General features: G+C 40.7%; 8 protein-coding genes and 1 long non-coding RNA gene across 16 annotated transcripts in view; 2 read left to right on the top strand and 7 right to left on the bottom strand.

Moving 5' to 3' along the window:
• LOC308405662 (interleukin-21 receptor-like) overlaps positions 1–9,777 on the bottom strand; it is an 11,946-nt gene extending 2,169 nt beyond the window's left edge. The window contains 9 exon segments of the mRNA XM_080896362.1: positions 2,149–2,242; positions 3,537–3,612; positions 3,786–3,972; positions 4,087–4,223; positions 4,647–4,822; positions 5,958–6,069; positions 6,325–6,406; positions 6,698–6,903; positions 9,665–9,777. Coding sequence (XP_080752488.1) covers positions 2,149–2,242; positions 3,537–3,612; positions 3,786–3,972; positions 4,087–4,223; positions 4,647–4,822; positions 5,958–6,069; positions 6,325–6,385 — 843 coding nt within the window. The 5' untranslated portion in view covers positions 6,386–6,406; positions 6,698–6,903; positions 9,665–9,777.
• Positions 9,778–54,105: 44,328 nt separating this feature from the next.
• Positions 54,106–77,839, bottom strand: nr2f5 (nuclear receptor subfamily 2, group F, member 5). The gene is made up of 4 exons (XM_080897591.1): positions 76,628–77,839; positions 61,944–62,224; positions 59,513–59,759; positions 54,106–55,896 (listed from the first exon to the last, which is right to left on the bottom strand). Exons 1-4 carry the CDS (start codon positions 76,992–76,994, stop codon positions 55,577–55,579), a joined length of 1,215 nt encoding a protein of 404 aa, XP_080753717.1. The 5' UTR covers positions 76,995–77,839; the 3' UTR covers positions 54,106–55,576.
• A 4,206-nt stretch (positions 77,840–82,045) lies between these two features.
• On the top strand, positions 82,046–130,474 carry LOC308405265. 4 transcript variants are annotated; one of them, XR_013973300.1, is made up of 7 exons: positions 114,323–117,952; positions 120,244–120,358; positions 120,996–121,404; positions 122,666–123,129; positions 127,439–127,522; positions 127,702–127,787; positions 129,405–130,474. It is a non-coding gene; the product is annotated as an uncharacterized lncRNA (long non-coding RNA). The 4 variants fall into 4 exon arrangements; XR_013973297.1 differs by lacking the exons at positions 114,323–117,952; positions 120,244–120,358 and adding an exon at positions 82,046–82,825; XR_013973298.1 differs by lacking the exons at positions 114,323–117,952; positions 120,244–120,358 and adding an exon at positions 114,103–114,298 and having other exon boundaries at positions 120,996–121,299.
• Positions 124,271–126,004, bottom strand: bola1 (bolA family member 1). Its single transcript, XM_080895767.1, has 2 exons — positions 125,908–126,004; positions 124,271–125,226 (listed from the first exon to the last, which is right to left on the bottom strand). The coding sequence occupies exon 2, from the start codon at positions 125,203–125,205 to the stop codon at positions 124,753–124,755; it is 453 nt and encodes a 150-aa protein (XP_080751893.1). The 5' UTR covers positions 125,206–125,226; positions 125,908–126,004; the 3' UTR covers positions 124,271–124,752.
• A 146-nt stretch (positions 130,475–130,620) lies between the features above and the next one.
• On the bottom strand, positions 130,621–175,824 carry sv2a (synaptic vesicle glycoprotein 2A). The gene is made up of 13 exons (XM_080895766.1): positions 175,373–175,824; positions 155,673–156,465; positions 142,820–143,000; positions 141,873–142,024; positions 141,545–141,678; positions 139,828–139,917; positions 139,215–139,322; positions 137,989–138,077; positions 136,421–136,585; positions 135,796–135,929; positions 133,622–133,828; positions 132,834–132,993; positions 130,621–132,412 (listed from the first exon to the last, which is right to left on the bottom strand). The coding sequence occupies exons 2-13, from the start codon at positions 156,280–156,282 to the stop codon at positions 132,229–132,231; spliced, it is 2,214 nt and encodes a 737-aa protein (XP_080751892.1). The 5' UTR covers positions 156,283–156,465; positions 175,373–175,824; the 3' UTR covers positions 130,621–132,228.
• A 5,303-nt stretch (positions 175,825–181,127) lies between these two features.
• On the top strand, positions 181,128–183,836 carry LOC308405313 (uncharacterized protein). Its single transcript, XM_080895855.1, has 2 exons — positions 181,128–181,496; positions 183,374–183,836. Exons 1-2 carry the CDS (start codon positions 181,414–181,416, stop codon positions 183,720–183,722), a joined length of 432 nt encoding a protein of 143 aa, XP_080751981.1. The 5' UTR covers positions 181,128–181,413; the 3' UTR covers positions 183,723–183,836.
• Positions 183,837–184,316: 480 nt separating this feature from the next.
• mtmr11 (myotubularin related protein 11) lies at positions 184,317–222,648 on the bottom strand. Of its 2 annotated transcripts, XR_013973308.1 has the most exons (18): positions 222,074–222,648; positions 211,539–211,608; positions 202,045–202,181; positions 201,815–201,884; positions 200,791–200,930; positions 200,578–200,662; positions 198,737–198,884; positions 198,336–198,423; positions 197,791–197,879; positions 196,330–196,457; positions 194,072–194,150; positions 193,674–193,744; positions 191,920–192,092; positions 191,528–191,698; positions 191,100–191,318; positions 190,166–190,492; positions 184,642–186,489; positions 184,317–184,551 (listed from the first exon to the last, which is right to left on the bottom strand). XR_013973308.1 is itself a non-coding variant. In XM_080895854.1 (17 exons), the coding sequence occupies exons 1-17, from the start codon at positions 222,128–222,130 to the stop codon at positions 186,037–186,039; spliced, it is 2,505 nt and encodes an 834-aa protein (XP_080751980.1). In that variant the 5' UTR covers positions 222,131–222,648; the 3' UTR covers positions 184,317–186,036. The 2 variants fall into 2 exon arrangements, 1 of the variants encoding a protein (XP_080751980.1); XM_080895854.1 differs by having other exon boundaries at positions 184,317–186,489.
• Positions 222,649–230,528: 7,880 nt separating this feature from the next.
• Positions 230,529–275,212, bottom strand: otud7b (OTU deubiquitinase 7B). 3 transcript variants are annotated; one of them, XM_080897625.1, is made up of 12 exons: positions 275,033–275,212; positions 247,937–248,196; positions 246,435–246,605; positions 245,391–245,618; positions 243,744–243,845; positions 243,189–243,316; positions 240,114–240,220; positions 239,657–239,784; positions 237,753–237,902; positions 236,591–236,708; positions 234,302–234,380; positions 230,529–232,841 (listed from the first exon to the last, which is right to left on the bottom strand). In XM_080897625.1, the coding sequence occupies exons 2-12, from the start codon at positions 248,019–248,021 to the stop codon at positions 231,372–231,374; spliced, it is 2,766 nt and encodes a 921-aa protein (XP_080753751.1). In that variant the 5' UTR covers positions 248,022–248,196; positions 275,033–275,212; the 3' UTR covers positions 230,529–231,371. The 3 variants fall into 3 exon arrangements, with proteins under 3 accessions (XP_080753751.1, XP_080753753.1, XP_080753752.1); XM_080897627.1 differs by having other exon boundaries at positions 236,591–236,705; XM_080897626.1 differs by lacking the exon at positions 275,033–275,212 and adding an exon at positions 265,974–266,026.
• A 3,722-nt stretch (positions 275,213–278,934) lies between these two features.
• On the bottom strand, positions 278,935–284,350 carry rbm8a (RNA binding motif protein 8A). 2 transcript variants are annotated; one of them, XM_080896040.1, is made up of 6 exons: positions 284,253–284,350; positions 283,678–283,737; positions 283,508–283,585; positions 282,158–282,294; positions 280,466–280,602; positions 278,935–279,247 (listed from the first exon to the last, which is right to left on the bottom strand). In XM_080896040.1, the coding sequence occupies exons 1-6, from the start codon at positions 284,311–284,313 to the stop codon at positions 279,199–279,201; spliced, it is 522 nt and encodes a 173-aa protein (XP_080752166.1). In that variant the 5' UTR covers positions 284,314–284,350; the 3' UTR covers positions 278,935–279,198. The 2 variants fall into 2 exon arrangements, with proteins under 2 accessions (XP_080752166.1, XP_080752165.1); XM_080896039.1 differs by having other exon boundaries at positions 284,247–284,346.
• Positions 284,351–288,358: the final 4,008 nt, after the last annotated feature.

Genomic DNA, 288,358 nt, shown 5'->3' with positions numbered 1-288,358 from the left:
CTTTAATGTTGAGAACCTTGTCCTTATCTTAGGTTCTTTTGCAAGTGTGGTTGAGACATCCGGACAAGTACCTAAGTGTCTGGGGCTTTCACAGGATCAAAAGATTTAACTGTTAGTGCCAGGACCAGAAATGTTAAAATGGTACAGGTCCTGAAATTTTTTGTTCCTACTAATACAAATACAGTTTGAAAATATCTGACATTTTAGCCATTAGAAATCATTATTTTTTTAGCAAACTAGACAAACAGGAATTAAGCTGTGACTAGTCGCATGTGGAAAGACTGCAGGAGTAGCTCAAAAGGAGCATATATGTCCTATCCTCTAAGAAAATATTAGTGATTCTTACTTTAATGCACTATTAAAGTATATCTCTTTCTTAAAATGCACATTCCTTTACAGCAACCCATATGTGGCAATGAGGTGTAAACTTTCTGCAATTACCACTGGCTTGCAGCAAGCTGATGGACAGATAAGCATGAATCAGTTTCTCAAAGCATAGGCCACCACATCCTGGAAAAAAAGCTCTTCAGCACAACAATCTTTTTAAAATCGCTGAGAGAAAGGAAGCACTCTGCACCACAAGGGTGAAAGACACTGCAAACAAACTACAACTATATCTGAGAGAAAGACATAATACAGAGTCAAAAAAAAGAAGGACGGAAAGAAAGGAAAAAGACTACACTGTCTTTAAAATCAAAGATTGTTTTTAAGAACTTAAAGTGGGTAAGTGGCGGTGGAGTGGGTTACCCAACAATTAGAAGGGAAGCAGTGCAAAGCCCCACTCCTCAAATGTTCCTTGAGCAAAATAATCAACTCTGTTTGGTGCTTAAAGCACCCTAGGCATTCTTTATGAAAGCGTGTGGGAATAGGTGAATGTGGTTTGCAGTAAAGTGTGTTTTAAGCCCCCCCGAAAAAGGTTCAATTACCAATAACAATACTGCCACCTTCTGATAAGAACTGGTGCCAAATAAAGAGTTACAGTGGGACAGTATGCAGTCAACATTGACTCTGTTTCCAAAACAAAAGTAACTGTAAAAATGGGTTTAAATCAGTAACTTAAAAGTTGTAATTTTAAACTACTATATCTTGTATGTTATCAGCTACATTCCTCAAAGTTAAATAAAAGAATTACTGTTTATCAAACCAAGTAAGAATAATCTCCTCTTGCCTGATGTTGTTTCTGACATTTGCTGCAGCAGCGCACTCTACTGAACAATGTGTGCAACTGCATTCATGGCCAAAGCTAATAAATTCAACTTGTTGCTCGTACTCGGGTGAAATTCATCAACTAGAGTGAGAACTGAGGCGGAGGTGTGGGTTTTTTTTGGTCTGTCACCAAGATTGCTGCGGGGCTAATTTTATACTTTCTGGGGATGTGGAACATTTGCAATGGAAGAACCGTTCTGCGGTAAAAGGTCTATTTTAAAGGTATGTTTAAATTATACTAGCAGGTTCTTTCAATGTGCTCTACACTCCTTTATAAGCGAGATGTGGTGAAGCTGCTGTACTGGATTGTTTTTATTCTAAAGAAGCAGCAAATGAGAAGCAAAAGCAGACATGATAAGGTGCTTTATGTAAGAGACATTTTAACCCAGCTATTTAGAAATACAGTGCAGACTCTATCCGCTTGGATTTGAAATGAGTTAACATAAAGAAAAGGGAGAAATAACGATCAACATTTCCCTAAGCTTAGAAAGAAAAATAGCATAAATCACATTAGGGTAAATACACAGGGTAATAGAAGATGAAGCGATTCATAAAGAAACAGCAAAACTATTTCAAAAGTGCAAACCACAACCTTTTCACTTGTGTGCCTTTTAGGTGAAGAGCAGGCTGTTTTTAGTCTAATACTATGTCAAATCAAAGATCAAAATAGATTCACCGGTGGTATTTTCCACTGGGGTGGAACAGGTTTGACTTTTATACACAAATATCAACCCACAAGATTTCATACTGATATCTGAAAAGGTTCTTGAAGCCCCTACACACTGACTCATTCACATCACGGAGTCCCTTAGTGTGAAGTCTGGGGAAAGTCCCACAAAACAGGGTCCAGATGTGCAGAAAGTCCCCCCTGTGGCAGCACCTGCTGGCTTAATTTGGAAATTACACAAAAACGCAATGAGTGGCCTTGTTTTGCTGTCTTACCTTGAAGTTCCCTTCGTAGTTGTGATACAGGGGTTTGAAAAACTCATCCGGCCTCGGGATGTACGTAATCACCTGAAGTTTTCTCTGCCAATACCTGAGACAAATGTGAAATGATTTTAAAACCAAACAACAGGCAGAGAAGGGAAAATGACATTTATAGCTCAGTGTCACGTCTTATGGAGGTGATTTTCGTTTTCAGTACGTGAGCTGAGCAGTTATGAAGCTGTGGTCAAAGGCAACAGCTACAAACTAGAAATGCTGATAACACAACAGATGTCATGTGAAAGACTGTACAGAGTTAAGCAGAATTCATTAGTCACATCTTGCTATTTGACTATTTGTTATCTATAAGACAAAATGATAAGTTTATTAGTAGTAGAGAAAATTTTCCTTTCTATGAAATGAACACTTGAAAGTTGTTAACCGCGCTGCGACTTGACCCGACTAATCCTTGTCTGGATTTAGATTTATTCTTTGAAAGGATTCTTTACCGCCGTAAGACGAGGAAAACTTTGACGCACGTTTCAGCGTTGTTTGTTGCCTAAACTGAGATGATTCTCTGGGCTGGAATGATAACAAAGGACTTTTTTTTATTATAGAGCTCTCTGCAATAATTATGACATGTGACACATGTCGTGTCACTTGGAGCATTTTTCGGTATAAAACAAGCCACAGGTTTAAAATAAACAAAGCTGAATCCAACAGTTTGTCCCTGAAACAGTTTCTACTAAAACTGATCGTTCAAGGTTTATCAGTGTAGAATCACTTTCAGCTGTGGCTAACACTGTGCCAGTGGCTAACACTGTGTTAGCCACTGGCACAGTGTTAGCCATTCATCTGTACCCGAGAGAGATGAGTTAGAATAATTTCAAAAACCCAATATCAAAAGGTGTGATCACTCCACTGAGAAGAACATTTCATCATCATTATTTGAAACAGGTAAGAAAGAGAAAGCAAAAAAAACAAACAGAACAAATGTAAGCACAGAGTTCATGTGCTTTTGTGAACTTGTGTAGGTTTCTTGTAACCGTGTGCACTTGATAAGCGAGGTGTTCTCGGTTCTCTGACACTGATGCTCTGCATAACTTCCTATGTCTGCTAGCCTTTTCAGTGCAAGAGCTGCACACGTACATGCTGCAGTGGTTTTTCTATATGTGGGAGGTGATGCCAGGAAAATGCAGATTAAAGCTTTGTTAATCATTTACTGGAAGCGTTACTGTTGACCTCCAGTATTAAATTGTTTCAACTCTGCTGAGTTATTTCTTTTTTGTGCAATTAATGAAGTTTCAGCGGAAATCTGACAATGCAAACGATTACGTTTTTAATCGTGATTGTTTGCTGGGGTTTAAAAAAGAAAAGACAAACAAAACAGTGTTTCAAATACTTACGTTTTCTGTGAATAACACAGACACAGGCAAAAAAAGAAGACCATAATGATGGGCAGGAAGATGTGCCACCAAGTACCTGGAAAGAAGGCATTTAAAATTTTTAGTCTTAGACAAACAAATGACACCCTTCCTGTTACTGAAGTGTATGCACGAAGACACATGCAGAACGTAAACGCATAAAACACTTTCAAATAAATTCAGATAAGTTTTCACCTTCAATATTGATGCTACTTTGAACATTAAGGCTACCTTTGACATTTAACGCCTCTGTTTTCCAGTTTGTAGTGGAACTCCATTCACTCCATGGACCCTGAAGGACATATGTAGGACAAAATGTGGCTTGAACATCCACAGTATAATTGGTATGTGGTTGTAGTTCATTGTGGTTTATCAGAATTTGCATTTCTGACACTCTTTCCTTGGAGAAAACTGGATCCTGTTAGGAACAAAATAAAAAAACATCAGAATTTTGTGAGAATTTTTGAGAAATTTCACAGTAATGTTTTTTTCAATCTCACGTCCAAGTTATTGGTTTTTATATTGCTATTACCTTCAACAAGTTTTCGCTCGTTCTTATGCGGACTCTGTATCTGAGGCAGTCGGCGGCAGCGCTGTCATGGCTCCAGGTTATGTTGTAGAATTCCGCTGCGTTTTCAACTTGAACGTTTAAAGGAGGCTTAAGTTTCACTGTGAAAACAAAGCCCCAGGGGAATATTATGAAAATGTGTGCATGCCCAGAAATGGCAGCTGAACATTATTTTTAGCTTTTGTTTTAATTTCGAGTATAAAACAGACAGGTGGGCATTCACCGGCAAACAACAATTCGGGTAAATTGGGAAAGTTGCCAGAATGATTCTTGTAACTTCTGGATTTTCTGAACTCTCAATCTGTGTTGAAAATTGTTTAATGTATGGAGGGTGATCAATAACCAAAATAGGGAACATATTTAACATGCCTTAATTTGTCTTTAACACACATTTTGATGCGACTGAAATGTCACTGGAGGACCAACAGGCTGTTTTCTGTAACAGTTTTGATGACTTTTTTATGTGTTCAGCAGAGATGACAAATAGTGAAATGTCAGACTGAGGAGTTATCAGTTTTACTTACCCACTTCACTCAGGTTCCAGCTGGATGACTCATTTATGAATGAGCTGCCTTCTTCACTGACTGTCGTGCTGCAGACTGTTCCAACTGATGCAACATCAATAAAGGGCTTATCAATTTGACACCAGGACTGAGGCGGTCGGATAACACAGCTGCCATCAACGTCTTCATCTTCACCCCTAAAAAAACAAAACTGACTGTTTTTAATGGTGTCCTGATGATTTGCAGGTGGTTCAGTCATGCGCTAATATTTCTATAAGCAAAATACACCTGAATAAAAACATAAATATTCATTAGCCCATTAACATTTTTTGAAGCCCACTGTTAAATATTTAAAGTGATTTTTAAAAACCCAAACATTTTTTATTTGTATTATCATATATGAAAAAGAAAAGCATCAACTGATCAACTGAGGAGCGCTAAATATTTAATAAATATAATGAATATGAACTAAAGCGATTAAAACTTCAGTGGTGTTGAAACAGTGTCGCCGCCAGGGAGTGCAGTTTGTCTCTCTGGTACATACACTGTATGCTACATACTGTCTCTTTAATGAGACATAAATCTAAAAATGTTTGTTCGTGCCACCTGTTTTCTGTGACATACAGATAACGATTAAAGGCTTACACTTGTTTTAAACCCATCTTGGGCAATCAGTTCACACGGAGACGGCTGTTCGTGCAAGTGTAAACAACCACCAATAGGCTAAGTAAGGGTTGCTTTGTAGACTAAAAGCTAATGTGTCCTGATGTGTCCCCAACGAGACCCCAACAACAAAATACGTCATCAGTGCAGGACGTGGTGGTCCTTCATTGGCATCTCCTGCACCCTATTGCAAGTCACAAATTGCGATGTCAGTGTCACCAGTTGGAGTGGCCTGTAGGGCTACACACACATTAGATGGGAAAACTTTTTTGCATAATTCTCCCTAAGCAAAGTGTGCAGGGGAGATCCTCAACCTTCTAGTTGAAATGACACCAAAAGTCAGGGAATTTTGGACCCAAATGATATAGACACAAGAAAGTTCTGATGTGTCCACTTGTGGTTGGATTGACCAAGAAATATAGTCTAAGATAGCCTATTATTGTTGTATTTAATTCACAAACACTGGTATAAATGCAACACTGGTCGATCAGCTCCTCATGCCAACTATGGCAAACAGATGAAAATCAGTTTATGCACTAAAACTGGACGATTTGACAACACATCTATACCATAAAAAAGTTACTGAAGCTGGTAATGCATAAACCAATCAATCATTTCAAACAAGCCTCCACAAAGTGTTTGCATAAATAGCCACACTGCAACTTTTACCTGCAAATGACACTGATGTTAAGGGGATTCATCGGCACAGAGGCTGCGCACGAACAGTTCAACAACTCATCGTAGTCTGTCCAGCAGGTGACATTGCAAAATGATGTAGATGCTAAAAAAAAACATTAACATTTATTAGTTTTCCAGTTTAACAATATTCTTCAAAATCAAAGCATTTCTTTTTTTGCAGTTTTACTCAGTTTTACTCAATTGAAGAAATTAATTTTAATAAAAAATGTAGCCACAAAAACCACGACAAGACAAACCCACAGCGTACAGTCAGCGCATCCGAAATACAATAAATGGATCAATAACTACAGAAATCAATGAAGTAAGAAAACAAAAAGATTACAAAGAGCTTGCTTACCTCCATGAAGGAAAAGAGCGAGGCACCACAGCAAGAAAAAGAACACATGTTGGGGAGCCATGGGGCCACCCGCTGCTAACAGCTGCATTAAACACAGAAGAATTTAGAAAAAGCTGTGGTTGTGTGGCAGAAAAAAAGTGTTTTAAAAAGATATAAATAAATAGCTTTTTTGTAACTGACTTCTAAACTTGGACAAAGTGAGTAAGTGGCTAAAAATGAATATCCGACGAGATGAGCGTCAGGTTTAGCAAGAACACTACACCGTATACTTTTCTTAACAAATTCTAAATCCAAAAATAATCAAATTAATACTGGATGATCATAATCTTGGCATTTTCAGTTTTTCACTGAGAAAAATAAATTATGATCTTACCGTATTCTAATTAAAACTCCAGCAACTTTACCGGTGAGCGAAGCGTCAGAGTCACAGATGCGCTGATGTCTGTGTGAGAACGCCAAGCGGAACAAAGCTGAGGCTGTCGGGCGTCATAGTCACAAGCGTGACTAAGGATGTGGTTTCAGACTCTTTGAGCAGAGTCAGTGTGGTGCTTCCCACCACTATGAATATGCAACAGACAACTAGAGAGAAAACGTCAACAGGAAACTGAAATTATCATCAAGACAATGCTGCCATATTTGTGTCACCTAATTTTAACAAAAAGCAGGACAAAAATAGATTTTTGAAGACCGAGGGGTGAATCCATTTTAGCATATTTAGAACCCCAGAACATTTTATTCTTTTACCGACTGTCGTAAAATGTTTTACTCTTAGAAGAATATCATATAATAATATAACTTTAATAATGCATCATTTGTTCAAAACATGTTTCATTCCTGTAATAATTTTGACACCTTCCAAAAGACCCCATCACACACCTACTTACCACCTAATAACACTTAATTGGGGCTTTTTTAGAAGATTCCAGCAAACTGCAATACGTCTAGCCATATGAGTCATAATGCTGATGCTGAGCCCCTCGGCACTCGCTTTCAGTAATCAAATTAGCTCTAAATATTTGCAGCTCACCCATTTAATAGCAGCTTTCTCGAGTCGCATTCCAGGTGTAAACAGTTTATTATCTTAAATATAAAAGAGCACAGTATCAAGCTTTATATCAGGGGGGTGTAATCAGATTGACATCACCGTGTGGGTGTGCAGACATGTCTATTTAATGTCATTGTATCAATATTAGTCAAATCCAAATGCCATTTTACCACACAATTACACAAAGCCAAGCATCTGCAGTGTCTTTAACTAGGTTAAAAGACAAAAGTGAAAAAAATAACAAAGAGTCAGTGGAACAGAGCAAAGCTTAAAATATCACTTCACCCCATGACTTCTTCTAAAGCCTTCAGACGATAATTCTGATTGCTCCAGTGCCGGACAGGACAGGCAAATAAAATAAAAAAAGAAACATGCAAAAGATGTGCAAGGGAAGTCGTGCATAATACAATAAACAATACGTTTGCACAGTCATATATCTTTCTTTATTACTCTGTCTGAAGAGTCTAAAGGTTAGTAAGGGCTAAAGCCAAATTATTAGCAAAATGGAGCTTTGACAAGCAAACCGAGCATTCACTGAAAGCAGCACTGCTCGTCTTCCTCTTCCTCAAGTGCAACTCTCAAACAAAACACTAACCACCATTTAGCGGTTAGACACCTAAATGTAAATAAGAAAAGAAGTGACGATGGCTCCTGTAATTCCTGTGTGGTTTGTCTGTCTGTCCTCATGTTTCTCAGCATGATTAGACAAAATCTACCAAGTTTAATCTTATGAAATCATGCAGCTGAGAAAATGGGAGTGAAAACACCGGGCACAAATTTCCAGCTGATGTGCAGCCCTCTTTGCTAACACACAACACGAATAGTATATTTAGACCTTTTACTTATAAAAATTCAGACACAGGACAATCCTGTTGTGTTTTGCACATAGATCGCTTTCTTTATAAATCTAAAAGACAGTTGATTTGTCTTTGCAGTGGGCCTGCTGGCCTTTTAGATTTCCCAGACCTCTGCATTATAGTGAGAAGTGCTTTACGTTTTTGATACAAGAGAAAATCATCAGTATATAGATGTGCCGGGTAGTATCACATTCATATAACAGCTGTGTTGATCTCTAGGCATCTCCACTTCGTTTGTTGTGTTCTGTGCTTTGTTTTGCAGCAGGTAACTGAGCAGCAATATAAAAGCGTCTTCCTTCCTGCAGTGACAGCCAGCCTTCAGATGTTCACCAGCTTAGCAACAGCACGATTCTGTGTTTTAGACACACTCTGCCATGTGTACGTGTACGCTTTACACCACTGACAAATATGTTTTTACAAAGTATCATTTTTGAAGTTACCACTTTATCTGGTCTCGCCTCTTCTTGGGCTGTGACCGAGTGTAACACGAGACACAAGGTTGTTCTTCCTATTTTTGCTCTGTCAGAAAATATACTTTAATTATTATATTTTACCTTGTTGTAAATTTCAAAACCTAAATCCAATAAACTGCTCCGCTGTTCTGTATTGAAAAATGATTGATCAGGAAATGTTTACACGCAGCTGCTGAGGCTTGCACAAACGCTCCATAGTCACTGGAGGGCGCTGTACATGAGCGTCACTTTAAACCCCCCTGCCCCCCCCAGGTTTTAATGTGAACTGCTGATTTGACCAACACATTAACTGAGTTCTGGTTCTTCTTCCCTTAGAAACTAGAGAGTATGTGCAAAAAAGCAAAGGCAGTGAATTCAGACTTGTACTGCTTATTTTTAAAATAATTCGACACTTGAAATCTGCTTCTGCTGCGTTTCCCAGCTTTTACGTGGACATTTGCGTTTTTATCGAACAAATATAAAAGGTTCAGCTTATAGCTTATAAAAGGCGTTCAGGAGTCACATTAAAAGAGCCACCATGTTAGTTATCAGAGATGTGAAAATAGTAGCACACAAACCACGGCTGTAAAAGCCAGCGGTTAAATTGCATTTAATCATATTATAACAGTTTAAATACAATAATAATACAATATGTAAAACTGTTTTTCTTTTTGTTTTGTTTTAATGCATGCGTGACTTTACTGGCGGGCCTTTTTTTCGCGCGACACACTCTTACAGTACGCGCAGACCTAATTTTGGATATGGTTCATGTACTCACCGGGGAAGCCCGCAACGATGTTTTCCTCGTTTCGTTTTCACTTTGTGGACTCATGTTGAGACTCGTTTTGTCCCAGCAGTTCTTTCTTTTCGTTGCTTTTTTAATTTTTAAAATTTTGCTCTATAATTTCTCTCTCTCTCCCCCCCATCCCGTCACCACCACCTGACATTCATGTAATTTCACGTAATTACCTGTTGAATGTACTCACCAATTTATTAGCAGCTTTTTTTTTTAAAGAGAACCTCTTGTTTTCAGACACGATATTTGTATCTACCGGGAGACTCTGGGACGTTTTTGACTCCAAACTTTTTTGGAGACTGAGAATCCAAAAAGTGGAAGAGAACCTTTGGTGCACGTACCAGCCCCTTCCTATCAGTTTATCAGTTTACAGACCCTATATGAAATACACAGCGCCCATGTGTGGTCCAGTCTCGTTATAGCAACGACATTCCTTAAAGTTACCAAATTCCACCGTAACAAACGGGCCAAAATAAGTCAGCAACAACTTGACAACCTTTGATTTTATTAGTGAGAGACATTCAGGAGGCTCTGGCATGTCTGGAGACGCATGTAAAATACTCTAGTAAAAGTTAATATTTAATGTCTATTAAACATTTAATTAATATGTCAGTTAAACTAAGTTAATGTGGTGCTGAAGCAAAAATTGATAATATTATACTATATATTAGTCATGATTTGTATTTTTTCTTGCACATGTATTTGGGAGGTAAAGAGGTTCTCAGACCTCACCTCTTGAGATCAGCTTCCTCCTTCTGCTGCACCTTTCCTTTCTAGCTTGCTTCTTACTTTGCAAGTTTTGCACCTCCACGGTGGAAGTGCAACACTCTTTGCTGTGTGTACCAATCAGCAATATACTTTTTGTCATTGTGTTATTTTTCCATTTCATGATTCTATCTATAGTAAAAACAAAACAAAACAAAAACACTTTGGTAAAGTGCTGAGCTCAGTCTTAGAGTTGCTGAAGAAAGAAAGTAAAAAAAGATTAAACTAGAAAACTAAGTATGGTTTGGGAATTTTCCCTGTATAAATAAAGATTGATGCCCAGTCATACAGGGAAACTCGTGACATGTCCTTTGTGGCGATGTTATTCCCCTTCTCTGTCCCTTTGTTTTTGGATAGCCCCAAACTTTCATGTGACAAAACTGTTAATAATACACGAGAAGAAGAAGAACATTGCATCTCGGTAGTAGATATGTCTTAAACAATTCACCATCCCATCTGTTAAAATGCTTTTGCTCTTTATGTTTATGTTTATGTTATGTGTGCTCATCATTTGTCCCTGAAAGTGATTACTTACAAATAACCGCATCTACCTTTGCTCGTCCCTTTAAATTTTACTTATGTAAACTTGCAGGTTTATGAAGTTCGTAAAAAATCTTGAAATATTTTTATTTGGAGGTGTTAAAAATATTTTCATGACGATAAATGCGGAACAGTAGTCAGAGAAACTCCTGGAAAGTCTAATCAACTTCATTGTTTCATTAATTTTTTTTCCTGAAGTCTGCAGAGTTCTTATTTTATACATGCACGCATATGCATATATAAATTATAATGTTAATAAGATAGATAATAAAAAAAAATAGACAGAATAGGTGTTTCAAACTCAAATGTTTCAGACTTTTCCTTTCAGAGCGACCATAAAGCAAAAGTTTCGTGTGACAAGATCTCCGCCTGGAGCAGTAGACAACCTTTTCCACTGGGTGGCAGTATAGACAGTTTTGTTTTATGGGAAGTAAAACCACAAGTAGTTTTACAGCTTTATTTCTTTTTGTGCATACACACAGATAGTAATTAAATTGTTTATTTTAATAGTTTGTGTTTGCTCCAGTGACTAATTACTCAGGTTTTATTCATTTTTCACACAGAATAGTGAAAAGGGATCCAAAACAGAGGAAAAGTGTCTTTTCAGTAACAGGATACTGAAAACAAGACTTACCATCCAACCATTCTCTTCCCCTTAACCTTAACAGGGTTGTAGGGGGGCTGGAGCCTATACCAGCTACCATAGGGCGAGAGGTGGGTACACCCTGAACAGGTCACCAGTCTGTCACAGGGGTAACACAAAGAGACACACAACCATTCACACCTATGTGCAATTTAGATTCACCAGTTAACCTAACCCCACTAATTGCATGTCTTTGGACTGTGGGAGGAAGCTGGAGTACACTGAGAGAACCCACGGAGGCATGGCGGGAACATGGAGACTCCACACAGAAAGACCCTGGCTAGGTGGGAGAGTCCAACTCAGAACCTTCTTGCTGTGAGGGAACAGTGCTAATCAGCACACCGCCGTGCTTATTTTAGTGAATAACAAGAAAAGTTCTTCATGTAGTATTTTTATGGGGGGTGTTTATTTTAATTCAAAACGTTTTAAAAATGAAAACAATCCACAAACTGCTGGTTCCTTCTTTAGTTTGACTTTGAATTGTAATGTTTGTTATTTGTTTCTTTGAGCCCATTGTGTCTTATTTACCACTGCTGCACAAGGTCAAACGTAACCTAACTAAGACACTGTAAATTAAAAGTAGTCTTCACAGTATTTTGAATAAACAAAAGAATACCAGAGACCAAAAAGTGTAAGCTAAGTTATGCCCGTCCACATTCTGTGGCACAAACTTCTCAATGGCAACAAGAAAACCAAAGAAATCATTTAAAAAAGAGTTCAAAAACAGTTACAACATGTATGTTTGTGACCTTTGTCAGTTTTGTCATATCTGAGAGGTGCTCCTGGGGGCACAGTGTGTGTGTGTTGGGGGGTGAGGTTGAGGGGGAGTTTGCTCTTTTTAGTCGAGGTGGCTGAAACAGCACTCCTCAGGTTGAGAAGGCTTTTTATCCCTCTCGAGGGCTGCAGGCTCTCGTTGAGTTGTTCTGTGAAGTGACCCGCACACTAAAGCAAAGTGGTGGAGGTGTCTTTACCGTGAGGGTGGCAAAGGCGGTGGTGCTGTTACATGCTCAGAGGTGGCGGTAATGGTGGGGTGAAGAAGTTGATTGTGTGTGTGTGTGCCGGGGGAGGGTGTTTGGGTTGTAGTGGGCAGAAACGCGGTGTTGCAGCTGTGCGTGTGCTTGTCCATGTCTGAGTGAATAAGGGGAGGAAGGGTCAGAAGTGTTGAAGCATAAAATCTCTCTCTCTCCCTCTCTCTCTCTCTTGCTGGGCCAGACGCAAAGCAACAGCAATTTGTGCGATTTCACAGCTCACCGAATCCCTAAAACTCTGACAGCCTTGTGCTGAGGTGGGGGGGGGGGGGGGGGGGGGGGGGGTAATGAAGGGGTGGGAGGGAGAGATGGAGGGAATGAGGAAAAATGCAGAGATGGACGGATGGAGCGGCAGACGCTACAAACACGCAAGTGACAGTGGAAAGTGAAGATGGACAGATTGGAAGAGAAACAAGCAGCTGACGACTGATCAGAAGGAGAAGAGACAGGCACTCAAGAGATCTGTATATTGCACTTCTAAATTATTCTAGAAGTGTTTCCAACTCCATCTGCTCCCACTTAAAATGACATGCTCACATGATTCAGCGTCACCTTGTTCATGAGCTGAGACACAAAAGCTTTTATTGATGTGAAACATGTTTAATAATAATAATGGATTGCATTTATATAGCGCTTTTCGGGACCCCTCAAAGTGCTTTACAATACCACTATTCATTCACTCTCCCACACTGGTGGAGGCAGCTACAGTTGTAGCCACAGCTGCCCTGGGGCAGACTGACAGAGGCGAGGCTGCCATATCGCGCCATCGGCCCCTCTGGCCATCACCAGTAGGCGGTAGGTGAAGTGTCTTGCCCAAGGACACAACGACCGAGACTGTCTGAGCCGGGGCTCGAACCGACAACCTTCCGATTACAAGACGAACACCCAACTCTTGAGCCACGATCGTTTAATGTGATGCATGAATGTGATCTCTCCCTGGGGGACATTAACAACATTTTTAAAAGGCAGACTGGTTATAGACTATATAACCAGACAGCGAATGATCAAAATGACTGAGTCAATTGTAACCTTGAGAAAAACACATGATTTTGTTCTGACATTGGACAAATGACAGAGAGACTAAAATTTAAAAAATCATTTGGATTCAGGGCAACACGATTTCTGAAGTGCACACTATGTTGTAACTTTATGCAGTGTTGCTCCAACTGCCCGTGTAGCGTGGGTTGTGGCCAATAATAACTTTAGACCAAGCACAGAGGACTGAGACGAGGCTATGGTGGAGGTCCGGACTTTTACTCCATAAGCTCAGAACACATACAATAACACTGCCCCACCTACAGGTGGGAGGTAGTAATAGCTGCTGCTAGTTACAGTATACCACACACTAAAAGCAAACATGTTATCTGACTCACCATCTTACTGCAGTTGACTAAGACGAGATGTTTGCATACCTTTTATTTAAAACCCACTTGTTACTTTTTAAACTGGCCAACTACAGCAGGAACTCGTGTTTCTTATGCTAATGCTTTCATCTTTTTTGTTAGAGATGGGGGCGAGTCACTGTTTTTGGACAGACTTTGTCTCATCCTTGCATTCACCGTCATGTCCACATTCTGCAGTGTCTTTTCTCTTCATTTGGGCTTTTTCTCCTGAGAAACCGTTGCTCATAAATAGACAAAGGTGCAAAGAGTTTTTTCTAAATATTTTTAATGTATTGTAGTCTACATCTAAAAACTATGACTATAGCGTTGTCTTTATTTTTATTTTTGTTTTCAATGTAAAGGTTTTAAACATACTAAGTAAATAATATTGACTTTACTGAGATGGTTTGAACGTGTGCAGAGGGACATTGAGTTATTAAGTGATTGAGTTGCCAGGAAGGAGGAAAACAGGAAACCACAGAAACTTTGTGGTTGTAGCAAAGGACATGCAGAGGGTTGGTGTGGCAGAGGAGGATGTCAGGGATAATGTGAGATGGAGATGCTTTAATTAATTTTTGATCTATAGCCACAAAATAGGAAACCAGGCCAGAGGTCACTACAAGAATCTTGGTCATGGCTGCCAGTCGTTAGCTAAACCCACAGACTATATACATAAAATGGGATGACCAATTTAAAGCCTCAGGCTATTTGTTTTTCTTAGAGCCAGAAACCACAATCACTCACAAAAACTGAAGTGTAAATTTCTCGGATGATCTGTACTTTATAGCAACCCATAATCTTTGTCATATAGTTATATAAAAAAAAATACTCCAAAGCACACAAACACACCACCACAGTGGTCAAATTAGCAGAAGTCAGCCTGTCAGTCATACTGGCCATGACCCTAACATTAAACCATTAAAAAAACGGGTCAGTTAAAAAGAAATCACCCAAATGGGATATAAAAGGATAATCTAGAGTTACAGTTTTTAAATACTAAATTGATGAATTGATAAATGACTGACAATTGGGCCAATTCTCAAGTGGCCATTAGAGGAACTACAGTTATGCCTGTCACTTGGATCAACCTTAGCACTGTTCTCAGTGACAAAGTCACTCACACTTCACAGCGATCAAAATCTAAACACAGCTTAACTAAAAACAATGACCAGACTTCACTAATATTTTTTTAACTTGAACGCTGGTGCTTACCAGTAGGGAACAGATCCAAATTCATAAAAAACAAAGCACAAATTATTAAATTAAACAAGTATAGATGCAAAAGTATAGATAGCTCAGTGTAAGCATAAAAACTAAAGACCTAAATTAAATTTAAAGTTCTACAAGTGGCAATTAAGTAATGACATGCGATTTGACTGCAGCATTTTTCAACTATAAGCATGATATGTCCCTCACTTTAACCACAGATCTCATGCACTACTAGACGGAAAGTGAACATTTTTTGCAGGTTTTTCACTGTTACCACAAAATTTGACATTTTGTATAATTATCGTGTATTGACATTTGCCAACTATCGAATCTTTGGGGGTAAAGTCAAATTCAAATCAAATTCAAATTCAAATTTTATTTGTCACGTACACAGTCATACACAGTACGATATGTAGTGAAATGCTTGGACAACTGCTCGTGACCTAAAGAAAACAAAAAAGGAAAAGGCTATGAATAAGATAGGAAATAAATATGAAAAATTAAAAAGGGTAAATTTAACTAGGAAGGAATAAAATATAAATTAAGGTTAAAAATGAAATAACTGTACAACACAAATTAGAATGAAGGGTAAATTTAACTGAGAGAATAAGATAAAATATATAAATTAAAGTTGAAAATAAAATAACTGTACAACAAAATACACAATATAGAACTATATAAGAATGTATGAAGAAATATAAATAAATATATACACAATAACAGCAGCATATACACAATAGCAGCAGCGTGATTTAAGTAATGAAGTGAAAACAATGTCCAGTGTGTGTAAGAACTGTATGTGTGGGTCAGTACTGTGTGGTGGTGTGATTGAGAGACCGTATCGCCTGCGGGAAGAAGCTCCTCCTCAGTCTCTCTGTGTTGGTCTTCAGGGAGCGGAATCGCTTTCCTGACCTCAACAGAGAGAACAGTCTGTTGTTGGGATGGCTGAGGTCCTTCACGATCTTCCTGGCCTTGGTCCAGCACCGCCTGCTGTAGATTGAGTGCAGGTCAGGGAGCTCGGAGCGGATGGTGCGCTCAGCTGACCGCACAACCCTCTGTAGAGCTCGTCTGTCCTGCATGGTGCTGTTCCCGAACCAGGTTAAGATGTTTCCCGTCAGGATGCTCTCTATGGTGCAGGAGTAAAAGTTCCTGAGCACCTTGGAGGGCAGTTGGAAGTCTCTCAAGCGTCTGAGGTGGTAGAGACGCTGACGGGCCTTTTTCACCACGGTGTTGATGTGACAGGACCATGACAGGTCCTGCGTGATGTGAACTCCGAGGTATTTGAAGCTGTCCACTCTCTCCACTGGGCACTCGTTGATGACAGGGGTCTGGTAGTTCCTCTCCTGCTTAGTGCTGAAGTCCACTATCAGCTCCTTTGTCTTACTGACGTTTAGAAGGAGGTTGTTCCTCTGGCACCAGTTCTCCAGATTCCTAATCTCCTTCAGGTAGGCCGTCTCGTTGTTATCAGAGATCAGGCCCACCACGACGGTGTCGTCAGCAAACTTGATGATGGTGGTGGAGCTGGTAGTGGCCACACAGTCATATGTGTACAAAGAGTACAGCAGGGGGCTCAGAACACACCCCTGGGGGGCTCCAGTGCTGAGAGTGGTGGAGGCTGAGACATGTCCGCCCATCCTTACTGCCTGTGGTCTGCCAGTTAGGAAGTTGGAGATCCACTGACACATAGATGAGCTGAGTCCCAGATGCTCCAGCTTGGTGGTGAGTGTGGAGGGAATTATGGTGTTAAATGCAGAGCTGTAGTCTATGAAGAGCATTTTAACATAATTCCCCCTTCTAGTGTCCAAGTGAGTGAGTGATGTGTGGAGGAGATGAGAGATGGCATCGTCTGTGGAACGATTTGGACGGTAAGCAAACTGTAGTGGGTCCAGTGTGTCTGGTAGTGAAGAAATGATGAAGTCTTTGACCAGGCGTTCAAAGCACTTCATCACTACTGAGGTGAGGGCTACAGGGCGATAGTCATTGAGAGAAGCAGGGTGGGGTTTCTTCGGGACAGGAACAATGATGGACTCTTTGAAGCATGTGGGGATCACCGACTGAGATAAAGAGATGTTGAATATCTCAGTGAACACAGGAGCTAGCTGGTATGCGCAGTCTCTTAGGATACGACCTGGGATGCCGTCTGGTCCTGCTGCTTTCCTGGTGTTCACTCTCTTGAAGGCTGTCCTTACTTCATGCTCGGAGATGACGAGCACGTTTCCGGTGCTGGCAGTATCTTCCTGTCTGCAGCCGTTAGCGCCGCTAACACTAGCATTGTTGGAGTCCTTAGCTGCAGCCTCGAAGCGAGCATAGAAAGTGTTCAGCTCGTCTGCCAGAGTCACGGCCGCTATTGTCCTTAGTCCCCGCCACAGGCTCCTAGAGTCACTCTGTTGGAGTTGTGACTCTAGTTTCCTCCCGTAGCGCTGCTTCGCCTCTTTCACCGCCCTCCGCACGTTATATGACGCGGCTTTGTACGGGTCCATGTCCCCCGTCGTGAGTCCCGTGTTGTAGGCAGCGGTGCGGGATCTCAGAGCGTCGCGGATGGTTTTATCCACCCACGGCTTCTGGTTGGGAAACGTTGTGATAGTCTTTGTCTCCACGGTATCATCCGCTAGTTTCCCGATGAATCCCACAACCGCTTCCGTAAACACGTTGACATCATCATCGGAGCTGTTTCTGAACATGCCCCAGTCTGCGTCATTGAGTGCGTCCTGTAACGCGGCCACCGATTGATCCGTCCAGCGCGCGACCTTCCTCTGAACCGGAACTTCCTGTTTCAGCCTTTGTTTGTATTTTGGGATGAGGAAGATGGCGGCGTGATCAGATTTGCCAAACGGGGGGCGGGATTGTGCCTTGTAGCCGTCCTTGACCGTAGTGTAGCAGTGGTCCAGTGTCCTTTCACCTCTGGTGGGGCAGGAGATGTGTTGATAAAAGTTCGGCGCTGCGCGTTTGAGGTTGGCGCTATTAAAGTCCCCCGTCACAATAAGCGCAGCGTCCCGGTGTTGTGTCTGGTGCTGTGTGAGTGCCTCATGCAGCTCGCATAAGGCGGTGACCGTGTCCGCTTGTGGTGGAATATAAACGGCACTTATAATGACCGATGTAAATTCCCGAGGTAGATAAAAAGGACGACACATGATGGACAGTAGTTCCAGATTTGGTGTGCAGGAGCGTGTGAGAGGAACAACGTTCGCACTGTTGCACCAGTTGTTGTTCACCATTAAACACACGCCGCCTCCCCTTGACTTCCCCGAGTCCCGTGTCCTGTCCATGCGGTGAACCGAGAAGAACTCGGCCGGCTGGATGGCGTGGTCCGGCACCGCTGGGTTCAGCCATGTCTCGGTGAAGCAGAGGAGATTGCAGTCCCGAATGTCTCTCTGGAACTTTACCCTGGCCCTGAGGTCGTCAAGCTTGTTCTCCAGTGACTGGACGTTGGCGAGCAGGATGCTAGGCAGAGGTGTGCGGTGTGCACGAGCTCTCAGCCTGTTCCTGACGCAGGCTCGCTTCCCTCTAGGCCGCCGCCGCTTCCCTTTGTTCTCCCTCAAGATCTCACTCGGCCAGCTCGGATCCGAAGTTAAAAACTTCGAATTGTGAGTACATTGTAAACCAATAGAAACAAGAGTGTCACTGTCATACCTAATGTACCCAATGGTGGTGATTTTGCCGATTTAGAAACGCTGAAAACTAACTTAAAAAACAAAGACAAAGAAAAAGTGGTCGGAGCAGTCGTGACGGCAGCCGACCTCACCGGCGCCATCTTTGAAGTCTCAGCCCATCGAGGCAGGGACTTAAACGAAATATAATTTTCTACATAACTAATCTCACATTTGGATTATTTTCAGATTCGTGAGAGTCTTTTGATTAAAGTAATCTGGGATTGTGCCCCCACGCCACCCAAAAGGGATTAAATCCATTCATTGTTCATTGTGTCCGTCTTAGTGTTAAATGGCGCTCCGATTGGGTGGTCATTATCTTGGTAAACATATGACCGTAGCCCCTGATCTCAGCGGGCCACTCAGCAACCTTCATAGAAAGTGTTTATTTCCTAGATGTGCCCTTCAGCATCACTCAGTGTTTCTGCCACTGCCTCTTGACCTTGGCTTCTTTTTTGAAAACACACTTAAACCAAAGGGCAGCAGTGTATTGAAAGTGACAGACTCATTTCCATGCTACAGTCATTGAGAAATCTGACCATGCTCAGTATTAAAGGACAGCTGAGGCCGGAAGGAACCTCTTTTGGGAAGAGAGGGACAAAAAGGGATCAAGAAAAAGAAAGTTTGTACTACTTTAACAAAACCTGATCCTTGGATTAAAGGATCATCAGTTTGGATATCACAAACTAGCTTATAACATTAGAGTATAGTCACAGAACCTGTTTCCATTTCCTTTATTTTTGGGGGCAAGGTCAGAGGCTCACAAGCTAATTTACAAAATACCTACAAGTTATACAGATTCAATTCCATTTTCAGTTCATTTCAGGTCAGTTTTGTTTATATAGCACCAGATCCAGACAACAGTCACCTCAAGGTGCTTTATACTGCAAGGTAAAGATCCTACAACAATACGAAGAAAACCCCAACAATCATACGACTCCCTATGAGTAAGCGCTTTGGTGACAGCAGGAAGGAAAAACTCCCTTTTAACAAGAAGAAACCACAGAACCAGGCTCAGGGAGGCACAGTGAAAGTGAAATGTGAGTGAAGAAGAAACACTCTGAGTGTCATAGGAAGCCCCCAGCCTATAGCAGCTGAACTAAGTGAGGATTCAGGGTCACCTGAGCCGATCCTAACAATAAACTTTATCAGTAATGAAAGTTTATACCCTAATCTTTAAGAGGGGCCAGAACACTGAAAGTTCTGACTCCCATTACATTTTTAAATACCCTTTTCAAAAGAGAGAATTAAAATTTAACTCACTGAAAAGAAAGGAATCGTCCTCCTGCAGAAAGACTCTTAAGAGCCTGTGATGGTTGTGTGTTTGTTGTCCTTTGCTGACATTAGCAAACCATTGTCTCAATGTTGTAGCTGTGTACTGCCACCGGGGGCAGTGTCCAAATATGTTTGTGCTTGGTCCTTTACCTTAGCCCCTGCTGCAGAGATAGCAAAAGTCAGAAGATAGAAGAACTTCTTCAGAGTGAAGTGAAACCATGTGTTACAAGGAAAACTACCCAATACTGCCACTGCTTGTGCTTATCATCTGTGTGTTTTTGATATTTGATTATTTTTTTCATGCTTCTTACATTCAGTCCAAATTCCTCACTCTCCTTGGATTTCTGTAGAGGTCTTAGTTTTTGTTTTCTTCTGTGTTTTTACTTCCTTTGTTCCGTTTTACTTCGAGTGCACCCATATCTTATTTTCCCACTCCCTGGTGTGTGTATTTAGTCAGCTGCTTCTTGTTCTTGAGTTCCTCTTATGGTTTTTGGCTGCTAGATCTATTTATTTATTTTCAATTCATTTGCTCTTAGGATTTTATTGTGTTTTGGATTACTCTGCTGTATCACACAGAACTTTGTTGTTACCTATAAGTAAAGTAAACTTCCAAAAAAAAACCCCAAAAAAACCTCCCAGCCCGTCCATCTTTGTTGTCTCCAACTTAATTACCCAATTGATATTGTGATAAGTTCCCAAACACAAGCTGTGACAGAAACAGGCAGAGAAAGCTCAGGGTAGGCCAACTGATAGGAAATGAAAATAAAAACTATTCAACAGTTTAACCCTGGAAATGTGCAGCCACTGTAAGAAGTGGAAATCAATCATGGCCATTCTTACTGTACACACAAAAATAACAACAAACAACAACCCTATCATTAAATATGTTTGTATACATAAAAAATTCCATATTTTCAGTGTTTATATTGTTTTTAATTATTTCTTTTCGCATCCTTTCAACTGCAAGTCTACATTTTTGGTTATATTTTACTTAATTGTATATAAAATATTATATGCTTAATTTAGTAATGTAATGTCTGCATCCCGGGCAAAAAAGCATCTTTGAATTAAATTGATATGAACTGATGAGCAAGATACATGTGGGAGCAGATGAGATATTAGATACACAAACACCGGGTGATAAGAGGTGTCACCTGAGTGCTTGTTTTGGTTGAGAAGTTGAGGGAAAGCTTAAAGAAGAGGGCTTTTTTGAGTGCGGTGTGGGTGTGTGTGGGGGGGGATCAAGACATCTGCACAGGCTTTGAAGAGGTCAGCCACGGGACAGGAACCATTCTTAATCTCCCCAGCTGGGCCTGCAAGAGAGGATTTGGACCTCTGCTCACTCTCCACCCCCACCCACAACAGTAGCTAATTGAGTGCCAGCACTCTGATCGCAGCATTTCCATGTAAAGCCGTGCGTGCTTTCTCAGGGCTTTGGAGTTATGACCAGGAAATCCCTCTTACTGTATACCTGCGATCATCAGCGATACCGGGCAGAGGATTATACACATCCTCGAACACATCCATTGTTTTGTCTGTGCTTACAATTGTGTGCCTATATAATGTGTTTTTGTTATGGTTATGTTTTGGTATTTTTTAGTTGGATGCAGCAGTTCCCCTATTTCAGTACAGTCTTCTGCAAATAGAAAAAATATTGTAGCTTTAACCGTAGCCTGCATCAGCCAGTTCTCATTTCCAGTGCCTCAGTAGACATCTCTGTATTTTGTGCAGTAGATTCTTGCTTTTTATGCAGATGCTGACATGTACATTAAGTTGTGGCAATAATGAAAGGTGTCTGCTACCCCCAGTTCATCATATGTGGAGGTTTGCAAGGGACCTCTGTGAAGGGGTGTATTTAAAACTTTTTTTTATTGTGAAAAAATGACTGAAAACAAACAGAAAGAGCAAATGAAAAAGAACAAAACAAATTGTAAAACAAAAAGGAAAACAAAAACTACATTAATGCATTTAATATCAGATGCATGGTGGGGATTTAGCTTTGAGGCTACATTTTGTAGGGCCAGTACAAATCAGGTGCAAGGGATGACTCTGGCCAGAGTCTCTGCTGAATCTGGAAACCATCAGCTAGTGTCTGACAACAATTTAGCCTTTTATTACATTTTATTTGCATTCTGAAAGTCTTGAAATGGATATTTACTCTTTGTTCTCCAGCCATTCTCCCAGAGGCTGAGTCAGCTGATTAGCTGATAAGTTTACAGATTGGTCATTAACTGCTGCTTGTGGCTGTACGTAAACTAGAAGCATGCTGGCATTTAAACAGGACTTTCCGCATGATGTCTGCAGCATGTCATATGGCAAAAATATCCAATCTTCTTTAACATTTGTTTTTAAATCACTAATATTAGTCTCATGTGTAATCATTTTATAGTTTTGCAGTTTTGCACTTTGCAATTCTTTTAATCATATTAATAAAAATGTGTTCTTTTCTCAGACATCATGTTACTTGGACATTCCCAAATTGAGTTATGCTACTGGGCTTCAGCTTCTGCTGCACTGACCCAGTTTGATCAGTGCCCCTCCCCCAAGTATACCATTTACCATGCAGGCTAAAGCGGGTCAAGTGAAGGTTGTCGGGGTGATCAGCCAACTGGAAAACTCACTGGTTCAGAGGTCATGGATAAGCCATGCTGTCGGGTGATTGGTCAGACAAATCAAATTAGCATTCACTGGTGATCCCGCCCCAAACCGCCACCCAGGAAGAATGAGGTGAGGTGGATTCATGCATGTAGATCTTGATCTGTAGCTCTACCGAGAATGGTACAATCATTCAGACATAACACTATTTGTAGTCTAGGGTTTTTACCAGCACAGGATAATGTATAAAGCTATAGGATTACTCGCTTTGTCATTCTGTCCCTGGAAGAGGATGATCTACTTTCACAAGTGTCAGAATAAGCTTACCACAGCACGCAAACCACAGCATGGGACTTCGAGAAAAAAAAAGTATTGCATAATAATTATGCAACCAGTTACTATCATGGGTAATGCTGTGCTTATGACAAGGAAACAATGTCTTTTTCAATTAGCATTGCTTCATAGCAGTCTTGTAAAGCTCACAATCAAGTATCAGTTCAAAAATTTCTAAAGAGAAGAAATGATGACAAGAAGAAAATGCTATGGAAAGAAGTCTAGATGATTATGGTAAATGGCCTGTATTTATATAGCGCTTTTCTAGTCCCTAAGGACCCCAAAGCGCTTTACACAACCTGTCATCCACACACACATTCACACACTGGTGATGGCAGCTACATTATAGCTGGGGCGCACTGACAGAGGCGAGGCTGCCGGACACTGGTGCCACCGGGCCCTCTGACCACCACCAGTAGGCAACGGGTGAAGTGTCTTGCCCAAGGACACAACAACCAAGACTGTCCAAGCCGGGGCTCAAACCAGCAACCTTCTGATTACAAGGCGAACTCCCAACTCTTGAGCCACGATCACTCCCATTATGTAGCTTGTGACTTGCTTTAAATACAGCGAGTACTTTAAGGTCCAATAAGCCAAAATGGAAGTGCCTTAAATGGCCAAACAGGGTGGGTGGGGGGCTTTGGTTACACAAATAAAAGAGATAGTCTATGGGGGAAAGACCCTACTGTCTACTTGATGTACGACAGTCGCTGGTTTAAAATGTTATTAAATAGAACACAGTGTTCATTTTGTAAATTGTGTAAACATTAAGAGTCAAATAAATAATAATGAGGTGTTTGCTTTGGGCCAGGCCCACCTTCTGTGAACAGCGTCTTAGATCAATCGCCTCACTTGTGAGAAAAACCTAAGAACAACAACTGAAAAACAGTGCAGTTTATACAGCAACTGTAATGTGTTAGATATCAAACTCTTAGTCACCTCCTCCCACAGTTCAGTCAGAGACGCTTTATAACAACCAACCATTTATTACAAACAATTATAGAGTACAGAGCTCCCTTGAAGGGCAGAAATTGCTTCATGACTGAGAAAGAAGTTGGGGTAGTTGAGTTACGGCAGGAAACAGCACTGGCATTAGAAAATCATCAGAGTACCAGAGTTATGGCAACCGAGAAAAATATTAATCAGTAAGACAGGTGATGGTAGAGAGCCAAGGTGAAAAATGCAAATAAGGCTGAAACTGGGAGTTTTCAAGAGCCAGCCCTAGCTGCAGCTGGAAATTATGTGTTATGTGCCTGATTACATATATATCTCCTGTAATTTCATTAATTAAAATATCTGGAGTTTTTTTTTTTTTTTTACATGTCTTTATATTACAACTATATATAGCTCTCATATGAAACAGACTAAAGAGTTACTGTTAGAGTCCATTGTTCAGTCACATTGACTGTTGGGCAGGAGAAAATTCAAAATGGGCCTGTGTCAGGAATTAATGTGTTAATTTTGCTTCGTGCAGTCAAATCAAGATCAATACGGTAGTCGTTTATTGTATGAAGCTCAGTTCTACAACAGGACACCGACCATGACCTGCTCGCTGTTAGCTTCATTTGTTTAAATCCATAGAAAAGAGTGGGAGGATCAAACCTCTTTCTAAACTGTTTATGAGCACCAACACATAGGACGTTGATATTGGCACTCAGCTTGACCTACTGTCTCTATAATTTCATTTTTATCCCCTTCCACAACTGTGACCTTGCACACAACCAGCATTGGGTAAGCAATGATTTATCTGCCAAATAAATGTGTTAGCTCCTTTGGAATGTGTTTAAGGTGTGGGGTCACTCACTAGGTCACGAATGGCACCTCATAAATTGAAGCTAAGCATGACTTTAAGAGGGAAGTGAGAAGATGGGGCTTTGGAGGAGAAAGCAGCTTCACAATGAAAAATTGGATGACGTTTCAAAAAAAAGTTAAACTATCTGGAACAGAATACTGTGCAGTTTTTGAGCTGAATAAAGGCAAGACACATAAGATGTCATCATTGGACACCTTACCTTGGGTGAGACCCAGAGCTAAGATGCCATATCAGTCATTTTGACAGTGTGAGGTTAGAGGGCTCATTTGAGAAGTGAAGGACAGTGTCCCCCTCAGTGATGTGAGATCATGAAGCTTTAGTTGCAGCTCACCTGCCTGGAAAATCTGCCTCCCATTCAAACTTATAAGTCTTGTTGAGGTAAGTGTGTGCTGTCAATTGTGACATTGACTGTCAGAGAGCAGAATGATAAGTGGCTGGCTCTTCTAAAACTACTGAGGGGTGTTTGTGAAACATGGTTTCATGGTTCCTGTTAAGCTCCTTAACAGAAGTAAAACAGAAATTAACATCTAATTCTAGATTATGTATTTAGCCTAGGTCAGATAACTGTTCTTCCACAGGACAGATAAAAAGTGTCTTTAACATGTAATACTGAGTTGAACACCGTTTGCTGAGCCATTAAAAAAAAAAAAAAGATTGCTTCTTTTACAATTAAGAAGTTCAGTGAGATCAATACATTATTTGATGATTCTCCAAGCTTGCATTTCACTCATTTTCAATTTTGCATGCGTTGCAGATCACATTTACTTCCACACCACTCCCCTCCAATGCCAATGAGCTGCTTTGCCAGTGTAAGCACAATAACTGCATGTGTGTGCACGCACATGCACATGGCACTGATGTAAGGTGACACGTATTTTATGCAAATTTTATCTCACACACCGTCCACTAATTTATAGCTTTGTATTTAATTTCAACCACACTAGCAGCAACAAATATTGGCTGGTTATTTGGTCCAGTATAAAATATCTCATGAACTGTTGCAAACACAGATGCAGTCATAGATGGTTGTCAAAGGACTTTGGATGTGATTTTACTCTATTATAGGGTTGTCAAGCGTAAGGCCTGCGGGCCAGAATCAGCCCGGCAAACTGGACACCTTTGGAAAAGGTGGAGGGCATACATTTTGGACTTTTAACTGTATTTTGATCAAATTAACAGCTTTTCCAACTCCACAGTGTAAAAGATAAACAATGACAGAAAAAATTATGTTTTTTCAACACAACTTTCAGTGTTTTATGATGTGTCCACAGTAAAATAAATAGATAAGATTTTTTTCTCTGGGCAGTAAATTACCAGAACATCAGAGCAGCATTTCGTTATCATGTAGTAAAACGGAGGCGTGCTGTTGAAATTGCACTTCTTTTGGTTACTGAGATTAAATGTGCAGCTAAACCTATTTACACTGACAGAAAGGGGAGTTTTACTGGTCCCACTGAGGATGACAGTGTGTCTCTGTGGCCCCCAATGTTAATGAGTTTCTTTTGTGACACTGCAATGCTGAGGTTGTAGTGGCAGCTAACTGAAACTTATTTTACATTTTACAAAAAGGATACTGTGGTTTGCAATAAGTGATTACAAACAAACACTTTTAAAATAGGCTGAACTGTAATATCAGATAATGCTATATCACTGTAAAACACCCGTGTGTTTGCAGCATTGTGTTACAATGATCTGTTAGGATTAGTGTGAACTTTGGAGCAGACATTCATGTTGCCCACATTGGTTTATGATCCACAAACACCTGCAAAATGAATGCCATCAACTGCAATCGCCCTCAGTTATACTGTGTTACGTGTTAGACAGCAGATGTTAGAAAACCATAAACCAAAATATGTAACACCTGCTAAAGATTAGCATGTTATCATTGTCATTGTTGTAACATCCAAGCATTGCCTTGGCGTTTAGGTCAGTGGTGTGCTTGAGTACAACCCCACAGACCCACTGGCACATCTGTAAACAAAATCAAATGCTCAGTATAATGCGAGCCTCGCTGACTTATTTGTTAAAGCATCAATGGCCTTTGCAACTGCTGTTAGCATACACGTACCACAGGGAGCTGTTTACCCGCCCAATAAAGACTGGACAAAAAATTCAAATAGCTGTTGGTGTTTTGTGCCTGTTTTGACATAGTCCCTGCTGAACAAAAATACAAAACACAATGTTTGAATCAGCTGGGAAACTGTTCAGAACTTGTATGCAACAGAAAAGGCAAAGCATTTATTGGGTTTTCGGCTGGAACGCAGCCTCAGTCTGTGGGCAATCTGCCCTTTGTTTGGTCTAATTTGCCACCTGCAGTTGGGCCACATCTGAGGTAGTTAATATCTGTGCTGGGGATTTATTCACACAGCTCGAGCCAGATTGCATCGTGAACTGAGAGTGAAGTGGTCAGTCCTTGAGGCAGATGTTGGGATCCAGACATTAACAATACCTAATTACTAATTAGGGTGGGGTTCTAATGAAACCCTGTTAACAAGGCCTCCAGTCAAGGTTTGGCAAAGAGTAGGGCGGACTAAAAAAATAACTGTAATCATGCAGTAATAATTAGTTGCACATAAATACATGCATGCATCCACGTTTACCATATGAGCTATTCTAACAAAACAACATACACAGGAAATCCAAGGAAAGAAAACAAAGCTAATCCTCTGTGTTGTTATCTTTGGGCTGAGTCACGGGTGCATCGACTGGTGGGGATGTGAACTGTACCTGACCCCAGGGTCAGTCTCAGTGTTTGTTTGTACTGGAATATGACTGACTTTGGTCTGATGATGCATTTGCCCTGTGGACCATTCACAGTGAGGAAATCAAAAGAGAGTGTGAGTGTGAGAGAAAGAGAGGACCAGATGGAAGACGGAGATGGATTGGCCAAACTAACAGGCAGATGTTTATGGGCCATTATTTACAAGCTCTTTAATCTGGGCGATTTCCTCGCCCTTGGCAATGGATAGGTCTGTGGGTCACGCTGCATGAACCCCTCCATCAGTGGTCATCCATCTCCTTTTTTAAAAGACAGGGAGTGAGAGGTATGGGAGGGAAGGAGGGACGAGTGTGTGGTTGAGAAAAATTTAAAGACAGCTGTGAAATGTTGTATAGAGAGCAGTTGACTGATACTCACAAAGCAATTTTGCAGAATGAACCGAAAACTAAAACACGTAAAAATGAGGGGGGTTTTAGATATTAATTAGTCTCAGATTTATTGCTAATCCTTTCTGAATTTTTGTGAAAAAGCAAAATTTCACCTAGAGAAAAAAAGAACAACTTGGATATCTCATAGAATCTCAACAGGAAAGCTGAAATACAAAATGAATGAGGCTGTAACAGCAGAGAAGAGGGAGAAACAAGGGGCGATGTAAGAAAAGTCATATGCATGATGAAAAGAAAGACAATTTAGGAGAAAAAGAAAATAACCCGATGAGATGCCACGTTAGTAAAAAGCATGTCACATCTTCTTCATGCTGTCATCCTTTCTAAACTTTTCTTTCGCTGCAGAAACATTCAGTTTGAGTATACTGAACGATGCAGTGACTGTTGGGTGGACAGCATGTCTCCTCTCCTGCAGGCAGACTTGCACCTAATTTTCCCATCTGCTCGATGAATATTAGACCAATTGCTGTCTATATCGATTTGCGCTAAGGTTAAAAGCTTGTGAGACCTTGGTTTAAATATGGGTTGCCTGGCAACTGCTCTGTGCGACCCCCCTAAACTCCATCCTGTTCCAGTGTGCATGGACATCTTTGTGTGGGACATGGGTGAGTGAGGGTGAGGCTTGAGGGGACGGGGGTGGCAGGTCAGGCTTACCCAGATAGCAGAAGCCCGGGTCTTGATTTGGAGCCCCATCAGTGATTAAAAGTTCCCCCTTCTGCCTGACATTGTGACCTTAACCCCCAGACCTCCATGCTCCAGGGTCACTTAACCTTGAACCCAATTACAAGATAAGGTTACTTAAGTGTGACCCTCACCGTGCAGCTCACTCAGTTAATAGGACGGGCTGTAGGAGAAAAGGGCCAGCGCAGCTGATACGCCTCTAGGTTAATTCGCTGGGCTGAAAAAGGTCGCGGGCAGCAGCCATAAAGAACAGGACAGCACTTCGATTTCTCATGCAAAGTGAGACTCAGCAATACGATATCACGGTGGGAGCCAAAGAGCAGAGGCAGCAGAGGTTGGGCTCTGATAAGATGGCTTCAACGCCATCGCCAGGTGCCAATGCTGAGCCCATAGTTTGATCCAACCCCACAAAATGCTGCCTGTGCATAGAGGTGGTCGAATTAATGACTTGGAATAATGTTTGCATGTTGTCTAAAATCTGCATGCCTAAAACTCTGAAATATTCATTCTGAACTAAAAATGTATGTTTAAAGAAATCTCCCTATAAAGTTTCCATGTCTGTCCGCACAATTATCATAAAATAATTTATCAATAATCTTTTTTTTCAATATTTTAAAAATCGTTTGCAGCACGAGCAAAGGATATACCAAACATCAATGATCCGTGGTGTAGCTGACATTAAGTCAGAACTAGCTTGTGGGTGTAGGTTGCAAAGCAGTTTGCAGATTAAAGCAACTTAAGTTGAACCAATGTCAAATGTTAGCATTTAGGTTGCTAAATGAATGTGTAGCTGAGCCGTCAGCTGATTTTGGCATGCACTGAAATCAGCTGGTTTGTGATGACTTTTCGCCCTGGCTGATGTAATGTTATGCTTCATTAAAATTCAAAATTGTCAACTCAAAATCATGCCAAAATGTATATTATATTTTGGTGGGCATTGTTATTGTTGTTGTTGTTTGTATATCTTACCTTTGAAAATAAACCAGTGTATTGAATATTTTGTATGATTCCCTCTTTGTTTTGCACACTAGTGCCACAGTGCGCTGCATTAAGAGTCCAGCATCTCATCTTAACTAAGCCAATAATGTGAGACTGGGTTTGTTTTGTCCATTGTCACATCTTGGCTGTATCATGTGGTAAACTCTTACCCTGCCTCTCACCCCCTCAATCTGGCATTATCCCTCTTGGATGAAAGCCAGTGAGCTGGTTTAACAAGCCAGGCCACATCAGGGCAGAAAAGCAGGAGGCAGGAGGGGTGGAGAGGTGAGGTGAAGGGTGAGCACAGCAAGCAAATATGCACTGTATGTAATGGCAAAGCCCGCTGTGATACTGGCTGTGATACTAGCTGTGATTTGCTGAAGCTGAAACAGCACTGGCCTTTCTCAAAAGGCAAAAACTGGGGGTGGCAGGGATAGGAATGAGTTTTGAATATAATGCACCTGAATTGCGCTCAAAGCATCAGTGAAACATTTCTAAAACATCTTGTCACAACCAGGGACCTCTTAACCTCTGGATTTTTGCAGGTGTAGTTCAATAGAAAGGAAATAGTTCCTATGCAAATTTGCTCACAACAAAAGTTTTGGATTTTTTTTTAGAAAACTTGTTAAGCACCAGAAGAGACCTCTAGTTCTCTTCTATTCAAGAGAAGGAAGGCATTTCTACTGACAAGAGAAACATAGACACATAAATTAGATTTTCCTTTTTGTTCTTCACTGAGTACTTTTTCAGCTGCAGGGGTGGTGATAAAATTCACCCAAGAGCAACATAGTGGAGCTCAATTTGTCCAAAAGAAAAGGCCAGATGACAGGTTAAATGTCAGGACATAATAGATAATCTCCAAAAGGCTTTGCATTCAAACGCACCTAGGTCGTCTGTCTTAAGTAATCTCTAAAACACCTGACCAATTAAAATGATTTAATTGGGTCCTGTTCTGTAAGTGCTCTCATGTTATATGCTTTGGAACAATAGTCTTGATTAAATCTTTATTCTGTGTTCGGGTCTGAGATAACGGCAATTGTCCGAACATTTCTGCTCAGACTGGAAACAGCTGCTGTGAAATAATGAACCTGGTTATTGCACATAGAGCGGTTGCATTTGGGCAGAAGCTGCGTTAACATCAAGAGGAGAAATAGGTGAAAACCAGTCTGTTTTACCGATAAAGTCAACAAGGGCAACACCTGTTCAGCTTCTGACACCAACAAAGCACACCCTGCAAAGTGAAAAACAGAATCAGTAGAGATAAGTAGAGAACACATAGTTGAATAGATTTTAATGTTTCGCAGTATTTTAAAGTGATTTGCTCCATTTGGCTTTAATCTTGTGAGCCAGCTCCGGTCAGCCACTTTACGTGGCTCAGCCCACAAATCGAGTCTCAACACTCTCAGCTGCACTTTGTTTGAGGTCAGCTCCTGTAATGAGAGACAAAGGGGTTTCTGATTAAATTTTGCAGACATAACGGTCATCGGGCTCACGGCACATGTTAGTGAAGCAGAAAAGGACTGTATGTCCTCATCAAAATTCCAATCATAAAACCAAAACAAAAGCTTTCAGGTCCATTTGTATGATGTGGATAAATGACCTGAAAAAAGGGATTAATGCTGAGTCAATTCAAGTCAACAAATCAAAACCTTTGGCTTTCGGTGAAAAGCACTTTGCTTTTATGCTTATGCTTTATGTACCGAAAAGGGCAAGTCAGAGTGAAAACATGTTAAGGCATGAACAAATACACTTAATTTACCAAATAACTTGGCAGTGAAGGACTTTGTGCATGAGACCCGCACATATTTGCTTTCTTAAAGAGCCATATTTGCTATATTAAGACGAGGCAAATCTGGACTATCGCCTTATGAAGCAAACTGGCAGCATTTAGGATCTCAGCTAAGAAGGTAGCCTAACAAAATGCATCATCTTGTTTTTGTTGAGCTAGTTTGCCCACTGATTGGCCCTCAACCTGGTTCAAACAGAAGGCAAATTATCGGATAAGAGAAACAGAGAGGGGAGGAATTTGAATAAAACAGAGAGCTGCATGTACAGAAAGGGAGAGAGAAAGTATGCAGTGGTGGTGGTGGTGGTGTTGGAGTTGGGGGGGGTGTTGGTATTAGGGAATCAAAGCAGAGAGAGAGAACAAGCTTTAACAGTGGCCCGCTGACCGGCAGTTGAACCTCTCTCTGAACTGAAGATGAACCCTAAACTTGAGCATCACAGATCTCCCTGGGAGCTACAAACTGCGGCAGCTAGCCCACAGAATGATGCTCACTCAGACACACACACAACACAACAGTCACACACATCCAGTACAAGCTGACAATAAGCGCACACACTTTACAGTGTTACCCAGCAATAATTCTATCCTCATCATCATTGTAGCGTAAACAAATCCACTTGAAACTATTCCAGTTCCACTTAATTTGCACACAGGCACAAAAACAACCCCAAACATCCACATATTGATCCTCACTGCACGCACGTTAGCCGTGACCTTCACCCTGCATGCCTTTTTTTTTAGCTGGTACATGTTATTCCATAGGGCTTTGTGAACTTGTAGAAAAGTAACACACTGAACGTAAAGACGTGTGATCCGCACGCACAAATATACGTGTAAACAAAAAAAAAGTACACACACACATTTTTGCACATATAACATAACACTCCACCAGACATCTCAGAGGTTGCGCTGGCTCTTTAACCACCACCCCCCGTGGCACACCCAGTAGGGCACAGCACTCCACTGTGGGGTCATGGACAGGCCACCACACCATATAATGATCCCACTTCTGTCTTCTGCCCAGCACACAGACAGACAGACAGAGACAGGGAGGAAGAGGAGTGATGAATATAGCTCAGGGTAGAAAAAAACCTTCTGTTTTCCTTGATTAAAACCTGTTGGTAGCGTTTTAACACTTATAAAAATTACATTCTGCATCAGATTATTGCTACTTAATTAAAACTGATATGTATAAATAATCTTCTTTCCCACTATTTTCAGATCTTTGACGTTTAATGCTGGCGCTACATTAGATAAGAAGTACAGGAGAAATATATAAATGATAAATAATTTTGGTTAGAATATTTTGAATTAAAATTACTCTGTGACATGTGCTCTGTGGTATGTTCTCTTTCTCTGTTTGACAGACAGCAAACTTTAAGAAAATGTGGCAATATATCAAAGGGTTCCTCTTACAGCATACAAGTGACTCACCTTACTCTCGGAAACAAGAAGTGACCTGACTTTTGTATTCAGCTGACTGGCAAAATAAGACTTTCCTCTAATGACAGATTTTATATCCCGGAGGTTCAACTCGAGGACGAAAGTGGAGGTATATATTCCAACAAATGGACCTTAAAAGAAAATGGTAATTCAAGTTCAACCCTTACCCGGAGAACAGCTTTCTCAAGCATGCATGCTCATTTTAAGGACCACTATACCTGGCAGTGGTACATTTACACAAATTCACTCCAGGGAGCTGCTCGGTACAACCACAGTGCACGACTGCAGGCTGGTGTCCAGCTCCAGTTGAGCAGCTGGCAGGTCAAGGGCATCCTGATGGTGGCTGTCGAAGGGCAGACTGGCATCTCAGTTATACAAACATTTCTTAGAGGCAGAGCTGTTCCAGAGACAGAAATAATGTCCTTGGTTATAGTGCAGAGGCAGTGCAAGTGTATTTGAATAGTAACACTCAGCAGCACAGCAAAGTGTTTCGAAAGGAGATAAAAAGGAAGAAAGGCAATCAGGACAAGATAGGTTTGGCAGATTAGTCTTAAAATTATTTTGTAAAGAAAAAAAAATTATTAGTTAGTTAATTTTATCGGAGTTAATATCCCTGTGGGCAAATAAAAACTGTCTGGAATTTAAACCTTAATAATCCAATGGCGATCGAGGCTTTATCCCATCTGTGTGCCATCACTCCAAGACTAACGAAACCGGGGGTAGGACTAACTAATGTTCATACCAGCTGCTTCAGATAAGGTCAGCTCTGCAGGAAAATCAAAAGACAATGATGGGCTTTCACGCTCAGTAAAATGTCTCAGAACTCTTTTATTTTTATAGCTTTTATGGCTGAGCGCTGAGCGTTTTCAGCTTTCTAGTATTTGCCATTTCAACATCTACCCATGAAACAGAGAAGTCTAACATGCACAAATACAGCACTCAGAGTGCAAGAGCTTAAAATAACTGCATTCCCAGCCACCTGTTTTTAAAATGTTGCTTTTTGTTCTGCTTTTGTTACAGATGAGTCTGAGTCAGCTGTTTTCCTGGTGTACTCACCTCTTCTGTCAGCCTGCAAGGTTGATTTTATGTTTTTTAAGGAAGTCAAAAATACATAAACATCCATTGAATTATGGCTTTCAATTACATTGTCTTACTTGTACATGTGAAGTAGTTGTACTTCGCTGCACACACCTGAACAGACACTGGATTAAACCTCGTTTTTTTCTAATTAAAACATTGACCTATCATTTAATCCCACATCTTTGTAATGTCAGTGTATCTTAATGCACCTAGGATCTATTTATTAATGAAAACACAAAATATATACTTTACAAAAAGCTAAATGTTGAAAATAATGTAAATAAAAGTTATTTTGTCATACGATTTACCAATAAAACACAAAAAACAAGATAATTAAGAACTTTAGAAAAGATATGTTAAAAAAAAATAAGAATAAATGTGAATAATTAAGTAGGATGGGCAATAAGAGTCCACCAGGAATGAGAAATTAATTTTTATGGCTTCATTTTTAAAATTGTGAAGTCTAACACTTTACTGTTAGAGTGTAGCATTTCAGATATCTATGGTACTAGACAAATAAATGGCACATATTTCTCTATAGTGGAGAAATAAATCTAAGATGTGCAATAACATTACTGCCATCGACACAATTATAGTAACAAAAATAAAAACCTAACAATTCAAAATGATTACTGTGGCTGCGTTCCTAAGATAGAAGCAGACACACATTTTTCAACAATATTCAAAGCTAATTAAACTGTAAGGGTTTGTGTGGTCTAGACAACCGTAGATTACATTATATTAGTTAGATCTAATGAGCATAAGGATATTATGCATTTCAGACTCGTGCACATGGTTATTAAGACAGTTGTTTCCCATTGATCTCTTGTCTTTTGCATTAACATTGGTCTCCTCTAAGGTCACAGAGTGTGTCAGCCAGAGATGCAGAGATGACAGTGACAGCATGTCTGTGTGTGTGTGTGTGTGTGTGTGTGTGTGTGTGTGTGTGTGTGTGTGTGTGTGTGTGTGTGTGTGTGTGTGTGTGTGTGTGTGTGTGTATGTGTGTGTGTGTGTGTCACACATGGACCTCATGCTGGTGTCCAGCCTAGGGGCCATCAGTTCTGCCAGAACAAGTTGTGTTACTTGTGCGACTACACACATTGTATGTGAAAAGGTCACCGAGCCATCCCTGGAGGTATGGCCGGGAGACCCTGTTGTTTATAGACTGACAGTGTGTGTCAGAGCCCTGGCATTTTCCGTCCAGGTGGCCCACCTTAAATGCTATATAGATAATGCAGACACATGTTAAGTATATATTTCATTTTGTTTGATTACACATATTGAAACAGGTTTTAATCAGGTTGGTACAGTTATCTGGTTCAGGTTATTTCTTAGTTGCACTGCGGCATGTGACAATAATTAAAAGCTAGACTTTTGCTATTAGCAGTGGCTCATTTTACCTGAATTCTTGACTCTCTCCCTTCCTGATTATGTCCCTTCATCTATTTTCGTACTGCATTAATTTCATCTCCCTCACTTCTCCACAGCTGGTGCCAGCAGCAGCAGCCTACAGTGACTGTGAGGTTACTAGTTGTTGTTGTTACTACAGCTAACATGTCTGTTAATCTGACACATTTTGCTGCATCTATTTTTAGTTTTTATTGTTTTTTCTCAGATTTTCAGCTCCACCTTCTTCCACATTAAACCTTTTCTGCAACCTGTGTTAGTGCACAGTGCAGGCAGGGTAGAGGCCGTTCGTATTAAGAGATCAGATTGGAGAATACAGTGTCACTAATAAAAATGAGCCAATGAGCTGCTGTCAGTGCTTGTACGGCCGGTGCACAGCGGGCCGGGCCAATGGCCCAAAAGTTTGTCAGCCCACCGGGAAAATGCCCGGTGGATCCACAGGCTACAATACTAATACCAAAGTGTTTTTAAATATGCACCATATCATGAATATTTTAACTGAATTAATCCCAGAATCCATGAAAAAAAAAACCAGAAACTATAAAAATGTATATTTTCAAGCTTTTTCCTTGTTTTGTGAACTGCACTAAGCTAAAATCCTCTGACTGCGCTACATTATGCCCTTTTCAAATTGCCAGTCATGCGTAATAGCCTTTGTGTAATGTATTATGTCCATTAACATGAGAGTGCTACATCAGTATCCCTCTTCCTTTCTGTCTTCGGTGTAATCACGATGGTTCTGCTGCAGAAAATTACCTTGTTTTTCTTTTGTTACTGTTTTCTGGCACCATGTTGTGAGTACCTCAGCCTTTATAAACACTGCTCTTAATCACCACATTTTAACATGATGCAGCTGTAATATTCAGATAGGTGTCAAAATAAAGGAAAAACATATACCAACATGTACTTGTAGCTCTGTGGGGAAATTAATTTCCCACTTCTATAGCACAGGGAAGGGTCACTGCAGATCAAAATTAAATAGTTTTGGCTGGTCAGATTTATCATGTGATGAAACCTTTCAAAAAGTGGTTCCTTTTTTTTGAGCATTTTTTCCATTATTACTTTACAGAGCACAGAGATTGCCTGTCAGTGGCAGTGACCTGGCAACTTTGTTGACAGCTCGAGGTAAACTGACCCATCCACGGGTCAATACCCCCTGTTAAACCCTGATCCCATAATGTAAAGTGGATTAGTCTATACCTAGAAAATCGTGTCTTTTTCTCAGTACAGGATTTTGAACAGATCTTTTTGAATCAAGTAAAATCAGATTTTTACTGTAAACATCTCTAGAGCAAAGCCTCACTCATATAGCGAGATGCTTGTTTATAGGCAAAATGTTGAAATTAAAAATAAAGCGGTATTTAGTTTTCCCCTAGGTCATGACAGGTGGTGGTGTCCCAAAGCCGTGCTAATGCAAGCAACTGCTGAGGAGATCAGGCAGTGAACACCCAGGCTACATGTAGACTGACAGGGGGGAGGCTGGTGTCAGCAGCAGCTATCCTGACCTGGGATGGGGTTTCACCTCCAGGGCCAAAGAGGGGTCAGTGCGTCCAGGTCCAAGAAGTTTCCATCGTCAAGCAACATTTTTGTGCTAACAGATGGCTTCAATTGCATGTGTATAATTTTTGTTGACAGCTTCTACTTGCCCTACTGTTGATTTGTGGTCTGTTTCCAGACCTACAGACCTTTAGCAATATCATCAGTGGTACACATGCACCTACAGAACCAGGGTGTCCCATGCTTTGGGGCCTGGAGAGAGGCTAGTTTGAGGTTGTCTCTGCCCACCCACCTCTCCACTGTGTTAAAACCATGCAGCTCTCATAGAAAACTTTTCACTAATCCATCTATACACTTTCTGATTTGTGTAGATTTAACACATAAACCACCATAATTATTAATTAATCTGTTCATCATTTGGAATATGTCTATGTATATTTCTTTTTTTGTTGTATGATGTTACTTTGGCCCCATTTTCTCTTTTACAGATGGCACACCAGTTCCTCAAACAGGGATTTTGGCCATCCATCTTATGCCAAACAGTTAGCTGGCTGCAGCGTCTTCATGGATCAATTTTCAAACTTTGCCAAAGTGTGGAAATGAAAGGTATTTAAAGGTATTCTATAACCCTTTTGACTCTTGGTAATGTCATCAAACGATGTTTTTGCTAGGACAATCTGTTTTCTTTGTATCAAACATAATGAGACCAGAGCACAACATGATCCCAATCCTGATGTTGGCCTTGTGCTGTTCCTCAGACTGACAGTTTGTGGCAGTAATGTGCCAAGAAATCTAATCATATATAATTATAAGGAGGTGAGGAAGCCAATAACTGGATGCAAACAATGCATGACTTTTAAAAAGTCAACTTTACAATGTGTCTCATGTATGTTAAAGCTGCTTACATGCAAATCATGGAGATTATTCACTTTTGTCTACTTATTTCAAACACGGGGGAGTTTTAATGACATCAGGTACCACATTAACAGCACCAAAGTCTGAACAATAGGAATAAGGGTGCTAATAGTATAACAGGGCCACTAGAGGTAACAAGCTGGGATTTTGATGACACTTGTGCATCACTAGTATGTCTTTTGTTGGACACAGTCAGAGAAAATGCCACTATTTCATAAAAAAGACTGCCAAACTAGTGTGAACAAATATCCAGCCAGTGCTGACAAGATCAAACAAGTGTAGGAAACTAAAATGTACAATAAGGAATTAAGGATGAGGTTAAGGAACAGTTTAAATTGTTTAAAAGTGCAGAACAACAACACATTTAACTGTACAGTGCAAGAAATTTAAAGAAACCCCAAATGTTGTTATCCTGCATTTAATCTACATGTATGAGCAGGAAAAAATGAATAACAATAAAGTCAAGGAGTCCGTGAATGTCTATAGTATACTGTTTCCTGCTCATGATGAATAGTAAGCGAGTGTGCCCCACAGTACCTGTTTATTTATACCCTTAACCTTAATCTGGAGTGTCCTTCACTGCTGCGAGTGTGACTTCATGCAGAGTAACACTCAGTAGCGCAGATGGAGAAGACACCGTTTGGAAAAGAGCCAGGCTCGGTTTTTGATTTTCCCCATAATTAAGAGTCTAATTTCTCATCATTCTGTTCACTTTTGAGTGGATAAAGAAGTGATTGTGTTGTACATCGCATCATATTTAGTGGAACAAATTTACTTCGCTGCTGGTTCTCCTTGAATTTAAAATGTAGCATGTCACATAAAGAGAATCAGCTCCCATCTTTGCAGATTAAAGACAGATGCAGCAAATCTGGGAAAAACTCAATCTAAAAAAAAGTCTGCATTGCTAATACTGTCCATACACACCCTGTGTAATGTAGAAAAAATAGTACACAGATGGAAGTATACACACACAAACACACATGTAGGGACAGATACACACAGCTGCATCACCCAACAACAATTACCACAGCTGTGACCTCACACTTCCGGGTCAGTAATTCCCACAAAATGGACAAAAAGGAACTTGTCCTGGAATCTCAGCTCCCAATTATTCTGCACTGAGCTCTCCGGGTGCACAATGCTGCAGGTGAGAAGTTGGACATGGTTCTGTCACAGCTTGGCAGAGGCACAATGGAGCCCTGTGGCATCGCCTGGAACGGCTGCAAGGCCATTCACAGAAGAACTGCTCAGCTAGAACTACTTTAGAAACAGGGCTTTTAAGAACAGACAGCTTCATTCGAGGTTTCTTGATATCAGTTTATTTCACTGCATTTGTAACAAATGGCCAAAGGAAGATATTTAAACTTTAAAATGAGGTAAGTCTATGTATCTAACAATCCCTGGAAGCCAAAAGCTTGACTGCTCTTAATGCTTGTTTCAGAGAGTTACTTTCTACTCTTAGATGTGCACGAACTCAGATAAGAGCGAATAAATATATTGCTAACATCGCTATCTCAGGTATCTCACAAATCTCTCTCTGAGTACAGCAGGAAACCTAACTGCTGTTCATCCTTCTGTTTTTAAAGCACAGCCAATGAGATGAAAGCTGGTGTAAAGGGAGGGTGACCTGAAAGCAGGAGGAACTCATTTCAGATTGTTAATGGTTAAGATGTACACCCAGGATTATTTCACCTTTGAATCATGCACAGTTAGTGTTATAAAGTCACAGTAACAAATTATGATGTAGACTTCAGGGATTACCTGTGCTGAGAATGCCAGAATAAATGTGGGACAAACAACCTTTTTCTGTTGCCCTTTAAAAACATATGTATGCTCATTTCTGCTAAAACATTTTTGCAAATATACAGTGTTGTCATACTTAACTCCATAGTGTTTTTAAAAGCCCTTAAATCAAGTCATTCTCCTGCATTTAAATTTGCTCCAAAGCATTTTTTCCTTTTTATTTATGTGTTTTCTTTCAGATTGTTCAGTAATAAAAAATACAATAGCAGAATCTAATTGTTAAGTAATATTCCAACACAATCAATACATTGTTCTGAACTTTAAGCCACAGAAACAATACTGTTTCCTTCACTGCAAATACACAAAAAACCCAACAAACCAAAAAAAAAACAATAGAATGAACAGAGATACAGTGGGGCAAAAAAGTATTTAGTCAGCCACCGATTGTGCAAGTTCCCCCACTTAAAATGATGACAGAGGTCAGTAATTTGCACCAGAGGTACACTTCAACTATGAGAGACAGAATGTGAAAAAAAAAATCCATGAATCCACATGGTAGGATTTGTAAAGAATTTATTCGTAAATCAGGGTGGAAAATAAGTATTTGGTCAATAACAAAAATACAACTCAATACTTTGTAACATAACCTTTGTTGGCAATAACAGAGGTCAAATGTTTACTATAGGTCTTTACCAGGTTTGCACACACAGTAGCTGGTATTTTGGCCCATTCCTCCATGCAGATCTTCTCGAGAGCAGTGATGTTTTGGGGCTGTCGCCGAGCAACACGGACTTTCAACTCCCGCCACAGATTTTCTATGGGGTTGAGGTCTGGAGACTGGCTAGGCCACTCCAGGACTTTCAAATGCTTCTTACGGAGCCACTCCTTTGTTGCCCGGGCGGTGTGTTGTGGATCATTGTCATGTTGGAAGACCCAGCCTCGTTTCATCTTCAAAGTTCTCACTGATGGAAGGAGGTTTTGGCTCAAAATCTCACGATACATGGCCCCATTCATTCTGTCCTTAACACGGATCAGTCGTCCTGTCCCCTTGGCAGAAAAACAGCCCCATAGCATGATGTTTCCACCCCCATGCTTCACAGTAGATATGGTGTTCTTGGGATGCAACTCAGTATTCTTCTTCCTCCAAACATGACGAGTTGAGTTTATACCAAAAAGTTCTACTTTGGTTTCATCTGACCACATGACATTCTCCCAATCCTCTGCTGTATCATCCATGTGCTCTCTGGCAAACTTCAGACGGGCCTGGACATGCACTGGCTTCAGCAGCGGAACACGTCTGGCACTGCGGGATTTGATTCCCTGCCGTTGTAGTGTGTTACTGATGGTGACCTTTGTTACTTTGGTCCCAGCTCTCTGCAGGTCATTCACCAGGTCCCCCCGTGTGGTTCTGGGATCTTTGCTCACCGTTCTCATGATCATTTTGACCCCACGGGATGAGATCTTGCGTGGAGCCCCAGATCGTGGGAGATTATCAGTGGTCTTGTATGTCTTCCATTTTCTGATGATTGCTCCCACAGTTGATTTTTTCACACCAAGCTGCTTGCCTATTGTAGATTCACTCTTCCCAGTCTGGTGCAGGTCTACAATACTTTTCCTGGTGTCCTTCCAAAGCTCTTTGGTCTTGGCCATGGCGGAGTTTGGAGTCTGACTGTTTGAGGCTGTGGACAGGTGTCTTTTATACAGATGATGAGTTCAAACAGGTGCCATTCATACAGGTAACGAGTGGGGGACAGAAAAGCTTCTTACAGAAGACGTTACAGGTCTGTGAGAGCCAGAGATTTTCCTTGTTTGAGGTGACCAAATACTTATTTTCCACCCTAATTTACGAATAAATTCTTTACAAATCCTACCATGTGAATTCATGGATTTTTTTTTCACATTCTGTCTCTCACAGTTGAAGTGTACCTCTGGTGCAAATTACTGACCTCTGTCATCATTTTAAGTGGGGGAACTTGCACAATCGGTGGCTGACTAAATACTTTTTTGCCCCACTGTAAGAGAGGTGTACTTCAGAGAGATACAAAACCTGATTTCCACAAAGTTTCAAGTGAGACAGATCAAAGGATCAAAGCAACTACAAACAAAGAAAGTCAGAGAAAGGTTAGCTGAAGAAGAGAAAAGAAAGGAGTAGGAGAGATACTGTAGGAGGGCTGTCTTTACAGAACATAGCAACGGTATTTGTTGCAGAGAACAGCAAAGGTCAACAACAGAGCCCTGCATTGATTCCACATACATGGTAGGGTCAGAAATTATCATGGGAGCTCTGCCTCTGGGCAGTTTCCAATCATTCTGTTTTTCATAATCTGTGGAAAACCCTCCCTGCTTTTTACAGTTCAATGACCACTCGTCTGTGCAGCAATTACAGTGCCCTCTTTGCACCGTGACAGTTCAATGCCATGTACAAGTGATCTACTGGGATTTGGTTTCCCCACTGCTTTAAGCACACTGGATATTTTATACCGAGGTGCGTTGTGATTGCACTAGTTTGGTGAAAGCAACAGAACAACAATAAATACAAGTAGCTTTGTACAGATCTATGTGATGTTTCAAGAGTTCTGTTACCCCACTGTACCCTATCAGAGGTGTTAACAGTTATTTGGCCACTAATTGTGATGGCCTGTTTCTGCATACAACACTCAATTGATAAACCCCAGGGGCACGTGAAGATGACTTACTGGGTCAAATGCAGCCTGCAGACAGAGCAAGAGATGCACCAACGCATACACACAAACACGCAAACATGCAGAGCATGCACAAAGTGGAAACAGATGGCGCTAAAAATAAACCATCTGAAATATTTAACTTACTGACCCAGAAAACAACCTCAGCATAATCTAATGTTTGCACAAACAGAGGACACAACATGGAGCCATGATATCATTGGGGCCAGTGGGCTATTTCTTATTATGAAAAGCACAGTATATTTAATAGTATGCATCACAGGTAAATGCACTGAAGTCACATGCAAACAAAGCATGTCTATCAATTATTTAAGTTTGATAAAATCATGCAGTGAATGATTAAATCAGGTATTTGCTGTAAAATGTTCTTCAGAGGGTCGTCTAGTGATTAACATTAAAGGATATTGCATCCCTACAAAGTCACATTCAACTATTCATAAAGCACTTTTTATATATACAACACACATGCACTGACACACGGAGTAAACTTTAGGAATTTCAGTATTTTGCCCGAAGACACATCGACACGAAGACTGAATGAGCTAGAAATAGAACTACCAAACTTCTGACTTGAGGATGACCGCTCTCCCAAGCCATAACTACTCCTACATTCTTGAAATAAAGGAGAATAGAATAAAGTACAAATTGCCAAAATCAGGGCATAGTGTTATGACTTTAGAGCCCTAGAACGGCTCAACCTGAAGAAAATGCACTCTACATTTATCATGATTCAGTCTGCATCTTCAAATGCTAAAAAAAAAAAGGATACAGCGGCATAAAATCCATAAACTCGCCCACTAGTTTCTGTATTGTGCATTTTAAAGTCTTAACATTAGTGTTCTGACTGAAGCTGTATTTGGAGCTAGACGCGTTAGACTGGAGTTGCAGTTCTAAGTTCGCTAATGTTAATAAGTTGGATTAGCAACCTGCACCTAGAGACTGTGCAGGTGCATGGTTATGTAGGTTAAGTATGTCTTCTAATTAGTGCTAGGTAACAGACTAATCAAATACTTGGGAGGAAGTTAAAGTACCCAGAGAGAACCCACGCAAACTCCACACAGAAAGGCCCTGCTGAGATGGTAAAGTCGAACTCAGGACCTTCTTGGTGTGAGGTAACAGTGGTAGTCACCACGCCACTGTGCTGCCCTTAGTCTTACTATTTGTCAAATAATTATGTAAAAACACCAAAGAGAGATTGGAGCAGTCCAGTTCAATGACTTCAGCCAGCATCTTGAGTCTTATGTCATTAGTAGTTATTAGCATTTTATTAGTATTAGTTCATTAGTAGTAGTTTTTGGGTTCAAATTTCTTTTATTTCTGAAAATGGACCAAACTTCAGACACGAGAACATCTGAAGTGATTCATCCTTAACATAAGGTTAGTCATTAATATGCTGCTGTGTGGTTTGAATGATTCATATGAAAAATTCCTGATCCTACCTGAGCTTCATGTACGCATTGAAATCACACTTAGCTTTTTTGAACTTTTCAAATATTTGGTGGCAAACTGTGAGTGTTCAAGCTGCAGTTGCATCATATGGTTTTAAAAACTGAGCTTAAAGACGTGCTGCACATGAAGTTCTAATAAAAAGCCAGGGAGGCCAACAGTGACCCCTGATTATTTTAGGGACAGCAGCTTTAATGAATGGAGTAACAGCTTGGAGCTGGAACTGGATTAGAAAAGGTACGACCTAGCGGACAGCCAGCGCATACAAGGATAACGGGTACAGTCTAGTGTAAAAAATAAAATGATATAAAAATGTAACTACTGTGCAGTTGTTATGAAGGATGAAACTATCCATAAAACCGAAAACCGTTTTTATACTAGGCTGATTTTAATGCTTTAAATCTAAATTTCCTGCACAGCTAGTCTGAAGCACCCACTGTTTTACTGTACATGTACAATGACAATATGAAGCTATTCTATCGTATGTTGGTCTCTGTGACACTTAATTCAGTTTTACACCCAGCCTCAACTGCCCATTAGTACCTTTGCACTGGTTTCCTTTTAAACACTCCATGTGCATAGTAACATGTGTGCTTTAGAAGCACTCCACAAGAGAAAAAAGGTAAATTAATCACTGACACAGTCAATGCCTGTGCCATAATGCAACACCTTAATTGAATCCCCCTTATGAAAAAACATCTGTAAGCCCACAGGGCCTGTCCACGATGTGAAAGTTCGCTGGAAGAATAAAATCAAATGAAGTAAAAGTCAAAGTTTGTCAGCAACCCCGACATAGCTTTCTTGGGTTGGTCAGGCTGACGAAGAGGACGCAGTGATTGGCATGGCCTCCTGTCCTGCTTGCAGCTAAACAGCTATGTCCATATTCAGCAACGATATTGGCCTCTAACCCTCGGTCCAGATGCCATTACCATTTTAGAGTCACACCGAGCGTCCGGGCTGGTGCACAACACTATCAATATTAATGTTCTGTGACTGAGGCGGCTTTGGAAGAACTTTCTCCCACATCAATATTGATGGTGTTGCCATACATTGGAGTCAGGGCCCTTTTTAAGGATTTATAAGACGAATGCTGAGTGGGGGGCTGCTGTCTGTGTGAGAAGGGGAGCGAAGCCGTTTTTGGTCGGCACCTCAATGATGTACATTTTCCTGCCGTTCAGAGCAATTTCCGTGGGAGAGGGGTGACTCCAACCCACGCTTGATTAGATCTGAGTGGAGAGGGGTTGTGCTGAGACAGATCCAATTCCCTCGCAATGCTTTGCCGGAGATGATGGTTGTGGGGAAAAAAATGAAAGTTTCATTTCAGGGGATCTGGGAATGCTAAATTGGGGTCTGTTGATTCTGGAAATGGAGGTATTGCTTTTGGGACATCTTCACAAACAGTCCACTGTTGGGCCACACACGTAGACACAGATCCAATTTATTACAATATTAGTTTTGGAGATGCATTGCTCTACACGGTATATCAAGTGTCCGGAGGGTGTGCTCAGTAAAGAGTTTCAGGCCTGGCCCTTTTCATGCATGCAGATATAAATCACAGAAAGACAGAACAAGTGAGGAAATTAATGAAAGTAAAAATGAACTTTGACTTTGTCTTGTTCTCATAAACCATTTACACAGCATACACTGGTGGTTGAGATTTTCAGCTGCATTTGTCGAGCTCCGTGAAAATACAGGTTACAAAAGTCAAAGCTTTTCTGTAGTGACATAGCAGCCGAACAAGTAAAAATGAACATGTAACTCATGATTAGATACAAGACAGCCCTACTGTATTACCGCCTTATTAGATCAAGTTATGTATAAAACAATGTTAGCTTTAATTTTGGTTGTTTTTATTTAACTTTTTTTTTTTTTTACAATTTTAGTCCAGTATATTTAATTATCATGTAGCTTAAAGTACCTCCTCAGGGAAATGTCTAGCTCTTTAGATGCTAACTGCTTTGATCGTCACTTATCCCTCGTGTTGTCATTTAGGTGTTTAGAGCTTTTAGCTACAGATGACGCCACAATGAGACTGATGCGACTGAACAAAATACTATAGTTGGGGGGACATAAAAGCAGACAATAAGAAAGTCATTAAAGGGCTTAACAGATTTTCTTTTTCCTCTTTCAGCTGGTCCCTTTAGGGAGTCTCTATCACAGCAGCCTTCTGCTTTTGCTGCTTCACTACATCAATGAAACCTTTCTTTCTCTTTTTTCCTCCTGCCTGACGGCTCCAAGTTCCACATCCTTCATCCAATATATCCACTGTCTCTCCTCTGCACATTTCCAAACCATCCCAGCTTCATCTTTCTAACTTTCTCTCCAAAATACTCAACAACTCTTTCGCACATCGTCATGGTACGGCTCATTAACTTTATCCCTGTATAGTTACTACAGCTCTGCACGTCACACTCATTCTTGAAAATCCAGTTCTCAATTATCCAATCCAATCACAATCCATGATTGTATTAACCAACCTGGTTAAAACATCCACCGCTCTCGCCTAGGCATCCCCATACCTGCACAGGTATGTCATAGCTGCTTCAGAGCCGTCCTCACTTCCTCCTTACTTATCGTCTGCATTTCCTTATTCAGTGAGTGTCCTCCACACGTCCTCCTTGTGCTGTCATTTTTTTTCATTGATGAGCTCCTCGAGGTATTCCTTCCCCATTCTCAGCACACTCTCCTCACTTGCTCGTACATTTCCATATCTATCCTTAATCACTCTAACATCCTTTCCAACTCAATCTCTCCGTCTGTCTAGCCAATTGATACATAGTGGCCAGTGTCACATATACCACCTTTCTCTTTTTTGCTATATGCCTGGTGTCCCAGTAATCCTGTCTACTTTCTTCTTCTCCCTGACTATACCACTTTTTAAATTTCTTACTTCTTCCTTTGAATACTTTCTTGTACTTCATCATTCCATCACCAAGTCACCTTGTCTTCTTTCCTTTGTCCAGAGGATGCACCAAATACCTTGTGGGCAGGTGTACTTTCTCAGTCATCTGGTAACACTTGCCTAACACCTAAAGCTTGTCTCAATTCCTCCCTGAAATTTGAACAACATTCATCTCTCTTCAACTTAAAAACATTGTATCCTTGCTTATTGCTTCATTCGCTTCCTCGTCTTTATTTCAAAAGCCATCCTACAGCCTACCATGTGATGGTGCATAGCTACACTCTCCCCTGACACCACCTTGCAATCTTTTTCAGATTGCACCTTCTGCATAGTAGGTAGTCCCAGCTGTGATTACCTTTCTTCACTCTTACACGTTACTCTATGTTCCTTCCTCTTCTTGAAATATGTGTTTACCACAGCCATTTCCATTCTTTTAGCAAACTCCACCACTGACTGTTCGTCCACATTTCCTTCCTTAACACCATACCTGCCCCACATTCCATTTTATTAGTCATCTCTCTCACTATGGCAGTCATGGTTCCTACATTTTAATTCCCTCCTCTAATCAACGCATTTCTTCCTTTTCTGCTTTCTCACTGCCTCCTCATATCCCTCCCCCTTTTTGGCCAACAGTAGCACAGTTTCCACCAGCACCCTGTTGGCGAACAACACCTGAGGCTGTTGTTGTTAACCTGAAACCCTGACCGATGGTATGAACTTTTGTGGTAATTCATATATTTGCTTTGGCAAACATTTTCTGCCAGATACCTTCCCAGATGCTATCTTCCCTTAACCACACCAGAACTACAAGGTACACAAGGATTACGTTCAGTGACCACAACAATCTGCTAGTAATCAAACAATCACAACAAGTTATTTAGTGCAGCACCCTATTTGCACCCAATTTCACTCACAAATATACAGAAACCTTTGCAACATCTCACCAAAGGTTGCCCAGGGTGTCACTGACTGGTCTCTAGGCCTGCGCAACTGAGAGTTTACTGATGAATTTGTGGGATCAGTTACCAGTTTAAAGTATTACTGAATATAACATGATTGAGCTAACAGGTCACATCCATATGAGTGTGTAGTGTCCTCTGGTTTCCCAGGAAGTGTCACTTCTCTTTCAACATGCCAGGTTTCCAATATTAGCATTCTTTACAAAGGGACTTCAGCATAAAATAGTTGGATTCATGGGGTCTATATTCAATTTTCTACACAGTTTAAGATAGTTCCAATGGATTTTCTTTTGTCTGACTGCTCGTTTTCTTCTGTTCTTTTCAGCTTTCCTAGTTTTTTTTTTTCTTTTAAAATCACCCTGAATGGCTTTGTTTGTCTGGTAAGAGTTGTAAATAAATCAAGTCGAAGATCATTTCTGCCTCCAAGTGTGTGTCCTCCACCACTCAGCCAGTCCTTACACTGATTTATACTGTCTGGGCAGTCATAAAAACCCATAGCTATTGTAGCAATGAGTAGCAGAAGAAAACAACAAACTTTTAGTATTTCAATTGTAGGCGTCTTAACATAACTAAAACACATATTAGAAATGGTTTCAGACAAACAAATGATTGCTCCACTGACTAATCAATAAAGCCCCAGACTGCAGTGACTCCATTTGCCTCACACCACCAGTCCACCACATTACTCAATCTAAAAATGTGCAAAATAAAAGAGTCAACATTTTAAGGTCGACTATGGTGGCGGGTCTAACTGAGGAACAGCAGTCTCACCACATCCATCAGGTTATTGATCCCTCAAAGAATAGACTCTCTCGGTGTCAAATGTTCACCTTCCCTCCAGACAACAGAGAATGAACATGTTGCAGCACAAAAAGCCTCACCACGCCGACAAGAGAGGGGTCACAGATATGAGTCGACCACTCCCACCGCCCCCCACACTCTTAACTTAATACCCGCTTTATTTTGCCAGTAAGTGGCACCTCTTTGGGGAGACAAAGAGTGACCTCAATTCAATCTGACATCCCACCTATCGATCTGCACTGCCGTATTCTCCAGAGATGGACGTCTGGCTTGCTCTTGTGCTGCTAACATTCACATTTAGCAACAAGACGAAATGTGCCTTTTTATTAAACAAAATCCCTCCAGATGTCTCACCTCATCTACCAAAGACTAAATTATACACGCACACACACACACACACACACACACACACTGCCCTATATTCATCGGCCTTTCTCCTCCCACGTAGGGCACTGTTCATCTTCAGTGGGGCCCTTTTGTTAAATTGAAAGTGTGTCATAACAAATGGCGAAGGTGTCTGGCTTAAATGTATGTGACTGGGGCCGATGTCATCTCTGTCAAAGGAGCATCCCTAGTATTTTTAACAAGGTGGAACCGTGACATGGACACAGGACAATTACTGTCAGAGCGCACAGGGTGATGAATCTGCTGCCTTATTGTGTTTGTCATGTCGACCTCTGGCTGGGACCTGATTGGTATGGCCACTTACCTACAGACAAGTCAGATGGATACATTGTTTCTGTGTATGTGTGAATGTAAATATAGTGTGGCACTACACTGACACTGAATTGACTCTCACTTGGTTTTAGGTGAAAAAAATCTTGAAGTGAAGTTAAAAGGTTATACAATTAAATAATTGGTTGATATAATAAAGATGTTTTGAAAAGAGAAACCACAGAAAATAAGTGAAACAAATACCAGATTAACGCTGAATAGTCCCCCTAAAAAACTGTTTAAATTAGTCAATTAGTGACTAGCCGTGTCTCAAAATGCATTCTTGCATCCATAGCCATGTGTGTGTTATAGACTGCACATGAAAGATGGATGTAAACACGATGAGATGACCCACTGGTTTATGTTTATCTTGCAAATTTAAACCAGTCACATTAAAAATAATGTTTTTACAGGACTCTTTAGAGCCAGCTTCAGCAGCAATAAGTTGAACTATTCATTTTCTGTATGCACTGCTCCAATGATGTGCCATCACAACATTTCAAGCAATTTGGTCTGGACCTTGACTGCATCAAAACAACACCTTGATTCTGTGCATTTTCAGCAATTCTGTTGTCTAAGCTGTTGCTTCTAATATTTGGGTCAACTTTAACTGTTGGACCTATGGCCTAACATTTGAATCCAGAAAACGTTGGTATACAGATGAATTTGTGGTTGACTCAATGGCTGTAAGGTGCCCAGGACTTGTGGCTGCAAAACAAGCCAAAATCAAAACCATTCCACCTCCGTGCTTGAAGGTTGTGTGAGGTGTTTGTGCTAGAGGTGCTGATGTGTTGTGATTGGTTTTCGCCAACAATGGCACTGTGCATTATGACCAAACATCACCACTTTTGTCTCATCTGTCCAAAAGACGTTACTCCACAGGTCTTGTGGTTAATTTACAAATCTTCACCATGCTGCCATGTTCAAGAGAAGGGGCGTCCTCCTGGTCAGCCTTCTTACTTACAAGGAGAATTCTTCTTGTTCCGTCCTTTCCTGATTGTGCAGTCATGAACTTTAAAATTGAACTCAAGTAGAGTCTGAGATATAGCTCTTAGGTTTTTGTGGTATTGTGTTAACACCCACGTAAATGCTCCAGACGAGTGCACTCACAAAATTCTATTCTTATAACTTGCTGATAATCAGTTGATCAAATGCTTTGATTGTCAGTGCCTGGCTGCTACTTACCCCCATTGTGGCAACAGTGAGGGTACTTAGCTTTTCACAGGGCTGCAGAACAGTTCTGTGAAAAACTTTTCACAACAGTCATTTGAAGGTGTTTTAATTCTACACGCAGAAACTTCATCAATTTTTAATGTAGTTTTTTTTCGTGCTGCCAACCAAGGCTACTGTACATAAAGTGCACTTTAAGTACCGGCATGTGCACTCATAGTATAACGTTGTTACCCTCACTGAGTTCCATCTGGGCTTTGCAGTGCAAAAGAAGGGACCACTAACCAATTTTAACCTAGTAGAAGTAGGGTATATCATCAGCACCAGTGATGATGTTAGCTAGAGTTTAGTACTACAAAGGCAAGTTGATAGAAGTTGCAAATGTTCAGCAGCTGCAATCTAACACTGCAACTGTCGTATCTGGTAGGATTAAAACTGAGCAACGCTTTCTTTCCAAAAATTCACACATTAGTCACTACTACACGTAGTGCACTACATGAATGTACTGTGCTAAAAGGGACACAAACTGTTTATAGAATATTTTCAGCTGTTCTGTTCAAAGGAAAAACTAAGTCTTTACATATTAGCCTATAAAGTAGACCAACTGTAGTATTCAGTAATTTCTAATATCCCAAGTAATTTAACTTCAGAGTAAAAAAAAAAAAAAAGGACTGTAATTGCTGCAGCTGGCTCTGGAGGTTGTGATATTTACTGGCTCTGATTTGTATCTTGAAGCAACGTATTTTGCTTTTATGGTTTATGCTGGGCCTAGTGTTTGCCATAAATGGCAGGTGTGCAAAATTGAAGTGCAAAAGTAATTCAGCTCCTGCCATTCAAAGGAGCTCTGTCAGTTTGATTTACCTGTGCACATAAACATTCACACATACACACACACCTTTTGGCCACATGTGTTTTTTATATTCATATGGTGAGGGAACGAAAAAAATGTGCAGCTCCAAAATGGAGGTTGAAGGGTCATGGTGTTTGGCCAGGAGTGACAGCTCTGAAATGAAGGCATAAGTCAATCGGCTACTCTCCATACACACACACAAACGCACACACACGGGTTGGGGTGGGAGGTGAGATGGCGGCGGGTGGTTAGGGTAGAGGGCGGAGATTGAAGGATTGAAGAGGGAGGTGGAGGAGGGGAGGTTGGGTGTAAAGGGCACAAGGTTACCATGTGGGGGAGTGTGTTTTGTGTGAGCCCTTGTGTTTTTGCGGTGGGAAGAAGAGAACTTGACATGTTAAAGTTACAAGCCGTTTTTGCTCTATTTTTCTTTTCTCTCCTCTTTGTCCGATGTGAACACTGAGAGCTGACCAGCAGCTATATGTGCTCAAACCTGAGCACATGTGCAGCCACACACGTGCATACACCTGGTGACACACCTTGAACCCAAAGGTCACAGAGCATGTGTGCTCTGGGTCACAGTTTTTGTTTACTTTCTGTCATGCATCAACCAGGCCTCTATCAACATTTGAGCTGCTTCCTAACGCGAGCACACAAAATCCCCTATTTATTTTAAAATCACTGATTGATCCACAGTATTGATTGGTGTCTCTTTCCCTCCTTGAATCAAAGTATTTTATGTATAATTGACCAGTTAATGGATTTACCCTAAATTCTTTGAGGTGACAGGTAATGTTTTATTTGTGTGTGTTGTCAAAACTTAAACGTCTGATCTTTTGCTATGGTAGGACATAATCCAAAGTCAGCATATGGATGTATTAGAATCAAAAGATTACCATTTGTGTCTGGATTGTACAAGACATGGGCCAAGCATTATAAATAAAATAAAGAACAGACCCCAAGCTTTTAAAGCATCAGTTCATCTGTTTATGAAAAAAATGAAACCACCTGGAAATTCCAAAACCTGAAGTTGACTCAAATGTCTGCTAGCAGATGGCTTAAAAAGAGGTTCTTTTCATGGACTCCCATGTTGAAATGCTCATTCTGTTACATCAGAAATAAATTTTCTTTCTAGTGTACTTTTCATAACAACTGGTGAATTCTATCTTTGCGTGCTTAAAATATTTTATGTTTTATAAAAGTTGCTTTACCAAAGGTTTGACTGATTTGACTGACAGGTGATTGAAGCTGGTAGCTCTCTGATGGCTTTACCTGTGCTAATTGATCCTGGACTTCTTAGCTGAGTTTTTAACAAATAATGACTCGCTGCACACTTACCTGTACAGCAACCCATCTAATAACCTCGCTCTTCTGCTTTGGTGAAATTCTAGGATTTTATTATTTTGTTCTTAGCACTAATTAGCAGGTAATTATGTCAGGCTTACTAGCATAATTGATTATTTGGTATTCATCTTGTTGCTTTTAGCGCCAAAAAATCAGTTAAGTAAGATCAAACATTAAAATGGTCAGTTTAGATACATCAGATGCATAAAACTGACAATTTCCCATCTTTGATATAAAGACAGTCTCTGTCAGCTCAGTTATATGAGGCAGATATATGATGGTCTTACAGCTTTGTAAAACAGGTGAAACCTAGTTGATTACATGCAAATAAAAGGCTTTCCCATGTTGCATTGTCTATGCATAGACAATGTGAACAATTAATTCTTTGTTTTTTTTCATAGGAGTGGTAATGTCCTGCTGCTTTGATGAGATATGGATAGATAAAAGCTATTTTCAGCCTCTATTTGGCAGGGGCATTGGAGAGCAGAGATGGATGCACAAGGCAGAATGACCTGCAGCTTTACAGCTCATGGGTCATCTGCTCAACCAAGTGACTTATTTTACCCTGAAACAATGAAGATGTAAGGTTTAGGCAAGAAATATCCAATCACTAATAAGCTAAGATTTATTTTCTGCAGGTCTCTACCTAAGAGCCACAGTGCCAAGATAATTATGATATATTCTAAAGCTTTTGTCTACTCACATTAAGATTTCTTTTCACTTGACAACTAGAAAATTACAAACAAACAAAATGTTCTGAATTATGACAGATTAAATCTGTGCCTCTGAGTCCATTTTTTGCATAGAAATGATATCTGAAGGGTCACCAAAGGACCCAAAGGAATTAAAAAAATGTTTAAAATATTTTAATATTTACTTCTTTGTAAGATTTTCTGTTAAATTGCATTATTAGGAGCTAGTGTTCCTCAAACTTAAAGAGCTCAGGGGACAAAAAAAGCTTAATGCGGAATGGCTTGCATTTTTTCTTATGCATTTACTTTAAGATGATAGTAAAAGACATTAGAAAAGTTAGTGTGAACAAAACAATTTTATTTTAATTAACGGATAATCCATATTTCCAAACAAAAGTAGAGGGGATAAAAACAATTCATAGAAACTTTCTGTCAATTTATTCACCAACAAACAGCTTTCTACAGTCCAAGGTGGCTTTTTCAGTATCAACACTGGTGGTTGACACTAGGGTGCCGTGCTGGACATGCAAGACAAGTTGTCAAACAATAAAAACCAACTTAAAATAGTCCTAAGCTAAGTCACAGTCATAAGTCCATTGGGGATAATATTGTAACATAGACTGAGGTTTTCAGAGGTTAGTGATACATTACTTTATGGTATCGGTACGATAAGCTCAAATGACATGAATCGAGGGGGTTTCCCTACACAACAATATCACCAGGATATCGAAAGAGCTTGCATGAGGTCTAAAAACAGAAAGTGCGAAAGATGTCAAAATGGTTCAGTTGTGCCTTCTCCCAGCAAAGGGAAATCAGAGCAATCTTTATTCATCTTATATTGGGCCTCAGTGCAGCCGCTCAGTTAATCCTTAGTCTTTTGATTGGCTGACCCTCATAAACAAAGGTTTGAACAGCAGGTGTGTAGGACTTGTGTTCTCACAGCCAGAGCTCTGTCTGAGATAACCATATTAGAAATTTACTGATTAAACAGAGTGAAGAGGAGGAAAAGACTTTCTGATTTGAACTGTCTGAAGCCCGGGCTTTTGGCTGACAGGAAGTACATATACAAATTCAAATTATATATATATATATATATATATATATATATATATATATATGTATATGTATATGTGTGTGTGTGTGTGTGTGTGTGTGTGTGTGTGTGTGTGTGTGTGTGTGTGTGTGTGTGTGTGTGTGTATAATAAGAAAAAGCAGAAGGGATTCTGCATTAACTCAATTAAAATATTTGGATTGTGCATGACTCTTCAATGACATGTTGCACATCACATTTTAACTTCATGCAAACTCATTTCCAATCCTGACAGGACATAATACCTGTTATAACAGGTAACGAGAGATTATGGCACAGTCATAAGATAAATGCTCAGTGACAGAATCTTTGTTCTAAGGCAAGTACAGCTACTTTTGTAAAAGCCCATACCACCCTCCCACTCCCCTGTCTAAAGGGTCCAATACTGACAAAAAAAAAAAAAGTAATGACAATAAGGAGGATGAGCTTTGCCACCCCGATGTTAACACCATGGGTCTTTAGAGTAAGAAAAAATATACTTCAGTCAAACAGGGTAAGGGTAGAAACAATCTACCAGTGCTGTGATTCTGCAGATTCAAACTGACTACTTTTCAATGCAAGTGCCTACGCTTTTATTTGTATTCATTACAAACTCCTTCTCGCCCCTCAGACCCCACAACAAGTCAAATTATAGACAAACCAAACTTTTCTTTTAATAGCCAACACTATCACAAAAATACTCCAAACCGTATGATTTGTCAGCTTTGGCACAGGCTGCTGATAAGTGTAAAATTTGCTGGGTTTGTCTTTTTTGTTCTGATATTGACATGCCCGTCTGCCCACCCTCTGAACCTGAGCTTCCCCAATTGAACCCTAATATGCCTTAGATGTCTATGAATCGATGATATACTGTACATATGGACACAATCATGGGTTTTCTCTCCATATAAACAGTGCTAATACAAACACACAATAAAACATCCTCTGCAAAAGTTCAAGACATTTTGGCATTTGTCTTTTTTTAATGGCTTCTGGTTTTCTCTTTTTAAAAATTGGTATATTTACAACAGGCTTTGTGCTCTTGGCTGTCCCATTGGTAAAGCCCTTGCTCAGTATTCTCCATGCTCGTACGCAGATGCTAGCACACAGTTTCCGTATGTGTAGGTGTATCACCGAAAATGAAGCAAATGCTCGCTGAAATTGTTTGCATGGTTTTTGAGAATGACATCTGAAGTGAGTCCAACAGACCTGCTGGTGAACTGCGCAATAACCCATTCTACCAACCTGTCCATCTCACGCCACATCTCAAATGTAGACTCGGCTGAGGAGCTGCAACGGGCCACAAAGTCTCTGTATTAGCGATAGTGAAAGCTAGCCTGGCTTGTGTAACTGGGATGATGGTGTATCAATGTCGGTGTTTAAAGCGGAATGGTGAGGGAGATACTTCTTCTTGGGAAGCTGAGAAGTTGAACGCAGACAATGAAGGGAAGGAGAGATGGATTGATGAGCAGTCAGGTCAGCCTTCAACCGTAATTTCCCCCGTAGCTTCTCCTTGGTCTGTCCTTCCACTTCAGGGCCCATTCTCATTGTAGTGGAGAGAGATCGGTCGCTCTCGCTGTACTGTGGGCATGTAGGGCCAGTTGTAGCTGGAGCCCGAGAGCAGCATGTCACGGAGGAGCGTCTCAATTGGAGTCTTGCCGACGAGGCGCACAAAAAACAGCTGTTCGATGACTGGAGAGGAGACAATGCGCAGGGACGGCAGGCGGAGGAGGAGGCGTCCAAAGCGGTTCGGCTGGCTGGGGTACTGGTTTCTTACATACTCCTCCAGAGCACACTGAGACTTCTCCTGGATGCTCTCCACGTGGGCGACGTCTGACAAGCCCATGGCGTCTAGTAGAAAGGAATACAAAGTGAAGATTTAGAACTGATATAAGCATTTATCCAACTTAAGCAGTAGTCTTTTTGTGAGAATGACTGTATGACATTAAGGTGAGTTTTGTGACACACTGACTTTCATTTAATTTTAGGCCAACCAGAGTAGTTGTGGGCTGCTTTGCATTTGCTAGGTTAGACTGATGGGTCAGAGGGGTTTGCGGCTACATTATAGCTTACTGTGTAGATTTTATGTTGAAGGATAAATCAGGTGTTAGCCATGGAATAATAACCAGTGTTCTGCGGGTTCCAGTATGTCATGTGTCAAAACGTAAGTCAGAATTGCAGGACGAGGAATAACTGCATAAGAAAAATGACTTCTCATACCATATTTTGGTTACTAATGTTCTGGATTAATGTTATGTTAGGCTAATACTGTTTGGCATATGATGAAATTTGTTCTTAGTGAAAGAAGCTTCAATTGTGCAAGATTTTAACAAAACCTTTTAGTATGTGGCAGAGTGGTGTCTTCACCTAATACTTATTCATTGCCAGAAAGAACCAGGATGTAACAGGGCATTTTCCTTTCAGAGAAATCTGGCTACAACTTGACAAAATCAAGGTTGTCACAGCGGAGATCTACTTCCACCCCTGTGGTCTGTGTTCACTTTCTCCTCAGCTGGGGAGACACTTTCTGCCTTCCAACTCCTTCTACCTCTCGTCTCACCGGCCCCCACCTTGGGCAAGAGTCTCGCACAACCAAGAGTGTGTAACGCAGCACGCGGTGCTTTTCACACCCTGTGTGTGGAGCGGAGATCACAGGGGATTTTGCAAAGCAGGTCAGAGATGTGTGAACTCAAAACAAAGACGCATTCTACTGTACTCTGCCACATACTGTACGAGAAGTGGGAGTGCTCTTTGACCCTGCCCCCTGCGTGAACCCACATATTGAAGGCAGGTATTCGATGAGGGTTATTTATTCTCAAGCTTAGTCTTTCGGTTAAAAGGCGTTGGCCCGTGAGTTTTAACCCGTCACCCTGCATCACAGGTCTCCTTTGTCTTCTCACACTTTGATCTGTCCCCTGTGTAAAACCCTGCCTCAGTTCCACAAAAAAATAATTAATTCACCTCATATTTTAATCAAGCATGTCAATCCCTCCCCACCCGCCCAGCAGCCGCTATTCTCATCATTCCGGGTGAATAATTGTTCCCACTTTGGTTGTATTTCCATCCACTCGGGAGGCAGATGGACTGCGTTTTTGTCAGCCCGACCATTTTGGAGTCCTTCGTGACAAGGCAGTCACTGCCCGGTCGGGATTAGCGAAGCTGTCTGTGTGACTGAAACCACTTCGTGTGCTGAAGCGACAGCTCTGTGGGTGCCCTTCTACGCCAAGTGCCGTGTTCTTTTGTCTGATCCTTGGGCACTCACCGGGTCATTGGGGGTGAAGGATCAGGGTGGCAGGACTGAGATGCCCGCTCTCTGATGTAGCTTGATCGGACTGGGCTTCACAGGGGGAGTGGTGGGAGGGGACTCAGAGGGAGGTGGGAGACAATTGGTGTTTGTCTGAGCTTGTTAGGTCATCCTACCAGGTCTGCAAGGGTCAGATTTATTAACAGGTCTATTTACGGTGTGTGCATGTTTACATCAAATTCAGGATTTGATCATTAAAGTGTGAATATTTCACAAAGACATACAATATCCTGTTCGAGGGTCTTGCCAAGATGTGCAGCTTTTTAATGTGTATACATGTGCTTCTGCGCATATAGGGAGGTCACATGGGATGCTTAGGGCTATAGGGGTTATGTAGGTCATGGCGAATCCTCCTTCTCACTGAAATGCACCATACATAATTCAACTCCTGTGGTGGGGGCAGGGGTCCTGGGGCTTGGGTTGTGCTGGTCTTGGAGTTTAGGGTTTGGGGAGCGTTGGGAGGAGGGGTGGATGACTGGTTTTAATAATAGATGGGATCATGAAGGCGAGATGGCTGATGAAAACAGGCAAAAGAAGGGAGAGGAGGATCCTTGGCTACCTACATACAGAGAGCTTGGTGAAGATGCTCAGTAGGCAGAGAGTGAATCTGACAAGCCATGCAAGATGGGAAAGGGGGGAAAAAGCAGTAAAATAACACAGACGATAGACATCTCAGTGTTGGCTTCTTCACCATCCATTTCCCCCTGGGTCACAAAGCATGATCTCTCTCTGAAATATCCCAGATGTGACAGTATTTTGGCTGACACTGGAGCCCAGTGACTGCTGGGATAAACCTCAACAGGCTTTGTGTATAAGCAGGATCAAAACAATGCAGATGCCAGGGGTTTTGCCAAGAAGTAAAACTATTATATTTTGATTTAATTCTCTCTGTCACTCAGTGGGGAGGACATATTGCCACATAATGTAAGGTTGTGAGGCTCAAGAGCCCTGTTTTTCTAAGCTTTGGATGCAAACCGACAAATCTATTCTAGCATAAAGGCATTTTCTTTGTTGTCGAGTACTGTACTGTGTATAATAAGGGGTTTATAACACTGGATTTTTGGGTCCAAATAGTAGGCATGCAACAATACAATATAATGAATCTGTTGTTTCTTGAACTTTATATAAACAGATTCTTTTTGCTACTGTAAATTAAGAAATAAATTGCTTTTCAAAGAGTCGTTCCCACAAATGGACAGAATTCAAAATACAAATGCAAAGTTTATAATGCGTAGTGAAAGCTTATTCTTCTATTTAGCAAAACAAAGAGGTTCAAGTGAGGCACGAGCAGCTCACAGGGGTCAAGAGCTGCCTTTTACAGTATGACAAAGTGATCAAATTACAGTCAAATTCATGGAGGGCAGAGACCATGACTGACTAACAGCAGCATTTACATATGGAGCCAATGAGACACAATCTACTGCAGCATTAGAGGTCACCTCTCAGTCAGCCATAGTACTGGTTTCCATTCAAATGCACCTCAGACAAGGTGTATGTCGTACAGGGGTTTGTGTTAACAAACCTTTTGTTTCTTTCTTAAAGCTTGTATTTGCAACTTTTAGGATGAATCTGAGCATTTTTTTTTATATCACCTATGGGTAGCAGGTATAGGTAGCACCTTTGCACAGCATTTTAATGATTTATAGTTGTCATTTAAATTAATCTACACCACTATTATGTTGTCATGACAAAAATATAATGGAATCCTTATGTGCTGTTTTATTCTTTTCACTGGTCGTTTTTCTCTCTGCTTAAGAACATCGTGATCAAATGTTTGCCTTGGCTGTGTTTAAATGTGTGTAATAACCCTGCTACTGGCCATCTAATTCAGGTTATGTTGTTAACATGATACTGTAAGCTTACATGTTCAGTAAACACAATGCTATCGTGCCAGTAGAAATCAGATTAGCAGGATGCTAATTCCTCCCTTCCTCCCTGAGCAAAACATACTCACAGGACACAGATGGCATCGGTCTTATACCCTCTCAGCTGATCTAAAGGACGATCAGAGGTGCTTTCAACGGTTCAAAGCTCACGCAATGATATGAAATAGTGGCAACTTGGTAATCCAGCTGTTTTTACATTTCTAGAGAATGTGCAAACCATTTCCATATATTACTTTACTTAAGTCTACTTATTTCCCATTTTTTCACTTAAACTCACCAGATGTAAAGAGCACAATGGACTTGAGACAAGAATATTCAGCTGTGTCGACCTGCAGGGCCTTCAGCTTCTCCACCTGCTCTTGGAAGACTCGGATGTGGTCCATGAAGGCCACAACACGCTCTGCTGACATAGGTGATGCGTGCAGGCCGGCCGCTGCCAACAGAGGAGCCACATGAAGCGGCATGGAGCACTGGGCAGCATTTAGAACAAAGAGTTCGCTCCATGACATTCGCAGCAGAGCCACCTAGAAACAAGCGGTATAGGATGATTATTACTTTTGTTCAGATTACCCATGTGGATGACTAATTTGGCTTTGGCCTTTCTGCTTTTAGTTGCAAATATAAAATGAATAAAGGCAAAATGTGTCTGAAGCCTAAAACTGTGACAGCCCTTTTGAGAATTGCTCAGAGTTTGAGCACTTTGAGTGCCCTCCAGTTAGAGTTCAGCAGGCTTCAGACAGCATTTACACCCATCACTGACATGTAACCAGAGAGCAACACATACACATTAATCCAGAGCGAAGAAGGACACAGGGTATATTTAACATTCGGTCATTTAAACCACCACATATCACCTGGAGATGATATGAATTTGGTAACATTATCCAATACTTAATGCAAATTACATACAAGAGCTTCATTCATTCAAACAGGTACCTATTCACTACAGAATAGGGAAGCACACAGAAACGGTGGAATGACAGAACATTCCTGACACGCCTACCCGTCAGAAATTAGACAGCTAGTCTGATGAGGTGTTTATTGTTACTTTTAAAAGATTGGAAAGGATACAAGAGGGTGAGAAAGCATGCACTGTGACAGGTAGAAGAGGATTAAACTTTTCTTATGTAACAGAAACATGTTTGGAGATGTGGTTAAACATTAAAAAAATAATTAGAATTTATTGAGGTGACCCAACAAGTTGTCATCCTAGGGCATCAAATACTGCTGCTCTATCAGATTTGGCCGGTATAACCGAGATAAGCACAGAGTGTCCTTTAGCATCTGTGCCCTCTGCACCAGCCGCAGTAACACTGAATGGCGAGTGTCAATAGTTCTCCTTGCAAAAGCTACAAAGTCCACAAAGTAGGAGGTTAAAGGGGCGATGGAGCAAGTCACAAGTTTGTCTGCCAGGAGAATACAGTTTGTGTCCCATTTGGGGATTTCTATTTTTACTTCTTTTTTACTGGTTAGGTTTAGACTTGAAGTTCTACTTTGCATGTTTCCCACCACTAACTTTGGATGCTGGAAAAGTTACACATATAGTTTTAAATGTGATCCAAAGGGGTCCTTTACACATGTGGAATTCCTTCTCTCACCCCAACCGGTCGCAGCAGATGGCCCCGCCCCCCCCCCTGAGCCTGGTTCTGCCAGAGGTTTCTTCCTGTTAAAAGGGAGTTTTTCCTTCCCACTGTCGCCAAAGTGCTTGCTCATAGGGGGTCATATGATTGTTGGGTTTTTCTCTGTATCTATGAAGCGCCTTGAGGCAACTTTTGTTGTGATTTGGCGCTATATAAATAAAATTGAATTGAATTGAATTGAATTGAATTGAATTGAATTGAATTGAATTGAACAGTGACAGACCTGCACACACAGATGCCAAAGGGCACCCGCTGTGTATCTCTGAGACAGTGTTTGACACAATATCAGCGCTTTGATATTGAAAAGAGAAAACCTACATGGATTTTGATAACATGTCTAAAAAGAGTGGGGTTTGCAGAAAACACCTGAGTGCATGCTGACATTACAGGTCAGAAATATTCAACATGTGAACTTGACATTAATGATATGTTAATGATTTGGTGCAGATACAGCGGACATATTTGTGATGACTATGTCTGTCAGAGGTGCATGTGAATATTTATAGGTCAGGGGATTACTCTGTGCCAAGACTTTATAGCTGATATAAATCTATATATGCATGATTGATGTCAGGTCGATCTGAACCAAATGTTGGGAGTTGAGGTTTGTGCCAAAACAGATGTGCTGCGACATGATGGTTAACAAAAGAGGAATAAAAATATTAATGTGTTTTTCAAATATTTATTAGCTTAGTTCTGTTCAAATTGTAAGTGGGGATGACATTTTATGAATTTTTAGCCAGTAGCTTGAAAATAGTGTTTTGAACTATGAGTTATTACTTTACTTTTTTTTGTTTTCTGGCATTTCTCTGTGCATGATCTATTAAGGAACAATTTACCATTGTAGAACTATATATATATATCTATATATCTATATAGATATATATATAGATATATAGATATAAAATTATTTTCTTATTGCGAGTTAGATGAAAATAAATACAGATACCGCTCTCATGTTTGTGTGACTTAATCCAATATAAAGACTGAAAACAGTAGAAAGCAGTTAGCCTGGCCTGGTCTCATTCTCATTAGGTTTGGTCTACTCTGGTCATTCTTCACACTCACCTGATCCATGAGCTGCAGATCAGGAAAGAAGGGGATGTTCTTGGCCCACTCCACAGCGCTGAACAGCAGCCTGGCCGCCAGCTCGCAGATGTTCTCGATACCCATGAGGTTGTTCCCCTGCATACACTGAGCCCCGTAGCGAGACGTTGGGTACGGCTCAGCGCGAAGCAGCAGAGAGATGAAGCCCGACAGGTAGGGTTGGCCGTTGTACGGGTCGGTGCCATTGGTCAGGTACTGCCCTGGACTGCTCTGGGAGTTTGATGTACGTCCTCGTTGTACTGCTGTTTGAAAACAAAGAAGAGGATGAGTTGAACTTTTATCTGGGTGAACCTGAGACTTTTTAACAGTGCTTCAGCATTTTTATTTAATTACACAAGTCATTAAGGACTAAATGGGACTGGAGCACACTAATATAAACTCATATCTGTGTTCCAGATCCACTGTTTCCTCTGGAAGCAGGCCGCTGGATGTTTCTGGAAGACAGGCCAAGAACTGTGTTTTTTGCAATCTTCCATCAGTTTGTTATGAAACTTTTATCATTTAGCAAGCTTGTTATAGTAGTTTACAGAATTACTACATCCAAAGGGGCGCTGCACGGTCAAGGTCCTAAAAACCTGCAGGAGTAACAGAAGGGAGACGCGATGAAGACAGAGAAGAAAGACGCAAATTGAGCATGTCAAATGTGCCGGGTGATCGGGGGGGCAGGATGGGGGTTAAGGGTTGAAAAGTGTAGCAACACAACATTTCTCGTACCCCTAAAAGTGTCAGCGCTTGTCTTTTCAGCGAAGGGATGGAAAGTGGCCAGGCCAAGGCTATTCTACAGTGCTGTTGTGCCTCAATGAGTAACGACAAGCAGCAGCTGGTAAAAATATAACACTTCTTCACACCTACATATGTTATGCACCCACACATGCATACACACTCATGGATACGTACGGTAACACCCCCTCCCTCAGTCCCTGCACTGGCAAATGGCCCAGCCTGAGGTGAAAGGGGCACGCAGAGGCCAAGCTCTTGCACACACACATACACACAAAGCCCTAACCTCCACCCCTACCCCCCTCTGGTGTGGAGCAATGATGATGCGGCGAGTGCTCAAAGGCCCATTTGGAAAACACCTGTTCAGTCATCCACTGTCTGACTAATAACTCCATCTTCAGTTACACAGAGCCAGCGAGAAAGGCAAGCGAGAGGAGAGACGCAATGAAAATGCAAAGAGGGGTTGAAAAAATGAGGCAAAAGGCTGAAATGGTGAGATAAGGAGGAGAAAGAGTGAGTGGAAGGTGATAAGTTGAGAAAAGGGAGATGGGGGCGATGCGAGGTCTGGGGAAGAGTGGAGCGATGGAAAGAGAGAGAAGGTGCAGAGTTCAATGTGCTTGAATATAGCCCGAGATGGGGCTTCAGATAGAAAGCTGTGGTTTACATAAAGAGACAGGTGGAGGGAGGGGGTGAAAGAAAAGGGAGGACGAAGGGCTTGGAAAATGCTTTTTAACTCTCCATCACCTGTCACCTCACACACAGCAGCTGTGCCAATTGAACGCACCATGGCACGTCTGAAAAACGAGAGGTCAAATCACTCATAAGTTATAAAAATGCCTTTAATTCTAGCCTGTCCTTTTAACAGAAAAAAATACCTCTGCACAAAAGGTGTTGACCTCAAAGTACTAGTTTTCCTTGTGAACTTGTGTCAACCCGTGTGCCCGAAAAAAGAACGTGATCTCTTCTGGCAAACAGCGCAGTCTCACTTTGCTGAGCTATGAAGAGGTTTTGCCTGTCTCAAAGACAATGTTGCACAACGGGACATTCCTCGTCGCTTGCACTCCAGCGGCTCCTGTCTCGCTTTGCAAAAGATGGCTGTCAGATTAGCCACATGCATCTGTCTTTGCAGGATTTCACAAACAAGGGAAAATAAAACTGCACTCTGAGCAGCAGGAGTGAAAGTGCTCCGAGAGCAAGTCGTTGCAATTTCCACAGAGATTACCTGGCCAAATATGGTTTTTTGTCACTCTGAGGTGCTTTAAGTGTGAAGTGAAAGACTGCTAAATCATACACTGCTGATCCTTTCAGTCAGACATTTTATTGTAATACAGGCTTGTGAATGATTTTCCAGATTAGAGAAAATGTTGCTTATAACTCCTTCTTACACAAAGATTTTTTTATTTGCCTTTTTAAAACCATTCAAAATCCCTTAATGAAAAATATATCTGTGTATATATGTATATATATAATCTGACAGTGAGGTTTTTGCACAGAGACATCTTAGAGACACACAGGAAACATTGGGGTTCAGGTTGGAATATGTACTTCTCAAAGATTATGAAATCTTTAACTTTGCGATTGAATCAATAACAACATGGTTAAAGGGTGACTCTGATGATGGTAAAGGAGAATGGATCTGAGAAATATGTTCATATTTGCAGTTTACTGGGAGGCTTTCCTGAACTTGTCTTTTGCAAACTTTTTCTCTGTGAAAACATCAGCTGACTTCCTAATTTGTTCACCAAGAACTGTGTTAAATTAAGGTGAATAAAGTTGCTTTCTCTAAAAGCCAAATACAGCTAAAAAGGCTAAAAAGAAATGCTAAAAACTGCACTTTCTCCAGTGACCACATGGGGTTAAGTGAGTCAACCCCACAGAATCCTATAATGAACTTCAGAGATGAAACTAACATGTGGCTAACTTCCTCCTTCATTCCAATGCACAGTAGGTGATTTTTTTAATGTACTGTATACATTTTCTAAAGGCTTAAATGTATGCATTAACTGACAGGCAGTTGCCAACACAGGCAGCTGCTGCTGGTAGCTAACCTTCACTACAGCTAATTCTAAGCACTGAATTTGGACCTCTTGATGGTTTTCGTGTCTTTTGCAGCATAAAAAATAGGATAAAATAAAATAAAACACAATGGCCTTTTACAAAACAGCAGGTGACATGCATCCTTTATTTAGCTTATAGTATAAAAATGCTGTAGCAGATCCCAAAAAGGGCACTTTTAAAAAGACTCTGTCTGGTAACTTCTTTAGGGAGACAGACTCAAAAGGCGCTTTGGTCCATATCTAAGTCAGAGCACTTCTGTGACCTGAATCTGTCACTCTGTCCTGGTTTCATGTAAAAAAAAATCTTCTACTGCGAACAACCTGGTTTTAACTACTTTTGACTTTCCCCTTTATGCACTGAGTAAATTGTAAAACAGTGCGCCTGAACTCCAAGAGGAATTTATTAAATTCATCACAATTTAAATTGAAAGAAACAGTTTTTTTTTTTAGACCCCGCTGCTCCTTATCAGGGGCGGATCTAGAAGGGTGGCATGGGGTGGCAAGTGCCACCCTAAAATGATCCCTTGCCACCCCAAGTGTCACCCCAGTTTTGCATATGACAGTGTTGTTTATTAAAATAAGATAGCATTAACAGTTTGAGTGTAGTTACAGTCAACAGTGAATATAAATGCTAAAACTGAATATATTGCATAGTGTTCCCCCCCTGCACCATTAACAAATGGTTCAGCCCATAGCAAGCCATGTTTATGAGACAGAGCGAGTGAGAGAGAGAGTTTTTAGATGTGGCAGATTTGTAACGTTTAGTGTGGAGTGTATACTTAGTGTGTTGTGTTATGTAGTTGTTGTGTTGTGTAGTCGTTGTTTTGTTTTGTGTGTCGGTGAGGGCACTAATGAATGTCACAAAGGCACATTTGCAATGTAAACACTGTCACTAGAAAACCAGCTGAGTGATACACCTCCTGTTGTCAGGGCTGCAGGTTTATCCCTGTGCTGTTCTCCTGTCTTTTGGTGGACAAACTTATTTTTTACTGGCACACATCATTTGTGGGGCATCTTATTGCGACACCTGATTGTTCTCTCCTTTTAGTTTTAGTAATATTTTACAAATTCCTATACAAAATGAAAAAACAACAGCAGGTGTATTGGCTGCATTTTTAGATAAATAGTTGTATATGTTTACAAAATGTACATTTTATATTTGCATTTCAAGTTATAAAAATTTACTCAACATGTCTGTGTGGGGTTTTTTTTTTTGCAGTAAAAAAATACTACTAGGATTTTAAGTTATTTGTGTGATTTCATTTCAGGTCAGTAATACTAATGCAGTATGTCAGTCAAAACAACTAAATTAAGTTGAGCTGAAAAGATACCAAACAAGGCAAGGGAAAAGAATAAAAAATAAACAATTTGAGGGTGAAATACAAACGTAAACTCAAAAGGAGTCAGAAATTGCCGGTTGTATTTCAGACCTCAGTGGATTAATCCAACAAATCATGAAAAAATTAGGTTTCAATTTTTGTTCATGACAGTGCAGATTTCTGACATTTTGTGTAATTTAAGCTGTAACAATGTGACTGTTTTCTGACAACAAACAGTGTAAACCTAAGTTAGACTTGCATTTGTAAATGAACCGCCCCATGTTGTGTAGCTCTCTGGATTTTATACTTATTGGGCTACATATTTATTCATCACACAGGCTGTACAGTACATAGCATCAAAACTCACATGTTTTATGTAGCTAAAGTGTTTAATTATGTGGGCTACAGACAATAATTAAGTTATAGACTTTATTTATATGAAAAACGTGTATGCTTACTGCATTTGGATTATTTTAACCATATATAACCACCTGCATAAGTGTATGAAAAAAAGGGCTTCGATTTTGCCACCCCATTTGATTTCTATGCCACCCTAAGAAAATTTCTCTAGATCCGCCCCTGCTCCTTATGTCCCTTATTTGTGAATTCACAGCTATTGATATGTTCTCATATTGATTAGTGGTTAATCCCGCAGATGTTGGTGAATCTACTTGATCCACTTGACTTTTCAAAAGCCTCATTGTGGGGGTCACTCGTGCCTGAGAGGCAGAGCACTTGAGTACGCCTGACTAAAACACATCGCTCTCTGTTTTTACTCGCCTACAGCTGCTGTACAAGACTCTGGAACAGATAAAAAGGAAAGGGCAGAAGGGTGATTGGAGTAAGGTCCAAAGAAATGGAGAGGTAGAAAGGCCAGTGCAGAGACAAAGAGATGTGATATATTTACACGGAGATGGGCCAAGGGAGAGCAAAAGAGACAGAAATGACATTAGATAGAAACAGATGCCCGGGGACAAAAAAAAGGAAACAGAGAATTAAAAGGGGGATGGGAGTATAAAGTCAGATTTGAGTTTGTGCCATAATCCGTTTCCGGCTTTTTAATTGGTGGACTGTGCTTGACCTTAATGCAATTGACTGAGCTTGTCAGATAGTAACTTTAAAAAGATAAACAGTTTTTGTTTTTTTCTCTTAAATAAAATTAATCTGAATCCAAATTGAGGGCAGAGAAAGCAGTTAAAAAGGCAAATACATCCCTAAAACCCCAAACAAAACAGCATCCTGTGTAGGTAGGCCATGAAATGAGGGCAAAAGAATGAGGGAGAGGAGGAAAGTGCATGCAAACAGAGGTACCATGGGACATTTCAGCTGCGACTTTCAAAATGCCACTTCAGCAAATGGCAGCTGGCAGAGAGCACAGTTCGCTGCCTGGCTGCCCTGGATTAGCCTCTGGGTCAGACTGTTAGTGGAATTACAGCAGCTAAATACAATTAAGGCCTATCAACATTTGGACTAAAAGGTCACAGTGCCGGGGCAACACAGACGCATTATAGATTTGTCTCAGTCTAATAGCTGCATTTAATAAGTAGCTTTTCCATTTCTAAAACTTCCACTGGCAAGCAAACAATAAACACGTTTCCCAAAATGAAACTGCGTCCCTGAGTCATGTCACAGAGAGAGGTCACGTGTGTGTTTGTGTCCGTGAGGCGTTCGAAACTCCTGCAATTAAAGCAAAGTTTAAAAAAAAGAAATAATTAAATGTTTAGCTGGGGTTTTTTTTTTCAACTTTCATTTGGAATTCATTCTCAGTTCTCGGTCTTGGAGCTTGTAAGCACTGCTATTAATCTTTTGGCTTTTTTTTTTTCATTCATATTTTTTAAGAAAAACTTGAGCCAGCTATTTCTATAATGATTACACTGTAGCTCGGGGTTTTGTGCTAATTCTTCCAAAGAATGACCTTTATGTGGTATCTACAAATATTGTGCTGTGTGGTCCATGGTTCACTCACCTAGCCCATGGAGTGGTATTGTTCAATAGCAGGCTCTTATTTTTTTATTCCTTCTGTTTATCTCACAGAAATATTTTAGCTACCACAAACACCATGAAGCACTTTATCCAGCACTTCAGGAAATCACAAAACAGTTCTTTATTAAAATGACCGTGACACAAAATTTTAGAACAACAGTGGATTTCACAGCTGTCAGTGAACCTATTTACATTTATTGGACCTAAAGAGCGGCTTCCCTCAGCTCCGATGAGCTGTGTGACTTTTACGGGTCGTTGTTTCAATGTGTCAGCCCACAGCTTTACTATTTTGGTTTGCTTGTACTCCTCTATCTTCCATTTTGTATACATAATGATGTTAACCTTTGATAACAGTGCATGCACCCTGTCAGGCATGAAAAAGTTAGCAGACAGCAAGGAAATACAGTGGAGCATTTGGTAGTTAAAGACAGATTTTACTCTCAGGAGCTGGTGAAGGGCAGAGTTAAAAGGAGAGACTTTTATTCATAAGAAACAAACATGAATGCTAATGTTGCTAAATTCCATAAGCTGGAAGTAACTTTATCTAAGGTTCAGGAGCAGGACCACGCCTCAAACGCAAGCCTTCCTGCCATGCGTCTATAAATGCCTACCTGTTGTACACACCTTTTTTTTTTTTTCATTTCCGTGCCCCCTCCCTCTCTCTCGGGGACGAGGCTTCCAAAATCGAAGAAACTGCAGCACGCATGTCACTGATCCTCACCAATCCAATATTCACTATCAAAATGTGTGAAGGCCTGTTCCTTCCTCGTGAAATAGATATGTTAGTCTTGTGATTGCAACACGTTTAAGCTGGCTCAGGTTGTAAAAATATCAGTTACTAATTGCCAGGGTAGTATGCAAACTAAATGCAGGTGTCTGTACCCTGCAGTGCAGTCATGGCTGACTGCAACACTTGAAAGCGATCTTAAGCCTCCTGCACTTCACTGTTTGGTTTTACAAAGCTCTATATAAATGAATGCAACACTTCAAAGAGAAATAAAATGTAGACAAATGAAAAGTTGGTCGATAATAGTATTTCTTCACTCAACTTCACTACCCTTTTTTTGGTTCCATCTTAAGAGAAATGTTTTGAGAACAAACCACCTGCACGCTGTAGGAGGACTGGCTGTGTCCCCAGTTGTCTGTCAAACATCATGAAGGAGCTGAGGTATGCAGCGAACGTGAGAGACACAACAGAACGGGAGCGCAGAAAAACCGGAGGCAGTGCAGGAGCGGCAGAGAAGTGAGGTGACACAGACAGAGAGAGACAAGAGACGTGGAGGGATGAGAGGAGCTTTGCGTGAGGAAGTTTGGTAGCTTTGCTGCATCGCCGAGGTTGCCTCTTTCTTTCTCTCAGACTTTGATGAGGCAGTTCCTAAATTAATTAGCAAAGTGAATTCAGCCCAGTGGGTCTGATTCATGTTACACTTATTTACACTTCCACACGCCCCTCCTCTTGACTTTATTTACCACACAGCGAGCCACAGCAGGACTAAGATGTCCCTCTTGAATTATTATCATGTAAAGGTGCATTTGTTTATGGCGCATTAGAGCTTCATCTCCAACTTTTATTGGTACGGCTATAAATACTTCTACTACACTTCTACCCAACGGGCATGAATAAGATCATCAGCTAAGCCCCTAAAATATAAATGTTCATGGCTTCCCAGTAGTGCTATGTTAGGGAACACATGTGTGGCAGATTAAAGGAGAAGGCTGTTGGGGTGTTCACATCGCACAGACTGACATATTTAATGACTCTTTCTCGACTGTGCATTAGTACAAGTGACCTGAGCGACACATGAAAACAGGTTGAGCTACTTCAGTTGCAAGCAAAACAGTTCAGAGTCAGTTTGCTGGAGTGACTGAGTGAATGGACCAGAAAGGTCACATTACGTTTGCTGTTGTTGCATTGGTGATTCTGTGGGATGAGCAAGAAATGGCATACGAATACCTTTCCATCAGTAGTACACAGCAATACAACGCCTTAGCACTGGAGATAATACTATAGGCACAATTGTAACACCTTAAAATATATTTTGCTCATAAACTGCCTATAAAAGATGAATGTAGTAGTGATGGGATTTCTGGCTCTTTTTAGAGAATCGGCTCTTTCGGTTCGGCTCACTAAAAATAGCCGGCTCTTTCGGCTCCGAACCAGCTCTTCAGGTTGTTTTGTTGCTTTAATTAATTTATTGTTAACAATAATATAAAATTATGCACAAAAGGAATTACTAATGTAAAAAAAAAAAGTTGTTATATTTATATATGTTTATATATAAATATATGACGTGGCCCCTAGAGACAAAACACGTACAAACTCCAAAACGCATTTCTAGCATTTCTAGCATAAGTGACCTAGGTAGCTCTGAACTTCCAAAACAGAGCTACCTAGATCACTTAAATTACACAATTGAAAGCATGAAAGCATATGTGTATCGTTTGTGTATTTATACACAAGCATTCATATATAGTCAAATTTTTAAAAAAAAGGTCATTTACCTGTTACTACCACACACCAAATCCGGTCGTTGGTACTTGCTGGCTTGTGTAGCCACTAGGTAACAAAAGTTCAACACTGCCGCTAGCATCCTGGAGCACTTCTGTTGTCTTTTCTACGTGTTTTGAGTTTTTATGTGCTTCTGAGTTTTTACGTGATTTGAAGTTTGTATGTGCTTTGTCTCTAGGGGCCACCGTAAATATACTTTTATTTATTCACTTCACATAAAATGTAATAAATAAATCATATAATACAAAAACCAACTATTCACATTTCAACTTTTAACTATTTAAGTTTTCAGCTTTTTCCTTTTACAAATTTAAAGTGAAACAACACAAAACACTGCAAACCACAACACAATTAAATGTAAATTATAATATGAAAACTAAAAGAACATGCATATTCTTTGTCATATGGACCTGCATGAATAAACTTTCTGAATCCTTTATCATCTGCAACTGAAAATAGTTGTGGATCATCACTATACCTTGTTGTCCCTGGCTCTCTTTCTCTCTCTCTCCCTCCCGCTCTGTTCCTGTGCAACTGAGTGTAACTACCGCCCCTCCCCCCTCTTCCCAGCGTAAAGCACAAGGCTCACCTGCGGAGTGAAGCGGAAATAAGTGCGAGAGAGAGGGTGAGAGAAAGAAAAAAAAAACCACAGCTTGCGATAAGGAGCCGGCTCGCGTCATTCACGTCAAAGACCCGGCTCTAAGAGCCATTTCGTTCGCGACCGACCCATCACTAGAATGTAGCCGCCGTGCATCACCCATTGGTTTATGAAGCTAACTTTTGAAGCCTTAACACTCAGATTTTGGTCAGGACCACATTCGATTTTAAAGAAAACCTTAGAATCCGTGTTCCACTCACCAAAAGTGGAACACGGATTTATCCTTAAGCTTTTAATATAATTACCACACAGCAGGTCATATGAATTCATTGCATTAAAAATGCTTCAAAAGGCACCAAGTAGAGAAGTGACTCACACACAGTAGAGAGGCGACTCAAATTAGCAGTCGAACCATGACAGGCATCTGCATATGTCGTCACTCACCCATCAGTCAAATCAGACGCACTCCTAATATTCAAACTTGACTGGAGTTTAAAAGGGTGAGCTATTAAAAAATATCCCCTTACAATATTTCTGAGAGGGGAAATTAGCTATAGTGCCGAAAAACAGCTGTAAACATCCTTTTTCTGCTTTGAAGTTGGACTTTATAACCTTCTATGCCATGGTGTTGCCCTCAGGCAGCAAACCAAATTTTTGGTGATCATACTATCCCCATGTATTTATTTATTTTGTGACACAAAACACTTCAGTGTTCAGTAAAATGATGAGTAGCAGACGGTTTGACCTTTGACATTGGGGTGGAGCAATTATTTCAGGAGTCAAATGTGCATGTGACAGAATGCTAGCGACTGCTAAGAACAAAATCTTTTTTTTGTATGTTTAACTTGAGCTAAGCATATTTTAAAAAACACATGCAAGTTCAAGAAAATGTGAAGAAGTATTTTTAGTTAGTTAGGACAGTTTTCTTTGGGCAATAATAGTAAAGCAGTGGTTCTATATTTTGGTCCTCGGGACAGCTTGTTTTAGGTTTTTAGGTGTTTCAGTACTGCAAAACACCGGATTTAGACAGCTGTAGCACATAATACCCAGTTGGTTATTTGAATCAGGTGTGTTGGAGCAGGGATTGGGACGTGATGGGATGTGTAAGCGATCAAATCATGCACTAAAATGAGCATGTAAAAAGTTGCAGGAAATGAGGGCAAGAACAGGAAAGAATTTGATTGGACAGTAAGGGTCACTCCCTCTGTGAGGACAGGAAACTGGATGAGAGTGACAGCAGGTACGAGAGGATCGCAGAATCAGAATCAAGATTTTATGAAGGGAGATGTAAGGTACCAGGATGTAACGGTACTCCAAATGTCAAATGACAGAAACGTGACATCCACCTCTGTTTCATAGAGTTCCAAACATTTTTTTAAACATATATAAACAAGGAGCACCAAGTTCCCCAAAAGTAGGGTGACGTGTTTTTTTTCCTCTGTAAAACTAAAATTCATGGCGTAGAATAGGAATCTATGGGAAATTACTTTCTTTTTGTTACCGGTCTCAACTGGCTAACTGAGGAACTGCAGTATTTGGCACTTTTGCATTTGCTTCATTTTTCAACCCTGGAGAAAACTGTGTGGTTTTGCCATTTGACTGGTAGTCATTTTCCTCTGAGAGCTCTCTGGTAATGACTTAGCTCATGAGTCTAGTTACAGGGGTTAAGTGTTTAAATTTGTCGATAGCCAAACAACTGGGATACGTAAAGATTTTTAGTGCCAAAATTAGGCCAAACTGCAGTGTTTTGGTGTTAAATTGCCTGCTCGCTGTGGAGGATGGATTAGTTAATACCGTGTTAGACTTTAGCACTCCAGCAGGGTATTTATTCACCGTAGAGGCCCCTGACGGTTCACACTTTTGGACTTTGACTTCAGCCTGTGTGTTATTAATGTTTTAGATTTGGTTGACCTATATTTTTCACTGCTGTTGGCATTTTGTGGGTCAGAGGAGGCAGCAGTCTCCCCACCGAGCATGTTCAGTTTGGGTATTACAGATTCTTGTGCTACAAATGGATGTTGAGACTATTTACTATCACTAGACTCCAAAAGCTGTGCGTGTGTCCACAAATGTTGCGTGCATACAGCTGATTCAAGACACATACAAGAGACAAGATGACCTTATCACTGTGTATGAATGAATTAATCAGAGCAGTAAACTCCCACGTGTCTTTTCCGTCCTCACTAAAGTCAGTGGCTCGTCCTTGCAGCATGTTTCAAAATTAAAACATTCACTCTGGTTCAAAGGAACTGTCAGGCTGATTCTTTTTGCCTCTCTGCTTAGTCATCCTAGAAACTGCACTGACAGAGGAACAAGTGGAGGTTCTATGTAGCTGCCTGGTGAGACAATGACACTAACGCTGCCAAGGTTTTAGGGGCTTGACTCCTACTGAAGCCAGCAGTGAAATGTTTGCTGTCATGCTGCTGAAAGGTGCCCTGGTTAAGAGTCTCCAACAAATGATATTATGTTCAACACAGCAGTCTACAGAAAGAGGTCAAATGTCCCCTTTGGGAAACAAATACCACTCACTTGAAAGCAAAGAATTTCAGAATCTGCCACAATCCACTCATAAAACTTTTAGCACGACTTCTCAGGCAGATCAATATTTATTTATTGTAGCAGAAATATCATGAAGCGCTGTCATTGATGAACTTGAAGCATGCGTTCTCTTGCTTCTACATGAGGCGGAATGACGAGAAGATGAAAACTAGGTTAATCACCAACTCTCCTCTGCTATCCAAAAACATAATCTTCCCATATCCTAATACTCCATCTATGAAGCCGGTGAACCATGTTATATAATAATTGCATAACATGTCCTAGCCAACTGCACCCACATATGACCTACATGCTATCACCGAGCACATTTGAAGGGAAGTGAAAAGGCTTCTAAATAATTAACAGAATGACAAATCAGCTCAACAAACTACATCTTCATGCACATCTGCTGCTTTATTTTAAAAGTATCGTCAAACTTTGGAATTTAGCAGATGTCTTGTGTAAATCATAATTTAAAAATGTGCATCTGTTTGAAAACTTTAGCCTGTTGAAAAAATATGAAGAAAACAATATTTATATATGCTCTCTACGGTGAGAGAGAACATATGATTTAAAAGTCGTTAAACTTTTTCTTTAACACCCATCATCTTTAACTTCTAGGCTGGTTAATGCGAGATTGAATAATAAAGTTAGACGTCAGGATTTATTTTTTATTTTTTAATGTTTATGAAAAATCGTGTTTACGCAGTTTAGCTGTTTTTAACGCCCCTGAAACGTCTAATTCACTTCTATTTCCTTCTGTATTTGGAAATCGTCCTGCCATTAAAATCACAGTAAAAAATTCCCCGACAATGAATATGCTTTAGCAAATATGGTCCTAACTAGACAAATGATCGCTGATAAACAGAAGTCTGTCGACAAAGAGGATTTAAAGACAGCGATTAATCCAACTGACCCCAAATGGACCAACAGATGAGCTCATCCAGTGTAAGTTGACCTACTCCACATTTAAGCCTTTTGCACACAACTAAAAACCAACACTGCAGAAATGGTCAATATAAACAAGTAAATGAGCGACTGCCTTCAAAATGAGACCTTTCGTGATTTTTTTCACACTCTTTCTTCAGTCGACTGATATTTTCAGGTTTTATTTAAATGAGAAACATTTTTTTAACTTTTGGTTTTTGCCCGACTGAATTAGAAGAATCTATTTGTGCCAAAAGACAAAAAAAACTGTGATTTCTACAGATGATGAGAAAATGCTTAATTTTAATGTCTCAGCCTCGCCAAGAAATATTCTTAAAAAATGGCTGTAAAACAGTTCATTTCCCATAAACGCCTTCTAAGATGTTACGCTTAAATTATTAATATTTTGCTTTCTTGTAACGTATTTATTTCACTATATTTTCGTGCAAACTGTGACCAAAACTCCCTTTCACTGATGTCTTTTCAGCTCTTTAACATTTTCCTTCTTACAGACCGAATCAGAAGGACTGGCTATTCTCCACGCAGCGGCGCGTCAGGAGATTTCCTCGGGTTCATTCAGTCGGAATGGAGCATGACTGAGTTGGTGTGGCTTGCGGGTACTTAACATGAGGTAATACTGTGTGTACAGTGAACACACACATACACTGCCAGAGGCACAGACTTCAATCACACTAACCCTTGAGGGATCATCTCCTCTCAGCTCGTCTCTAAGGAGAGCGGGTTATTTCCAACGTCTTTGTCTGCTATTTACATTTTGGCTGTGGCAAAAGGCGGCGGGGTCTGTCCTTCAACTTCCACTGCCTAGTGCCTTTGGAGGACTGCTCACGGTGACGCAGCTGCTGACCTTATTCTGTCCTCTGAGAGGGAAAATAAAAAACGGCGAAGTGTGACATCTTCATTAAAGTCTCTTGAGGACCGCTGAAGTCACGCCACTTTTTCACTCGGTATAATTAAAACCTAACTGCTCATATCTCACCTGTTCGCATATGGCTTATGTGCACAGTTTGTGTAACATCGTGCGTAATAGTAATATGACATTTCCATTATAGTGATCGGTCAAATTAAAAGTACCCCGTTCTTCTTTATTTTCTTTCCAAAATGCAGAAACTACTTTAATGAATCTATAACTCAACCAGAAGACATGCTGGTTCTTATTTTAAATATGCACAATCTCATGCTTCCTGATTCGATGCAGCGCTACCGAATGACAATACATAAGGGAAAGCTCTTCTCCAGCACGTTTGCTCCGCTCCTCTTTGGCACTAACTGACCCGTTGTTAATCCAACACAATGCAACAAATGTAGCGGCATCCTCTTATAGCGGCTCGGGGTGTCGGTGTGCAAACAGCATAATTAAAACTGCGTGACAAAGGGAGGATTTCACGGAACAGAGAGCGCTGGGATGAATGGTTCAGATTCAGTAAAAAAAAAGTGAAGTGTGAGAAGGTCTAAGCATGCTGATTATAATAATAACTAAAAAGTGAAGACGCGTAAACCAGTCAGGGTGCATGCAAAACAAAAGATGGCACGAGGTTTTCTTTTACACACATATCTTTTTGTGTGAGCGTCACATGAATTTAGGTTTGAATGCATTGTTTTCTTGCAGTCAGAGCAAATCTGTCAAAGTGAAGACTGCCTTCGGTTTGTCTATTGATTTCTTTCGCCTGCTTTTGATAGGGGTTCGTCTGCACTCGTGTTTTCTTGTTTCAAATGTGTTTTTAAGAAGTAATGAAACAAGTGAAACCAGAGAAACATTTACATCTTTTACGACTGAATTCCAGACTTAATGGCACTCTTGTTTTAAAAACTGAGAATACTGCGCACAGCTTTACGCACATAAATACGTTTTGTAAATAAATGTCTGCAGTGTTACAAATACAGTCTGACATCCGACACACACACACGCAGAGAGAGAGAGAGAGAGAGAGAGAGAGAGAGAGAGAGAGAGAGAGAGAGAGAGCAGCCAGCCTTACCTTCTCTCCTCATGCCGACTTTGAGGCACTTCTTCAGCCGGCAGTACTGACACTGGTTCCGGTGGTGCTGGTCGATGGGGCAGTCTCGGTTCCCCCGGCAGGTGTAAGTGAGGTTCCGCCTCACAGAACGCTTAAAGAAGCTTTTGCATCCCTCGCAGGTGAACTGACCGTAATGCTTCCCACTGGACTTGTCCCCACACACCATGCAGTCCACGTTGGGGATCTTGTCCCCGGAAAGTGCGTCGTTCCCTGGGGTAGAACCGTTTGGTGTTCCAGGTGCCCCGCCGGGCTCCTGGCCGCATATCTGGAGTTGAGACCCCGGATCTGCAGAAATGTTCTCTGGCCATTGATTTACTACCATTGCCATGCTATCCCAAAACACTTGGTCTTTGTTTAAACCACAGAAGCAGAGTCAGATTGCGTGATAGAGATCCGTCCTGACGTCTCGGGAGAAAAAAACGAGGGAGGGCGAAAAAGCGCGTCCCACTTTCCCCAGAGGTCAGTCTGAGCGTATCAGAACTGTGATTTCTTATTGTCGCCGAAATCTTCCTGTAAACATCTATCAAAGTTTACAGTAAAAGCAAGGTATCAACATGATCGACTCAGAAGTGCAAAGCCTACAACTCCCGATGTTCCTTGCTGCGCAGATATCCATAAACACGTTGTTCTTCAGAGCGTAACCTCTCGGGAAAGTCAGTCCAGTAAGTCAGAGTCTCTGCTGTCAAAATTAAAAGCCGTCTGATTATTTGCTTGCCTCTAGAATTTAAAGTTGGACAAATGAAACTGAATATAGAAGAAAACGTGTTGCCTCATGCGCCTTTCTTCAGCCACAAGCTCAACACTACGTCTAAATTGAATGAAAAGCAGAATTAACACTGACTACATGCTCATATCATTCGATGTATTTAGTCCCAGCAAGCTTCTGGATAACGCAGCCCATGGAGCGCAAGTCCCGGGGAGCACGCAATCCTTGTTCCTCTTTTTCTTGCGCGCCGAGGTGACGATTTGGAAAGCGACGTCAGTGGGCGCTCTGACATTTATTTACCAACTACACGGGCGAAATATCTCCAGTGTCTTCTGGATGATCGTCAGTGTGGAAGAGTCTAAATAGAAACACCTCGCTGAACAAGCTTTGCCGCTCGACTGTACTATCGCTTTACCCTTCGACTGTCTGAGAGTCAAAGCTACAATTTCGGCAAAGTGTCACTGGCAAGGCTGCCTCCTACGGCTGCCCTCCACTGGCGGCGCTCCATATAAGGTCATAAATCCCAAATAAGGTCGTATCCCCTCCCCTCAGCTGGAGAAGTGAGAGCTTGAGGGCCCGGCGTGATAGGCCCCAAAAGTGTGGTTAAAAAAAGAAAAAAGGAAAAAGGGGCAACCTGATTGGACATCGTATGACTGGATGGGATTGACAGACAGTGGCGCTTGTTGCGATACAAGTACTTTTAAGTGGGCTCCATCAATGTCCAATAGAAATTATAAGCTTACTGTGCATTTTGTGCATTATAACCAATGACCAATAAGCAATTTTAAGAAGTTAATAAAATAGAAGCTGCTGAACACGTGTGGTAGCTTTGTAGATTTCTCTAATAATTTCAAATAGTTTTGTTCTTTAAAAAGATTTTACGTCTTTTAAAGGTTAAACCTTAATGATGGGAGTGAGAGACATTTTAAGTGGCTTACCCGCATAAAAGCCCATTAGTTGTCATTATTTAGATGCTTGAAGGCGAGAGGGCAGTTTTCACATTCCACTCCGGCGGGGCTCAAAGCCCCGTGTTCAACTTAACTCCCAGTTTAAGAAGTGCACAAATGAGCAGACGTCTATGGCATTGCATCTACTTTGGAAACTAATCTTAATGCATATGAGTCTTACAAAGGTTTGAATCCCACAGCGCAAATGCACAACGATGTAGTTTACGGAGGCGGAAGAAATATCGCCTACTAAATTTTTGGAATGAACAATATTTCAGTATTTACAGTTGCCTACGACTTAAAACTAAAGTGAAGTTTCGATTTTTTTTATTAAAATGAAAGTTTTGGATTTAAAAAACTATTCGACTCGTTAAAGCTTTTTGCCATATTAAAGGAGCATCTTTAAGAATCAGGAAATTGTGTGTTTCTTGAAATCATAAGTTATTTCTTATTATAAGTTAGAACATATTTCTGGTATTTTTCTGGAAATGTTTTTCCCACTAATGAACGACTAGAGGTCATGGTTTGCCAACTGTTTTATCTATACGCCACAGCCTTGTGACCAATCTCAGACCAACTGTCGGCGTGGACGAAACACTCCAGATGGTTCCTGATAAACTGGTCATCACTGAAATCGTGCAGTTTCCTATCCACCAATTAAATACTGTAAAAACAGCGCCGCGGGCAAACTTGCAGAATAATAACTGAATATCTTAAATGCTGGCGGTGTTTGCAAACAGCCCCCGTGTCCTCCACAAAGTCAACAAGAGCAAAAGGTGCCAAAGGTCTCACCAAGCTAAATCGGCCAGCAATGGAGAAAGTGTTGATTTTTCGGGTTTGTTGTGTTGTAGTTATAGTCTCTGCCAGCGAACAAAAGCCCATTTCGGTAATTAACAGTGGCAGTGTTGTTCCCTAATGGGAGTTTTCACGCAGCGGGGACCCGATTATTTTCCCAGATATGGTCTTGATTTGTCATGTGTAGGTAATTCCAGCAACACCGCTGCCAGGGGGTCGAGTGTCCCACCGCCCCGTGCTGCATGAGACCGAGGTTTGAAAAGTGATAATGCGTTTAGACACGCTCTCGCACTTCCCCTCTGGACAACACGCAGGCTGTTTTTTGGTTTTGGCTTTTGTTTTTTCTTTCAATAACTACAGTCTCTGGTTTTCTTACTGTCAGTTTACATGATAGTTGTCTCTGATTTCTGGGAAAATAATTGTTTATCTAATGGAAACGATGAAATTGAATAAACCAGGTTTCTTGTTACATATAAGTCTTTAAATAAACGTCGTAACATGTGTGCGTTAAATAAAATTATATATATATATATATATATATATATATATATATATATATATATATATATATATATATATATATATATATATATACATAAAATAAAATGGAAAAGTGAACTAAAAACAAAGTAAAACGCAAACGTTTTAGCAATTTATATGTCCAGAGTAGCTGAAAACGATATGGGATTTAGGCTCTCTACATAATCTGATCTCTGCTATAGACTAAAGGGGGGAAACTTCTCAGCTTTGCTTCTCCCAAAAAAGAAAAAAGCGCTAAAAAGACAAAAACAGCACTCAGGGATCGCGAGTGCTGCGCCGGGATCGCCGGAGGCCACACAGTTGGCCCTTTGCTCGGCTTAATTGCTGTCACATGTAACCTTACCTGTGTCCCAATTAGCCCCGCGACTCTCCATTAGGAGATCCCATGAGCTGTAGAGCCAGTGACCAAGGGCACCTCAGGGTTTGGGGCCTAATAATTAGAGTGTAACTCGACTCGACCCGGCTTACGATCAATTTGACCAGGATTTCACGAAAAGAGTCTAATTAAACGAGGATCAGCATATGGTTTGGTAATGTACGTAATATCCATTCATTAATCCCTCAATTAAGACCACATCAGTGCAGAGACTCTTCTTTAAGTCTTTCATTAAGACGAGAAAAGGCCATTGTTACATGCCTTCTTTGAGTAATAACATTGTACCAAATGAAAACAAAGACGTGTTTTGTGAACCGTGGTTTAATTCTTATGTTGACCAAGGGTGTCAAACATAGGGCCCAGGGGCCAGAACTGGCCCACTGCATGGTCCGTCCACTTGTGTGGAGAGTGTTAAAAATTATAGTGACGTCATTAATTCCTTAGGTGATTTTCAGTTCAATGTGCTACAATTTCCGGTGTGGTGAAAATATGTGTATACAAGTGTTTTTAGACTGATGTGAAACAAAAGACACAAACTACGACTCTACATGTCTATTTTTCTTTTAAAAAAATCTTAGGATCTTTTCTTAAACTGATGGTTTATGAACTGTGAAAATGTCACAGTTTACCAAATGTACATTTACTTTTTTATATGTTTTTTTGTTTTTTCCACACAGGTTATTATAATCAGATTGTGATCCATGAACTATAACAAGTTGGACACTCCTGATTTAGACCTTCACAAACAGATTAATGTCTATAGGGAAAGTTTAAAAATCAAGAAAATGAGATAAAATTATGACTTGTAATTATATTTGCACATTTTATATCTGGGCTGTAATATCAAAGGATTATAGACCAGAGGATGTATATATCTGTCTAAACTGTTTTTAGCATGAATTGCCCAGTTTGTTGGATATAAGACGTAGAGATCGCTAACTTTTATTGATAAACTGATATAACTGATATTATATATGATATCTGGGTGCTCAAAGCTCCAAAAGAATATATTAGAAAAGAACTGTGATCAGTTTATTCAAAATACAGTAAATAAGTAAAATCAATAATTTTTGAATCAGTTTAATTTAGGACCTATTTTTTCAACCTTCTGTTGGTCCTAACCAAATGAACTTGGAGCTAGCTAACACTGCAGCTCAGCTGAGCAGAGTGTTGTTGATCTTTACATCCTGTGATGCTTTCACAAGCAGAAGCCGGTCATCACGGGTAGTTACTGTAAATTCATGGGCGTAGGTTTTGTTTCTGCATTGGGCTTGGGCATTAATTGAAAGTAGTTCCTTCCCCAGGAAATCTTAAACTTCATTTCCTGCACTCTGATTAATGTTTCTGGGTCAGTACGTAGCTTTTCTGCATCCATTTATGGCAGAACTATCTGGAATATAATAATGCAGCTGATGACTGAGATCACAGTTCTGTGTGTATGTGCATGCGTTTGTCAAAGATAATTATAATTTACTCCCAAAGATTTAGTGGTGGTATGAACTCTGTAAATTAAAGAAAAGGCCCATTGTTGATGAATAAAGTCCCGTCCCTGTCAGAGTTATTGTACTGAGCACTGAGTAATGTTTTTTTCTTAGTGATTTCTCAGTTTGGAGGAGACAAATACACGTGTCCTGCTTTTCACAAAGCAGATGTTGTATTTGAGTATTCAAACTTATATGATAAAATCATATCCATCTGGGTGATCCAGAAAGGTGAAAATTCAATATAAGAGGGTGTTAACCAAATCCTACCCCTAACATTAATCCTAAGTGGGTCACCAGTTATATATTGGATGTAAAGAGGTGACAAAAATATCTGAAGAAACAAGGACATAGCAAAAATTTAAAAGCACTGTTTCCATCTTGGCATGTTATAATGCAACACTCACATATCCACAAAATTTCCCAGGTTAGTCATTTGGGTCATAGTATCATCTTTGTGCTGAAATGACAGTAAAAGTGTCACAGGTCAAAAATTAATAATAAGAACATCAAGATTTTGGCTTTCTGAGCTACCATACAAACTTGATCTGAACATACTTTTAAAGATTCTTAATTTTGTCTCCATTCAGTTGAAGTAGATTAGAAAAAAATGTCTCTTTCTTACGCGCTTGTACAAAAGAAGCCATGTGTGATCAAACTCTGTCTTAGTGATTGGCTTGAAAATGTTTGTTTTCGTCCTGTTACATGTCTTTGATTCATCCTGTTTCAGAACTGTAGAAGAAGCTACTTTCAGCTGTTCTCTTATTCACAAGGGGTCATTTTGCATGTTTGATTTGGCACATTTTTACACTGGATGCCCTTCATGACACAACTCCATAACCGGAGATCTCTCACTTGTTAGGTGAATGAGTAAAGCACACCACTACAGAGCCACTAGTTGAAAGTTTGTAGTGGTGCAAAAGGCCATATAGCAGGGTCATGGTGTTCAAACACCATAAAAAAGTAGTGTTTAATAAATTAAGTATCAGGATATCTGCCCTCATCAGGGTAACCTTTCCCCTTTCATACCCAGATATATCTCAAAACCAGCACATATGACAGTTTGCCTCTTCTGTTTGATGCTCATGAAGGACTGCTGGACCAACTGGTTCAGGAGGCTTTGACACATGAGGGTGTCAGGCTGAGGGCAAGGGGTGGTAAACATGACCACACCGGATGGCCTAGGAAATGCAAGGGCCACTGGTTTAGTTGTTAATTTATGGACAACCTGACAACACCCGTGCCAACAATGCAACTGCACTTCAGCTGATGCTAAATGCGTCCCGTTGAGGAAAGAAGCCATCAAGTGAGCAGGTATGCAACCTGAGCACATGACTGAAATAGAAATTCAAAGGCAAGAATGACATGTTTGTTATGACGTCTTGTGCCTTGCATGACCCTCGAAAAGATAGTATCTGAGTGTTTTGTGCTCAGAGGCACAATTTATTAATTGCTTGTGTGGTGCTTCAGAAAAGAGTATTGACAGACAGACAAGGAAGAAGTGAAATTTAGATTCACTGGGAAATGAGTGTGTTTGCCTGAACATGTATTTCTGTGCATGAAAAAACGATCACGTTGACTAAAAAGGTATGTGCAATCTAAATTTCCTTCAGATGCTGGAAATGAACTCCACAGAACTTCCCCTTTTCTACAGCTCTTTATGATTAAATTGTCATCAAACTGAAGCGAATGATTCCTTATTTCTATACATTTATTAGGGAACACAAATACACAAGTGTGTTTACTCACTGCAAAGACACTGGGCTGAGTTTTTGAAAGTCACTGCTGTTTCCTTTGGGCGATTGGGGTTGATTAAGAGGTTAACTGTGGAGAGTCATGGCGTCTTTAAGGGAGATTTATCTGTTCCTGCTCTGACCCCTCGGGGGTAGCTTCCCTCACCCCCAGTGTCCCCAGGATTTATTTAGTTATTTGTTTATCTGTTGGAAGGGGTCACCCTTTTCTGCACTACATCTCTGCCCTGTTTGTGCATCTCAAACCCATTTTTCATCTTGTTTCTTGTGGGATTCAACGTTGGTTCCATTTGCTGACTAAGCGAAGAGGACACGAGTGAAGGCCCCACCGAGTCTCGTGACCTTTAACATTTGGCAGCGATACGCTCCCAAAATTGGTTATTTTCATTTAACACATTTTGCTATCTGTTCAACTTTGGCCCCATTTAGAGGAATTATGGTGTTTTCCTAATTGCTTCCTGACAGTTCTAATTCAGCTGGGCTTTAATTTATTACCCTTTATTTCCTATTTTTGTATTATTTCATTAAAGTGCTTGCGTCTTTTCACAGACACGGTGAAAGAGAGTTTAAAATTCTGGCAGATGAAGCATTAGCTTATCATTTCAGGAAAGGATTTGTTTTAAGCACATTTATTCACATCACCAATTTGTTTTGTGACATGACATCTTCTGTTTATTTACTTTGGTTTTTACATTTATCATATTATCGGGGGCAAACAAAATTCTATAGAGGGATGTTTCCCTTTCTACTCACAGTAGGTCAGATCTAAAGTAGAATTTCCCTGCTTCGTTAATACATTTTTACCGACTTGCCTAACTAGACAGCTTTTTGTCTTGAAACGCGTCATATTTGAAAGCTTAAAACGTTATCACACGACATCCCAAACTCATCTTCACCAATGTAAAATCCACAAGTGATCCCATGTACTCACTATCTGTAGTACTCGGCATCTCTCAAAATGTCACGCGTGCACTTACTCAGTCAAACATAGTGTCACACCTCTTGTGTAAGCGTGTTAGTCAGTGTTAAGAGGCATCAGGCCTTTTTGCTGAGGTGAAGGGAAGGCAGGGTGGTGTGGTGGGCTGGTGTGTGGGGGGGGGGGGAACTATACAGGGAATGCTATGTGGCTTGCATGACCTGGCATGTCTCTGAAGCTGGAGGGGGTCTTGACCTCTGACCCAGGGCTCCAAAACTAGGAAGATGAAAAAGGGGGTTAGGGTGGGAGGGATTCGCCTCTAAACAAGGGCTTCTGTTTCGATCACTCCAGGAATGTCAGTTCCATAAAAAGATGCCCACAGAGAGAAAGAGGGAAAGAAAGAAAAGGAAGAGAGAGAAAAAAGGAGAGATAGATCGATCTATCTATCTATCTATCTATCTATCTATCTATCTATCTATCTATCTATCTATCTATCTATCTATCTATCTATCTATTCCACCTTCCTCATGCAGTGTTTGTGGCCATTTTGGCTCTCAAACAGTGGTCTTGCAGTCAGGCCATAAATTAATCTCTGGACCCTGGCTGAAGCCGGAGCCCTTGTGACTCCCTGATCGAGGTGAGCTGCAACAGAACAGTGTTGACACTGCAGAGGTTGAGTCAGGAGACAACCTCCTGATCATGCACTAGAGCCAGGATGCAGGCCCAACTAGACCATGGAAAAAGCATCTAATCTGCCCCCTCCACAGAAAGAGGCTCACTGAGGACTTGTGTCTTTGGACAGATGTCATATTTGTGTTCAGCTCAGGAGGTGATAGGGGGAGCAGTAAAAATTAGGCAATATGTCTGCTCACAGCAAAGAGGCTGGAGATAGTGAGGGTAGTTTGGAGTCATCTTGTGGCTCCTAGAGTGGGGAAATCTGTCTGCAGTTTCATGAATGAATGTATCTGGAACCAAAAAAGTGCTTTGATCATAAAAAAAAGTGATTTTCTTTTTGTAGATAGAATTATAAATACCAATTTATTTTAATGACTGAATATTTGTCTATGTTGAGCAAAAAAAGCCACGTTGGTTTAACCTTTCCACTATTTTTATCCTAAATTAAAGATCAACTTCAGACGTGTTTAGAAGAATACAATGTCATGACTTAATTGAACTCACCACTCCACAAATAAAGATAAAAACATATTGCCTTACACCATTCAGAGGTTTTTGGAGAGCCAATATGAATTTAGAGGCAAGGACAAGGTATAATAAGATGATGTATAACAGGTTTAACCGTTTATAGGGCACTTACTGAGTGAATGGAAATTCAACATTTCAAGTATTATTAAATTATATCACAGCACTTTTTTATTTGATTGATTTTTTTCAACATTTTTTATTTTTCTGTTGCAAATCAAGGTCAGTGAAGTGAGCAAACATGGTTCCTCGCCCAAGAAAGGGTTAACCTAGTGGAGTATAAATGTGTAGGTTACAATTTAACTTGCTAACATAAGAAGTTGTTAAACAAATAGAAAACTGAGATATAGTTGTCACTGAGACCCTGTTCAAATAAACATTTTAAGGCCAGAAACACCTTCCAATGGAAGAAGAGCTGTAAGCATGTATAGCATAGAGAAGACATAGGAAGATGTAGAAGGTCAGCTTTAAGGGGGATGAGAATCTGTGTCCAAAAGTGGAAGAACGTCAGGAAGTCCAGTGATTCCTAGCACTGTTGTTGTTACTGTAATAGTGTCAATGCTTTATTTGCTCGTATATACGTTTTTCTTTTGCTTTGTTTTGTGTAACGCTTTGCAAATTTCCAGGATTTTTCTGCTTACTGTAGTTTACTGCACTGCATGACCACTGGAGGAAAATATCTCCCCCCTCACAATGCATACAAAGATGTAAGTGATCATGTAAGCAGAGGCAGTTGTGACAGAATATCTAAGCATTTTGACCACCATTCTTTATGCAATGTCAAGACTTGTGACAGCAGACTGTCTACAAACAGGCCTTAAGTGTTTCCATACTGTACAGTAAATGGCTCACAACATAAGCTGTCCAGTTACTAAAAGTATAAAGTAAAAGTATACCCATTCTGAAAGGTTAAAATTCTACATTAGTACACATTATTCTGAAAATGTTGCCAGTCAAACAAGTAATACTACAATCAAAAAAAATATTCCTGAGCAGAGGGGAGATTGTGTTTTGTTTCTTTGGGAAATGAAGTAACTTGGTCACCTTAAAATCTATGAAATGTTCAGATAAAATAATTTGCCTCTAAGTTACAAGTTTAAGAGTTCAAAATGTATTTTTGCTTATAAATGTGCAGCAGCTGGTTAGAATACAAGTAAGACAAACAGCAAGTTAGCAACTTGATGGAACTTTTGTGAAAGGTCAGAGGAGCTAACTTGTTCCTACAGGTTCTATTTGTGGATCATCACTCCCTGTTGACTCTGCCAGTAACTAATCAGGGGCTCATTTAGGGTTTCCTGTCTCAGCTCGGACTGATCATAACTTTTGATTGGATAAGTTTAAATCCTCCAGTATGATGTCTCTTTGATGGAATTTCCACCGGCCTACTAGACCCTTTATAATTACTTGACCCAGGAGATCTTGGATAACTCTTAATAAGCAATGGAAATGGTGTGAGGACATCCTCTGTGCTGGTACTGAAGTTTTCTGTCTGGCTGCTGTACAGTACCAGTCAAGATGCAGGATATCCCAAAAGTTGAAAGCTGAAAGCGACCCAGCAGTGTCCAGAGGTGCACCCAACTTCTGCATACTTAACCATTAGGCCACTTGCACACAGATCTACTGAGAGGCCATCATCTAACAGTTAAACGTGTGTAGGGGTGGAAAAAGGCCAAATTCCCCTCCCTGTTGTTAAAATCTCAGACGGTGGTCTTTAACACATTCTCCCACTCCCTCCCTCTTGCAATCCCAATAAAAACCTCTGACCAACAGTTGACCTTTTCCATAGGCCCATCTTTCTGTTCCCCGTCTATCTCTCCACTCCCTTCTTTCCTTCCATCTCTCCTTCTCTTCTTCCCGCTGCCACGGCAGTCTATGGCACTCCAATGGGATCCAGCAGCTGCAATCAGAGGGGGTGGGGTTTGGGGTGTACACGGGGTGGGGAGGGGGCAGGGTCAAGGGGGGTCACAGTAGTGGTAAAGTCATCGCCATGCCTCCGATGCAGGGGCATCGCTTCTGCCTTCAAAGGCTGCGCAGTGACGTCCATACACCCCTTGCACCCCTTCTCCTCTTCCACCCCTTGCCTCTTACTCCCTTGTGGCCCCCTTTGGCCCTGCAGTTTCTTGGCTCATAGGGGTCAAGGCAGCCAAGGGTTAATAAAGTGATACCAGGTGTTGGCCAGAGAGAAACATTTCCCCCTTCTTCTCTCTGAACTCCCACCAGCAACAAACTTTGGGCCCCCCATTTCACACCACGAAATCCTGCTGGGACATCAAGCCTGAGAGTGAGCCTGTTAGAAGGGGTGGCCGTGCATGTCAAAGTAAAAACACCCCTCAAGTAGAGTTTGGGACATGCCCTCTGTGTGTGTGTGTGTGTGTGTGTGTGTGTGTGTGTGTGTGTGTGTGTGTGTGTGTGTGTGTGTGTGTGTGTGTGTGTGTGCATATGAGAGGGTCACCCATATCCTGAATGTATGTAGATGTGTTTGCACATGCATATGATGCACAACAGTCCACTACTGGCAACCTCAATGGCTCCAAAGGGCCTCTGGAACAATAAAGGGTTAACTGACCAAACAAAGTGGTCAATTATGTGTCAGTAGCAGGACATTGGAAGCAGAAAAGATTCCAAATCCAACCACTGTCTTTCTCTTGGATCACTGGGCACACAAACATACAGAGGGGGGAGGGGATATGGTAAGATTTTAGGCTGTGCAAAGAGTAGAGATGAAATGGTGGAGTCTTATCTTGACCACTAGAAAAGAGGAGGTTGAATAGCTGTGAAGATCAAACCCAGTAAAAGGGAGTCATTGTGCCGAAAGCAAATGGCCTCTGACAACTAGGAAAGAACAAACAGAAGAAAGCCGTCAGTGTACAAGTGCTAGCGCTGACGGGATGCTGAAATTAACAAGAAGGGGCTCTGGCTTGTGTGCAAGTGTGAAAATGTGTGTACGAGGATTTGACCATACGTGCATAAAAATGTGCCAGGACATTTGCAAAAACACCAAAAGTTTGCCCTGGACTTTCAGTCCCACCTGCTAAATGAAGAGAGTCCTAATTAACACTAATTAACATCAACGACAAGTTGGGGCCATTAGTCCAGCTAATCCCCAGTTTACATTTTCCCCTCTCTCTGGAACCCTGCTGGAGAGTTCTAACTCAGTGAAAGAAAGGATGCATTGTTAACCAGCTCCGCATCAAAGATACAAGCCCTCTTGAAATGAGTTGCCTCCATTAGGGCCCGAGAGTCGGCCCTGATCCGAACACTCTGCTCAAACAGCCCGGGGAGTGGAAAAAGAGAGGGGCAGGGAGATCAACCCCACATTTAGACTGCTCTATCCAATTCATCATTGACTCATTTGCACTCTTTCATGAACCCCGGGCATGTCAAAAAGGAAAAATAAACCACAGCAAAGCATGAAAACAGTGGCAAAATATCTGTAAAAGATACAAAAAGTGCTCAGACTAATTGTCCAAATTGACAGAGTAGCTACTAAATCTGCATTAGGGGCAGCAGGTAGTGGCTGTGGTGTAATACTCTTGTCAAACTCTAGAGTTTGAAACCAGCTTTTTGGGGGGTTTTTTGGTTGTTTTTTTACAAAATCTTACAAAATTACAGCCTCAGATGAACAACCAAACAAATCTGTGTAATTTTTATTTAACACAAGCTCAGCCAAAAGGCAGAAGCAATGTGTGAAAGATTAAATGCAGCAGTATATGAAAGATTACTGTTTCCATGGGGGGTAAATAACATTCAGAGGTTGCTAATCAAATGTACCTGATAACTTAGTCACCAGCAAGTATGAGCAACTCTATGAAAGTGCAAATTTTGGCAGGTCTATTTCTGAAGCAAACTGCCAAAACTCAACTGTGCCTTAACGCTGTCTCAAAGGGGAAAGATATTAACACTGCCCATCAACCTAGGAAGGGTTATAAGGTCAATTTAAAGTCCATCATTCAACTATGAGAAAGAATCTTCACATCGAAGACAGATGCAAATCTTTCCAGGAGTGAACATCCCAGCAAATTCACTCCGAGGTTAAACTAACTGTGGAATGCTTACAGAAATCAGTAGCTTCATCTAAGACTCTGCTGGCCTCAGTTAGCATGCTTAATATTAAATGTTGTGATAATACATTTAAAAGAGATTAAGCAGGTCTGGCTTGTTTGCAAGGGTTGCAAGGGGATACCATCTTCAGAGTATGTGGCAGCACAGCTTAGATTTGCAGAGGTCCATCTGAAGAAATCAGCAGACGTCTGGAACAATGTTCTTTGGATAGGGGCGACCAAATAGAAATGTTTGGCCAATATGCACAGTGCCAGGTTTGACAAAAAAAACCAAATATAGCATATTAGCACAAACATCTCATACCAACTCAAATTCAAGTACAGCAGTTAAGGGGATGATGATTTAACTTTAATGACTTGAGCACTTTGTAGTCACTATGAACTCCTCTGAATACCAAAGTATTCTAGTGTCAAATATGAGACCATCCATCTGACAGCTAAAGCTTGTCTGAAACATCATGGTCAAATCATGGTCATCAAATGAAATGGTTTAAGTAGGAGCTTAAAAGAGTTGTGCACAAACAAATGCTAGCAAACCTCAATGAACTGAAGTAATACTGTAAAGAAGAGCAGGCTAAAATTTCTCCACAACTCTGTGAGAGACTGATGAAGAAAAATTATGACTTTAAGTTAATGCATGTGGACTTGGACAATGAAGATCAGTGTTAGCTATAAGCTAAAATCCAGGCCTGGAACTGGATTGGAAATAGGAATAAGCAGCTAACGAGTCCTTGTTCAGCTAAATCTACCTACTCACTCATTATTATATATTAAATGAAAGAATAATAATAATAAAATAATGTTTTAATAAATTATTTTTTTAATTTCTCATCATCTGTTAAAATAAAAATTAGAATTATTTAAAATCACCTGACTGGGTTGTGGTGAGTAATAAAAGAAGATTCATTATTAATCATTGTTCAGTAATTTAATGATAATTTTTTATGGTTAATCTCAGCAAAAATAATCGCACAATCACCATTAGTATTCCTTGGCTGTTACAGTCAAACAAATATAAACTCTTTGGAAAGTTTAACAGAAATTTTAAATAATGTTTTCCATTTCCGGGGTAAAACCGCAAAGAATTGTAGGTACGAGTGGCAAGCGGTACTAGCGCACACAGGCTTTCACATGAAAACAGTCACACAGCGATAAAAAGAAACACAAAGAATGGCAAGAAGCTGTTGTATTATTAACTGCAATTGCCGGTTGCATGACAGCCACGGGAAGCCGACGCCTAATTTTTTTTATCGGATTCCGTGGAAGAGAAATTGTTCAAGCCATGTTTCCGAAGTAACAAAGAGCCGAGGGATGGCCTGGATTGCAGCCATTCGAAGACCAAATGTAACGTCCCAGAACACTCCAGCTCACATGTTAGTCTGCTCCAAGCATTTCCACAAAGGTCAGTCTTCTGTTGTAGTTATTACGTAATTTATCATAACATAATAGTTGATGTAGGTTACAAATAAGTCTTATATTGATTTGAATTGAATTCGTTGCGCTATACTGCGTTGTTCACTGTGGCTTTGCGAGCTAATGTTTGTTGTGTTTTGTAGGAAAACCAGCCTACAAAATGCTGGAATGCGATCCAGACTGTGCCCCCTCTATCAACCTGGGTCAGACCGAGTTTAAAGCTGCTACCACAGCCAGATTTGATCGGGTAAGAGAAAGAGCGAGATCAAAACAGCCACGAAAAGTCACACATATACGTGCCCAAGTGTTGTATTGAAGCAAGCAAGTGATGAATAACTGTTTTCCAGTATGTTGTTCTGAAATGTTTTTTTGTTTTGGTTTTTTGCATTGTTGATTTGTTTTTCACCAAAGCAGCTAATAAAGCACAATGGAATACAAATTTGCCTCTATCTTGTAAGATTCTATAATAGAATGAAACAATAATGCCAGTTATAAATAAAGACAATAAATTGAGTGAATTATGAAACACTTATTATATTTCTATTAGATCTGAAAATGTTGTGTAACACTACAACCTGAAACAACAAATAGATGTGTTTGCCTGTACAGGAGATAAAGGAAAAAATTAACAACAGCTGTGAAATGGAATAGTCCAAATCACCAAAGTAAACTGGACCTGGGCTTGTTGCAGGGATCTGACGTTACTAAACATTTTGTGAGTGTATGCACTCACACTTAGGATCATATAATAATAAATATGTGCGTGATGAAAGTCGGGCAGCACGCTAACGTCCTTACTCCACTCTGTATGCTCGTATGGGTCTCACCCTTTCACTCCTTTGATGTTTTTCTCCTACTTTTTTTTGCCTTTTCATCACGTCTGTCTTTGTGTGGACCTGCCGTGTTCTCCGTTGTTTTCTACATAACTGTTTTGGGGCAAATAAAATGCAAGTAGTGATTAAAACCGCAGAATTAATGATTACCTGTGCTGGAAATGCTAGCGCTTGATGCAGTGTTTTGATTTTGTTGCCACTGGTACCCACAATGCAACGCGCGAAAGTCACGTGGTCTGTCAATCTCTATAAACCGGTGTCCAAACCAGCGAGGGGTTAAACGAATTTGCATACAGTACTGTCGTACAATATCTGTTTTTTGTGACTGAGCTGATCCTTTGGCCCCGGTGTCTTGCGTGGAAACCACAGAGAGAGGCCCTTTTGTTCAGAATTCACTGGTGAAAAAAAACTTCTTGTGTCCACCACAACAACAGCCAAAGGCACAGCTCTGCAAATGTAGTGAAGCAAAATCGAATATAAAGTAAAATAAGTGTGCTGCAATATGGTCTTAAAATTTATATTGTATCATAACAATGAATAACTGATAGAAGATGGAGCTCCACATCTTTTGCTTCCCAACTTAGATACCAGTATCCAGGTTTTTTTTAAATACTTTCAAGTCTTGAGTCTTGAGCAAGACCTCATTTTCTTATCTTTCTTTCTTTTTTGAGGTGTGTAAAAACAGACATGGAAATACAGAATATAAGACAAAAACAGAGTTTGTACAATTTTAATGAGCATTAATGTCAACATTTGGTATGACGACCTTTATTCTTTAACATAGCTTTAACTCTCTTAGGCAAGCTCACTTGTAATTTCTTAGGTAGTCTTCAGGAATAGTTCTCCAGGCTTCATGAATGACATTCAAAGTCCTTCTTTAGATGCTTTTTGCTTTTTGTTCTGTTTTCTGTCGAGATGATCTGCACCCCTTGAGGTCTTGGGTCCAATCCAGGTATGCTTTTACTGCACTGACAGTGTGTTTGGGATCCATGTCATGCTGTAAAATATAGCTAGTGTCAGCCAGATGCTGGCAGTGATTTCATTTTGGGATACTTTTGTTCATTCATATTTGTATCAGTTGTGATAAGATCCCCAAGACCACTGACTGAAATCATGACAGAGCCTCCACTCTGCTTTACAGATCACTATAGACACTTGCTGCTGTAACTGTCTTCTGACCTCCTCTATATATATTAATGATGGTTTGAATCAAAATTTCTAATCCAGCTCTAAGGTCTTGGTCAGGTTGTTGCCTTTTACTAAGATGGCTGTTAGATACTTTTCATTTGCTCACTTATCTAGTGTCCTCAAATATTTTAAGGGCACACTGCAAACCCTGCCAAAATATGCCTAGTTTTTGGCAAATACACTGAACAAAAATATAAACGCAACACCTTTGTTACTGCTCCCATTCCCCATGGGATGGACGTAGAGACCTAAAATTCATTCCAGATACACAATATAACCATCCCTCCCAAACAGTGGTCACAAATCAGTCCAAATGTGTGGTAGTGGGCACATCTGCCATATTGAGATAATCCATCCCACCTCACAGGTGTGCCACATCAGGATGCTGATCTGACATCATGAGTAGTGCACAGGTGTACCTCAGACTGCCCACAACAAAAGGCCACCCTGGAATGTGCAGTTTTGTCTAACAGCAAAATGCCACAGATGCCACAAGCAATGAGGGAGCGTGCAATTGGCATGCTGACAGCAGGAATGTCAACCAGATCTGTCGCCCGTGCATTGAATGTTCATTTCTCAACCATAAGCCGTCTCCACAGGCGTTTCAGAGAATATGGCAGCACATCCAACCGGCCTCACAACCGCAGACCTCGTGTAACCACACCAGCCCAGGACCTCCACATCCAGCAGGTTCACCTCCAAGATCGTCTGAGACCAGCCACCCAGACAGCTGCTGGAACAATTGGTTTGCACAACCAAACAATTTCTGCACAAACTGTCAGAAACCGTCTCAGGGACGCTCAACTGCATGCCCGTCGTCCTCATCGGGGTCTTGACCTGACTCCAGCTCGTCGCCGTAACAGACTTGTGTGGGCAAATGCTCACATTCGATGGCGTCTGGCACGTTGGAGAGGTGTGCGCTTCACGGATGAATCATGGTTCACATTGTTCAGGGCAGATGGCAGCTGAGAATGTCCCAGTTCTTGCATGGCCAGCATACTCACCGGACATGTCACCCATTGAGCATGTTCGGGATGTGCTTGACCGGCGTATACGACAGCGTGTACCAGTTCCCACGAATATCCAACAACCTCGCACAGCCATTGAAGTGGAGTGGACCAACATTCCACAGGCCACAATTGACAATCTGATAGACTCCATGCGACGATGTGTTGCACTGCATGAGGCAAATGGTGGTCACACCAGATACTGACCGGTTCTGGGTCCCCAGACCCCCAATAGCGCAAAAAACTGCACATTCCAGGGTGGCCTTTTGTTGTGGGCAGTCTGAGGTACACCTGTGCACTACTCATGATGTCAGATCAGCATCCTGATGTGGCACACCTGTGAGGTGGGATGGATTATCTCAATATGGCAGATGTGCCCACTACCACACATTTGGACTGATTTGTGACCACTGTTTGGGAGGGATGGTTATATTGTGTATCTGGAATGAATTTTAGGTCTCTACGTCCATCCCATGGGGAATGGGAGCAAAAACAAAAGTGTTGCGTTTATATTTTTGTTCAGTGTAGTTATTTGAGTTTCCTTGGAAACAACAAAACTGGCACCGTATATTTTTTTAATTTTCCTTTTTTTCTCATTTTGCTGGTGTTTATGTCATTAGCTACACAGTTTGTGATTTTAACCTTGTTTGACATATTTTGACGTTTTCTAAAAAGTTAGACAGACAGTTGCGAATGCACACTGAAAGTGAAAAGCAAACCACATTCATGAAACTCAAAAGCATAAAAGTCTCATTCAATTTAAGAAATCTGTCTGTTTTGTAAAAAACCTGCAGCACTGCTTTAATCCTTCATATATGTAAACAAATTGGTAGTATTATAAAGTGAACACGTTTAGGAAGCACAGCAACTCAGCCATGAAGTGGCAAAATTACAGAACGAGATCACTGAGTACTGAGGTGAAAGTTGCCAATGCTCGGCTGACTCAGTGACTGAAGACTTCCAAACTTCCTTTGGTGCTACCATCAGCACAGAAACTGCCAGGAGCTTCATGGCATGGATTTCTATGGCTGAGCAGCTGCTGCAAGTGTTATGCGTAGGTGTCAGTGTCCCAGAACTAGGGATGGAAATTGATATGAATTAAGCAATTCTGATTCCATTATCAGTATCACTTATTGATTTGATTCCTTATCAGTTCTCATCGGGTTCTCATTGGCTCCTCTTTGACAGTCACCATCATCGTTAAGCAGCATGTCAAAGACATCACATCTGTGCAAACTGACTGCATGCTGTCTGGTCAAATGTTCATGCATATTGCAGGTATTTCGCCTCTTAGTTCTGATCAATGTTTGGATCATTACTCAAAAAGTAATTATTACACATATAACACAAAACACTTTTCTTAAAAGTAATGCAGCTAATTAGCTACTTCCAGGAGAAAGTAATTTGTTACACAACTTGTTACATTACTTTCATGTTTCTCAGAAAAATGTCACATAATTACCATTTTACAAAATAAAGGTACGAACACAAAGCCGGCAACACAAGGCAAAGATAAAACCACCACAAAGAAACTTTAAAACAATGATTCTTCTTTAGAAACACGAACAGGAAGAAACGGAGGCTGGAGCCTAACTGCTCATCACCTTGTTACCTGTTAACTGTTCACTCAGCTTTAAATCACTCTGGATTGTTGGCTACCTTAGCATTAGCATGCTGTCTGTGTGGATGCTTGTAAAGAGCCAAAGTTACATCATGATCTCATCCTTTTGTGCAACAAAATCTAAATAAAATGTCCATATCACGCTGGAGACTGTGCCCCCATTTCCTCCTCTGACACATCAACTGAAATCAGGTGACTGAAGCACGAGTGCAAGTGGAAACAATAAGTGGGATCGATAGGCAGGAGGACTAACAATTCTAAGGAACGACTACTGGGAACCAGTTCTCTACAAGATTGTGCTGGGATGGGACACATGCAGTGCAGTAAGTGGTTTGAACACTTTTTTTTTCATTCTAATTGAAAATTCCTGGCTGTTTGCATGGATGGTGAATGCTATCCTTTTTCTAGCACGTCTGATCAGTTCCTCGAGGACAGATATCTATTATTCATTCAACACAGCAATTCAATTCTGAAGTCACAATTTTTTGAAAGGACATACATTTACATCCTTGTGTACTTTTGGTAACACAGCACACATGCACACATAGCAAAGGGCATGTGCAGGAAGTATGCAATAACCACTGAATTGTTTATATGGTGCAATTTCTCTTTAGTTTACTCCAGACAGTTTCACCATTTTGGGCGATTTTATTCTGAGTGAGGTGTTCACACAGGATGTTTATTCCACTCAGGCTTTTAAACCTAGCTACTGAAACATTACAAGAACTAGAGAGCTTACACCCCACTTTTCTTTACACCTCCTTGTCAGTATTTCATGTAAGATAATCTTTCCCCAGCACACACCAGCATAAATCACTCCGTCATTCGGTTTCATAAAATTGCTCCCATTATCCGTCTTAATGTTTCCTGAGTGCTGGGCCACTGCAGGGTTGTTTTCAACCTTTGCTTCTTTTACGCCTTGGAAAGTAAATACAATAAATTCCAGCACATAGCCAGAGCTGCGGTGTTGTGTTATTTTTCAGCATGGCGGGTAAGCACAATAGAAACACAGCTGTGGTGATCAGTCCGGGCTCCCCAGGAGCCAGCGAATACCCAGAGCACATGTTCGTTAATGATCACATACAAAGGCCACAGTTGGAGCTGCTAGTTGCTGAGGTCTGTACTCCCTTTACATATCAAACCATTTCAATGACTCCACCTTCTGCTAAATGTTTAAACCCAAGACACGTCCCTAAGGATTGATGGAGGTTGAGTCGACAGTTCTAGTCTTACTCAGACTAACTCGTGTTAGTCGTAAAGCCACTTGAGAATCACAACAATCAATGATTTCTTTAAAGCTTTTTTTATATTAACTTTAACATAAACTATTATTTAACACAATTTTATTTTTATGTTCTATGAAGCAGAACCATAAGACCAAAATCAACAGCAGGATGTGACTACAATATTTCTAGTGTTTAGGCCTTAAATCTTTGATTCAAGTCAATTAAAAATGGATTTACCCAAAACAGCCACAAATCAGTTCTGTCTGAGCAGGGAAAGTGCCTTATGATAACAATAAGGACCTATTACTTTAAACAAATATTACTAAATGATTATTGAAATTTAACTAATAGCAGTTCTGCTTCCACCAATCAGAACAGGTTTCAGATTTTTTCCTGGGTGACAAACAAATGAACAAATACACCAAAATGGATCTAAAGCATATTTTCAATAGATGTTTTAAAACTGACTTCTGAGTTTAGGTGTTGTCTTGTGATGGGTGAGTCTCCTCCAGTGACTCCTGCAAAGCAACGAACATCAAGAGCAACTTCCGGATTCTCTGAGCATTAAAGCTCTGGTGAGATGTCTTTTTAAAAAGTGCTGCCTGAACAAGCCCTGTCATAAATACGTACATGTGCACCCTCACAACAGATACATGCATATATGAACACATGCAAACGCGCTCACAAATGCTCGCACACAAGCACCTATCCCTCCAGGCTGATCCGTGACCCTCCCCCACCCCTGAAACCCGATCTGTCGGCATGCAGCGCGGAATTCTCCAATCGCCCTGACTTTTGACCTCTGCCCTTTTTGGCAGTGCACAGAAGAGAAGATGAAGTGCCCAAGCCTCTCTCTTCCCCAGCACAAAAAATCTCCTGTTCTAGCAGCCCTCCCACGCATGAACGGGCACACACACACAAACAGTAAACGCGCACACACACGGATTCCCATTTGGGATGCCTTGAGGCTAAACACTCTCTCTGGTTCCCGTGAGGCACATGATCAAAATGATTCTTGATACGTAGGTAGCAAATACGTGTGTGTGTGTGTGTGTGTGTGTGTGTGTGTGTGTGTGTGTGTGTCATGAAACAAACAGAAAGAACAGGTCAGTGAGAGAAACTTTGACTTTTAAACCCCTTCAGTGCATGTTTCACATTGCAAAGACACCACTGAGCTATTAAAGCTGTTAAAGCTTTGAGGGTTTTGTAAAGGAGCTCAAAGCAAACAGACAGTTGTTGTTATTACTACCATCATCTTCATCATACTTTTTTTTATCATTGTTCTCAGCTGAGAACAAGAGACTGAAAGAGAGAGTGGCACAGCCATATGTTTCTGTTATTTGGCTCCTGTCTCTCTGAGTGTGTGTTTTGCATATCTGCAAATAACATTTATGCGGTCTGTACTATGGGGTAGGATTTGGGGCTTAGCAAGGTAACATAACCTGCTCTGCAGCAAGATAAGAGATCAACAAGTACAAAACTGCTGCCTATTCATCAGTCAATTCCTTGAAACATCACGTCACCGTTCCTGGAAGATCCCGTGGACTTGAGTGTGCAGATAAGATCAATGGTTTATAGATACTGTCTTTGATTTTTTTTTTTAAGCAACTAGCCGTAAAAAGGCAGTGTCATCCTTAAACAGGGATCCTAACCCTTCATACTTGTTGAAATTTTCAAAAAGGATTCAAGGAAACAATTCAAAAGAGGGCCTTTTGAATTGTTTCCTTGAATCCTTTTGAAAATTTTGCATTGAATGCTGTTTGTTTGTTTTCATCTATGTGTTTTTTACTATTGAAACAAAATAAGGCTAAAAACGTCTTACAGGTGTAGTCATTGTGCTGTTAAGTCAATTAATTGATTTAATTGCCATCTTGACTCTAACACACTCCGCTCACACACTGCTGCGCTGGACGCAGATCAGATTATATGTTTGACCATTTCATATTTTCTCCAAGTTATACTTTTCTGCTGTAAGACTCACAAATGTTTGCATTTGATCAAACGCTGCCAACAGCCTGTTTTACGTAAATGCATTCATAGTTAGAGTGGGAAACCCTGGGTTTACTTAACAAGCTTATAACCGCTTTTGTGTGACTGCTCTCTGGGATAATATATCAGAAGGAAACTGTAGAGCCTTCCTTTGCACAAACTGTGGTCTCAATTAAAGACACAGCTTGCTGGAATTCTCTACCTGCCAGTTTAAAGCAGATTCTCTGTAAAACAGTTTAGTCCAGACATACAATCCTAACATTAACTAGTTACATAAAGTCATGCTATAAATGTAGTTTTGATTCGTTTTGATTTATTTCAGTTGTTTTATATATTCATTTTACTTGGTATTACACAACATTCCTATTAACAGTTCAGTCAATTAATGGCAATAAGTGGGCAAGTGTAGGAAATTAGCATTGGCTATATACAAATATACACGTGTAAGTACTCAATGATTAAATTGGCAATGTTAGCGTAAGTCAGATAAGGAAACGGTATGTTGTGTGTCTTGTTGTACAGGCTCCCTCTGGCTTTAAATATGATTCACACTTACATCTCTATAAAGAAACAGTATCACTGCCTCCAGGTGTGTTGAGCAAAGGTGACACAATTGGATTAGTTAAAAAGTTTTACAGCCCTGCTGCTCACTCACAGTGACAGAAATCACATGGTTTTCAGCTAACCCATCGACTTTGGCTACATCTGATTTTGAGAGTTTTAAAAATTGCACAAGGAGCATAAGGCAGTGTGATTTATGGGTAATCAGAATATTTGATTAGAAGTATTTACATTTTGTAAAAAGGAATAGAAAACATGAATTTTGTGTACTCAATAACTGTTTTCCAAAGTGGTGAAGTAAATATTTAGAATATTTAAGTCCTAATCCTACAGTACAAATGTTTTAGCATCAGAATATACTTAAGACACTTTCAATGACTTATATGCTACTTAGTAGCTTTATCCATAAAAATAATTATTTACTGGTAGATTTAAATAAAAAAAAAACTTTAAAGTAGTTGAGCACTAAAGCTGCGTGTTCAAACTTGCATCCAAAATATAGTGGAGAAAAAAAAGAAAGTGGAATAACAAAGAAATACTTAAATAAAGTGCAGCTGCATTAGTCTTATCTTATCTCTTATCTTAGTTCCGTAGAGGAATGTACTATCAAAGCTCTCTTCCATTTGCACCGGACACTGTAACGTTCACAAGTGTTCCACACAAATCAATATGAACACAGCCGATTGATTTGCACAAAGATTCCTTCCGTGAAACAAAATGCAATATGCACCGAGCTGTAACTGTATCCGGCGGCCTCATAATGCTGACGCAGTAACCAATAATCTGCCACTGTGGCATCGCTTGTTTGCAGCTCTGGCAGTCTGTCCATAAACTCAGTTGGTTCTAGTTTGCTGTCTTTTATTACATCGCATTTAACGTTTAGTTAATGTTCGGATTAACGATCACCAACAAGGTGAAGTTGATATGGTAAAATATGATGAAATGGTCAATGTGAGTGTGCTACAAGGTGCCCGAGTGTTTAAAGAAGCACTTGATAGCAGATGAGATTAAAACACGTTGCTGTCGAATAATTAAGCAAGTAGTTATAATAAATTAATGTCTTTATTGCAATGCTTGTATGAAATATTGCAAAGGTACTTTCTTTCTTGTAATTTTACTGAACTTTCCACTTAAAATGGAGACATAATTGTTACTGACATACATACAACTGACAAAAACAAGTAAACACAAATCACAGAACAAAGAAAGAACTGACACTGCTCGGATGGGTTTGATGTTATTTTGTTACCTTTAGTGATGAACTGATTACTGAGCTGGACTGATCACACATGAACATGAAGAATGGTTAAAACATTTACTTCCACTTGTTGAATTAGTCTAACTCAGATATTATGAAGTTGTTTATACTGCATGTTGGCTGTGAGAGACTTTTCAATATTCCTGGCCTTGTATCCCAAAATCCGCCTTTAAAATCTCTGGAGCACCACCTCTCTCCTCCACCATCTGACCGCTGCCATTTGTGCATTGTGTGTGTCCGGCGTGACTGCTCTCGTCATTTTCCCCTTTGATTGGCCTTCACACAATGTAATCAGTGTTGCAGCTGTCTGAAAAGGGCTCTTGTGCAGTATCTGAGCAATGCCGATCACCCCGATGCGTCCACAACTTTGCTTTTAGTTCCATTCAGGCACTGTGACAAATGGCAAACTGTCTGGTGAGCATGTGTCAAGCCACTTGATTTACTGCTTTGTTTGACTGCACTGGCCCTTTTCTGAATGTCGCCTCCGTCTTGTATGGCCTTACTGTATTGGTAAGAATTGCCATGGCCGTAAGCTTGAAATTCTAATGTACAGACAGACCGAAAGAATTGACCCACTATATGAGCGACTCAGCTTGATGTACTTCCAGCACACAAAAGCTGGTTTATTCTTTCATTTTTTGTTTTTTGAACATTGATGGAATAATTGAATGAACAATCAATCAAAAATCATCTTTGGAGTTAAACTGCACAAATTCACTTGGCCCTTGAATGTCAAATAACAAAGAAAAATATTAAAACCATACTTTTTTTTTCTATATCATTCTGAATGCGAGAATCTTGCAGGGACACATCATGTGATATGAATTATATTGTTAGAAAGTGATGTGCTTTTAACTAGGTATAACTCAGTCTCCCGGACCCCTAAACTGTAGCCAATCCATTAAGACAAAGCTCTCTTGATCCCTTTCTTTAAATTCTCCACCGTGGCTGATTAAATGTAGCCGATTTTCACGCCTGGACTGAGGAAGCCTGAAAGATCTGAATGGATCCTCACAGACTGACCACACTGCTGGTTTGTGGAGCAAAGAGCCGATAAGTAGCATGCTGCTTAGTGCTCAGCACTGGGGAGGTAAATGTCTAAAAAAAAATCATAGCCCTGGCAACTTCTGTCCAAAATGTGCATGGGATTGAGGCATGTCACCTGGGGTTATTTAATTTTCCCCTTCTTGTCAAGATAAGATGAAATATCATTAAAAGAATGTACGAAAAGTTCCTCTTTGTAGTTTTAAATTATAAACTGGGCAAGCCATACTAAGAATTTGCACCACAAACACAGTGGCCCAAACAACTAATGGATGGAGTGACATGAAATCAAGCTGAGCATTAGATGAAACCTCCTAACTTTGGCAAACCTTTTTCTTTTTAGAAAAATTATTATTATCAGGCCAGATTTGCAATTGTAGCATCACAGAGTGGGTTGTACGTCCTACCAGGGCTGTATCCGTGATGTAGTCAGACTGGGCAGCTCAGTGGTCAACACTGTCAGATTGCTGCTAAACAGATACTTTGATCAGCAGATGGACGCCCCTCCCTGAGTCTGGTTCTACCGGAGACTTCTTCCTATTAAAAAGGAGTTTTTCCTTCCCACTGTCGCCAAAGTGCTTGCTCATAAAGGGTCATATGATTGTTCGGGGGGGGGGTTTGCTGTATGTGTTACCGTAGGGTCTACCTTACAATATAAAGGGTCTTGAGGCAACTGTTATTGTGACTGTGTGTGTTTAAATTAAATTGAATTGAATTGTAGTTGATAATAAAAAAAAAATGGATAAGAGGATGGATGGATATTGCCCTGAAATGATGTAGAAATAACACCACATAGATATTTGTTTTCCTCTTTATGACTTACAAGTGTGGGAGTTTTGCAGAATTTCACAGTTTTGAGCTGGTTGAGTAATTGTAATGAAAAATGATGTTTTTGACACCGTTCAGAGTTTGGTGAACCTTCAGAGCCTTTTCACCTCCCCAGTCTTTGTTTCAAAAGGCATTTCAAAGAAAAATAACCAAATTAAAACTAAATTAAGAAAATTCCTTCCCCATGATCAGTCCAAACAAAGCATTACTTATGCATCACTTGACTCCCACTACATGACCCTTTGAACAACAAACTGCCCTGGCGTCTTGCCTTTCCCCCCTCCCTTCACCAGAAGGGTGTTAAGACCTGTCCCTACTCTCCCCAGGGAATGCTGGGAAAAGAAGGCCTCTACATCTGTCCCCAGCACCAGGACGACAGAAGGAATATGATGGACAGGGAAACATTCCTTCATACATAGGAAGGATGGATGGATTAAAGAAAGAAAAAAAGAAAAAGAAACTGGACCTGATGAAAAAAAAGTGAGGACTGTTATCACTGACCACGCAGAGTAACTGCAAGGAGACGGAGTGATGAACGGAAAATGAAAAAGTCTTTCTAAGAAGGAGAAGGCTTGTGAATGAAAGATGGATCTAGTCTCCTTATGAAGCCATCCATCACTCCCTTCAATAGCCCAGTGGGCAGAGGGAGCGAAGCAGGCACCCCAGGCCTTCCTTCAAAAGGCCGGGAGGAGCGGAGGGAGGAGAGGAGGACGGCTGCAATGTGCTCGTAGAGCTGTGATCTTTACCTCCCTCCATCATGTGAAGTCAGCAGGGAAAGTGATTAGCTTTGCCTCTCTCCTCCTCCTCCACCTCTCCTCCATTTCCCCTGAAAAAACAGGTTGTAACAGTTTTAGTGGGGCCTGCTGCTAACTTCTTCACTTCCCTAATGTACGACTGAAGCAAATTTTCTTAAAGCTGGTAAATGAAACACCGTGAACAAACTCAATTTAAAAGGTAAATTTCGCCACTACTTAAACAGCAATTATTACCATTAACAGAGCATTGTTTCTTTTCTCAAAACATTCAAGGTCTTGGTAAAATAATTACAGGAGCAAAATAAAATTAAAAATTAAAAAAACAGTCTAATTAAATATTTTTGTTTTACTCCAGAAATCCAAACAGCTTAACAAATGTATTTATATATTAATCTTATTAATTAACAAACATATCCTGTTATTTATGTTGCTTCCTGCAGAGTAAATCTTTAAAACTCTTTTGATTCCAAGAACAAATTAATCTAAATGAATTAATATAAAAATAAAACTGAGTCTTTCCATTAACTTTTCTTCCTTTTGACCAATTAGCCTCTCTTTTTAAAAAAAAAAGTGAGCAAAGCTCATACAAAAGTGAGATGTAAACACACTTTCACACCAGGGTGTGACAAGTGTGAGATGTTGTTGACCCCCATCTGTCCCCTCTCGTTCTGTTTAGGTCCCTTAACGTTAAGGTCACAACCTAGCAAATTTATTGGCCCTCTAAAGTCATCAGTGCTTTGTGATTGGATGAAAGCCCACTAATGAAGTTGGTAATTGGTCCAGTTTATCGGTTTATTAGGTACTCTGGCTGTGGAAACAGCTTTGACATATAAAGTAAAGTATACATCATTAGCAAAGAAGTGGCCCCATGGGTTAAAGTGCAAAAAGTTCACCTTGTTCAGAAAAAAAATCTTAAAAGAAATATTTTCAGGTTTGTTGCCACTATAAAAACTAATGCATGTATATAGTTTCCTGTCTTTTCAAAAGCAATGTCAGCTAAGACTGCCGGCTTCTGTAAATTGTCTATATTGGATTCCTTAGTTTAACAGTTAGAAATAAATCAGCCAAAAATAAACAGTTTGAGTTTTTTTCTCACCTCCACAAACATCTGCTTATTTTATTGGCTAATTTATTTGTCTCTCTGATGATTCCACGCTAATATAATCTTTATAACTCTTTCCAAACGTGAAAGAGAATTGCCGGCAAATGAATTCACAACTTAAGCTGTCATCTAGATATATTGTGTCCTATTTGTTGTCTGGTGTGCAGAGGAGTGACAGGCTGTCCACGACCTCCAGTAAAGAGGAAAGCTTTGGTCTTTTTCTCGGGTTCACCATTATCTGTGTGACCCATCCCCTTAAAACACTCTGAAAGAGTGAAAGGTCCTGACTCTGCACTGAGCTCTAGCATAGATGTCAACCTTTGCTATTCAGCAGGCACGCTGATGCACCCTCACTGCAGGAAGAGGAAGCACAAACACGTGCATGCAGAAATAAACAGAAATACACGTGAAATCTAAAAATCTGATAAATAAGAAAAGAGGAAACTGCACATGCAAGTTATTGTTTTATACACTGATATTTGACTCTGTAGTGCACACACTTGATGAATCTCCTGCAGCTAGAGACAACCACAGGAACCTTGTTCTGGATGAGCTGTCAACAAAGAAGAGGAAAACAACTGTATAAAAGCCCCCGACCCCCACTTGCTCCCCACCCCTCTCCGCCACCTCACCCACGGAGTCCTTTCTCCCACTGACCAGTGTTGAGAATAGCCCCCTCACCCCTGTGACCCCCCCCATTGGGCCCTTTCACTTAGTAACAATGGCTGCCAGGGGCCGTGTTATTTGAGGCACTAAAGAGCCGTCCCACCAGCCCGCCCCCAGGACAATGCCCTCCCTGCTGAGAGCTTTCTTCCCCACACCTCCCTAATGACAGGTTTCATCCTCTTTTGCTCTGACCCGTGGGAGGGGCTGTGGCTCCCGGCTCAGCCCACTGCCTTTCTACCTGCTGACCCAATCCGCCAACAGGCCCGCCTCCTACTCAGTAATACACACATACAAACTTTCACTCTTATGCATTCACTGTTTGCATGCATGGAGCAGTATTACAGTAACCATATTTCAGAGGGGAAATGATTTTGACTAGATTTATTTAACACTTTTAGTTACTTTGTCCAAAGGTTCGCTCCATCTCAAATCAGCCAGTTTTTTAGAACATTTTCAGCTCGACCATCTCTGACTTGAATAAAAAGTTTATGGTAAAAGGCTTGAAAATATAGAATGAGTCCTGTGAAATTTTAACTTCACACGTCAAATATATTCCAAAATGCATCTTTTTGAAAAATGATGAAAGACTGGAGTTTAAAATATGCAAATTCTTGCAGCAGTCATTCAGACAGTTAGCATACTCACTGCCTGATCCCTGCTTGGCTCTGGTTGTGTTAGGGGGTTAGGTGTTAGGATTAGGGGTTTAAGGTTAGCATCTTCAGTTGCACCATGTGGACACAGCAGTCAGGTTATGCAAAACTACTCACATTAGATGATCCTTTTTTTATTCCCCTTAATTGATTTGCCATATTATTATTATTTTTTCATAGCATTTTCTTAATTTTCTTGAGAATTTCACGTAAAAACGTATTCTGGGGTTTTTTTGTTTTGGTTTTCTACTTTTGTGAACTGTAACTATATAACATTCAGACATTGTTGCCAATTTTCTTTTGTAAAGTTTTTCTTTAGCACGAGCTAAAATATTTGAATTCAAAGGACAGGTTTTTTTTCATATTTTACCAAGCCAGTATTCAGACATGTTTTGATGTATCTGTCCCAAATTAAAGATCCTGATTCATTTTGATGTTGAAGATCAGTGAAAATTTCAGGATTCAAATGTTTGAGAAATTCATGTTTAAATACTTTCTAGGATTTCAATGTAGCAAAAAAGTTACCTTAAAAGTGGGTAGATGAACCATTTTTCAAAAATATATATATATCTTTAAAAGTATTTGATATATGAAGATAAAATTTCACAGCAATTATGTCCAAACTTTTCACCGTAAAATTGTTATGTCCATAGATAACCTTGTGCTGGCACTCAGAAGAAAAGCTGAGATGCCCTCACTGCGTGCATCTTTTGGGAAGCTTTGTAAACTGGACATTATAAGAATGGTGGAGATGTAATTTGAATTTATTTAGTTTAACATAGTTCAAGTACAAAACATGAAACTGATGTAACGCACATAGGTTTATAGCTATTGCTAATTTTCAACAATTGTCCTTTGTTGGGCTTACAATCAACTTGATCTATCTGAGAGTACTGGGTTGTGCCACATGAAAAAGAGAGCTGATGCTGCTATGGTGCAAACCCGAACCTGCACAGCAATGATCCTCCTAAGAGTGAGGAAAACTCTACCTGCTGATGTGTGGAATGTTCAGCTGAAAATGTATTTGAAAAAGGTGATGCCTTTTGTCCTGAAAGATAGACAAACAGCTGTTTGCTTCTCCTGTCATATGCAAGCATGCCCTGGACATAGCATGCAGCAAACTGAGTGCTATAACTGCCTCTAGTGTGTGTTCAAATTTGTTGTTTTTGGTCCATGTACAACCACAGTTAGCGGTGGTTCACATTGCCAGCAATAAGTCAGATTTGCTGCAGAATTTCTAGTCAGAGCCAATTAGTGGAGGGTTCAGTGATATCAGGATCTCATCTCAGCTTGTTGCAGATGATGTGGTATTGTTAGCTTCATCAGGTCACGATCTCCAGCATGTGCTGGGACTGTCTGCAGTTGAGTGTGAAGCAGCTGGGACGAGAATTAGCACCTTCAAGTCTGAGACCACAGTTCTTAACCCAAAAAGGGTGGAGTGCTTTTTCTGGGTCAGGAACACGTTGCTGCCTCAAGTGATGAAGTTTAAGTGTCTGTAGGTTTGTTCATGAGTGAGGTGAGAGTGGAGCAGGAAGCTGACAGACAGATTGGTGCAGTCAAACTCTGTGCTGGCCTGTAGTGAAGAGAGAGCTGAGTGTGAAAGTGAAGCTGTCGATTTACCAGCTGAGCTACATTCCTATGCTAAGCCTTAGGGAGAGGGTAAAGAGCTTAATCATGTGTGAGGGTCTTAGAGTAAAGTCACTATAGCTCCACATCGAAAGGAGCCGTAGTTGGAGCACCTGAGCAGGATGTACCTGTTTGATAAGCTGAGGTGTTTCTAGCATGTAATGGAGGCCCTGGGGCAGGCCTGGGACCTGCTGGAGAAGTTATGTCTTTGGCTGGTGGTCTGCTTGTCTTTATTTCATTTACTTTTATACTGGGGTCAAAATGACCCAGATTGATTTTTTCATATAAATACAGCACACACCGTTTTGCTGAAAGTAAGTGATACAAAAATCAAAGGATGGTAAATAACCTTTTAAGAAATCATATGTATTGTACTTGGGATTAAAGTTGTAGTTTTAGTAAAGAAAAGTGAAGATTTTTAATTTTACAATACATGGAAATTAACTGTAATGTAATACAGTTATATTTGCTTCTTGCAATAAGTTATTCTTGGGGTCCGCAGGGACCTAACGTATGTAAAATTTATCAATCATTCTTCACACACAATCACATTCACGTCTGCATGAAACATGCACCAGAGATTATAACAACTGTAATGCTGATGTGCTAGGGAGCACTTGGGAGTGCACTTCATTCCCTCTCACCTCACACATGGTGCTGAGGGCTGCTGACAGATGAAACAAACCTCACCACCTTTACCTGTTTTGGAAAGGACTCCGTGCCTAAGGGGTCATGAAAAGTACTCAACATAATAACAGTCTTCCAACCTAAAATTCAGGCAAACGAAAACACCAGCGTTCAGCTGGACATTCTTCTGTGGCAGCTGCATTATTCTCTGTGACAGCATGTTAAAGGAAACCTTTAAGTCATCACTTGCCAATAGTCACTCAGCCTCAGTTAAGTTACTTGCCATTCATTATCTAAGCCTGATGCATTGCACATCTTTCCTCACAAGGGAAATCAGGCTTTCTGCTGTCATTGTGATGATGATGTATTGCTGCCATAGAAACAAAAGCATATTGGTTAGTTTACCAATTAAGTTTTTAAATTCTCAATTACTTAAAGCCAGTGAAAGGAGCTTTTCCAAGTTAATTAATGGTAGAGAAAGTTGTTTTGTTTTTTTGACGCAGTTACTTTAGAGGTCTCAAGAGGGAAACTTCCCCTCCTTCCTTCCCAGTCCCGGTGTATACTTCCTGGGAAGCCTGGTCTCAGGGCTTTAAGTCATGTTTCCATTTTAATCCTGAGTAATTATTTCCTTTCCTGAGTATTGTAGAGATTTGAAGAGACTGGTGAGCTCTACATGTGTAAATGTTTGCATTATATTCTTTAGACAAATGACACCTATAGTCTTTTAATCTGAAACTGAAAAATCGGTCAGGCTGTCTTTATGCCTTAATGTCCTTAATGAATTTGTACTTTATCTCAACAGAGATTTCTCAGAGTAAGGTGGTTTGGTTTGTAATGGTCAAAACCTCTGTAAGCTTCCATCCTCTTCCACTCATCATTAACAGGGTTGCAGAGGGGCTGGAGCCTATCTCAGCTATCATACAGTGAGACGCAGGGTAAACCCTGGACAGGTCACCGATCTTCGCAGGGCTACCACATAGACACAGACAACCATTCGCACCCACGTTCACACCTATGGGCAATTAAGAATCGCCAGCTAACCTAACCCCACTAAATGCATGTCTTTGGACTGTGGGAGGAACCTGGAACCGACCAATCACCGAGCTGCCCTCTGTAAACAGCTATGGCAAAGGACAGGGTTGTGATAGTGGGAGTTTTCTACCTTCTGTTTCTATCCCACTTGTGGAGTGATTTTCGTGGAGTAATCTGATATTAATTACACTTTGTAAAATGCATCTGTAATTAACAACCAGCCCATGGAACATAAAAAGAAGAAAAATAACAGCCGTTACCTGTTATCCAGACAACATGCTGACACCAGGAGCCCAGAAAAGTTGGTCGTTCCACCTAGAGGCTTGTCTACACTGTCATGGAAATTCATATTTAGTTCACATAAACACATATTTAATTATCAAAGCTAGCAGTAGTTCTTCAGTTTATACTCATTTAATTTAATAATGTTTACCACAGAGCCTCATCTCATAAGAATCTAAAAGCCTTTCTGTTTTATGGATCCATTTAAAGTTCAACAGTTACATCACAAAGCAACAACTCTGCTTCATTAATGGAAACTGCAGCATGTAATCATATTTTATCATTCCAATGTTAAGTGAAATGTAAAAGTTGTGCACACTTAATCTAAACAACTCATTAAGAAGTTATTTTATTTTTCAGTCTTCAGACAAATAGAAGTCTGAAGACTGGGGGGTGGGGGGGTCTCTCTGCTGCTGGTCGTTGAGGTGGAGAGAGAGTGAGAAAAGCAGGCACCGTGCAGGAGTGACATGAAGGCAACAGGGTGTGACAGGATAAGCAACCCGACTGCAGGGCACACAAGAAGGAATCTTCCTCACACAATGACACACCTACACACATATACTCAACATGTACATCAAAGGCACCACTTTGTAATAAGATAACCTAATTTACTCATTCTTTACAGATCAGGTATCAACCATAAAACACTGTGGGAAAATTATTTAGTATTTATTGTTTCTAGTATAGTTATGAACGTATGTAATCCATTAATCAATCATGCTTTCAGTGTGTACTTGTCCAGCTCGTCAGCCACTCCAAGGAGCCTGTAGGGTTGGATAATATAACCTCCAAATTATATAACAATATAACAATTTCAAGGAAATTTGCTGTATTTGATATTGCAGCTTGGAGGCAACAGCTTTTATTAGTGAAAACAAAATGAAAGGGACTTTCTATCCTTCTTTTCCAATGAGCTTCTGTCATTGTTGACAGACTAACTATTTCAGATTGTGGCCTCACTTGCCACAAAGTGCAGTAGCATTGTGGTGCAATCATAGTGACACAGCAGAAGCCAAATCTTTGTAGTGTTTTCCTTGTAAATTTCAAGTAAAAGTACAAAATAACTGCTTAAGCCTTCAGTCTAACATAAAAGTGACTTAACCATGCAATTCTTCAGGACCCTGCACAATATTGTCACATAAATAATAAAACTATAATTAATAATAATAAAATAATAATACTGAAAATGGGATTTTTTTTCTAGGGCTCTGCTTGTCGAGCACAAATATCACAGGCTCCACCAAAAGCTTCCTCCTCGGGTGAGTCATTTGTTTGCTTTCAGACCATCACCAGCTGCTCATATCTCCCACTGCATGCATGAAACAAGTATGTTGTCTCCACGTTTAGCGGAGACAGTTTTCTTGCATAATTTGAAAACATTCAAGATTCAAGATTCTTTATTCGTCACATGCATAGTTATACAAGTATAACACGCAGTGAAATGTAACCTGACACGCTCCTCGACTTGTGCAAAAGGGGGGAGAGAGGAAAAACATTATATATTATATACATTAGGTGAATGTGCAGTAGTAGCATTGTGCTGGTTTGGAAGTTGTTGAAGCTGCTCCCATTTTTTGTTACCATCCGGACCTGATACAGCTCTCGCTGTCGGACATGCCTGGGTTTCTTGCTTTTGTCTTGGTATTAGGGATCATCAAGACATGGTACCCCTATGTAACTGACATCCTGATAAGGCACTTTAATGTTACTGCAGACAATATGACATTGCAAAGCCTTAACAGTGTTAATTACAACACAATGAGCCCAGTGTTTGCAACTTTAGTGACTCTTTGAAGGATAAATAAATTCTTAATTAATGCCAGTAAACTCACAGTTTCACCTGTAAAACATTTATGGGTTGCACTACCTCTGTAGCACTCTGTTGTGGCATCCAAGAGTCAGTTATCTATTGTTCTACAACTTATCCAACAAGGGTCACAAGGCCAGGGTCTCTAACACAGCTGATAATGGACAGGTCACCAACCCATCACAGGCAAACAACACAGAGACAGACAAGCATTCGAGGCAACAAAATATGGACAAAAATGGAGGCGGCAGTGCATGCTAACACAATCTGGCTGGAGGAAGATGAGCCCCTAGATGAAGCCTGCATGCATGAGTATCTTATATATACAGATATATGAAAAAGAAGCTACATATATTTGAACAAGAAGCAGTTGTCTTGCCAGATAAAGAAAACTGAATACAACCAAAAGGAACATGATCTTATCAGTAATTTATTAAATGAAAATCAAATTTGTAAAACTCTTTCTGATTGCATATGGATGCACCAGTAGCTGCAAAGATGCTGTGATGAGACTGTTGGGGTTCTTGAACATTTTATTTACTCTAAGGTTGAAATTGCTGGTCATGTTGAACTGACACGTTGCTTGAAATCTCTGCCACTTGTATTTTAGCTCTATAACAGTGGAATTATTTATTAAAATAAATAATTGGAAATCTTTTTAAATACCCTGTCAGGCTCATTTGAATTTTTCTGAGGCTTTGGCCTTTAGATCACTGTCCAATAACTAAGATGAGGCCAGACTAAACATGTCACAGGTTTAAATAAAACAGATACCACCTGTCAATCACAAAGAATATCCGAGTCATTGGCACTTGAGTTGAAACGGTTGATTCTAATTAAATAGATTTAAAGCTGTGATAAATGTAGAGTTGTGACTGTCTTTTTATTAGTTGAAATATAAGTATATCAATATATCACCTTTATTAACAGACAGTAAGTAAATTCAACATTTGCTTCTTCAAACACTTTCTTCAACTTCACACATAACCACGGGGCCAACACCCACATACTTGTATAAAGCTGATTTTTTCACTTTACTTTAGACTACATTCCAGGACTGCCTACCTGGAGTATCTGTGCTCCAATAGATGCACCTGCTACACTTAAAGGCATTTCTGCATTAAAGGTCAGCTGGACAGCCTTCTCATGAGATACTCCTTTGTTCTATGTCCTGAAAATAGCTGCTGCTGATACAGCAAAGCACTTTAAACTGTGAAAGAAGGAAAGGACTTTATTAAAAACAACCTTGCCAAGGTTGTTTTGTACCACTAAATAGGTCCTTCAGGTAGTTTAACTTATGTAACATGGATTTTTCAGGACTCTGCTTGACTGGCACTACTGCCACATCAGTACAGCTACAAACGCACAAACCTCACTGCTTGTCCACAGATCCTCCCTGGGGGGTCACAGCGGCAAGGAGGGAGGGATTTCACGCTTGACCTTCCCCTCACAGCTTTGTGAGCCCCTTCACTCCCGCCTTGATTCTCTTGACCTACTTGGTCATCCTGGAGCAAGCCACTTATAATACCTACATCTCACCGAGCAGCACGCTCATCATCCCATCTGCAGGGCTCTTTGGCAGCGACATCTGACTGTGACTGATGCAAAAGTTTAGAGATAAAGGTTTAATCCCTTTGTGCCGAATATTGTACCGCTTACAGAATTCCGGGAAATGCATTGTTTCCTTTTTAATCCAAATCTCTAGGGATTTGTCATATGATTTCACATGTGGGGACAAGCTATAAAGCTCACATAAAATTAGATACAGAATGCTTCCTTTAAAAACACACCACCACTGGCAAAAAGCATAAAGATTGATATACCAATATCTATATGTATATATAGATATATATATACATATATAAAAATCATACAGATCCATTTCTTACCTTAGAAATGTTTAGACTGTTTCATCTGTGAAACAGTGGCAAGAAGCCATGGTTTGAAAAACAAACAAAGTTTTGCAATATATTCATCATGTTCTTTGTCTGCCTCTGATGATATGGTGTTAAGACTTCACTGATCACAGTGCAGGCTCTCTTTGTGCCAAGCTCTGGGGATTCCCCTCCTCTGCATCATCCTTTCTCACCCTCCCTCACCCCCTGCACACCCTTGGAGGAGGTGGATGGAGTGTCTTAGCACTCAGCAGCATCCAGAGCCCCCGATTTCCCCCCTGGCGAGCACCACTTAAGGCCTTCTGTCTCACACTGCAGCCGCACCAATAGTTGGAAAGCATTTTCTACTCAGATGAGCGCAAACAAAGACATGCATGTGCAGGAGCAAGGGAAGAGGGAGGAGGAGGCCGTTGGTATGTTTGGTAAACAGCGAGAAAGCCGAAGGGAGCGGCCACTCGGGAGGAGAGGAAGAGGGGAAGGGGAAATGGAGGAGAGGGAACGCGAGAAGGGGGACAGAAGGGGATCGTACGCTCAGGGAGTCGGAAGCCGGTAAAGAGTTGAGTAAAGGAAATTGCAGGGGTTTCCATGTCACAATCCACAGATGGGCTGATCACAAAGGAAGGGGACGGCACACCTGGTACTGAACAAACACATATGTATACACAGACACACAGCTGAAACTGTACATACTGCTTTATGTGGTGAGCAGCCATCCTTTTGTAGGAACAATGTAAATCCTCAGAGAGTAGAAAGTGTGCAACACCTTGAACTCCTTCATTCACATTCTCACTTTGGATTCGTAAAAGAATTGCCCGTGGCCTTGCTAACACTTCAGAGAAAGTGTGCCCCTATCTTAAGACACTCTTCAGGTCTTCAGTGTTGCCCTTCCTTTTTCTGTGGATATGGGGGTCAAACCCAAAGATGACAAAGTCCTCATATCAACACCCACACACTCCTATTTGACCCAACACTTCCCCCTGACCCTGTTGTTTTATTTGAACCCTAACAACTCTCCTAATTAAACCTCTTTCCTATTATTTTTCCGTCCTTTCCCCTGTAAAAGGCCCGGGTTTCAAAGTGCTAATAAAATAAACTGAAGGGGGCCCCATTTCTTTATTTGTATGTGTGTGAAGAGTCTGTGGGAGAAAAGGGCATGGAATAGAGGCGGGGGGAGAGAACTGGAAGGACAGAGGTTTTAGGTTCAGAGGGGGGTAAAAGAAACATAGGTCAAAGGAAACAAAGAAGCGCGAGACCCTGAGGTCAAGCTGCCTGGTGTCCACAGTCACCGGGCTGCCGTTGTTGCAGGGCAAATGGCCTCACTTGTATAATCGCTCAGATATGTTTTGTCCACGAGAGTAGGATAGAATATATCACGGAGCAGCTGACAGACGAACAATAGATCACGTTCTGTGGAAGTCCAACCAGAGCGTTCGCAGGTCCTTTGAGTTGGTGAGTACATCTGGAAGAGCCAAGATTAACCCTGTGCTTGCTGGCCTTGCATATGGCTGACCCCTTTGACCTGAGCTGCAGCCTTAACAATATTGCTTATGGGATATTATAGAAGTTAAAGATACCCCATAGAGGGGGCATCCTTTTTAGACGTGATTGAAAAACTACAAAAGTGTTGCATGTTTTTAGGAGATTACAACAGCTGGCTGTTTTCAGTTGGAATCAAAATGGAAGCGTGAAAGGCACACCACTGGTTTTCTGAGGCTGCACTTAATCTGTACAGATCCTACTGCAAAACAGATTGTCAGAGGATGAAACAGCTTTGGAAATCTATTTCCAATGCAGTGGCATTAAATTTAGGGGGTTGTGTCCAATGCAATTTACTTTAGACCACAACCGACAACCTGAGTGAAGCAGATACCTTTTTTTATTTGTTTGTTTACTGCACAACTCCTTCTGAAAAACTTTTCAGGATAATTTACAATCACAAAGAGTGTCTAGGGAACATGCAGCAGAAGCTCAGGATGCATTCCCACCAGTGGAAAAACTTTGCCATGCCTGTTGTGGTCCTCTGGTCCTTGATGCTAACCTGCCGTTTCTGTCCTTCGACTTTGTTTTTTCTCTCCCTCTCTCTCCTGTCGGTATGCATTATGGGTTTATGCTGCCTTTCAGACACAGGATTTCCCTGCACTCCCTGCACAACTGACACACCTGAAAGCTGTTTGCAATCAAGTAACCTGTGTACAATTGGTCATTAACCTACCTGCTACTCAAGTCTAAAGAAATGCCTCGTTGTTGCTACTGTGATGGTGTTGTTTGACTTCTATGGTCGGTATGGGCTATGTTACTGGGTTTGCTTACCTTGATCTAACCTGGCTTACCTCTGTGAAGCCATGAGAACAAGAATCTGAAAGCAGGGTGCCAGTTTAGCTCATGGACTGAGCAGATAGCTATCTCCTTAGGCTGAAATGCAACAGTTTTAGTCCGGCCTGGAGCCCTTAGTTGTATGTCTTCCCCCATTCTCTATTCTTGCTCTCCACTACCACACCATCCAAAGATAAACTGAGAGTGTTTCAGTTGACCATCTGCTCCAAAATTACTGCCTTGCAATACCTGTTTATTCTCCATGCCTGCAATAAATCTGTTAAACTTTTATTTCAGTGTCTTGTGTCTGAGTCTAGATCTGAGCCTTGACAACTGCGCTGTCTGGGTAGAGTGTGCAGAAGGCAGGCAGGAAACATTAGACCCACTATCTATTTACTTAACAGTTACTTTGGCTATTCTCAAATGTGTGTCATTTTACATTACATGATTTTATACAGTGAAGATTCCAGTTAAAGATCATTTAATGTTGAGTCCAAAACTCTTGCTCTGATACACAACTCTGTCTGTCTAATGATAAAGTCTGCATTGCATGTGCATGTGTCCCCCTCCCAAGGCCAGAGTGAGAACCCCTGTAAAAATGAACATTTAATCATGATAGTACTGGCCAAAACAAGAATAAGCACCTGCTGGTTTATCTGGGATATCCAAATTGTGGATATCAGGTTTAAGACGTCCTGCTCCGCCTGCTGGCTATTATTTATGAATCTTACTCAGACTGTAGCTGATGGAGCCGAGATTGGATTTCAGCAAATGGGTTTCTTCTTTCACTGTCCACACAGACTTTTACCTGCAAGGCACGCTCAAAAAGAGCTTATTATGTGAGAAAACTGGCTTTTTGTTGAGTGAACCAGAGTGATGTTAACATAGGTTGCACTACCTCTGTAGCACTCTGTTGTGGCATCCAAGAGTCAGTTATCTATTGTTCTAAAACTTATCCAACAAGGGTCACAAGGCCAGGGTCTCTAACACAGCTGATAATGGACAGGTCACCAACCCATCACAGGCAAACAACACAGAGACAGACAAGCATTCGAGGCAACTTCCGTGCCAGTAATCCGCATATTTCTCTCATATTGGTTTCTCTTCATTTTCTCACAGTTAAATCCAGAATCAAATCTAATCGGACTGTTGGGGCTTCTCTGTATATAAAGTGCCTTGAGGTGACTGTTGCTTTGATTTGGCATTTTATAAATACAATTGAATCACATTGAATTAATTTACAGTGACCAACTAAGCCAGGGGTGGGCAACTCCAGGCAACTGCAGGTTTTAGATGTGTCCTTAAACCAACACAGCTGATTTAAATGGCTAAATTAGCTCCTCAACATGTCCTGAAGTTCTCCAGAGGCCTGGTAACGAACTAATCATGTGATTCAGGTGTGTTGACCCAAGGTGAGATCTAAAACCTGCAGGACACCGGCCCTCGGGGCCTGGAATTGCCCACCTCTGAACTAAGCTAACGTCCATGTCTTTGGATTGTGGAGGAAACACAGCTACCACTGTGCCAACCACTCAGTCAGTACTTACAGATATTGTCAACCAAAGCATTAGACTGACTGTCCAACAGACATCCCTACATACTCCTAACACTGCTAATGCATACGTCCATCATCGAAAACTAATGTGCAGCAGGTGCAGAGTGACACCAATGACCACAAGAGAAAACTCGATGCTGATCAGTTCCGTTTATGATATTTGGAGCTGAGCCATAAATGTGACCAGTGTCTGTTAACTCTCACTCTGATTTTATGATGATAAACTTATTGGAGTGGAGCTTTATGAGCACAGGTTTATGTGTCTTTCTGCAGCAAATATAAAAGCAGCTGTGTGAATATCATGAGCTTTGTTGGTCAGCTGAACGTTCTTACACACCGGCTGTCACTCAAATCCCACAAAATATTCTAAACACTGGTGTTTGAATAACTTACAACCTCTTGACTAAAAACATAAGCACCGAGTAATACCCAAAGGGAGAGGTGATAATATAATATGGTGATATGATATGATAATATGATAATAGCTTCAGGCTGTGCATGAGATATAAACATGATCATATAGAGTGTAGAGTACTCCAGGGGGTTAAGTGAATGCAACCCTCCTTGAGACATAGTGCTAAAAAATGGGGTGGGAAATAGAGGCAAAGAAAGTCTTGTGTCAGGGTTCAGTCATGAATACCTGGGAACCCCAGAGAGGCTGAGTGAAGAGGGAACACGGAGCATGTTCAGCTCAGCATTAAGGAGCACTCTTTAAAATGCTGAATGAAAGCTGATAAAGAGAGGTCAAAATAAGTTTATGAGGAGAATGCCACTTAAGGCAAGGAGCAGCTAGCCCAAGTGTGCAAACTGGGTCATGACTTGCACTGAGAATGATGTGATTGACAGCAAGTGAGGTGCAACAGGAATGAGACACAGGTTTGAAGTCTGTGAGCAGGAGTAGGAAGATCACAGATGTCGAGCAAAAAGGTTGAGGGAGAGCTGGGAGAGGGTAATGAGTGAGTCGCAAGAGAAGGCCTTGAAAGAGTCTTATCTGTGACCCATCTGTCTTGACATGCACACTCCTCTGGTTAGTGCCCTGGAGGGGAGGGAAGGGGAGCTGCATGCGTGTCAGTTACTGAGTGCACAAGGCTTAGGGCTAAGGCATTGGCCTGTGCACTCTGGCCCAAAAACTAGCCTAACCAGCCCCATGCTTTAACACCCCCAGGAAAAACTCCCGTGACTTACTGCTGTGATCATGTGATTGACTGAGCTCTACACTGGGAACTAAAAACAGAGTAAGGAAAAAGGGTGTCACACGTCAGTGAAGATAAAGATGTTACTTTCTTTCTCTTCTTCTCTCGCTTTTCTCTTCACCATAGCTGTCAGCTGATTTGTCACACATTTTGTTAGTCAAGCCCAGATGAATGACGAACCTTTTAATGCATTCTCAATCATCCAGGAAAGTAAATCTCCAAAAGTTGAATCCGTTCATCTGGACGTAGCGTTTTGTGGGAGAAACGTTTCGTCACTCATCCAAGTGACTTCTTCAGTCTCAGCTGACTGCAGGTTTCCCCAATCTTATAAACAGTACATTTGCATAATGACTGAAACCAGCCCACTGTTTATAAGATTGGGGAAACCTGCAGTCAGCTGAGACTGAAGAAGTCATTTGGATGAGTGACGAAACATTTCTCCCACAAAACGCTACGTCCAAATGAACGAATTCAACTTTTGGAGATGAACCTTTTAATTCATGGAAAAGCGTGATTTTTGAAATGAGTTCAACCAAAGACTTTATATAAATGTTATTTAATCTTAAGGCGCTTTAAACCTACATTCTTCTCAGTTAGCAACATTAATGGGTTTGTGAGACAAGTTAGTCTCCATGGTAACTTTTTTTTAATAAACAGGAGCGGATTATGTTCAGTTTTGTTTTAAAATCAGCCGGGTCAACCATGACTTCATTTTTTTTTCCCAATATGTACATATACAACCTCCTGCTGGGGGAAAATGTTTTATATGTTCAAGTTGAGCCATACCTCACAAATGTCACAAATTAAGTGTTTTTTATTGATTTCCTTTTTTAAATAAATGTAAAGTTACAAAGCAATTTCCATGTTTCCCTTATTAGGTTGTGAAACAATAACCTTTAATATTTAAATGTAACCAGTTTAAAGTTTCAGAGTTGTAACGAGCAGCTGTCACCACTTAGAGCACACTCAATGTTAAAATAGTTAACTGCAATTAAAGTGTTTGGAGGTTTTTTTACCGTTCTGTGCGCTAAAACACCAGATTAGTAATTTTCTGCTGCGTTGATCTCTTCTCATATTTGCAACAGTGTTGCATTTTATTGTTACATTCTCTGTGGTCTTCGTATATTTCATCATAATTGCAGATAATGTCACTGATCAGAGTAGGCAAAACTCACACACGCCCCTTTTTATGTGAACACGCACACAGCCTGAAATAGAAAGCCTGGGTTCAAAGACAAAGTCAATAACCACCAACATGAAACTTGTGACTTGGGTTTTAGGTTTTGTCAACCACGATAGACTAAAGGAGAGTCTGCTTTGTTGAACTTTGTTGGTAGTACATCCCTCCTTCTATGACTTCAGTAAACATTTTTCTGATGAGTTTATGGTCTCAATCATTATTTTGAAGTCGTACTGAATAGACCACATAATGTTTATTTTGTACATTACTGCTCCCATTAAAGTAAAAAAGAGTATTAAACAGGCTTTAATTTAGGGTGGGTTATCTTGTGAAGTGAAGAGTGTGCAGTGTGCTCAGTTTCTCAGTCAGATTCACATCTGTAGTTTCCAAGCCACCAGCAAAGCAACGGAAAACCGCTCAGCTCTCAAATGCAAGACAGGACATTGTTAATCCATGGGTAATGTCACAATTGCTACATGCATCTCTTATATACAGTCTGTGATTAAATAGCAATTATCGAAAATCATTGAAAACTGGGACTTTTAACTCATGAAAGTGGAATGAGCATCTATGAGGTGACGTTCTAAAATATAAATAAAAGTTTAATTTCTTCTCATTATTAAGTTTAAGAGTTACAATCACCAACCTATTTCCTGAGACACTAAAGATTATTTTACACTGAAAATTTTCTTCAGGAAACTAAATTTCATCTGTTACTTTCAGTTATTTATTCTTTTTTGATTGGATTATTTTATACTTATTTATATTAGATAACTAATATTTTTAGTTATCTAATATAAATAATCGCCATCTGTAGCCAACTAGTAACACTTCTCTCTATTGTAACATAAAATGTGGTTTTGCTTATGTACATGAGCGCTTTAATGACTTTATCTCATTCATCTAGTAAATTACATGTAACTTTTGGCACAGTCTTAAACATTTGGCAATAATGAAGGTGCACAAATGGCAGTGAGTGCTTGTACAATAAAAGGATGGGGGGGGGGGGGAGCGGGTTGTTTCTTGAAATCACATTTAACACTTCAGCTGTGATTAGGAAGCAGTTCATTCAGCAAACCTTGTACCTATCAGCACAAGTTGTTTTGCATCTAGTCCAACCTCCTAAGTTGTTTGCTTTTACTTGCATGTACAGCACACCTGGGAGATTTACCATAATGAATACCTGATGTGGTGAAGCAGTTAATTCCGCCTATAAAATAACTCCCTTCCTCCTTCCTGTGGGCCCCGGCTGTTGTTTATCAAACGAGGTAATGTGCTGTCATGTGACCCCTCCTCCCTCCCAGCAACCCACCTGTGTAGACTTTTCTCTTAATCCTCCTCCACCCCCCAAATCTTTTTTTTTCTGCGCTTTGAATACTTAGACTACCGAGTGTAACTAATTCTCCCACACAAGGATATTGTTTTCTCCCTATCTCTGCTTTTGTCCTTTCCTTTCAAGGCAGCTATTCACTGATTTCATTAGTCAGCGGTGTGGTGTGAGAGAGTTGGTGAGGGTGGGGGCTTTCCAATTAAAAAGCCTTAATAGCCTATTACCATCACCTTTAGTTCAACTCTTTTTTTTCTTTTTTACAACATGAAACAAGCTAAAGATTAATCACCAGCAGAGGAGCGCGGGAGCTCATAAAAGTAATTCGGTAATTATTAAATTGTAAGTAGGACTGATCATTTTGAGACCTTTTTGCTAATATTGAGTCTGTGATATAGAATTGTTCCAATTAACACCAAAGACTAAAGGACCAAACTGGGTGCTTTTGTTGAGCTATTGGTACTGTGCAGTACACCAGGTTTGGCATTAAAGGCAGTAAATGTAATGAGTGTTGTTCTTAGAGGGGTTTAAATGAAATGTGTTTAACAGGCGACTCTTCCTCCACACATGCTGCACAGATCCTGCAGCTGCCCAGGGGGCCAAAAGAAGACGCCAGTCCCTCGAGACAGACAAACCACCCTTTCTCAGACACCCATTTGTCGTACCCACCCCACCTCCCCCCTCTCTGTCCCTACCGATGGATGACCCTGCGGCCAGCCAGGGTCAGCTGCGCAAAGGGAGCCCCCTGCACTCCGGCCCTCGGTCCGGAGCCGCAGCGTAAATCAGGGACTGTTCATCGCGGGAACCCTGCCCTGCCCGGGGTCCCAGCCCAGGCTGGCACCATCTGTCCCAGGCCTCTGACGCAGAAACAGAACTGCCAAGGTGGGTTCCCACTGACCTGGTGCACCCCCCAGGCCATGCAGGCCAGATCTGAGACCGGAGACAGATCCATCACTGCTGGAGTCTGGAGATGATGGAAGAGGCATGGTATACATCTAGTGAACAGTAGTTCTGTGTGAGAATGAGCTGATACAAGGGAAGAATGAACCCCATTTTCAACAATAACAGAAATTCCTTATGGTAAACTATAGTCAGTTACATCATAAAAACCATAGCTTTACAGTGAATTTCTGATAGACGAGTACCTGCAGAAATTAATACATAAAATACACCTTGCATATATTTAGCGAAGTTGGTGTTTAACTGGCGTTTTATAACTAATAGAATAAAACACTGCTCATAAAAGTACGTCTTTACATTAACTTGGCACATCCAAACATCAATCAAGCCCTTTCATAAACTCTAGCCACTCAGCAGCCACCCTGAAACATCTCTTATTACTTATTTTGAAGCATTTAATAATTAACTTTAATTTTAAAGGCGAAAGGGACATAAAAAGAACAGCTGTGGAATAACTGGCTAAAAATAAAAACTGTTTTAATTGTTTTATTTGGATCAAAAGAAAAAAAGACATTTCTCAGTTGGAAGTTACAGGATCCTTTGAGTTACATGTCTCTTTCTTTTGATGTCTCTACTTCAGCATTTTTAAAAATGTGGGAAAAATACTAGACTATCCTAATAAGTCTTTAGACCAAATGTGCCAAGCTGACTGTAAAGATTAAATACAGTAAGAAAGAAAAAACAAACAAAAATAAGAACATGTAAAAAGAAAAAACTTTTTAAACTGAAGTAATGAACGTTCACTCTCACCGAACTGTCACCTTCCAAACAACCATGAGTGGAGTCTCCATCTGACTGGACGCTAATTGTACTGCTACAGGCAACTCTTAAATTTTATTTTCCTAGCTGAGCTAGTTGACCCAATTATTTAATGAACAGCCATTTCAGTGAAAGCTAAATTACTGATCTCTGGATACACTTAGAACTGCACCTCTGGCCAAAACAGTGACCGAGCAACCCTATTATTTTCCCGTATAACTGCCACGGCTGAATAGGTGATGTACTAGAAGCGCATGTAAAACAGTCCAACCTTTTAAGTGCAAAACAAGTCCCTGCACTCCACCTCATCATCCTTGATGTCTTTTCCCTCTCCATCCATAACAGCACCTGGAATTGTGACCAATAAATTACGTCAGCAGAGACAGTCTGCAGGTCCCGGGGCCTTGCAGCCCAACGTACGGCTTTCTCTCACAGCCCCAGCTTCATTTCTTGCACCCTTAGGTCTGACTCTAATGGGCAAGCAGGGGTCATAAAGTGGTTGTTTCTGTTTTTCCTTTTTCCAAACCAGTGACACCAGTTGTTCACCTTCCTCACCGAAGCCTTTTGTGCGGCCTGACAGGCTGTCAATTCCAGGCAGGGGATGATTGTAGAAGATGACACGCATTACCTTGAGGTGACATCACATTCCACCAAAGGCCTGAGTTCAGCAACTTGTCTTGAGCTAACAATAACTTTGAACAGTTTTGCAGCACAGCGTTTAACGCTTGCTTTGGCTCGGTGATATCTGCTTGGCATTGCTGCTTTTGTCCTACACGTAATCTGAACAAAACTCAAATGAATCTTTCAGTTGAATGAAACCTTATGTTGAGTCAGACTCCCTCCAGTTATTTTTCTTGTCTTATCTCCTTCGCAGGCGTGAGAGGTGATTTTTGGCCATCATCAGGGTTGAGGACAGGACAGGAAGACCTTTACAGTGACACGACTCAAAAATAGACGCCCACCCACATACAGCGCACGCAAACTGACTGTAAAGTATGCATCATCCTGAGAACAAGCAGAAACTCCATTTTGTACTTTTTGTGTAAAAGTTCAATGTGAAACTCTGAGAACAAAAATACATGAATTATAATTCAAAATACATCTAATTTACAAATTAGCAATAAAATACTTCTATTTAAATAAACACATTTTTGTCTTAAAGTGTATTTTGTTGATAAGCTTCTCTTAGCTTAGTCCTGGGATTTGAGCATTATACCAGTTTGTGTTTTTAATATCACTACATGCATAATCATAAGGAGAAAATTAAAAAGCAGCACAATAACTGATATCCAACACTAGGTCAACGTTTTTGTTTTGTTTTTTGATTTAGCCATTCAAATAATCCGATTTGTTCACACATACTGCCCTCTAGTGTTGAAACTGCAACACTGCCGTCATCTCCCTGAACACCAGCAGCATCTCATGAGTTCGTTTTATGTCCACAGCATTTAGACAATAACTTTTTTTCTTCTGTAACTGAACTGCAGACTTTCAGGTTTAATTAAAGCGCTTTAACAAAAGTATTGAACTAACTACTTTAGAATTGCAGACAGTTTTACACACAGGCCCCATTTTCAGAGGCTAAAATGAACATATGTTTGAAACACTTGGTTGCATTTAATACTTGGACGAACAACCTTCCTGCATTCAGTTTTGCATTTAATAACTGAAAACATGTTCTGGTGGGCAGAGATCCCATCTTTGCTTTAAGTAATTCTTGGTTTGCTTTTGCAGTTCGCTTCATTATACAGTTGCACGGTGAAGCTCTATCCAACTGGTTTTGCAGCATTTTGCTGAATCTGAGCAGAGTAAAGCCCCAAACTCTTCACAGTTCATCCTGCCAGAACTGCTGCTAAGAAGCACCTGATATATCTACCGTTTGCTTGAAGGTGCACAACCCTGACTTCACCCCATCTCTTACTGGGGTTTCAGATGTTGAGCCTTCCAACACAAAGAAAATCTGCCTTTTTGTACCCACTTTGTAGTATACCACTGTGGAAAACTGTAACTTAATGGTTGAGCAAACACAGAAGACCTGTTTCTTCAGACTTAATAGTAAGAAACACTAAACTGCACTCACGTATTATCCCCAATACTCAATACCCAATACCTACTCGAATAACTTCATTCAAACTTTTAATTATCAAGTCTCACAAATGGAACTTTTTATTGCCACTCACAGCAATGCAAGCATTGCTTTATTCTAAGAGGTGACTAAGTAAATGCAAGTATACAGGCAAATAGGGGCTTTCCTGAAATTTAGATTTCAGGAAAATCACTAAATGCTATGAGCACAAATCAAACAAAAATAAAACCATACAGTAGCTTAAAGAAGAAGAGTGCATCCCTGTATTGTATTCATGCAGCACCTGGATGATAAAAACACCTGTGACCATCTAAAATCATATAATTTATATGCAGTTTTATAACAACAGAACCATTCAAACCAAATTTTGCATTATTAATGAATTTAAAAAAAGATTTAGAAATAAGACCACAACAAAATGATCTCCAAATAAAAGAGGAAATGCTGCTCTTTATACTTGTCAAGTATTTTCCTGTAGTCTTCACATTTCAGTCCCTCAGCACAGTGAAACTACTTCACAGTCCAACACTTCATTCTCGCCCAGCCTTTAACTTCTCCTCCACTGTGTGATCACCTTTCGAACCTCCCATGCAGGGCGGACTCTTAGCCACGGTAGGGTTACTTTGCCACTGCTCAGGAGTCTTTGCTTGGATCGCCAGTGCATGAACACAGCTACTTAACTCCTCCTTCAAAGCTTCGTTAACCAGACGGTGACGCTGAATCAGCGGCAGGCCCTCAAATTTGGAGCTGACAACAAGGACATGGAAATGGGATTCCGAACCGGGGGGCACAGCGTGCATGTGGCTTTCATTTTGGACTTCTAAGTGGTCTGGCTTCAGCGCGTCGGTCAGTTTGGTTGTGATAGCCCTTTGAACGGGCCGGCTGGGGTCTGGGTCCATATGTGGTCTGAAGTGGGCAAAGGGACGGGTTAAAGCAGGATGGGAGGATACGGGCCGAGCACAGCGGAGGACGCTGGGAAGCATCAAGCTGTAGCAGTTGACCAACTAGGAAGGCATAAAAACATGTGACATGTAAGGTAATGTGACATACTTGTGTTCAGGACAACATCTGGAGAATCAAGTAAAGACATGTTCAGGGCTTCAGCTGGGGTGAAAAAGCAGTTTTAGTCGATGCCCATTACATGATAAAAGCAATAAACAGATAACTTCTTCTGTTGGGGCACAAATTATCTCTGAAAAAGAATTAGGGTATTGTGTCTTTATCATGTCTGGGTTAGGATGCTTTTGATTCACCATATAACAGGAAAATATCTGTTAGCTTGGTGAGGAGGCTCTTATTTAGCCACTGTGCTGCCGTGAGAGCAGCTTCAGCGCCAAAACCGACTTCATGCAGTCAGTCATTCATGCATGGATTAAAATGACACATGCGCATTTAATTTTTACAGACTGCATTACCCTGGCAACTTAATAAAGACCTCACAGCTCTCCCATTGTCCCTTTTACAAAGGTACACCGACCGAAAGGACGGTTGTGTAACTGTTTGCTTGGTGGCATGAAGTCGTTGCTTGCTAGCTTGAGATTTCCAGCTTTCATAGTAAAAACTGAGAGAAGGAAGCTGTGTTTACACCGAACATTTTCACACAAGACACGCACACTCTGTCTTTAATATTATAACTATAATAATTGACAAGATAATAATTAACCAAAGTAAATTTGGCTACTAACCTTCCAGCAAAGTATGCTCAGTGCTGCTGCTGTCTCGTTGTTCTACTTGGCTTTGGATGTTGACAACCAGCGTGTTACTGCCACCTGCTGGGCTGGAGTAAATACACAACACCCCCAAATGCAAATCTGCGGCAGGAAATGGGAAGTTCCTGTTTCACGAAGGTTTTCTACACACAGCAAACTACTTCATTTTATATTTCATCTCTAGACTCTCTTAAAAAGTCTGTCTCTCTTAAAAAGAAAAATGTTGTCATTCCATAATTGATAAGACTTTTCAATAAAATAACTAAAATTACCTTCTGCCTACCATTGATTTCATATTTCTAAAATAAATAAGCTTTTACCAATATTTTTCTGTATACTGAATAAGGGTGTATCATCTCCCGCTTCGCCCCCCTCTGCTGTTACATTGTCGCCGTTTTCTTCTTCTTTGAATGGTATTATTACCTTTATTTCCAATTTCATTTGTTCTGCTTCTTCTTGAGTTTGAGCATACTGGATGCATCGCTAGTATATTGTTGCCATTTATTGTTTGCACACCCACTCCATTTTTAATGCATTTATATTTATAGTTTATTAAACAGCCCACAGTCATGTAGACGTTCCATAAGTTTCTGTAATCAAATTTGTCCAGGTTAAGCATGGTGTGAAGAGTAGCATCAGGGCTCCAGCTGCCAGGCATTTTTAAAAAGCACTCTGAGGAGAGTCATTTTCACGATTGAGTCTCTCTGAGTCGTCTCACTCACACTTATTATCAGGATTTTGCCAGTAAGATGAACCCACCCCTAAGCCCATATTAACAAAGTCTTAGCCTATCTTGGATAAATAAGTCTTCTTGTGCAGGAAAAGCCGTTTCTGGCTGTATTCTTCGTCTTTGGATTTCTTGTATGCTGGCAAACATATAAACAAACATACAAGAAATCAAACTAGTATGTTTGCACATGCATTGGACACCAGGTGGTTCAAGGATTATGATGATTATGTGAATCATCTAAACCTAAGTAAATGTGTAGGGTTGCTTAAGCAACCAGTGTAACCAACCATGTTGTCCATTACCTTCATCAAAACACCCAATAAGAGAATATCTTCTGGAATACTCTTTCCCTCAAATAACACATCACCCTGCATTATGTTTTCCTGTTTCAGGCAGTGCATTTGACTGAGTACACCCTTGCTAATGCAGATTTCCACCCTGTTTTGTCATCAGAACTGCCTTAATTCTTTGTGGCACAGGTTCAACAATGTGTGGAAACATTCCTCCAAGATTCAGATGTATATTGACCTGACAGTATCACACAGTTGCTGCAGAGTTGTCACTCTCTTCATCCATGATTTGAATCTCCTGTCCTACCACATGGAACAGGGTGAATCAATGCTTTTATATTGTTTACTCTAAATTCTGACACACGCTGGAGGAAATATAAGGTGAAATCATCAGTCCATAATGCCATCCGAAATGTTGCAGAAGAAACTGAGGCTCATCAGACCAAGCAATGTTTTTGAGGTTTTTTTGTTTGTTTTTTCAACATAGTCTCAGGTTCCTGGTCTTAGCTGGTTTAGCAGGAATGAAACCCAGTGTCGTCTTCTGCTGCTGCTGTAGCACATCTGCTTCCAGGTACAATGTATTGTGTGTTTAGAGATGCTCTTCTGCATAGTTTGCTTTTAACAAGTAGTAATCTGAGTTATTCTGCCCTTCTTATCACCTCACAGCATTCCGACCATTCCTGTCTGACCAAAGAACTGCTGCTCACTGGGTATTTTTCTCTTCTTTTGACCTTTGTCTGTAAATCCTAGAGATGGCTGTGACGGGGAAAATCCCAGTAGACAATCAGTTTCTGAGACACTCAGACAGCCTGTCTGACAACCAACAGCTGTATTAAGTAAGTGTCACTTACCTTTCTTCCCCATTCTGATGTTCAGCCTGAAATTCAGCAGGTAATCTTGTCTACATACTTTCAGTCGCTGCCATCTGATTGGTCTATTAGATATTTGTGGCAATGAGTGGATGAACAATAGTACCTAGGGCGAGTGAATATCCCATTATACTTAATGGTAATATAAAAAACAAAATAATTCTTTTAATTTGTTTATTCATCATGATTCTTTGTTATCCATTGTGATTCCAAAGGGTCACAGAAAAATGTAAACCCAAAAATCAACAATGAGAAAATATAAGAAAAAAAAATCTCACACACCTTTAAACAGAAATGATGCCGCCATATTTACTCTAATTATGATTTATAACTGGTATTTAACATTGATGTATTTACTTGTGTTTCATTCTCATTTACAAAATACATAAAATCAAAGACAACATACAGTATTGTTCATTTACACTGCTTTTTTTTTTTTTACAGCTTTTTGTTTTTTAATATTTATGATACCACAGTTTCTAAACTTACAATCAACTACAGTTTCTACAGCACAGTACAGTGACAAGGGTGATAAATTCTTCCTTACATTTAATTAATGGCAATGCAATTTTATTGACAAAGGCGTCAAGACTTAGGGTAGCTTCAGAGAGTACACACAAATGTCAGCTGTTTATTTCTGTGTCATTATTGAGCCAACAACCAGCATTTCCGTGGACAAGGCCAGCGTATAGCTAATGTGCTCCGATTCCCAATAACTTCAAAGGAGAGAATAAAAGACAAATATCCAAACACTTATTGCTTTGATAACTTTTTGCACTCACAATTGACTGTTGCTCAGGCCACACGTTAATTATAGAAAAAACCCTGTAACATAAGCTAGGATATGTATCTACAAGAGACAATCTTGACGTGAACCGAGTCACCGAGACATGTTAGCGTCTTGACAGTGTACCATGCTAAACAAATACAACGATTATCTTGACATCCTTGCTCTTAATTTCATGGGTGATACAGGACGATATACAGAGAATTGAACTGCTAACGCTTGGCATTTATATTTATGCTGTGAATGTGCGTTTGTGTATCAGTGTGCTCTTAAGGGAGGATCTGGCTAATTTTATTTTCAGGCTCGCTGGCCGTTTGGGCTTCTAAAGATGTTATTTGTTGCAGATTTCCAACAAGAACATCTGAACCCTTAAAGTCAGATTTGTTAAGAGTCGTGAAAAGATGAAAAGTCCAGATGTTCTTGTTTCATGTGACGAGTGGCAAAGACTGACTGCAACATTGGTTTGAAAGGCTTATCTTATTAGTTACATTAGTTATTTTTATTTACATATCTTCATATGTATAACAGAGAATTAATGGTATCATATGTAAACTCAGGGCATAGGAAATATTTGGCAATAATTAATGAGAGGTGGTCTCATGGCACACTCATAGATGAGGGGTCCGATGTCAGATTTGGATCAGAGTGAGACGGGAAAATGTATAAAGGGCAGGTCACTGTCCTGGTGGAGGGGGGGGGTTGCGTGAGCACCTCATGTTCACAATTACAAAATTGTCATTTGGTAGATTTTGGTCATTGTGCTCTTGCTAAACCTTGTCTTTCACTTCACTTTCTAGCAAGGCCGCATCCAGATGTGTCGAGAAGGAATCGAGGGATTCTCCACTGTGCCTTTATGACAGTGTTCATTTAGTGCAATGGTTTGTCTGTTGTTTTCGACTGTCTCGAGTCTACGTATGGCTGCTATCCTAAGAAAATGGCAGTCTGGAGAAAAGGATTGTATTCTTGTTAATCTGGCATGTCGATGATTGTTTTTCTTAAACATTGCAAATGTGAACACATCATAATCATTTTGCGGATCAGGGGAATGTGGCAATATTTTCTGTGCTGTTGTATGTGTGGAATTTATGACAGTCAGCCCTTGGCAGTGAGTTCTCTATGATGAATTTCATGTTATATCTGGATACCTTTCAACCATACAGCAGACTTAAACACAATGTCCAAAATTCACACTCTCATCAGCATAACAATCCCCTTGAAATGCAGTAAATCCTGTAACAGGCCTAAAGAACATACAAGCCCCAAAATAAGAACAATTAAGATGAATAACTCTCGTGCGATCACATGTCCTTTACTTTGCCTGAAGTACTTTACAACAGCTCAAATATTTACTCTCCAACTGTTGAACTGTATTTTTTCTTGTTTCAAGAGCAAAAGACAGATTAAGGGACAGTTTTTTTGTTCTCTGACTTAAAGTGCTATTGTTCCACCTTGCTTCGGTGTAAGCTGTGGAAAGCATCGTTCCCTCTCCTGAATCTAAGAGAATCAGATGACACTTGCGTTGGCGTGCACCAAGTGCCCAAAAATCAACAATAGCATCTTTACAGAAATCATGACCTAGCTACTCAGTATTTTCAGGTGGCAGCACAGTGGCTCAGTGGTTAGTGTTTCTGCCTCACACCTGTAGGCTCTCAAACCTACAGAGGACTGTGCTGGAACCCTGGGCGTGTCCAGGTTAAAGCTGCTGACTGTGGTCCACGACAGGCTTACAAATGAGATGTTGCAATATTTTCCTGTTTCTTTTGTTTGGTTTGGTTTTTCTATTGAACTACACCAGCCAGTGGTATTACTCAGCATCGCTCTTCATCTACACATGACGAGAAGCTCATGATGTGCAAATGACAGAGTGACAGGATATAAATACTGCTGCCATGTTAGCTCGCTGCAAACTTCTTTTGGTGGGGAGGTGGAGACAATGGAGAGAAAATTATTTATGTGTAACATTATTCAAATCGAGGTTTGTGGAGTTTGGGTGAAAAAAACATGCAAATCTGATTTGGTTTGAACTGTCCTTTAATCATGTCCAGTACTGTATGTTATCGTGCCTTGTTAGTTATCTACTGTATATTAGATAGGTTACTCCACATCCATCCACAAATCAAAGTTGCATTTGTGAAATGATAGAAGACAAAATAAATAAATAAAAACAAAATATTCAATATTGCACAGAGGTTCAATATTGCACCAAGAAGCACACTCACATTAATGAAAACATTCAGCTCAAACAGATAAAGGTATTTAGGTCAGCTTACACATCTAACACAATCTATGGCTGCATCTAAAACATTAGCTTGTGGGGTAACATTTAAAAAACTTTCTATTATCTTCTTCTTTTTTTTTCATGTGTAATAACCAGATTAAATCTGTGGCATGTGCTTTAAGAACAGTTCAGAAGTATTGGATCCCTACATCAGAATAAAAGCACTGTGCTGTCTTTTATGGATAAAAAATATCAAAATACAACTTAATTCAGAGTAATTGATGGGCAGATGCAACATGTGCTGCTTACATGTTGTACTCTCAGTTTTCATAACGTTACATACATACGTTGTGACATGCAGAACACCCTCCAAAGCATACAAGAGACAAACATACTGTAAGTCTGGGAGAAAGAGTACTAAAAAGGCATTTCTCACAAAGGGATATACAGAGTGGCTGGAAACGATGATTGAGTGTGAGATTCTAAACATTTTCTTCAAGTCAGGAAAATGTTAGGGGCACTCACACTGACAAGTGGTTGTGCTTTACATGTACATTTCAACAGATATCTTCACCTTTGTGATTTAAATGGGTTTCATGGTAGAATGCAGTTTTCCCTTTGAGTGGGAAATGTGTATGTATGATCTTATGGCTGCTTGGAGGTGAGCGGTGTTTCACTATAGCAATGCAATAAAGGGAGAGAGGAGCTCAATGGAGCTCCTTATCGCAACAAAAGCAAACCTGGAATGTTCTATTATCTAAAAAAATGGCAGTTAGTCTGTACACCAACACAAGACCTCAGGAGATAAAGAATGACGACAGATCTTTGTTAAGGAGGAAGCCAAGAGAAGAGTGTCTTGGTTTTACCTCGCAAAGTCAAAAATGCTTCAAATCAAGGCAGAAAATGTTGCATTTTTGAGTCAGTGTCCAACAATGGTAAAGCACTCAAGACTGGAAAGGTGAGTTGGATTTGCTCGGAAGAATGGAGGTGACTACAGAGAATTCTGCAACAATGGCTAGTGGTCATTTCTATGAGTCTATTTGCATGGCTCATCATCAAGAGTCCCCATCCCTGACCTCCAACCCCAGAGGAATGTATTTACAGTGTGGGAGACAGACTCTAATAACTAAATATGTCATTAACTATGTTTCTGGTGTTTTCATCTTTTCCAATTTAGAGTAACAATGAGGCACAGGCAGCAGATTTTACTTTAGCTTTTTCTTTTTTACAGCTCTTTGTGGAATGGAGTTGTACCAATCAAATAATTACTAATATTTACCTGCATTACAATTTACTCTTGTAGATGGGGAGAGGTTAGAGTGCAGGATTTGGAGGGCTCTTGAGCTATTCGTTCACAGTGTGGCAAAAACTCTTCTGCCCTCTGGAAAGTTGTTGGTGCCACATTATTGCAGCACCTGGCCCCGCGTCTCAGGTAGTTTGAGGGCCAGAAAACTGCCTGCTGCCAGTGCACCTGAGGCAAACAGGATGGGTACAGCCTTGGTTATGCCAACGAACGAAGTGAAGATGCTTATGCCTAACACCGCCGCTAATTTACAGAGGGCGTTGAGGAAGCCAAATGCTGTGGTTCTGAGAAAAGAAAGATAAGAAGCACAGAGTCACTTCGGTGCCTGAGCATGTTTAAAGTAAACCAGCAGAGAAAACAGTTGCTTGAGTTACCACAGGGTGGTGCTAGAGCTCCTAAAAATCAACAGCGTTTGGCACGCTACTAAAGGTAGTGCTCCTCTTTGATGAGTCTGACAACACAGGTGCTCTTACTTTATATTACTTTCAATATATATATATTATACTACAAGTTATAAATATAAAGTGGAACCCAGAGAAGCTCCTTTTAAAACCATTATTTGGAATCAAGAAAACCCAGAATCCCACAATGTCATCCATCCCTGCAAGCCAACCAATCATAAAGGGGCATCTGTTATGACATAACTTAACACGTCACAGCCTTTATGGTGTCAGGGAGATTTCTGGGCTTGCCTGGATTACCTACCTCTTGTCAGAGGGATAGAGCTCGACGGTCAGCACGTCCAGGGAATTCCAGGAGGCGATGCTAATTCCTCCAAACAGGCAGAGCAGGGCAATCATAGCTGATTCGCTGTTGCCAAAAGAAAGGAAGAAACAGCTGATGCAAGATATCACGCTTGAGCCCGCTGTGGATAAAGAGGGGGAAAGAATGATGTCAGAAGAACTGATGGGATTCCTGCATAACTCAGCTGAAAATGACTGAGGATCAAATCATTTTGCACCTTTGCACATAAATCTCTATTCCACAGAACACTTATTAAACAGATAAAATAAAATGATCTCTCTTTATCTCCCTCTATTTTTCTTTTTCTTATCTAAATCTATAGCTATAATTTCTCATTCTGACCAATAGGATACGTTTCCAGACCAAACAAAATTGTTCCATTGTTCCATCTATATTGCTTTTGGATGAGTTGCCCTTGAACAGAACTAGATGGCATCCAGAAATCTTATCATGAGCAGGTTAATGTAGGAAAACTACACATAATAAGGTTTGTGGATTTCTTTTTTCACAATCTGGACAGTGCTGCTTGTTGGCTCTTTTAGCACCACACGGCAAAAGAAGTAATCTTCCACAGGAAAGTTGTCTTTTCATGCCCTCAGGCAGCAGCTGATAAAAGTTCTTTAAAACAAGTGATTTACAGTGCAGAGGGAGTTATATTTAAACGTGTGCTGTATTTATATTTAAAAATGAATTGGATCAAAGCAGGCCTAACTTCTGATTCAAGCACCACTGAGTAACATGGCCCATACCAAGCATCCTCAACCGTCCGATCTTGTCCATGAGCAGCGCAGAGACGATGTTGCCTGGCAACACAGCCAAGGTACCCAGGAAACTGACAAAGTAGACCATGTAGGCATTATTTTCATCGCTTATGTCACTGAGCAGGCAGCCCTCTTTGTTGTGCAGGAAAGTGCTGTTGATGAGCTTACAGTTGATCAACCTGTACTTGAAAAGATCTGTGAGGAGAAAGAAGGGATAAGGAGCGATGTTCAGGATAGCAGGAGAGGAGACAGAAAGAGTAAGAGGTTCAAAGAACTGGTCAGTAAACTGCTGTCAGGTGGACAAAGCAAGACACTTTATTAACACTCAGTGAATGATACTAAGAGGACAACATTTGCAAGATCAAATATTACTCTTGGACCACAGAGGGGTCACAGAAAATCTGTCGATCAGAAAATTCACACAAGTTGTATTCACTAAGCAGCATAAAAAAGCTGCTTTGGTGCTGAATTTACGAAATAAAGAACACAAGATTACAATGAGCAGGTCCTGTCAAAATTAAGCTCTCTAGTAATGAACCTATAGGATGAGCAGCAATTCCAAAATATTTCCCAGAAGAGAAAATCATCTATCATTCACTGCCAAGTGGAGAATAATGGAAGCAACCGAAGGATGAATGTGAGGAAATGAAAAGGAGAGAGAAAATTAAACTACAGTAGCTCAAATCCACATTCTGGGGGTATTTTGCTACCCTGGAGCTGGACACATGCAGCCATACTGAAGCATGACGCTTAGCCCAAATAAACCTAAAAGAAGAAAACTGAGAGCTGATTGTTATGGACTTTTCTCCATTTAATGTCGACCCCACTTAATTTTTATGGGCACAGTCAAACACTGTGAAAGTTAAACATTCATGACATTTTTACTCAGGATTAGATGATTTTTTTTATTACCAGACCTGTGGTGCCTTTTCCAATTCTTCAGTCTGTATTTAGAGGTGAATCAAACAAACTTCTGTTGCGTATCCAAATTTTGATGATAGGCAACGTACATTGAACATGACATGCGACACAAATGCAAATGGAGAATGTAAGATGAATATGAAACACCTGGGTGCAAAAGAACTGGGATTGTATTAGATGTTTTTTAAAATATAAAGATGTTAATCATCTCTGAAAATGTGACGATATTTATGCTAAGCTTCATTCAGATTGACTCACGCAGATACGGTACATGCAGCCATATGTTACAATTATTATTCTAAAAAGATTTCCTGATATGTCAGACCTTAGAAAATGAAAGTGTGCAAAGTTGAGCCTTTTTTAAACCTGTAGATCTGTACATTCAAAGACTAAAATGAGGTACAGCCCAGCTGCATTTTTCATGTGTTATTTCCTCGTCATTCTGCAGTGTAAAAATAAGGTGCACCATGGCAACTAGCACTAAAGTCTCAAGTTCTGCATAGAAAACCCAAAGAGACCTTAATCCTTAATAAGCAAACAAGTTTCTAATTTCCATTATAACAAGGAACTCCTGGCCAGCAGTGATAGCACAGCTGAGTGATCGCTTGACTTGTGTAAAGACTGCAAATAACCAACAAAGCGAGACCAGGGCGGTGTTTGCATGTGTGGACACAGCTGCTGAATCTGAAACTGTGTGATATAGATTTCCACATGTGGTATCATTTGTCTTTTTCAGTGAAGAAAGAATAACATTAATATAACAATCCCCCGGTGTGTAAGGGGATTTTGCAGCTCCAGAATACTCAGTTCAGTATAGATCCAGTCATTCTGTGAAGGTGAATAAGGAAGCAATTTAGCAGTCTGACAAACAGCCAAACTGCTCAGAGAACACACAGAGCGCACAGAACTCACCGGTAACAATGTATTTACTAGACAGTAGCAACAAACTGTCACTTTTCAACAGAAAACACAGGAGTGAAACTGAGCCAGTAGAACTACTTGCAAGGAAGTTATTTATAAAGAGACCTCTGAAAGGTCTATAAATAGCAAAGAAAGAACAGGGGCACAGAGCAACAGCAACATTACATTTTTACCATAAATGTCCATATATAATTTATTCTGCATTTTTTCAGGGCCTGCTGAAACACACATAAAAGCTTCTAATTTAAAGGTTTTACTTATACAAGACCATATTTTCCTATTATAAAACACCTGCGAGTGTTTGTATGTGTGTTCCCTACCAGTGTTGTAGAAAAGGGTGGCAATGAAGGTGCAGTTCTTGAAGAAGGTGTTGGTGGAGGTGATGTCCTCAAAGTAACACTCCTCAAAGAGGGAATCCTCAAAAACCATAGACTTCATTTTCAGGTTCATAAACCTGCAAGCGAACACATGGAGGAACAGTGGAATTAAGGAATGGAGGCATGGAGAAAATGAACAGGTGCAGCACGGAGGTGGAGAGCAGACAGAGACAAAGGAAGATGCAAAGAGACAGAGAAACAAGTGATTTATCACAAGAGTGTCAGATATGGCATTAGCATAATGCTGTAAATTTGTAACATCTGAAATCACATGCAGAGTTCAGGCTGAAAAGGCAAGGTCAAAGGAAACATCAAAGACAGGCTAGTTGAACATGAAAAAGTCCCCAGGGCTTTCATGCAATCAAACCAGTGTTTAGAATAAAACATTTCGGAGCCTCATTTATATTTGCATCTCATTTGTTGCCGTCCACCACAAGCTAGTTCTGTCTGAATGAATTCATTCATTAAGCGTTGGACCAAAAGGCATCTGACTGACATGAAGCCCAATTCCAAAGGATTCGCTGTCATTCAAAACGCAAACACTAATGAGGAGTAAAAGACAACTCACTTGTCGTTAAAGTACTCTCCTTGACGGTGAACCTGGTTTTCCAGGGTGAAGTTAAAGGTGACGTGTTCTACCTTCTCCTTGACAAAAACCTTGGTGCGCGAGGAGTACTCCTGCTTCTGCAGGTATTTGATCATGTCGGGGAACCACACCGTCAAACCATAGTAGCTGGAAGACAAAGAAAAATTCTCTCACAGAAAAGATCAATTTACCTCTAAGAGAAAAGGGAAAAAAGAGCCAGTGACGCTTTATGGTTATACATAAGTGTCATTTCTTTTTTACCATCTACATAATATGAATTTGCAAGCCGTTTGTTCAGCGCTCTGTTGGAGAGAGCTCAAGGTAATTAAGCCTTCGATTAAGCCTTTAATTAAACATAATGTTGTGTACTTTTGCTCAGGAACAATAGAATATAACGTCCAGGGAAATTTGATTAGTGACTGGCTTCTAGAAGGATGTTGGAAGACGAGCGTTACTGAGTAAATTAATATTTCAGTGCACTACGGCTTTATGGATTTATATTCGTTATTAGTTATATACATAATATATTGGCACTAACTGAAATAAATGTTAGATAAATCCAAGTAATGTTATGTTTTGCTTTAGCAAACTACTGTATCAAACTGAACCTGTTTACCAGGCTTAGTAAAGGTTCACTGGTGAAAATTTATTGTCTTACATGCCCTTGAACGTTAAAATAAATTCACATCAATTTATTAATTTTGTGGATCGTTATAAAGATTGCAGCACATGATTCACATTATTTTAAATAAGGCATAATATTTTATTGCACCTTCCGCAACGTGGTAAGTGGTGCCTGAGGACAATCACATTTTTAGGATATGTGTTAAAGATTATTTAATACATGAATATTTCTGTGAAATAGGGCAAGCTGTGCTTTGGTATAGTGGCCAGGCTGCAATGGCATCACAGCCGCATGATTCTTCAGATGTAACGATGACTGTGGAGCAACAGTAACATGATGAACACCAAGATGGCCATGAGAGAGACACCATGAATAACTCTTTGGACCCTGCAGAAAGCAGTGCTGTCATCCTGGAACAGATCCCATCAGGATAGAAATGATGATCACAGAATAAACGTGATCGCCCAAGACTTTGTTCGTATTGATTTGTAGTGCTCATGCCAACAAAACAGCATAACCCTGTGGGAGGGGTCATGGGTTCAGGGTGAATCTCTATTTGATTCTGCTTTTTCATTCTCAGCTACAAAAAGAGCCATTTGAGTGATTCAGCAGCACTGCTGACACTAAATGACATGAAAGTGATCGCATCCATTCGCAGATCCTGCTTCAAGCCCCTTTTTGTTTTATACTCACTGATAAATTCCTGCTTTCACCAACTATTATAATTATGAACCTGCCGTGGCCAGCTAGACCAGGAGATAATGTTGGCCTTTACATTTAAATCACCAACAGCCAACTGACTCCTGATAAACAAACACAAAGCCGCTGTGATCAACAGCCATCTGCTCTTTTTAGTTTAGACAAATAAACAGATTTCACTATGCAACACAGAAAATCCTGCATTAGTTAATACACCTGATCCTACCTGAAGGACATAGAGAACCACACAGCCATCATCATGTAGGTGGTGCGCCGGTACTCGGGAGAGAAAATGGTCTGGAAATTACTCCAAACCTGAAGAAACACACAGACAGACACAAGAGATGTGCAAAGAGAAAGTAATAAATGTAAAGTACACTCAGCTAAAAAGTCAATAGACTTCAGACATTTCTGAAAACAGGGTTCTTTTCACCAACTGTGAGAAATAAAAAGCATCTCCCAGAATCCCTTTCCAGTTTTAGTGTAAACAAAGACCGAAAAGGGAGAACACAAACACACAGAATCACTAAACACACAATAAGATCTAACAAGATAAACAGAGCCTTGGTGAGATTTTTAATATACCTTCTTTTTAGTTACAATTCCTTCAGATCAAGACCAGGTCCATTTTAACAAGTGAAGCCAACTCAAAGCCTGTCAGTGGAGTTCTGATCGTCACAGAAAACAAGATGCTGCCATTTGATTCTGTGGCTCTTGGCTTCTCAGACACAACCTTCAGTCGTCCCAGTTTTAAAAGATCAAAGCAACAATGGCAAAAAATGTTCCGTTTGAGCCTCCAGACCAGGACAACACAAACCAGTGGGAGACTAGATCCATCTTTAACCTCCTAAGACCCGAACTCTTCCACGGCATGCATTTTAATTTCTCTTTGATATTTGGACATATTGGGGCCCGATGAATGTAAAAAATGTGATGTCCACATATGTGAACGGCAGGTCCTAGGAGGTTAATACACAGTCTATGTTTCCACAGACGTAGGACTAAGTAAAGCAACAAAAAGTGTTATCAAAAGACTGTATAAATTTTTCAAATCCACTGATTGTTTTCAAGTTAAAGTAGCTGTATGTAAATGTATCGCTGATATCACAAATTTGCTGTGCACATTTTCTTGTCCATTTGCAGCAACAAGGTTAATGAATTGTGTTTTGCTTTTCTAGTGTTGTTGACTGCTCAGAACACTTTACACTACAAACCACATGAGACCATTTACAGAAACATTCAGTTATTTATTCTATTCATTTCAGGCACTTTATCCATTACACCTGGTTCTGGAGTAGCCACGGATCACAACAGACCTTCTAATTAATGGACAACCTCCTGAGCCACAAGTAGTTTGAATCCTTTCTCCTTTTCATTCTCGTTCTTTTTCATTTAAATATGTATCAAGTAAGAAATTGATTTTAAAAAAGAATAATCAGGGTTTTTTCTTACCTGATGGAAGAGCGTGGTGAGCTTTATCCTCCATTTCTCGTGCCAGGCAGCACCATCGCCCAGGTTTACCAGCTCATCCATCTGCTTCACTGTTTTGATGGTGGTCACCTGGGAGGTATGATTTAATTGTTCTGTTTAACGATTGTTAATCGTGCTCCTCTTGAGAGTGCTTTACAAATCTCTTTGTTAAAAAAGTTTCATAGAATAATCACACAACTTCATATAAAATGATGTATTTTTCCATTAAAGTTCAGTTAGTATTACAATGTATCCATGTTATGAGGCTAACAGCTGACCAGTAACACCACAATCTGTAAAACAGAAAGTTGTTTTAATAATTTTACTCAAAGAAAAGATTATAAAACATCTTTGAATCACCATTTTTCATTTAAATTATTAATATGAACTGTACAGCCTGAGGCATAAAGAGATTACAGAAGTTTAAAGAGCATCTGTTTTAACTCATTAATATGCAAAAATATGCAGCACAGAGCTCTAAACCTGCTGCACTCTATAAGCCCACAAACTGCAAACTATTATGATGATGTTATTTTCTGCATTAATGCAAAAGTGTTAGCATGAAAGAAGCTTAACATTCTTGAGTGTTACTTACAGAGAAGACCCTCTCGGGGTAACCCTTGGCCCTCATGTTGGTGTCGTGAACTTGCTTCAGAATCATCCACGCCTCGTCATGTTTGCCATTCTTTTAGGAGGGGCACAAAAAAAGATGTTTAGCAGATCTTTCATTTCCATTTTCAGTTAAATTAACGCAGCTTATATTTTATTATTTATTTATTATATTAGTTTTCATTTGGTGTTGTTGTCTTTCCATCATGGATGATTATTTGTTTTGGGTTTTTTGTTTTGTTTGTTTTTAGTTCATTGTTTGTTTTATTATGAATAGATTTTTAATTTTAATGTGACACTCGTTTTCAAGTTATCTTAACTTAGTTTATTCCTAACCATTTGAACTGAAGGCAACTGGACGTCTTTTTGGTTTCTTCAGTACTTAAAATCCTAGATAAAGACAAGATCTTTCATTTACCGTTTGTAAACTAGGTCTGGGCATATAGGAAATCTTGTGCAGTACTTAGAGTCACATTCAGATAAATCCATATTTATACAACTATTAAACAATGTGCACACTTAGATAAATTACGTTTTTGTTTTTCTTAAACAGATAAAGATGTAACCTTCGTGCCCTTGGAGGTGGTTCTGAGATTCACGCGAGCCAGGGGTGTGGCTACTTTCTGAAACACAGCCATACTTCAACATCCTTTGAGCTATTAAAGTTACGCTGGTCACAATTGGCTCGCAAAGAATCTCGAGACTGCGTTATGGGCAGCTGATAGCTGGTGTCGTGAGCCACCACCTCTGTTCAGTGATGATCTTTCACAGTGGACATAGATGGCCTCTTGGATTAGAAACTGAATATTTTCATGAATCAAAAAGAAATCCACTTGCTTTTATTTCTAGCCTTCAGAATACCATGACCTGGATGATTAAGAACGTGCAGGTTATATATAGTGCAGAGTCTTCAGTTGTCAGTTCATGTTCCTCACCCAGCGTCTTGTTTTGTATTTTATGACCTTTTCATTTTGCTTTGGATTTTACCTCAGTCTGCTGCCTCTGCATTTATTTCTCTGCCTGTAATCTTGCCCTCCATTTGATTCTTATTCTTCATTAAATTTCAGTAAGTGCTGCAGTTATGTTTATGTGAAAGCCTGACTACATTTCAGTCCAAATCGAGACTAAACCACACACAGTACACGTGGAAATGTTTCAAAATGCCAAATGAGAGGTTGTTGATTCTACAGTGTTTTATCTTTGTCTGCCACCAGCTGCAGCTTCATTTACTAAACTGAGATATTCTGATGTGAATGAAAGTGCGTGGGACGTGAGTGCAGGTGTAAAATAAAATAAATAAGTAAATATGTAGAAACAAGGAGATACAAGAAGTGAGAACATCTGGTGGTATAAACCAGCAGCTAACATGATTAGCTAAAAGTGGTTTAGTACTAAAATACTGACAACATGCCTGATTTTTTTTTATATATTGGGCATTTTTAAATAAAAATCAGTTTTTTTTCTGTGTCAGTGTTTAAAACATACTGAACTGAATTCAGAATCTATGATGTATATTTCAGAATCTCCAATGTTCAGATTTCTCCTGGACGATAAATATGTACATATTAAGTTATTCAAAATGTTTTGGAAAAGTGCATAAGCAGCACTTTGTCTTTAAGGCTGTTTATGCTTTCAAGCATTCAAAATGTATTCAAAAATATATTTCCACAAGGTCTAAGTGGGGTATGAGCTGTCAGGCTGACCTCAAGGTAAAAGCGGGGGCTCTCAGGCATGGTGGTGAGGGCAGAGATGGCCGCCACAGAGGGGAAGGCACACACCAACACAAAGACACGCCAGCTATGGAACTGGTAGGCTGAGCCCATCTGGAAACTCCAGCCTACATGAGGAAAGGAAGCAAGAAGAGACGTGAGACAGAACTGCAGCATTTGTCATTTGCAATAAAAACTGTAGAGAAATGTAAAGACAAAATTAGCATTTACATAGCTTAGAATGGATACTGGCCTACTGGTGCATGAGGAAACAATCTCGAAGCTTAGAATGTTCATATTTAAATACTGTACAGTTTCTTACCATAGTGTGGGATGATGGCCCAAGCCATAGCAGATGCGTAGATGCCACCAATCATCCAGAACATGCAGAGCCAGGACAGATGCTCTCCTCGCTTCTCTTGGGCGAGGAACTCAGAGTAATAAGAAAACACAATTGGGATGGAGCCACCAATGCTGTGGAGTTAAAACGGAAGGTAACCGAATTAGAAAAGGTAGCATCTGTTCCCATAACAAAAGATTCAGTCATTTGTGATTTTTTTTATTTATCAGTGAATGACTGAGAATTCATTGAACTGTCCATCTTGGTATTATATACATACTTTCTTGCATGTGTGCTAATATTAAATGAAATATTTCTAAAGATTTGTAATATAGATATTAATTCTGTTTGTGTCTTTTAACTATAGCATGTACAGCAAATCATTTTAATGGATTTCACCAAAAATGAAAACAGAAAAATATTTATGAATTATTTCTTACAACCAGCTGAAAGGGCATGATTTCATGCAGGCTGTCATTCTGCTGGCATTCTGCTATAACCACCAGCAATGAGCACAAAATGCTTTGACTAAAATCCTTTTACAACAGCCTTAAGATGCTGCATGCAAGTAAAACTACAGACAGGTTGGCTTGTTGCAGTAGGTCAGTGTTCACATTGTTAGTCAATGACTTTGGACCATGTTATGGAAGCTGTTGACGTTTCTAAGCCCAAACCTGAGGAAATGGGAGGCCCAAAAGTACCTTTCAACACTTCACCTGAGATACAGCAAACACCAAATACAACCAGTATCTAAGGGCACACTATTTTTTTTTTTTCTTTTAATGAAATATAGCCACTTCATATTTAATCTGCTCTGTGCCACGTGACATTGCTCTGCTTATCAGTTTGACTGATGTACTACAGTGGGTCGTGACTGCCTCATCTCCAACTCTGGCAGCTGTGTCTGAGTGACTCATCTATCCCCTTACCCCACACCAGAGATCAGGCGGCACAACAGGAAGGAGCTGTAGCCCTGGACGAAGGACGAGAAGAAGGCAAACACACTGTTGATGGAGAGGGAGATGAGGAGGGTCTGCCGTCGCCCGATTCGGTCGGCCAGGCCGCCCCACAAAAACGCCCCAACCATCATCCCCAGGTACACAATCAGACCTGGAGGGAGGGGGGATTAAGAGGGAAGAGTAATGGAAGAGAACGTCATGGGAAGAGATAATGAGACGGAGAGAGACAAAGGGCAAGATAATGAGTTATTATTCATCAGTAAACTCATTGATATTACTTCCAGCCTCCACTTGCACTTTCATTAAACTTCCACTGCCCAGTAAATTAGCTCATCTGACTGCCTCACTGGACTCAAGCATTTTGCATTAAGCATGAAACAGCAAGTTAATGCAATATAATCATCCAAACCATATATTTCATAGCAGAGAGGGTCGTGGCGTACATCTTATTCACAACAGATTTTGTGAAATATGCAAAATATCATCCTTCACTATGTGTATAATAAAAAAGAAACACTGATCTATCCCTAAATTGTATAAATGTATTTTTCTTTTAAAAAGCAGCAAAGTAAAGGAACCAGAGAGACTGATTACTGGACAATACTAGTTTGAGTAACAGTAAGTGACCGAGAAGAGACAGGAGACTTAAACAGGGAGGTGGTTTCAAGGGGTTCTCAAATTTAATCAAGACCATGTGTATTATAGTACAATACACACGTATTATAGTATTATAGTATAATCAGGTTGTAACTGAGAGCTGGGTTTCACACAAAAGACAGTTAAGCATTTTTTTCCTTGTTTCCTTGTTGCAATATTTCAGATGTGTATTTCAGAAAGTGTGAGCAGGCAAAAGATGAATCTCTAAAACTGGAGCATGGAGCAAAATGCAGGTGGCAATTAGCTGATGTTAGCACAAACCTAGGAAATGGGCCATGCTGAGCTTATATTCAAGCTCAAATATGGTATAATCTGTAATCAGATCAAATAAATGAACTTTAGAGGTGTTGGTAAATGATTATTAGCTTTAACTAGAGCTTTATTACATTCATAATATGAAATATTAGTGTTTTGGAAACTATAAGGTTTATATAATTACACTGAATAGTTTTAGTGACATACATGGATATATACTCATCTGAGACACTGGCTAAGTTGAATGAGCTAGCATGCATTAAAGACCTGGGCTTAATAATGAGGTCACCAAAAAGGTGACAATCTTCCAAAACATGAAAGTGCTGATAAAAAAAATCTTAGACAAAGGCTGGAACCAGAGAACAGGAACAAACTGCTGCAGCCTTAAAATAAGTATACATGTTGTGTTGCTTTCCTATAAATGACACCTCTGTTTGAATCTGAAGAAACCTTTTCATCACTCGCTGCCCCTAAAGATTTTATTCTTTTACAACTTCAATACAATCCCTTTAGTGGCTGCTTCCTGGTGTTTCTACCCAAATGAAATTCTCTATACAGCCAAACAGTATAAACTGAAACCCGTGGATAAAACTGCTTTATTCTCTTCTGCATCAGGAAGTTGCCACCAGGGAGGAGATGCCGTTAACAGAAACAAGCAGCACCTTTGTCAACCCGACTTGTGATTTAAGGTGCCAACATGACTCATATCCCACACTCTGTCTGTCAAACCTTTTCTCTCTCTGCAAAACTGATGATGCTCCCACACCACACATACACCAGTTGTTCTCCTGCAATCAGCACCTTATTGACATCCTGTCAACAGTGTTCGCACTCTGAGGGTGTTCAGTGAGACAAGTTATTGGTGAGATCACTCTGAATATTTAAGGAGAAACTTTTCACCATACTGTGTCTGATTGTGACATCTATATTTAAATTCTCATTATCACTTTTTTGTATGTGAAAAGGTAGTAATCATGCATTTGTATACTATTTTTTGGCAAGAATTAACCCCAAAGCTCTCAAAATATTCAATTGGATTGGAGAATAAGCAGAATGTATTTTTTCTAGTGCATTAGAGTCAAATTTCTCAGTCAATTTTATTGATTAAGGATTAATTTAAGTGGCAAAGACAGTTGATAAAACAGTCAAAGTGCTAAAAAGTAAAAAGAACATCGAACCAGATCCAAAATCATTTTAAATCACCCTTTTGTGAAATACTACCCCCTGGAGGTGAAAGATTTAGTTAAATTTTGTGGAGTATTTTTAAGGCTCATTACTCTAAGAGCACAGGGTCACAGTTCTGTTCTGACTGTTTTATCTGACATTTCAAAAGATCGAGTAGAAAATGTCTCAATTAACTGTGATGCTGAAATTTTGAAAAAGTGTTAAAATGCATAGAATAATGCAATGCCTAGAGCTCCACAGGTTGCTGATTACTGACTATTGCAAAAACCCATTAGACTGAGTCACGTTTTTGGGGACCCTTTATGCTTTCCACAGTATCTGCACATTAGTGGTGCAACGGATCACGGTTGATCCGTAATCCGAACCGATCCCACTCCACGGTTCGGTACACACGTGATCTGAAGATTCGAAAAAGAAGGAAAAAAAGTATGTGTATGGTGCGCGTGGTGGGTCTGTCAAGCAATAGTTATGGCCAGCGCTAGCGGTCTGCGGCATTTAAGCAGCCCAGTCCGACCGGGCTGAAGCTATTACAGAAGCTATTGGGGTGTTTAGCTGCAGACAGGAGGCCGTATTCCGTTGTGCAAAACAAGGGGTTTAAACTATGATGAACGTGCTTGATGATATCCCGTTGCGCGTCCGCTTTAGTGGCAAGATTGTTCCAAGCATGTATGAGCAGGAAAAGTTTAAAGTTATGGCTGAACTGTCCCAGGCATCTTCTGTTGCTCTAACTACTACAAACGGGTGGACCTCCAGGGCAACGGAAAGCTACGTGACCGTGACAGCTCATTATATCACAGCGGAGTGCGATATAATGAGCGGTATGTATTATTGTAGGGTCTACCTTACAATATAAAGCGCCTTGAGGTGACTGTTGTTGTGATTTGGCGCTTTACAAATAAAATTGAATTGAATTGAGTGGTAGATACAAAGCCCTACACTGCCCTATATTGTATCATTTTTTTTTTTAAATAATTGCGTGGAATGAGTCTTGAGTTGAATGTTTTTAACAGGCAAAAAATACTTCATTAAGTAAATGTTACATTTTTGTCTTTTTTCTTTTTTTTGCTGATCCGAAAATTGATCCGACCCGTAACTTAAAACCGTGATCTGATCCGATCCGTGAGATTTTTGATCAGTTGCTGCACCACTACTGCACATGCACATGAAATGAGTGTCATTGTTATGGCAGATAAATGATAATGACAATGTTAATCCCTAAAAACTCCATTCACTGTGAAAATTCCCAACTTCAGAGGTTGAATATGCATTTATATCCCAGTCCGCTTTGACCTTTGTTGCTGAGTTTGCTCTTCATAACAACAGTACTTCTGGATTTTGTTAATGATAGGGGCGTGGTCTCTCTTCAAATAACAGTGTTAGCGTCACCTTATTGAAATGAAGTTCTCAAACATAATTTTTGATGTTGTTGTGTACTGGGGTAATTATAATGGAATGACCTGATAAATAATACAACCAGGAAGCTACAGAATGCAAACCACTGGGTGATGTCATAGTGGCTGTATCCATCTTTTATGTACAGTCTATGACTAGAACCAGCAAAGTGATGAAGGACAGATCCGGTCTCACTGAGATATTTTGTCCCAGAGGAACAGTAGCACCATTTTGTCCAGGTTTGACTTAAACTCTGAGACATCAACCAGACAGGTGACAATTACTTCTTCTACTGAATTGTGAACTTCTAACTGAATTCAACACCACAGTGGTACAAGAAGCAGAGTGTATGTGTAAGACAGAACAAGGCCCAAGACGTAGTCTTGTCGAATTCCCGCTGTGAAGCAGCATGGCTCAGACACTGATCCTTTAATGTCACCCTGTGAGCTTTATCCTTCAGGTAAGGTGCAAACAGTAAAGGTGAAGAGCCAGAGACACACCATCCATTCAGCAGAGTGGTTTACTGAGAAACATTCAGCACACAGTTCATGAACATGAGCTGTGCATGTAGTGTCAATGCCAAGGAACAGATTCATTAAGGACTGCTGGGCTATAATAGATTTATTGCTACACAGGTCCTGGTATAAGTGTATCAGTGAACCTTGAGATGACATTGTTTTATCATGACAAGATTTTTCAGTTTCTGACCGAAAAGGCTGACTGCTATTTCAAGGTAGAATTCATGGGGAAAATCTGAAACGGTCATTAACCTGAGGACAAGTACCAGTAATCAAGGCACAAACTATACTCAATGCCATGGGAATCACATTGTTACATTTAATATTGTTTCTTGCATAACAAAAACAACACAGTCCTGCCAACTGCTAGTGGTGTAAGACAGCGGTCCCCAACCCCCGGGCCTCGGACCGGTACCGGTCCGTGAGTCGTTTGGTACCGGGCCGCGAGAGTTGAGGCTCAGATGTGAAATGTATAGTTTTCAGGGTTTTTAACAGTTTTCAGCGTTGTTTTGTTATCGTTTTTATCGTTTACTCGGTTTTCACGTGTGTTATGAATAAATTTTCTTTTTTTCGGTACCAGTACTAGTTTTATTTTGTTGTATTTATCCGCGACACCTTAAAGGCCGGTCCGTGAAAATATTGTCGGGCATAAACCGGTCCGTGGCGCAAAAGAGGTTGGGGACCGCTGGTGTAAGACATCCAGAAAAAATACTGAATTAGGCAGGAAAAAATAATTCTACACAGGTTTTAAACGCATCTGGTAATACGATCCGTTATTAAACAGTCTGACAGAGGTGCAAAGTGCTGGGATGATGAAGCTGGTTGAAAAGTCAGGTTAACACAGAGGATGGATGTCCTGAACTAGAATAATGTGACGGTGGGCGTCCTTTTTCTTTTTAAATGAAAAGACCTTTAAATGAAATTATTGAAGTGTGTATTTGTTTCTGGCTGCACATGTTTCATTCCTGCTGTCTGTCCTTTGGTTGTATATTTCAGTGTAAACTTTTGCAGCTGTGAAATGAGGAGCAAGGTGACTTTCATTCCCTTCATTGAACAAGTGTGTGTGTTATTAATGGTCACCCAATCATATCTGGTGACTTGTTTTATGCTTTATTTCCTTTTCACTCACTGCTAACATCCTATAGAATTAGGTTAAATCTTCAGGAGATTAAGAAGTACAGCAGAAAGTCCGCTGAAGATAAGGAATCATAAAGCTGTGTGTGTTCCAAAGCAGCGGTACCGCTGTGAGCTACTTCTCCTGGAAATATCCTTCATAGCAGCAGCAACAACTAGCAAGTGATGGTGATGATAAATGTCGCCGCATTGCAGCAGCATCAAAGTAAACAAACAGACAGACAGCCATAGTGAGTAGGATGGATCAAATGGTAAATATTTCTTTCTAAACCACCATATCCAGCTGGGAGCTGGAAGCCTGATTGCTGTCGTGACCAGTAACCACGTCATTATCATTTCCCCTGTCATCACATTTGCTTGTCTATGTGGCTAGAATGCATTAGCAGCTGCTTTTGGCTTGAGGATGAATTGTGTCCCAATTTATCGCTCTTCTATATCTGAGGGGTAAAATAATTAATTAAGAGGCTAACAAAGCTCGCCTTAAAGCTAAACCACAATGTCATCAATATTTAGTTTGACTAATAAAATAACATCATCTTAGGGAAGAGTTTGATTTAAGCCCAAGTTGTTGCTTTTATGTACTTTTAAATGGACAAATACGGCAGAAACCAACTAAAATATTAAAGGTAAAATACATTCTGGCAGTAAAAACAATATTTTTCACCAAATTCCTAAAGATGCACATAACAGTCGAAAGACCAATCAATACTACTATATTCCCAGTGGATGAACAGGTGGCTTCTTTCAGGTATTTCTTTTTTTTTTACAGCCTGTGGACTTTTACACTCGTGGAGCTGGTTTTGGCCACAGCAGGGAGCTCTTTACAGGGAAAAGCTGCAAACCAATCAGCAGAAAACAGAAATGTTTCCAAAAAGCTAATGAAAAAAGTTTATTATTTAATGGCCAAAGAGACAACACTGTGCTTTTGTTTTAAACTGTTAAATAAGGAAGCATCATAGTGCAAAAAAAAAAAAAAAAAAAACATAACCACTGCAATGACCCAGTTCTTAGCAGTAGTGGTGCCTGATGGGATGCTGTGATTGATGCTTGTGCAGGTTGTTCTGGCTACACCCTTATGGGATTAAATGGGGTCACCACCAACAGGGACTACAGCAGAACATGAACCATATGATGTAAACTGTATGGAAATGGGGTAGAAATGGCAAAAAGGCAGCATATGGATTTTATAGTGAACAAATGATGTTTTAAGGGCAAAACTGACCTGCAAAGAAGTTCATTCACAGAGAATTCTATGAGGAAATGACCTTACCTGATTAGGTTAATAGCCTGAAGCACTAGTTCAATATAGCATGCCATTTCTTTTGTAAACTATAGTATGATTCAGTGAAAAGAAACCAGAAAATAAAGCAATATATGATTTAATTCCTCTGTTTCATCATGCCTGGGTTCACAACACCAAGCTGGAGAAGATGCTACATTCATGGCTGCATTCACTCTGCACAGTCTACAGCTTGAGCCTCATTCCAGTTAAATAAAAGGAGAAGGAGACAGAAAAGCCATTACAGCCTACAGTGTGGAGGTGAAGCATCCTATCAAAAACAGTTCTGCTGCCAACAGCTTTTGTATTTGAAATCCTTCAGCAGTAATGAGATCCCGACTATTTCTTTGTGATTTTTTTTTATTTGACAGTTTTCCCAACAAACTCTTGAATCTAGAATTGCATTCAATTAAATAATGTTCCTATTGGTGACGTTTTCATGATTTTCAAACCACTAGTAACACACTTCATTGAATTCCAGTGAATCTGATGCTGCAGTAAGCTGCAGATGCTCAGTAACATCAAAACAACCACTGCTTTCTATTCGTCTACATTTTAATCATTCATGAGACGCGTTTTGCGTTTTGTTTTTCAGAGAAAGCTGAAACAAAATGTGGTGAAGACAGAAAGAGAGACGGAAGGAGAGAGGTGAGCAGGACGAGGTGCAAAATGAAGAGAAAGGAGAGAAGCAGAAATCTCCAGACAGCTGAGCACCTTTGCACTCTGAATGAGGGGGAGGGGAGGAGGGGGGGGGGGGGGGGTGAGAAAGGGGGGAGGACAATGGCCAGTCAGCGCTGTGACAGAACTCCCAAGGGCTCCAGGGTAGTGTATATGCATGTGTGTGGAAATGGACAAAAGTGTGCGAGACTGTGTGTCTATGTGCATGAAGAGGGGGCAGGGCAGGAGGCTTCTATTAATAGCAGGTTTTCCCCAACTAGCAGAGTACACGGGGCTTGTTTAAGGATCCAGTGAGGGAGACATGTTAGCAGCTCTTGTAGAGCAGAACTGATCATTTATAGATGGCTTACACTGCAGTGTTCTTCTCTCATGAACTTACAAGTCTCAGAAACAGGGTACAGTAAAGCCAAATTGTATTCCTACAGGTACAATCTACACAAATGTGCCCCTCAGGGTTCATTATTAGGGTTCAAGGTAATTATGGGTTCCTTTAAGGACACAATATGTTCACAGGAAGCAAAAGGTACATGTACATGTCTTCTAGATATTAAGGTCCAATATCAGTAGACAGTCAGTGTTCAACTGTTGAGCAAACGATTATCTTTTCACTTAGGTTTTAAGATTTATATAAGTTAAATGAAAAGCATTTAAAATGTCTCAAAAGGAGTTCATTTAAGGTCAGTCTTTCAGTAAAAAGCATATGCATCCTCTATACCCTACTTATTATATATTAGTCTATTTATTTCATTTTCCTGTGTGATTTAAATAATTCACTTTTCATCCAGTGGTTTGTTGTTTGTGGATTTTATGACTTTTCGATTTGCTTGTGAAGCACAGTGAGCTGAGATGTCTTCTGTAAACTTCTAGTTTTCCTTCATATCACCTGCAAAAATTAGCATGGTTCTCCTTTGTGGTGCTTCCCCTGCTTTGTTTTTATTGAACAACTAAATAAAAAGTAGCGCAGGAGGAGAATACAGCTGCAGTTTCTTGTGGTGACTGAAAGTCAGCCAGCAAATATCCACTGCTACCACTGAAAGCTGAAGTAATAAATGCTATAAGTGCTTTGCAGTGGTCTCACTTTGTGATGGTAGTGTGAATAAGGGTGTTTGGTCCAAACAAACACTGCAGCAGCTGATTAAAATGCCTTCAAAAAGAGGGGAAATATCTCCTGAATAAGCTGTTTGCTCGGTTACCTGCAGCTCTGTTTGGCAGCACTCATCAAATCCTCCGCACTGTTTACGCTGCTTCCAATTTTGTAAACAAAGTCAGGTGTTTTTTCTGGTATTCTTAATCATTTGTTATAAGGCTTATTTGTGTGTTGCGTGTAGTAAAGATAATTTACGACTGCTGTTTCTGTACTGACTGGAAATATTACTTTTAGTGGTTTATAAAAATACAAATGAAATTTAAGAAAAAGATCATTTTGATAACAAAGCTCAGTGTTTTTCAAATGAATATGTAACCCAGGAGCTTCAATATTAATTTTCTAGTATTGGAGAAGTACTGATATGCAAACTTAACATCTTTCTGATGCTCATACATGTACAGCAGGCTACAATATCCAAATCTTTTTGCCTACAGTTTTCTCTGACAGATCATCCCCAGGACCGATTGACTGTTTTCACCCATTTTATCCCTTCATCCTTGATTTCAGTTACTTATTCCATGTCCATGAAAAGGCTGAGGATACATTATATTACACAAAGGTTCCTTTTAGCCTGAGGAGAACTGTGCAGTCGCTGTCTCAAAATGCAGCCATGCAACTGCAATAATTAGAGGAGGCAGTGAACATATTGTAGCAAAGGTTACAGATTTAAAAAACCTTCTCAAGACTATATTTAACAGAACTGTGGCTGGAAATACACTGAATGCTGAGCAGTGAGAAAACTTCTTAACACCAAAAGGCTGAGGATGCGCTGATCCTGCACATATCCTGCATGGAACAAACTCCCGTCTCCTATATGACAAAAAAGCTACAGTCCACTGCAGCTTCACAACAAGGGCAAATCAATGACAACCACTTCACTGTTTCACTGCTGTGTCGATGTGTTTCGTCGAGCTCGTCGAGCAGAAACGCTGCACCAGGGTTTTATTTAGACCGCTCGATCTGTCATCATTTCCTGTGTTTGATCCTTATTTAATTCTAGTTTTTGTGTTGCTGAAATGTCAAACGACGGATCCGTGATCATGTCGACATTGTTGCAGTCACCCATTACATGCACATACTAATGCACACACAAAACAGATGATCCAGAACACTGCGTGGGGTAAGAGCAGCTAGCAGGATAGGCTGAGATGGAGCCTGAGGATGGGGGTCGGAAGAGGAGACTGCATGCAGAGAGGTACGAGCACAAGAGGCTCTCTCGCATGAGTCAGGAATGTTGCGTAACAGGAAGAGGGGAGGGAATGGAGGCCAGTCGTGTCTCCCTGCCCCTCCCCCAGCATGACACAAACCCAGAGGGAGAAAGAAGGGGAAAGGAGGTATAGATGGCAGCCAGACTAGGCAGCAATTCAAGTCGCAAGTTTTCTAATTTTGCTCCACTTCCTTTTAGAATGATCCATCATATGCACTGGCTAATGTGTTTGTCTGAGAGCTGGAGGGAAAACGTTTTGAAAAATGTAATAATTTTTAATATTTTGAAAAATTATATACAAGTAGTTATTTCATTGGCTTTCTTTAATAATTTGCCCTTCCGCCTCTTTCCTGTTTCTTCCATCTTTCCTTTTCGTCGTCATCACTGAGTTGGACCTCTCTGTCTTATCAGTGGTAAGAACTTGCTGTTGTTAACTGAGAAGTATGATTATTTGTGGCAACAAAGTCCAGAACCAATGGGTGATGTCACTGTGACCATTTCCATCTTTTATATACAGGCTACATTCATGAATACCATTGGCTGTCGTAAGCATACATCTTGATGAACGTTTCTGGTAAGGTCTTCCCAGATGAACAAAAGTGAGATCACTTTTGTTCATCTGGGAAGACCTTGTGGACCTCTGTATCTGGACAATTGAGCATGTATTTTCATGTATTACACATATACAGTAACTCATGCTCTGGGTGTTACCATACTGAGTGATAATCTTGCATAAATGTGGCACTAATCATTTATAATAAACTGCAGCAGACTCTGTACAGACCAGCTTTAGCTGTATGTTCATAATTTCTTTTGTACATTGACTTTTCTGACATGGATTCCTGGATCAGAAAGCAAAAATGTAAAATGATGAATTTGCTTAATTTGGCAGAAGATCGACTCAATAACAAGGTTTCACACAGCTCTCCATGAGCGATATAGAATTTCATGTTGAATAATTTAATATGACCAACATGAAATCAGAACAAAGATGTTTACTAGATTTGAAAAAGACATTTTGTTGAAGCCAAAACTACAAAAAAATATTGAAATGAAGCTTAACTGTGATTCTGAACCTTATACTGCAAAATCACTGAGGAATCAAAGACATTACGGGGAACCCTTCCTCTTGTCCTTGAAGCTGGCAGATTTAAAAACATCCAGGAGGATAACGGACTGTGTGAGTTATGTAAATTAGAAGACGTTCTGTCCTGATTAAGATGCAAGAATATCCAAATCTTTAAAATTCAATGTTTTGGTGCACTGAGGGCGACAGAATGAAATGTTCTTTTGGGGATATGGGTAAATTAGCCCTTCTCAGGTGGCATCATGCTTTTTGTCTTATTTTCACTTCATGGCCCTGATTTCTTTTTATTTAATTGTGTCTCATAAGCCTGTTTGGGCTGTTTCCATTGATTTATGCATAGCCCAGTTAATCAATCATATAATACTGTTGATAAAAACATCCTGCACTTAATCAGAATGTCTATCATCACCAAAAGTTCAAATTAATCTGAAATGAAAGTTTCATGCTGAAACAAACTTTGAGCACTTGAACTGTCAATCAGAATTAACAGGTAATGTTTGTACAGAGGACACTTTTATGAACCCATGATGTTCACTTTAAACACCACAGATATTCAACATCCACATCTGCTGCGACGATGTGCATCGAGCAGCATACAGTTGAACAGTCAACACCCCTCTGAGAGGAAATTATGTAATCAGAACGCATCCAACTCATCAACATTACAGTAAATAAAACCAACAACACAGAGTCCAGGCAGAGCTCTAACAGGGATCTGTTAGTGGATTCAGCAGTGCTTCAATCAAAATCATGCGTCGCTTTCACTGAAGTGTATTTACTTCTCCTTTTTCTTCTTCTTCTTCTTCTTCCTGCCTTTCGGGGCGACCATAGCACATCATCTGCCTGTATCTCACCCTATCCCTAATATCCTTCCCTGTCACACCACCACTCTGCAGGTCCTCCTTCACTACAGCTATGAATCGTCCCTGAGGTCTTCCTGTTTTCCTCCTACCTGATCTACTATCCTTCTTCTGCACATCTTTCTCAATTTGTCTCCAAACTGCTCATCATGAGATTAAAAATGTAATGATTTCTAGTCATGTCCATCCTGGTCACTCCCAATTAAAACTCCACCATCTTCACACCATACTTCTACTGATTTTCATTCTTCTTCTCTCCAGAACAAACCTACACCTCTCCAGGTTCTCACCACAGATCACAATATCGTCTGCAAACATTGTGGTCCACAAACATTCCTGCCTGATCTCATCTGTCAGCCACTGAAAACAATACGGGCATCAGAGCTGATGTAATCCTAACCCCACCTTGAACCCATCTGTTACTGCTACCACACACCTCCTCACTGTGTTGAGGTACCCATACACGTCCAGCACCACCCTCAGATACTCACCCTCACTTACTCAGGCCTTTGGTGTACAGCCAATGACAGATGGCGTGGTAGGATTCGGAGCCTGACCAGATATTCTGGGTTTACAAAGGTAAATATTTAAACTATCTACTCTAAATTTAAAGGTGCAAAGAAAAAAAACAAAGAAAATGTGCATTAGAATATACATTAAAATATACATTTTACAGGAAGTTCAAGACTGGTGTGCCCTGTCCATGGTACTACATCATTACTTTAGAGCAGGGGTCCCCAATCCCAGTCCACGAGGGCCGGTGTCCCTGCAGGTTTTAGATCTCACCCTGGGTCAACACACCTGAATCACATGATTAGTTCATTACCAGGCCTCTGGAGAACTTCAAGACATGCTGAGAAGGTAATTTATCCATTTAAATCAGCTGTGATGGATCAAGGACACATCTGAAACCTGCAGGGACACCGGCCCTCGTGGACTGGGATTGGGGACCCCTGCTTTAGAGGGTACCAGCACAGAAACAAGCGGTTGGACTCCAAGAAGGTGCCTCATTTTCTGAGTGTGAACACACACACACACACACACATGCATACACATAAATACACACATTGTATCCAGCTAAAAACAGCTGAAGTGAAGCAGAGAACACTATGTTTGGACTGGCTGAGCGTTCGATTTTAAATTCTGCTGCTGTTCAGGAGCTGCATGGGCAGTTGAATCTTAAATAGCTGTAGTTCCACTGCCAACGAGGCCGTCGAAAACCAATTACCAGGGAATAAGCTGCAAAGGTAATGGCTAAGATGAGGCAGAGATAAAATGTGAAGTGGTGGCCTACGCTGCCAAAGGAGGCACACAGATAAAAAATAAAGAGAGAGAGACAATACAGAGTAGACTAGTTGAAAGAAAAGTTGCACATTGACAAGCGAGCTCAGGGCAAGCAAGAGAGTGAAATCTGGATGTCTTACCCAGCATGCCTTTGTTGGGCTCGGAGAGACACATGTCTATTTGAGCACTGGGCAACACGAAGCCAACAACAAAGATCTCCACACCATCTGCCATTAGTGCCAGGCCCAGGACAAAGTAGAGCGTCCACTGGAACTTCCCGTGGCCACACTCCTGCAGGATGGCCTCATACTGCTGTGCCAACTCCTCCTGATCTTTTCTCCTCTCGCCCTCATAGGCCGAAAGATCCCTGAACTGCTGTGCCTGTGCGGCTGTCACGCCATCCATGCTGCCAGCCTTCCCCGATTCAGCTCTTGGGATGCCCTGGTACTCGCCCTCATAGATCTCGTCATCCTCATCGTGTCCTTCAGTGGAGTCGCTGTGGCCTTCTTCATCATTGGCACGGCTGTCGTTGCGATAATATCCGCCATCATTGCTCGGCACGCCAGCATAATCGTCGTCGTCATCTTCCTCTTCAAATCGTTTATAAGAGCGTTTGGTGTACTCATCTGTCATTTTGTCCATGCCACGCCCCACCTTCTTACCGACCTGCTTCTTAGCAACTTTGGCAATGTCCTTGGCGCCACGGACGAAGTCTGAGCGGCTGTCTCTGTAGCGACCGTCATCGTCCATCTTGGATATGTAGAGGTGGTGTTGGTCAGTTGCTGCAAGGAATAGGAAGTATCAGGAGCAGCCCAGGCACATGAGTGTGCAATGGGTATTTATGTGAGCTGATAAATTCAGCACTGAGGACAGCTCCCAGCTCCACTGCACTGCTGCTGCTGCTGGACAGAGTCGGCTCAGACACAATAAATCCTGTGGAAAAGCAAAGAAAAGAGTAGAGTTAGCATGAGTCATACAATACCTGTCAGGCAGAGACACATTTTTAAACAGTCTAGGTTCAAGGTAATTAATACTGAAATGCACAGGACCACAGGCATTCACATCGCATTGACATTTGCAGGACATATTATCTGGCTCAGCACTAATGGTTGGAGAAAAAAAAAGGACATGACAGCTTTAAGAAGCTGACAACTGAGTCTAGAGCTCAGTGGCCTATATTAATAGTTATCTCACAGCTCTCTCTACAGCCCAAATCACTCTGTGGCATTTACAGCGGTGCACCACAGAGCTACCGAACATATAATGGTCCATGCTGTGACACAGGTCTGTGCAATTAACAAGCAAAGAGCTGCAGCAAAGGTCAGCATATACAGAAAGTACCGCCGTGGTGGGGGTTAAATTCAAGTTTACCCCAAGAACACTTGTGATTATAATCCATGTACTGTTTTTAAATCCAGACACTGAATACTTGAAACAGTCAGGCAATCCCATGATATCACAGTCAGAATATAATACTACTTCAAAATGGTCTGAAGAGTCATTCCCACATAGAGGATTCCCTTTTCAAGACATCATTAGGTATTTATAAAATATTTAGTTTGTACAGAAAAGAACTTGTCTTTCCTCATTGAGTCATAATTAGCAATCCTGATTGTATCAGCAGGACTGCCTGCTCTTTTTCATGGCACCTCTGTCTCTGTGAAGCTGCTCTGTTTTGTCTTACTGACAGGAGCATGCTGTGCCAAAGGAAAAGGCTGTAAGCTCAACAAATAGACATAATAAACTGAGCATTTACTGTATGATCAATTTGGCATCCTACGAACAGTTCCCGACTGGAAGGATTAATGTGATGATTCACCACATTAAGAAGGAGATAAAATGTGTCTCAATTTATATTGTGTTAAATACTGGACACATTCGCCTCTTTGAGTCCTTAGAAATCCTCAAATGGGATCTATTTCACTGTTTCTTATTTTCTATCACACATCCATTCTTATAATGGTGGATGCTCACATGAACTATAGCAAGTCTTTTGTTTATGAGGGGCAGTCAAGAAGTTTGCTTAAATATTGATAAAAAGCTTGTTTTAGAGGGGCTGTACTGAGGCCTAGCGTAAGACAAACAAGTATTGTTATGAACTATTCATGTAAATCATGCAAAGCTACTCTAGTATAGTCTAAGAATAATAATATGTATTTAGTGAGCAGGTTATTAACCCTGTAAATTATTTAGTGTCCAGTGGATTTAACTAGTCATCTTACTGAAGTGAGGTCATTTATTCCAATTTCCTGTGGTGTCAGTCTTTGCCGTGGTTACTAATTAAAAGGCTGCACCCAATGACACCCATTAGTGATGGTGTAAAGTTTAACAGGGTTGTAAATCAAATAATTCTGAGACACAAAATCTCTCCATCCCATTGCTTCATCTTAAGAAATCACAAGCAAACATGGAAGCTAATAAAGCCGTGACATCTGCCCGCCATGCAGAATTTCTCCAAGATTGTTTACTGTTTGCCTGCAGTGATGACAAATCTTCGACATGTATGTGCTCAGGAGAACAGGCAGAGATGACGTGTCCTTGGAGAGAAAGTCTCTGAGGGTCGACTGCAGCTGTAGCAGGCACTGAAGTAATTTTAGTAGCTTTCCACAGTCTCTTTAAAGAGAACTGCAGCAGCAGCAGCAGCAGCTCAGTGGGAGAGAGAAAGACAACGTTCAGCCTGAGGGATCAAGCAGCTCCGAGCGTCACGGCTACAAACGCTGGCTGAATGTTCTGCAGCAGGTCAAAAGAACAGCGCTATCTGCCTGCTTAGAGTGAATATGATCAGTACAAGCACACCATGATGTAAATATTCAGTAGTGTGAAATATTCAGGTCACAAAGGTAAAAATGATCAACAGTTGAAATTCTTACAATCTTGTTTTACTGAATTGTAATAGTTACTCACTAATTATGAACACTAACCTGAAGTGTTCTCAAAAAAGTATAAAGTATTCTCTTCCTCGCTTAGTCCCCTGTTATTGTCTTTCACAAAAAAATATTTAAAAATATTATTGGTACAAAATAAAAAGAAATTATGTGTGTAATTATTTTACGATCTATTTCATGGCTCTAACACGAAAGTTACTCTTAGTAGTCAAGAAGCTGGCACCAGTAATAACAAAATAAAAAGGTTCAAATGATTCTTTAAAGTTGTCATTTTGTGACATTAAAAGGCCCTGGAAAACCTTCTCTCCTGTTGGGGGGAAATATTGGACTTCATAAAAAGTGTACTATGTTGCCCGAATGTTCAGGGAGTGATCAGATGTGCAGAGAGAGCTCGGATCAATAAATCAGTGGACAGTGTAATTAGAGAAACATGTCAGGCACTACAGATGGGCAGTATTAAACAACACTGGGTAAGTGCCAAGCTAACCTCATTATCATTGTTCCTGCTCATTATAAATAACACTGGCCCATTTGTAAAAGTGTTAACAAGTGCACAATGATATTATTATAGCAAGAAAATTACAGATGCAAAACAGGGGGCAGGATGTTAAATACTGGGAAGGTAGGAGGGAGGGAATCCCTGAAAACTTCCTGTGTAGCCTCGGGGGTGATGAACAGACAGACTGCCGAGCCAACATCACACGACCCAGAGGTCTGCTGGGACAACTGAGTGTCTAAGAACAAGCTCAGTGAGAGCCAGCTGAAAGCAAAACCCAAGGAGACGAGAGAAAACTGCATCAGTGAGATCCTCTTTCACTCTGGCTGTCAGGATTAGAAGAGAACAGCAAAATAAATGCAGAGGTTACAGAATACAAATCTACTTAAATGGCACCTGTATCACCTGCATGTAAATCCACCTTCTCCCTGCTTTCCTGTCTATGCTCTGTACCTCTCAGAATGAAAGGTGAAAAATGTCAAAAATAAAGTTAAACCAAGATCTTCCCACAAGGACGCAACAGTGAGACAGAGCAGTGCTCTGAGCTACATGCTAACATGAAAAGGCCCTATGCATCCAACAGTGTAGACACATCACACAAAAAAGAACAAATGCCGATATTATGCCAGCGCTAAAGGAAAAGTCAAAGGATCCTTAAAGCTGTCTAAGGAGCTTGGAAAGAAAAGCATCTGGACTTCTTTAAGTTGCTTGAAGATGTTTCACCTCTCATTCAAGAAGCTTCTTTAGTTTTAGGGTCAAATGGTGGAGAGTCCCAGATTTAAGCCCAGTGGGAGTGTCCCCCCGGATGGACCAGGATGTGAGTGGGCATTAAGGCGTGTGGGAAGGGATCTCAGAACTGGATTATAGATGGCAGACCACCAAATGTCTACCTTCGCCTCTTCACCTCTGTTCAAAGATGGTCGCTCACAGTGGATATAGATGGCTTCTTTCACCCCTTTTTCAAACTGTCTTCTCCGTCCAAAATGTGAACACTGGCATCTTCGAAAGAGTGACCTTTGTCCTTTAGATGCAGGTGGACACCCGTGGAGGTGGCTCTTCTATGTTGTGCCATGCGTTTGTGAAGTGGCTGTTTGGTCTCTCCAATGTAGAGGTCTGAGCATTCCTTGCTACACTGTATAGCATACTCTAATTGTTAAGCTTATGTTTAGGAGTTTTGTCTTTGGGATGAACCAGTGTTTGTCTGAGTGTGCGGCTGGGCCTGAAGTACACTGGGATGTCGTGCTTGGAGAAGACTCTCCTGAGTTTTTCCGATACAGAGGGGATGACAGTGTTGTTGCGTTTGTCTTTCTGATCCTCCCTAGTTGGTGTCTGATCTTCTTTTCTGTGCTGATGAAAGCCCAATTAGGATGACTTCTTTGTACTAATCTATAGCTTGAGCTATCTTTTCTAAGGAGCTTGAATTCAGGTATCTGTTCTAGTTCAGCTTCTTCCAGTGTGAAGAAGCTGATTCTTCCAGTATTTTTCCCACCACTGTACTTTATACAGGCAGAGAACTAAGGATTAATGACTGCTGAACTGCATCAGTCACAAACACACAGGGGTCAAAAACACAAACACTTCAGATTGAACTGCAGCGACAAGCAGTCGAGGTTACATCGATTTCTTGTGTACATAAGTTAGTTGGGCCTCAGAGGTACGGTGCAGGGTCACTAAATTTCTCACTTAACAGTTCTGCTCAAATCAAGTGAGAGAAAAGCAAATATTTGGAGCTGAGTTATTGCTTTGGATTTTTTGGCTTACAGTGAGTCCCTCAGGTCGCAGACTCTGGATGGATTTTGACAGAAACTATTCAGGTTGCTGCACAGATTTAATTATTCTTATAGTTCATCCAACATCACTTATTGGTCCACCTATCCATCATCATTCGCACTGAGGTTATCTTAAACAGACTGGAGATCTTTGTTTTCCACACATTCACACTGTGAAGCGCAGCATCACAGCACGAGCAAATGCTGTGAAAGGCATTTGGTGCTTGGTCATCAGCCTGGATCTCATCCTGCTCATTGCTCATTATTAGTCTTCACTTGCATGTTTGTGTTAAGTGAATGACCAATTCATGGAGCTCCAGCCAGGAGATTCAAACATGTGTTATTAACAAGCAAAACAAGCATCAATGTCGTTTCTATAGAGATACAGCAGGCAGATAGAAAATCAGAAACATACGGAGGATAAAGGCAGTACAGACATATTAACAAACTGCTTTGTTTTGGTTGCTCAGCTTGGACTCACATGTTCACCTGCTGCTAATCAATCTGTTGCCTGGTCAGCAGTCCCACGAATAAGAAGGTTAGAAATGTTGAAGCAGAAGAAACTGAGAAACTCAGAAGTTAGTCCACACAAATGTGTAATGGGAGGAAATAATGCCATGATAACATTTTACATTTAAAGGGTCAAAGATTGGCTTTACTGTGACATAATATTCAATAATCCTTTTAGCCATTATTCCACCCCAGAACGCAGCACCGGACGCCAGGGTGGAGATCATATTTTACACTGACACTTTAAAACGGGGGTCTTCTCTGTCACTGGGTTGAAGATGTGTGTGAAGAATCTACACATCTTTGCAGATTCGTATTTGAAAGCAGTGACTGCTTATCAGATTTAACAACCAAGCATAAAACAGTTAAACAGACCTTTTATTAAATTCTACAGACTCTTTTGTATATAACAATCTGACAAATATGGATATGACCTGCATCTTAACTGGCTAGTTGAGTCAACCAAAAGTCAGTTTTGAAGGTAAAAGTGGGTCTAAACCAGTACTAGCAAGGTTTGGCTATAGTAAATTGGCTGATTAGTGTATAATTTTTAATATGATTGGAACTTACAATATGCAAAAGATTAAAAAAGTAAATAATGCCATTTGGTCTCATATTGTCCGACATCAATATCAGAACCTGTTTGTAAGTGTTACCTAATTAACACACGTTATTAATAAAATTTAGAATTTAGCACCAACCTGATGGTGTTGGATGAATTCATATAATGAAGATAACTGCCAGAGATGGGCGTATAAAGTGTATATGGTTTTCCCCCTTTGAGTCTAAAGCTTTAACTTCCTCTGATCTGTGTTTTAGAAGCAATTTTGAGAGCAATTCTACCAAGAACACATTAAGAAACACGTCAGCCGTGATGGCTGTGCTTGCTGCTGCAGAAAAAGATGAATTTCACGGCTGCAAAGAGAGAAGTGATAAACCTGAGACTCCAGCTTTTATCCACCATCCTGTCTGAATCACTGTGCGACAGAGCAGGAAGACACTTTGTCTGTGTTCTGTAGCGTAAAGACTGCAGCACAAATTAGAAAGGATCAAAGAGATGATCTGAAAGGGAAAATATACACTCTTAAATGGACTGGAGTACAGTGCATTCAAGTGTTTAAATGCTGACTCATCCTAATGAAGTGAGCTGCCTAAACACTGAAAATGCTTTGCAGTAGAAGAAGTCATTTGAAATGACAGCAGCCAGTCAAAACAACCAGTCCACTCTCTACCTTTATGACTTGTGACAAAAAAGGACATGGAGGCGGGTCTTACCACTGTGTTAGGCTGTTACTATCACTGTTGGTAACATTAACTCTTAACTTATTTCTGACCTTTTGATCCTGCATCACCTTAGCTACGTCACATGTCAGATGACAAATTTGTTTGTCTGTTTCTCTATTTTTAGCCATTATAGAGCCACAATGTTCTACATCCATGTTTGCATATGGCTCAATCTATTATCAACCACTCTTTAAGAAGCCAACCGAATAACTGATCCTCTTTCATCACCATGGTCACAACCTTTGTACCAGGGGACTCTTGAGGCCCATCTGAATATAACGAAGTATCCCATCACCTTATGATAAGCCTTTCACAAGCCGGAGACGCTGAGATGAGAGTGTGTTCTGCTTGACTCGCTGCCTATGAATAACAAACAGTTTGGTGGAGTGCATTTGTAGGGTTAGTGTGCAGCTGTGGCTGCTTCCTCAGCACTGAAAATATCTCCCTGTTCACAGATTTTCAATAAATATACACTTTTGCTGGCCTTTGGGAGTTTTACAGAAATGGCTGGCTGAGTTGTGCCGTGCAAAGAATTATTGTGAAACAAAGCATTTTCCCAAACTGCTCTGTCATCTCCGAAGACGTGTAAAATGATAATAAATTAACAGTCAAATGGGGAACCGAGCAAATACTCCGCCTGTCGTTGGCTGCTGATGAAAGACTTAATTATGTAATCCTATTTTCTTCCAGTGAGCAGAGACAATGCCAGAGGGTTGGGAAGCACTGCCTTACACACAGCCACACATGCAACATAAAATGCGGCAGCCTAAAAGCATGCTAACAAAACAAAAAATATGGGAGTTAAATAAATGATGCTGTCTTGGAGCTACACTGCAGTCTAGACTGCACAAGTCACACAGTTACAAGTCACACACTCGGGTGGAGGAACTGCTTCAGAAAATAGAAAAATATCTGCTTAAACAACTTAACACATGAGGATCTTAGTTCTAATAAATGAATATGCCAGTAGGCTACTTATGGTGAAAGCCATATTTGCATTCAAGGCCAATACATTTTCACCATTAACAGCTCATTCTTTTACCACCAGCTGCAGAACTGGTAAATGAGTACGTAATTCAGGAGCTGGTGGAGACAAAGAGAGCTAAAAGGAGCTGTGATATTGGACGTACGGTTGGCATGTGGTCAAAAACATGAATCCATAAATACTGTTGTTACTTGTGGTTCCTAAATGTGTATGAATCACAGAAAGAATACAATAGATGGATGTAGCCTTACATCGCACATGGTTTGTGTATTTATGGACAGGTCCCCACATTTTGACACAAACATCGATACCTCAGTGGACCCGAGGCTCATAATCACAGACAAATTTGAAGAAATGGCGAGACGAGCAGAGTCATCGATGCAAACCTGCAGCAAACTTGACCTTTTCCAAAGGCATCAAACACAGCATGCAGCAGGTTGATAACTGTCTTACCTCAAATTAAGCTATCTAGACACATTTTTGGCTGCCATAGTCTCTCACACAGTCTTGCTACTCTCACTCTTTGACCAAGCAGTGAGGTGTGGTCTCTCATTTCCCGCAACAGCACAACTACATCGCGCACATTACCAACCAGGCCGCCTGCCTAAAAGGTCTCTGCTGGTAAACTTGTCCAAACAGTTACAACACCACAAAGTCAAGAGTTCAGTGACTGAAATAAACTAAGGTGGAAGAGTGCAGACAGCTAGCGGAAATACACGTCAGTCAAGGCAGAGTGTTATAATGATGCATACCTTTAAACCTTAAATCTGCATTTTATGAAAATTCACCTTCTTTTGTTGTTATGTAGGAGAAAATCAGCATTGTTTATCTTTGTTCTAAAGTCAGGCATTTTCTGACAACTTGTCACATAGCGTAATATGTTACGCTTTGGGACCAAGAATGTGTTGGCATTTTACAAACAAGCCTATGCAGCTTGACATCCATTTGAAGTAAGCCCCAAGTGGCCATTTGAGGAACTGCAATCTTTGTGACTTTATTTGCTTCACTTAACAGATTCGCAGGTTAGAATAAAGTGTTCATGTGTTAATATATTGTGACCAAAAATTACTTAAGTAATGAATCTCAGACAAAGTACATCAGCCCTTAAATTCTGAGCGCACCTTTGAACCTGCTCCAAATAAAAACCACTACAGGGATAATGGAAGAAGCATAATGTTGTTTGTATCTGTGAGAATTGACCTTTTAAAACCAGACTTTGGGTTTTCCCCTCGTTATGACAAGATAATGTGATCATTAATCTGTTTTGTTGCAGCTATCCATATAACCGGTGGTATTTTAAACTGTAAGCCTCACTGATATTCCTTTCAAAGAGCACTGGAGATTCCCATCTGCCACTAAATTAGTCTAAATGATGAGGCACTTCTATCGACAGCAGCGTATAACCACCATTCATAACGCTCGCTGATGGCCCTGAGCTTTCAACAGTTACTCTTTCATACAGAGAAAAAAAATCCAAAGCATCTGTTAAACTGAGCTAATAAAATGGATGTTGTCATTGACACCAGGCTGTGGCACGCACTGATAAGAATGAGACATTTTATTTTGTGGAAATCCAAGACCCACTTAGCAGCAGACAGGTTTCGGCCCAGAAAAAGATAAGCAGTGGTGTGCTGAGAGGAGATGGATGAGGTAGAAGAAACCAATGCAGAGTTCATCGCGCAGCAGCATCACCCTTAAACCACTTTATAAAACAACACTGAAAACATCATCTGAACAGACTGGCTTCGATCAGATCCCATCACACTTGACACACATGTTACACAAGTGAAAAAGAATATTGAGCACACAGATCACTGCTATTAAGCGTTGATCTCAGAACCACCCAGATAGAGGCTGAAAATTGGCCATTATAAACCAAAGACTGGTGTGGGACAAAGTTCAGACCATGTCAGAAAGTTATTGATGTCCATCTCACAATGTGATCGCAGCTGCAGCCTACTGCAGTGAGTTGCCCTCGGCTCTTTGGAGAGCATCTTTGCAACAGTTTGTTTTGGTTTCCTGAACCACAGCTTCACTGGTTGGTTTGTTCTCATCAATCAGCAGCTGTTTATGACAAGTGTTGTCATACTCTTCAACCTGATACAATAAACCACCTGATCGTCCTCTCCACCCAGACAGGACTGGGCTTTTTAGGCTCTGCACTGTGTTCGTTAGTGACCTGAGAAGGATTCATATATCAAGCCCCCAATTAGGTTGTGCACTGCCAATGCAAACTGATTATTGGCACCAGAATTTACATGAATAAGTGAGTTTATAGGATAAAGTGAAAGACAACAAGAGGTCATAAAACTCAGTGGGACAAGTGCAGTGCAATTTAGACAATGAAGCACATGCAACACTCACTGCAAAGCCGTGTGTTTTCCAGAGTCACATAACGTAACACCCCCCACCCTTCACTGCACATTGTTAATTACCTGTCGTCATCAACACGTAAACCTTCACCTGCACTCACCACACCTCTCTGTCCTGCTTCTAAAACACGACAATCCTATGACCTGAAAGGTTAGCTGTCCCATCATCTCTCCACTTGAGTGGTGAAATGATTGCAGAGTCATTACTGAAGACCAAAACTTCTTTAAAAAAAAAAAAACTACCCTCACCAGCATTTATGTTACTTGTTGCACAGCTTGCACAATGCACAATATGGCAATCCATGCAAAATATAACAGTCATTACATTAAAAGATAACTTGCAACGATTTTTGCAACTTATTATAAAAAGCTAACCAACATGAACCCAGTAAATATTCATAATTATTACCCAAGCTCTTATTGACACACTGAATTTTGTTGCGCATTTGACAGCACAGACGCAGTAATTAGCAAGCGTGACAGAGACGAGCCTGAGTGATGAGAGCTTCTCTGTGAATCGCTGCAAATGTTTGTACGTAGAGGTGAGCCTTAGAGAGCTGAAAGCCTTTTCCACACCTGACCTTAAGTGAGTGATCCAGGTGGGATCAGATCGCCCCCCACATCCAAGTTAATGTCAGTTACGAGCAGAGTCAGAGTGATTAAAAAAAAGCAGTGTGAAAAAGCCAAAGACGGCCCAGTGGTAATTCCTGCAAGCTGCAGATGGCTGGTAATGTCATGCACTGAATTCATTCCTCCTGACATCTTTGATTTCATGCTGTGACGCACGTAGTGAATATTCTCCTCTGATTGTCCCTGTGGCTCAGCACATCTTGATCAAGATGACATGCTGATAGATAGAAAAAGATTCATTCCAGAATCAAAAAGACATTAAATCGGCTTAAAATTAATATAATTTTCAGTGTATTTCACAATATTGTGTACCTTTCACGGGCTGGCCTTCAAATTACACATCACATTCTCAATCCGTGGTGTTAATAGACTGAGGGGGTGTCTGAGGTTGTGGTGTCAAATTCATTGGTACCAAGGTATTTTAGGACAAACCTTTCAGTTTCTTGGCAACAACAAGCACTGCAATCATCATGATGCCAGGTAAGTTGCTGTCACAATCCCCTCTGAAGTCAACACAAGTAGAACTAAAGCCAAGGCCTTTCATCAAGGCGACTCAGGCGTTATAACTGCTTTTCAGTGGTGCTTTCTCACACCCAGCTTTCAGTCCAGTTTCCTGTGCCCTTCCATCATTTGCTGGACACTTTTTCTTTATAATCAACACTGGAAAATAAGGGGAAACAGGTCTAATCTAACTAATTATTCACAGCCCATTAAGATGCACATAAAATCCTCCCGAGCACACAGACATCTGTGTGTTCATTCTCAGCCTACTGATATCTCAGATACATACAGTCTTTTCTGCTCTCTTGAGTGCATCGGGAGCATTGCATTCTGGGTGGGGTCAGTAAGGTCCACCCACCCCCTCCCAAATACTCAGTCAACAACCACCAATGCTCATAATAAAGCACGGTCTCCGCTGCCATTATGAGCTCAGACCACAGGAGGAGATTACATTCAGCCACGGGTTCATTTCATATCAGCTCACTAAAGTGGAAAAGCGAGACGTGCCAGCTGACTGTCTATAGTATATAGATGTGTTTCACTGGCTGTGGGAGGCTGTACAAACAGAGCAGTTATGAAAATCTAAAGACAGTTTATGGGAAAAATAAGTGGGGATGGCGCTGATAGTCTAATGTTGCCTTTTTATCCAAGTTATTTTGTTTTTATTGTGTTTCCCCATTGTTCACCTTGTCCATGTCGCTTGTGTTTCTTTGTCTGTGTCTCTGATATTCACCATACTTCCTGTTTCCGTTTTGGCACCAGCTCTCTTTCTGTGTCTCTGTTTGCTTTGCTTTGGAGGTTTTCCCTCCTTGTAATCACCTGCCCCGCACTTACGAGTTTCCCCTGTTTGAATGTGTCTCACCTGAGTCCAATTAGCCAATCAACCTGCAAACTGGCACACTTTTGATGAGCTGCCATTTTTAAGAGCTGTCACTTTTTTTTCAGCATCAAAGGTTGCTGCTTAATCTGAATCTTCTAGATTTAAATAAAGAAGCTTGCCTTAAAGGTAAAACACTTTTCCCAGAACAATAATGTGTTAAATCTGTAAGCTGTATTGGTACAGTTACCCAGAGATAATGACAACTGTAACTGCCCTGACCCACCAACTCCATTTAATCATCACTCATAAATAAGATCTTACTACAAATGATATAAAGCTCCTCATTAAACTGACTCGTTTTTTGTTTAAAGTGATTTATATTGGCTAATTTTTTATTCATTCTACGGGTCTGATATCATCAACATTAATATCTGCCACTAATAATAATCCTCATGTATGTGTTTTTGTCCCCTGCTTGTAAAAGTCACTGAAATGCCCTGTAGTCTTAAGCAGGGTGAGCTGGAACAATCTGCATTGTTTTGAAGGTGTTGCACACAAACACACTGGCTTTTACTCATCAGCCTGCTCCAGCCAATCTTCCTCAGGCAGCTTCACCCGGCATTTTTCATCCTTCCTCATTCATCATTTTTCTATCAGCTAGCCTAGTCTAAGCATCCAGGGAACTCCAGCTGAGACCATGTGAATATTCCATCAATTATTCATGTCTTGTTTTCTGGCCACAAGGACAGAGGTGCCTGATTCGGCTCGTCCCTCAGGAGTGATGTATTGGTGCGATAAACCACTTCTCACCATCTCTGTCCAGTTCCTGCTTTTTCATCCGCACCAGCCACACTGAGACATCTGCACAGGGTCACACAGGAAGTGACAGCTATTCAGCTGCACCACGTTCCTGCATGGCCTCGGGCCCATCCAGGGTAAAGCCATAAGAGGAGGGTGCGATGTTTGGTTGGTATAGACTGACTAGATTGCACCCCCATCCCAAAGCTAGGTTGTGCATGCACAATTCCCCTCTGGGAGAATCTGCAGCCCAACTAACATGACTCACATCACTGCTCCCTGCTCAGTGTGCACCGTCACCCTGGTGGCACCAAAGTGGCTAGCAACACCGTGTCAAACACTGTGACGTCAGCTCTCTGCATCCATTTTGGCTTTCCACGCTGCAAAATGGACTGAAGAGGAGTCAGACCCAGGGCAGCTGCAGAGGTTCAGCTCAATTCCTGAAAAAGCTGTGTGGACAACATGAACATATTACAGCAGCTCACTTTAATGTCATTTTAGTTCATTAGTATTCAGCACTGGTGCACCGTCTCCACAAGTCCACTGCAGTTTCAGTGCAGTTGAATGTGTGTTTGTTAGAAACTGACAAATATGTACAAATATGTGTCAGTTACAGCGAATTAAGCATTAATGACACGATAAGCTAGAAGTCTACAACCATAACGACAGCTCGGTGGGGGGTTACAAAGACACACTGCAGTATTATACTGCCAGAGTCAAAAGCAGATTTCCATCTGCAGTATATCTGTCAGCATGTGTCTGCTTTCAAACTTCAACGACTTTCCATATGTGGAAACTCTGATGCAGGGAAAGCAGCACAGAACAGAACAGAGCCGCTATTATCACAATAAACACAAGCGGGATTCAGACACAAACTGCATGGAAGTGCGAGCTGGGGTGAGCGCGGGTTACAGATGTACTCTATATAAGATCTTCCAGTTGAATGAGTAGAGGAGTATCAGCACCCCTGATTTGGGGGGATAAAGTGAAATGTGGTAGGGTTTAACTTGATGGCCTTGAAGAACGAATGATATGTTCACTTATTGGACTTATTTATAAAGTGCTGGGTGGAAAGTTGTGAGATTTATCCTCTGTGGGTAATAACTGAGATATTTAATCCTGGATATACAGCTGGTGCAACTCAGTCAGACACATCACAATCACATCCAGCTACACAGAGCAGATGAAAAGGACAGGAAACAGAATAAAGAACCTGCTCGGTTTTCAAAATAAGAGACCTACTGCACATTAAATGCCCCACTTGCCAGCGTGATTGTAAGCGGTGCAAGGAGGGATGAAAACTGCACTGGAGGTGCAAATATCACAGTCATTGATTTGATGCAGTGGTGTGAAAAAGTGTTTGCCTCCTTCCTGATTTCCCAGCATTTTACATATTTGTCACACTCACATGTTTCAAACTAATTTTAATATTAGACAAAGATAACCTGAGTAACCAAACCTACCTGGTCCTGTGTGAAAAAGTAATTGCACCTCTTGTTAAATGGTGAATTAACTGTGATTGACCACATTTTTTTGTTCAGTTTCCATAAATACACTCGGGCCTGATTACTGGCAGACCTGTTGGAATCACTTGAGAAATCACTTAACTAGAACCTGTCTGATAAAGTAAAGCGGGCTAAAATATCTCAAACAGCAACACATCGAGCCACAATCTAAAGAAACACTTGAGAAACAAAGCCGCTGAAATCTATCAGTCTGGGAAGGGTAACAGAGCCATTTCTGAGGCTTTGGGACTCCACTTAACCAGGGTGAGAGCCACAAGCTGAGAAAACTTAGAACAGTGGTGAAGCTTCTGAGGAGTGACCGAGGACTGCAGCGACGACTCATCCAAGAGGTCAAAAAAGAACCACAGACTTCACATGTCTCAGTTAAGGTCAGAGCTCATTATTCAACATAAGAAAGAGACCGGGCAAAAATGACCTCCATGGAAGAGTTCAAGAAGAAAACCACTACTGACCAAAAAAAACACAAAGGCTTGTCTCACATTTGCCAAAAAACATCTTGGAAAATATCCAAAGATGAGGTTTTGGAAGGTTTGAGTCCCACTGCATCATACCAAGAGGAACTGGAAGAGCCACTGTCCGTAGGGTGAGGTGGGGTGGGGGGTTTGTTTCACAATATGACCATGATGAGCCTCTGAGCAGGCAGTCTTGAAGAAATTGAAATGATAAAATATGATAAGATGGAATTCTTTTCGAGAAGGATGAAAACATCCTTGGAACAGGTGAATGAAAACTAAGTGCACTCAACGTTACACCATCACTTAGGAAGCTCTGCAAGGGGGTGGTAAAAAGTTGGGGTTCCTAAGGTTTCATTTACCCAATGCTATTTAAATAAGGGTCATAATATCCAGCCCTATAGCTGGGGAACATGTGGCTGTGCTGAAGATAATTTAGGCTGGAAGGCAGTGTGAGAACAAGCAGTTATAAAGAAGTAAGTATGAAGGTATAATCAGAGGTCACAGAAAAGTAAATATTTGGGAACAGGATGCAACCATGACAACCAAAAGCACATGTCGTAATAGCAAGTGACCTTCAAAAGAGAATATTTGTTAGATGATCATTACATCAGTGATGATCTTAGAAAGAAGAAAAATGACACCTCTGGAGTCCGTGGCCCCTGGGGTCTAGACGTTTGCATGCTTACGCTTTAGAATCCAGTGACAAGAACTCTGCATCATCCTTGTGAAGGTGTGCATTGTGGAGTTCTGCTCCAGCAGGATGCCGTACCGTGGCTGGAGCTAAAGTCTTCCCAACACCCAAGAATATGCTGCAGGGATTACACAAGGAGGCTATAAAGCTGCTGTAGGCCAAACTCAGCATGTAGATATCATTAGCAGTGCACTTTGCAGATACTCTGCTGTAGCTCTTCTCTCCCAGTGAACAATGGGTGCAATGTTTTTTCATGCTTGTGTGAATTAGATTGTTGCCACTACAAGCTTTGCTCTTGGGTCCCTGCACATGAAAGGTATTTGTGTAAAACTGGAGCAGCAAACAGTTTCATCTCATAACAGAGCATGTTTTATTCTACTGGACACAGTATTTATAGTAGCAAGAGGAAAGAAGAAGAGGTGCTAAATTACAGCGTCCATGGTTTCTTCATAATCTGCTTCATAATCCTTCCATGTATTCCAATAAGTCAAATATTACAGTGGAGAAGATCTGAACTAACACTTTCAGTGATACAAAGGCAAATAAATCAAAACTAAATGAAGAAACACAAAATATTCATATCAATATTTTGTGAGGAACCAAAAGTTATTTTTTTAATTATTACAGTTATGGTCAGTACTGGTACATAACAATAACTATATATTTACCTGGAGGCAGAAGATGATTAGTTAGCTGAGAATTTCCTCCAGGATTATTTTTATTGCTTCAAAATATACGCAGCACCGGTAAAGCTTGCTAATTCTCAGTATATCTGCTTAATCCACACTCACAAGGTAATAATACCAGGCTGTGTTTATGAGGATCAGCACTGTTGCCTCAAAGGACACGATCCTGGGATCAAACCAGAGACCGTTTATAACAGACGCATGTAGTCACCACGACGTCTCTTATTGGTTGGTGAAGCCCTGTGAATCCTCGAGCTGATGGCTTTCCCCATTGCCATGTTGCTGTTTTGAAACTAGACTTGAAACTGAAAAGTCATTAGCTAATGAGGATTCCCTCTCTTATCCTCTAATCTTTCTGGTCTTTCTTTATTATTTTGCAGATCCCTTACTGTATGTGGAGGTCAGAACATAAGGGAACTGAGACCCATTTTCCTGTAAATTTCCATACAACATGATGACTTGCCCCCCTGCTGGGATTATAAAGAACACAGGTTTATCTCCACTACTCGCTGTGCTTTTGTGTGTTTCCTCCAGCACTTCTGGTTTCTGCCACAATGAAAACATGCTCAGTCATTGTGACCTTGACCAAGTCACTGGCGTCCCTGGGTACTGTACACTGGCTTCCCACAGCCTCTAATGATTGTAATGGATTAAATTCCCACAAAGACCAATAAAGTATATCATATTTCTACTCTGTGCTTCCCTTTCTGTCTGAGAACAAAACACAGGAATGACTAAAAGAGCGCTTCTTTTAAAAATTGTTTTTTTTATCCGAAATTTATAGAAATAAACCAGCAGGTTTGAGGTAATAGAAAAAGCTAGTAGAATTTCAGTGACAGAAATATTTCATTCTAAAATATGCAGTCACGTCTGTAAAATCATGTAATAATTAGTCTGATTTATTACTATTGAGTCGCTCAGTCTTTCCAGAGACAGGTATGAATAAATTCAACCTGTGAAATAATTTTTATGATGGAAGGTTTGGAACTTTTACTCTAAGATTTATTACCACCAATCATTTATTACATAACTCCATACTGTATATCAAAAATGAAAAAATAAAAGAGCTTCTGAAGGCTAATTAAAAGCAGAAGAGACAATATTGGTTCTGGCCGATAACAAACAAATGCACTTTCAGTTGTTAATGGAGAGTTATGTGCTTGACATTAATTGCTGCTTGAACTCCCCCCACCACCATGTGGAGATGAGGGAAAAGGCCATCGATTATCTTTCACCCTTGCAGTAAATCTTCAGCAGGGAGTAGTGTCTCAGCAGCAGCAGCATCACGAGCCAAGAGCTGATCTGTCTGGAGAAGCCATGAAGCGTTTCACTGAAGTGGTGGAACAGCTGTGCTAATTGCTGAACTTTACAACACCCGGATGGAGAAGTTGACAGGTGTGTAGTTGTGTTCCACACTGCCGCAGACAGTCATACCTACTTATTTAATGCTTTTTTTCAGCCATTATGCAAATATATCCGGCACCACCACCCCCAGCTGCAGGGAGAGGCGAGTTGTAACTTGTGACGAGGCTAATCTCAGCGGACACACCGGAGCACGGCCCAATCAGCAGGGGTAGCAGGCACAAAATGAGAACACCAAACAGAGCAGCTCCCTTTGCTCCTTTGGATCAAGCTTAGCAAACACCTTCACCTGCACCTCAGCCTGTTTTTATAGAGCCTTGAGTGATGCTTCGGTGTATAAACTATACAAAATCTTGATAGGCTTTTATAAATTCTGTCAAATCTTTTGAAAAATTCAGAAAACAGCCAAATTACCCATTTAGAGATTAAGATTGTTTACATTCTGACATTTTTTTAATCAGTCTTTTGTTTGGAAAATGTCAGAATGTAATCTTACACCATAAATAAAGGAAGCAAGTGTTATCTTATGTATTTGATTCCTGGTGCCTACCAAAATCATCTAATAATGTTTGAAGCAATCATTTTCTGTTGCATATCTGCAACAACAGCCAGGTTGTTTGAGGGAGTATATATTATTCTAGGTCTTAAAATTACAATATAAAGCACCTCGAGGTGACTGTTTTTGTGATTTGGTGCTATATAATTAAAACTGAATTGAATTTGACTTTGGATTTGACTGCAGTAGTTGGATTGGGCCTCTCTGCCTAGAAATGTAAGCATGGTTCATCCCCTCCTGGTGCTTCAGTGGAAACACCCATACCTGCAGGTCCAAAGCATCTGCATGCAGAACAAGCTGCACTGGATGAAAACTGCACACAGAAGACACATTTCCTGAAGAATAAACTGGTCGTCATTGGATGTCAGATACATGAAAGCCAAATTATAGATCCTGTAACAAGCGCTGTGTTTCGAGCCTAAATAGGGGGATAAATATTTACATTTTTTAAGTGCTGTCAGTAATCCTGTATGTTTGAAACAGTATCTGCAACCCCTCCTGTTGGCTGGATGCATAAATAGCTCAGAGGCTGACTGAGCTGCAGTGATGGCTGCCGCAGGGACAAGACATCACACATGCAAAGTTGTAAAATGCATCATCTACGATAAACAAATCACTAATTTGTTTTCCCGCATCCATTAACTGCAATATTCCGCCTTCAAAACGCAGTTTACAGCATTTTGTGGCCATGAACACCAAACAGCATCCTCTCAGAGAAGAGTCCTCTCAGCACCGCTGACACAAACCACCGCAAAGCAAAACCACAGAGGAAAGCAGAAAAAAAATGCCCATCACTCTTTCTCCGTCACGTTCTTCCCGCTGGGTTTCTACAAGGTCATTCTGGTGCACGACGCAGCGCACGAAACCCCGGCCACACGGGCACCTTTGAGCTGATCGCACAAATTAAACGTAACTCAAGCTCGGAAACTTTCTAAATAGTGAGAGAAGAGTGCAGCTGGTTTAAGGTGGCACATTTGTGACCGTGTAGTGGTAGCGGAAGGCGGAACAGGAGAGGCAGGAAGGGCAAGGGCATTGGTGCCAACAACACCGCTAATTAGACTGGAGCAGTGATTTGAAGCTGGTCTTCTTTACTGTTCAAAGGTAATAAAATATAACCTCATATCTGCTCCTATCCTTCTCTTCATGTCTGAAATCTGTGCGCCGGGACGGATGAAGACGAGAATGGCTCTTAGCGCACAAGACCTGCCCGCAGGAACAAGAGCGGACGGCGCCTTTTACTCCCAAATTAGCCTTAATTTCTCTCCAGCTGTAATGTTTCTTATTAATTCTCTGCGTAATATTGACTGTCTTTGGATGCATGTGTAGGGGTCAACGCATTGCGCAGCGCAGGCCTATAAACTCGTGTTTTAGTGGAAAATAGATCTCGATTTGTGTCAGAAATACACGGATATTCCCGAATGTCATTCGCCTTTGGGAACAACGCAGTTATGAAAATTAAAGAAGTGACGCAAAGACAAAATGATCTGATCAGAGCAGATTATTCATTTTCTTACCTTACTGGGAGGTTTTAGGGTGACCGGGATTTTCAGCGCAAGGAAGTCACCCCGACTATTGGAAGCAAAAAAAGGTCCTGTGCGATCCTGTGATGTACGCTGACGTAGTAGCAAAGAGCTGCACTCTCCTCCTCCCCTCCTCCAGCCCCTTCACTTACTACACAGCATCCTTCTTAGATGGAGACACCGCCCCCTCTGCTTCCTCCCCCTCCTGCTCCCTGTGCTCCCATCTCTCTTACAGCAGGCACCATTCCTCTGACGAACCAGAGGGGGGTCGCTGGTTTGTACATGAGGAAGTGAAGTGAAGGTGATTCATTTTTCTGCCCTGTGATTCAACCGTTGGTGAGTTTGAATACTGTGAAGTCACTCTGGACGCGCACATTCAGGTAGAAAACGCGCTCTTGTCGCTCGTGATCAGTGGAGCTCGCTCAGACTGTCATTTGGTCCATATGCCCCAAATGGTTGGTGCAATGAAGTGTGCAAGACGAGCCTCTCCTTGCACGTGTTCGGGCTCGTGCCTGTAATTGGCTGTGTTAAAAAAGTGTGGGTGATGACAAGGATGCGTCAATAGGAAACCTTTTGGTTTTAATATTGTGAGGATGTGATACATTTTTACAAGGAATCTCAAAGGAATTCAGAATCCCAGTTTTGGAAACTGCAGACCGTTCAATGCAGGAATATACTGCACATTTGTAGCTGTAAAAAAATCAGGTTATTACTGGAGATAGTATATTTTTATATTAGTGTTTTTATGTTATTTATTGGCAGCCGGGTCCTTACTGTGTGGAGTTTAAATATTCTCAGTGTGCCTGGCTGTGGGTTCTCTCCGGACACTCCAGCAGTCCAAAGCCATGTTACTGTAGGTTAACTGGTGATTCTAAATCGGCCACAGTTGTGAATGGTTGTCTCTCTTGTCGTGTGTGTGGTCTTCTGCTGCTGTAGTTCTTCTGCTTCAAGGTGCTAGATGCTCTTCTGCATACCCTGATTTGGCCGTTCTTCTCTGACATCTGGCATTTACACCCAGAGGACTGACACGCTGTAAACTAGAGATGTATGTGTGGGAAAATCCACGCACACCAGACCAATAAACATGCTACCTTAAAAGTCACTGAAATCACTTTTCTTTCTCATTCTGATGCTCAGCTTGAACTTTAATGTGTCATCTTAACCATTCTACGTGAATGCATCTATTGCATTACAACCATGTGATTGGCTGATCATATATTTGCATTAATGAGCCGTTGAACAGGTGTAACTAATGAAGCACACCTAATGAATTATGGTCCGTTTGATATGGTGTTTATTTTTGATAGAATTTCCCATGACCCCCCTCCCGACTGGTTCTTGGAATGTTCTTGTACCACCCCATTTTTAAAAAATCCTGGAAACACCCCAGCTTAGGATACTATCACCTTGACTCTGATTGGTCTAAAATCATGCCTGCTCTCTCTGTGCGTAACACCCCCACTGTGCCTTCAGTGCTTCTGACTTCCTGTCAGATTTTCACTGACGCTGCAGCTGTGGTCTGATTGTCATCAGGAGCATTCAGATCAGATGTGGCCTTTCATTTGGCTTCAGGCTTTCAGCTGCTGTTGTCTGTTTGGGTCATCTATTGATCAGATTGGAATAAAGAGCTGCTATCTGCCAGCACCAGTCCCTCCTCCTCCTGCTAATGCTGATAGTAGAGGGTGATGAAACTGTGCGAAGCCTTACAATATTAGAAAAAGAATCCCATCTTATTATCACTTATGAACAGCACTTTGTACAAGGAGAGCTCCCTCAAAAAAAAAAAACCTCTGGCAGAATTAGGCTCAGGGAGGAGCAGCCATCTGCCACGACAGGCTGGGTAATGAGGAAGAAGAGAGAGAGGAAAAGAGGAGCAGAGAGACCATCAACAGCAAACAGGACAAACTAGCAACTGCAGGAGAGAGAAGGCAAAAGTTAATGACACACGGTACTGGCCTCTGAACACATGCAGTGTGAACGAATGGGAGTGGACGAGAAGTGCTAAGTGCATCATGGGAAGTCCCCTAGCTGTCTGAGAGCCTGTAGCAGCTCACCTGACTTTATTCTTCAGTGCTTCCTTTTATACCTTCTTTAGCAGAGGATACACTGGGATCGTCCTTTATGAGGAGCAAATGCCATCCCATAATTCATAGTGACGGCCCATCCAACCATTTGTGAAAACAGTGAACGCTGACAAAGTGGCGCTCATCACCTAAATGTTAATTATAATTGAATTTTTTTTTGCTCAATAAAAAAAAAAAATTAATAAATAAATAATTGAATTTTTAATTTCATCCCTAAAGCTGCTAAAATATTTGTAAATTTCAAGAACAAACTCTGAATGTGGCTGAATGAACAATGTAGATTTATATCAGCTCTCTAAATCTAGTGAACTATTAACTGATATCAAAGTGAATTCAAGGTTTTGTATAATTTGGTTTGAATTATTAAGGTCCCTTGTTGTACGGCAACTTTTAAGGTTACCTGGGATAAGAGATGGATGGTGGGTTAGATGGCATTTTGGACAGAAATCCCAAACAATGAGAAGGAAAAGTTGCACTGGCTTACTATCCAGCAGATATGGGACAGATTTACCAAGCAGTGTAAATTATTGTGATGCTGCAGTCGCAGGGTGATCTAGTAACAGTGCACTACTACTTGATATACAAAGACCCCGCAAGTCCACTTCAGTAATAACCAGCATTCTGCTAAAAGCAGAACAAATTAGAGGCTCAAACACCATCAGACCTGATGAGGAAGAGACTGATGTAGGCCTACTAAACAAAATAATCCAGTGTAAGCTCAGGTTTTAGGAATGTTTTTCTCTCTAAAAACAGCAAAGCAGCCCAGATCAATGAGAGGAAGGATTAGAGAGAAAGCAAAAGTACAACAGAGGAACAGAACTCAGTGGTGCTTGGCTGTAAACCCTCAGCATGAGAACTGAGAGAGGAAGAGTTTTAGGACAGTGCCAAAGTTTTAACACTGCACTCAAATCCATGAATCACCCATCCAAAAGTGACAATTACACACTCATTACTCATAAGATGTTCTCACCTTGGCAAATGATAAACAACCCTAGAAGTCATTATCACAACAACGTCAGGCTTCAGATGTGTTTCTTGTGGTGCAAACAAAAATTTGCACCACAAGAAGATTCGTTTAAATATTCTCCTCTTTCATAGGACATAAGACCGGCCACAGAAATACGTCTGTGCTCAACTTTCAGTGACACTGTGCGCTTTTACAAAATACAGCAGCTTTTTAGGTTAAAAGATGTATTTTCATATCTTAAGAGGACATTGCAGTGAGTAAAATGGGCATTTTGTAGCCCATTTTCTGCACAGTGTAGTTTCAAAACAGTACACATCTGGCATCATGGTGTTAGGGAGCGTAGCATAATGTTGTCCGGTTTCTCAGTGCACCGTTTTATGTCTTTCCTAAATCCTTATGAATTCTCCTACCTGCCTTCCCTTGAGGTCAGTGAGATTTTAAGGAGCTAGGAGGTACTTAATCTCCTGGTCTTAGAGAGGGTTTCTCTCTCTCTCCTGAATCCAGACTGGAAGCTGGTTTCTCAGCAACCTGGTGGCTGAAGGCTCTGCCTACCATTCAGCTGTGGGAAACTCTAGAAGTCACAGTTAAGCCTGCAGACTGCACTTCTGAATATAATACGAAGGCAATGAAGAGAAGTGCATCTATGAGAAAATGGAGCTCTCAGGGAGCCTTTAGGAAATTTACCAGGTTCTCCTAATAATTGTGTTGGACAGAAATGATTACGGACTGACAAAATAAAAGACGAGCTTTATTAACAAAGTCGATCATCACAGTCCAAACAAAGTAACAAAAAAAGCCAAGAAGGTGGCGCAGGCGATGAAATGTGGGACACAGACAACAGATGGAAGGAGGACACACAGAGGGAAAGACAGGACTACATATACACAGAGGGGCAGACAATCGGAAGGAGAGAAAAGGTAGAAAAAAGAAACAGAATTGGACATATATTAGAAAAACTAGCACGCAGTCAGAGACAGGGAACACAAACATCAGGGAACATGACCATACTGTCACAATGGTGGATACTCAAACATGAAGGCCAGCCTTTGAACCAAAGCTCAAATTGCTCTTTTGTCTTCTCCCCCATTTTTTGCAATGAATCCATCACTTATACAGAACAAACCAGTCAAGGCAGATGGCTGCAGCTCTAGAGCATGTGCATGTCCGTGTCTGTCTGCAGCTGATGAATCTAACTGTGTTCAGTTCCATCTTCTTTGCCTGCTGTAACAAAATGCCAGTTCATGTGCGATTTAATTACTGAACAGGATCAAATTTCCTGCACACAGTAACTCAGTCAGGGCCAGTTTAATGTTGTGCTTCTGGCAGCACTTATCTGCAATTCATTACACTAAAAGCTGTATGAATCACTCCAGGAGGAAACACAGACTATGCAAGCTTGCACTGGGACTTATGATGAGCGGCCTGGGTAAGACTGCAGCCCTCATCTGTGTGAATATATTGGACCTTGTGTCTATTTTTGAAACCCTTCATTAACCACAGAATGACTCAAACTGTCACAAAGAATTTAAGGGTTTTCTTTCTTTCAGTAGAACTAGAGAACAAGTGTGGTGCTCTAGTTAAAAGTAAGCAGGACAATTGTTATTGGATTATTTTATATTGTTGCCTGAAAACTGATACATTTAAAACTATGAGCAAAATTATTTGGTGGCTCTGAGAAGGAAATGTTAATCACCAGACTCTTAATTTTCTGAGCCTGCACCAACTTGCAACTCTGCATCAGTTTCTGAGGGAGATGTTTTTATTTGTGTAAAGACAAAATAAATTCAGGCACCTGTTTTCTTAAATAATTCCTTTTTATTTCAGAATCTGCAACCAGCAAACGTTTCAAGTGAAACCACAGTTCAGTCGTGATTTTATTTTAATGCATGTGTTGTAATATTGAAAAGGAATTATATAGGTTTTTATAGACCTCCGCTTCATGTTCTGTCTTTGTCGCATCCTGGAGAGGTTCTCCCCCCAAGCCTGCCTCAAATATGAAATATGAAACAACCAGTAACTAAAGTATGACTCATATAGGTTAAGAATAAATATTTGTCGCCATCTGGTGGCCAAATCCTGCAAAACATTACAGTTAAAATGTAGTTTTGTTTAAGTGAAAGAACTGCTGGAGTATTTCTGGAAAAGGGAGATGGTATTCATTGTTAAGAAATCTGAAAAAATGCAAAAACCTGCTGAAAATGTCTAAAAGAACCCAAACAATGAATACCTACATGAACTAAACCGGCAGTGTCATTGCACCACTAAATAAAATGCTAAATTCAAAGAAAAACCTATTTTTAATTAAAAAACTACAGATGTGATCTTTTGTTTAAGATAAATGGATAAAATATCTGAGTTAACAGATAAAAATTATTTGAAGCTTTCAAATACACTGTTCCTGTGAATGTGCACATTTTTAATGTACTGCACAACAAGCTCAATACGGACAAAAATTTATAAACATTTTTATAATGCATAATAAACATAATAAACGCAGCACTTGCAGGCACGTGGGGCTGTTTGCAGATTTGATCTGAGAATGTGTTTTGTTCAGATTTAGCAGCAAGTGCCAGATTACCCGTTTGTTTTATAGCCCGAGGTATTTTGAGGCCATTTCAGTGTCCTGCTCCACTTTGAGCTCATTGGTGAGATCGGGTCAGGCGCGCGTGTGTGTGCCTCTGATTGATGCAAATGAAGCACCTCTTTCTGCGGAGGAGGAAAAGCGAGAGCAGAAAGCAGCGCGCACAGCAGCTTGGAATGAAAGCTGCGCGTTGTTTACGTCCTTTCAGACGCCCGCGGATGGCCATGATGATGATAATGGTGATGAGGACGAACGCGCCTCGTTTTCATTCGTCTGTGTAAAATCGCGTGGAGGGAGAAGGGGGTGGCGCAAGACTGTTTCTATCTCAATTTAAAGAGACTCCGCTTTTAAGGAAAAACATGAAGCTGGGCAGAAAGCAGGTCGATGAAATTTGGATTTTACCATGAGAGGAACCGGCATGGATCTGCTCTGGAGGATCCTTGCAGCCTTCAGCTTCGACTGCTTCAAAGATTCAGCGTCGTCAAGGTGAGCGGTGATTGATCAGCCTGAATTTCATCAGGTTTACAGGACACAGCCTCAAATCCACAGAATGCCGCACTCGCTGTTCGTGTTTCGGGGTTTTATGACGTGCTTTTGCAACACAGCCCGATGTTTGAGTCGAATCTGTCCGCTTATTCAATCTGAATTTCAGCACTCTGTCTAATCCTTAATCGTGTACTACTCCCCACACAGGGTCACTGGTGCACAATGTTTTCTCGTAGAGGGCGTTTTAAAATCAGGCTGTGATGATAAATCACATCAGAGTGGGGTTTTTATATACCGTCCTTCACAGTTGTTATGACAACAGGTTTCCAGAATCGCTCCAGCTTTGCCTCCTGAAAGCCAGTTCATGTTACACAACTCGGAAATCCTGCCAGCGACATTTCAAATGAAACCCTGTTTTTCTGCTTGCATTTCCACACTCTGCAGTGAGAAGAAGTCCTAATCTGAGAACCTGAGGTTAACAGGTAGCTGTCCACTCAGGCTGGGAATGAGGCTCAGACGCATTTGTATCAGCACACACTGAAGTTCTTGCACAATCCTCTTAACTCCACCCTAACTGTGACCAAGTCTTGTTTTACCAGTTATTGGTTTTTTCCAAGGAACAAATGTGTGCACAGCAACACCATCTGTGTTCAGCATGCACCAGAAAAACCTGATCCCATCACACCTGCCGTGTCCTGTTTTCATGGCTTTGACTAGTAATAGTTGTCACCCCCAGACTGTCTTGGTTTAAATAAACCAGCAGCCAAAATATCTACTTATTTGTCCTGTTTTTGTTTTGCCAAGTCCCAAAGAAATTAGGTTTGTCATCAAAGCACCATTTACTTATATCTACAGCTCTTATCTTTCATAAAAACTTGATTGGTTGTCGTGTTTGTTATTTTAACATGAATCCTTCTATTAAGATGGTCAACGAGATGATGTTGTGTGTGAGGCCACAGCTGGGACGCTTGGAATCAAAGGAAAACAACCTGGCTTTACATTATATATATTTCATTAAAATGTTTTTTTGTCGTAGTTTTTCAGTATTTCTGGTATGTGTAGTCTAATATATATGCTTGTTTTATTTGGTTTGTTCTGTATAAGAGATGGATTCATTGCAAATTTGGAAAAAAAATTCTGAGTTGGAGATTTTTACTAGTAAAGAGCCATTGAAGAACCATGAAAATGACACATTGCTTTGTGAATTTACATGCATTTATTGTATTAGGGTTGCATTGTATTTAATGATTTATTATTTCTATAAAATGAATTAACATGACTCAGAAACCAGCGCAATCCTGAGTCACTTCTTCAAATGTTTCATTCTACCCTGCAAACAAAGCTAATATTAGAAATGGGAATCATAAAACGGGAACATTTTTTGCATTTATGATGGAAATGTCTTTATTTATCTCAAGAAAAACACATAATTAGACAGGCTCCATTTGAGAAGCTGGAACCAGCAAATATTAGTTCTTTGGCTTGAAAAAGTACAGAATTTAAGCCACTTTGTTGTTGAGTATAATAGTATCAAATATAATAGATGGGATGTCCTCCCCCAGGAGAATCAAAGCTTACTTTTCTTAATTTAAAACAAATTTTGTAACTTTATTTTTTTACCAGTACATGGGGGAATTGTTGTGCAAAGAAAAGCACCAAATCAAGCACCAGTTAGGAAACCTCCATATTTGGGGAATTTCTAAGTAAGGTCTTTGCAGCCTTTGTGTTTTTTATTCTGAGGGGACAAACGTGGGGTCTAAATCTCATCCCTCTGAAATCTACACCTGCGATTTAAACAATCATATTTTATTTTGAACAGCTTGATGCAATGTGTAGTTTTCAGGCTGTCTTCACGTCCTGTTCCCTCTCCCTCTCAGGTCTCCCACTAAGTTGAGCTCCAGCCAAGCCGGCAGCCTGGAGAGCAGCTCCCTGACCAGCTCCCTGTCGCTGGGCCCCGACCTGCCGCACTGCCAGTGTTGCATCTCCTACGAGGCCCGCCTCAAGCGCCTCTCCTGCGGGCATCTTTACTGCGATCCCTGCTGCGATCAGATCGTCAACCTGGCCTTCGAGGACATCGAGGGTCTGTCGGACTACCCCTGCCCCATGTGCAAGTCCATCCGGCAGCTGGGAGGCCTGGGTCCATCTTTCTCCGGGTACTTCAATGGACCCTACAGCATCCTGCAGGAGCAATACACAGGGAAGGAGCACGGCAGCCAGTGGGGGTAAATGTGAAGCCGCTTCACGGGGGTGATGCCGACTCTCTGGACTTCTTAAGCTGTGACCTGATTGACTTTTAAATTCACTGCCATGAAAGCCACCTGTTGACTTTGGAGTCGTGGTCATCCTACTTTATTTCATCTTGCTCTGTTGTTTGTGCTAATCAGGTGAAACGTCTGAGAATGCATGACATTAACATGCATAGATTTAAGTGCCCAAATGCATCTCCATAGACTTCACGACATCATGGAGAGGTTTCCTATCCTATCAGGTTTTCTACTGAGCTCTGAAAAACAGAAATAACCCAAACCCGAGATGAACACAAGCGAACCGGAGTAGATATTTTGTATATTTAACATTTCCTGTCAGAAGATGCTGTTACTCTGAACATTTCCTGTGAAAGTACTGATCATTTTGCACATGATTCTCAAGCCGTTTCACACTGACTGTATGTTTGATGCAGCTGGGTTTGAAATCTCGACTTCACTGTACAGTGCCGTGCTACTTTTAGGTGTTCCAGATCATATTGTAAATATTTATTTTGTTAAAAAATAAAAAGGTTGTGTGAACAGTGTACGAGCACGCCGTGTCATTACAATCAGAGCTGGTAACACTTCTCTTTTTATTTATCAGGGATCAAAACATGCGAGTACAAAAAAAGAAAAATATGTACATCTGGCAAATGTAAGTACCAAAAACATGAAATGATACAAAGACACAGCAGCAGGTGTGAGCTGAAGATCAAATTAGATCTTCCATGCAACGGGACAACGATGACTTTTTTTCCCCTTTTTCCGCAGAAGACCAGCAAATCCATTGGCATCACACCTGGAAAGCTCTGAAACTGTAGCTGAAGTCAATGCCTTAATATTGACATAATGAATATTTACAGCAATTGAATAATTCATAGTGCTATCAAGTGAGGTACCTTTTGACATGAGAGAAGGCCGGTATCAGACGGACATCTGACAACTGTTATCCTGCGTTTAAAAAGAAAGAAAAACATCCCTTTTAGCAATGGTGCAAATTCATTCATCCGTGGGAATGACGCCAGTGCATCCACTCGACACCCACATCATGCAAACTGTTTGGATTTAAAGGTGCAGGACCAAATACTTCCCTCTGTGCTTTTCAGACAAATCCTTGACCTAAATGCTGACTGCATACTAATACGGCAGCAGGCAGGACGTGAGGAGATCAAATAGAAGGTAAACACAGGAGGAACGGAGCCTCCCTTTACTTCAAACACTGCTACCTTCTCAAGGTACAGAAGTCCAAAAGAGCACAATTATGTTTGTTTTTTTTCACCACCATAAAAATGATGGAAACATTTTCAAATAATACCAACTTTGGTTGAAAATAATCACACGTATCCACATGTCCATTAGCGATCAATACAAACACATATCATACTAAAGCCCTGAAATGATCTTCATCATGCAGGAACTGCAGAAACATCCAGAAAACTCCAGGCTGACATAACACCATAAACTGAATATAGGCCTCTCGCTGCTCCCGAGCAGCGTGCATGTGAGCGGAGAGATATGAGAGCACAGCGGTACCAAAATAGCGCTCATGCCCTAAATTCAACTGGTCGCAGCGCCTGGAGTTAGAAAATGACGGTTTTTGGAAATTATTATTTTCCAAACAATAATTTAATCTTCTATTTGACGTTGACAAACAGCAACAAAGAAAAAATCATTAAGAGTTACCAACTTAAAAAAAAAAAAAAAGTCTTCTGGAGGCATGGAGCCTTAAGGGCACACAGGTCAGAGGTTAAATCCATTGAAACGCTCAAGTGTGTCCATTCTAGATCACGTCCTGAAAAGTGCCTGTAGGACCCATCGCTTAACACATTTATCTCCACTCCGCCCTGTCAGTGCAACCCCCCCGTGGATAAGAAGGTAAAAATAGAAACGACAAGCTTTCTGTCTCTTTCTTAAAGGGTGACATCAGGAAGTTTACAAAGAAATAGTCTCGGCGACGGTTTCTGCATACTGTGAGGTGTACTTCCAGCATTCAGCACCTTCAGGCATGACTTTTTTTCTTTGCAATTTAATTAAAGGAATATTTATTCAAATATACAAAAGACTTGTCACATTATTTGATACAGTACACGTGATAAGTAGCAGAGGAAAGAGCTCTTGCACTGATCATTTCATACAGCTTCAGTTCAATGTGGTCCGTCACAATGTCTCTGTTTCTAATCGCCTTATGGACACGTTATTACACGTCTGCTCCTCTCAGTTCGTGGCACCACTGAGGGACATGTCTGTGTCATTTGGTTAGAGTACCCGGTCACGGGGTGGAAAACGGTCAGATCTCAGGAAGCTAGCGAGGGTCCGTTACTCTTAGGCAGCTTGGCGTTACTGGACGCCGAGTAGTATCGCTGGTCAGGATGTGCATCAATCACAGACGAGTGCCCAAACAGGAATGTGTGCTTGCTGCTGCCACCCGTGTCTTTGTGAGCAGGCCTGGATTGTGGAGCAGAGGCGGCGGGAGCGCCCCTGGAGGTGTGTTGGTTGGCCGAGGTAGGGAGGGGTGCTGCTCTGAGAGCGCCTGCGCTCTGAGGCCTCGACGCCGGGAAGAGGAAGGTGCCGTTGTTGGTGTTCTGGTTCAGGTTGGTGTCGGCTCTCCGGGGCTCGGCTGTCACGGCGGGCGGGGTAGGATCCGTGCTGGTGGAGACTTGTTCTAGCTTGTCTTTGAGCTGCTGCACCTCCTGCGCTAGCCTCTCCACAGGGTGGAGGTGGTTGGCAGAGAGGGGGTGAGAGAACGCCTGAGAATAGAAAGCAGAAGAAAGTTTTACTTACGGGACTGCTCAGCAACTTTAATCCAACCTCATCTCAATCTGAAGGTTTCTCATCCTGCATTTTTCTGGGACCAAAACTACAAACTAAAAAGCATGAAAGCAATGATAAGGTATTAAAAACTGCTTTTTAAAAGTGACCTTCATTGTTGCTTTCCATTAATGACACTAACTTGTCCAGAGGAAACTCTTACTGAAAAGATGAGTGGAGAAAATATTTATGTATCAGTATTTCAAGCTGCAGTTGTAAGACATCAGAACATTGTGACCACATCATAGTGCTGTGAAAAAGTAGTCGTCCCCTTTCTAACATCTTATTTTTTGCATATTTGTCATACAGTTTCAGATCAAAACCCCATTTAAAATCATGACATAACCGATTAATCACATTTCTTTGGAAAGCTGAGTTCAGTTTTACAACCTAAAGAAACAACATCAGTGCAGAAAAAAAGTCCCTGATATCTGTCAGTCTGGAAAGGGTCAAAAAGCCATTTCTAAGGCTTTGGGACTCCATTGAATCCCGTTGTCATACACAAATAGAAAACTTGGAACAGTGGTGAACCTTCCCAGGAGTAACCAGCCTACCATAAGTACACCAAGAGCGCATTCAAACTCATCCACGAGGACACAGAAGAACCCAGAATGAAATCTAAAAAACTGTAGGCCTCACTTGCCTCAGTTAAAGTCAGAGGTTATGATTCAACAATAAGAGAGAGACTGGGTGAAAATGGCCTCCAGGGGAGGGTTCAAGGAGAAAACCACCGCTGTCCAAAAAACCTCAAAAAAAGGCTAAAAAACATGTTGATGAAGGACATTGTCCAGGTATCAGTTCATGCTCTGAAGCACAAAAGTACTCGGGTTGTGCAGCAGGACAATGATCCAAAACACACCAGCAAGTCTAATCTGAATGGAAAAAAATAAATAAAATGAAGGTTTTGAAGTGGCCTTGTTAAAGTCAGGACATAAATGTGACTGAGATAGTTCGTAAACAGGATGTTCGTGCTGAAAAACCCTCCAATGTGGCTGAAACAATTCTGCAAAGAAGACTGAGCCACCGTTGATCCACAGCGAAAAGACTCGCTGTCAGTTTTTAGAAACACTTGATTGTAGTTGTTGCTGTTAAGGTTTGTTCAACCAGTTAAGTTTAGGGGGCAACTACTTTTTTCCACACATGCCCAGTAGGTTTGAAAAACCTCATTTTTTACAATCATCATTTAAAAAGTGCATTTTGTATTTACTCCGTTTATCTTTGTGTGACTTTGCGTATCTTTGTTCGATGAACTGAAACATATAAATGTGACAAATATGCAAAAACAAGAAATTGGGACGGTATGTATGAACACACTACTAGTAGGAGTGAAAACATACCAGCATTAGCAGCTGGTTCCAAATAAAATCCAGAATAAACTTGTTCAACATCTGCATCCTACTGTAGGAAAAACCTGCCACAGAGCTGCTACCTGCTGTTGTACAATAACTATGCTGCTAAACTGGGAGGAGCGGAGTGTTGCCTGTTCTTCCTGTCTAGCGAGGTCAGGGTCCAGGCCTCAGGACAAAGGTGTGTCCAGCGTAAAGGCCTCTAAAGATGCCGCAAAGTTTCGAGTGACGGATGCGTTGTTGGTTTTGTATGTTTTTGTCACAAAAACACGTAAAGTATATCAGCAGTACTTTGCATTGAATATGCAGTCTATGGTGAGGGAACGCTTCAAGGTAAGACCTCATGAGCCCTAAAGCCTAGGAACGAATGCTTCCCCCTACCTATAGATACTGACCCAGTTAGAGTGGTTTTCTAGTCAGTCTGAATTTTGTAGTAAGTGTTTTTTTAATTATCCTGAAGTGTGTGTTCTTCAGATAAAAACAGTCCTTGGGTGCTTTGAAAGGTGCTATTTTTTTAAATAAAATGCATTATCATTATTATTATTATTAAAAAACACAGAGACTAACAGGTGTTTGTTTAATACGTGAACTATGCAGACCACAAACACTGAGTAATGCCTGAATGAATCCATGCTTCTAACAAAAGAAAGAAGAGGAACTCGTGTTCCTGAAGGGAACATTCAGCAGTGTGTGAAACAAAACTGTCTCTGAAACCTGAAATGGTTTTTCAGCAGCCTGACAGAATTTCTCCACAGTGCTTTTAAAATAGCTGCAGGCACCCACCCACCCACACGGTGCTCAACTATTCTTAACATCACCATGGGGACGCTGATAGACGCGCTGATGTACAGACATCACAAAGGCTGAACCATGTCCATATTTGGAGCTGCTCATAACTGCTCTGACTAATCTTCGCATCAAAGAGGACGTCATCTACTGAAGGAGCGGAATGGAAGTGAGAGGATGTAACACGGGACACAGGAGTGCAGCGCTCGCGACGGGGGCTTCAGGAAGGTTCACGGGTACCCACGTCCGGGTTTACACACTTAACTTTGATACAGTATAATAATGTACAGAGGACTGAAACTACTGGCATCAAAAAGTTATGCATATATGCCCTAAAATATGCCAAGATTTCAATAATAATAATAGTACAGTAATAGAAAATAAATCATATAATTAGATAAATATTTAAATAATAAAATTAGGAGTTATAAAAAAGATGGTAAGATCATTTTATTTTATTTTATTTTTTTAATTTCCTTTTACCATTATTAACTTTCATTTAATATTTATGTGTGTATTTATATTTGTATTTGGTTTACATTATTTATTTTTGTTTGACAAATTTACTCCTATTCTTTCTGTTTTTTTCCAAAATTTCTGCTTCATTATGCAAATGAGCGAGGCTGTCATGGAGTAAGCTTTTCACCTACTGGTTGACTGAGCTGGTAATTTATTTCATTTAGTTATTTCATTTTATAAATCAGTTATTTTTGTGTATACGTAGATTACAACTTTTTAAATGTCACCAGCGCTTGAAAAGAAAAACAACAGCCACACCTGACTGGCTGCATTTATTCAGCTGATCACCTTCAGATGTGTTCCAGTTGTTTTGAGTTTGGCATCAATGAACAAACAAGTGCAAAGTTTACCTCATGAGATCATTTGAATGAACGCTCATCAACTGCATGAAGCATAAATAAATAAATAAATAAATAAATATACAAGCAAGATGCAAACAATGTAAAAAATAATAAAATAATTTATTAAAGTAAAAATGACTAAAAGGTAAAAATAACAGAAACAATATATTATTTAAAAAATAAATAGACTGTAAATAAAGAAAATGGATAAGTCAATGCATAAACATATAGAAACAGAATTAATTATTTATTTATTAATTCCAATAATCATTTTATATTTATATTTTGTAAGATATTAACATGTAATTGAGTCACTCTGAGATGCATTTAAAATTTGGCAGTTTCAGTCCTCTATATTTGAACTAGAATAGTGCAGCTCAAACTGAGTGTTTTATACATTTTCTTTCCTAAACTGACCTTTTAGTTTATATTTACATTATTAATAATATTCTGTTTAATATAGCTGGAAACTTTAAGTGTTAAGCAGAAGACATCATCACATTCAGGACTCTTTGTGGTCTTCATTCGAATGCACAGAGAAACTGCATATGAAGCTTCACTAACAATACCCGCTCATTCTTAATGAATAATTTCTATATGCCTGCATCAGACTGTTGACATACCTGCGCATGGAGCGCCCCGCGCAGGTAGCACTCCCTCCACAGGCCCATGCAGGGGCCCATAAGAAGGGGCAGTAAGGGCTCATAGGGGTCAAGTGGTCCTTGAGGTCCAGACGTAGATGTGAGGGCCTGGGGAAACTCAACTAGAGCCCAAGCTTTCAGCAGTCTCTCCAGGCCAGGCACATTCTCAGAGGACAGCGCCCTCCGGTGGCTCTTTTTGTAAACACCTGAACTGCTGCTGCTGCTGTTGCGCCACGGAAGCAGGTTAGTTGGACAGGAGAAGGTGCCCCGCGAGAGCAGAAACACTGAGCCCGGGACGGCGTCGGTCAGCTGGTGGGCAGATGTCAGAGGTCAGAATCAGGCAAACTGTAACACACCTACAACAGTAATCGTACATTTGAACTGAAAACATTTGGCGGTTTAACTTCCAGTCGCAAGACATTTTCTCTGGGAGCCTGCAGGTTCTACTTTTCCTGGTTAATTCCACTGATTTGCATTTATCTAGATAAAAGTAAAATAATACATCTGTAAACTGAGAAGATAGTTTAAAGGCCATTATGGACAATCAAGACAAGTGAGTTTGAAGTGGCTGCATCTTTAACGAGTACCATAAGCAGGAGCAGTGGTATGACGCAAACATCCAAGTTCTTAAGATATCAGTCTACTAAAAATATGCATGCGAAAACCTCTGCAACAGCTCTTCTTGCACCCTCACACTGGTGGTCTGCTCTTCTTCTCTTCTGCCCTGAAGTTAAACTTGTGTGTTTACAAATTGCTGCTTAGGTAGAATCCAATCTGAAGTCTTAAGTGTCGCTGTCCAACCAAAAGCAAAAATATCCCACACCTATTTCTGCTGATATACTTTAACACAGACTAGACTCTAAACACGGCCACTAGGGGGACGTGTTGCACCATGCAGTAGACGAGCCAGCCTCACCCTGTGTTTGTCGGGGTTGGTGTTGAGGTTGCCGTTGAGCAGCGGTTGGAGCGGAGGAGTCGGGGGCACGGGCTGCGTGAAACGGCTTTGTCTCGGCTTGCTGTACTGCAGGGACCAGTCCCACACCGGGGGCAGTGGAGGGTCAGACGGATCTGTGGAAGAATCTGGATGCAGCACATCTCTCCAGCCGTTGACGGGCGTGTAGCACTGCCCGAGATTCTGAGTATAGCGGAGGTAGGAGGTGTCATTTATTATGAAAATGTCTGTTTTCTGCAGTCTACATCTTCCTACTCATCATCATCATCATTACAATCATCTGGAGAATCAGAGTCAGCATTTGCTGTTCTAACTAATGAGGAGCAACTGCATGTTAATCAATTACTTCACCACTATTTGAACTAATCATTATATAGGGGGGCGTTCAGTACCTGGGAGCGTTTGCATCTCTCTCGCTGGCAGTTTGACAGGAAGGTGGAGAAGAGTGGCAGGTGGACGCTGTCATGCAGTGCCAACAGGAAGTCTTCTGTCAGCTGGAAGCGAGAGGGATACTGGGACCACAGCTGCCAAACGCAGTCCAGGAAGAGCAGGAAGACTGGAGCCTTGAAGGAAAGATCAAGTGAGAGAGCATAGTAAATAAAGTTAGAGCACAAACAGGAAGAGATGAATGAATGATGGAAGTGAGAGACAGAAGGTGAAGGAGGAGGAAACAGAAGCAAAATAAGGGTGAGGGTGGGACTAGGGTTAGAAACCAAGAGCTTTGGAAACTTGTGGCTGTGTTTGTTAGGAGGAAAAATAAATGGGTTCAAAAATGGCCGCTCACCTCCTCCTTGTCGTTGTCACGGTGGTAGTTAATGCGGCTGTAGAAGCGGTGCGCGCCCATCACCCACTCCTTCTGCACCAGACCCTGGAAACCATACATTGTCCGACAGTGGGGGTCACACATCACCTGCACCAGGCTGGAGACCACGCAACTCATGTCCCGGTCCTCCACCTCTGTGACGTCAGAACAGGAAGAGCACATGCTGAATGCCGCGCCTTCTATTCGAGTAGCTCACTCAGTCACTGAGCAACAGCAAAAACCAAACAATCCAGCAAGTGATTCATCAATTCTGCTCTTAATGCTCAACTCAGAGTGCAGGAAAACGTTAGCAGACCCAAACTGAGCATGGCTCTGTCGTCCTTTCAGCCTAGCTGGTAGAGAAAGTGAAAGATCAGCAGCAAGCAGTAAACATCCTCAGCTGAAAACGGCCATTGTCTGAGCAATGTAGTGTTACACTGAGCGTGCAACAGGAAGCCAGACCAGATGGTCAGAAATCCGCCAAATGTCTGTAAAATGAGTCAAAATGAAATCTAAAGGAATATTACAAATGATCATCTTCTGACATGCCCCTTTGTTTGATTTGTTTACTTCACGTTCATGCACAGCGTGGCCACAGGCCAACAAAAGTTTAACGTCAGTGGGAGACTAAACAATGAGAACGTCAGGAGTCAGAACAACAACAACACAATCATCCAGTGATTTTCCATCCCACTCAAAGTGGGCCTTTTAGGCAGTTAATGTGCAAGTAAACATGACTGGTCTGGATAAAGTATGCGAGACTGGTCTGTGTTACCTTATTTGACAGAAATAGTTTAGATTTCATGTTTTTCTAAGCATCTGATAAACAAAAACATCTGTTACATTTAAGTAAATAATAACCCTACAACTGCTTTGCTGGGCACTGAAAATTCCTCTGTGGAAGAAAACCATGTCATCTGTTGGCCAGAGCCTGTCTCTGTGAAGCAGCGTCCCAGTCAGGCACGCTGAGGTCACCCTCGCAGCATGCTTGGGTTTACCCGGCCTGCCTAGTAGCGTTTCCTCGTCACCTGAAACGCCTCGCTGCTGAGCGGTGATCAGTTGACAGCTCGGGTCCAAACAAACAAAAGTCAGCACGTTCCTCTTTGCAACACAGAGACGCAACACAGAGACGCACCCCCTCTGCACCTCCTGCCACATAAAGCAACATTAGCCCAGCATCCATCCAGGAGCTTGGTGTGCAGAGGTCTTCTTTCCCACCACAGCAGGGCCCGATTGCACATGCCTGTAAGATTGATCGATCCACGCACACTAAAGACAATGAGTCTTTCAGCTTATTTAACAGAATGTCCTTCAGCTGCAAGCCAAACCATGATTGTGTAACAGTGGAAGGGGGAACGGCATTATCCTTGGTGGGGTGACAAAAACCTCAAACGTTTCTTTACGCAGGGAAAACCTTGCAGAGTCATCTGGCACCTGAATAGAACAAAGTGTCAATAACACCGCATCACACCTATAAATAGCCTTAATGGATCCATGTGCCAACAACAGAAGTTTAAACCAAAAAAGAGATTCAAAAGTCCACCAAAATACGACGTCAGACACAGAATATTTTCCTTGAACTCATTAATTAAACGCTATAATTAACTTAGAAGGCCAATTGCTTATCTGATGTCTACTCCAAGGTAAGCCCTAATGTGGCATTAATGAGAGGGAAGTGCTGTGAATAATGAATGAACTGAATAATATGAGACGGGCTCTGGAGTCACGTGACTCACCTTGAAGTGCCACAGTCAGGTGACCACCACGAAGCAAGCAGGCTACCTCTGAAGCCTTCCTCAAACAGGACCTGGAGGCAGAGGCAGGTTCGTGACATGCACCAGAATCGGCACATAAGAAATACAGTTACAATACCTAACAAACACAATTTGCATATTGTATATTAGTGTTAGCTATAAAGTTATAAACATAAAATTCAATTTTTAAATGCTGTTAAATGAGGCTTGCAAACTTTCATGGCTTCGATTTGTCTGCAAAATGTTCGTTTTTACAGGACCCTGAACGCAGTTTTTGAATTCTTTAGCCAGCAAACTGTCAAAAAGGCTTCGTTTTGTTAGACTTGTGTCTTCTGTTAGGGATGATATGCACTGCCAGTCTGGCCAATCAGAGCCGTTACCTTGTGTAGTCTAGCCAGTGGGTGCTTTCCAGGGTAGATAACCATTTGTCATCAGGCACCGACATAGATGTGGAGATATCTACAAGTCAAAACAGAAAAAGAGCACCAGATCATATTCAGGCAGCATCATAAATACAAATGCATGAAAGAAGAAATCAATTTCTGCAGTTTGGAGACTGAAGCTTTAAATACCTTTAAAATATTATGTATTCTCATCAATGTCTCACGAATGGTAAATGGCCTGTATTTGTATAGCGCTTTACTAGTCCCTAAGGACCCCAAAGCGCTTTACATATCCAGTCATCCACCCATTCACACACTGGTGATGGCAGCTACATTGTAGCCACAGCCACCCTGGGGCGCACTGACAGAGGCGAGGCTGCCGGACACTGGCGCCACCGGGCCCTCTGACCACCACCAGTAGGCAACGGGTGAAGTGTCTTGCCCAAGGACACAACGACCGAGACTGTCCAAGCCGGGGCTTGAACCAGCAACCTTCCGATTACAAGGCAAACTCCCAACTCTTGAGCCACGATCGAATGTCTCATTTGTTGAAAATCAGTAAATGTGGCACCTACTGGGTGTTTTAATACTGCTGTGTGGTTATTACTGCCAAAGCCACGATCAACGTATTAGACAGAATAACAATTTTCTCCCTAAAAGTGTAAAACGCACATAAATGCAAATGAACGGCCGGCTAAGACGATCCTCAGTTCAGACTAATTTTCTAATCTAGTTGTGGTGAAGATGTACCAGAGTGTGTAGTACTGTGACCTTTACACACTGTTCCTGTGTGTGTGTGTGTGTGTGTGTGTGTGTGTGTGTGTGTGTGTGTGTGTGTGTGTGTGTGTGTGTGAGTCAGACAGAGAGACAGTTAGAAAGATGGCTCAGCATTTCCAGTAGTTTGAGACCACTCTGGCCTCTGGCCTCTCTGCTCTTAAGTGGAATGTGCTGCCTGTGCTCATATGACAAAAGCACCAGTAAGAGCCGTCTCACAAAGAGTGTTGTGATCTGAGCAGGAATGCCCCGAACAACTATTTAAAACAGGAGAGAATGATCTGGAAACACGACTTTAACTAAACTAAAGCAGATCACGTCAGGGTGTGATTTAAATCAAAAGACTGTTCAGGAAGTAGGAGAAATGCAGAAGCTTAACACGGAAATTCCATAGACTGCTTAGAAAAGATAGATGAAGCATTTTCTGCTCTGAATCAGAAGTGACAAACAAGAACTCACCGAGACATGACTTGTTAAATTCAAGGTGAATAAAGCTTCATCTCCAATCTGCTTCAAAATGGGGCCATAATTTATGAAATGATAATCACGTATCAAATAAGTCTTTAACCTCCTAGGACCTGGCGTCCACATATGTGGACATCACATTTTGGGTTATTTGGACCAGCGGTCCCCAACCCCCGGGCCTCGGACCGGTACCGGTCCGTGAGTCGTTTGGTACCGGGCTGTGAGAGTTGAGGCTCAGGTGTGAAATGTCTGGTTTTCAGGGTTTTTATCGGTTTTCAGCGTTATTTTGTTATAGTTTTTATCATTAACTCGGTTTTCCTGGGTCTTTTCACGTGTGTTATGAATAAATCTTCTTTTTTTCGGTACCGGTACTAGTTTTATTTTGTTGTATTTATCCGCGACACCTTAAAGGCCGGTCCATGAAAATATTGTCGGGCATAAACCGGTCCGTGGCACAAAAAAGGTTGGGGACCGCTGATTTAGACCAAAAGTCTTAGGAGGTTAAAGCAGCAACTGAGAACTCTTTAGAAAATTAGTTACTGAAGTCACAAAAGAAGTGACTCCCAGACTTCTATACAATCCATCCTCTTCTGCTTATCCTTTTCAGGGTTGCTGGCGGGTACATCCTGGACAGGTCATCAGTGTGTGGCAGGGCTAACACATATGCACAAACAACCATTCTCACTTACATTCCTATCCTCACTAACTGCATGTCTTTAGACTGTGGGAGGAAGCCAGAGTACCCAGAAAGAACCCACACAAACAAGGGGGGAACAAGCACGCCAGATGGAGGAATTGAACTCAGGACCTTCTTGCTGTGAGGCAACAGTGCTAACCACTGTTCCACTGTGCTAAATATTGTCCCTTTTTTGACCCTTCAGACCACACACCTGTCCTGACAGAGGTTTATATGAGCAGCGGATTATCAATAACGGCAGTTGTGATGCCTCCTTTCTCCTCTCTGTGCTGTGTGTAAACACACATTCAGGTGTGGACGTGTGCGTTTCTGTCCTTACCTCCCAGACAAAGGGCGCGCAGGCGGCTGTGTGCCAGCTGGATGTCGGCAGGCGAGGGCAGCTCCTCGCCCAGCTCCACCACCACACACAAAGAGGACTGGCAACCAAACAGGATCATCTCCAGGTTTCTACACAAGAGCACATCCAGCTGTTAACGAATGGCAACGAGCCTGCCGTACTTTGTGAAACATTTGTCACTGGCAGTGTAACATTTGTAAGCAAGCTGATATCGCTTTACATCATTGATGAGATTCACTTTTTCCCAAAAAAAAAACCTGAATGAATCATTTCTGAGCAATAAAGTAACCAAAAATATAGCAAAACGATACTAATTAAAACTCTTTTATGCAAATCTATATGCAGATATTTTTTCAGAAAGTGTGAAAAATCTTGCAGTTACTTCATGGTTTCAGCTATCCCCTCTTTCAGCAGCAGGCCGCTGGGACAAAAGGCTTCTACATACTGGAACATACAGAGCTCACAGGTCAGAGACTGAGGACTCAAGGGGCTTTAAAAATAGTTATTAAAATCTTAAAATCTCATAAGTTCTCTTAGGCCTACGGGAGAGCAGTTAGCTCAGATATTTGTCTGACACAGTGATGGGGGTGTCCACACTGGTACGTTGTACTAAAGCTGTTGAGCATTTAATAAGGTGTCCATGGCGCTTCATTCATGCATAAAAACAAATGTCTATCAGCTGAATAATCAAGGAGGCAGAAAACTGAAATAATACACGCAAAATAATGAAACTGACCAGTGATGCATGCCAATTCATTCCCCGAATCCTACATGACACCGTGTAATTTTCTGTGCCGTGGAATTCAAATCCACAACATAACATATGGATATAAATCTATGAAATGGCCCTTTGGGAAGCAAAGGTGCAAAGCAGACTATTATTTCCCCAGAAAGAAGGAACTGGTTCAAATGTCATTTCAGCTTGGAGGGAAAAGTTGTACTGATTTTGCCAAAAGCTTCGCAGTTAATACTGAAAAATGACAGTTGGTGTAAAATGATTCTGCAACATATTCTGACCTCACACGTTAAACTGCAGCCTCGTGCTTCTTTCACGATTTGCAATATTCACCTCAAAGTGTTCTGTTTCTCTCATTCGTTCTTTGTGTTCATCGATAGATTTTCTCGGGTGATAGAAATAAATGCACACAGGTGAGTTAAAGCAGAAGAAGGTTTTAAAATTATGAATCTGAGCATCTTCAAATGTAAATGTATCTAACAAGCCATATGCAGACACTTTCATAAGTCTGTGAACCAAGTCTTCTTAGTCTGCATCTTCATTCTGGACTAAAGCTTAGGATCTGGAGTCCAGCAGACGACCTGTTATTACTTTACTGTAACCTGTACTTTGCTGTGTGAAAGTTGCACCCTACAGCTCAGACTCAAGTGCGGGTGGTCAAATGTTGATGCACTAGAATCCATTTGCAAAGCATTGAACACACACACCTGATGTCATCTTTCTCATGGTAGATGTTATTCTGGAAGCTGGCCATTCGCAGTAGATCACTGCCTCTGGGATGTCGCCAACACCAGCGCTGTGACACAAAACAGTTTCACCCTCTTTAATAACACGCTCTTACTGCAGCATTCATCTTATAATTAGTCTCGCTGGAATGATAATAAGCAGCGAATACAGACACATGATTGCAGCTCAGAGATCATTCTGACATAATATATTAAAGACACTTGGGAAACAGGCACCAAGTCTGAGGAACTTCTGTTTTTTTCATTTGAGTTGCAAGAAAAGTTTTAAATGTTTCTCAAGGCAGGAAGATATCTGTGAAAATAGTGCTTCTGGGTGCTTTCTTGAGTTCTTGGACACAAATGTGGAATATTGTAACAGCATCCCCACAGCCCAGCTCTGCATGTGTTTGCAAAAAATCCAGCTGAATATTTTCTGAAGCATATACTTCCAAACACTTCCTAGAAATTGGTGAATCACAAATGGCAAAGTGTTAATTTAAAACAAAACATGACTCCAGAACACTCACAGGGATGCGTCCTTCATTGAAGTGGGCGAAGCTTTTCTTCAGCTCGGTGTCTAAAACCTTCTGTGGGACCACGATGAAGCGAGGCAGGCTGACAGGAAGCAGAAAAAAAGTGCTCAGTTTTATTGACGAGATATAAATAGCAAATTTACAACAGCAGTGGAAGATGTATGAGTCACTGCATATAAAAAAAAATGTAAAAAACTTAGAGCACCATCTTTTAAGGCGTTAGTGCCGTGGAATCTTTCTCTTATCGAGGACGAGCAACATTCCTGAAATGTGCTGCTTTGCATACTAAAGAGGGGATTGGTGTTAAATCTGATATAACACTGACAGACATTCTATGTGTTTTATTACATTGCATACCTGGTTAGTGTTATGTGTGGTTACACTTGTGAATTTACCTGGTTGACATTTCAAAGCGGTCATTGACTGAGCTGACCCTCCAGCTAGTGGCTCCACAGCGTTCCAGCTCCTGCTCCCAGTCCGAGGCAGATTCAAACCAGTTCATGTGGGCGTCTCGGCGACGGTTGCTTAGAAACTGCTTCATTTCTGTAGGCGGGAAGTGATTGAAACACTCGTTTTGATGCTCGCGGCACTTTAAAGGTGCAAGATCAGGTGCAGTGTGATAATACTGTGACTGCTTTGAATCGTATTTTATACAAACACAACACTATTCATTTTAAAGGCAGGATTTAAACCTAATCTTAATGGGAGTCCAGCAGTGAAGCTAATTATAATTTTACTGTTTAGCTTCTCTGGTATAAGTTTTTGCCTTTTTTATCGTGATATAAAGACCGGGCAGAAACAGAATTTTAAAAAGCACTGGCTGCTCAGCAAGCAGGCACGGCTTCTTAAGAAATCTATTCTGAGCTTTTGCATCCTTTTCCAACAAAACTCTTTTTGGAGGACAGGAGAAACTATTTCTCTGGGTCAGCCGTGGGAAAAAACTTGGGATGCCTGGGACACATTTCTCTGTACGAAGCTGAATAATATCATAAAGCTTGGTGGAGACACGGCGCATGGGCAAAGAGAGCGACCGTTTCATGTTGGTGTCAAACAGAGCGTGGACGCTGGCAGAGGTGAAGCTCTTCTTGTATTATTCAAAACACAAAGAACTGACCACACACTGGACACACTTGACCCATAGGGCGGAGGTGAACTGTAGGTCATCTAATGACTTGTTTCAGAGGGGGGCTTGCATTATTTATCCAAGAACTGGCATTCATCCTCAGCCTGGCCAGCCTAGCGTAGCTTGAATGTAGCACACTAAGCATACTATACTGCAGAGACAGGCTCAAATGTCCCTATATGGAGGGCGGGTGTTTAGAGCAGGCCTTTATTAACGACATGTGAATTGTGGCTCGTTTGCATTTGAAGCTGAGAAGCTTAATTAAGAAAAAAAAAAAGGGGAAAGAACATAAAACAAGGTTTAATCTTTCCCACAGCCACACTTTAAATCATTGTTAACATAAACTTCTGCTGAATCCGATGAAAGATTGCCTCACATATGTTTTCAGAGAGAGTATTTTTACTGTGGCATCACAGAGGGGAGTGTTTTTAATCTCGCCAGCCACAGAGGATGTGAGTGTTATGTGTCATTATGGTCTGAACAGAAACCATTAAGGTTCTGGGTTCATTTTCGTCCCACTTTTAGGATCTGCAACATCACATTCGGATGATGGAAATCGACAGGAGCAAAAAATTTAAAAAAAAATGATAATGAGCTGAAGTCACAGGAGGGAAATGATAAAGTGTGATCACAGCTTAAGTACATTCTGTTTCGGGAGCTGGAATGGGTGAGAACCACACTTAGTCATGTGCTGTGCTTTAAATCTGTACAAGTGTGTCCTAACACATTCCTGCAGGGTTTCTGATTCACGACAGCATGTGATTCTCACTTTAACTGAGCTGTTGTTCCTATGAATATTCATTAGAGCTAAAATATGCACAGAATGATAGACAGATTGTAATAAATACTTTAGATCATTGACTCGCAGTCATTTTAATATCATTACCATCCCAGCAGGCACACATGAGGCAGCAGTGCCCCAAGAAGCATTTCTGTGGCTGCATCCATACGGACGAGAACAAAACAAAGTAAGCTCAAAAGCACGAGTGTTATTAAACGGCTCCTGGGAGAGCCAACGGTTAACAGAATGACAGACAGGCTGCAATGGTGGAGATAAGATACCGTCTCTGTGCCAGGAAAGGAGTGGCCAGCTGTATACTTTAATCTACTCACCTACACTGCCGAGGGCGGCGTTCTGGAAAGATAACACAGACCCTGGTTTGGGAGGCTGGTAGGTCTTAGCGATGCTGTAGGTCATCTGAGGAGGGACACCACAGTGAGTGCATCAACATGACAAAGGTCGTCAGCTTTCACCACAGTGTCTGATCACTGGGCTGTGGCATAGATCAGCTTCTCTAGGGATACATGCTTAGGCTAAGGAGACACCTCTTGGACTTGTGACTCAGGAGTGAGGCGGTCAAAAAGGAAGCAGACGACTCGCATGTCCCTGCAGTAAAGCACCAGCTCCTCCGGAGTGAACTTCAGCGAGGAGTTTGGTGTCACCAGCTTGGTCCTGTTTGGGCCCACTGAAACACAAGAGCAAAGTTACATTTTAGATTCATAGACGACTCCAGAGCCCAGCGGAGTCCTGGAGTACAGAGTTTTAAATCAGCCTGCAAACTGAAATAAAACTTTAAATATTATTTGAGAAGCAAGGTATGTGAAAAGATGTCTCACTTTATTAAAACAGTGGTAGTGATGGTAGTCCATCAGACTGCACCAGTATGAGAGCACCAGAATCGCCAGGCAACTCAACTTTCAAAATAAGAGTGGATTATCCACTGATGATAAATCAAAAATATAAAACGTGTCCAATACTCTACATATAATCCCTGTGAGCCCTTATACAGTTATGTCAGGTACATAGCTGTGTGGCTGTGAGCACAACAGTCCTCCCCACCTTCTATTCCAGGCTAGGCTTTGTGAGGGGCAGCCAATCAGCTGACTTAAACAGAGGGGGCTCTGTTTGAAGGGAGAGGAACAAATGCTGCTTGTTTGAGACAGAGCATGAACTGAGGGGCTGCAGCAAGGCTCAGTGAATGATAAATAAGGATTATTGTGAGTTGCGATACACGCAAAGACTTTGTGTACCAGGATGAAAGCATGAACCTGGAAATGAGCATCATCAGTCCCCTTTTGAATCAAAGACAATTTTTTTGTGAACTTCCTGACAGCGATACTGATACAAAGAAATATCTCAGTTAACAATCTGCACATTATCAGACTGTTCTTTGAACTTATTTTTAGTAACCTTTGCGTCATCGTGTTCACAGTAAGTGACATGATAGACAATTTATCTATCCGGTGACTGGAAGTCGTACAAAGGCAATAATTTACCAAGTAAACATCAATCAATAGCATGAATGGAAATGCTTTTGGAAGCCATGAGTAAAAAGGAAGTTTTACTCACCAACAACAACTTTCTCTATAGATGCCAAAGCCACATCGTGGTCTCCTAGTAGCACTGGGTCTGCATTGTCCTGCGTCATAAATATCATTCAAAGAAATAAAGTTCCCATGATGTCAGATGCACTTTATACATTTTCAAGGGTCATTCTTTTAAAACAGAAGATAGAAACACACTGTTAACACAAACATCTGTATGTTTTAGTGTTTATTCAGTGCAGCGTAGGGACTCACGTCAGGTTTGGGACTGTCCTGGGGCACAAAGGCCACTCTGAAGTGAGTACAGAAGAGGGTCCCAGACAGCCAGCCTCTTCCTTCCCTGGCAGTCAACTTCTTCCTCACCATAACAGCTCTCTGAAGTACACACTCGCCTAAAGAGGACATGTGGCACAAGTGTTATAAGAATTCATCGACGATACACATCAGGCAGAAGTTTCAATATTGCACATGTCTAACCATGACTGTGTCCTCTCCTGCACATAACAGGAAGTATACAAAAGATAAACAAGAAGTATGAAAGAGAGTGGGCTGCAGGGAGTGGGTGTAACAACATCCTTAAACCACAAGTTACGTCCTTGAATTGTTGCAAGTCCTTGACTGGATGGACAGAGAAGAGCAACGAATGCAGCGACGCTGTACTGAACCCTGCAAAGCCTGAACCATGAAATAGCCACTTTTTTTTTTAAACCAAAGTGTTTATTGAACATTCTGACAAATCAAAAAAAGAAAAGAAATGAAATATGAATTTGCATATATGAGTTTTAAGTTGTATCGCTTTTGGTACATCTGAGATTTTGGTTCAATTTATTGGTTAAAAAAAAAAAAAAAAAGTGGGAAAAAATGAGGCAGATTTTTTTTTCCAAGCACATAAACAATCATTTTAACCACAGGTATGGCCCGGCATTACCAAAGCAATTTTCTTTAAAAATCTATTTCTGCTCAAATAACACAAAACAATTGTCCAGAGGTCATCTGCAAAGGTTATTTGCAGATGACCTGCAAGAGAAAGCGCTTGGGAGCACAGGAAGTGATGGTGTTTGAATATCATCGACAGGTCAAGCAAATCCAAGTAAACAGTACTATTATTACCACAATATACAACTGCAAGTGTGTGCTGTGGATACCTTTATTCCCTTTAAAGAAGACAAATTACACACACTCACAATTTAACATTTTAATTGTGTGTGATAACGTAGATACCTGTGTGTGTCTGTGTGTACTCAGCTCAAACTGTTTTCCAACATGGCCGCGGTACAGTAAGTTACTGTCAAGTTGCTGTTTTGAACATGTTGCCTCCAACATTTGTTACTGTGTGCAGTACGATGAGCTGCTATATTTATCTGATGCTGTGAAATGCAATTATAGAGGCTGTTAATGTGATTTTGGGGCATTTAGGTTTTGTATGAAAATCTGAAAGAAACACGACCTGCTTCAAAGGGTAGTGCATCCAAACAGAAGCAGCAAGATTTTTTGCTAGACTGCAAATGTCTAAGATAATGTGATGACCACAAGTTTTAGAAAAGAAAAGAAAAGACCTGCAAAGCCTACAAAACTGCCTTCACCTGACAGTACGATCAAAAGAAGACACCACAGGGGCTTTTTTTTATTTTTATTTAAACAGATATGAATATAGGTGCATCCTGAAATAGCAGTGTGTCAAAAATGTTTAAAACTCAGATCTACAATTTGAGGGAATCTTTAGTGGCAGCTTAAATCTTTGTATGTGTAGACTAACTGTTGGCTTCCATGCACACACACACACACACACACACACACACACACACACGGAAAGTCTGGAACTTTCACTCGATTATCTGAAAATAACAGTAGAGTCAGAGCTCTGAGTCACTACAATATTTCACAAACACTTGAATTCTTTCACAACAACAATGAGATTCATTTCAAAATGGTTTTCCATCCATTCTCTTCTTTGCTTTGTGAAACTTTCAAGAACAAGATGATGAACAATAGAGCTGAAACAAGTGTGTGCAGCGATTTTCTCAGCCCAAAAGAAAAAGCGAATACAAAGATGGGGCGGTGCATGTTTTGGCTGTTGGCTATGGTCACATGATTGAACTTCACTGGTTGCTTGAACTAAGCCAAAGTACTTAAACATGTTTGACTTGACTTCAGAACTCTGATCGTTGTAGCCATTTTGTCCTTTACACGATCAGGACGAGAAGCTTGAACTACATCAGAAAACCTTCTGCATTTTTACTGCATCACTGGACAAGTCGTTCAGTGCAACACAGACAAAAAGTCTGCAGGAATCATCCCAGGAAAGAACGTTTTTCCAGCTTTGATAACACATAACATCCTAAACAGCGTACTTATGTGTGCTAGTAATCCTGTTAAGAATGTCTCTGGGTAAATGGAAAGAAAGAAAAGAAGCGTCTGAAATTCCAGGACAAAGTTCCAAAAACAAAACTTTTCACCCACAAAAGTCTTTCACACACAAACACAGATGTGCAGAAACACTAAGAGAACACAAAAGAAGAACAAAGGAAAACCATTACACACACACACACACACACACACACACACACACACACACACACACACACACACACACACACACACACACACACACACACACACACACACACACACACACACACACACACACACACACACAGAGCAGTGAGGTAACAGTCTACCACAGGAACACAAAGCCTCTGCCAGTTAGACTGTGGGTTTCCATAGCAACAGGGTCTGGGCTTGGGTAGACGTGGAGAAAATGGCCTTTTTGTCCATGACAAAGCAAATGTTTTCATTTCATTCAAAAGACAATTTAAAAAAAAAAAAAAAAAGATGGGGGAAGACCAAACTGAAAAAAGAAAAACGTGCTGAGGAAACACTGAATTCCTTCTCAGGATAATGAAAGAACTGCAATAACACGGCCCTGATATGAAAAATGACAGCGGAGATGTTGGCTGTGTTTAATGAATGTTTTGGAGCATACCAAAGCACAAACAGGAAACGGACATTTCTTTTCCCTTGCACATAAAACCCTCATTTATGCCGCGAGAGAAAGAAAAAGAAGACAAGCCATAATTTGCTGATTGCGCAAGAGGAGCTTAAATCTTTGAGTATGCCCTGTGATTATGTTTATGCCCTTTAGCCTTTAAAAGCATCCATTAAAAACCCTCTAGGCTGGGCTTATCAATTAAACCCAACCACACATGACCCAGCTACAGAGATTTAGGATTCTTTGGGCAGTGAACACGAGTCTTTAAAAGAGACAATATGGGGTTTTGCATGCCTCTTTTTAATATCACTCCGGGGAGCAGCAGAGCCGAAAACATTCGTGTAGCTGGCAGATTTGAGACGCCTGCAGAGAAAGGATAAGAATTTGCATTCTCTATTGAGATTTAAAAAGTTTGTGTAAGCAGGTGATTCATCCCAGCATGAGTCAGCTAGACAAGGGAAGGTGTTTATGAGACAGTTTAATCCAGTAGTCTTTTATGCTCTTCCTGAATAGCTCCAGGTACAGTTTTACAACTGCTGTAACAACTTGTAGCAACTTTTACGTTTTTTAGAAGTACAAAATTCATCAATTTACATTAAAAATTACAAATCATTATTATCGGTATTGGATACTTAGGGGATTTTGTGTGGTTTGCTGAAAACTTTCATTCAGTCTGTAACAGTTTATACAAGCCAAGGAAAGAGTCGATGTAAGTAACAAATGTCGTAAAAGAACAGTTAAACCTGGGTTCAGACCTTCGACTTAACCAGCTTGAAGTCTAATCATATAAAACTGAAGACATAAAAACATAATTCAACAAGCTGGCAGCGACAATTAATGAGTATCCTGTTAGTGCTATGGACAGTTGTCAAGTTGTCTGTGAGTGAGTGATGCATAACTACTGAAAGGAAAGGCAAAAAATACTTGCAAAACTAGTGCGGTGTCATGGTGGTCATGCATCCATGCATCCATCAATCCTCCCAGAACTGAAAATTATGCTACAGTAGTGCCGTAAAGTAAGTACCACAGACTCAACTGTTAAAATGTCCAACTTTAGCATTAAAAGTCAGGTTTACAGCAGGTTAAAAAAGAAAAACTGTTTTCACTTCTATGGATAGTTTCTCCCTAACACACAGAAAGCTGTAGCTCATTACTGTCTGTTAGGTCTCATCTCCACTAATTAGAGTCCCCCAACTCGACCTCTGCATTTTCCATGATAGTAGTGCCTATGAAAGCAGGATATTTTTTTAAATGGAAAAGTTTGGTTAGTGTAGGTATTGATGAAATTATAGTATTGTATTAGTCTCTTAGCACTAATCTGTTGTATTCACCCAGTTTACTGAGTGAGGCCTGAGCTGGATCCTTTCAGTGCTAAGACTTAAAAATCCATCCTGGGCTCCTCGTGATGTCTCCAAGACTGAGAGCAAAAACTAGAAAACTAGGAGGGGAAACTAATTTCATATGCTTCTACCTGCAACCCGATTCCTTCGATAGCAATATCTCATTATTGTTGCTGACGGTGGAACAAAAGCTTCGCATTCTGGCTCAAGTCGATCTTCAAAATGAAGGTTCAGCACAAACATGCCAGTCCAGCTCACTTTTCACCTTGGCATCCCAAATGAATGAATGAGATCCTTGGATACATAAAACTCCTCCGCCTGAGGCAGCATCTTTTGCCACTCCGCTCCACCCTTTTTTCTTTTTTTTTTTTCCTCCATCAACTGGTTTCGTAAAATTGAAATTCCCAGAAAGAAAGTCAGACAGAGATGGAAACAGACTATAAAGAGTTGAGACTCTGCCAGGTGTCAGGCCAGCTGTGCGTCATGTAACAGACAAATATCATTAAAACTGTTTGATGGCAACAGCAGCTTTACACATTCCAGGTGAATTAGTCTTTGAAAACATTACAGGAGGAAGAGCTCACCAAAACAAAATGTTGGGTTGGAGTTTGGACGCTCAAGGCCAGTACATATTCAATAACTCAGACTATTCTCAGAGCAGAAAAACATTCAGTCCAAACAGGAAACAGTTTTTGACTGTCAGGATTTCTCACATTGTTGACTGAGTACAGGATGTGTTACTTTAGCAGCATACGGGGCTTTCCTTCACGCTAACTTCAGTTTAGATGAGAGAGAACGATGTGGAGGATGAGAAAATACAGCTGAGATGCATGTGAACCATGTGTGTTTTATTTGTTTCCATGCACATTTGTTTCTCATTTTCAGCTAGACGCATGCAGAGTGAAAGGTTTCTGTCCTCTTGAACCAACAGGGAGGATAAGCTCAGGTTTGGAAACAGTGGTATCCGTACTGACAAAGAAAATACTGGACACAGAAACAATCCTCAGCCTCCCAGTGTCAGAAAACTTCCTGTTCCATGTGATAATGTGATAGTGATCGTGTCTATCAAGGTGAAAAATCCTTTTATTTTTTTAACTGTTTTACTGAGACATCCATCTAAAGCAACGAACACAAAGAAAATTTAATACCTTTCTCAACATCGAGATCGAAACCCAAGTATGCAAATATCGATGCTGAGGTCTCTTGTCCATCAATCAACAAGCTGTAAAGCTGGTTGACAGCCTTTAAATCCCACAGTAACATTAGACTCTGGAAAGAGGGGATTGTGAAGATGCTCTGAAGGGGGTCCTGGCCTCTTGGCTTTGTGTGTGAATGGACAGTATCTCCCCCCTTCCCCAGTCACAGCATTGAAGCGGTACATGATCTACCTATGGCTGCTGAGCTGTCCTGACCCGTTTAGGCCTCCTGCAGGCCGGCTCGGTTTCTGAGGTCCTGTGTCCTGGTGTCACATGAGAACACCATCGATGTCTCATGCTGCCCTTTAACTACTGACAGAACAAGACAATGTCTGCAAATATATTTTGGATTCCACAAACTGCTTTTTCAGCTCATCAATGCGTCTGGCTTGAGAGGACACATATTTAAGACCCTTTTTAATCACAGCTTGAGACGGGCTACAAAGTAACAAAAACATCACTGTGCTGGTGGCACGAGACCCAATGAGACGGTTTTAACATGAGGAGGGTTGACAAATGAGCCATTCTTCTGAAGAGTGTCTGCATGTATGCATTCAAGCAGGGAGAGAGAAAGAGCGAGTCGACGGGTGCAACGTGAGCCCCTTCACTCAGATCGGTAACACTAACTCGTGATTTCTTTGTGTCTGAAAGTCAACTTGTTCTCACAAATTGCCTCAACACTTTCTCTACAGAGGATAAATTCCCCTGCCTGAAATCCAAGTCTGTAGTTTTAGGACAGAAAATTTAGATCTCAACAGAAAAAGAAAAAAAATCATGACAAGGCTCCAAATACACATCTGACTTCTGTCTATTAATATAAGGCAGGTTCTTGTGGACAGCTGTGTTCCTAATCTGGCTGGAATGAAGGTGGAGAAGGAGAAGAAAGACTTCAGAGAACAGTAAGATGCTGTTGGAGAAGGAGATGAAGTTTAAAGCCAGCAGGGGAAAAAATGTGCAGGAGAGACTTTCGACATTTCACAGTGAAATGCTAACGGCTAAGAATAGACTTTGCACTTGTGTGCGCGTGCGTGCGTGCGTGCACATGTGTGCCGTCAACCATTTGCAGTGTCCGGTGAGTGTTTGCTGAAAACACACTCACTGCTGGAAAACAAATTATGCTGGCTAGATAAATTAAGGAAGTGTGTGTCTTTAAAAAAAAAAGATAAAACAATGCGTTGTGTTTGTGTGTAAGGTCAGTCAGTGGAAGCGCACAAAGTCACCGGACACCATCAGGAACACCTGGCTAGTGCAGGGTTGGACCCCCTTTTACCTTCACAGCTACTTTAGTTCTCGTGGCACTGATTCAACAACGTTCTGGAAATATTTATCAGAGGTTTTGCTCCATGTTGGCGTGACAGCATCACACAGTTGCTGCAGATTTGCTGGCTGCACATCCGTGATGTGAATCTCATGTTCCATCCCAAAGGTGCTCTGTTGGACTGAGATCCAGTGACTGGGGAGGCCATTTGAGCACAGTGAACTTACTGGCATGTTCAATGAACCATTTTGAGATGGTCCGAGCTTCGTGACATGGCACTTTACCTCCTAGATGCAGCTATTAGGCTGTCTTGTTTAAATTATGCTTAAATGGTAATAACGGGCCCAAAGTGTGCCATGAAAATATCCCAGACACCACCAGCAGCAGCCTGAACCACTGATACCCGGATGGATCCATGCTTTCATCATCTGAATGTCGCAGCACAAATTGAGACTCATCAGATCAGTCCACGTTTTACCATCTTAGTGGTAGCCTCAGTTTCCTGTTCTTAGCTGGCAGGACTGGTCTTCTGCTACTGTAGCCTGTCCGCCGTATTCAGAGATGCTCTTCTCCATACTTTTATAAGAAGTGATTGTTTGAGTTACTGTTACCTTCCTATCAGCTGAAAGCAGTCTTGATATCCACTTTTGACCTCTGGCATCAATAAGTGATTAGAGAACTGCCGCTCACCGACTATTTTCTCTTCTTCTGACTATCCTCTGTAAACAAGATGGTTGTCTGGGAAAATCCCAGTAGTTCAGCAGTTTCTGAAATACTCAGACCTGCCCCTCTGGCACCAGCAACCACACCACGTTTAAAGTCTCTTAAATCACCTATATTCCTCATTCTGACGTTCAGTTTGAACCTCAGCAGGTCCTCATTTTCCACAGTGATGCATGCACACACACAAGACTAAAAGAAGACTTATATAAAACCTTTCACTGCTATCAGACCAGCACAAATGAGTTGTCAAACCACACCTATATTCAACTGCAACCTTTACACTGACCTCATTTACACACCAGTTTCATGGTCACTTCCACCTCATCAGCTGTCCCCAAGGCCCCACTTGGTCACAGTGACACACATATACAGGAAACAATAAAAGAGAAAATAGGGTTGGTGCAGTATTTAATATGTGTTTATACTCAGGATAAATATACTTTTATACTAGCAGTTACACATAGGTTAAAAAGTACTTGATAGGGGTTTAAGTTTATTAGACCTGTGGTTCAGGTCAATGCGCTCTGTAGGGCAATTGCTGCTGTTAGCTTTAGCAGCTTTGTTATCGCGCCTTTGAAAAATAAAAGGAGCAAAATGACAAAAACCGAGAAGAATTGGACAAAACATTCCACACACACTGAACCTGAAAAGGGTCAAATAGGATTCCTGACCTCATAAACTCCCAAACAGCTCACACATGCAAACACATTTCTACTCAGTCTGCTCTGGGATGCTGAGCTGGGAGAAGCTGCTGATACGCAGCGTTAAAGATTAGCCTGCGTCAGATCAAGGAACTGTGGTCTGCTGCCATTCTTGTGGAAACCTCCAGTGCTGACACAAGAATATGAGCAGGCCTTGGCTCAGCGAATAACCCACACTGTATACCGGCAGTCCTGCACTGGTCAGCAGATTATCCCTCGGGAAGAGGCTTGACCCCTGGTAAACCTAGAAGGCTAAATTCTCTCCACAGCAGGAGTTTTACCAGCCGAGGAAGGCACAAGAAAGTGATTTCAGGCTGACACATGTAAGGTTATATCTCCAAAAAACATCTGATATATATATAAAAAAAAGAAGAAGAAGTGTAATATGCAACACTTGTTTTGTGAAAGGATTAAATTCCTGTGTAAGTGCACCATAGATCAGTCCCCGCTGCTGAAACCCATATGACACAAAACTCTCTACACTGCTCAGCATGAGCTGAAACTCACAGGCACCATCACTGCTCCCAAATCACTGACATCACAGCAGCTTTAAGGACGAGGGGCTTTATCTTCATCAGGAACTGATTTACATGTGCGAAACTAACGCACTTCCTGCTTCCGTCTGACCACATTTCATTCGACAATAAAGCCACCTGACTTTCTGATTTTATCTAATGTATTGTATTATTCTTCATAGAGGTTTACAGATTTCTCTCATGTGTGTTTCAAGCTTTTCCACTGCAGATGTTTTCCTACATCAAAGGCAAAGCACCTGCTGTGGCATTCCTCCATCCGGCGGGGCTACAAGTGTAATATGGAAATTTTAACCCGAAGAGAACAATGAAAGCAGCAGCAGCAGCTTTATGTGGAGATATTTTTACTGACCTTGAAGCTACGGGGAAAATCATTGTGGAGTTTGTGCTGACTAAATTGACAGAGATTTTAATCAGTCCAAAGCAAGACAAGAGCAAATGACGTTGTAATACGAGTATTCAGCAGATTTGAGGTGAAAAACATAAATGAATAAACAGAGGAGAACACGGGGAGGGAAACATGTGGTTCGGATTTAGGCTTAATGTTGCAGCTGTTTCTTTTTTCTTTTTTTTCCAAATCATAGAAACAAAACAAGTCCAGGAAAGAGCCTGTATGTAAAAGATGGAAGGCATCACAGTGATGTTTGCATTATGTAGCATCAAACTGACACATCCAATTTTGTGACTCTAAAAATTAGCAAAACTTCAAAAGTGAACTTTATATTTTATCCAAAATAATCTGAAACTAGTGACTGGATCCAAAATTTAAACACAGGGGTCCCCCCCCTGTGTTTTATCCAACTTCCAAACACATTTGCAAAGGAAAACAGAGCATCTGCTTTATAAAGCAAAACCAAACAGGGAAAATTAATGCAATGTTTGTTTTTGTAAAAAAGCAAAAATCCTAATTGGAAGTCAAATCAGATTACTTTGCCATCCACAGTAGTGACTATTTCAATGATGTCTTTAGACATAACTACAAAATCAGTTTGTAAAAGCATAATCTTACCTGGTAGGCATCGGAGCCCAAACAGATCTCGACTCCTCGCGTTTACCCCGGTCTGACTCAGCATCCTCTCCTGAAGGCAAAGACAGCAGACATAAACATCATTTAATAGCCAAACAAGCTCTGTACAAACGTAAAAATATACCTGCACGTACGAGGCTCATTTTATATTTAACCCCTTCATTAGTTGAAATGAACCTTTGTCCCATATTTGCTCAGATAACCAACCAGCTCCTCAGCCCACAGAGTTCATCAAATCAGATAAGCAAATAACCCTCCTCACCAACACTTTACAGAGACCCTAAACACCACACTGGCAATGAAAGTTTTCTACTTTTGAAATGAATAATCTATTTCTGACCTCGACCACAAACTGTTTACACGAGAAATCCAAATGCAGACAAAACAACAGCGAGTCGACTCCTGGTGGGAGCATCGCGTCACCTCCGGCCTTGATTACATTTAAACCATGGCTCTGGCCGACGCCCTCATTAAAGTCTGACTCTCAGTCTCAGTGGACTTGTTTTCAAAGACAAAGAAACAAAGCCAACCGCACAAAGTCCCATGATTCTTAATTTCCATGTTGCTTTTCTGTTTGTTCCTGCTTTCTCTGGTCTCACGTACTTGAGCAGGACTGGGAGCAGAATCCAAGCCCACAGAGCCACTGAGGTTTCTATAATCAGGCCGTGAGCTTACTAGCACACATGCTTCCACTTAACTTTGCTACTAACCCCCCTTTGTGAAGGCCATTTACATTTATCGCCTTAAGAGCCCATAATAAGCCGAGGTCTGCAATGTGAGAGGATGGTATGATTATACAGGTGGCAAAGAAAGCTTTAAAATAGTACAGAACAGAGGAAAGGCCCAAATTTACATTGCAGAGCCTCAGATTTCTCTCCAAACACTTCTGGCTGCGTTTGGCGCACAGTGAAACTATTAATCACCGTTTAATGCACCGGCTTTATCGTGAAAAGACTCCGAGTCAGCAAGGAGGCGCGAACAATAACAATGAATCCACTCAGTCGCCTGTGTTATGCTAACAATTTTGCAGCGTGGTGAATTCTGTTTTAGCGGCCTGCTCGTGAAAACCTGACGCTGTAAGCTTTGTGGGCCTTGATGAAAAGAAGAAACTGGGAGCGCTTGACAAAGAGGACCTTTGCTCCCTGTGAAGGTTGTAAAATCACACATCATGGCTCTGACTTTTCTGTCTTTCTGTGAGAGCGTCTGGCTGTCTCTGTAGTAAAAAACCCACAAATTGTGCTGCTTGGTACCGATGCTTTTAAATCCATGCGTATGTAACATGTGTGCACGGCTCCATGTTAGCCTTTGGAGGTGTGGCTACGAACGCTTACGCGACATATTGTGTTTTTAATCGAGGCAGTAAATCTGTGAACTTACACAGATTTACTGCGTTAACAGAAACATATTGTGGAAAAACTAGTTAGAAGTATTTTTATTACAATGCTGGTGATTTGACTTTGTGGGGATAAACTTTGCTTACTTCACAGAAATCTTTGCCTTTCCCTGTTATTTTTGGCCATTTCACCAACAACAGTTTATTATAAGGCTTCAATTAAATTAAAACCCAGTCCTGGGGCAGACCAGAGCCTCTTTTGGTGAACACTAAGATGTATTGTGTATATACCAGAGTCATCACTGCCTGATTCAAAATCGGCCTTTGGGAGGCCCATTTATCCGTTTTACCCTTTTCCTGTTATTTCTGGTCATTTAATAAAAAATATTAAATTTATACCTCAGCTAATGAAGCCTCACATGGTTTTTCGTTTTCGTGTTATCAGTTCACTACTTTTTAAGGTGAGTAAATGAAACCTGTTGCTTGTCTTATTGCCAGGCTTTTCCTGGCTCAAACTGAGTGCTCGGGGAGTTGCTGTGCGTGTAAGCGCAACTGTTTTCCATATAATCAAGTCAAAGAGTATTTATTATCGGTATTATTTTGATTAACATGCATGTTCCTATTATTTACAAAAAGGTAAATATTTTGATCACAGCTGTGGTGTTTTTCCTCAGGAAACCCGAAACCTTTTGACATTTCTTCAGCAGGAAAAACTCCTGCGTGTGCACGTGTACTGTAGCTGTTAACTCAAAGTTTTGGTGACGTTTTGAAAACAGAACAATAAAATACTACGAGCACTTAATAATGTCAAGTTGGAAAATTTCTTGCTTTGAAATCAAAATCCAGACTCTTAAATCTCTAATAAAACAACAGGAATCAGCTAATTGCAGTTCTCCCTGCAAATATTTTCCAAAAGATCATAAATATGATTATTTTCAGCCATTTTACGAGCTAAACTAAAATGAATAAAACTGTCTGCTACGAGACCTCGCTAGAGAAAAACAAAAGTTAGGACACTAAAGTTTTTTTTACAAGCCTTCGTTTGTGCCAGAGCATTGTTCATTTTTTTTTCCCATCTGGCTTTAAAATGTCTGCACATTCTTTCTGTCTCTCCATCAACACCCACAGAAAACCCACAGCTGGATTCCTTATTCCCCTTTAAATACATCAAAGATATTCATTTATTTCTCAAGTCTACATGTCCTCACCGCGAAAGGCGAGTAAACTCACTTTAATAACACAGCAAAACACAAGGTGAAGCGCCGGCTGTGATACGAGAGGAGAGGAATGAATGATTCCCACTTTTAGAACATGTGAAATGCAGAGAATTTAACCTTCACAAGCAAGTTTTGCACAACCAAGGCAAATCAGGAAGAGATAAGGAAAACTGAGATAATGTCTACTTTAACTTAAACATACTTTGACCACAGTAAGGCCGCCCTTAAATCTCGGACTCACGTGTCACTTAAAAACCACATTTCCAGGGCCGTGTTTCTGCTGACATGTCACTTTTGCTTTCATTGTGTGGCTTTTGAATACCCTACTATATCACTTTCATTGCCCACCCCCACCCGTCTCCCTCTCTGCCCCACTTTTGCCCTCCTCAAACTCCCTCCCTCTTATCCTCGGGGACTGTGGCCAGGGCTTATTGCAGTTTCCATTGCTCATGGCTTCCCTTTGCTACTGCAGCCAGACTTCTGCAGTAAGCGTGCCTTGTTCCTGGGTCGGGAACAAACTTCTTTCCCCAAACACGTGGCCAAAATCACGAGGGAACAAACTTATTTTTTGGTAGACTTACATCTCATCATGTTCCATTTTCATTCCCTATATTTAAACTGCTTACCGCATCTTAAAAATTATTTTAATTTGCATCACTCTGAGGAGTCTCTGCTTCACCAAAAGTCTTGAATGGCGATCTAACCAGTCCAAAAACAATGATGTTGAAGTTAAATATCCTCAGTTGGTGGAGAAGGAATTTTATTTGCAGTCTTTTACCAAAACATACAGTTAAAATTTGGACTCTATTGTTAATATGAACAATCCTGGGTCTATTTTGAAAGCTACCCCCACTGTGTAATGCCTGGCTTATAGCACACGCACATTAGCTTTTAGCCACCATTCTCCCACAGCCTGTTTATTTATATTGTGCTTTTCATTTCCTTACATGAATGAGGGAAGTCACATGGCATTGTGACTCGGAAGGAAAAATCAGGACGTGATGCAGTTTTGCTAAACAGGGACCACTTTGAAGTGTTTTTCTCGGCAGACATAAAACAGAACGTTGGATTTGCTTTAGAGCTAGACCTGTGATATTTTACTGTAGATGATACCACAGAAGCAAAAGATCTGATAGAATCGCACTCAAAAGGAAAAACCTGAAGGGCAACCAACCTCTGTGGAAATGCACCAAGCCTTTACTAAATGCTGACAAACAGCAGCATTTCAGCCAAAGCTCCATTTGATCTTAATAAAAGGAAACACAGAAATTAGAGAAACTGTTTATTAAATATATTAAATTATACATCAATATTTATCAATCTTTAATGAGCTGGGCATTCTAGTGGTTAATATTTAATGTGGAAATTGATGCGTCGGCCTATAGTGAACATCCAGTTTAACCCATTTCTGTAGAAAACCTTGAAGCAATCATTCTAAATCTTTTATCATGACTGTCTGCTAACAAGACTTTGTTATATATATAAAAACACTGTCAGTGTAGACATAAAAACACTGATAATAACGATGTGTTTATGGTGTCCCTGCACCAGGAATGCATTTCCTACATCAAACAGCGGCCCCCACAAAGCAAGTACCATAACAAACCATATGCATACAATTGGACGCACTGTCAAAGTCCTCCCACAAGCAAATCTCACAATTCAGTCGTTGTTTTGCTTCACCAAGTCCGAGGCCCACTTACTGAGCTGGGCCAACCAATTTTAATTTTTATTCAAATTGTGACTTTTGTTCGAAATCATTATTAAATCAGGATAAATTTGTTCCTTTTCTGCACTCATGAATATGAAGCTCTTGTCTTTTGAATCAAACCAACTCCTTCCTTCACAGCAACGCCTCCATCTTTCCATAACAGCTCAGACTCACTCACAGTTTAGTAGAGCTCGGGCTGGAAAGACGATCTTTCCACAGAACAAGTAAATTCCAAGAAACGTTTCATTGATTAACCTGTGATCAGGATCATTAAGGCAGCAGCTGCCTCTGACTGTCTCCAATATCAGCTACATTTAAACTGAGATTATGGTTTTTGATGTAACTGAGCAGCCCAAGAAAGACCAACAACTTCAATTTCAACGGTCACAGGACTTTTTTCTTTTACCATTAATGGGACGGTGACTAAAAAATGTTTGACGCTGGACTTGTGGCTGATGTCCAGCCCTGATGTCCGGTGCACTTCAAAATGTAACGCTAATTTACACAACGGATACAGTTAGCCAAGAAAACGATGATTACACATCTTTACTAAGATCATGTGCAGATATGCCCTGACACTGCGGTGAACTCTGGAGCTTCGATCAAAGGTTAATGTTAAATGTTTCCAGCTATCGGTTGTACTTTGGAAAGAACTGCGGGTTGGTAATTGGTTTAAACAAACCATTGTGTCTCCACTACGATTTGTAATGTGTCTTGAACTTTGACCCTCAGCTTGAATAAAAAAGAAAAAGAACACAGATGGTCTTTCATTATATCTGCCTCTACATTATTCCCGTCTGGCTGTGGTAGACTGTCAGACAATGACACACTGTCAGATCGGTACGGTGAGGCTCAAAGGTCACACGAAATGAAAACAGTGCTTTGGTTATGATGGGAGAGCAGAGCAGTCAACAGATTTGTGAGATTAAATGCCAACTTTAGACAAACACTGATAGTCCTTGACATTTTACCAGATCAATAAGATTCACCTCTTAAGTCACCATCACCCGTATGCCACTAACTTGGCAATGATCAGATACCAGGTAACTTCTGACGACTCAACCTCTGAGCACAGCAATCATAGGATCCTTCTGTGGAGTCAGCAGATACACTTCCTGTTCCATGCTTCAGTCATAGGTTTGAATGAAGTACGAGAAAATAATCCATCCATCTATTTTCTCCCACTTATCCACTTCAGAGTTGTTGGAGCCTATCCCAGCTACCACAGGACAGGGACAAGTTACCTATGTTAGCAACAGCTGGGCTAATGAAGAGAGACAGACAACCATTCGCACTCACATTCACACCTTTAATTAAAAATGATCAATTAATCAATCCACACTAATGGATTAATAACTGAGAAGAGGAAAAATGACTCAGACAATAGCTCTTAGTTACATGACTGAATCTCTGCAAACACGTTTGTCATGGGCTCATCACACTGAAGGATTATCTGCACGCAAGCAAAACCCACCCAAATGGACTGATCAATCAATACATGGACTAAAAGCAAAGCCAGAAAGCCTCCAGTACCAAAAACATCTCTCTGTGCAGATATCTGTTTATAGAAACCAGACAAACATGAACAAACGACAGAAGCAGCCCTGTCACAAGCCCTGAATGAAATCTGACAGCAAATGTCATCAGTCGCTACACTTCCTGTCAGAGGATCCCTGACAACACTCTTCATTTAAGGGAGGGGAGGGCTGCATGGCCACTAGACAGATGACTCGGTGACTTAAAGGTTATAAGTCTGATGCGCAGCGGCCAGCGTGCCCATCAGCAGCACCACGTCCTCCGCCTGGTCTCTGCAGCACTCTCTCGTCTCTCTCTAGCAGATTAATGTCTCAAATGGCTTAAATGAAATACCAGCGCTGGACTTGAACATTATCCAAGTGTGACAGTTCACCACCCGTGTGTGACATTATCACAGTCACTCCATACAGTCAAAGAGACAAACGACCGAGCCTCTACAAGCCAAGCCTCTCCGTTAGCGAATGGTGCCGCTAGTTAATTATCACCCAATGCCAGATCAATACCCCTTCTAACCGGACCATAAATCTGCTGTGGGGTTAAGAGGAACCCATTGTTACGCTCTGTTTAAGCCGTGGGAGCATCTGCAGCACAGAGGCTAGTGATGAATGTGTTGCCGGGGCCCCGTGGGAGCGGGTGTGGGTGACTGTACTGCTTTGGCCCACTTCTATCGGGGCTGAGATCTTAAGCCACTCTGAATAGCGCTCAGATGATCCGTCCTCTGGCATTTTTGATTCTGTGGAGCTTTGTGGTGTGTGCCTTTCATGCTGACTGCTTCAAAGCTGGCTGGGAGATGCAGATAGAGTGAACTCAGGGGGAATGCGCAGCCAAAACAAGCTTGAATATGCCTGTTATTCTGTCAAGATGCAGGCCTGCGCATCCTTGTAGCATTTAAGTGCTGCTGTTGTTTTCTGTTTCACTGAGCTGAAACTGAGACTTTAAACTAGAGGTGAGGGAGCTTTTTCAAATCTGTGGAATGATTAAATTCACTTTAGAAATTCACAAACTACTCCTACATTTAAGTCTTTGCTCAAGATTAATTTTTACTCTTCAGCCTTTAAGTCAAATTAAACCTTAGACAGGAAGCTGCACTTAAAAACTGCACTAATAATTACAGGAGATCTTTGTTAACGCTGGTTTTACATGTGCTGGAAATATAAAGTTGACCTTGACTTTCATCTTTCAATCTTCTTGGTTCAACTTTTAAATTTAATATTTGCACTAATTAGCACAGTTTCTGAGTGCAGCTTCATACCAGAGATCGCCAGCACTAGTTGATAAATTAGGACGTCACAAACTCCCTTTGGTTAACACATTTTCCTCCCAAGCAAAAGATCCCACTTAGACTGCAGTAGGAGACACAAAGCCAGCCCTGTGCACTCCCAGTGCATGTTGATAAATCAAATTGAATATGCAAATCTATCCACGATGGTGACCCCTCAGAAATAAGGGAGCAGCTGATAATTGAAAAGATAAAAAATAATTGGGGAAAAAACAAACAAACAATTATTTATCATCTGTCTTTTTTTGTTCATTTTTGTCACAGAGATGCTCTTTTATCCTCTAAAACCGAACCTCACTCCTCACAAGTCAAGAAAACCGACATTAATATTTAATTCAGTGCTCTGGAAGCACTTTGGTTTTAATTCATTTTTCTTAAACGTTAAATTCATTATGTTTCAAAAGTCACACTGTTGTGTTAAGTATTTATAATCTCAATTCTGATGAAAATCCATGTGTGATTACGGTTTGTTTGCCTTTTGCAACACACCAGGATTCAAGAAGATTAAACGTCCAAACGGCAAAGCCATCTGGTCCGAGATGAGCCCAGGTTGGATTCAGTTTTTTAAAACCAATCTTAACACATGCTCATGGCACTGAAACATAAGAGTGTGTGGGTGGCCTCTGCACAGCCTCTACATTACAGTAACTCAGAGTAGTAGTGAGCTGAGGGTATGAAATGAATAAAAGCATTGAAGCTGAAGTTAAGATACGTTAATTTCCTAAATCTCAGGCACATGGGGTTCAGGCGGGGGGGATGTGATGATTCCTGAAAGTCTCGTTCTGAGGTAATCAAATTCAAATGTCTTGAACCGCAAAACCACTGTCTCCATGGTGACAGCCAGATGTTGTGCAGCGCACATCACCTCCCCACCCGACTCCACATGCAAGCCTCGCTTGAGGGCAGAGTACAGGCATCTGTTACCATTTCCCCCTGCGGCTGCTGAAAATAACCGAGGAGAGACAGGCAACACAAAGACACAGCCAAGAGTCTGTTCCCGAAGGAAAAAGGCGGATCCTGACGCATTCATACTGCCTGTGTGTACGCACAGCTTTGTGCTGCACATCAAACCAACGGCCTCTTCAAATCCCCACCCCCTCAGGAGCTCCTAAATGGGGACAGCATCAAAAAAATTCACCTTTACTGTGTCAAAGCCGTTCATTACAACATCACATGACCAGGAAATTATCAACAGAGACCAAAGAAGGAGGAAGGGGGCCACAGGAAGCCAAAATATTTCGCCAGAACTAAATACAGTGGAGAGAATTGACCTAGTTGACTAAAACCAACGGTTCCCAAATGAGGCGGCTTTTGATTTTGTGACAGTCATAAATTATGATGGAATTGCTCTGTTTTTTTTTATTATTTATGCATGTAACAAAAAAAAAAAAAAAAAAGAGAGAAAGAAATCCCATTTTTGAGTTCCTAAACACAAATTTTGCACACGCATCAGAAGTGCTGGAAATTTACATAGTTCATGCACCCCAACAAAATTTCAACAAAGTAGCCCCAGAGCTGTATTTTGCATACATGTGTGCAAAAGTAAAATTCCAAGACATAGCCATCATCTGAACACAACAGGAAGTCTGCCATTTAACGTGCAATTCTGCTGCCATTTCTGCCATTTCCAGGCATTATATGTTAACAAGCTCATTCTAGAGATTTAATCAGATCAACCTTTAATCAGCTCCATCAGCCCAACGATGCTAAACTGCAAAGCCTTTGAGTTTTCATTGAAGAGCATATTTCCAGCACCATGACGTAAAGAAACTGACTCATTCATTCTCTAATCTGCCCCAAGCTTCAAACGCTTGATAAGAGTGCGGACCTGGAGGTGTTTACATGCTAATTTTGAGTCACAGTCATACTGCAACAGGAAATAAGCATTCTGTGATAAACAACATGCTTATGGGCTACATGACATTTTGCATGTTGGTTGTACACGAGATATAGCAACACCCTGCACAATTAATGGCTGTTCTCACCACAAAGTGGACACACAACGTGTTTTGTAAAGCAGATAAACACATATTTGGACTCTGTACTTGAGTTATTCAAGTAAAAGTCTGGTATTTTTAAGAAAGTGATTCAAGGCTGCAGGATCAACATGCATTACCTAAAGTAAAAGTACTCATTATTCAGAATGATCTAAATTACATCATTGGATCATAATTACTGATCTGTACAGTACTTTAATGTCGTTTTAGCTACCTATAATTAATGATATACTAGTAAATTGATATTTTTAAAAATCTGCAAAATAATAACTTCCTTAAACTTTCAAATAAAAGGTACTGAGTACAAAATGCACTATTTATGTCCAAAGCGCACTGGAGTAGAAGTAAAAAGCTGCATAATACAGAATTTGAAATAACCTATTCTAGCATATCCCAAACACATCTCAAGCCAGAAGCTGCAATCAGCTTTGGGCAAAGGGACTTTTATATGTCCTTTATTAATCCAGGTAAAAAGTGTTTTTTGAAAACGGATTAAAACAGAAACTGCAACAAATAGACCCTTTACAGCCCCGACAGGACTGGATTCATAATAAGGTAAGTATAATAATGTAGTCATATAGATAGAAAAAAGGTAATTTCTTTTTTTCTATATATAAAACCCTCTGTAAAGCCCGTATCTACAGCACTTTTGGCACATTCATATTTCAGGGTGGACCTGTGGCCACCTCATGTCCCAATCTGTGGACACACCCCTGTAGGTGACCTTTAATAGTAAACAAAAGCAGGCTGAAACGCTCACCGCACAGCTCTCTGACGTTAATGATGAAGACCATCTGCACCGTTTGTCTTTATGTGCTACAATTTAATCCCCACACCAGAATCCCAGAGGTGATTAAGATTCCCCATCCTTTCACTGGCCTTTAATTAGGTGTGCAGCCAACGATGGTGACACGATGTACCCTTACTGTAATTATAAATCTCCTTGTTATCCCCACAGAGGGAAGCAGAGGCAGCCTTTGCTCGTTTCCCCCCTGCAAAGCTCCAGCTCTGAGTGGTGAACACTCCTGAAGAACCTCTGAGCAGGGACTGCAGATTTTTGGTTGCAACCTGACTACATGACTGTACATTTATAGCTCAGTTTGGTGAATGACGGTCAGTGTTTCCTGCATGATGACACTGCCTGCTCTGTGGCCTGTGAGGTGTTTAATCACGCAAGGAGTGCTGATGAGTTATAGCACTGCGAGATCAATTTAAAGAGGTCAAACCTGCTCTAAAAAAATCATAAATCAAGGCGATAATTGCGTGCACCATTCATACTGAAGCTACATGCTGCAGGAGCGAGCCCAAAACAAGTGTAGAAAAGCTCCGTGGTGAGTGTGAGAAAGACAGAAGAAGGAAAACGAGCGGTCACAAATGAAAGGATCAAAAAACCAAAGCCTGTATCAGTGAATAACAAAGCCGTGCCGGAGCGTTGTGACCTTACCTTGATGTCTGGGAGCATTTGTCTCACTTTGAACGTGGTTTTAGATCCTGTCAACATTTTTCACGACGGCTCAACTCGCACTGAACTGAAGAGCAGGAGCGGACTAAAGCTCGCAGAGTGGATCAAAAAAATCTGTGTTGTTATGAGCTGACGGTCGCGACGTTAGCGCTCTCCTCTTCCCATGTTCAGTCGTTAAAACGCGAAAGAAACGTCCGGGGGCGAGCAGCTACGCTCGGCTAGCCTGTATCACCGGCTGCTGCTACAACTGAGGTGTTCACTGTGGACACGCAAACTATTTTCATCGCTGTTGTCACTGACAGCATCTGAGACTATGACCACACCAAATATTAAAAAAAAAAGCGAAAGCACAACCTACTGAACTAAGACCGTGAGGACTCTTATGAAGTGGCGTGACGGAGAGATGTGTTCACCGTTAACTGGGGCTTTGCTGCCCATTGCGTAGCGCTCTATTTGTTTATGCCTTCGCCATAGTGAAACACACCGGTGGAAAAAACAGAAAAGCCAAGCGCAGCAGCGGTGTGGAGCTTCTTAAAGGCACAGGACATCTTTACTGCCAAATGGAAAGTTAATAAGGGAGGGAAGAAAGACTGTGACAGGAAGTTTTGTCATATTCCTTTGAACAACCGTTTTACCTACTTTCACTTAACCCCTTGAACTCAACACAGAGATATAGCGGTAGAAATGTGAAAACTGGAGTAAAGTGATGACAAGTAACACGCTTAACTTCGTTTTTCATGACTCACAGACTACTTTAATCATATTTTAATATACTTTCGTCTTTTCTCTCTTCTCTTTCACTTCTTACCTTAACCAGTCGAGGCCCATGGTATTTTTCAGGTTAAAAAGGGGTTCTTCCTCCCCACTGCCATCAAGTGTTTTCTCATAGAGAAACATTTGATCATTGGGACTCTTTCTCTAATATTGTAAAGTTGTAAACTCATTAATATCTGTTCTTGTGAACTGGCATTATGTAAGTTAAAATGAATTAAATGCAATGCGCAAATGTAAAGCGGGAAAAATAATCTGTACTGACCTAAAAATATCTGTTAAAAATGAAACATTGGGATAAATTACATTACTGCTACAGTATCTATAATACTTTATGATAATCAGGACTCTAAGCATGGTATCAGGCCTCTGTTCTAACATCACAAAATGTGATTCTATCTTTAGCTCTGCTGTACCCAGACTACTTTAAATCCAGTGTACAGTACCACCGTGTGCTAACTCCCAGTTTTGTGTTTACCCATAAAAGTAAACTTAAGAAAGAACCAATTTTTAAATGTATCTTTAGTTATTTTGTCACTAGCACCTTGTGGCAAAGCACAAAATTTGTTTTATATTTCTTTATTTTAATCTGCAGAAAAAATACCAAAGACCGACATAAAATATTTTGCCACAACAAGGCGATTCCCAGAGAGCTAATAACTGAAGGCTTAATCTCACCATGGTAAAGTCAATTTTGAGGAAGCTGAGCAAGTGGAAGACAAAAGAAGTGACAGGTCTTGGTGCGCCATGAAATACCACCCAGAAAAGATCTGATTGGCAACGGATTTGTTTTACAACTTGACAATGATCCCAAACACACTGCAAGTACAGTGAATAAAAAACACACACACATACACAATGGGAAATTATCAGCCACAGATTGACCTTTCCAGAGTCCACACTTCAACATTATGGAAGCAGTGTGGGGTCATCATGACAAGGGCTACAACAAAAAGGCAGCCAACATCCAAAGAAGAACAAAAGAAATATTCCTCAAGAATACCTAAAGCAGGGGAGCTGGCCCCAGGGAGGGGTCACTTGCCCCTCCCTTCCTTCCCTCCCCATCTCCAGCTGCCTCCCTCTTCCCGCTCCACCACAACCACCCACACATGCAGGGCCTTGGAGTAGGGGTATGTCACCAGGGTGCAGAGGAGGCTACCCCCCCCCCTGTCCCCTTCTGGCTGCCTCTGCCTCAATTTTATCCCACAACTTAGACATTCACATTACTCACACTCTCATTACACATACATATAGGATCTTGGGGGTGGGCACGATACACGGAGTCCAAAGTACCATCAGGGTGTACACCCCACCCCTGGCATCGTTGCCCACCTCTCAATTTTAAATACACATAGACATTGAGGGCTAGCAGGAGGGACCATGTGCTTACCTGCTGCTCTCTGGCAGGTAGCTCCAAGCCCTCCTGGGTTTTAAATGCACCCTAAAACACACATGCATCAACACTACAATGAGCGGGTGGAGGGAGGTTTGGAGTCTTCTCCCACCCCCATTCTCTGCGACCTGCTGGAGCAGGGGGGCTAGGAGGAGGAGTTGGCCGTCCGACTGCGGTCTGGAGTGTGGAGCCTTCCTGCTGCTGCGGAGTCGGGGCGGTCTGCCTCCCCCCACCGCAGGGAAAAGGGAAACACCACCTGGGTCTGGGTGCAGTTCCCCCCTCCAGGGGCGGGGGCACCTAGACCCGGTTTGTAGAGTACGCTTGGGGAGTGTGATCGTGTGTACAACGTCTCTTTATGTCTGTCTCCAGGTTGGTTGAGTGTGGAGTAAGTGCATATGAGAGCATGAGGGGGGGGAATGGATGTTTGTATATGTGTGTGCCTGTATATCTGTGTCTATATGTCAGGTTGGGTGTCAGGCGCCACCTCTCTGGGGACATCTCAGGCCCTCCAAGGTTTGGAGGCCTATCTCCCCCTACCACCACTTCCCCTGCCAGTGGCGGACTCCCTCAGACGTCGGTGCGTTGGTGGTTCTTTGTGTCCGGGGATGGGCGTCCAGGTACACACTGGCTCACTCCTTGGCGGCCGCTTATCGGGGCCTGGAGCCTGGGGCTCGCTCGGGCCACTTCGGAGGTGGGGTGCCCCCGGCCTCTCGGCCTGGGGCTCGGTCACTCAGGCGCAGCTGGCTGCCGGCGGAGCTCACGGGCGCGTCACTGCAACTCCCCCTGGCTTCTGCTCCGCGGCTGCTGAGTGAGCCCTCATCTGGGACTCTCCTCAGCTCTTTCCGGGACAGTGGCGCAGCTGCCCCTCTGTTGGTCTTCCTTGGTCTCTTGTGTTCTGGGGGCCTCTGGATGTCTGGAGTTTTGATCTCCTCCACACCTGCTTCACGCCCTGGAGGACGGGGCTGTGGCCCCCCCCACACCCTCTAGCAGATTATTACATGAAGGAACCTTTTAAAAAACAAAAAACAAGCGCGTCCATGCTCACAGGTGTACACACGGGTGATCACACCCACAAACTACACCCTTTTTGGCTCCTACCTCAAAGCACACTGTGTTCTGTTGATCTTATGTGCTGCACAATAATGTTTAACATTTAGTATTTACTGTCATATTCCCATATATCATTGTGATGTTGTTTATTCTATTACTCTTGTTCTCTTCTGCTTGCTTTCTTTTTTCTTTCTCAGCAGGTGACCCAGGTGATTGATATATGCATTTTTTTTCTCTGCCCGTTCTGTTGGTTTTTGTCTTTTGCCCTTCTCCCCCGTCCCTCTTCTCAGCTGTTTCTCTTTCCCTCTTTCTTTCTCCCCTTCTTTCCCCCAGTCGTCTGTCCCGTATTCAGTAAGTGAAAAAAAAAAAAAAAAAAAAAGAATACCTAAAGAAATTACAAAAAAATCTGCCTAGTTTTGGCCTATATACTGTGTATGTTTACACATGTCAGTGGAGTATGTCCATGAGACACATGTTATAAATGTACCAGCTGTTCTTTAAATATGTGTAATTTTGCAAGAAATAGTTATTTTAAGAAAAGAAGAAAATACATCAGTATTGCAAACTTCTTATTAGGGTTTGTGTTTGTGCACAGTAGTGCCAAAGCTGACCTCTGTGTGTGTTTATTTTCATACAGATGAAAACTGTTTTAAGTTCATATGAAGAAAATTCGACTAGTTTGGCCTTAAATGTTTCCAAGAAAACAATGAATGAATCACATTTGTCAAGTTCTTTGGTCTGGAAACTGTAGCAGAGCCACTGAGCCAACATCTATTTAAAAAAAAAAAAATAGAAATTAATCTCTCTGCTGTTAGAAACCAGAAAAAAGAAGAGAACAATCCTGCTAGTTTACCTTCTTTTTGTTTCCTTTTCTGATCCTGTTGCAGAGTCCTCTTCTCTCTCATCCAAACCTGAGCAAATAAAGCGTCAGTCTCTCTTTCAGACAAACAGAAAACCTATTTAGAGGAAATTCCTTTCCAGCGAGAACAGGGAAAGTCTGAATAGTGTAGAGCGACACTGAGCCCTGCTCAACAGGTGGGGAGAACGTGTCCCTGTGAACTATAATAGAGAGAGGTCTGGATTTTTTACCACATGGGAAACTGTTCAATATTACATAAGGGTCTCCGATTTCTCTGATATATAAAACAGTCCCAGACACAGGACCGTGCATCATCTGAGCTGGAGTTATTCAGCGATGTATAATGCAGCAAGGTTAAGATGAAACACACAAGTATTAACACAATGAAAACTGCTGAGTTTATTCTGTTTCAGTGAAATCTCTTTGTGTTTCTTCTAAACTACTTTAATAAACTCCTGATAAAGTGAGTGGTCTGAAACTGCGTGGGTCTTTTGTACTTGCACTCAGGGGTGGAAGGGATTTGGTGCCCTGCTTTTGGAGGATGTTTTCTGGGAGCTGCCCAGTTATAGGAAAACCGTAAACCCCGACTGTATGAACTTAGGTTAATGACAGAATACAAAAGAAGAAATTTCTGTGATTGCAATCATGATCAATTAAGAGTACAATATGCCAGATTTTAGCTCAATCAGTAAAGTGACGCAATAATGTTAAAAATGCACTTTTTTTTCTGACTAAGACTCAGAAGAAATATTGATTTTAATAATGATTTCTGATCATGCTGATGAAAGCCACGAGCTAAAACAGGGCAGTCTAAGAATAAGTTGTTTTATGTAAGTGTTGCAGAGTTTTGGCTTATTTTTCCTTCTTTATGTACCTTAAGTAGGTTTGTGCCAGAAACTTCTATTGCTTTAAAGGTGTTTGGGACCATCCTTAACGACCCTCTGCCCCTTTGAGTCAGTTGTACAGTTAATGTGGTTCATGAATCTGAGTGGGATGGACGCCTCTTTGGTGAGGTGAGAATGACTTGTTGATGACTGTTCTGTGCTTGGTCCTCCAATTTAGGTTTAAGGTGTATGGACTCAATTCTGCAGTAGCTCTTCAACATTATGGATTCATTTCATAGCACAAACTTTGTGGCTTTACCTTTTACAACTAAAGAATTTGGAGATTTTTTACAAAAGAAACTTTGCTTATGAAAAGCACATGAAAGAGAAAACAAAGCTTTCTTTAATACAATGAGAATTTATTCAAACGGTGCAAAAAAATTAATAATTATAATAATAATAATAACAACCTAACATAAAATCTGATGTTCTTTCTGTCCAGATTGCACTGTCACACAGCCTTAGAGCTCTCCTCTCAAAACTAAAAGGAAAAAAGAAAAATATTTATTCGATAAAAATAAAATAAATAAAATAAAACCAACTAAAATACCAGGACAGCTGAAATTAAGCTCAGATAATGCACAAATTTGGTAGAATGTTTTGCCATTTACATGCAACATTTTCAGTCCCATGCAACTCAAAAGTATTCCATGTTAATGTTTCTGAGGAGGAATCTTCTGCTCTCACAGAAACGACAGTGTCAACGATATAGAAAAATATAATCGGATCGGTTTTGTCACCAAACTAATTCTGAGCCATTTCTCTTCTGGTTTGGAGGAAATGAGCTGGGTCAATATCACCTGGCACAGGAAATGGTTGCTGCAGCAAATAAAACCTCATTTACAAATTAAAGAAGAAGAAAAAAAAAGGGCAATAAAATAAAAGCCAGACTGCTAGACAATTAGCCATGTGAGAAAGAACATCCTAAAATCATTTCAACTAAACATTCCACAAGGAACCCTATTTTAAAAAAAAAAAATCTCACTATAAATATATATTCTCGAATTATTAGGTCAGCATTGAGGAAATTAGTTTGCAATGAGAGAGCCTCGAGTATGAAAAGGCTCGTCTGCGGGGTCACCTTCAACAGCCAAAATGTCTTTATTCCTAACGCCAGTTATACCCCAAATACAGCCTCTTACAATCCCGACCTGTTTTCATGTCCAACAATATACATTCTTACCCTTTAAAAACACTGTAAAACTTTGGGCTTACAAAAATAACTCCGAACATATTTATACATCCTCTCACTGTTTTTTTTTTTTCTTCAATACAAAAAAAGTGTTCGTAGCCTGTAAAGTCTGATGTTTTACATGTTTCTGAGGCATCCATGTCATTGCAAAAAAATTAAATTGAAAAAAGGTTTGTAAGCTAATTATTACTATGGAGGGAAGGAAAGGGTATGCACACATACACATAAAAAAATAATTAAATTTAAAAAAACAAAAAACAAAACAGGCATCAGCACTCAGAGAAACGCTTGCCGGTCGGGTCTCATCTCAATGAAAACAAATCCACTTTCATGAACACATGATGACACACAAACACAGCAAATGCCTTTTGGGGAAAGAGCAAAACGTCAGTGTTTTAATGTTGTTAAAGCTATAAAGCACAGCAAAAAGAAAAAAGCTGAAGAAATTCTGGTCCTTTGACCAGCATTAGAGAAAATACTGTGTTACACAGAGTGAAATTAAGCCTGAAGAAATTAGTCAGAAACATTTGGTTTTTGTGTGTTTGCAGGTTTGCAGGAGAGAAAAGTACAAACCAAGAAAAACGAAAGAAGGGCGCCCTCGTTTGGAAGAGGCAGTGTATTGCAGACTGAATTGTGCTTCTCTAAAGCCCTTTGCAGACACCCTGATCCTTTTCTGTAAAAGGTCACAACAGCAAATCTACGAGGCCAACTGCCAGTTGAGGTTTAGGTATGCTTTCTTTTGAGGCCGGTCACGCGGGAGCCAGCTGTGCTCCAGCTGCAGGTGAGGATTACTGTATTCTTTTAGGTTTAGTAAGTAATGTGGGAATTGTACTAAAATGAAAACATTGACTGACACTAGCTCAGCTCATCAGAGAAAACCAGAAACACAAATTACAGCCACGTCACGACATCTCTGACTGTGTTACTTATTTGATACTTCTTTCTTTACTCAGTCCAGAAGAGACAGACCTCTTTCTCTGAATCTGATGTGGCGGTTCAGACTGCGAATTAAACACAGTCAGACTTCTCGAGCTGACGTAAAGTATTTTGCACATATGGATGTACACAGTGGATCTCTTCATCAGTGTCGCCAGTGTTAGAAAGCAATAACAGCATGATGTCAAGTATCTCACGTCTGAAAAGGACAAGAGTACAACAACCAGAGTTGCTCTGTCAAAGTTAATCACCATAGCTTAATTACAGGGGGAAATAATAAATATTAGAAATTAATTTGTCAACAACTAAAACAGTCTTAAAGAAAAAAAGAAGAAGAAAAAAATCAAACTGAACCACTTCATCAGACTCATGAAATAATTTGCTGAGTTTTGGGTACAGAATTTGTGAAAACTGCAGGCAAGCAGTGGATACTTGAAGTCGGCCTCTTGGTTTGCAAATGCTGAAAAAAGGCAACTGGGACACTGAGCGAGATGGTGACACCATCTTCTGCGTCCTGCAACAAAAAATCGTCTGACCCGTGGTCTCCGACTTCCCAGAACCAGAGGTGGCAGTGTCTGCACCAACTAAAAACCAGTAAAGCTCTGAGTTCACAGACATCAGGAAAAGTGCTCAAATTTGTGCAAAAACAACCAACTTTGACAGACCGAATGCAAAAATAAAAAACAAAAACAAAAAAAAACTTCAGCAGAACCTCTAAATTTGCAGTAAATAGCCAAACCAATAAGCAGCTAATTAATCAGAACACCTTATTAATTAAAATTTCAGGGGAGACCACATAAAACATGTTTTACATTTCTAAACCTTCAGAGAGAACAGAGGGAAAATATTATAAAATTAATATTTTAAAAAAAACAACAAAAAAACCCCCCAGAATTTGTTAATACCATGTCAGTTTCTCACATCCAGGCGAGTGTTTGTGTCAGTTTGCGTCATGGAGAGAGAAATCGCCACTGATTAACGCAACATGTTTGGTAACAAAGCCATAAATTTTCTCCTAAAAAAATCCCAAAATGTGCTTACTAATGTTCAACTAAATTAAGTTATTGACTGTTGTCTCCAAAAATCTGCTGTTCTGAACGTTAAGTTTCATCTCACATTTCACATATTATTGCATCTCGAGGCCACACAAACATCAACCATTGTAACAGGAAACAGGAAGACCCGAGTACAAAAAGAAAAACATTCCAACAAACAGAAGAAATACTCTGGACCGGGACAGTACCTTACCATCGTACTATGTTTCTATCTTGTCTTTGATCTATGATGCCCGGTCAATCATGTGACCTGGTCAATAGCTCTTAATATTAAAGAGAAAAAAAAAAAAAGGGGGGGGGGGCTGACATCTTCATAATCCAATTTACAGCATTGGACAAAAATGCAGATTTTTTTTAAGTGATAGTTACTTTGCCCGAATGAGTGCAGTGCAGAGCAGTCGTCTTAAACGCGTTCTGTAACATTAGCACCGCAGCAGCCTACAGAACGCTTATCATGAGCATCACACGACAGTTTCAGTGTGCATTTTATGCGACAAAAGAGGAAAAAAAGCAACTCGACGAGGATTAATTGTGCTGTTTCCCAAGGTACAAGCATCTAATGATAATAGTGTTAATATCTGTATCTGTAACACTGAAATCACCTTATAACCAGACGTGACTTCAAACATCCCTTAATGAACCAATCCAATCATCACAGAATAGAAATGGAGCAGAGACACTCACGCCTTTTCCGTTTGTGCTTGCATCTCTGTTTATGTTGTAGTGTAAGTATTACTTAGTGTGGATGTGTGTTCTGTACATGTATTGATGAGTGTCATGTATGATGCCTGCCATATACATTCGCTCCACTAGGAGGAGATAGTAGCAAGGCGTTCCAACTCCAAGACTTGAGGAGAGTTTGCAGTTCTCTCTCTCACGCGCGCACACACACACGCGCACACACACAGACACACACACTCGTACACAACGCCTGCATAAGAGCCACAGCAAAATGTAACAGAAGTGCAGTTTACTCTACGGTCTTTTATGTAGCCTCACTTGGTACTTTCAACAGGTAATGACACGGCTAAGAATAAAAGATGAGGGAGGTGGTTGCCCTGTCCCTCGTCCATCCACAGGCTGATCCGCTCCAGTCGTGAAAAAGGCCACTCGTCAAATTCAAGCCACAACGGGGTCTGCTCAGAACCTGTGGATGGCCGGTTCTGTCTCCCTCTTCTTCAGCTCTTCCCGGTAACAGTAGGAGCAGTAGTTGCCCGTCTCGGGGTGTCCGTAGTAGTTGCAGTTGGGTGTCCGACAGCGGCTGGACTGCAGGCCGGCCAATCCGCTAGCACTGCCCAACGAGTAGTGTCTGACAGGGGGCTGCCCGTTCCGACAGTCTAGATTGGAGCTCATGTCCTGGAAGCCGTTGGTGTAGTTCCCAGTGGTGAGTTCAGCCCCGGGGTAGTCCGGTGGGTCGAATTCGGGGGGATATGAGGGTGCGAGGCGGGAAGGACTGAGGGAGGAGGGGCCTTGCGAGTTATTGTACTGGGGATGGGAGGGAGGCTGTGCAGTGGGGCCGTGCCGGGGGAGGGTTGCATACGAGGGGAGGCCAGGGTAAGAGATTGCCGAGGAGCCACCAGCTAGCTGGCGTCGATTATCAACGTAGCTATGCATGTGAAGATGCTGGGTCAGGGGGGCTGCAGGAAGAGGCTGGTCAATGAAGGAGGGCCTGGGGATGGGCACAACAGCCGAGTACATAGAGGGACTCAAAGGAGACAGCTTAAGCGTGTTGAAGGAAGGCGACGAGTTCTCCGATAGCTCCTCTTTGGGCTCGTAAGGCCGGTAACTTAGCTCTGAACAACCAACCACCTCCTTCTTGGGGGGTTGGAGGCTGTTAGCGATGCTTTTCCTCTCTGCCTCGCGGCGCTGTTGTTCCTGCTCAGCCCGGAAGCGCTCCTCTGCATCGGCGAGGTAACGCTGGATCATCTCCTCCTGGAAGGGCTGCCTGTTGCTGGTGGTGAGGAGGCTGGCAAAGATGAACTTCCTCTCCCCCTGCATGGCGGCCCGCAGGATGCCGAGGCTGACCTTCACATCGGCGCTGTACTTGTAGGGCTCGCTCTCAGTGCTGCTCCCACCACTGCTGCTCATGCTGCTCCCGGCTCCATTGAGACGCTCGCTGCCCGAGGAGGGAGAGCCTTTCCCAGAATCCTCAGAGGCGTTGGCAGAAGGCGAGCTATCCTTGCTGCCCTTCCTCCCTCTAAATGAGCCTTTCTTCTTCTCCCCACCCTCTTGCTTGGCACCTCCAGCTCCAACATTTTTTCCTGGCATCAGCCCACCCACGTTTTTCTTAAACTTGCTGCCCAGGCTCTTTCCAAAACTGCCAAGCTTATTGGCCACAGAGTCTGCCCTCTTCTTGTCTTTATCCTTGTCCTTCTCCTTCTTGGTTTTGTCCTTCCCTGCTGATCCACTGCTGGATGAACTAGATGAAGAGGAGGAGCTGTTCTTGGCCAAAGATCCCCCTCCATTGACTGTTGATCCTGTGGTTGTGTCTCCGTTGCCATTGGAGCTGCTGCTGACAGACTCCTTGTCCGATTCTCCGGAGTCAGGAGGCGACCGGGCATCTTCTCCAGCTGATGCCGTAGGAGACTCCGGCTGGGCCAGCGGGGCTTGCTGCAACAAACAAAGCAGAACAAGTTCTAGTGAAAAAAAATTGCAGACAAGTAGGAGAAAATTATACAACTATATAACCAAGGTCCACCACATTTATGGCAGAAGAAAGGTATGGTCTCTTGTGTTCTGGGGGCCTCTGGATGTCTGGAGTTTTGATCTCCTCCATACCTGCTTCACGCCCTGGAGGACGGGGCTGTGGCCCCCCCCACACCCTCTAGCAGATTATTACATGAAGGAACCTTTTAAAAAACAAAAAACAAGCGCGTCCATGCTCACAGGTGTACACACGGGTGATCACACCCACAAACTACACCCTTTTTGGCTCCTACCTCAAAGCACACTGTGTTCTGTTGATCTTATGTGCTGCACAATTATGTTTAACATTTAGTATTTACTGTCACATTCCCATATATCATTGTGATGTTGTTTATTCTATAACTCTTGTTCTCTTCTGCTTGCTTTCTTTTTTCTTTCTCAGCAGGTGACCCAGGTGATTGATATATGCATTTTTTTTTCTCTGCCCGTTCTGTTGGTTTTTGTCTTTTGCCCTTCTCCCCCGTCCCTCTTCTCAGCTGTTTCTCTTTCCCTCTTTCTTTCTCCCCTTCTTTCCCCCAGTCAAGTCTGTCCCGTATTCAGTAAGTGAAAATAAAATAAACAATAAAAGGTGAATCAAATGGACCATTACGGCAAGGCTGGGATGGTCAGTTTGGTAAAGTAAATCCGTTGGGCATCTTTCTTTGCCTTTAGACAACAATTCTGATGGCAAAAGAGCCAAACGGGACAGGCCAAAAAAAAAAAAAAAAAAAAAAAAAAAGAAGAAAGGTATGAAGAAAGTGAAAAAAGTGATTCAAGAAGCTCTTTTTTGCTCCCAAATGCTGAAAAAAAAAAAAAAAAACATGTCCAGATGTCATTTAACTTCTACAAACACGACCTGCAGTGATGCAGTGACCGAAATCAGATAAATGCACCATTTTTCAGAAACTAAGCCATCACGTGGCTATCCTGTGGAAACAGAAAAACTCCCTCTAACAACACAGGGCTTCATGTAAGCTGCCATTCCTTGTAGCATAACCATGAAACTGCTATGAACTTGCTCGTCCGAGCTTCCTGACGTTACCACATGGGACACAAGAGGAGCTTTGTGATAGTGTTTACATGGCGTGACTTTTTGACCTGAACGGGCCACTGTTGTTTGTTTTCACATATACAGCAGTCAGAGGGAGAGCTGGCCCAAAGGAAAAGGAAAGAAATTCTGCTCTTGTTTGTAATAATTGAAGGAATTAACATTCATCACCAACCCCTGAAGCATTTATCTGATTACATCAGGATTTAGTTCCTTTTCTAATAACCCAAAACCAGATTTGTCTGGCAAAGTATTAAAGAAGTCTTCAATTCTGAGCCATCTTCCTCAGCTAACTTGTCAGCCATTTCACAAGAAGTGCTGGATTAAAAATCCTTACCTCGCATGGCAGGGGCAGCCAGGTGACCGTCATGTAGCTGTGCAACATCTGGAGCTTGGCCTCCAAAGAAAGAGCCACACTGGGTCGAAGGGGGAAGGAAAGGGAGAGAGAGAGAAAAACAAGGTAAAGTTCAGTGAGAGGGAACTTTCTGCCAGGGCTTCCTGTGCTAATGGAAAAGTAATTACTGTTGTTGTTTGGGTAGCCGATCACGTTATTTTTATAATGTAACAGCGTTTTTGTCATTACACAGACAACAGTCATGAGCTGGATTCTAAAGCATCATAATAACGGGCAGAAAAATAGATACAAAACAAGCTGCAAAGGGAAGTCAACAACAAAAACACAGCGGTGAAGAGAGATTTAGGTCTTACAGTGAGAACAAGATGTGAAAGCATAAAAACAGAACATAAGTTGTTTCATGTGATAAATGGCAGTCAGTTGCCTTCTTAGAGTGAACCTACATCTACAGCTATATCTATCAAATAAGGAGGTTGGCATACGTATAAGTAATCCCTGGTGAGCCTAAAGTTCAGGCTGCTGTAAATGTTCAATTTCTGATGGGGTTTTTTTTTTTTCATTTTTGGTTCTGAATGATGTCATTAAGCAACAATGTCTCTAATATGGTCACCTCGGATACGCAGCATTGTCGTTAAGCATAAGAAAGCTGGGCAATACTTTTAATTGCTCATAAATAAACAGTAACAAGTAAATTTTGCCATTTAATGTAACATTCACTGTATTTTTTTTCTTTTGTTGTAAATTTGCCCTGTGTAATGTTGAGGAGATGCTGATTAATTGCACCATTATTCGAATAAGTAAAGGAAATACTTATTTCTTGTCTTATTTCTTCTATTTTATTCTTTACTTGTGTGTGAATCTGCATACTCCATTTTTCACTTTCCTGCTGGAACACATGAATTTCCTTAATGAGGATAATAAAGGATATTTCTATTATTTCCATTTCTATTATATAACAGCATAACAACAGACTGAGGACAGCTAAACACTGCAGTGCATCTATAAATATAATTGTGGTTGGCTTTTAAAAAACTGAAATTTATATTACTATTACTTGTTTTACAAATATTAAAAAGACAGGTGTCTTTTTCCCCCATGTTTTACAATCGTAAACAAGCAAATAGCTTCAAGTACGTGACATATACAACCGTGTGTGCATGTCATCAAAATCTGCCTCGAAGACTCGCCTCCATCTCACCCTGCCCCTAGCATCCTCCTCTGTCACGCCAACAGTCTGCATGTCCTCCGTCACTGTATCCATGAATCTTATCTGAGGTGTTCTTTTCTCCTCCTACCAGGCAGCTCCATGTACATCATCTGTCTAATATATCCACTGTCCCTCCTCTGCACATGTCCAAACAATCTCAGCCTTGCCTCGCTCGACCTGAGCCGTCCCTCTGATGCACTGACTTCTAATCCTGTCATTCCTGTTCACTCCAAGTAAAAATCTTAACATCCTTGGCTCGGCTCTGCCTCCTCTTTTTTTTCTTTTTCTTTTTAGTGCCACCATGACCAAACCACCCATCATAGCAGGTCTTATTACCATCTTGTAAACCTGCCCTTTCACTCAGATAAGCCATCTTTCTCACTGCCTATCAACTCACAATTAATGATGGGTATTATAAAGTGTGACCAAAAGTCACTTTAAAATAAGCTCCTGTACAAAATAAGGAATTAATCCAAACAGTGACTCATAGAAAGCTGCTCTGTCAGAGTCCCCGAGTACAAAGACTGAGCTGGAAATAATGAGAATACGTGCTCTTTAAAGGTAAAGTTAAAATAAAGTAAGTAAAGACTCACATGGATCTAAATGGTGGAGTAAATGGCAAAATCACTAAAAGCATCTCATTGTCGTATACTCTTGTTGTGCTATGGCCTTTTAAGTCAATGACCTTTTCAAACAATGTTAACAGCCACTCACATAACATCATCTCAGCCCGCCGTTTCATCTGAATAAGACCTCTGGTGTCACTCACTGACGTAAATAGGGTGGAAGTTGTTTTTTTTTTTTTTGCAGAGCGGCTATTTTAGTGCTCGTTCCTCTGGTTCATTCATAGAGAAGCGTCTGAGCTAATCTAATTGTCACTAATCTGGAGTCAGCAGTCAATCCCTACACACTGAGACTCGTGTTAAAGAGACAGCTGTCAATAAGGGCAAGCACGCACAAGTGAGCATGTGCCACTCTAGTTGTTAACCGTGTCCTTTGTAAGTGACAAACCAAACAGAACAGACAACCAAAGCTGGATTTAAAAAAGTAAAATCTTTTTGTACCTTGCTAGCATCACGTTGTCTGTGTCATCTTTCCCCCACTCCCAGTCCTTCCCTGGATCCACAGCAAAGTGCAGTGGCAGCATTTTGTGCTCTGAGTCAGTGAGAGGGATCACAACTGCTGGTGGAAACAAGAATAAACATCAGAAAACAATAAAAAAATACACCTACATAAGTGAGGACTGTGGGCAAACAGCATCTTTCATCTCCTATTTAATATTTAGCAGTTGGCTTTGGATAGTTTTGAGTTTTCTGTGCAGTGAATTTCAAGTATAGAACTGTGCATAAAATCAGGATTTAGACTCCACTCTTGCAATCGGAAAACATTAAATCACTGCATGGTCTGAATTCCCATGCTATTGACATTAGCATGGGAATTCAGACTATGGCTGCGTCCTTATTTGATTGCAAATCCTTCCAAGGCTGCATCAGGAGTAGTATAAACAAGGCTCCCCACAAATGTGACTCGACCTATCCCAAGATTCACTGCATGCCAAAGAAGTCACAAAGTGAAGGAGCAGACCAGCCACGTCCGAGCCAGAAGCACAGCCTTGGATTCCTGGGGTCACTGGGGTTTTTTTGTGGGCAGTTTTTTTAGTGTGCAAATACTGTCAGAGGCATTCACCGTAGTTTAGCCAAGTTCAGGCGAGAGTGCAGTACTTACAAAAAGAGAAGAGAGCTGTGACTAAATGGAAAACCAATCTACACATGAGTGTGCTGGTGCTCTAATGTTAATAATATCTTTTTTTTCCAGTTGTTTAAAAACAACAACAACACAAAAACACATTTTAAAAATATCCCAGTTAGCATCATTACTGGACCCCTGATAACATCTTTCATCTTGTATTTTTAGCCCAACCTGGAGCTGAGCTCCATGGATCATGGAAGCCCAGTTCTCTTTAGTCATCATTCCCAAATAAATCATCAAGAACAATACGCAAAAAGGACTTCCCCATCAAGCAGCGGCACCAAGCTGTAAAGTAAGAAAGAAACCCCTAGTGCTTACTAGAAACTCATCAACTTCTCTGGGGGAATATTTGTATAAGCATTCCCCTGATTGATGTACTCGCCTTTATGGCTTTAAGATATCAGCTGCTTACTACCAGCCCTTGAAAAAGGAATCAATATTTATGCGATCATTTTAAAGGATGATGGAGAGCATCACCTTGCTCTTTCGAGCTGTCCTTCTGTTCCATGGAGACCAGAGCAGAGAAGTGCGCCTGATCGTATGCCAGGACCAGCGGAGAGCGGTGGCACTTAGCAGCTGGCACTTCCAGCGGTAGGTAGATGCCTCCGAATGGGATGGGAGCAAAAGCTGGAGGGTGAGTAATAAGCACATTAAACATCTGCGAAACGGGACCTCAGCTCTGTTTCTCAGTCAGTAAAGCACAACAGAAACATACGAGTAAACAATAAAGATATACAAGGACAATACCTCACTTGTTGGAAGATTTTTAATCTACTTGAAATGGAAAAGATCATTATCAAAAAACAACAACAGCTACTAAAAGATAGCAAACTGTTCATGCTTCAGTTTATTCCCAAGAATGCTGGTTTCACATTTGTTTTTCCAAACAAAGTGCTCCAATATATTTATTTAACCTTATTCCACAAGGAAGTGAAACTCTAATGTTATTAAGATGAGTCTTTTGTGAGACCTGTCCTGGGACGAGACAGGCAAGCCGTCACAGCCCAGCTGTAACCAGAGAAACCCTCTGAAGCACGGGGAAAACATAAAAGGCTGCCAGGAGTTCATACTGTTTGTTTTAACTTTAAGATATCAGAAGGGCAGAGTTCATTTGAAATACTGCAATCATGAATCATGGATTATCTGGTTCAAAGCTTTTGTTTGGCCTCAGTTTTGTAATCTGTAAATGACAAACATCTACACTCCTGTTCACAGAAAAATAGTCTTAAAAAAAGCTGAGCTCATCTGGAATCTTAATCCCACGTGAATGTACCCAACTAATTTCCACTAACGCTGGAAAACACAGTTTTTCATAAACTGGCTGCTCATACAAATAAAACTAGCCTTTACATCACTTTGAGATTGTTGTGCTGCAGCTGCTAATGTTTTCTGGTTCCGTGACTTTATGAAAAGCCCATTTCTGGTCTGTGACTTCATATCTTTCATAAGCTGGAGATTCGAGGATCCAAATGAAGACAGATTATGATCTTTGAAGGGGAAAAATACATTTTCTGGGTATAAGTGGACAGAAAATAAACAGGCCCTGCTACATTTGTGTAAGGAGGCCGGCAACACCACTTTTGTGTCTTCCATCAACAGCTTTCATCGCTTTCTGTCTCAGCTAGCCTGTTAGCTTGAAGCTGCAGCATGTGCACAGAAAGACTGTCGATGTGCAGACCACGGCTTCAGTGGGTCATTGGGAATTAAAAAAAAAAAACATACAGGAAACACCTTTAGTTGTACCATAGTTTTTGTCAGTTTGGTCAAATCAACAATCCCACCCACTGATAGTGAAGATGACCCACACGAGCAGCTCTAAGGTTTTTACAGATGATGGTCCAAAAACAAAAAACAGAAGACGGGCTACAGCAGCAGAGGACCACACTGTGTGCCACTCCTGACAGCCAGTAAATGTTGTCAGACTTAGTTAATTTCTGCTGTAACTAATAAGGTGGCAGTTGAGTGTATATTTACTGTGACATCTTTACATGTGTATTGTAATAAGTATTCTGAACTACTTACAACTTGCATCTAATAAAAACCTAAAAATCTACAGTGACATCTTTTTTTAACTCATTGTGTTCACGAGATTTTCCAAAAACCTGACCTCTGACCTTGAGGTAAAGGTTTATTCAAACATCGAAGAGTTTTAGTAAATGTAGCTAAGGCATTAATTTGAAAATCCTACGTCCCCTCGATCTCGGCTTAGAGTGCTCAGAAAGTTGGGTGTTCACGCCGCACGCCTGGAGGGCTGACAACAATCCCTCATCAGACTTTCATGGCTGCAGGTTAAAAATGGAAACTAATGAAAATGGAACATTGAAAAACAATAAAACTAAACTGAAAGTGAAATAATGAAAAGTCTTTTCAGGCTTATTTACCCTCTCCTCCCGAGTCCCTCAGCATGGTGTCAGCGACCACCACGATGGGCCTTCTAAGGACATGAGCCAAGACAAAGACGTGAAACTCCTCCAAACTCTCATAAACTGGCTCGTCTGAAGACTCCACTCTGGAAACAACGACAGCAACAGTTTCTTGTTTATCAGAGATGATTGTTTACACTAAAGATAACAGTTTATTACTACCAACTTGAAACTTTGGCTAACAGTAAAACTTAAAAACCACATTGTGTTAGTGTGGCTTTGGTTTTTATAGCTTTACAGTCACTGCATTCGACCCAGTGGACTTTTTTTTGCCACAGTAAAAAAGCAGATGGACTAATGAGGGCCGGTCACTCAGTTGTGACTGTGAGTGTGCTTGTCTGTTCATGAATAAAAACATGACTGTGACTAAGTGTGCTGGGTTAACAGTCACTGCATTGTCCGGGCCAGGCCTTACCCGTTGGTGCCGTTGGTGCTGTAGTGTATTCTCGGTTCGCTGGAGGCGAGCTTCAACAGTTCATTCCACTCTTTCTGCCACTCCTCCTCCGTGTACACCAGCCCAGACTGAGGAGAAAAGAAGGGCACACACACACACAAACACAACTGCCATTTAGAGAGGCCGTGTCAAATGTCACAAAAGCATGTACTGACGTTATGGCGTCTCACCTCAAGGTTACATGCAGACAATTGAGCCTAGAGCCTTTAGAAACATACTGTCGCTCGTACAGTAGCGACAGAGCAGAGCTGTCAACACATATTCTAAATTTTATTAAATTAAACTGCCATTGGTTCGCGAGAATCAATAATCATCTGTGGAAAATCTGGAAAAGCTGCACTGCTGCTGGCATGAGAAGAGAGCAGTGATCAAGTGTGCAGTTAAACTGACAATTAGGAAACATAAGAGGACAAATATCAGCTGAACAACTCAAGGCAAACGCGTCCAGAGTATGTTAAATGATAGGGATGCCAAATAGGTTAAAGCTCCATATGACCTTTAGATGCAAACTTGAAGCTTGATTTAGACTTTAAATCTTGAGTAGTAACTGGAAACTCCTTTTGTCCCTACACTGCAACCTTCCACGCCATTCAAGACGTCAGGGTATGCGTTGACCCGATTTGTAGTTCCATTTCTTGGGAGGTGCACGTCAGGTTACGTTGAATATTGCGGTGCAGGGTGAAAAAGCTGTTCTGGTTATAACATGGCTCTGACCCAGAAGTACAATTCAGATGTAAGGGATAGATGTGAACTTAACTCTGTCCAAGCTGCTGATCTCAAAGGTTAAATTTATAGTACTGTGTTTAATTCCTGCTATAAGTGGTCAACATTGCCGTTTGCATATAGACCTGTGCTGGTGCGTCTGCATTGCTCTGCCATCACAAGTAAAAGTGAGCTTTCATTTCAAACTTGGAGTTAATAATTTTAAATTCTTCTCCTTCCTGCTTCCACTTTAACAAAATGCAGGAAGGAGAGAAGACTTCAGAACCAACTATGAGCAAAGCAAGAAAAACACAAAGGTCTACACTGACAGCAGACAAGCTATCACATTAGCAAACTGAGCAAGCCAGAGGTAATTAGAGCATATTACATTTTGTTTCACAGAGGTATTACCTTGTTGCTTAACAACGACACGTGTTTATGCTGCATATTAAAATTATTATTATAGAAAATTAAAGAGACCTATTACAGATGTTAATGTCTCTGTCACTGCCACACTTACAGGAAGTAACAATAACAACTGTGTGATAATGATGGTAAATAGTTCACAACCCAACACTGCTAAACACAGAGTGATTAACACTCAGAGCCCTGTCTGTAAACATTACAAACTTAGCATAGTGGAACATTAACTCTTCTTACTGAGTAATGAATAGATGAGTGATAAAAACTTCAAGCGCTGCAGGTCCCTGGAGGTTTGAATTTTATGTTGAGGAAAAGATTATTCCATGTTTGTCACAGCAGAGCTTACTCAGCGTATCAACCGGCCATTCTTCTATAGCTTAACCCAATAACTGTATTTGTTAATGCTACATAGAGCTTATAAAGGACATCTCTATGTTGAAATAAATATAGAAGCTATAGAAGCAGTTATATCTCACTCTGGTTTTGTACTCGTGAGGAATTAATGCACAAAGTACGATATTCAAATGTTTTGTTTAAATGAATGGTCAAACTTGATTTTTGGCCAGTTTTGACAGCCACCAAATAAAATCAATGACCTAAATTCACACAGAGCAGCCACAGGCCCGAGCACTGCCCACGGAGCAGCTCCACTAGAGCGTGTTTGGTTTAAGTGATTTGCTTGAGGATGCCTCAGATATTCTGCTGTGAACATTATGCAGTCATTCATGTGGTTTCCTCTTACTGTGGGTATGTGCATGCTGTCTGCATCCACTTTTTAAAAAAAAAAACATACTTGCTGTGCTACAATTTTAAGCTTTCATGAGGATAAAAGTTGTGTTTTGTAAAACAGGCTCTAAAATCCTGTTTTTGACACATTGCGAAAAAGCGTTATCAGCACGCAACTAAGAAAAAAGGTGGAGATACTTGTGCTTAGAGTTACATCTCAGAATCAATGTTTGCATTTGATATGGCCGTCAGTCATGTTGCTATGGCTGCAAAAAAAGGACAAAGGTGACTTTTCATGGTAAAAACAAAAATTTTCAAAAGTTAGTTAACCAATAATGAGTTACATGGGAATTTGGTTTGATATGTAAACCTGCAAGTGCCACTTTTTTTTTTTTTTTTAAATACAACAGCGCTGCTAAAAATGTTTGAATTTAATCCAGAGTACTGCTGCACAATTAAAAATAAATTTAAAAAATAAAATAATAAATCCTAAATACTGGTCAAAAATGCGGGAAAATAGATTTACAAGTTTCCATTTCTTTGTACTTTAATTATAATTTAACTGAAAAAAACAAAGAATAACTTAAATAACTAAACTAAACATAACACAACCAGGAACAGAGTGAATTCAGGAAGGTAAGGGGTTTACAAAAATATATTTAAAAAAAAAAGTTTTCTTTTGATGAAAATGAAGGCCAAAAGACAATTTATCGAATGTACCTGTTTTACTCCTTTCAGCTGCTCCCACACCACAGGCTTTCTCAGTTTTACCACAGATGCCCTTCCTGGTGCAACCCCATATCTTGTTTTACTAATTATTGTAAATCAAAGTTAACTGAATTTTCAAAACTCGAGTGAGGAAGACAGTCTTGTCCATAGCTAAAGTATTTACAGTTAAAAATGTAGCAGTAGTGGAGGAAACTAAATAAAAACGAAAACTAAATTCTAATGATTCAGAATTCAAACTACATCTTGTTTATCTTATTCTGTGCACTAGCGCTGCCCCTTCATCTTCTGAACTGCATGCTACTCGTTAAATATCAAATGTTATGCAGGCTGACTTATCTGGCATGCAAGGCATGTGAAAAGCCTCAACTTGCCTAGTAACTTCTCTGTGCACCGCCCTAATACAGTCATGGGAATAACAAAGATAGTCAAGACTAATGTGCAGCCTCTGTGACAGACCTCTTTGTTCTGCTGGGTCTGCTGCCACCTCCACCTGCGCTTCAGTGCCTCTCTCTCCAACCCGTGATCCATCAGCGCGTACAGGGACTTCCGCAGCATCAAGTCTCGGTCGTGAAAGCCCCACATACCTGCAACAGAAACAAAATCAGGTCGTTAAACACACATCAACAGAATCTTTTGTACAACCACATCTAATCATATAGGTGTGCAGATGTTTCAGGGGTTTTTCTGTATTGTCATGTCCCAAATAAAAAAAAACTACAAACTTACAATGGCTAAAGGGTCTAACTGTCTTTTAATGAGAACAAGTTAAGCACATGAATATTATACTCACACCTACTATAAAAGTCTGGAACAATGCCTGCACAGTTGGAGCATTATTAATTTTCTGAGCTAGGAGTCCTAAGTGGGCTGTAAAGGCAAAGTGAACATGCACGGCAACATTGTAAAATGCAATTAGTGCTTAAGCTAACACTGGAGTTCCCTTAATGAATGCTAATGGAGTGTGAACCTACACTGTATTGGGGTCTTGTTTGAAAGGCCCGTGATACTCACCGAGCGAGGCTGCATGCAGCAGGCAATTTCCATCTCCGCTTGTTGCCAGAGGTAGCAGACTCTGGCAGTTTGAAACCACTTTTGTCCACCAGTTCAGCCGCCCTGCAGGTGAATAATAAATGTTTAACTCACATGTTTGCATGACAAATATGGTGAAGTATTCATCCAAAACAACTGCTGTGCAAGTCCTCAAAAAGATAGTCATTTGTGTCAACATGTGATTTTCAAGTCAAAAGACTTCCAGAGAAGGTTTTCCTCTCGTGTCAGCAGTCTTAGCAGTGTGTCATTTTGTCTTATTTTGGAATGAAACAATTCACCTTCAAAAGTCATAGCCTATAATTATGAGTTAGTGATTACAACACCTCTGCCTTTACAGGTATTCAGATTTTGCTACAACTGTCAGAGCTGTTTGAATGAGTTATACGTTTACTGTCACAATTTAATATAATGATGTTGAAAACAGTCTATTTTCCTGCCCTAGCTGCACACACGAGGTGAGCACAAAATAAGAAATTCAACACAAATTGTGATTCAATTTTATTGCCCTTGACCTAGGAAAAGCTAATGGCATAAGATGTAAGTACAACTCCTCCGGTTTCATACACAAAACAAAAAAAATTATTGCGCTAGCTTATGTGGTTCCAGTTCTACAGGGATTCAAAAATAGATAGGCAAAACGGAGTGTGACTGCTCCGACCGGTTTTAAAGGGTTAATGATATATTTTATGTAATAATTTATAAAATTAGGTTAGAAACAATAGAAGACAAATGGCACGAAATACACTTTTCTATCGTCCACACGATATATATCGTCATATCGCCCAGCACTACTCGATAACCAGATTATCTGTTCTGAGTAGCAGTTGGCAAGTTTGGGAACGAAGAACCTTTTAACAAACTTCGAGCACAACTAGACTCGTGGTGGGGCAGCCATTGGAGAAAGGGAAAAAAAATTAAAAATACTGGCGACAGTGTTACCGCTCAGCGTCTTAGAAGACACATATTAGAAGACCTTGGTTTCAAGTTATCACATTTACAAATGTTCAGGATCTTGACCTTTGACCTTTAAGTCTAGGTCACTGAGATTCGAACTTGTCAAAGAGGTTTAGTAGATACACCTATGGTATAAATTTGAAGCTCCTACATCGACTCATTCTCGAATTATGGCATTCACAAACTTAGCTGTCCATGCTGCCTGCCCAGCGAGGTGACGACAAGGAGAAGACGGAAGACAGAGAGGCAAGGACCGAACAAGAAATGTCTCAAAATATATTTCACAAAACCACCAGCTGACACTCTGGATACAAAATTTACATTTGGAAGTGGCGGGTCAAAGTAACACCACAACAAGTTCTTCAAAGGGGCCAAGCTACCACTGCAAAATAGCATTTTACCCTTGTTGGTAATTTAACATGAACTAGTCACAACAAACGTCACTTAAAACAGCATGTCGTGATTTTAAATCCAAATATTTAAAACAGAAGCAGTAGATCTGTTGTCTTATAAATGCAGGAGTAGGCAATATATTTTGGAATAGAAACAACAAACACTCGTGTCACTTCAAAAGCACGTGGGGGGTAAGAACTGTCTTTTATCTGCAACCAAGTCAAGCCTAAAATCTCATGTATGGTACAGAGTTATACTAACCAGCTTGCTCCAAGGCCACCATCATGGACTGCTCAATAAGGTCCCTCTCAATGAAGTTCCTGAAGTCGTCCCGGTACACAGTGAGGTCTGGCAGTTGGAAAGTGCACAGGGGCGTGTCCAGAAGAGGCTCATTGCTGCTACCGCCGGTGCTCGAGACGTGAGAGCGGGCCAGAGAAACGATGGTAGAGCTAGCATGAGAAATACCCCTCGACAAACGCTTCTCTGTAGCTACAGAGAGAGAGAGAAAAAAAAGGTGTTGCACGAAGTGCATATTTGCACATTATGATTTGTAGTTATTATGTTTAGTCTCAGGGTAGACCAGAATATTAAGCGGTAGGACAATTGCTAGTATTTTTATTTGATAAGGAATGAAACTGTGCATTAGTAACCTTTTGGGAATGATACATTATTTTTGGCAGCAGGGGGACATGCCTGCATTTTAAAAAGTGTGGACTCACCTAAACTAAGAGACAGCTCAACTAAACTTTCGCCCAAACATCCAATGTAAATTGTAACGAAGAATTTTGCATATCACAGCTGAAACACCAACAGGGCTTATTATCAGAAAACTGCTCGCTGACTTGGTGCTGTTGTCAGCGTTACACCGTGGTCATCACAGAAGCTGTGACATCAACCCAGCTCTGCAACCATTTTTACTCATATTGAAACTACTGCAGTCTACTCCTAAACCACTGTCGCTATTCAGGAAAAAAGAAAGAAAAAATAATATATCAGTGTTTAACCATGAAAAAGTAATACAGAAAGTTTAAACTTCTCATCTTTTCCAACCTTTGCAGTTACATCCCTGTGTCATCTGGGTTCCTAAACTGCACCAACTCACACGCTCGAGCCTCAAGCCTCCATTGCGAGCACCAGATTACAAAAATACTGTGAGGTTTAAACCCTCTGTAATTGTCACTTTATCAGCTGATATGTAGTCACTGCATGTTTGTTGTAGTCAAAACATTTAGATTAAGTTGGTGCACCTAATAAACTGCAAACTGAACTCATGTTTTGGACTAACTCACTTCCTGAGAACCTCACCTTGCACCACCTCATCTTGGCGATGGAGTATAGGCCGTCCTACCCGAGCCATCTCCTTTTCAGGGGCCAGATACGTTCGCTCTTCTGTGAACGAATACGACAGGTTCCCAGCATGCACCTGTCGCAGCTGCTCAAAGTCACTGAGGGCAGCAGTGAAATCCCAGTTCTTGCCTAGGAAGAGAGAGGAAGGGAGAGACAGAAACATCTGTCTGAGTTAACTGCTCCAACAGGACTACCTGAATCTTTTTGGCCAGCAAATGACTGATTCCTCATCAGTTTAAATATTTACCACAAGTCAATGCAACACGGGCTTTCTGTTGTACCCAAAGGCCGCTGACACATTCCTTTATTGGATAAACGCCTCAGCTCGCTGTCTTGCTGATGTTGCTGCAATGCATTACATTTTAACCCATATTCTTATCTGCAACTTGTGCTGCTGCTAGGCAACAGGAGCCCTGCTGACACTAGTAATACCTACGTTCTATTAGACTTTGATAGCATAATTAACAGTAAAAAGCCAAAAGCACTTACTGAGTCCACTGCCTGGAACATCATCTCCAGTTAACTTCCTATAACTACATCCCCACTTCTGCTTTTTTTTTAAGTTCACTTGAAGCAGAAATGAAATTAATAGATTAAAAATAGAAGGGATCAAAGTGTAAAGACAAACAGATCTGATAAGTTTTCGCTTTACATCTGTATTTTCACATTGAAGGAAGCTACTAGAAGAAAGTGGTGCTTTCTAATGATGTGGAAAACACAGCTGGAACGCAACGCTGGTGATGCAACAAAGCTGTGCTGAGATAGAGAGCGTGAACTCAGGTGGAGGAAACAGAAATGGCATTTATAGGGCTTTTTTAGCCTTACAACTCCAGGAACCTTCAACCACAGTTAGCCACATTCATACACGTCTTTATTCCATAATCATCACACACTTTGTTTATCTCACATCCTTGGCCAATTTAGAACCACCAATCAACTTAAAAAAAGGATTTATTTGAACTGTGGGAGGAAGCTGGAAAACCCACAGAGAAATCTGCACAGGGCCAGAGGAAACATGTAAACTCCACACAGGAAACTCCCAACACGTTAGAAGATTCAAACCAAGCACTAATCACCGCACTACTGTGAAAGAAAAGTGACAACAGCAGCTCTCATTAATTCAATCTCAATCTAATTATTTGCAGTCAAAAAGCTAATAAATATCACATCAAACCACAAGTGCGAGAAGCATAAATATAAAGCAAAGCAAGCTTTATGCCTGGGTCCAGCTATCACCAACTATTTTATACATCGTGAAATACATCATTAAAACACTGCTGCTTGTTTAGTCTTAATATTTAAGTTCAAGTCTTAATTTAAACAATAAACTATACTTTAAATTAAGGCTCAGTCTGAACTAACATCCATTAAGGAAGGGGAAAGGAAACGTCATGTTGCATTCATCACTTTAGCTTTACAATATTGTTAATAATGAAATTCTACTATCCTCAGTAACTCACCCTCTAGCAGGTCTCTGGCCAATCCCGGTTCAGCTCCAGTGGAACGGACAAAGTCGGACAGGACTGCGTCCATATCCACGGTCATGTGATCATGAATTCACAAGTTGGCGGGTTGCATCCAGGCATTAAAAAGAAAGAGAGAGAGAGAGAAAGAAAAAAACAAAACAAAAAAGACTGTACTCTGCTCTCCCCGACAGGGCAGCAAAGTGAATGGATAAGGTGGAGTCGGCCTCTACCTTCAGCTAGTCTGTCAGCCACACCTGGAAAAAAAGGGGGGAAAGACGACAAAGTAAGATTAAGGCTGCAGGTAAAAACCCATCAGAGTTTAAACATCCACATTAATCAGCTTATAAGAAATGAAAAGAGTGCAAAAGGTGATATAATAACCTTATTCAACCCCTTTTTGAATATAAACCAGTTGTGGCCTGGATGTTTTTGAACTTGACACCTTTCACAGTCACTTGTCCCGCCCATGAAAACAGCAGAGACACAAAGAGCACAGGTTTCACTAACTGCTTGAACAGAAACTAACGGGAGTCAAATGACAAGTCGAGTAGCTCTGCGAGGTGTGATGTTTGTCATGTGGGAAACTTTACTGTGTGGTTTCAGCTGCTTTTATGAAGACTCTTTAATTAAAGCTGACAAGTTAAAAATTTAAAAGTCATGACTCATGATCCCTGTAAAATCTGGAATCAAGACAAGTGCTTCAATCACACCTGCAAATATGACCTGCTGAAAGAGTAAATGAGTGTGCACCAAGTATAATTTACTACATGGTTTCCCACTAAACTACATTTATTTGAGGAAGTGTCTCCGCATCTCATCTAAAGAGAGAATGGAGTGTCACACAACTGATTGGTGTGCTTGGTGGAAATTTTACTTTGGTTTAACGTTGTTCAACATTTTCTGTTACGGCGCAACTGCAACATATCTACAATACACCAAGACTGCATTTTTGCTATTGAGCAATTTACTGGCCCTATAGATATTTACTAGCCCATCAAAAAAGATACCTTTATCTATAAAAATATAGTACTTTTTAGAATTTATATATTTTTTGTAATTTATATATCTATATATCCATCCTGCATGCTGCACTTATCTCTGCTAGAAAGCAGGGTTGTTGTATGTTTGCAATTAAGAAAGAAATCAATCAAATGTAAATTGTGTCAAACTAGACAAAGAGTTGATCTGCATGTAGAGCTTCTTATTCCAACTTTTTAATTTAGTTGTGCTGTTGTGTAAAACAAAAAATATGTGAAAGATTCATCTTATTCACATTTAAACCATCTTAACTGAAAGTTTCTTCAAAAGAATTTTATTCCCATTTAATGTAAAAAGAAGATTTGTTTTGATTGGTAGTAACTGTCAGCCCCTGGGTCAGCTGCTATTCATTTCCTGTAAAATGCAGAAAATATTGTTGTTGATGCAGACAGCATTTCAGCATCTTCACCTACATATAAAACTTCATACCACTCGTTTAGTCCAATGATTATGACTATGATTGCTCCACAATGACCAGTCAGCAAGCAGTCAAGAAAATAATGGGAAACCTTGTTCACAGAAATACCAACACCAACACCCTGTATGAATATTTCTGAAAACATTAACTGGAAAAGGTCATGGCTTTTACCAAGAAAATCCCTACTAACCAACAAACGAGAATGGCGACTTTCCAAATTATTCATAACTGTTGCTATGAAAGTGTTGTTCAACCAGAAATTAAAAAGATGGGAATGGACAACTTGTGCATGCATCTTTCCTGGAACTATGCTCTCAGTAAACATTTTTCCCCGATGCATTTAAGAACTAGATTACTGAACTGCTAGTTTCTGGTATTACTGAATAAAATTCCCAAGGCATTTTTTAAATTGCCTTCATGGTCATCAGGAGTCAGAAAGGAAGTTTCAAAACACCAGGATGGTGACAAAAACAGGCACCTTGAAGTCTCACCAGACTTCACTAACCAACTGGTAATTTGCCATCTTTTATACTATCTGTGGAACCAACAAGCTGAAGTCCAGTGCTGCCACATCTGTACTTTATATTTACTCTTGTACATCGAGTGTAGATTAAGCAAAGACTAAGATAAATTTAAGATAAAGCAAAGAAATAACTGTCTGGCAAAGCAAGAGGTAAAAGAAGTGAAGACGTGTCACATCCAAGTACAGCCTGAGGGAGTGGTTTGGTATGAGGAAACACGTCGTGCCTTTCGCTCATTTGAAATCAATTAGTCTTTAAATTTCAATGGCAGAGCCGAAGGACCCACAGTGAGCAAGCTTCAGTTTGGCACTAAAATCAATACAGAAACATCATCGGGACTGAAATAAAGACAGAGTAAGGATCGACGGGCCGTTGGCATAAAGGATATAGAGGGCAATCGATGCACAGCAGACAAAGACTATGAATCAAAGTAGCCCTGATCTGACGGATGTAATTTGGGACCAAATCAAACCAAAGGGGCCTCTATTTTGTTTTGGTGCTGTAGCCAACGTGATCAATTAACCAAAAATATTCAGTTGGAGATACGAAATAAAGAGAAAAAAAATCTCTAATGCTTTCCCTTTCACCCTTAGTGAATGTTTGAGGGGTGCATACGTAAACCCGGTGCACCAAAAGCTCAGGTCTCAGGATGCTTCACTGTGGGGTTTTTTTGTGTGTTTGTTTTTTCTTGGGCTCTGTATGATATTGGTGAGAGTAGATACCCATGACATGGTCATCTAAGCCACACAACTTTGGATGTGAAGACATAAGCTCCATCCAGCTGCTGTCAAGACCTTGTTTCCAAAAGGGGGAGCTACAACAGTTAGTTTCAAACAAACAATTAACTGAAGGGCTGCACGAATGGCCACTATGAGGTAAAAAAGAATTAGTCCAACATTAAAAATACAGAGCTGGTAAGCACTTTACTATGTCTTCAGAGGGCTTCCATCCGTCTTTGCCAAACATTTGGCAAACAATTTCTCTTTTATATATTTTCTTATAATACAGTCATAATACACTCAATTATATTTCAGTATCATCTAGAATATGCGTAACAGAAGAAGAAAAATTACCACTAAGAGGAAGTGGGAATTATGCTGTTATCCACTGTAGTGTGGTGCAGAGTTTTTATTCACTTTACTTCCATTTTATTGATAAGCAGCATGAGGAGGAGGAATGAAGTAGTGATTTAGGTACAAACTACTAGCAGGGATCTGTCATGGCCTAGCCTTATTATCCACCCTTTTTTCTGATCAATGTGGTTCAAAAAGGAAATAAAATGTAACTATAGATAGTTTGTTTTTTAAATGTTACTCTATATGCCTGTAAATCACTAGTTTGATGAGCAAAATAATATATTATAGTGACTGCTGACTCCCAAAATAAAATACCTACAGTCATCTATTCCCATCAGTCTCATGGCTCATCCACCACCTAGTGTTCCTGCTTCATCTGACTCAGTGAACTCTTTTCCATTGTGCCTGATGAGTCACGAGTTTACTCTTCTTACACCTCTCCACCGTTCTCTCGCTTTCCCTGCCTCCCTCGGTTTCTTTATCATTATTAAAGGCACGCAGGCACACGGGGGAGAAACAGACTTTCTCAGGCAGCACTGTATTTCTAGAGCATTCTTTGCAAAGTCAGCGGCTCGACAGTCTCCTCTGCAGGGCCTCCCAATATTCTTGCAGTTTGTCAGTTAAGTGAGATCTTCTGATCCACATACACGCAGTGTAACGAAACAGGCGGAGATCTCATTTGAACTGATACAGAAACGTAGATTAGACTGTATTCTGACCAACAGCACATTCGTGGCCGACCAGAAGCCACGACCGACACTCTGGGAATCACTGCGACAGGTTTTGAGTCACTGTCTAACAAGCCTTTGTTATAAAACAAAACAAATTAGGGCAATTTTATTGCATTAGTAAAAAAAAAATGATATAGCATAACTACTATAACTACTACACTGACAGGGACATGCTGTAAATGAAGTGAGGCCCACTGCAAGAAAACTGAACTATTCAAATTATCATCGCAGCTTTCTGGCAAATTCTTTTTTTTCCCTGGTATAATAATGACAGAAATGAAAGCGTTTAAAAAGGAGAAAGCAGATTAAAACATACAAACAGGAAGCTACTAAGTTGTGACAATACCACAGCATAGTAGATGTACAGGCTGCACCTTAAGTTCTGATGGCTAAACAGTGATGGCTTTAGCAGCAGCATCAACACGTTTTACCAACTATGATGGCTTTAGCAGAGGACAGAGGTCGTCTAGTTACGATGTAAATCTGTGTTTTCTTATAATCCTGTGCCATTATGTGATGTATAGTCTCCCAGCACAGGCAAAAAGTACTCAGAGCCATTAAATATAAAAAAAAGTGGAAGGGTGATAAACAGAGGGCTGTGGACAGAATGTTCTCGCACACTAATAGAAACCTAGCTGCTGCTGATGTGTAAAACTAAAACCATCAAATGGCACCTCCTTCAAAAACACTTTTTTCCAGGATCAAGTTGGTAAAAATGACAGTCTGTGTCCTCCAAGTCTTCTCGCATTACACTATAATAAAAGTCACATATTTTATTTTTTATTCTGTGCTGGATAAGATCTGAGCGCATCAGGTCACTCATGAATCAACCGTTTCGATCACAGTTACTTCTTAACTGTAAAACTTTTTAATGGTGCTGTACAATAAAACTAAAGTGATAACACAGGATTAAATTATGGCGGAAATTAAAGTCATTAAGACCGCAATAAAAATGTTTATGACACTGAACACCCTGAAGGGAAAGAGGAAGTGTGGGAGGCCATAAGTTTATGGCATCCATCAAATGCTCATCAATTGTTGTGGTGTTGGCGCACACTGTGAAACTTCACCAGAGTTTGACACCCAAAGGTAATTACAAAGCCAGAGTTCACCTTTAAGGTCATAGCGGGCTTAAAACAACAAAACATGACGTCTAACAAATACCTTGTATTTCATGCCCTCAAAATCTATTATTACATTGTCAAAAATTTCCATTTGGCAGCCAGGGAAAAAACATTCTCAACAAGAGAGACCCTGCGTGGATTACTGAGCAGTACTATCGCTGCTGCCAACATGGGCCAGCCAGTGATTTGTATCAGGGATGGCTGAGCTTTTGTCTGGCAGGAGCGCTTACGTAACAGGAGCTGCTGACAACACGTGGGTGCTGAGCTGAGGGCAGGAGAACGGCCTGGATCACGGAGGGAGACGGAGAGGTCACCGCAGCCCACTGCGTCAGCCGTTGGTGGGCTGAGGGGGTCACTTTGTTGCTTGGATTGGGACTGCAAGTTTGCTTTGCTGTTCTTTACAGTATTTAAGGAGGACACATTTTTTATGGTTTTACACGAGGGCTGTGGAAAGTGAGCAAAAAACAAACAAACGAACTATCCACTTGTTATGGTGAAATTACAAGTTACAGGGCTCGCAAAATTGCTAGCCCGACGTCCCGGAGCTAGCGATATCTCCAGTCAGGCGACCAAAATCTATCTCAGCCCCACCCGTTGGGTTATCATATAGCCCAACGGGCGGGGCTGAGATAGATTTTGGTCACCTGACCAGAGATATCGCTAGCTCCGGGACGTCGGGCTAGCGATTTTGCGAGCCCTGAAGTAGTATGGTGTTACAATATTAAATTGGTAATAAATCAATGCTGGCTTCGTATGATTATGATAGCAAAATAATTGGGATAAAATCTTTGTTGTTGGTTTTTTTTTTTGCGTGAATTTTGGCAAAACTCTGAGAACTGCAGCTCTAGCATCTATATCTTGTCATTTTGAATTATCATGTTTTTGTGCTTTTTATGGATTTAATTACATTTTGTATCCATCCACCTGATCTCTCTTCAATATTGTCTTTATCACAAAGAACGTTTAATCCAGAGGAAAACATTTGCCACGCGATCTGTCCTACTGGATACTCGCATTTTCCTTCAAAGTTCTGCGTTTCTGTCCTTCCCTAAAAGCTCGGTCTCACTCACTGTTTACTTCAGCTCCAAACAAGATGACTGAAAGGGGCCCTTGGTGTAAAAGATCTATATTTAAAACTCAAAATATTTCAGTAGAAGAATTTATCAGTAGGTCTTGCTTTCAAACTGTTTCTCATCTGGTATACTTTTGACTCCGTTACTCCTGCTGTGACTACCAGGTAGTTTTCCTGAGTGCTGCCTACGTCTTTAATTCATCACAGTCTGAAACCATAAACTTCTCTTGAGGAGGAGGAGGACCTGTGGTGGCCACTGTGTGGTGGGGCTACAAAATTCCCTACTGGATATTGACGGTGTTAATGCTTTTTTCATATATTGATTTGTTTTTCATTATAGATTAATATGGAAGGGCAATATGGCCAAAAATATTTATCACCATTATCACGCACCGGATTATAAGGGGCACTGTCGATTTTTCCGAAAATAAAAGGATTTTAAAAGCGACGTATTTTCAGAAAAACACTGTAATAATGACGGCCCGCTTACATGCTCTACCTAAAATTGTGCTTTGGTGTGTATCTGACAGACGAAAGCCAAACCAGCTCCACATCACTGAAGTTGCAGCATTTTCACAAACCAATTCTGGTTCATCTGTTTCATTCAACTATTTCACCCTTCTCATTCTCCGTCGCCGCCATGCTTTTTCTGCCATGTGCGTATGAAAAAAAAGGCACTGCGCATGCGCGGTTCACCCATATTCTACCACAATATTTCATTTTCTTATCATTGCCTAAGGTTATAATGGTATTACCGTGAACGGTATGATATGGCCCAGCCCTATAGATTAACATTAAAATTAATCTTAAATGGCATGTTTTTTAGGTTCAATAACTGCATAATACTTTCAAAAAAGTTAACAAATAATATTAAGATTGCATATTAAGACTCAACACCATGCCCCTCCAGCTGTTCAGCTAATATCTGTCCACTTTTTGTTCCCCAGTTCCAGCAGGCTAAATTATTCCCCACTCTTTATTTCCTCAACCCAGAAACAATGGTTGCCACATTCTTCACTGGGACTAATTTACCATGAATGCAGGTTAAATTAAATCTAATTTCAAAATAAAAACAAAGCTGAGCTTTGCCACACCTAAAAACTGATTTCTGAAAAAAGCAAACAGATAAAAGCACTTTTTAAAATATATATGTAGCATAAAATCTCTCAGATCTGTGGCAGAGCTGGGATGGTGTGGAGTCCTATTATGGTAAGACAAACAAAAACGACTGAAACAAAAACATCGAGCTGCCCTCATTGCTGTAAATTTCCATCTCGCACTCTCCAAAAGCCTTCACTTCTTATTACTCGCTCAGCAACATTGTTTGCAAACCACGAGTTATGAACCACGTTTTCCTCTGGCCTGAAACTACAGAGCAGTCTGACTGTCTACACTAACAGACATGCAGAGAATTGATCATTTGTAGGAAAGAAATGCTGTATGAATACTGGTCAAATGATTTTTTTTTTAAAAGATATGTAAAAGGAAAAGCAGCATTACAACAAAACGAGGAGATTTCTACATATGACTGGCTAATCTGGTTCCAGATGTCTGAATCATCATTCACAAGATTTTTTTTTCTTAGCACACATATCTTTGCATTGATTATTCTCAAAGCTGGCTTTTGACTTCAGCTCAATGATGCAACTTGCAAAAGTCTGCAACTTTCCTAAGGCCATTCAAGACTGTTTAAGAAAATACCTTTAAGAAAGACACTTTAAGTGCAATAAATTAATATGTTAAATAATCGACATAACAATTCTGTCCAATTGTGACAGAATTCAGTAAAGCTATGCCTCATTCTCGTGCTTCTGTAATTCTACTCTACAACTGTGATCGCTCATCTAATTTGTTTGTCTGTAAAAAGCTAAATAAATAACAGCTGATGCATTTTTACAGTACAGATGCAAATACTAATGTTTTCCACTCCTGCCTGAATGGACACTGGCAAAGTAAAGCACTGAGATTAAGTTAAAGGCAAAAAATAAGTGAGTTGTTAGTTAAGTGAAGCCACTTCTTTAGGCAGAACAGGTTCTGTGTTTTGACTTTTGGTAATGCTGATATTTACATTTGCATCACAGGTTGTGCTTTTTCTTTCTCACTGAAACCCTGTGAAGGGGGAGATTCACCGCCTCATGTTTTTCCTCTGCAAGGTTTCTTTGATTGTGTGAAACTCAAGCTTTGCTCTACATTTAAGAGACAAAGAAGCTGTCACACAAAGAATGAGGATAGTATGCTTTACCTAAATAATGTTGAGACTTCACCAGATGAGGATGGCCGAGTTGTTCCCCTCTAATGGTCAGTATGTGATAAAACACAGTGTCTAGAAATGTGCCTGTTCTATTTTTGTTCAATCACATAAACCTTTCCTGTGATCTCAGCAAATGCACAACACACCCTCTCCGCCTGGCAAAACCACATGAGTAATGAGATAAAGGGCATAAGGTAAACAAACAGGGTGAGGCGATGTGGCTGGTGGGAGTCGAAGCAGGAGTGACAAGTGTGACTAAGTGCTTCATCTCGACCACAGAGGGATGGTGGGATAGAAAGAAAAAACTTCCAGTCTTTGGACAGAGCAGTGAGCACTAGCAGCTAAAGCTAGACTGATGAACCGGCCAGATTACTGCAGTTCCATCTGCTTCGGTGTACACACCTGCCAATAAGTGACTACAGCAGAAGTGCAGAAATGACTAATTAGGTCTGATGCACCTCAGAAAAACACTCTTCGCAATACAAAAACAACACCATCGTTAACAGCACATGAACCAGTTCTCCGGCCGTTCATATGCAGACCACCAGAGCAGTCAGCAGCAGTCTGAAACACTGGCTGATTGGGACTAGATCCTCTATGGCAGCAGTCTCCAACCTTTTTTGCGCCACGGACCGGTTTATGCCCGACAATATTTTCACGGACCGGTCTTTAAGGTGTCGCGGATAAATACAACAAAATAAAACTAGTACCGGTACCGAAAAAAAGAAGATTTATTCATAACACACGTGAAAAGACCCAGGAAAACAGAGTTAATGATAAAAACGAAAACAAAATAACGAAAACCCTGAAAACCATACATTTCACACCTGAGCCTCAACTCTCGCGGCCCGGTACCAAACGACTCACGGACCGGTACCGGTCCGAGGCCCGGGGGTTGAGGACCGCTGCTCTATGGGAAAGCAGCTTAATGGAACAGAAGACAACATCATCAGCAACCTGACTAGACCAGGAATAGGTGTTTAGCAGACACCAAACTAAAAACACACAAACAACAAAACAAAAACAAAACAAAACACATAACCACGTACTTCCCTGGTTGTTAATATACTTGCATGGTTCATCCAAGTGAAGTGTATCTGTGGATAACTCTGGTATCAATCTGGATTTTTATTTTTGGATTGAGTCCTGACTCAATATGTAAGCATGACTGGTCACACACTTAGAAAACTAGGAATTTTCCTTTTACATCTGGTTATTTGATCAACAAAAATATTCTTGTTTTTTAAATTACAATTAAAAGGCTAAAACCTTGATATATAAATGATATATCCAGGAAAAACCCTGTCAGTGATCTTTATTAGCTTAAATAACACAATACTACTCAGGCTATCCTGGCAGCTAACAAGGGGACTTTAGAGAGATACTTTAGGAAATACTTGTATAGCCACATGACTGATGTGCTCAAGTCTCAATCACTCTTTTGTTGTCTGACTTGTCAGTCACAGTAAGCTCTGAATTGTCTGCAAGGCGTAGGCATAGCATACTGTCCTTAAAAAACAGCCACATGCATATAAACAGAGCAGAGCAATGGCTTTCTTGCGATTTCTTCTCAGTGAGTCGAAGCCAGTTTTTAAGTGCTTCAGAAACAGGGTGGATAAGCTGCGAACAATCAATCACAGTAAACACCAACCATGCTGCTAAAGGAAGCCAGCAGAAAGAAAAACAAAGGTGTGGTGAGATTAGGGCTGCTCGATTATGGCAAAAATGATAATCACGATTATTTTCACTGAAATTGAGATCACGATTATTTGACGATATTTATTTAACCCTTTAAGACCTACTATAGAACCAAGTCCACCAGAGCTTATATTATTTTTATTTATTTTTTTATATGCTGTAGTGCCATTTGTGGGAGCATTTCAAGTTGCTATACATCAATACAACTGTTATAGCCCATATTTTAATAATATGTATGCATTAAGTCCATAGTAATTACATAAATTGCAAAAAAGTGCAATAAACTACAAAAAAAATTTGAAAATCGCTTTTGTTTTGTTTACATATATTTCTACTTGGAGAAGTTTAAGAGGTTTATCCCTCAAAACTTTAAATACAAAAAAAGTTGCAAAAAATAGTTTCCCACCACAGGAAATTTATTTTGAGTGTCTTCATAGTTTTATTTTGGAGATACAGCAATTTTTATATACTGCAGGAAAAACAAAAAACAATCCTATGATGCAAATTTGCAAAGAAAACAGCATGTGCATCATTTCACTGTGGGAAGTGTTACGAACAGCTGATCGGATCGGCTGAGCGTGTTTCTGGAATATTATGTTTTTGTTCCTGCAAGCGCTTTTTATGCAATTTTTGCAAAGCTATATGTGGAACAAAACCGTGACCGAGGACAAGCTGATGGCATCAGATGTAAGTACAACTCCTCCGGTTTCATATGCAAAACAAATTATTGCGCTAGCTTACACGGTTCAGGTTCTACAGGGATTTAAAAATAGTTACGCAAAACGGAGCGTGCTGCTCTGACCGGCTTTAAAGGGTTAACAATGACTTTTAAAAAAATAATATAAAATGGTGTGCAACACCACTGAAGTTTTTTTTTTTTTTTTAACTCTTTTCAACCAACGGCAGTCACTCTCCAAATAATTTCTGCTTAGCTTTCCGAGCTTCCCTCGGGTCCCCTTAATCAGCGGTCTCCAACCTTTTTTGCGCCACGGACCGGTTTATGCCCGACAATATTTTCACGGACCGGCCTTTAAGGTGTCGCGGATAAATGAGGGAGGGGCTAATAATCGGCTCAGTCATTTTTAATGATCGTTGAAAGCCCAGATCGTAATCGTGATTAAAATTCGATTAATTGAGCAGCCCTAGGTGAGATGGCTGTCCTTCAGCTGTCTGAATCTGTGGAGCGCTGTAATCTGGTTACTGACTGAGCTCAGTCAGCCTACACTGGCTCATTACATAAGAAAGCTACAGCTGGGAAGGAGGCTGATCATTGCCTGGCTGAGGAATGGAGGAAAATCGAGATCTTCACCTAGGTCTTCCAAAGTTGCCCTCATATGAAGGGTGCAGCACAATGGCTCTGCTGCTTGTGTATAGGAAGTGCTGCTTCAGTCTCCTCAACATAATAAGTAGAAGGCTTAAAAAAACAGAATGGCCTTATCAGACAACAGTCTTGGACAAGAAAATGCACAGCAAAGCAAACAGAGCGCAGAGCGGTGCAAAATCCTCTCATTATATTGCAATATCCTTCTATAGGGCCGGGCAATGCTTTCTTTTGCGACTACGTTGACCCCATCTTCAAGGGCAAATGGATGCATCATAGGAATAGTGTAGGCACATCACTTTCCAAGGGCTTGTATAATGCCGAAGCACTGCAGAAACAGCCTCAAGCTAATGCTAGGCTGCCGCAGACATGGTCTGCATCAATTCTCATTTTCCCTTAATTCATTTATGAAGCACTTTTAACTAATTTACTATCACTGAAGAGAAAAAAAAACAGTTTCACAATTCAATTACAATATTTAGGACTTTAAACTGCTGCATTCTCAGGGAGAGACGTATGGTTTCAGTTGCTATTGGGTTACATCTCAGAAATCAATAGAGTAAATTTGAGTGTGCCTATTGCCCTGGACAAAAGGAAATATGCTAGCAAGCTGGTCATTGGAGGAAAATCAATAATCCCACTGAACTACAGCTCAGGGGGAAATGCACAGGCATGTTGCTGACATATGAATTATGGGGACTAGCGGACCAGTTCAAGTCCATTAGCAAAAAAGAAAAGAAAAAGCTTCTTCATCAGACTCAGACAGTGTCTTTTGTCTTAAAAACAGCAAAAGCTCTGTTGTAGCTGCAGGAAAGATGGGTTATAGTCTTTCCAAATAAGGTTATTGATTTTATTTAGAGGCACACTACTCTGATATGTCGATACGTTCTGATACTGCCTTAAAAAGTTATATGAGATGCCATGACAATGAACCAATCTACAGAGGTGATCTAATCAATACAATCCTACTTTGTATCGTTAGTCCACTGGCTGCAGTAAGGACAGCCAAAATAGCAAGGAGGACCAACGATTTAGAGTTTCAAGCTCATTTGCCAACAACCTTTTGTAATGTCTTTGCAGTACTTTGTGATTTAACTGCAAAATGTGCCACCACAACAGAGCTTCAGCTTTCAGCACCTGCTCAGGGTCTATAACAATTTGCAGTATGATGTTGAATGTAAATCTAAAGAATCTAATAATGATTAAAACTAAAGAAGTATCCGAACCACATTTCCCCCTCATTCTGTTTAGGAGACTTTAGTTGTTGTTGTTTTCACAGCCAACAGTACTTGGCAAAAGTCCAGGCCTGTAAGACCGCTATATACTGATATAAAGTCCCGACAGGTGCAAAGGTGCGAGGTCCAGACCAACGCTTCTTGTTGCCTTAATTATCTGTTAGTTTCTTTTACAACACTGGCAAAGCAATGTTTAAATCGAGTCCAGCATTTGGGTAAATATAATAATCATAAAATACACTTTTAGTTGATCAAATGAGCAGAAAGAACAGTTAAATGAATACACTTCAACAAATTAACTATATGCAGACCAATCATGCTTTCATGTACAGTCACGACCCAAAGACCCATTTTGATCCAAGAAAAAAAAAAGCTGATTTGCATAAACAAGAATGATTCAGTGAGGAATCCAGCTTTTTAATGTAAATCTAGTACTGGATCAGTATTGGATCAGAAAGCAAGGTATGAGAACTGAAAAAGCTGGATAGCTGCATTCCTACTTATTTTTCTTCCACTTGGCTTGTCTCTGCAAGAGTACGCTGCAAGAAGTGTCAGGTCTAACGAATGTTTACAAACAAGTCAGGAATTTAAAAAATTAAACAAAGTAGGCGAGATGAGCCTCCCTGCAAGGAAAATAAAAACACATTTCAACCCTGCTGGCTTAGCCACCATCTGCGGGCGTCTGTGTGTGTAATGCGTAAGACAACACCACCATCCCGAATGCACACACAGCTGATGTCAGAGATTCCACACCATGCCCGCCCTCTCCAGGCCGTGCCACCTGAGCTGGATGAGTCCAAAAGCTGTCCAGTCATCAAACAAAAAATATGCAAAGTCTAATGTCCCTCTCACAGCCTGCCTATCCCATTTGCTGGCTCAGAAACAGGCAAACCTGATCCATGTGAACCTCTGTTTTTTCCCCTGGATGAGTGCTCAAGGCAAAACAAGGTGAAGAAAACAGGATTTACTTACAGATCATTTGATCACAGTTTTCACATTTGGGTTGCACACTGCAGCCGTTTTAAACTTCATGACTGAACCAAGAAATTCCTCCAGTTTATCTGGTCTAAAAATAGTGCGACTGGTAATAAGGGGGAGAAAAACACATTCACAGACATTTAGGTCAACTATTAGCATTGTTCATGAAAACAGGGTCCGTGAATGTCCATTACACAGCTGCGCACTTGTTCTGAGTGTCTATCTTTACATCTAAACCAGAGCAATAACAACTGTGTAAGCACCACCACCAATGCAAACAGAGAGTTACCATCTAATCTGAGCTGCCAGAATTAGAGCAACCTCCTGTTTCAGATAGCCTAAAAATAATCCACTCCTAATCACAGTTTAAACATAGAAAGTCTGCACAGTCGAGAGCTCAAAAACAGCTGATGGCTAAGATTTAAACACTGTCAGGGACAAAACCCAAGGAACGTGTAATGCTTCAATCAGAGACAATCAAATCAGTGACGTCATCTTCTCCTTCTGAAAGCATGAAATCCTTTATCATTCAGAGCTAATTTTCATTAACAAAAACCATTTATGTTTTTTGAAAGTGCACTGTTCTTAGGAATCATCATTCTCTGGTCCTTAAGCTGACTGAAACACAAAACACCAGTTAGCAAGGTTTTTAGAGAGTGGATGACCTAATAAGCTAGAGTATGCTTATGTTTCCTTTCCTTTGTATGAATGCATGTCTTCAGAGTTTCCTGTTTAAAAAGAAAAGTCTCAATTAATGCTTGTCAAAGACCTCTTTAGGCCTAACAAAGGCCTAACAATACCAAAATGATCTCTTATTTTTGGACTTTTCCTTTTCCTATAAAGAGCTTTCAAGATGGGAACATAACCACGCAACAATACACTGTAATATTCCTTACCACAATATACATTTCCTTTTTTTCAACCACACATTACAGTAAAGCTGTTTTCTTTGGATTTTGGTCCGGTCCTAAATACAACCTCTACAAATGTAATATCTACAGCAAGTTTTATGACTGTATTTACTTGATTTTCATTTCAGATTTTTTATGTCAAACAGCTAGCTTGGTTTCAAATCTGTACAGGTACAATGCACAGACACTGACATCTGCTAATTAGTGGTTAATTATTAAACTGTCAAAATGGCAGAATTTAAGTAATTTAAGAGGAGGGACCAGCAACCAAATTTCAGGCAGGAGGTAAAAAGTAGTGAGATTACACACATTTTGGTGTTATTTGCTGTTCATGCATGGTAAACTGTTGCTTTTAAAAGACTTTAGCATAAGTTTTGGTCAGAAACCAACACGTTGCATGTATACAAAAAGCAGTTAAGTGTATGACCTTTTGTGTTAGACTTGAGGCAACACTACCCTGTTGATATACATGCAGTGTTGGGGAGTAACGGAATACATGTACCGCCGTTACGTATTTAAAATACAAAATATGAGTAACTGTATTCCGTTACAGTTACCGTTTAAAAAGGTGGTATTCAGAATACAGTTACTTTGTTGAAATAAATGGATTACACTGCGGTACTTTCCTGTTTCATATTGTCGCGGGTCAGGACTGTTTGGGTTTTGTTTGACAGCTACGTTCTGTTGTTCCAGGCGGCAGCTTTACGGTTGCCATGGTTAGAGGGCGACGCTCTCTCTCTCTCTGCGACTGTGTGTTTCCTGGGTGAGAGAGCGCCTTTTCGTTGTTGTTGTGCTAAGCTAACAGGCAGAATGCTACAAGCATAGCTTCGGTGTTCGCTGTTCGCGTTCGGTGTGAACACACCGTAAAGAATGTAGCATCATGGGCAGTATAGTCCGTGTTGCAGGGAGAATGGACTGCCATACACGTTATGGGTCTGTGAGCGCGAGGAGGGAGAAAAAGGGGAGTGGAAAGGTACGAGTTGTCATCGAGGAAAAACGGGAGCTGGAAGCATGTAAATATAATAATAACCACTTCAGCCAAGAAGAGTGCCTGACGAGCCCAGTTGTAAGTAAGCTATTAAGACTCGACTGTACACCGTGTTCGTGTTTTCCTCCGAAAACAATAAGTTCCGTTGGAGCAGCCTTTCAACGCCTCTCTCTGTCAATAAAAGTTGACCCACACAACAAAGTAAAGCTATTTTTCGGCTACGAGCCCGACACAGAACCCACCGTATTAGTCAGAGGTCCCTTTACTACAGTTCGGAGTCGCGGACCTTCAGTAACAGTAATAAATCACACAGCAATAGTACATTCACGTAGTTGTAAACAGCATGATAATATATTAAGTAATCCAAAGTATTCAGAATCCGTTACTGTCATTGAGTAACGTAACGGAATACGTTACAGAATACATTTTGGGGCATGTAATCTGTATTCTGTAATGGAATACATTTTAAAAGTAACCTTCCCAACACTGTATACATGCACCACGCAAGTAAGCACAAAGTGCATGTAGTGTATGTAGTCTGCACACAGAGGCGTTCTGATTGAGGTACAGTGATGGTTTAGGACAAAATGTCTCCTGGTCAGTGGAAAGCTTCAACTTTTTCTTCAGTCATACGTAAACTCTTGCTGATATTCACTGGAGCAAAGTAATAATAGCCAAGTCCAGCCAGCTGAAATGGGCAGTATTAGCTTCTGAACACAAGTGTTTATCAAAGTGTCTGAGAGCTGATGTCATCGTGTAGCAGAGCATGTAGGAGAGATGTTTGACTTCACTTAGTCCACTTTCCTCTAAAATACTGCTCTGAATGCCACAGCATGAATCACCCGACTCACATATCAGTGGACAAGAACAAGAAACGTGAGCGCTGATTTTTATATAATGGATACAGTGGCATCAACAACTTCTCGATGAAAATAAACAAGCACACATTTTCCTCTTTAACAGGATATGCCTTAATTGACAGCAGCAAGTGATTTCTGATCCATGGTCATTAAGATTCTGCCTGAATGGTCCTTTTACATAAATTTAGAAAACTAAATATGTACAAAACCAGTAAGAAAACAAAGGAAAAAGTTTAATCATTTAATTCTTTAAATCCACAAGAACGTCTTGACTCAAATATTCCAAAAACAAAAAAGTAGGCCATCCTTAGCAGATGAACCTTTTCACTTTTAGTAACTGACAAAGTTTTGACAAATAATTAATAGATTAACCAAGAAAATAACTGATTAGTTTAACTGTACCTGTACATGTGTTATCATGAAATTAATATAGTAACATGTAGCATTAATGCTGAGATAGTTATGATTACTCATTTACATACAGGTGCAGGCCAATCTTTATTTCCTCCTTTCCTGTCCATTATGATGGTTTACTAGACCTCAGAGGGTCCTAGGCTATGCCCGGGGCATGTCTCTGCAGTCAGGCTCAGTAATCACCAGTCAAGGAGCGATAATTAACAACCCCACATGAAGCAGGCGGCTGTGGAAAAGGGCTTTAGGGGACTATAAGTGGCATTCCCACATACCACACAGAGACCACACTGCTTTGTGCACGGGGTCAGTGCGATGGGTGACTGAAACAGCAGAAAATGTAATGAGGGTATTTGATCCTCAAAGTGAGAGGGGGAAGTGGAAGCTAATCTGCCATCAATGCATTACTGGTTCAGAGGCGCACACAAAAAGAAACCCAAAATAAGACATTAAGAATGATGACCCCTGCATGACTTCATGGAAGTCTGTGCTCTGCAGACCAAAAGAGGTGCACAGACACACAAATGCTGGTCCAGTGCTGCTGAACATCCGGCGAGAAATGCTGCTGTGCCTCTGAAGGACATCAGCACAGAGACTGATGGATAAATTGCTTCCTGCAGCTGTCATCCTAAACTCTAAACCGGTTTACAAAAGTCCTCAGCTGGCCTTGGTGGACTCAGTGATTTGTATTCTCTGTGAAGAAGCACAAGCCTCTGCATCCATCTTAAAACTGCCTACCTAAATATTCTAAAGGCTGGAAATTTTCACAGTAAATAACAAAGTGTGTTTTGCCTCTAGAAAATTAATTAAGATGATTACAATAATAGCACAGGATTCCCATGTGCATGTCCAAACATGACACAAGCTCATCTTTGGTGATACAGCTGAATGACATGGAGGACCGCCCAACCAAGTAACCAAGACTTTACCAGTAAACATGACATGAGAAAGGTCAGAGTAGATGATTAGCAGCAACTGGACTTTAAAAGAAGAGCAGGGAAAAAAAGAGGGCGTTGCCAATTATAGTTAGATGACCCTGTACCTGTGGGTCCTACCCAAGTGAAGTGAATGTGAATGCAAGCACTTCTACACAATAACACATACTACAGTGTTTGAGCTGTGATTATTGACCAAAGGTGATAAGTCTAAAGTTGCTTTGGCAAGCCTAACCAATCTTAAAGATGACTAAAATCACCTCCTCTGTTGCTTTGATCCGTGCATTAATTTTAAAATAAACTGGCAATATTTGATGTTACAGGGATGACACTGATGCCAAAATATCCTTTTTGCTTCATGTCTAAACAATTAGTATTGCATAATTCACATTTAAAAGGCAAGTGAGATGACTACTGCTTTCATTTGCATATCAACCCTCAAGGAATACAAGACATTTCTTACACTCCAACTTGATCTTCGGCTGCGCCATTTTAAAATTAAGCACATTCGTTCCAGTCCTGCAATACAAAAACTGTTGTAAATAAAAGAGCTTAGAAACTGCTTAATACAAGAAACAAAATGGATCTGTGACTTGCAAGTACAATACCTACAACAGTGAAGATCTACTAAATCAGGCTGAATGTGAAGCCAACCAAGCCCTGCCCGATCTAAAGCCAGCGGCTAAACAAGCACCAGCCTCTGCAGGCATGCAGCACTAATGCTCATGTGAATCCCCACGTGCTGCAGGCCAGTCGCTATACACAGCAGGGTGACTTCACGTCACACCCCATATGATGTCATCCTGGGGGAACAGGCTCCTCATTAGGGCTGTGTGTGGGATTACTCCTGATGTCCTGGATCAACGAGGCAGAGCAGGAGACGATAATGTCCCCTAGTCTGCACAAGAAAAGGCACATGCCCAATAATATGCTTTGAAATAAACATTAATCTCAAAGAACATGTTGAGTGATTTACTACAACTGCCGAATTTACCAAACTGAACATCCACTTAAAGACACTGATGCTGATCAATGAGTCCAGCTTTACTGCCACCCACCTTACAGTTAGTGTTGTTCTAGCTGTGAAGGACAGAATTTAATAGAAATCACCTCACTTGTTAGGAGTTTGTTTCAGTATTTCAGACAGCTGCCAACCTAAACACCAGAATCCGTCAGTCAGAAGTCCTCATTTGGTCCTGATGGAGTCCTGTTAACCTTTAGATTTTGTGGAACAGTCAACTAAATGATCTCTGTTCTCACTGGTCAGCAGCAAAAATAATAGCTGGTTAAACTAATTATCCATATTGTATCCATACAATAATGTGCAACCCCAGTTAACGTTTGTTTCTAAATCACTATGACACCACCTGCCTCTGTGCCTTTCTGTGATCTAACAATGTAAACTACCAGGTGGAATTGGGCTGTGCGATATGACTAAAATCTCATATCCCAATATTAAGACATCTATCGTCCCGATAACGATATAAATCACAAAAATTTTACATTTTCTGAAAGTTCTGTGAATCTCGGGCAGCTCGACTTGCAGGAAGTGTTTCCAGCTGGGCGTCGTGTACCTGGAGTCGAGTGTTTTAACCGATGCATGAAACGATACATTTTTAGACATAAGTTGTAACGGCCGCCGTTTTCTTTGTGAGTATTTATTACACGGCGTGCTGCGGGGAAAAGCCTGTTCTAACGTTTGAGTCTAAGGTTTATTTTTTAGCACCTGACGGCTCTTTTTTGCTTCTCATCCGTAAATAGTCTGCATGCTCTTTCACGTGATTCAGTTTATTTTGGAAAGTCTCAACAGGATCTTGAGCTTTATTGTGAAAACTTTGTGGAAAATAAGCAGACACGTGATGGTTTTACTGTTGTTGTTGCTAACGACAACGAATAAAAAGAGGCGCTTGTCCGTCAGTCGTGTGGTTATATTAAATATAAGAGAAAGAGAGAACTTTAAGAAATGAATATAGCCACTACAGTGACCATCAAAACCATGAAAAAATATTGCCGTAAACAGTTTATTTTGCGACACCACGATACAAACGATAGTGTAAAATACAACGATAGATGTTTTTATATTGTCATCCGATATATATCGTTATATCGAACAGCCCTAAGGTGGAATACAGGACACATGACTGCTGCATGAACCAGCATGGTTCTGCAGTACTTTAAAGTCCAAAATTAACTAATGACTCAAAAAGATAAATATGGTACAGACAGAGCTGGGCGATAGAACGATAACGATATGTATCGCGATATAACTTTTACTCGATAGAGAAATTAAGCTATCGCGATAGACCTCGCCGCTCTTGTCCTCAAAAAAAAAAAAAAAAAAAAAAAAAAAAAAAAGGTCAGCCAATCCAAATTAAGTAGCGCAGAGCCGAACCAATCACAGCCGCAGCGTCACGTCGCGTGACTTGTTACATACAGCACAAGTGCCAAGCCGCACGTGTGTTTGTTTGGGAAGCAGCCAGCGGGTAATGGAGGAAATGAGTGTGCCGACTAGAAAAATCAACCGAGCGTGACTGAAGAGAAAACAGATGATGGTTCCAATGCCGGAGAGATTGTCGAACGGAAGAGCCATAGAAGTTCCGTAGTGTGAAGGTATTTCGGCTATTTCAAGTCTGACAAAAAATAGAGTAGCCGCACTGTAAATTGTGCCGAAAGCAAGTCTGGAAATACAATAAACTGGTGCATGCGTCACACTGTGCGCCACGTTATTGTTTCGGTGAAATGAATTTCTACAATACTGTTACTGTTAATTCTACTCTCTGCAGTGTTTAAATGCTTACATATACACACAGTTACTGTCCGTCCACACATACGACTCGGTTCTGCTTCTATGCCCCAGCTTTGTTTACTTTTTCCCACCGAGGCTTCTAGACTTCTGATTGGCCAACATTTCGGTACGGTTAGGAATCTAGCGCCACCTGCTGCTTTGGCATGTTCATAGCAGCGTTTTCCTTCATTTCTGCCTTTACGTGTGGACGGGATTATTTTTTAAAACGTAAACGGAAAATCTCCGTTTTCAAAAATACCCGTGTACGTGTGGACGTAGCCTCAGTCTCTGACTGGAAGCGCTAATTCGTCATTCGGCTTTTGTCAGACTAAAGTAACTGTTAAAACTGTTTGAAAAGCTCAGCTATACAACAAGGAGAGATTGAGAATTTCCTTTTAGTTCTCAGTTTATTTGATATTGACAAAAGTTAGTCAGTTTTGTCTGTTCTTCTGTAAAACAAACTAAGATTTATTTTTAGAATTAATATTTTGTTTCTAAGTGGAATTGACAATTTAGTCTGTTTTGTTTGTTCTACTTTGAAACTTAAACGCTTTAGCGGCTGCCTTTTGTATAGTTTGCAATATTTGCCTTTATTTATCTGAAAAAGTCTCATGTTCCTTAAGTACATCTACCCTGTTGAACTTATTATGGGAAATAAATATTTAAATAAAAACAAGCTGCTGATTATTTCACATTTTACTTGTGAGCAACGGCACATTTAAATCTTACAAATATAGTTATTTGGCTTATATCGTGATAGATATCGTTATCGCCTGAAATGAAAAAAACATATCGTGATATGAAAAAATCTCATATCGCCCAGCTCTAGGTACAGATTAAAACGGGCCAATGTATTTAATTCACTTCTATGTTGGTCTGCGTTAACCATGCATCAGCTGCAGTGCACCAGCTCCTTCAGAAGTCCAAACAATCCAGAATACTTTAAAATGTCTGAAGTTTCATACACGCACACAGCGTACAAATAGGGCAGTCATTTCAAACTATTTTTCTAAACTTGGCTTTGGATGATATTATAGCGAGTACACAAGCCCCACCCACACACTGTTAAAGCCCTTTGCTTACCATGAACAGCCAAAAGAAGAGAAAACAGGACAATAAAACAACTGAGGATTTTTTGAAACTGTGACTCATGCAAAGCTACCCTTGCAGAGTCAAAGAACAAAACCATGTAGCTAGAAATGAGCATAATAAACTTCCTCAAAGACCAATCGGCTGAAAACATTTATTCCTATCATAAAGGAAAAAGTTGTATCTGCAACAATAGATAAAACAACCACTGCTTAAAAAGTGAAAGACAAATAGCACTGTGGTGATGACAGATAAGACTGTGAGGTTCTGGCAAGTACAGCTGTAATAAATTCTTGAGTCTGGTGTGGTACAGTGATCAAAGTAAGTGATACAACAAGCTTTCACTACCACAGCTTTTCTCATGGGAGTGGCAGCCCATGCTGTATTGGATTATAGTTTTTCAGGTGGAACAAATAAAACTGTTACACCTTAGTTTGCGTTGGCCTCTATTCTGTCAACCGCATGAATTAACTAAACACAGACCGGGCATAATCCTGCTATCCACAACTTAACATGGGTGTAGAGTGGAGACCTGGAACATGGGGTGAGGACCTGTGTGGCCAGCATCTATTTACTGATATTTTTTTAACTTATATCATCTGATATGTAAAAAGTTTCAACCTGTGTATCAGTGACATCCCTAAGTTGCACTTGTAGCCTAAGAACAATTTTGTATTTAATATATGTATATGTCAATGCTGTTCAAATACCTGCTTAAAATGAGTTTTTGTAAGTATGCACTGTATTTTGGCCACTTAATAAATAAAAACTTTTTTTTCTCAAATGCAAGACAAACCTTTACTGTTACATATACCGGCTGAAATGTCATCTCATAGTTGCTATGCTGTTTTTCTGCATTTAGTATTTTGCTGGGTGAATTTAAAATAATAATTATAAATTATATTACCACTAAGTATTTTTATTTAAATATAAATTACATTTATTTTGATTTCAAACTAGCTTTTATTTTAGTGAAATGTCTTATTTGTTTTGATAAAGTGTACTTCACCTTTATGAACTATAAACTCCTCTAATGGTCATAGCTATTTTGTCAAAGACTACAGAGTTTCCCCAGTTTGGAGGATAAATCAAATATAGTTTATACTATAGTATAGTGTACTACGGTATATAATGAGTGTCAACAGATGCCTGATTTTTGTGTTTTTCTTTACACAAATAAAAATATTTTACTCATAAACAAACGAAGAAACGGTATAAAATGACAAATTTTGGACTCAAACATGCATGTTTTCAAAGTAAAGCAGCTGCTGGCACCCAGGTAAGCACCTCAGTTCATAGTATCTACCCATCCTGGACACAAATGGCCCTGGGTACTGGCTAGCTGCTGTGTCACAAGACTGGCAGGCAACCAGCCATGGTGGGGAGGGTGGGGCTGCAAAGAGTTTTATGAGTTGCTGTCTGGACATGGAGACCTCTTAGAGACAAGCCACCTATTGATCCTCGTGTCGCTGTGGCAGTGCAGAGACTAAAACTGTTTTTGCCTTTTATCTTATCCCCTTCCTGTGTTTCTAAATAGTGCTACTTTAAGATATAAGAGCACAGATGGATGTGGGTTTTAAGTCTTTTTTGGAAATCTGCAAAGAGTCCAAACAAAACAAGGCTTAGTTCATGCCTTACCACCAGTGGGACATGCACACTTAACAGGAAAAAAATCATCTGGTTGTCCTACTAACCTCATCTACTTACTTATTAATCTGACCGTGTTTTCCTGTGGGAGTAGGCCAAACAGGCCTGGCCGTGTAACTGACACTGCACCGCTGACAGTGAGCAGCTGTTTGGGGGAACTCAGCGAGAGGAAAATTTAAATTTTCATACCCTCTGCATGGCTGAAACAGACAGGTTAGCTTGTATAACATTATATTCACCAAGACAGCCACAAAGGATATTCAGCAAAATAAGTGTGTGACACATGTTTACAGCACTCTCACACTAACTGGCACAAAACCTTAAAGAAAGTCATACAGAAAGTCAAACAAGTTCAACTGGCTGTCCGTCATGTGAAGTATAACTCAAGAGTCACTGCTGCTCTGTCTTTATTGCCACATGTAACTGCAAAACAGTGTGCAAATAAGCCCATGACCATCAGCTCATAAAACTTCATGTTGCCAGAGTCATGACAAACCCTGTTACACAGGTAATATAAGTGTCTAGTTACATCTCATCATTTTGGATGACAGCAGGGCATGCAATGCTTCAGAAGGTGAAAAAGCTCATGTCCCACTCCACACAGTTTTGTAATCGTTCATTAACAATAAAAGAGCTTGCAAACTAAATTTGAGTGAGATACAGTTTAGCACGCTGGCTCAAACAAAGCCTTTGTCAATATGAAGGTAAGCGCGACTGCTTTGTACTGAGTTTAGGTAAAAGGTCTTTGGTTGATATAAATGTAAGCATTGTCCTGTTATTTTTTGATAAAGCAAAATGTATTTTAAAGTTAGCCAAACTAAAACCAACTTTAGAAAAAAGCAATTAAAAACATTTTAGCCCCGGTCTTGGTGATTTCCCTTCGAGAACAAAACCTCTTGAGTGGGCACCATCAGTGTCACTGTGACCCGAGGCTACTGTGAACTCCCAACCACATAACATTTGAATCCTGTTAAGAGATCTGATGCATATGATACACTGCAGATTACAAACCACATATTTAAACTTGGATCAACCAAATTCAAATGGTTCGAGGGAAATCAAAGAGCAATAACTCAGTAATGTTTGTTTTGTTCTGTTCCACTGGATGCAGGCTGAGCTACTGCCTGTTTAGTGCACTGAGAAGGCAATTTAATAGACTGCATACCTGTGCCTATAATCCACATATTTACAAAGCAGCAGAGCACTTTTTGTTTTCAGTTTTCTTTTTTTCTTTTTTTTACTTTTACACCCTGCCAGTTTGGAAACTGTCTTGCAGTCAGAAGGATGCTACACCCCTCTTAAAATACTCGCCTGAGGTGCTCTCTCTGCTGCTGTATGAATCAATATAATATGTTCCTTCAAGTGTTGAGGACTTGTATAATGAAACCTGACACAAACCCTCAGAAAAACTGAGCATCATGGTAAATAGTTGCCACCATGAACTGTTGGGCAGCTTTATCACTTTAATTACCAACAGTGAGATAATGGGTGCAAATATGAGGTGCGGTCAAAAACTTCACTGACTGCACCTATGAAAATAAAAATGTTTAAAATGTTGATAAATGTTCCCTTCATTGCATTCATATTAGTTGACCAATGCAGCAACATATGAATCCCTGTGATTTCATCCTGAATAAAACAAAGTTGTTTTCTTCAAATTACAGACATTGTTAGAAAAAAAAAAAAAAAGGATCATTTAGGTTGTTATCTAACAACTTCTTGGCATAATTTAGTCAGATACATCACGCCCAGTTTTAAAACACTGAGAAGGCAACAATTAAAATGCTCACCTTGAAGTTTATAATCTATATTTTCAACACTTTCTCTTTCTTTACATTTTAAACTACGTAACAAAAAAACAAAATTGAAAAAAAAAAAAATCTCTGTTGAGAAGAAAATCTATTTTTCCACGTTCATGGCCAAAAATTGGGCTACTTTCGTAATGACAGTTAGCAAAGCTTTGAGAGTGACGCATTTAAACAGGAAGAAGGATTCATGTCTACGGCTTGTTGTCCAGCATAGTCATGCTGACAACCAAGAAAACTAAGCTAAAAAGAAGTGACAACCACTGTAGTTTAATTCTGTTTTTTTTTTTTTAATTAAGCAGTTTGAATAATCAAAATAATGCTGTTGAATTGTAACCATCCTAATGATTCACAGCACCACCAACCCCTCCAGTCTCTAAATGTAGACTTCTTGCACCCTTTAGAGGTGAAAAATATTTACTTTATGTATATAGACACAAATCAGTACATATGGGGACTTGAAAATTCAGGGACATGAAAATAAGATTTGGAAATTGATCAAATTAACACACCGAAAGCTGTGATCAAATCAGATCAGATCGAGCTGCAAAAGTCACTCGCGAAAAGACAAATATTACAGTCAAAGTGCACTGGTAGTTTCATTCAACTTTCCACACTGGTACTGATCAGCAGTTGCTTGTGTGTCCTACATTTCAAGCATCATCCTTCACAGCCACTGGAAACAGTGAGTATGGGTGGAGGGCTGAATGTGTTTCTTTTTCCTACTACACCATACCTAACTTCTCAACGAGCTTCCTCTTCACTGCTGTGTGTTTATTACAGTGTGCGTTTTGTTTTTAATCAAAATCAGCAGTCAAAGCACACCCAGCCTGGCCTTCTGGATGGCTTTGCAAAGCGTGCAAATTTCAGAGAAGACACTTGCAATTCTCTCTGCTTTTACAGACAGAAGTAAAATACTTGTGTTATTGAGATCCAAAATACATGTGTGAAGGTCATGTGCCTTTAAATAGCCACTATATATTTTAAAATACATGTAACACCAATAGAGTGATGAAATGTGGAAATACTGGTTTTAATTGCACTCCTTTTGCCTAAGAGATCCTTGACTGCTTATCATTTGCAAATGTTTTTCCTAAGTACCCATACTTCTTCACACAAAGACATTTTGTGTATATAAAGGATATTATCCAGTGGTTTTATACGTCAAACAAGCTTTGGATCAAAGTGAGCTGTACATACCCTGCTCACTAAAATTACTTTTGACACCCCTGCTGTAGGCCAAATACACTGAAGAACTTGTACCTCTGTCCTACTTTTCATATAGGCTGTCTGTCCTGTCTGTCCAAACAAAAGAGTCCACAACTACAAGACCTAAATAATTCAAGGCAGAGTGCAACCTAATACTTTCTCGCTGTGGTGATGTAGAGAAAAATATGCCAAATAAACCTAGTTCTAGTTTCAGAATGAGTAAAAAGCAGTGAACCCTGTGACCCGTCAGCTCAGGCAGGAGCCTCACACAGAGTTAGATGCTTATTCAGACTCAATAAACCCAGTTGTTTTGGTTAGAAATTGTGGTGTGTGAAGAGCTGGCTCTGGTAATTTCCTGTGAGCTGGTCTTTTAAGTCAATGTTACATCACACATGCACCTTAAATAAAAGGCGGACTCCGATAAGCTGGATCGTGACTAGAAGCTCCCAGAAAAAACGAGATGATGACTTAACTTACTTCCACAGGCAGATGCACAACTACTAAAGAGATCAGCTGAAATTGATATCAGTGTTCACACTGCTTAGCTGACAGCTGAGGCAGTATTCAGAAACCAGTTCTGCTCTGCGCTGAATCCTAACGCTACACACGATGATGGCTTGTCCCCACTGCTGACTCTGAGCCAGCTTTTAATGGCTAGAACTATTCTTTGAAGAAGAAATATCAGGGAACAATAAACATGCTTACATAAACGCATTTGAGGCGTTCAAACGCATGAGGTTCATGCACCGTTCAAACATATCCCACTAACTTTATTTGCACCCATTAGTAATTATAATCGTCCATTTAAAGTCTGCCAGACATGCGCATGAATGCTCACCATAAAGAAGTCCTGTACATTTTTTTCAGTTATTAGAACGAACCGTTACCTTTGGCTAGCAAGTGGCTACTTCAAGCCTGGCTAATCAGCAGCAAGCTAACGGTAGCTTACGTTAACGCTAGGAGCTGGAGTATCCCTCTACTGCTTACCTTTAGCGGCCTCGCAGATGTTGTTTTCATCGTCCCATTCAGTTTTCCAGCAAGTGCCAACTTGTAAGTAGCAAATACGTTTCCAGTACCAACGACTTCTAACTTTTTAGTGTCCTCATATGGAGAACGGTGCGTAAAATCCCAAACCGGACCACCAGCGACAAAGTAATTTCTCCACCACTTACAACAACAACGTCAACCAAAGGTTTCAGACGGCCCCCGAGAGGACTCGGCCAATCAGAGGCGGGAGTTTTCTTTCATTGACGTTTATCAGAACCAATGGTCGGGCTAGAACATTTTGAGTGACGTTCCCCATTAGAGTAAACACCAAATGAGAACGCCAAACATCCGCCTGCCAATTGGCTGCAAGAAAATGAGAGGCCAGTGGGTTTTTTGTGTCCGCAGCCAATGACAGTGCGGCACTCAGGCCAGAGTGACAGGTGCTTTGGAGTTAACAAAATAGCTGGGGCGTCACCGTGGCCGGGATGAGGTCATCCAGGATGATGTAAACCCTACGTCATTAGCGATGCTAAATAAAACGCAGCAGGGAACACGTCCGACCGTAATCCATCTTTTCTGGAATTGTACAAACACTAATAAGCTGTGACAAAACGTGTACATTTAGCATGGTTAATATTGCTTGCAGCTTAAGAGTTGTTTTTTATAGGTCTCAGTACTTTTCATGACCATTAATGTCAATTTTCGCATGCAAAACGTTTTTTTGTTGTTTTCAAAAATAAATGGAAGTACATGTCAAACTTTTTCTACTCATGAAAGACAAACTTAGTGTTTCGTTAAGATGTTTTAGGGAATAGCTCACCAGGTTTCTTAAAAGACATTTAAAGCTCTTCCTTGCCCTTGAATGATTCATGGGGGATTGTTTAGTGGCTTCCTCTGAAAATAATCAGGTTCAAGGACTGCACTGCAACTGAGTGAAAGAAAAGGAACCAATGAGAGCATGAGGGTGGGAATGGATGTTTGTATCTGTGTGTGCCTGTTTGTTTGACGCCACCTCTCTCTAGGGACATCTCAGGCCCTCCATGGTATGGAGGCCTATCTCCCTCCACCACTTCCCCTACCAGTGGCAGACGCCCTCAGACATTGGTGGTTCTTTGTGTCCGGGGATGGGCGTCCAGGTACCCACCGGCTCACTCCTGGTGGCTGCTTGTCTGCGCCTGGAGCCTGGAGCTTACTCAGGCTCCTTCGGGGGTGGGGTGCCCTTGGCCTCTCGGCCTGGGGCTCAGTCACTCTGGCACAGCTGGCTGCCAGCAGCAGGGCCGTGCAGAGAGGTTTAAAGGGGCGGGTGCTCAAAGTTAAAAAGGGGCACATTGAACCAGGCTGAATAACAACAACACACATTCATCAAGAATCTAATATGGGAAGGGCAGGGCTGTGTTGATCTGAGACTGTAGACATTAAAAAGTCCATAGGAGAGATGGTAGCTGATTAAACAAGTGTCATGAGATAATAACAAAATGCAAAGATTGGTGACAGCGCTTGGAACCATAAGGCAACAAAAAACTGTGAGAAATAATTTAGGCTCTGCCTGTGAATCACTCTTTGCTTCTCTTCTTCCATCCCATCATTTCATATATCACTCTCCACTTGCTATGTGAGAACAAGGCACAACTTGCTATTGCAATAAACTATAATCTAATTATCCACACCTAACAACTCTTGCACTTAATCTATAATAAAATGATGACAGAAAAATGTTATAGCACTGCCTTTAGTAGCCTCACACAGCTCCTGCTGTTTCCTCCTCATGTCCTTACCAGCCATGTCTGGACAATGTTATATCATGAGTAATATATTTTTTTTAAATCCATCTAAATAAAACACACACATGCACGCACACACAGTGACATTTTAGACCTTCTTCAGAATACTGTATATACTATGGGCATCCATGGTGCTGATCCAGAATCCTTACATTATTATTTATTACTAGAGCTACAATAATAAAGCAAAGAGGAGGGGGAAGTAATAAATATGAAATAATGTATTTATGATGATTCCATTTGTTTCACTATCCACTCTGTGCAGGGGCAAAGCTTATTACATTTTTAAACTGTAGAGATACAATAATTTTACTGCTGTAAAATCCAAATTTTGTCTTATTTAAAATATAAATCTAATATAATCTGCTTCTTAATGTATGTTCTTTAAATTACAGCTTGTGTTTTTTAATATATTATAATTATTATTATGTGGACATGCATATTAGATCGTTTTTTAGTGAAATATAATCCCTCCAGAAAGGCAGGAAAAGCCCGGAAACTTACTTTAAAACTAAATATGTTTCTAAATACTTTAAAACTAAATATGTTCCCTAAAACGGTGACAGAGCTACAGACCCATGACAGCCAGGTAGCCAGCAGCTATGACCAGCACTACTTGTGCAGTTAATAAAAGGACAGGTAATGTTTGTCGCGCTGTTGCACACACAGCTCGCTCGTTTGTTTCAGTTCGTCAGTTGCAACAAGACAACTTACCAACGTGTACGTAATAAGCTAATACTCCTGTGTGCTATACACTACAGTGCACGCTGTACACCGACTTACTGGTTTTGTGGCATCAGTCTGTGTCTCTGAGTTAACTTGTGTTTCTCCTACAGCTCCGGACCGCTAAAAATGCGCGTGCTCTTTGTGAGCTCGTTCCCGGCGCGCAACCAGCGCGTTCTGCCGTCGAGGGCGATCATTGGTTAAATGTGATCATGTGACTGATGCAAGCCAGATCCTTTTATTTAGCAAAACTGTGATTAATAGTTAAATATTATTGTTGAGGGGCACAGACAGGACTCCGCACGCACGCACGCACACATTAAAAAAAAAATAATAATTTTTTTTTAAAAAGTTGCCTCAACAAAAGGGCACCCATCAGGAAAGGGGCGGGTGCTCAAGCCCCTCTAGCCCCCCCCCCTCCTGCACGTGCCTGGTCTGGAGCCTTGATCTCCTCCATACCTGCTTCATGCCCAGGAGGATGGGGCTATAACTCTCCCCACACCCTCTAGCAGAGCATTACATGAAGGAACCTTTTAAATACAAGCGTGCTCACGCTCACAGGTGTACACACAGGTGCTCACACAAACAAACTACACCCTTTTTGGCTGCTACTTCAAAGCTCACTGCGCTGTCGATCTTACGTGCTGCACAATAATATTTAATATTCAGTGTTATATTCACATAGATCATCAAGATGATGTTGTTTATTATATTGCTCTTTTTCTTTGCTTGTTCTCTCTTTTTTCTTTCTCAACAGGTGATTGATATATGTATTTTGTGTCTGATTTTGCCCTTTATCATCGTCCCTCTGCCCCGCTCTTTTTCTTTCCCCCTTTCTTTCTCCCTTTTCCTTTTCCCCAGTCAAGTCTGTCCCGTGTTCAGCAAATGAAAATAAAATAAACAATAAAAGCAAAGGTGACTCAAATAGACCAATATGGCATGGCTGGGATGGTCCATTTGGTAAAGTAAATCCGTTGGGCATCTTTCTTTGCCTTTAGACAATAATTCTGATGGCAAAAGAACCAAACGGGACAGGCAAAAAAAAAAAAAAAAGGAGCCAATGTCCCCCCCAAAAAACCCAAACCCTTGAATAAATATAAAGAAATTAAGAGGTAACTTTTACACACCACGACACTAAGTTACACACTTAACATGAAAGGTAAATTTAACTCATTTCGAAAGTAAAGATAACCTATACATTATCATTTTCCCTTTCATAAAGTATTATATATGTAAATCCTAAATGTTCTTTTCTACATTCTTCATATGTATATGATGTCTATATATGCTTATATTATCTATCTATCTATCTATCTATAATTTCATGCTCAATGAGCTGGTAGGCTGATTTCTCTGTTAACTGTTATTTTAAAAACAAAAAGACAAACAAATCATAGGTTTACATTTTAAAATTTTTAATTTTCCCTAGGCTATATAAAATAAATGAGTTACAATGAGCAAACAGAAAGCACTGTGAGGGATTCATGAAAACCATAAACATGTACATGTCTGTCTGAAAGTAAAAGCACAAATTCTCTGTTAGAACCAATTGCCCAGCTACACAACGTTTACTGAAAATATTGTACAAAAACTCCAAAAGTTGCTTCGTAGGAAGGCATTAGAAGCCTATTAACTGGTTATCAAAGTGATGACTTCCTCCATTCAACGCCGCCTCCTGTCTGGACTTCTGCTGCGCCTCCGTCCACCAGCCCTAAAACAAAACACACATTAAATCAAAAAGGGAAATCTTAAAATTAATTAATTAATAAATAAATTCAAAAATCAGAGTTTCACTTAAATAACTACATATAACTCAATATGGGTGGTAACATAAAAAAAATATATTTATTGTTGTAATTTATTTATTACCCTATTAAGCTGTGTTTTATGTTTTACCTGCTTTAACATTAACTACAGCATAAATACAGTATATTTATAGTAACTTGTGGAATAGCTGTGACAGTGACTTAAAAAGGTGTAGTTTATTTTTCTTGTTTAAAAACAAACTAGAGTATTAGAAAAATATATTAATCAAGAATGAAGAGAGCAATATTAATAATAATACAGAAAGTCTTGGTTGTTTCGCGTGGATTATCGAATTATTACGAATTATTATTGTGAAATTTAATTTACTTACTTATCTAAGATGGAAAGTTTGTTTGTTCGTTTTGTTTTACTCTTTTGTAAATGAGCTGCTTCCTAAATGATCTTTTGTTAAAAGGGTTGGCATTATAAGCATTTGCTCCAGTCAGTACCTTTTTGATTAGCTTTATCTCGTGCTTTCTTTCTTTGTGGTAGATCTTTATTCTGTATTCATTGAGAGATTTGAATTCTAATCAAATAAATAAATAAATGAAGAGAAACCTTTCAGTAACAATGTAACGAGAAAATGTAACATCTATATTGTCATTACTGCAAATATGAATGCAAAGACTAAGTGCTGGGTAGAAAGAGGAAAATTCATCACCAATTACATAATAAAATTCTACTTAAATATTACATGTGTTATAGTCAGCCATTATAAAGATTTTTTTTAACGTAATTTGACTTTTGTGGGTTTTTTTCTTTTTTAATTATTGAGTCCCTTCATTTCTTGGTTTTGTTTTTTTAACTTTATTGAACCACTGTGTTTTGGATATTGTTTTCTATGTTTGTTTGTTTTTAAAACAATTCGACTTTACGCTACTTATTTCTGAGCTGTGTTTAATGTTTTGTCATCTGTCACAGAGACATTTAAACTAAATTATATCTTATCTACAAAACTTGAGTAGTCATGTCATCAGTAGTGGCTGCATGGTAAGAGGGGAAAAAAATGATCACTTATGATGACAAAATCCTACTGAAATGAATGTACAGAGTACGTTTCTGTAGATTTTTCAAACACTGGAGCTTGTTTCTGCTCCAAGATGGATGAAGACACCACCCTCACCTTCTCTTGTTCTTGGGAGGCCCTCTGACAAAACACCAGTCTACACTGATAGGCTGGCCCATCATGTCCTGACCGTTGAGCCCTTCCATGGCTGCTTGAGCCTCTTTGTACGTCTCATACTCAACCAGTGCATAACCCTGGGGACAGAAGACTGTGTGAATTATTGCATATTTATGTACACAGTAAAATCAAATACTTCAGTTATTGGTAGAACACATTCTGACTTTGTTGTACAACAATCTGTTTTTGCTTCAAACCGCCTTTAAGGAAAACTTTACACGTTCTCCATTCTTAGCTGACAGAGGTTGGGGTAGAATTCCCTTTGGTCCTACTTTACATCAAAAACAATGCTGCCACCGTGTGGTAGAAAAGAGGATGTGTTTCTATATTTAAAAGGAACAGTTTTAATTTGCACCTCTTTGCCCTAATCTAGTTCCCCATCGTTAGACCTGACTGTGCCCCCAATAAATTTTATTTCAGGATGCCTTACTGAAGGATGTCTGCATCCCTGAAATACAACTGGAAAAGAGAGAAGAGGTATGCATCCTCTGCACAAGTGTTTTTCCCACATGGAATAAGTGTTATACACAGCTGAAATACAATGACAATGGTGGGATGAGGACTCTACAAATAGCTGTTCCTTTGCATTCATGCAGTTGTTTCAGTTTGGCTGCATAAACAATCTTTCTCTATTTTACCATTTGCATGGAATATAAACAAACAAATGTGTAATATCTGTATATTCCTGGTTTGAATTTGGTTAAGTTAACCCAACTATAAAAAAGTGTCACAAGCCACTGTTAAACTGACTTATGAGATGATAAAAAAACAAAAACAAACGGCACACAACAACAAAACACTAAAAGGACAATGAAATGTGCTTTTAGTAAAAATTTGTTGTGTGTAAAATTTCCAGTTTGATCCATATCACATGTTAAAAATGAGAACAATCTGATCAGAAAACCAGCAAGCAGGTTACCAATAATTTCATTTTCACACAGACAGAGGAGATGGGATTGTTAGACCAAAACATAATCCTTTACACACATTAAGGACATCTGCAGTATTAAAAATCTTTGGATTTAGGGTTTTGTTTCGCAATAATTAGACCAGAGAAATGTTGGTTACTTTTTTGGTAACTAACTTGACACTGGCACTTCTCTTTGTATGAAATCAGTTAAAGTGTGACTCAGTGGATGGTCATGGCTCTGGCTTCTGAGTTTATTCTTCATGGATGGCATCGTGGTGTCATCGTTAAGAGTCAAACAAACATGTTATGCAGCCAGGTGTTGTGTATGCAGGTGGAAGGCAACAGTGATCTGTCTGGGCTCAAACCACCTTTACCCCAGAATGAAGCAATGTTTTCAACAAGCCATTTTTTTTTCTCCACTCAAACAGAAATGGATGTAAAAACCAGTCAAACAAAACAAAAAGAGCCAATTTAACAGTAGCATTGTTTGGGGTGTACAATCAACCTGTCTGAAAGATCTACGGAACAACCGCACGCCTCCCATTCCTCAAAGTGTAGCTGCAAACCACACTGAGGTTCAACTCCAAGTAGCGGGCTAGAATCAGGTATCACCAGACGGCAACCCTGTACTAGCCAGGGTTATCAGCTCACGCACGCACACACACACACACAAAAACCCAAACAATAATAGTATGTGGTTCTTGTTGTTGTATTTTTTTTACCTTAAGGTAACCTGTTCTGCGATCGAGGTTGAGATGGAGGTTTTTGATTTCTCCAAACTCTGAAAACTTATCATGGATGTCCTCCTCTGTGGCCTCCTCATGTACACCCGTCACAAAGAGGATCCAGCCCTCCACAGCTGCAGCAAGGAAAGGAATCAGCATGTGATGAATCAAGTCACCTCTGTCAGTGCGCCCCAGGGCAGCTGTGGCTACAATGTAGCTTGCCATCACCAGTGTTTGAATGTGTGTGTGAATGGGTGGATGACTGAGTAAAGTGCTGTACAAATACAGGACATTTACCAAGTAGCACTTTCAAGTGTATCAACTTAAAAAAGACAAAAAACAAACAAACACTGTATTTGAGTCATAAATAAAAAAAATTCTACTTGTTGATAGTGTGATGCCAAAGGTGCTACATTGCAATAAAGCATTTAATGTAAAATAAAAAGTTTTGCTTTGATATTAAGTCAATAAATAACAGTAGTGACACTTTTTTGGAAGCAAGTTTGCTTTTTTGTAAATCTGAATGGATTTCAATGGTACCAGCGTAATCCTTCTTCTTTTGCTGTTGATTAACTCTGAGATTTCTATTCACACATGTAGCTTGGACTTTATACTATTGACCAAACTTATCATTACAGTTATTGTCTTTTAGAAAAGTAACAAATTACTTTACTAATTACAAGTTACTTGATCATTTTACTTTTGCATTACTCTGTAACACAGCCTGTGGTGCTGTAGTGAAAGGTTTATAAATTGATAATCATGAGAAATTGCACCACACAATTGTAACGAGGACAAACACAAATTATTTTGTGCTTAAGTATTAAGACAATTACAATTAAGAACATGTATTTAAATATGTTCTAACATGTTCTACCCAGCAGTGATTATCACATTAACAGCAAATGATGTAAGACTACCCAGAAAACCAGTGGTACTTTCTGCTATATCACCGCAAAGCCACAGGCTGCCGTTTCAAGTTCGTGACATAATCCTTTGTTAAACTGTTTCTTTACTTTGCTTTGCGCAGTGGCAGTATCGTAGCCTATGAGGTTTATCCGAGGCGCGATTATTGCTAGTTGAAAACTTTTGGGGGCAGGGATAGCTCAGTAGGTAAAGTGGTCGCCCCATGATCGGAAGGTCGGCGGTTCGAATCCACTTAACGGCTACCCTGAGGTACCCCTGAGCAAGGTACCGTCCCTACACACTGCTCCCCGGGCGCCTGCTTAGTGGGCTGCCCACTGCTTCACTGAGTGAATGGGTCAAATGCAGAGAAAAACAAGTAATTTCCCCATGGGGATCAATAAAGTATCCATTATTATTATTATTATTATTATTATTACTTACATCTCTGAGGGCCTGGCTCATCCCCATCTTGCTCCACAGTATCATAGTCCTCTTTGGTTCTGGACCGGGCTCCCTCCTCTGGAAATGTCGACAAAGAAACACTTACTGTACTGCATAGCTAAAGTAAGAGAGGCTATGTAAACTATCGCCATCACACAGGGGTCACTCACCTGAACCGAAGCCTCGTCCTTTCCGCTTCTTGGCTTTCTCTTTCAGCTTGTGGATGCTCTCTAATGAATGAAAGATGAACAAGTCAGAGCCAGCGCACGCTGCTGCAATGTTCGCTTCATTACAAGTTTAACAACGAACAAAATTCGCCAATTTAATTCAACTGACTGGGAATATGTTTAACATGCCCGCTCCCCCCAGTTCGATCCGCAAAAACAATTACCCGTTAGCTGCACTAACCGCGAACTAGCGTGTTAGCAGCTGCTAACAACACTCACAATGAGAGTTAAGTCACCGGCCAAGTAAATTTCCCCTTCGAAATGAAACAGGTGAATTTTAAACATCTCTATGTCCGTAGCCTCGCTAACTTTTACGGAGCGACTGAATAGATCAACTATACGGCGCTAACTCGCGTTAGCATGTTAGCATTTATCGGGCCTGCCACCACGCAGTCTAGCTTTTGTTCCGTTTACGAACATAGCGGCTGCGATTCGGACCTCAATAATTACACATCATTTGAACGCGGGGACAGTAAAGTATTTGCCACTAACAGTGAACATAATAGTGTTACCATCACCATCCTCATCCATAGGAAAGTCCTCGCCTCCCGCTTCATGAAGATCCAGCACGTCCGCCATGATGTCTCTGTGTGTATGCGTCTGACCAACGTAACGTACGTACGCAAAAAGCGCTGAGAGGCAGGCGGAAGTTGCCAGTTTGTATAAAATAAAAGTCAATATATTAAAATACACAGAATAACTAAATAAAGATGAAAATAATTATAAATTTTTTTAAAAAAAACTATCATTTTTATCACAGAAAGTAAAAAGGCTCAAATAAATTTACACAAACAGGCACATTTAGGTTTATAATGGTGTAGTTTTAAGATACCTGCATTTACAGCCCTGTGCAACTTGTCATTTCTCCATATTTTGTTTGGAAAAAAAACAAAAACTGGTGCAGTGGTTTATTGAAACATGTGCAAACATACATGGAAATACAGTACACACACAAAAACAAGTTTATACAACTAACAAGCTTGAAAGGTAGTATTTGGTGTAACCACCTTTATTTAGTTGAACTCTCTTAGGCACCTTTCTTGTCATTTGTGTAAATAGTCTTCAGGAAAAGTTCTCCAGGCTTCTTAATTTCTTGGAACCACCAGAGCCCCAAAGACTCAAATACAACTGCAGCAATGTGCTGTGAGGCAATGAGCAAAAATTGCAGTGATAGTAGAAGAAACCTGATTCATCTACGAGGACCCCACCCGACTCCACTCACTTCCATTGCAAGTGGAGTGTATGATTTATCTAGAATAAACCTATAACACTGCAGCTAATATTTCAGCACACGTGGTAAATAATATTAAATACTTTAAAGGTGCGTGTTTTGGAATAACTTTACAAAGCCATTTTTGTCCATATAATTTTGAATGTGATCATCAGTATCTCATTATTTTTTTTACTTAATTTCTTTGAGAACTGTAGGTAATAATTACATATAGTCTGTACATGTAAAACAAAAATGATGTTTTTAAAAAAAAAATCAAATACTTTGATTTTAGCAAGGCAAACAATGGGACATGACATAGACACACTTTACATATATCATAGGGTTTTCTTGCCATTTCCAATGATTTGTTGCTGAGTACATTAGGATTTTGTAGAAAACTTTGTATTTAGTGTTAAATTGTCTTCTTTTAGATTCTGGTGAGACGATTAGAAACATTCACTCACTTGCCGTCTGTAATCTGAAGACTTGTTAAACACGTCACATTTGAGGGAAAACATTGTTGTTTATTTGTGCTCACATCCTGAATTTAAACATTTCCTGTGTTTATTACACTGTCATCTAATTGTGCTTACAATCCATAGTGAGACAGTGTGCCTGAGGTTTTTGACTCACATCTTCAAAAATCCATGCTCATTCAGTCTCTATGACAGAGATGCTGTGATTTCCGATAACACATCCCATTATCTCTCAGTTACTCTTATGCTTTGGCATAAGTATACACAGACTCATTTTCAATTGCTATTCTAATTTCACTGTATGACCTGGAGACAGGAGATGAATGTGTGTCTTTATTTTAATAATTTTGTCTGCTTATATTACACTTACTGGTGTGAACTGGCTCTAATATGACTTCTGCATCATATGTAATCTTACCCAGTTTACAGGGAATAGCTGTTCCCTGTCATAAATTACAACATAAGATGTGACAGTCTGCTGCTGAAGATAAGGCGAAGGTGAAAAGAGCAGCATTGTTCTTTATCTTGGTCCATATTTTAGGCTTTTTTTTTTGTTGTTGTTGTTGGGGTTTTTTTGAGGATTTATGTGTTGAGTTTGTTGAATTTTACTTTTAGGAACTAGGAATATCTTTGTTTGAGTTTTGGTTTTTGTAAAAAACAAAAACAAAAAAAACGTTACAAGACCAACAGGGGGCAGTCATGGATCCACTCGCGCTTTTGACCCACGTGTTTGAAACTCATATAAAAGCTGTTCATGTTGGTTTTCTGGTGTCATTATGGTAAACTGAAAGCTATTCTTACTGTGAACTGAAATCAAGTGTTGGTAGAGAAATGACTTCAAGCAATGTGTAATCTGGTTAAAGGGTAAAAGCAAAATAGTAGAACGATTAAAGTAGTTCTGATAAACATCTTTAGTAAATGGACTGACACTTATATAGTGCGTTTCTATTCTCGCACAGCACTCAAAGCACTTTATACAACAAGCCTCATTCATTCACTCATATGAGCACTTTTTTCTATGCTTTCATGTATCTTGCCCAAGGATAGTTGACATGCAGACTGGAACGACTAGAGATCAAACTGCCAATCACCAAATCAGTAGGTGACCTGGTCTACGTCCGGAGCTACAGCCACCCTTCAAAGCCCCATAGTAAGCATATATTGTATTTAAAAGAAAGTGTGGTAGTCCCTTTAACCTGCACTGTCTCTAAGGGCCAGCGGGGAGCAACTCCTTTTGGATATGATTTAGGGCATTTGAGTCTTTATAGCTAGTCCAGTGTAGTACTCAGAGTGGAATCAAAGCATTTGTAAGATCTGCCAGATGGTGGATTCGTTTAAGTACACTAATGTGAATATTGTGTAGAACAGGGGTGTCAAACATGTGCTCCGCAGGCTTACCAAAGGGTCCGGTCTGGCCTGTTGGACGGCTTTGCAAAGTGTGAAAATTGCTGAAAAGAAAGCATAATTTCACTGTGATCCATAAGTTTTAATGTACATGTAATGACATTAAATTGAGTGTGAAAAATAGACATTGTTGCAAAAAAAGTCCCACTTAAGATCAAATCTTTTTTTTTTTTTTTAAATAAATGCATACTTAAGTGATGGCTACCTCCAGTCTCAAACACAAACCAAGGCTATGACAGGTTCAAAGTTTTTAGGCCTCCTAAACTTAAACCTGAACTGAACTTCTAGACCTCTGATGCTGAGCTTGTGCAACCTACCTCTGTATTAACATTAACCTCCTAAGACCTGAACTCTTCCACAGCATGCATTTTTAATTTCTCTTTGATATTTGGGCATATTGGGGCCTGATGAATGTAAAAACAAAGAATTACCAGATTTCTTTTTACACAGCTTTTGTTTCTAAGAAAAATGAGAGCCACAAATTAGGATACTTGTTTAAAATTTCGATAGAACAGTTGCAGTATAATGTAGAGGAAAATTGAGTATTTGGGTATAAATGACCGTAAATGTGATTTCCACATATGTGGATGCCAGGTCCCAGGAGGTTAAAGGCAAATCCTCTGTGCGATAAGCTGCATTTGTTCAGTTCCAGTTGTCCAGATCACCACGTATTTTGACTTCAGCTGACTTTGTTGCAGTTTCTCACAGTGCAAATGTGGTTTGAAAGAAAAAAATAACACCCAAAGCATCTTGGGCGCTACAACACATCAGACTTAACACAAGCAAACATCACAAAGACAGTTTTTACATGATACAGATATGAAAGTTTCTTTGTAATCACTTTATTATGCTCAAAGGAGTGCAGTGCAATATCAGGAGGTACAAAGCCAGGCAGATATGCAGGTTGCCATAGTGACACTACAGACACAGTATGTCCAACCTTGCGTGCTGCTGTAACAATAAAGGGTGAAAAAGGGAGCACAATGGATTTAAAGAAAAAGATAAGACTTCACAAATAATTTTAACAGTCCAAAGATTTATTCAGCGAGATTAAAGGAGCCGTATTTTTTCCCTTTCTCTTGTGCAGGTGTTGCTACATATCCCCATCTTGATTCTTTTGATGTGACTTACCTGGTTTTTGACTGGTCTGCAGAGATGTGTGCCTTCTTGTGAGTATAACAGAGTGAAATGACACTCACCATATGTGTTGGTCAGACTGCCACAAACTGATCTGAAAAGCCCAGTGTATGGTCGCTTTCCAAAAATATGTTACTTAAAAATAGAAAAATGTTAAGCAGTTTCATGTAAGAATGTATACTTTCTACCAAAATGAACCCACAAGTTACATGACAGTTTCTACCCAAAACCACACACTGTATATCAATTATCACATCTAATTGACATAATGCTTCCCTAGTTGCTTACCCTAACCCTAACCATTAAAAATAAATGCCTAACCCTCATCCTAAACCTAACCATAGCCTAATTGTAACTCTGACACTAAAACCACATTTTGAGTCTCAAAAATGCC

This window comes from Rhamphochromis sp. 'chilingali' (genome assembly GCF_963969265.1).
Source record: "Rhamphochromis sp. 'chilingali' genome assembly, chromosome: 11".
Classification (NCBI taxonomy): domain Eukaryota; kingdom Metazoa; phylum Chordata; class Actinopteri; order Cichliformes; family Cichlidae; genus Rhamphochromis; species Rhamphochromis sp. 'chilingali'.
The sequence above is the reverse complement of the archived record's forward strand: the minus strand, read 5'-3'. Positions and strand labels throughout refer to the sequence as shown.

What these genes read in the sequence shown, in the direction of transcription:
- nr2f5 (XM_080897591.1), bottom strand. Translation starts at nt 76,994, where the DNA reads ATGGCAATGGTAGTAAATCAATGGCCAGAGAACATTTCTGCAGATCCG. An exon ending in AGTCGGCATGAGGAGAGAAG is followed by an intron (nt 62,225 to 76,627) that starts GTAAGGCTGGCT and finishes GTTTTCAAACAG; the next exon opens with CAGTACAACGAGGACGTACA. An exon ending in CATTGTGCTCTTTACATCTG is followed by an intron (nt 55,897 to 59,512) that starts GTGAGTTTAAGT and finishes CCTTTCTACTAG; the next exon opens with ACGCCATGGGCTTGTCAGAC.
- bola1 (XM_080895767.1), bottom strand. Translation starts at nt 125,205, where the DNA reads ATGCTTCCCAGCGTCCTCCGCTGTGCTCGGCCCGTATCCTCCCATCCT.
- sv2a (XM_080895766.1), bottom strand. Translation starts at nt 156,282, where the DNA reads ATGGACGATGACGGTCGCTACAGAGACAGCCGCTCAGACTTCGTCCGT. An exon ending in ACCCCGAGAGGGTCTTCTCT is followed by an intron (nt 139,323 to 139,827) that starts GTAAGTAACACT and finishes CATACCTCCCAG; the next exon opens with GTGACCACCATCAAAACAGT. An exon ending in CACCCTTTTCTACAACACTG is followed by an intron (nt 133,829 to 135,795) that starts GTAGGGAACACA and finishes TTCTCCTCACAG; the next exon opens with ATCTTTTCAAGTACAGGTTG.
- LOC308405313 (XM_080895855.1), top strand. Translation starts at nt 181,414, where the DNA reads ATGAGAGGAACCGGCATGGATCTGCTCTGGAGGATCCTTGCAGCCTTC. An exon ending in AAAGATTCAGCGTCGTCAAG is followed by an intron (nt 181,497 to 183,373) that starts GTGAGCGGTGAT and finishes TCTCCCTCTCAG; the next exon opens with GTCTCCCACTAAGTTGAGCT.
- mtmr11 (XM_080895854.1), bottom strand. Translation starts at nt 222,130, where the DNA reads ATGTTGACAGGATCTAAAACCACGTTCAAAGTGAGACAAATGCTCCCA. An exon ending in AGAGATGCAAACGCTCCCAG is followed by an intron (nt 191,319 to 191,527) that starts GTACTGAACGCC and finishes CGCTATACTCAG; the next exon opens with AATCTCGGGCAGTGCTACAC. An exon ending in GCGGGGCGCTCCATGCGCAG is followed by an intron (nt 186,490 to 190,165) that starts GTATGTCAACAG and finishes TTCTATTCTCAG; the next exon opens with GCGTTCTCTCACCCCCTCTC.
- otud7b (XM_080897625.1), bottom strand. Translation starts at nt 248,021, where the DNA reads ATGACCGTGGATATGGACGCAGTCCTGTCCGACTTTGTCCGTTCCACT. An exon ending in GGCCAGAGACCTGCTAGAGG is followed by an intron (nt 246,606 to 247,936) that starts GTGAGTTACTGA and finishes CTCTCTTCCTAG; the next exon opens with GCAAGAACTGGGATTTCACT. An exon ending in AGACCCAGCAGAACAAAGAG is followed by an intron (nt 240,221 to 243,188) that starts GTCTGTCACAGA and finishes TTTTCTCCTCAG; the next exon opens with TCTGGGCTGGTGTACACGGA.
- rbm8a (XM_080896039.1), bottom strand. Translation starts at nt 284,313, where the DNA reads ATGGCGGACGTGCTGGATCTTCATGAAGCGGGAGGCGAGGACTTTCCT. An exon ending in AGGACGAGGCTTCGGTTCAG is followed by an intron (nt 283,586 to 283,677) that starts GTGAGTGACCCC and finishes CGACATTTCCAG; the next exon opens with AGGAGGGAGCCCGGTCCAGA. An exon ending in GCAGAACAGGTTACCTTAAG is followed by an intron (nt 280,603 to 282,157) that starts GTAAAAAAAATA and finishes TTCTGTCCCCAG; the next exon opens with GGTTATGCACTGGTTGAGTA.